This window comes from Carassius auratus, chromosome 8 (assembly GCF_003368295.1).
Source record: "Carassius auratus strain Wakin chromosome 8, ASM336829v1, whole genome shotgun sequence".
Lineage (NCBI taxonomy): Eukaryota > Metazoa > Chordata > Actinopteri > Cypriniformes > Cyprinidae > Carassius > Carassius auratus.
Genome location: NC_039250.1, coordinates 10704483 through 10990301, shown reverse-complemented (window position 1 = coordinate 10990301; position 285819 = coordinate 10704483). Strand labels below are relative to the sequence as shown.

At 37.6% G+C, this 285819-nt stretch overlaps 20 protein-coding genes and 1 long non-coding RNA gene across 28 annotated transcripts in view; 18 read left to right on the top strand and 3 right to left on the bottom strand.

Annotated features, from left to right (window-relative positions):
- LOC113107263 (semaphorin-3ab) overlaps positions 1-13349 on the top strand; it is a 16482-nt gene extending 3133 nt beyond the window's left edge. Inside the window, exons 2-17 of one of the 2 annotated variants that reach the window (XM_026269640.1) lie at positions 998-1152; positions 1927-1989; positions 2103-2222; positions 2683-2776; positions 2874-2993; positions 3210-3355; positions 4200-4314; positions 7682-7751; positions 8836-8980; positions 9147-9366; positions 9464-9552; positions 9639-9680; positions 10013-10167; positions 10312-10373; positions 10990-11132; positions 11226-13349. In XM_026269640.1, the coding sequence (XP_026125425.1) occupies positions 998-1152; positions 1927-1989; positions 2103-2222; positions 2683-2776; positions 2874-2993; positions 3210-3355; positions 4200-4314; positions 7682-7751; positions 8836-8980; positions 9147-9366; positions 9464-9552; positions 9639-9680; positions 10013-10167; positions 10312-10373; positions 10990-11132; positions 11226-11642 (2156 nt within the window). In that variant the 3' untranslated portion in view covers positions 11643-13349. Of the gene's footprint in view, positions 1-997; positions 1153-1926; positions 1990-2102; positions 2223-2682; positions 2777-2873; positions 2994-3209; positions 3356-4199; positions 4315-7681; positions 7752-8835; positions 8981-9146; positions 9367-9463; positions 9553-9638; positions 9681-10009; positions 10168-10311; positions 10374-10989; positions 11133-11225 lie in introns of both variants that reach the window. The other variant, XM_026269639.1, reaches the window with a different exon arrangement.
- A 1534-nt stretch (positions 13350-14883) lies between these two features.
- On the top strand, positions 14884-20088 carry LOC113107262 (BLOC-1-related complex subunit 6-like). The gene is given in 7 exon segments (XM_026269638.1): positions 14884-14960; positions 16008-16462; positions 16465-16491; positions 17135-17615; positions 17697-17860; positions 18449-18532; positions 18617-20088. Coding segments are annotated over 6 exon segments (1326 nt in total). The 5' UTR covers positions 14884-14960; positions 16008-16018; the 3' UTR covers positions 18743-20088.
- Positions 20089-21396: 1308 nt separating this feature from the next.
- LOC113106732 (hyaluronidase-1) lies at positions 21397-25363 on the bottom strand. The gene is made up of 5 exons (XM_026268767.1): positions 24883-25363; positions 23081-23663; positions 22593-22988; positions 22368-22457; positions 21397-22065 (listed from the first exon to the last, which is right to left on the bottom strand). The coding sequence occupies exons 2-5, from the start codon at positions 23588-23590 to the stop codon at positions 21562-21564; spliced, it is 1500 nt and encodes a 499-aa protein (XP_026124552.1). The 5' UTR covers positions 23591-23663; positions 24883-25363; the 3' UTR covers positions 21397-21561.
- Positions 25364-42046: 16683 nt separating this feature from the next.
- Positions 42047-50566, top strand: xpc (xeroderma pigmentosum, complementation group C). The gene is made up of 15 exons (XM_026269636.1): positions 42047-42113; positions 42212-42352; positions 43511-43768; positions 43891-43999; positions 44165-44249; positions 44866-45023; positions 45471-45591; positions 45929-46021; positions 46112-46867; positions 47405-47565; positions 48110-48191; positions 48278-48409; positions 48526-48695; positions 49751-49844; positions 50045-50566. Exons 2-15 carry the CDS (start codon positions 42256-42258, stop codon positions 50345-50347), a joined length of 2619 nt encoding a protein of 872 aa, XP_026125421.1. The 5' UTR covers positions 42047-42113; positions 42212-42255; the 3' UTR covers positions 50348-50566.
- A 1017-nt stretch (positions 50567-51583) lies between these two features.
- Positions 51584-62535, top strand: arih2 (ariadne homolog 2 (Drosophila)). Its single transcript, XM_026269635.1, has 15 exons — positions 51584-51704; positions 53373-53805; positions 54280-54347; positions 55164-55236; positions 55684-55825; positions 55943-56064; positions 56840-56949; positions 57036-57153; positions 57268-57318; positions 59785-59806; positions 59892-60043; positions 60666-60809; positions 61453-61521; positions 61624-61731; positions 61859-62535. Exons 2-15 carry the CDS (start codon positions 53581-53583, stop codon positions 61928-61930), a joined length of 1476 nt encoding a protein of 491 aa, XP_026125420.1. The 5' UTR covers positions 51584-51704; positions 53373-53580; the 3' UTR covers positions 61931-62535.
- A 3091-nt stretch (positions 62536-65626) lies between these two features.
- impdh2 (IMP (inosine 5'-monophosphate) dehydrogenase 2) lies at positions 65627-75504 on the top strand. The gene is made up of 14 exons (XM_026269634.1): positions 65627-66021; positions 67059-67107; positions 67224-67325; positions 68964-69038; positions 69283-69489; positions 69567-69654; positions 70209-70408; positions 70508-70598; positions 70675-70770; positions 73436-73579; positions 73668-73812; positions 74120-74263; positions 74584-74667; positions 75171-75504. The coding sequence occupies exons 1-14, from the start codon at positions 65924-65926 to the stop codon at positions 75190-75192; spliced, it is 1545 nt and encodes a 514-aa protein (XP_026125419.1). The 5' UTR covers positions 65627-65923; the 3' UTR covers positions 75193-75504.
- Positions 75505-78950: 3446 nt separating this feature from the next.
- On the top strand, positions 78951-87292 carry dalrd3 (DALR anticodon binding domain containing 3). Its single transcript, XM_026269633.1, has 13 exons — positions 78951-79297; positions 80666-80970; positions 81054-81364; positions 82371-82429; positions 82548-82649; positions 83233-83297; positions 83424-83482; positions 83611-83693; positions 83773-83899; positions 84359-84417; positions 85728-85844; positions 86020-86088; positions 86327-87292. The coding sequence occupies exons 1-13, from the start codon at positions 79097-79099 to the stop codon at positions 86444-86446; spliced, it is 1677 nt and encodes a 558-aa protein (XP_026125418.1). The 5' UTR covers positions 78951-79096; the 3' UTR covers positions 86447-87292.
- Positions 87293-97588: 10296 nt separating this feature from the next.
- Positions 97589-138178, top strand: celsr3 (cadherin, EGF LAG seven-pass G-type receptor 3). Its single transcript, XM_026270780.1, is given in 37 exon segments — positions 97589-102835; positions 108766-109103; positions 110123-110411; positions 114726-114948; positions 116090-116205; positions 116355-116443; positions 116545-116702; positions 116821-116984; positions 117933-118058; positions 118227-118396; positions 119279-119464; positions 119716-119826; positions 120382-120550; positions 122238-122379; positions 123389-123509; positions 124759-124942; positions 125029-125130; positions 125211-125305; positions 125885-126094; positions 126208-126391; positions 127109-127258; positions 127334-127514; positions 127598-127765; positions 128490-128616; positions 128854-129060; positions 130774-130948; positions 131018-131061; positions 131063-131131; positions 131256-131335; positions 131777-131903; positions 132046-132165; positions 132307-132404; positions 133296-133387; positions 133539-133712; positions 133838-134026; positions 134485-135358; positions 135677-138178. Coding segments are annotated over 37 exon segments (10956 nt in total). The 5' UTR covers positions 97589-97959; the 3' UTR covers positions 135705-138178.
- A 131-nt stretch (positions 138179-138309) lies between these two features.
- On the bottom strand, positions 138310-148314 carry fsbp (fibrinogen silencer binding protein). 2 transcript variants are annotated; one of them, XM_026270834.1, is made up of 5 exons: positions 148100-148314; positions 141032-141696; positions 140842-140947; positions 140665-140726; positions 138310-139843 (listed from the first exon to the last, which is right to left on the bottom strand). In XM_026270834.1, the coding sequence occupies exons 2-5, from the start codon at positions 141338-141340 to the stop codon at positions 139310-139312; spliced, it is 1011 nt and encodes a 336-aa protein (XP_026126619.1). In that variant the 5' UTR covers positions 141341-141696; positions 148100-148314; the 3' UTR covers positions 138310-139309. The 2 variants fall into 2 exon arrangements, with proteins under 2 accessions (XP_026126619.1, XP_026126620.1); XM_026270835.1 differs by lacking the exon at positions 148100-148314 and adding an exon at positions 147556-147578.
- A 118-nt stretch (positions 148315-148432) lies between these two features.
- wdr6 (WD repeat domain 6) lies at positions 148433-157396 on the top strand. 2 transcript variants are annotated; one of them, XM_026270784.1, is made up of 7 exons: positions 148433-148566; positions 150650-150778; positions 151028-153680; positions 155718-155795; positions 155899-156015; positions 156097-156191; positions 156718-157395. In XM_026270784.1, exons 2-7 carry the CDS (start codon positions 150682-150684, stop codon positions 157275-157277), a joined length of 3600 nt encoding a protein of 1199 aa, XP_026126569.1. In that variant the 5' UTR covers positions 148433-148566; positions 150650-150681; the 3' UTR covers positions 157278-157395. The 2 variants fall into 2 exon arrangements, with proteins under 2 accessions (XP_026126569.1, XP_026126570.1); XM_026270785.1 differs by having other exon boundaries at positions 148547-148566; positions 150653-150778; positions 156718-157396.
- An 822-nt stretch (positions 157397-158218) lies between these two features.
- LOC113108002 (arp2/3 complex-activating protein rickA) lies at positions 158219-160083 on the top strand. Its single transcript, XM_026270851.1, has 4 exons — positions 158219-158417; positions 158510-158627; positions 158747-158810; positions 159535-160083. The coding sequence occupies exons 2-4, from the start codon at positions 158538-158540 to the stop codon at positions 159981-159983; spliced, it is 603 nt and encodes a 200-aa protein (XP_026126636.1). The 5' UTR covers positions 158219-158417; positions 158510-158537; the 3' UTR covers positions 159984-160083.
- A 177-nt stretch (positions 160084-160260) lies between these two features.
- On the top strand, positions 160261-168926 carry slc26a6.1 (solute carrier family 26 member 6, tandem duplicate 1). The gene is made up of 19 exons (XM_026270796.1): positions 160261-160685; positions 162152-162294; positions 162404-162543; positions 162905-163015; positions 163718-163866; positions 163939-164103; positions 164178-164324; positions 164586-164668; positions 164758-164905; positions 165357-165470; positions 165779-165856; positions 165945-166040; positions 166144-166250; positions 166362-166431; positions 166894-166983; positions 167055-167195; positions 167395-167449; positions 167627-167736; positions 167834-168926. The coding sequence occupies exons 2-19, from the start codon at positions 162152-162154 to the stop codon at positions 167861-167863; spliced, it is 1977 nt and encodes a 658-aa protein (XP_026126581.1). The 5' UTR covers positions 160261-160685; the 3' UTR covers positions 167864-168926.
- Positions 168927-169121: 195 nt separating this feature from the next.
- slc26a6.2 (solute carrier family 26 member 6, tandem duplicate 2) lies at positions 169122-177118 on the top strand. Its single transcript, XM_026270793.1, has 19 exons — positions 169122-169581; positions 170105-170244; positions 170359-170469; positions 170860-171035; positions 171112-171276; positions 171493-171645; positions 171862-171944; positions 172094-172241; positions 173303-173416; positions 173566-173643; positions 174069-174164; positions 174295-174401; positions 174744-174813; positions 175280-175372; positions 175593-175730; positions 175828-176043; positions 176128-176182; positions 176443-176561; positions 176716-177118. Exons 1-19 carry the CDS (start codon positions 169433-169435, stop codon positions 176737-176739), a joined length of 2235 nt encoding a protein of 744 aa, XP_026126578.1. The 5' UTR covers positions 169122-169432; the 3' UTR covers positions 176740-177118.
- A 1966-nt stretch (positions 177119-179084) lies between these two features.
- On the top strand, positions 179085-198859 carry mgll (monoglyceride lipase). Of its 2 annotated transcripts, XM_026270833.1 has the most exons (8): positions 179085-179301; positions 180339-180483; positions 190216-190322; positions 191135-191271; positions 194182-194292; positions 194954-195043; positions 195466-195681; positions 196497-198859. In XM_026270833.1, exons 2-8 carry the CDS (start codon positions 180359-180361, stop codon positions 196611-196613), a joined length of 903 nt encoding a protein of 300 aa, XP_026126618.1. In that variant the 5' UTR covers positions 179085-179301; positions 180339-180358; the 3' UTR covers positions 196614-198859. The 2 variants fall into 2 exon arrangements, with proteins under 2 accessions (XP_026126618.1, XP_026126617.1); XM_026270832.1 differs by lacking the exon at positions 179085-179301 and having other exon boundaries at positions 179971-180483.
- A 3765-nt stretch (positions 198860-202624) lies between these two features.
- Positions 202625-228636, top strand: prkar2aa (protein kinase, cAMP-dependent, regulatory, type II, alpha A). The gene is made up of 10 exons (XM_026270822.1): positions 202625-204094; positions 220055-220090; positions 222370-222506; positions 224149-224255; positions 225071-225224; positions 225423-225524; positions 225687-225761; positions 226477-226542; positions 227224-227362; positions 227457-228636. Exons 1-10 carry the CDS (start codon positions 203836-203838, stop codon positions 227579-227581), a joined length of 1200 nt encoding a protein of 399 aa, XP_026126607.1. The 5' UTR covers positions 202625-203835; the 3' UTR covers positions 227582-228636.
- A 2987-nt stretch (positions 228637-231623) lies between these two features.
- Positions 231624-235242, top strand: naa80 (N-alpha-acetyltransferase 80, NatH catalytic subunit). Its single transcript, XM_026270842.1, has 2 exons — positions 231624-232153; positions 234260-235242. Coding segments are annotated over exons 1-2 (741 nt in total). The 5' UTR covers positions 231624-232151; the 3' UTR covers positions 234999-235242.
- On the top strand, positions 232182-238962 carry hyal3 (hyaluronidase 3). The gene is made up of 4 exons (XM_026270816.1): positions 232182-232844; positions 236017-236954; positions 238182-238271; positions 238450-238962. Exons 2-4 carry the CDS (start codon positions 236019-236021, stop codon positions 238708-238710), a joined length of 1287 nt encoding a protein of 428 aa, XP_026126601.1. The 5' UTR covers positions 232182-232844; positions 236017-236018; the 3' UTR covers positions 238711-238962.
- Positions 238963-243330: 4368 nt separating this feature from the next.
- Positions 243331-249420, top strand: amt (aminomethyltransferase). Its single transcript, XM_026270821.1, has 9 exons — positions 243331-243617; positions 245642-245809; positions 245989-246069; positions 246154-246285; positions 247122-247200; positions 247368-247513; positions 248035-248215; positions 248284-248439; positions 248532-249420. Exons 1-9 carry the CDS (start codon positions 243507-243509, stop codon positions 248708-248710), a joined length of 1233 nt encoding a protein of 410 aa, XP_026126606.1. The 5' UTR covers positions 243331-243506; the 3' UTR covers positions 248711-249420.
- A 590-nt stretch (positions 249421-250010) lies between these two features.
- Positions 250011-265150, top strand: ifrd2 (interferon-related developmental regulator 2). Of its 4 annotated transcripts, XM_026270808.1 has the most exons (14): positions 250011-250444; positions 253543-253602; positions 255735-255848; positions 255962-256043; positions 256149-256273; positions 258147-258203; positions 259975-260132; positions 260223-260276; positions 260360-260538; positions 261578-261686; positions 261762-261896; positions 262065-262193; positions 264053-264145; positions 264327-265150. In XM_026270808.1, the coding sequence occupies exons 1-14, from the start codon at positions 250396-250398 to the stop codon at positions 264405-264407; spliced, it is 1425 nt and encodes a 474-aa protein (XP_026126593.1). In that variant the 5' UTR covers positions 250011-250395; the 3' UTR covers positions 264408-265150. The 4 variants fall into 4 exon arrangements, with proteins under 4 accessions (XP_026126593.1, XP_026126595.1, XP_026126594.1 ...); XM_026270810.1 differs by lacking the exon at positions 253543-253602 and having other exon boundaries at positions 250014-250444; XM_026270809.1 differs by lacking the exon at positions 258147-258203 and having other exon boundaries at positions 250016-250444.
- An 899-nt stretch (positions 265151-266049) lies between these two features.
- LOC113107954 (acylamino-acid-releasing enzyme) lies at positions 266050-277155 on the top strand. Its single transcript, XM_026270786.1, has 26 exons — positions 266050-266153; positions 266654-266825; positions 267026-267345; positions 267417-267483; positions 268016-268431; positions 269909-270041; positions 270158-270284; positions 270388-270463; positions 270539-270614; positions 271284-271423; positions 271531-271665; positions 271814-271905; positions 272021-272058; positions 272208-272329; positions 272729-272789; positions 272897-272991; positions 273156-273225; positions 273377-273462; positions 273555-273693; positions 273780-273863; positions 273941-274021; positions 274111-274199; positions 274270-274463; positions 274575-274677; positions 275040-275146; positions 276502-277155. The coding sequence occupies exons 1-26, from the start codon at positions 266124-266126 to the stop codon at positions 276602-276604; spliced, it is 3156 nt and encodes a 1051-aa protein (XP_026126571.1). The 5' UTR covers positions 266050-266123; the 3' UTR covers positions 276605-277155.
- Positions 276649-284037, bottom strand: LOC113108011 (uncharacterized). The gene is made up of 2 exons (XR_003292730.1): positions 283510-284037; positions 276649-279345 (listed from the first exon to the last, which is right to left on the bottom strand). It is a non-coding gene; the product is annotated as an uncharacterized LOC113108011 (long non-coding RNA).
- Between the last annotated feature and the right edge of the window lie 1782 nt (positions 284038-285819).

Genomic DNA, 285819 nt, shown 5'->3' with positions numbered 1-285819 from the left:
ATTTGCATTTTTAACGGCTGTTTTTTTCTTCTTCTTTTGATGTATCTCAAGCTCACTGTAATTAACTGATTTCTTATGATTCTCAAGGCATGTTTTTCAATCTTTTTGTCTATTCTATTCATCTCATGCGTTTTTTTATCTCTGTCTGTCTCATCAGCTTCATATTTTTGAACAGGTTTTTCTGCCCAAAGGTGAGACTGTCTGGTCCACATATGAGTTTATATGGGTTCATTGTGTTTAGGAAAAGTACAGAATACAATTTTACTCCGGTGGAGAGCTTTAAATGTATTGAAAGAAATAATTTACCCACAAAAATAAACATTCTATCATCATTTACTCATCCTTATTTTGTATCAAACCTGTGGCTTGGCTTTATGTCTTCCATGGAGCACAAAGGAGATGTTTTGAACAATACTGGTTGTCTCTGGTGCTTTAAGGTTTTAAAAATAATGCAAATGTGCATCCCTATGATAGCTTTTTTGTAAGAAAGAGATGTCAAATTTAAGTCATCGTTCACTGAATTTCTTCTCCTTCAGCGGGCTTCTTAATTAATGGCTCTGGATCACTGAGCCATTGATTTTTCAGTTATTTCTACTGAATACTAACTTAAAATGAGGTGTGTTCCTCAAATAAAACCATCATACAACTTCATTGCACGAGTTGTAGACCATTTTATGATATGGTAATTTTAGATCACACTAAAAACAGCCTCATTCATTGTAATTATATTGAAAAACTGACCGAGATATTCTTCAGAAATTCACCCTCAGTTGCATGGCAGAAAGAAACCCTCATTCTCTGTTTTTTCCCCTTTACCATAAAAACAATAAAGCAGAATTGCATTTTCTTTATTGGCCTGTCAGAAATAAAGGATTTGTGATGGAAAACAGCAATGCTGCATATCTGCCGAATTCAGCCGCGAGGGTCTACTCATAACAGAGATTTATGAAATAATCTGTTGACTTTCTCTCTGTCTCTCCGTCTCTCTCTGTCGTAGAGCTGGTGCGGAGCGGCAGGCTCATGTCTCTCTCTGTGCCTGCTGGGGATCTGAACTCTCTATTGCCAGGTGAAGATGGTCGTCATCTTTACATCGGTATGAAAGACCATCTGCTGTCCACGAGCCTGGATGATATTACTCAAACCCCCCGCAAGGTACGTACACACCCAAACACACACAGGCTCACATATATTCCTCATATACTTTAATAAGGGAAATTCTGTCATTATGTTCTCTTGTTTTTATGTGTAACTTAAAAGGAGACGTTTAACAAAATCATACAATGAAAGTGTGGGCTGTCAGGCTCCGAACATAAAAAATCACAATAAACCACCATAAACAGCTTATATTTTACACAAAACTATGATATGGCATTAGAAGGCTTGGAATATATCATATATAAATCAAATGAACTGATGTTATAATACTTTTATGGTATTTTTGGAGCTAGACAGTCCTGGTCACCATTCACTTTCATTATATGGAAAAAAGCAAGTTGTGAGAAGTAAATAACAAGAATTTAGAGAGATAGTGAAGTTCACCGAAACATGCTGTAGGATCAAACAAGAAAGCTTTTACTAGCAGATTTGTCCCAGGCTAAAAAACATTTTCTATTCGCATTGAAATTGAAAAACACAACTTTTATTGCATGAAGGCCCCCCTGTGAGTGTATTTGTGAAAGTTTGTGTGGGTAAGGGTGTGTGTGAGCCCATCCCTGCTTGTCTGCATAACTTAGTGTGTATTCATAATGATTTGATCTGAGTAATGCCAGGGTGGCATTCAACTGTAATTCCTCACATGCTACATGATGAAATCAGCATATGCAACAACATTTAATATGACTAAGAAGAACTTTTATGCACACTTGTGCAACAGATTAGATTCACATCTGTGTGTGTGTGTGTGTGTGTGTGTGTGCTGTATTTCAGATATACTGGCCTGCAAGTCCAGATCGAATCCAGAACTGTATCATGGCTGGAAAAAGCCTGCAGGTAAAACATTATTTTATGAAGCGCAGCTTATTTAGAAAGATGTTCTTGCACTGTTTAATTGCAAACAAAACCAATTCAATCCTCACTGTGATAGTTTCATTTTTATGTCACAGACGGACTGTGCAAATTTCCTGCGTGTGTTAGAGCTGTATAACCAAACACATCTTTACGCCTGTGGGACGGGAGCGTTCAACCCTCGCTGTGCCTTCATCCCCACAAACCTCTTCCTCAGGGTAAAGGACTACATTTCCCAGCATGCAACCCCTTTCACAGAAACTCATCATGTAATATGCATGTCTCAGGTGATAGAATAGATAGATTAAACTATTTTGTGAGCAATTATATTGCTAATAAATAAATTAAAATGAAATATTATTTATTAAATTAGAAATAAATAGTGTTTTTATACATAAAAAATAAAAGTATATATATATATATATATATATATATATATATATATATATATATATATATATATATATATATATATATATATATATAAATAAAAATATTCGTAATTATTTAAATTAAGGTGGTAAAATATCCAAACAGATGTGTATATATATATATATAATATATATATATTATTAAATATATATTATTTATTAAAATAATGAAAGTATAATAGATTTTTAATAAAAAATGTTTTATTGAAAACAATTTGATCTGAAAATAATGTAATGGGAATTTCAGGCCGAGGAACAAAGGCTGGAGTATGAAGACACTGAATCAGGGAAGGGAAAATGTCCTTATGACCCTCACCAGAGAACAGCTACTGCCATGATAGGTAAGGCAGCATGTTTATAGTTTGTGTATAGTTTATCTGTTTGTGTGAGAACATGCCAGTGTAACTCTGATCGAAATCTTCATGCATGTTTGTTCAGACGGAGAGCTGTACGCTGGTATCTCATCTGACTTTCTAAGTCATGATACCGCTTTTATTCGGAGTCTGGGGGAGCGACATGCGATTCGCACCGAACAATACGACTCTACATGGCTGCAAGGTGATATATGCATGCATGTACAACCCACACATACACCTGAGCTAGCACTAACACTTACACTCACACTTACAAAAATACACTCACCAACTTGTTGACAGGAATTACAGATGCATTGTGTTCTATCAGTTTAACACAAGAATATGCTACCATATTGTTTAAACAAAAACAGATATATGTGTTAGTTAACTGTGTTTGTGTCTCTCTCGCTCTCTTCAGGCGCTGAATTTGTACATGTCGCAGCGATGTCAGAGAGCGATAATGAGGAGGATGATAAGGTCTACGTGTTCTTTACTGAGCGCGCACAGGAAGCAGAGGGGGCTGCTGGGAAGGTCCTCTATTCTAGAGTCGCCCGCGTCTGCAAGGTATCTAATAGTGTGTTCCTACGTGCCTAACCGCACTTGTGTGACTCCTGTGCCTGTATGACCACCTCTGTGAATCTGATAGGATGTGCTCTGTGACAGGTCTCTGACTGTTCCTCTGGTGGATTTCTGTCATTTTTATATTTTTTTATACAAAGGTGTTACATACAGATCCAAACAGAAATAAAAAATAAATGTAATATTAGTCAAATGTATTAGTATTATAATTACAATAAAATTACAAATCCAAACATAAATAAAACAATGTAGTATTTTCTTGAAGTAATTAAAATACACTTAATTTTTTTGAAAATAAAAAGTGTTCCAAACAGATGATCCAAAGCAGAAATAAAATGAAATATTATTTTAATGAAATTTCCATCAGGTGGATTTTGTGTCATATCATAAAAAATAATTAATAAACTTTCAAAAAGTACTGTAGTGCTACCATGGTAAAGGGATGGTGTCATATGGTAATACCTTGGTACTTTTGTGTATGTCATTGAATATGACGATTACCCTATTAATTTAATAGGGTATTTACATCTACCTCAAAGATCATGCCCCAAAACACAGTATTAACCTAGTACATGTCTAAAAACCATGGTATTAGCATAATATATTAAAAAAATATATGGTATTAGCAGGGCACATGTCTAAAAAACTCTGGATTAGTAGGGACAAGTCCAAAAAAGCATGGTACATCTCAAAAACATGATATTATTGTGGTACATGTCCAAAAAATATAGCAACAGGGTACATGTGCAAGAAAACATGGCATTAATGTAGTGTAGTGTGTAGTATGGTACTACATTAGTGTGTTTATGTCTCTTTCTCTCTTTTTCAGAATGATATTGGTGGTCAGCGTAGTTTGGTTCATAAATGGAGCACCTTTCAGAAAGCTCGTATTGTTTGCTCCGTACCAGGACCCGACGGCATACAGACACACTTTGACAAACTCCGTGAGTAATAGACACCTTCAGATAAATGCCACACGCACAAAACTAAAATAAATAATTTTCACTCCTGCTTGATTACCTAATCAAAGTGTAAGCAAATCTCTCAAATTAAATAAGGCTTTGAGATAACATTGTACATCTCTAAGAATATAATTTGTACTGTTGATAATGTGTGTATGTGTGTCTTAAGCCAAAACTTCCCTGATTTAGGAACAAAGTTTATCAGCAGACACACACACACACACCACACACAGACTCAGACAGAAACCGGTTTCTTATCAATCAGTCTGTGTAAACAAAGACCTTGCATAGAATAAACAATTCTTGAATCCTCATTCTGACTGAAGTTTTACTGTAGTCTCATACTCATATATCTATAAGATATACATGTTACAGCACATACAGTACATGTTCATCTCAGTTATCAGTGGTGACTACACTGAAGATAGCACGTCCCCTAACTATTCCACCCAAATATCATGTAAAACAAGCAATAATCAGAATTCAAGAATGGGTTCCGTATCTGGCTGCTACTTTATCAAATCTGCAAGCGGCTCTGAAAGGAACTATTCATTGTCCAGCCATTGTCCAGTTTAACTGGTTTAATTTGTTTAGCTGTGTGCATGTCCTGTTATGTTCAATTATTAGGGACTTGTGAAATGTGTTTATTTCTTGGCCTACCAAAGTATTTAGATCATCTGAATCTGCTTTGTACTGATTGGTTAACACTTTAATACTTACTTGTGACTGTAAAAATGTTCTGATGATTATATAATGCAAGCATGTTGTAATGTAAATATGCATCTCATCTTAGCTGCCCTATGGTGGTAATCTATAAGAATTCTCTTCTCTGTCTTGTTTACATTGTGCTCCATGGCCTCTAAACCACTACATCTGCCATAATCTCCCCCTGCATCAGGGACCCTCATCTTGCTATGGTTATGATGGCCCAGACCACACTGCAGTCAGTGAATGTTAATCAGGAAAAGCGAACTTATAGATTGTATAAAGAAACATGCATAAACTGACAATACGATGAGTCAGATACAATTTAAGAATTGCTGTTAAAAGAGCAGAGTTAGAATTGTAAGTTATTGTGAAATATGGAACAGATGAAGTTTAGGTCCTTAAGAAAAAATGGACTGGTGTGTTTTGGTATGCAAGATTGAAGATGCTCCAGAATGCGTCACGGTCTAAGTAAATAAGTTTAGATAATGTCTGTGTGTGTGCCACCAGTTTCTGTGGCTGTGAATTTGAAGCTAAACTAAATTAGTGTATGCTATGTTTTGGATTTTAAATAATGTTAAGTTAATTCAGTTGGGGTGTGTGTGTGTATGTGTGTGTGTGTGTACATGTACAGAACTGTTCCAAAGTTTGTGGTTGGTTAGATTTTTTTTATTTTAATAATGTTTTTTTTTCTCTCTCTCTTTGACTCGTTGGATGGAAACGGTGGTTCATTCGCAAATGTTTTTATGTGATATTCCAATTTTGCACAAGTTTGGAAACATAGCTAGTCTTACATGGTCCTTCAGAAATCATTCTAATGTGCTTTTGATAGAGAGAGGGACAATATATATTCAAATACATATTTGCTCTAAAAGTTCAATGTTATATTTCAACATAAACACCTTATAGGAAATTATTCCTTATGGTTATATACAGACGTGCTTTCAAAAAGTGACCTAATTTTCTTAAGTTCACCCTGAATGTTTTAAAATTTTTGAACCATATGATGATAAATATATTTAAAAATGAGTGCACAATTGCATGTGCCATTTGTCTTGGTGGTCTGCTGAATGTTTTGAAGGCCGCCAGTATCTGTGTGTGTGGATTTTCACGTCTCCGGTGACACCCCCATCCTGTTTCCACACAATCTACTGGCTACCTCAAGATGAGGATGAGGGAGGAGAGCAGAGAGCAGGAGAGCTGGAGGTTAGGAGGGATAAGGACGGATAGGGGCAGGATAGAGACGTGTCAACAAGTGCAGGGCAGACAAAACTATCTGCCCTCAAGGAGAAAAAAAGCTTTTGTTGGATGAAATTGACACAACTATAGCGTCCCCACAAAAGTGAAAGAGAAGAAGAGCCAGAGAATAGGGGTTAGTGAAAACAATTAGAAAGAGCGGGAGGAGGGGTTGAACAGAAATGAGGGATAGTAATGGGATTGAGAGGGAAAGAGGGAGTGTGAAAGCTTAATTAAAGGGATTCTTTTGGTTTGTGTTTAAAATATGAGGGGAAAACGAAGAGTCTGTGATTATGTGTGCGGTTAGAGCCCAGAGCGGTGTGTAATAAAGGTCTCATCCATTTTAAAGTACTGATCTAGTTTATGTTCTTAGTTTTTAACAGTTTACAAGAGTCAGTAAATCTATCTCAGGTTTCAAAAGCATGTCCGCGGTAGCATGAATGTTTAACACTGTGGTTTCTAACTGGTGGGTTGTGCCCTGTATCTTTTATTGTTGTCAAGGGCTGTGTGTTTGATCAAACTCGCTTAGAAATTTGAATGTTTAAAAAAATAATAATAATATTAATTTCCTGTGTTCACCAAAGCTGCATTTACAGTACAAGATCATTCAGAAATCAATCTAATATGCTGTTTTGGTGCTCAAGTAACATTCCTTATCAATAGTGAAACCAGTTGTGCTGTTTATTATTTTTATTAAAACGGTAACACTTTTCTTTCAGGAATCTATTATAAATAGTAAGTTCTATAAAAATATATATTTTTTTCTAACAATGTAAAATTCTTTCCTGTCACTTTTGATGAATTAAATGTGTCCTTGCTATAAACATACATTAATTTCTTTAAAAAAGCAGTCTTGCTGACCCCACTCTTGCATATTGTTTGGCCTGTGAAGTTCATGGTCATTTCATGTTACATTTTTGTTTACTTTTAATAGTTAAAAAACTATTTTTGTATTGTTTTTGGTCATCGCTTATTGTCCAATGTAAAATTTGGGTCCTGAAGCAAAACCAGTTGAGAACCACCATCTTAATGTGTGTGTGTGTGTGTGTGTGTGCGTTTGTTTGTTTGATTTGATAAGGTGTATGATCATATCTGACATGGCTGGAATGCGAGAATGCAGAAATGAACTAGCATACCCCCAAGAGCACAAGTTTATTGTTAAGATATAGGTGTTTTTGTCTGGATGTGTGAGTGTTTTTGAACAGAAATTAAACCACAAAAATGCTGCATTACACGTGTTTGTTTGTAAGAGAAAGAGAGTGTGACCAGGTAAATATTCTTTTCATGAGTTTATATAGCCTTGAGAGGGAATAAGAGACCACACACACTCACTCTTTCTCATTTGCATTGACTAAAGCACGTACAAAGCATGTTTAATATTCTAAATCTGTTTTTTGTTTTTCTGTAGAGGATATTTTCATTCAGCGTGGAAAGGACAAAAAGAACCCCCTCGTCTATGGGCTCTTCACAACTACCAGGTGAGTCTTAAAAACTGACCTGGTATCAGATTCACTACATTTCACGGTAATGACTCACATTTGAGCTAAGAGAAGATATTAAAAAGGAAATTTACTCAACTTCAAGTCACTGCAAACTCATTTCACTTTTTAAAAAAAAAAAACAATCCTTTTAGATTATTCTTGAGACTGTCCTTGAATACTTTGAGACTAAAAGAGATGTTTAGCAGAATGTTGGTGCTGCTCTTTTCCATTAAAAAAAAAAACTAAACTAAATGGTGGCTATGGACTTTCAAGATACGAAAATGACAAAAATCATCATCAAATTAGTCCAGATGACTCATGTGTTACATTCCAGGTCTCTAAAGCTTTTTTAAAGATTTGTCTGAGAAAAAGACTATAAATATAAGCTGTTCTAAGAGCTAAGAGCTTGACGGCCCATAGTCACCCTTCACTGTAATTGTATGGAAAAGACAAACGTGCACATCATGACAGCCCAGTGTGTTTATGTGGTTAAGGGTGTGGATAAAACTGCAGTATTACTGAGTCATACTTTCCAGCTGGCCCAAGATGACATTGATGATGAGCCCATGATGTTTAAAACACATTAGAAGTTGGACCAATTTTACATCAGTGATCTCAAATAGCATATGCCTTCATCTATCTTTGTGAAAATATGTGTGTGTGTGTGTGTGTGTGTGTGTGTGTCTAAGGTTTTGGAGAGGGCTGCATAGGGTGGAGTGCACAATGAAGTATGAATATAAAAAAAGCTGTATGGAAAGAGTGACAATGTTATTGCTCTCTGCTAAGCTGTTCCACTGAATGTGTTAAATATCTCAGTTCAGATCAGGTGACATTTTACCCTCAACTAAGGAGTCTCTGCCAGCTGGCTTTACGTTTGACCTGATGTGCCACTTTCATTTGTGCCACCAGAGCTTGGTTTTAATTGGATTTATGTCTGGTCAAAAGCATGTCTGTGAACTGAATAAGATCAATTCTGTTGTTTTGGTACATCGTGATTGCTAATTGATCCTGTCTACTTAAAGTATATCTTTCAATCAATTAATGTTTCTATTATATGTGTGTTTGTTTCCTCTTCCAACAGCAATGTCTTGAATGGATCCGCTGTGTGTGTTTACCACATGCAGGACATTATTAGAGCTTTTAAAGGAAATTTCCTTCATAGGGAGGGTCAACAGTACAAGTGGACAGAATATACAGGCAGAGTTCCCTATCCTAGACCTGGAACAGTGAGTGTTCCCATACGATAAGATGATTTTATTTTTTTATGATTATGGACTATTCAAATTATAATCTTTTCTTTGATTATAATAAAATGAAAAGACTAAAAACTCAAATCAATCAGGTGAAAATCAGTTTCTGGACCATAATACTGAGTTTTCTGCCAATCTTCAGTGTCCCAGCAGTACATATGGAGGGTTCAAATCAACAAGGGAATATCCTGATGAGGTCATCTTCTTTAGCCGCACACATCCTTTAATGCAAGAAGTGGTACGTCCTCTTGGAGGTCATCCTTTGCTCATCAGAGTGGGCGTGTCTTATAAACTGACCCGCCTCCTTGTGGACCGAGTGGAGGCGGTGGATGGACAATATGATGTGCTGTTCATTGGTACAGGTGTGTGTTTGTGATGAATACTGTAGGTTTACTGAATTTTTGACTGACCTGTCCATTCGGTTTTTAAATATTATGTGTATTGTATGTGTGTATTCAGATTCTGGCCTGGTTCTGAAAGCGATTCACCTGCCTAAACCCAACGGACAGAATCAGGAGATCACTCTGGAACAGCTGCAGGTTTTTAAGGTAAAATTTCTCCAGATAAAATATCCCAGATATGGATGATCATTTGAGCTTGAAGCATTAACTGCTCATCTCCTGTCACTCAACAGAACAAGTCACCAATCACTGCCATGACGCTGTCTAAGAAAAAGGTACCATGTTCATCACTGGAAGCACACATACACAGACATATGCATGTGAGATACACCGCCACACTTTTATAAACCTTTCCAACTTGTCGTCATGGCAATTTGAGAGGGTGGAAGATATCTAAAATGAGACTGTGAGTTTTCACACATTTGTTCCATCAAACACTCACTGAAAACTGAATCTGGGATGGAAAGTGCTCTGTAATTCTGAAGATGTGGTTTAGATGTTTGCGTTTCTGACCCAGTTTTTTGCTGAAAAAAAAGTGATAACTAACATCACAGCGCATATCATTGTATCTTTGTGTGTGTGTGTGTGTGTGTTTTGCTTCCAGCAGTGGCTGTTTGCTGGATCAGCAGAGGGTGTGATTCAGTTGAGTCTGTTCCACTGTGATCTGTATGGCCAAGCCTGCGCTGAATGCTGTCTCGCTAGAGACCCATACTGCACCTGGGACGGCCACTCTTGCAGCCCTTACATGCCAACTGCAAAGAGGTGACACACATCTCACACTTGTATGGGCAGCTTGTTTGATAGAATCCATTACATCATCGCTTTCCTGTACACTGAAACCGGAAAGTATTGGTATTTGGGATATCTGAAATAAATCTGATCTGAAACATTCCTCCCTGTCTGCAGAAGAAACATTCGTCAGGTTAACGATGACGGCAACCCGCTGAACCAGTGTGTCAGACAGGGAGGTAAGAGACACAGGCAACCAGACATTAACTATTGCTAAACAACCTGCTTTAGAACAGCACTGTCATTTTTGTTTTTATTTATGTTTTTATGATTTCATTCATTGCTCATTAAATCTGGGTTAAAACTGAATGGTTGAATAAGCGTTCACCACATGGGCCTTTAGAAAAACACTTACAATTAATGTAAAGTAATTAAATCATGCAAAAAATAGAAATGCAGTGCTTGAGGTGTGAAATGCTGTGTGTATGTGCACAATACATTCAATTAAAACTCAAAATAATAAGAATAAGAATAATAAGAAATGTATATATAATATAGAAATAATTATTTTTATTTGTAATTTATAATTAATAATAATTGTAATAATAAAAATAATGTGAAATTCATTAAAAAATAAACAAAATACATAATAATAATAATAATAATAATAATAATGAAATAATATTATGTGAGAAAGGCCATGCACTAACTAGTAGTAGTAATAATTATTATGATTATAACTGATGTTGTTGTTGTTGTTATTAATAAATTATTAATTTAAAATTTTAAGCCCCAATTCTTTCATTTAATTTATGTATTCATTTGACTTTACTTATTCTATTCATTGTTATTCAGCTGGTCTTCAGGTGGACGCAGAGGAGAAGACACAAGTTGTTGCCTTGGGTAATAGCACCTACCTGGAGTGTCTACCCAAATCTCACCATGCCACAGTCACCTGGTTTAAAGACGTAGGCGAGAACAGTTTGGAGCAACATAAGGTACATGCACGTTCATGCATGAACTAAAAACATGACCAAATATTGAGCTATATTTCTAAATTGATCTCTAAATGTGAACCTTCTGTCTTCCAGGTCACATCTGGGGAGCAGCTGGTTGTCATTGAAAGGGGAATCCTCATTCCCCGGGCTGAGCTCAATCATGGTGGCATTTATCACTGTCAGCTTGAAGAGCATGGATTTCGCTGGACAGCTGTTACTATTCGTTTAATTGTGTGGAGCACCGCTCTGCACCCCACCCTTGCCTCCACCCAGCCATGGTACCAGGATGTGATGGCATTGATCAACCACGGCAAACTGGAGCGACACTGCAAAGAACTCAGTCAGCATCACAACAACAAGGAATCAGGGAACCACAAGCATAACAAACAGGACAGAAAGAAAGCAGATCGGCACAGGCAAAGAGGAGGGGGCGAGAAGGAGAAAGGAAGGGGGCGGAAGAACCGCAGCCGAATGCAGAGTTCAGCACAGAGGCTGCCGAGGAGTGCATAGACCGAATCACAGGTGTTTACAAAGCTGCTCAAAACAAAAGAATACAACAAAACATGCAATATACACAATACATGTACACAGTATCATAATAACAGTAATTTGCTTTGTTTCAAAACCTAATGAGCTGCCTGCATGCAAGTTTAAAAAAAATACATGCAAGATGGAGGATGAAAATAGAAAATTTTACTTACATTTCATTCAATTCTTTCAAAGAAGTGTATCACTATAAAGTGATCAAAAGTTTGGATGCAATACGATTTTGCATTGAACTGATCAAAAGTAACAGTAAAGACATTGTTACAAAAGATGTCAATTTTAAACAAATGCAAAAAGTTGTAGCACTGTGTCCAAAAAGTATAAATCAGCACAGCTGTTTTCATAATTGATACTAATAATAAATGTTCCTTGAGCACCAAATCAGTATATTAAAAATTATTTCTGAAGGATCAAGTGATGCTAAAGATTGGAGTAATGGCCAGCCTTGCCATCACATTTCTAAAAATATATTAAAATAGAAAACAGTTATTTTACTTTACTGTATTCTTGATCAAAAAATGCAGCCATGGTGACCATGAGACTTAACTACACTTTAATGAGTTCAGTGATGAGTAGAATGCTTCCTGTGTAGGCAATGAGGCAGCTCACCAAGATTTGGAACAAAGCTAGTATCTGAATCATATGAAGGATTGTTATCAAGCAAATTAAGAATGATCTGGTATAGGTGTGGTCAAGAAGAAGTGTTTACTTTAGTATTAAAAACCAATTGATTATTTGAGGACTGTGTTAAACATATCTGACATTTTTTTAAGGCAAGGGAGTGTCCCCAAATTATCCTCTGTTGAAGAAAAGACAAATCTTCCAAAGTTATAGGGAGCATCTTAAAATGTTCTTTGTTTAAAAAGACTTCAGTGTTGATGGCACTTTTTCATCTGTACTGAAACGTATTGCCTTATTTATCTTTCATGGTATTTATTTTCTTGTGTTTTTGTGCTTTGTGTTTATTGTCTTGAATTTTAAGTGTAAAAATTGTACATGGTATTATTTTCTTCTTAATATTTAAATAGGGTGTAATTCTGTCTCTGACGTCACTCATTAAGGTTTCAAGACATTTATTTAAATGAATTGACAAAAGCAAAAGTCCCAAAATGCAGCAGATCCTGTAGGATGATGAACGATGTGTTTCTCTGGGGATCGATGGAGGCACAAAGGGTGCGTTATTTTACTGGACTGAAACGGCAGCTACTTTCTTCTGCACATGGACGATGCATGACTGCCAAGAAGTTTGGCACCCGCCCTGAAAGGCCTCCATTCAGAAAGATGGAAAACCAAAAAATAAATTAAGAAAAAGTGATTTAAAGGCTTTAAAGTACAGTACAAACAGAGAGAGAAGAGGAGCAAATTAAAATGTGGTCAGACCCAAACCACATGACGGAGACAGAAGCAGTGATCTGTGTATATGTTGGAGCAGCTCGGTTCGCCAAGAGACTTGAATGTTGATAACATTTAGAAAATAAACAAAGAAAATGTAGAATAGATGTTCCATGTTTTACATGTGAAGAGGTAAATCCTGCCCTCAATTATTTAAACCTTGTGAAACATGTGACTTTGTCTTACCTTTAACTGTAAATCTGGTTTTCATTAATGGACTCTGAACCTTGAATAAAGTGTTTTGGAAGACTCTCATGAAATTGAGAGAAAATAACAGAATTCAGCATTGCACTACTTAATGTATTCCACTTTTTTATAATAATAACATTCACATACAATATAATGCTTTATACAGTACCAGAAAAATGACTGAATTAGTACTTTGGTCTGTATAATAAAAACAGAAAACACCCTCACATGCACAAACATGTGCTGGAATTTTCTCTGGCCACTGCTTGCTGTGTGACAAGCATTTGAATTCCATGAGCGCATTAGTGTATATTGCATTCTGCTTATAAATGACAGGACACTGGGAAATTGACTGGGCGGGTTGCCTTGGATACAGCTGGCCCTTAAAACACAGAACTGAATACCAAATAGAGTCAGAGAGCCTATATGTGCGTAAATGAGATCGGTGATGCAAATAAGGAAGTGAGGGGGAGAGACTGGAGGAGAAACAGAAAATAAATGAGAAAAATTGATCTATTTTATGTCAAGGAAGATATTTTGATGTATACATTCTTAATTCACTGTTTTGATCTTGTTTAGAACAATTATTCAGGATATATTAAACCACAGTTAAAAAAAGAAAAAAGAAAAAAGGTTATCAAAGTATAATAATTTTCTCCACTAATTTCCTTTTCAGCTGATGTCACCTCAAATTGTCATTTAGGAATTTTTTAGTCTTCTGTCTTTCTAAACGCCAATAGTTAATGCTGTAAATTAATGTAAACGTCAAGGTCTTTGCAAATAACAGGATATTAAAAGTGGATATGCTACATCAAGATAACAGCAAGGTGAACTTGACCTTCAAACTTTACAACCTGTAAAAAAAAAAAAGCAAATTCTGAAATCTTTCAGAATCCTTCAAAACTGCTTTATTCCAGTATAGAATGAACACTTTTTACAGTCCAATCAATTCCTGATGAATAATAATGAAGTCCTGCCCTACAGTTTTCACGTTGACTACATTTTTTCACTTAGAAATAAATCAAATTATGAATTTAAACTGACTTGTGAATGTTGTTTCATGTTGACTAAAGTCCCCTAAAGAGGTCGAGAGAGAGAGTAAGTAAGGGTCAAGACTGACTCACAGCATTACTCTGGCTTTACTTCAGAGGGCTTTATTACAGGAGGAGGTTTTTTGGATAATGACAGGATCTTAGAGGTTTTGGTCTTGGTCAGGGTTTTGTGACAGGGTCAAAGCTGACCTAAGCTTTGCTGATGTGGTTGACAATTCCTTTAATTCCAGACTATAAAATGAGAGCAGGATAAAAATACACACAGCCCACTGCACAGGACGTGGGAGAGAGCCTCGCCAGCAGCTATTGAATCAATCCGCGGCGTCTACCGCCCCTTGTGGTGAAATCTGTGTACTGTGTCTGTCTGGACAGGCTGTCTAGACATCTCTCTTTGGGCATATAAATAAATAATTAACCCTAGGTTTATTATTGATTTATTCTATAACTCAAGCCTTTGATAAACTACATCAAGGTATGAATATATAAAACCACACAATTACGTTTACATGCAATTTTACGAACGTCTTTTATGTCATGATATTTATCTCCTAAATGTTATGCGGAACTATAAACCCAACGTTTTGTTTCAGTACGACAAATTTTAGTGCGGACTCAGTTGGCAACCTTCATCCTGGGCGAAGAGCTGCAGGTAAATATTTAACTTCACAAACCCTCCACTGCATTACATACATCTGAAACATGACAAAACAACCCAAACTCAAGATTAATAGACACAAGGCTGCAGGTTTTCGCTGAAATTCAGAGGCCTGCATTACAGCTAAAGCTTATCTTACAGCTAACGTCAGGAGATCACTGATCCGTTTATTATCATATATTTATGTTTTGGTTGATCTGCGTCGGTTCGTCAGGTTGTGATGCTGAATGTTTGTGAGATTAACGATGTTTGTGCGTCATGATTTTTAATTAAGTCCCGCAAATCATTGTTGCTGGTGATTTCTGCGTCATATGATTTCAGTTTCTCTGTCATTAAAGAGACACTTCATCACTAGATAAGATATATTTAGGTCTCATAGCTTGTCAGTAACTAAACGTAATAAATTAATGAGTAAACTGATAGCTGTCAAAACAGACTCAGGAAACTGATCGAGGCATTAAATATGATAAGTGAAACTTAAGATCGTTTGTGAAAAATAAGGTTTTGTGATTAATTGCACAACCATAATAAATAAAGAATAAATTAATAACTTATGTAAAACATTTTTGATTCTTTAATTGTTAACTGAAATGAAATATTATATTGAAAAAAGACAAACAACGAAGTTACTAAAACTTCAAATATTATTACCAATTATTGTCTTAATGATACTAACACAATTCTGTCTTAAATGAATTGGATATGCAATGTTGCCTAATATTATTTTCCCCATTGTGTAGTTTTACAAGAAAGATTTCATGATGCCATATTTTATTTTTTCATCCTTTTATTGGAATAAATAGATTTATTATAATAATAAGATTTTTATTATATGCCATTTTTCCTATATAATTAAAATTGCACACTCTTTGTTTGTATGGTGAATTTACCATATATGAGCATGCTAACTCAGGCATTAAATATAAATTAAGAATGATCTGGTACACATTATCATTCTTTGTGCTAATTTGAATAAGAATTTATGTCTTACATCACATTTAACTTTAGCTTTACATCACTAATGATGATGATTTGTTATAGCGGGTGGAGGGATGAGCCATTCTTCTGTGACCAGTCAGGATTCGCAAGAAGCAAGCAATGGTGTGGACACCTCTGACTCTTCCAATGCATCCAGTTTGTCAGGACCTCATGGATTCGCCACCCAGGGGTTAATGTTTAGGGATGGGGCTGATTTAGAGCCTCATGAGGGGTCGCCTGCCCTCTCAGAGACTCTCAAACACACACTTCACCACATGGACTCATGTAGAGACAAACACACACTCCAGCCACACACAGATCACCCAGAGTCACTGGTTCAACACATCCAATGTGCACATATTCCAACTGAAGACTGCTCACACAAGGGCATGCACTCTACTGAGACTGAGCTATTACACGGCCGCTCTAAAAAAGAACTGGAAGAATGGAGGGGTGAGGAGGATGAGAGAAAGACAAGTGATGGAGAGGTGAACAGTGTCAACAAGGAGAGATCAAGCCAAAAAAGGAGACTCTTATTTCTGTACAGGTAAGGGGTTAGATCAGAGATGTACACTGTTACTCATTCAATTTAATACTAGAGTATAATGTAATAAAAACTTAATATTATTAATAGGGTTGCAAAGGGATGGAACATTTCTGGAAACTATACAGAACTTTTGAAAAATGTTCCATGATTTATTTGGAAAGTTTCCAAATAATTAGCAGAAATTTTCCACCCCTTTGCAACCCTAATTATTATTTTTTAACTAACTAACATAAGAAGTATGATACAATAAATAACTAACATCATAACAACAAAATAATGAATAATAATTAAATATGTCCTACAAATTATTACATTTAAAAAGCTAAATCTAATCCATGCTCTGGTACTCCTTTTAATGAATTTAAAATAATTACATATATACAACAATTAATTAAAGTATTACATATAATATTATAAATGCTAACATAAAAAAAAGAATTCTACAGATTACATAATAATAGTAGTAACAGTAATTTTCATAAATTACATTAAAGGACTTTTGTAGCAATATTTCCAATAAATTAATACTTTTAGTTCAGTTAATTAATGAATTAATAGTGAAATAATTTAACTTTATGTCCAACTTGTGTAAGTCAAATATCTGTTGCTTTTTAATATATATACTGATCTGCACAAATTACAGCCAGTTGGTACGCTCTCAACCGAACACCCTCCCACTCGCTCAGAACATGATGAATGGGCCAATCCGGATTCTTCAGATGAAGTCCAGCCAGATGCTTCCATTTCTCCTGATGAAGCCCCTCCCCTTGTTCCGGCCCCTCCTCCCGACCAGGCCACACCCCCTCTGCTGCCAGACCTGGACGATTCTCCGTGCCCGGCTCACGTGATGGCAGAGGTGCGAGTGCGGTCAGTACCAGAGCGAGATCGAGTCGTGCGTGGCATGCAGGACAGTAAGAGCCTTGATGAGATCAGTGGGGCGTGTGGGGGCGGAGCACGAGGAGGCGGGGCTAGAGGTGGACAGATGGAAGGACGCAGGGCTACCATATCCAGCGCCCTCGAATTGGAGGGAACCGTGAGCCATGATGGAGATCTCACACACTTCATCACCAAAAATCTTGAACAGAAGATAAAACTGAGCTCGCGGCTGAGCCTGGACACAGATTGTGAGTATCTAAGGGTGTCAAATATTTTTTATCATTTATGTTATGTAGCAGTAATATTTGATCTGTGTGTGGCTACTTCAGCGGACTGTTCTGGGCCTGTGGTATGTGGTCGTGGCTCTTTGCGTCGGCCGGCTGATATTCCGCCCATTGACCCGTCAGTGCTGGTAGACCTGCACAAACACACACAGGATGTGGCTCAGAGTGTAGAACTGATGCTGCGAAGCCTCAATGGAACTATACAGAATGTGAGTATTACCCTGGATCAGATACAGCCAACCAAAAAATATTTGGACACTTAATCCTCATTTAAAAATAGCAAAACCAGTGCAGCCTGCAAATAAATAGTGCTGTTCCTCAATATTTTTTTAAGAACTAATTCTTAGCTTTTTTTGAACTACTTTTTAGACACATGGTCTCAAGGTCATTTTTATTGACTATATAAAGTAAATCCCCCTCAACTTCACACTTCACCTTATTCCAGTGATGTTGTTCTGGTGCTCTTTCGTGGCCAATTTGCGTACTGTTTCACAGACCTTTACTACAGAATAGCCATTTCTGAAGCATCTATTGTCCCCTTGCCATCTGTCTGACCCCAATCCTTTGAACAGTAGTATATATAATTTAATTTAAAATAAATTATCTTTATTTTGTTCTAGAAAGATCAAATCACATTGTAGGTTCAATGTATGCAAAAATACAAAACATTTTTAAGGGTTTTAAAACTTGATAGGTTTTTTGGCTTCACTTTTTATGAATGCAACTCTCATTGAACTCACTTATGTATTTATGCACATATTGCTTTGAATTTGAATTAAAATCTTGTGTCTCTCCAGATGACTGCTTTAAGTGTGGGCTATATCCAGACCTACAGAGATTCTGTGGACAGTTTGGGAGAGTCAGTGGACATGAGTATAAAGGTGAGAGTGACTTTTATTTATAAATTCAGGTGAGTTTAAATGTTCTTTTGTGTTTTGATAGTGTGTGTGTGTGTGTGTTTCCAGGGAATGTATACACTCATGGCACGCTGTGAGGAGCTAGATCGGTCCATGCAACCTATACATGCTCTAGCTGCTCAGATCAGAGACATCAAACGAACCCTTGATGCCCTAGAAACCGTCTGCAAGTAACTGTGGCAGCAAACCACACCCCCTGTCTGAATGGGGACTCCACCCCTTGAGAAAAACAGTGGCTCCACCTTCTGCAGTCAGGCTGCTACACACCGTGCAATGGAACCATTTTGCTGATTATAATGTTTACTAGCAATGCTCTGCAAGTGTCGTCCCCTTATAGACAGCTTGTTTCTCACCCTTCCGCTTTTGGAGACCACATCTTTAACCACCTCCTTTTAACCTGGCTCCTCCCCTTTAGAATGTTTGCACGGCAAAATAGACTCCTCCCTCTGATTCATGCCGTCCAACATCCACAGGAAGCACTCTTTGTTGGTGGCTTTTGGGAATCCGATTGGTGTTACCATTTCCCCTGTTTATGAAGTCAGTGTGTGTATGGAACTATCGGTGGGTACCGTATATTGACAGATTGCGTGTTAAATGCACATCTGTAATGGCCTCAAATTTAAGACATAGAGTAGAAGTTTAACACCAATATTTGTCAGTATGGAAGCCATGCTCTGTGTATACTTGTTCCTCCCGGACGTCTGTGTTTCTGCAGGATGGATGCTATGCATCCCAGATCAGTTAGTTCACCTGAAACTAAATTCCGATATCATTTACTCACCTTCATATTGTTTGAAACCTGTATGACCTTTCTTACATGGAGTGCCAAAGGAGAATTTGTGAAGACTATGCTCACCATAAATCATGAGTAACAACTTACTTTTGAATCTGTTTCTCACACAAAGATATCATATGACTTCGGAAGAGTTGTGCACACATCACATGAACTACTGTTATGATACACCTACATGTTTTTGAAGCTTGGAAGCTTCAGTCTACATTAAGAGTCTCCTTTCATTAATTCCATGGAAAAGATTGGCCAGTACATGATATAGAAATATTTTCTTTTGAATTCTTCAGAGGAAAGAAAGTCATACAGGTTCGAAATGACATGACGGTGAGTAAATAATGGCAGAAATGTCATTTTTTGGATGAACGATTCTTAACACAAGCACTGGAAATAACCACCTACAAGTATTGGACTCTTGATAACCGTATTGAGAGTAATGACAAATGTCCTGTCCTTTGTTTAACTGTGTTGTTGTCTGCAAGTGATTATCACAGGGAAAACCCCACAAATCAGAGAAATGTGAGGAGAGATTGGAGGTGGGTGTAAAAAAATAAAATGAAATACAGGATGGATGAAAGTTTCTTTTTGCAAATGATCTGAATATGTCTGTTCCTGTTTGAACCGTCTTTCTCTTTATCACTGTCTTGCTAACTGATTTGTCCAACAATCTGCCATCAGTGTATATTTTACATTATTATATAAACCAAAATAAATTTGCTAGAATGAGACTTGATTTTTGTGAGTCTTCTGACTAATGTGAAAAATGTTCATTGCTTTTTGACATACAGTTGTTTTCTTTTGAGAGTCTTCTGTCTGCTTGTTTTGCTGAGCTCAGTAATAGCTGCACCCTGATCTGCACTATTAATCTGTGAAATTATCAGGGATAGAGCATCTTGTTTGTGTGTACTGTGTGAGTGAGAGAGAGAGAGAGAGAGAGTTTGTGTCCTCATATGGCCCTGGATTAATTTACACTGTCGGATAAAAGGTTTTGCTCTGTCACCACTTATAATCTCTGATGAATTCACAGATACTTAAACTGATGCACACATTTATTTGTTCAATTTGGACATTGTAGTTGTTATCCTCCTTAAATTAACAAATCAGAAGATTTGCCTAGTCATTTATATCTGTCACTGAATGTTTGGAAAGGCTTTACATTTTCACTATGGCGGATGGCTTTGTTTGGGACAGGCAGGTCAGATAAAGCACGCATTTGGCTGACTTATTTTTCTTTTTTTATCTTAAATGTTAAAGATAAATTGGAGACTAAATATTTGATTATATTTTAGTTTAGACAGATATAGGCCTGTTACACCCTGGTCCAGCTGCTTTCAGGACATATTATGATTGTGCTATCGCTGTCATGTCACACGTCTTACGAAGGTTTGACGTTGTGATATATATATATAAATATATATATATATACACAACGTCAAACCTTCGTAAGACGTGTGACAGAGATTTTTGAATTATCTTTGCTGAATATAAGTATCAATTTCTTAGTCAAAGATCTTAGTCAAGAATATTTTTGTCATTTAGTGTATGATATGAAGGATTAATGCAGACATATATGTTAAATAATCTGTTTTCATGATGGAAAAAGAAAGGTATGATATTAACTCCAATCACAATTATTTTTGCTGGAACAAAATAATCGTAATTTATTTGTTTAAAAAATGATTCAGCTCGTAGTCTATTATTATAATATAGTACATTAAGGTAGCTAATTTTGTTTAAAAAACCATTCATTTGTATGTAGATTAAATGGATACCCCCCCCCCCCCAAAAAAAAACCCCTACACTTATTCCAAACATTTGTTGATGGTATAGACTTCCAGTATTTTCTTTTACATTCTTCTGAAGTCAGTGGCTCACATTCTTCAAAATATCTTCTTTTGTGTTTAACAGAACAAATTCATAGGAGTTTGGAACAAGTGGGGGTCAAAGATGGCAGTACCCCTTTAAAATGTTTTTATCTAAAATAAGTTTTGTAGTTCATATTCAAGTGTGATTCAGAACAGATCTGTTTATTCAGTCATGTTCAGATTGTGAATCTAAATCTGTCTTTGAGATTGTCTTTCACAAAAGCTATCCTCTTAACAGAGTTATTCTTTTGGGTATTTATATTAAAAATATTTTTGCAATCAAAGTCAAGGCCAACAGAGGTTCACAAAAGTTCCTAGAGACTCCAGCTGTCTCCTCGTCAAACAAAGTGAAGAACCAGTGAGGAGAGAAGGATGATGGGAGTAATAAATGCAGAACTGCCACTGTCCACTGGCTGTTTGGTAGGCACTACTGTGACTGGAATCACTGGAACTGCTGTACTCTGACTCTGGCTCATCCCAGCCACTGTTTTCACTGTTGGCGATGTTATTTTCCCTCGGTTTTCCAGCACCACGCCTGATTCTTGATCTGCTGCTGCACCCTCCAAGGCTTCGAACCACTGGCAGCGGAAGTCCTTCTTCCAGAGGTCTATGTAAGCAGTGGGAAGCTCTCCCGTGGCCCGGACACCTTCTGCCCCATGTGGGAGAAGCATAAAGTGGGCTGATGGAAGATGCAGGTATGTGGGGTCCTCAGGTTTCTTACGCACACAGCGTCCACGGCCCTGACACAATGAGACTCCACAGAGACGTGCTGCAGTCGTCACATTGACAGCATATGGGCCAAGAACCTGACGAACGTACGAGCCAAACTCTGAGCAGGTTTTCTGTAGGAGACACACATGCATGTGTAAATAAAGTCAGTCTTACAGAAATCTGTAATGACTAATGAAAAGTATTATAATGAATAAACTAGAAGGTGGAGGGGTATGCATGTATAATACACACAAGTTGTGAATAATTTTTTGATGAACTTTTAGAAAGTTCAAATGGAAATCTTTTCTAAAGTTATAAATATCTTTATGATCAACTTTGACCAATTTAATGCACCCATGCTGAATAAATCATTATCAATGACATCAAACTTTTGAACGTTGCTGGAAAAATGGACAAATGATTGAATGGTTACCTGTGTTTTAACTTCTAAGGATTTTTCCCATATTATGACTCCAGATGCTCCCATAGCAGCACTCTCTCCAATTGTGTTCACCAGATCAATCTGATACGAATTCAATACAGACATATGAGGTTGTACTGAGTAAGCCCTTATAGGGTACACAGATATTATTCAATTATATTATATTTGTTATATTATTTTGGCTTATTCAGTAGATTACAGCTTACTATTCATTACCTCTGAGAGAAAGGAGTTAGAAGAGATGTACACAATCTTGATCAGTGGAAACACAGGAAGATCAAAGGTAGTCCCAGAAAGAGCCGCCACTCTTAAAGCCTCTCTGATCTGATTGGTTGCATAAAGCCACGTCCCTTTAGTGCCCTCTGGAAGCTTCTGCAGTGAGAGGGCTGGATAGAGGGCACCGCTTCGCTTCCACAGCCACATCAGCTCATCATTAAGGGCCATCTCTGCCGCAGGGCACCGTCCCGTGTAATTGGCTAATGCTATCTGGGTGGAGTCAAAGTTATAGCAGTTAGGAAATGGGGCCATGCCCCATAATCTTTGTGGGCGGAGTCTCTTCACCTCCCACAGGGTTTCCATCATAATGGACTGTGCTGCTGCTTCATAGTCAACCTGACAGGAAATTAAATCATATGATTAATTTCTTCAACATAATGCAGAATTATAGTTTCTTAAATTTCATAATATGTTGTGATTTTCATCACCTGTGACCATTTCTCCACTTCCTCTGTGCTCCAGTCTGGAAAAAACTGCTGGAGAAGTGCCCTCGACTCCACAAGATACTTTGTTTTAATTCCTCTGTTCCTGTTCCATTGAGGCGTCCACTCCTGCCAGCGCAGCACCCCTAAACCAGGTGCTCCTGCTTGGGGTAACGAGGCCGTCAGGTCGCCCTCCACCCTCTGGAGGTGAAGGTCAAGGCTGGTGTGTTGTGGTAGGCCACCATTGACAGGACGATCCTGTGCAGTGTAATATGGGTAAAGTCCTAGTGTGTCCTCATAAAATATCGCCACACGGCCTTCCCACTCCATCCCAAATGCAGCTGGGTCAGGCCGACCCAAACAGTCTTTATCTGGAACCCCCCATAACACCAGGAAAGGCTGGCCAGCAAGAAGAGGGGCCCGGGCAGGACCACAAACACAAGGACGAGTGAAGAGACAGAGGAGGAATAGAAGAGACAGGGAGAGGAGGACGAACGTGTGTTTTCTTCCAGCCATAGAGGTGAGCAAGAGGATTCAGGGCCCCTCACCCCAAAACTCGCACAAAAGCCTCCTTGGAGAGGGATAATGTCTGGAGATAAAGACATAGAGACATCTATTTATTTATTTATTTTTTTCTTGGCGCAATTTTCAACAGCTTTTTGTGTCAGACATTGTCAGTTATAATAGGCTTATAATAGCTACCACCACCACCAACAATAACAACAAAAAAGTGTGAAGTCTGAGAGAAAAAGTGTGATCACAAGTCCCTGTTTACCAATCCAAAAGATAGAGCTGCGACGCTACGTCACAGGAAACAAAGGGAGACACTTTAGTATAATTAACTGCTAACAGGATTAATTAGTGCTGCCCAAATTCAGCGATAAACACTCTTTAAATTGTACTAAGACGAGTCTGCAATTCACAAGCTTTTCAACAGAGGTCGCCAGAGAGCCAAGCAACACCTGCGTCTCATGAACCTGACGCAACTTGTTTATCGATCTCTTCACAGATATACTTTAAAAGAATACTGCAACAACATACTAATTTCCACTTCGTTATTTGGCAGTTACTGTTTTTTTTTTTTTTTTTTTTTTTTGATGGTTAAAGAAGTTTAGCAGCTGTTCTGTTCGTGTATTCCTTGAAAACACATTCCACTGCTGCAACCATCCTAAAATAGTCACACACACACAAAAAAGGGGAAACCATGTACATCCAAACTATGCTAACCATAATTTATACCACAATTAGTACAGTTATTTCTACTTCAATAAGCTGTACTTATTATGGTTTAACAATAACTGTTGTAGGCTTATGTGTTTTGGGGTGGACAAATGTGTGGCACTTAATTGCATTGCTAAATGTAACATGAACCCATTTTACGCTGGAGGGCTAACTCTGAAGCGATTTCGGCCACTCAAACCATGCCAGATAATAGCCATGACACATGCAGCTATATATGTGTAATGAACTGAATGCAAAGTCTAATGAGTGCCTTTCTCTGAATAGGCTCTCTGAAATTGAAAATGAAGGACCTGAAAGCTATGTTATCATTCTCACACATTTAGAAGTTCTGTTGTTTTTCATCTTGTTAAACATTACTATGTCAAAGTAAGCTTTTGTTGATGGGTGTGATAGTTTTAGGCCAGTTCCTGCTCTCACGGAAGCGGCTGGGAATCGACATAGCTTTTATAATGCTAATTTCCATCTCATTTATCTAACATTTGGTGCAAAACACATTGTTTAACTGATAGTTTGTCATTGCAGGTGTTTGAGGAGATGGGATCGGAGTGCTGGATTGTTTTACTCACCTCTGCATTGGCAGATCAGGTGTGTGTGCCTGGATCTCCAGGTCAAAGAATCCAGAAGGAAATGTCAAGATGATGAGGACTCCTCCGAAAGGGGAATAATAAGAAATGAGCGTTTCTGTGCAGGTTTGTGTTTTCAGGTCTCCTGGCTCAGTACAGGACAGCACAGAAGGTAGAGACTTCAGCCCAACCATGAGGGATGAGATGACAGGCTGTCCTGACAAAAGGATGGATGAAGTGACAGAAGGAGGAAATAGAAAGGAAAGGAAGCTACCTCACCTTCACCAGGGTAATCTGTTTGTAAGTAGGGTCATCACAGACCATGACAATCACATGATCAGACTCACCATAATCCCTTAATCCACCACTTCTTCCTAACAAACACACCTAATTCAAACACATCCATCCATCCATCCAAGCACACATATGCACAAAACTGTCACAGTGACACAATTTACCCAAAAGAAAAAAAAGAAGACAATAAATGCATCATGTTTTCTTTTTATTCAGCATCATATCTGTCATGAAACAGAATATTTAGCTTTTATGGATGACCCTCATATCAAACTATACATTTCATACCTCTTTACGTTTTAATTTCTCCCTTTTTCCTTGATCTCTGGTTTCTTGCCTGTCTCCCATTCCTCTCTTTCTCATTTCTATGTCAATTTTCTGAAGTCTAATCCCATTTCCTGAAAAAGGATCACTGGCAAGATTATTCACAATTATCTCATCCAGACATAATCTGGCATAATCCTGTTCTTTTCTATGGTATCTGTTGGTATTACAGATAAGATAAAATAAAGATTTGGTCTTTCTTATGTCCATATTGAAATGTATAGACATAAATGGGATTTTTTTTAATGAGCATTTTTGAAAAGTTATTGAGAGGGATAAATGTTGTTCTATTCATCAAAGAATCTTGAGAAGAAGAAGAAGAAGAACAGCGCGGTTTCCACTAAAATATCAAGCAGCACAGTTGTTTTCGACATGGATAATAATAATAATAAGCATTTCTTGAGTGTAAAATCAGCATATTATAATGATTTCTGCAGGATTATATATAAATATATTAAAAACTGAATTATTTATGTTGTCTATGTATTAATATAATTATAATAATAATTCACAATAATTATACTGTATTTTTATCAAATAAATACAGTCTTGAGAGAGCACAAAAACTTAGCAACCCCACAGTTCTGAATAGTGATATAGTATATAATGTATTGATATTATTCAAATTCTAAATAGTGCATTTAGAATGTGTATTAGAGCGTCTATATTATATATATTAAATATATTGTTATAATTTAAAAAACTATAAAAATAATAATTTATAAAGCAAAGTTGTGTTTGTCATAAGTAATTTATCCTTATTAACAAAATGTATAAAAAAAATGTAAACAGACTTAATTAATACCATTTTCTATATGAAGAGCTCAGATGCAAAAGCCTCTAGGTGCCATCTGAAATTTTCATCTAAAATTAGGATTGTTATCAGGCTCCTATATTTATGTTCAGTTATTTCACTTTAATAGCCTGGAAAAGGACCTGCACATTGCAATTAAAGTAAAATGACTCAACCTAAGCATAGGAGCTTTTATAAAAATCCAAATTTTAGATGAAAATTTCAGATGGCATTTAGAGGCTTTTGCATCTGAACTCTTCATATGTAAATTTCTTCTAAATATGATCTGGAATGATTTACCAAGATTTTGAGGTCGTTATAACACTGACAATTCTGGAGTGAAAGTAAGTCTTCTGGTGGGCTTTGTCTGTTCTCTATTTAAACATCTAAAGCTGACCTCTAATTGCAGGTTCACTTGTGCTTATATTCAGTATTCTACGCTATTATGTTATCAGTTGTATGTTCATGGTATGTGTGTGTGTGGATGTCTTACCTGGTCAAGGTTGTGTGCATTTGCGTGTGCATATGTTTAGCTGAGATTATCTGTTTGAGGTATCTAAGGTGATGCCTGCTCACCAGGTCCGTCACCATTGCAACGACTCAGATGAGTCCGGCCCAGCCAGCGGATGGGGGTTAAGGGTGTGTGTGTGTGTGTGTGTGTGTGTTCATGGTTTGTACATGTACATCCAGTTTTGTGGAAGCAGGTTTGACAGATCTGTGTGTGTGTGTGTAGAGATGGTTTTGGTAAGCCTGACCTTTATGTCATCATGCTTGAGACTGAACACTGACGATATTAAAAGTGATTTAGTGAAGACAGATGATCAGAACATAGACTCATCTTAAGTTATGACAATCAAATTGTACTCAAGAACTCACAGTGTGAGATAACATGTCAAACACGAAGCTCACTTGTTATTTCTTTCTGTTTCTGTATATGCAGATGGAAACAGGTGTGTAGGCTTGGACTTGACCTCGCTCACCCCACTGAGCCACTGTAAACACCTCTAACTCCGATTTATTCTCTTAGTCCTGCTTTTCACACAATCACCGCTCATGTGGTTTTCTGTTTACTTGCTAGGCAGTTACACTGAAGATAGTTTAAAGCTATTTTTACTTGTGTTTTGTATTAATTTGTTATGTGGGCATTATCTATAATGAGTGTAAATAGAAAAATGCCCGATCCTTGTGTCACCTTTCTCAGTATTAGCCAGTATTTTGATATTGTGGTTGCTTTCCCATGAAATGTTTTTCATGTAGATGTTTGTGTCATACCAGGAAAATGTGTGAGGGGTGTGGGGTTCACTACTACAATTTTGTGTCCAGAATGTAAGCAGCAGAGCTTCTGTGAATTTAGCTGAGGAAACAAATAGTGAGAGAGAGAGTGAGGCCATCTGTTAATATAGTGAAACCTATCTTACTTTTGAGGACATTTAAAGTGTTCCCTGGAGTTTGAAAGTGTTCCCTGCATAAATAATGTTTTACCTTAACAGAGGAAGTTGACAGGTTTCTGTGTTGGTAAGGGGTGGTTATACTATATATAATATAATATAATATAATAAATGCTTTTTGACACTTTTCAATGTTATTTTAAAGTTCATTTAAATCACATGGTTTACTTCAAAAGCAAAGGTACAAAATTATTTCCTATGGTAACTGGCATAAATGCAGCTGACAGAGCTTAACTTACATTGAACCTTGAACATTCCTTTAACTTAAGACTGTATCCCAACTTCAACCTCAAACCAACAAAGCTTATTCTCAGTCCAACTTCAAACTTAAGGCTAAAATCAGTCTTGCACTTAACCTGTGCTTAATTCCTAACTAACCACAACCACAAAACCAGCCTCCCCCTTAACCTCAACATAAAAACCTCCTTCATAACCTTAATGTGAACTTTTCAACCTCAACCTGAACCATCATGTTACTGACTGTTGCTTCTTTTACCATAATGTTAAATGTAGTATTTATTTTCGTTTTACATTTCACTTTTAATGTACTGTCACAGTCCTGCGCTGTTCTACATTGTACATTCACTGTATTTACACACTTAAAAATAATACTTTTATTCAGCAAGGATGCATTAAATTCATCAAAACTGAAAGTGAAGACATTTATAATGTTACAGAAGATTTCTATTACAAATAAATGTTTCAATTAAAAAAAAGAAAATCTAAAACGATTTCTAAAGGACCATGTGACACTGAAGACTGGAATAATGACTGCTGAACATTCAGAAATAGAAAACAGTTATTTTACATTGTAACAATATTTCTGAATATAACTCTGTTTACTGTAGTTTTGAACTAATAAATGCAGCCTTGTTAAGCATAAGATACTTCCTTACTGTCTCCAAACATTTGAATGACAGTGTATTTTATTCGAATTAGCACTTGTGTTTAATGTCAGTCTAGTTTTTCTTTACTGTTATTGTCCTGCCATCTGAGCCTTGTCACAAGCATTCAGTGCCCAGTGGACCGGGTGTAAGCTGTGCAAATGACAAATAAAAGCAAACTTGACTTAACTCAGCCCCCTAAAAAAAAAAACAAAAAAAAAAAAACAAACTCAAGCCTTAAAGGGATAATTCCCCAAAAATGAAAAATGTAAGTTTTTCTATTTACCCCCAGGGCATCAGGTTGTAGGTGACTTCAGTAGAACACAAACCAAGATTTTTAACTGAAATCATTGCTGTCTATCAGTCTTATAATGTAAGTGGATGGGAATCACGGCTAAAATATATTAAAAAAAAAATACATACACAAACAAAACCAAATTAAACCCTTTGGCTCGTGATGATACATTAATGTGTAAAGAAACAAAACGATTGGTCTGTGCAAGAAACTGAACAGTATCCGCCACCTATCTCTCAAGTGGACCATTGACACTCCTAATTGAGATTGTAGATAGAGTGTCAATGGTCCAGAGATAGGTTGCGGTAATGCACTTATAAGTCTGCGATCCGACATAAAGCAAGCAAGAAGACCTGCACCTGCAGCTGAGAACACGCTCAGGAGAGTCCTAACAGTCTTACAGACATTGCGTGAATCAGAGGTAAAAACTGATATAAATACTGTTACATTTCTTGCACAAAATGATCGTTTTCTGTCTTTACACATCAATGTATCGTCACGAGCCGCAGGGTTTAATTTGGTTTTGTTTGTGTATGTTTTTTAAAATGTTTTAGCCGTGATTCCCATCCACTTACATTATAAGACTGATAGACTGCAAGGGTTTCAGTTAAAAATCTTGGTTTGTGTTCTACTGAAGAAAAAAAGTCAACTACATCTTGCCCTGGGGGTAAGCAGATAAACATCAAAGTTTCTTTTTTGGGTGAACTATCCCTTTAATTTAAACCTCAACCACAAACCCCTTTTAGGTTCTGGGTTCATTTCAAGTTACATGTTACAATAATGTACTATCAGTGCAAGTTTAAGGAGCATGGATTGTTCTGGAATAAAGTTTAAAGCGACTCATTTATAATCATTAATATCAGTTTATATCAGTTTCATGATACTCTGTTGTTTATGTGTCAGATATAAGTTTGATTCTCCATGTTTCCTGTAATTGCATGAATACATAAATACGTTTGTGCTCCATGAAAAAAAAAAAGTCATTCAGTTTTAGGTTGAGTAATTGACGAAACTTTAACATTGTGCAGCACTGCCCTCGTGTGATTATTTGAGTTGTAAGGAAATGACAGGCTCTCTGATGCCCTTGCTTGATCCAGTGTGTTGTATATTTTTGTGTTTGAGTTTAGCTATATTCCTGTCAGTTACTAGTCATATGATATTTGTTTATCACTAGTACTCCTTAATCACTTTAGATTAAAACAAAAAATCATATTCCAGCCCATGAAACTTTGTTGTAGTTGTTTTTGTGTGAGTGTAAGAGCCTAAACGGTGAACGTTCCTCAGATTCCCCCCAGACTTTGAAAATCTCTCTCTCTCCTCAGGTGGTTTATCCCTGTTGTGTGTGACTGTGTGTATTTGTGTGTCCGTCTGTGTAAATGTGTTTCAGACCCAGATGACAAAAGGAGAGTTTGAACGTGGCATGAAACCGGAAAAAGGTCCACAAAGAGCGAGTGACAGAGAGATGGGGACAAAACCTTCTGGAGGAGAGAGGAGGGCCGAGCCTTTGATCTGTCTGCTTCACAGAATCACAGGAGCAGGACGAAAAGAAAGAGAGAAAGAGAACGAGAGCAGGAGACAGTGAGGGAGATGAAGCGAAACAGGGAACGAGACAGGAGCAGATTGTAATTCCTCCACGGGTGGAGCAGATGGGGTGGGGGGGTATATTCAGGAGCTACAGAAGTGGCTGTAAGTGCATGCTGGAGGAGGAGGGGAAGGGTCGGAAAGAGAGAGAACTGGGAAAATAGAGGGAGAAGGACGAGGGTGGGAGAGAAAGGGGGAATCTGAGGAATTTCCAAATGAAAGGAGAAGGTTTTTCTTTTAATGCGATTAAAGTTTCCATCTCACTGCATCTCCTGCAGACAGTTGGACTCTGGGAGCAACATCTCTCCAGAGTGTGAGACAGAGTTTGTGTGTGCTTCTGTGTGTTTGACTCCATGAACCCAATGCCTTTGAATATGATAAGTGTGGGCGGAGTTTGGAGAGTATTTAAGCAGTAAGTTTAATGCACTTTTTTGCCATTAAAGTATTCTTGGTTCAATATAAGTTAAACATAATCAGCATAAGTTGTGGCTTCATGCTGATGACCACAAATTTAACTTTAGCTTGTCCCTCCTATTCTAAGTCATACTGAGACACTTAAAATGGAAGTGAATTGGGCCAAACGTACAATAAAGTACTCACTTTTTCAAAATGTAAATATTATGTGTTGCTTTGAAAAAAATGTATACTTACCCTTTCTGTATAAAGTTATTTACAATTTTGCAACTTCATTGCCATGTCAACGCAGTGAAATTCCCCCAAACTACAAAATGACAGTATACATTTAAACAACTATATAGCTCAAATAATTCTAACCAAAGCATTAATGTGCTTTTACAAAAATTGTAATCATAACATACAGTAAAATTCAATAATTTGGGCTTGGTATAGTTTTTCATGTTTTTGAAAGACGTCTCTTGTAGACAAATGATGTAGGATTTACTTTTGAAAAAGACAAAAAATGTGAATTATATATATATATATATATATATATATATATATATATATATATATATATATATATATATATATATATATATATATATATATATATATATATTTATATAAAGTTAATCAATATAACTTAATGTGTGGTTTTAAAATAACCTTTTTTAAACATTTACTTTGAGAAAATGCTATGAATACACATAAGAACATGAACAGTATTGATTTCTTATATAAATATATATATATAGAGAGAGAGAGAGAGAGAGAGAGAGGAAGAGAAACTCCAATATTTTGAACATTAGTGAATTTGCTTCAAAATCCTCTAAAAATTGTCCCCACTCAAGTACCTCACAGAAACTTTGATTTTTTGCATTTTTACTTTAAAAGATAAAGAGGGATGAGTCTGAATTTATATTTGTCATAAGTAACATCATGACACAAGAGAAAGAACACCACATTCTGTTCCAGTCTATTGAACTCTAAATGTACTAAATGTGTTCATCTGAACCAGTATTGTTCAGATATCAAGAAACCTTCATCCGTGAATACATCCATGTTTGCTGGCTTGCTGACATCTGTCTGTGGAGAAATGGCCTTTCGATTTAAAGGTCTCTGTATGTTCTCTGCATCTGTGTCTGTGGAGATTCTAGTCTCATTCAGGAAGATCAATTTTATGATAACCTTGTGTTTATGGGGTCATGTGTATATCTGTCATATGTAACAGGTTTTGGATTTAAACTGAATATTTTGAGCTGCTTTATTGCAATGCAAACGGTTGCATACACAACCATACAACCGTGCTTCCCGTTTTATTGAATAAATTATTTCATCTAGCACCTAAAAAGAACTTCACAAAATGCTTCAACAATTGCCTCACAGCCCCAAACTAATTTCTCCTCTTTGTTATGGCAACACAGGGGTTTTTCAGCTCTGAAGGGACCACTAAGGACGTTCTCTCTCTCTCTTTCAAACTCACTCACTTAAACACACACCCAGCAGGATTTTCCTCCCAGCATGCACTTCTGTGTGCAAACACATTCCCTTAGCCGCTGACCCCCGGCCCAGCTGTTACTATGGCAACCGGAGCCCCTCTCCATGACGACTGCTACCACCTCTCCATGGCTCAGCCCAGGCCAAGGATCTCCAGGTGACAAGTCCCGTTTTTTCTTTTTTTGCTTTCCCTTACATTTATTTTTACTTCTTTGCTTTTTATTCTGCAGTTTTTTTCCCCACCTGTTTAAATCTGCTTCATCTGCCCCCGCGCACGTTTTTTTGTCCTCCTTCCATATGTCTCTCTCCTGCTCTTTTCGTCTTGTCACATTTAATTAAAAGTTTTTGGTGGCAGGATTACAGGTTGTAACTACTTTTGCCAACTTTTCAGATTAGAAGAATTAATAATAGTAACCATACCAAAGTAACCATAAACAAACATTGTTAAAATTCTAAGAGATAGCTAATTGGTATTATACAGTTTGTTATGCTTATTTGATTAAAAAAACAAAAAACAAAAAAAAACATCTGTTTTGTTATATTTTGATATATTTTAAAATGTAATTTTGACATTTCAAATGAACAGCATTTAAATCCAACATTGTAAATGTCTTTATATAATTAATTTTGACCAATTTAAAGGAGACCTATATACAGTTCTAAACAGTAAATAAATCAATAAGTCCACTGCTCCCTTGTCTCCTCTGAGACTGGGACTCTAAATAGTGTTCTGTGTTCATCTGTGCAGCCAAAGACAGAACAGTTAGCAAGCTTTGCTCACACTTTTGCCGTGCATGCCATTAGAACTGGCACCCCATTGTCGTTTGCGAAAAAACGATGGCGGCGATGTGTGGGTGCAAACTTGCAGATTAAGGGACGGTGATATTATAATAAGATCCCCTTTCTATGTAACGGAGTGAGCAAAATATGAGTGGCTCATTTTTTTTACAAGCTTGCAGAGAAAGGTTTATCAAAAAATGTACTGGGTTGTTTTTTCACAGTTTCTTGGTTGGTCGATGCAACAGGGACCTGATTATAGCACTTATAAATGTGGAAAAAGTCCGATTTTCATGATATGTCACCTCATGAATCCTTGCTGAACATTAGTATCACATTCTAACAGACTATAAACAGTAGTGTTTATGATGGTTGTATCATGACAGATTTTACTGGTGGCAAATTCGGATGTAGGATGACTATAAGCATAAAAAATTTGATGAGCAGTTCTTATAATCAGCATAGGAATCGTCTCCTATGTGTTCATTACTTGGAATAGAATTAGTAAAATCTCTAATGTTTGAGTGTCTTTAATTGTGTATCAGGATTTCATAAACCTAATCATAAAGCTCTCTGCTGACACTACTAGTGGTAGATTTCAGCCCCCAAGCAGCCATTAGCGACTAATTACATGCACACACTGGCAAACACAGCTGCTTAATTGTACAAAACCTGCTAACATCACCGACAAAGGTTAGGATGTACTGAAATATTTCGTCCAATCAGTAACTCTCTAGTGCCTGGACACCCGTGCTTAGACTGAACTTGAATACTTTACCTACAGTGTGTAAGATTTAATAGCTCATTTCAACAAAGTTAGTTGTATTTAGTTTGGCTTCATAAAAGGTTTTTTATTTTTATTTTTTTTTAATAAGTGCCTTAGGCACTAGCAGACTTGTTCTAGTATCAGAGCTGGCTGAAGGATAGGTGCTGAGGTTTATCATGTTTTCATCGAAATGTGCAGTTTTCTGTTATTAACATTTCAAGCTTCATTTAAGTTATTAGAACTTGTGTAGGTTCAGTGTGTTTGAATGAACAAAAAGAAAAAAAAACTAAAAGTTTAATGTAGACCACTGCCACGCTTACTGCCTACTCCTCTTTGGCTTTTCCTGTCTCCTGGCATGTTCTGACCTTTCTCCCAAAAGACCATCAGTACGTGTGTGTGTGTGTGTGTGTGTGTGTGTTGTATGTGTGTGTGTGTTTGATTGGGAAATTGAGATATTTACCGCATTCCATCTCCCTGCTGTAACCATGACAACCACTCAGCGGGAAGAGCTGCCTGTCTCACGCAAAAATACACGCACGCGCTGACTAACACACACACACACACCGCTACCCCATAACCTGGACACAGAGAGTGGGAGAGAGATGCACATGGTTGACAGTAGCCTAAGGCCTCAAATGGTATTGATTACCTCTCACCGTTCAACTGTTATTTTTGCAGCTGCATAACGATCACTGTATTATCATAACTAGCAGTATACTGATTGTTGCTTTATGCCCCTGTTAATGTTATTACCGGTTTCTATGGACACTTTAACAGATTGCTGCTGTTGTGAAAAGCTTTGGCAACTCTTTATCCAGTAGGTGAATTGGCAATGAAGCGTCCTTTAATTGAGGATTGAGACAGAAGGAGAGTGAGAGAAGGTAGGAAATTATCCTGGAGGGGATCGTTAAAAACTGCTAATGTAAGTCCAGAACGAAGAGTCTCCCCAGAGACACATCCTGGCATTTTCAGAGCTCAAAGTGTGGGGGGAAAGTCACAATGCATTGTGTTGAAAACAAGATGTGGAGAGTAATAGAAGTAGCAACAGATCTGCTTCTGCATACTGAGACTTATGAGTTATGATATTTTGAGTCAAAACTACAAGTAAATTTTTCTTTTTTAAATGATATTATCATTTCATGCTGACTTTAAAGGTACGTGGTGATACCTTGTAGTGAGACACATATTAAAGGGCTAAATTTAGCACAAACTTTATTGATGATGCATACTTTGTACAGGCAAAAAGATGAGCCTAGAATATAAACTCAATGTGCAGTAAATTAAGGCACTTTAAGTGTTTTCCACATAATATGAAAGAACAAATAACAAAGTACAGTTCAGCTACACTTGATGAACTATAATGAGGCTTCAGTTTAACTTAAATGAGAGAATGAATTTGTACAAGAACAAATTAGTACAATGCCATCAGGATTTAACTAAAAGCAGAGAACACATCAGTATACAATGTGGTCAATGGAATGAATTCTTAATCAATGGCCACAATATAGATTTTTTCTTCTTCATACTATTTTTGTTTTCAGTAGGCTAATAGTGCAGGGTTGTTGACCAGTTTGTGGCTTCCATATCTTCTTGTTGTTGTTTTCTCAATTGTTACATATGGGGCTTCATACATATGAAATAGGATCGAAATCTTTCCCTACTGAGCTCACTACTACTTTGAACAGGAATTTCAATATCTACTGCTTCTAGGGTCCGAGTTAACAGAGCTTTCCCAATGTTTTTGGATAAAAAGATAAGAAACAGAGATTTCACCCTTGAGTGAATGAGCGGATGGTCTTGGAAATTCAACCCTAACAGAAAACCTCTGACAGAAATCTACAACAGACGTTACAGACAATCATGCTCCTCTCACTCAAAATAAACACGCACGGATGGTTACTTTCGTATGGTGGGAGTGTTTACTAAAATATAAAATGGCTGATATAAAATTTTAAGTACTGAAAATAGTGTTTACGTGTGTGTGTGTGTGTGTCTGTGTGTGTGTGTGTGTGCAAGTGCTGGGGGTGGGAGGGGTTGCAGAGCTCTGTCAGAGCTTCTCTTCTGCAGGCTGTCATGATCAAAGAGCTGTTGGACCCCCTATCAGACTCACACCTCATGCTCACATACACACACAACTCAGCCAGCCATTCACATCACACACACTGTGCTCATTTACCCAGCCATCCATATCACAAGTATACAAAGAGCTCTACACCTGCAATTTCCGAAATAAATCACATCAGTCACTAATTAAAGCGTGTGAGTGTGTTTTATAGACGGGGGCAGTTGTGTTCTCATTTACTATTGGCACTGGTCTAGCTGCTGATTCAGTGCTTCTAAAACTGTGAGTAGATGCTTATTTCAGCTGTGCCTGTGTGTTTGTGTGTTTGTGTTTGAGCGAGTGTGTTTCAGGTGCCATGCATGTCTGTTCCCCGGTGTGTGTGTATGTGTGCCCATGTGTGGCGGCTGTTCTTTGTTAGGTAAATCCCAGTTGATTATACAGTTCATTGTGTGGTTGTGCTGGTGTGGCGTCCAGAGAGCTGAGCGTGGAATTCTGACAGAGCGCCTCGCTGCAGACCAGATGACTCTCATGATTTTCCTGTCCCTCTTTTTGTTCCAACGGCCGACGCTGCTGTTCGCACAATCCCTCCGTCTAATCGCACATGCAGGTGTGCAACTGTCAGCTGTGAAACTCAGGTAGTGTTTTCCACAGCCACGCTCCTCTGCCTGGTAAATCGACAGATACCAAATTACTGATCAGCATTCTGTAAATACGGCTATTACAGAGGCTTGTCCTTCCCAGCAATTGCTTCCACTCGCATTTCTTCGGATTTGTTTGAATACTTAGAAATGTTTCAAACACCTGCATTCTTTGGCAGAATGATTTCAGAGGCATTCAAGCATGTAGCCTCTTAAAATATTCTTACTATTCTCCTCAAAGAGATGCACAATTGTGTCTGGGCTCTTTTATCCTGTAGTCTTTATGGCAGAGTGTCTCTTGGGTGGATCAGTGTATGATATTTCACATAGATATGTCACAGAGATAAAGTTATTATTATTATTATTATTTAAAAATAGATATTAAAATGCCTAAACAAAAAAATGGTTACACTTTATTAGGTTTATAAGGTGACAAAAAAAAGATGTAACTACAGTATTGTTGTATAATTGTCATACATTGTTACATCTCAATAAACAGATTGTTCAAAAAAGCATTGTGATAAAAAGGAATCATATTTTTTTCACATTACAGGACTTCTAGCAGATAATAATGAATGACTTTGAATCTGTGTAAAACACACACTGGACCAGCAGTAGGCTATTCACCCAAATATTGATCCAACTGGCCTAACAGAGTTGTCTGCACAAACAGTTTCTTATTGGAGAATGTTGCTAATTTGTTTAGTTTGCTAGCTCCCAGCATGCACTGCAGTCTGTGAATAAATTATGCAGCTGGTGTTATACGATTTTTTTTTCTCTCTGTTTGCAGGCTTTATTTATGCTGTTGTTATTTTTGAAACCACTGTTTAGTGTTTTTCTTGTGTGCTTTATTTCTTGTTTTCTCGCATTTTAATTTCAGAGATAGCTCCCCCCAAAATGAAAATTATCATAATTTACACACCCTATTGTTGTTCCAGACCTGAATGACTTTCTTTCTCTATTCTGAGAGATTTTCTTTTTGTTTTGTTTTGTTTTTGTCATTCGTAGAAGTCCGTATAGTCACAATTACTGTTTGGTTGCCAAGATTCATCAAAACTTCTCTTTTTTTTTGTCATACTCAGAAGAAAGAAAGTCATACAGGTTTGGAATGACATGAAAGGTGAGAATAACAGATTTTTTTCCGTGAACTATCCCTTTAAAGTTGTTTGTGCTTTCGGCTTATAAAACATGTAAAATAATTAAGCTTTTACTTGAAAAAAAAAGGTGCTAAATAATACAATTAATTTAAATTAAATTAGCTCTTTAGGATTCCTAATAAAATTCATAAAGTTAGTTCAGTATTCTCTCTTTCTTTCTTATATATTTTTTCTTTTTTCTTTCTTTGCCCCCTAAGATTCCAAGACCACTCACTTCAAAAAAGCATCAAGTTTATCCCAATTGGCAATGGAAGTACGAGGCAGCCTCTTCCTGCCTCTGTGCCAACATAATTATTTTTGTCTCTGGGCACAATGCAAAACAACAAAAACAACTGCGGATGGAAGAAGAGTGACATCATTTGACATTTGCCTCGAATGGCTAAGCTATCGCCTGAAGAAAAGAAACCCTCTGCCTCCAAAAAACGGCTTCGACCCCATCTCTCCCTCCCTCTCCGCTCCACAGTGATGTGTCCCGCTCGACTCAGGGGAGACAGCAGTGGAGGGGCAAGGGGAGAGAGGGCGCGAGGAAACGCTGAGGAATGTGCTGGAGAAAAGAAGGAGGGCAGTGAACCCTCCAAATGGCAGTGGAAGGGCCCCCTTCTTCCTCTCTCAGTAGACACTTGGAGCTGTCTTTTGTCTCAAGGACCTGAGTCTACAGTGTGTTGTTAGGACAACCAACAGGAACGGACTCCTGACAAAGTACCAAAAGGGGAACCACACACACACACACACACACACACACACAGATTTGGGAAAGCAAAGAGGGAGGGAAGGACAGAGCAAGTGCAGGATGTCCTGGTGAGGTGTTCATTAGAATGAAGGAGCAAGATGGAGGAAGAGTACAGAGCTGCCACAAACACACATTCTCTCTCTCTCTCTCTCTCTCTCTCTCTCTCTCTCTCTCTCTCACACACACACACACACACACACACAAATATTTTTCGGCTCTCCCAATGCCTCTCCTGTACTTTACGAAGCAGAAAGAAACTGCTTTCTGGCGGTATTTGAAAAGAGGGTTAAAAAAGGCCCTATTCAGCGGCCGCAGCCCTTTATTAACGCGCGCTTCTGTTACTGATGAGGGGGGGAAATCCCCCGCGCGCACGCAGGTTGGTCTCGTGCTCAGGTATGATGTCCTTTCTGTTCTCGCTGCTCGCCTGCCATTGGTCGTCCCGGCTCCGGGGGAGGGGGCCTGTCGGCTCCCCACCCTCCTCGCGGCGGCCCCCTCGCCTCTGTCTGCGCGAGAGTGAATGGAGGAGCGCACAGCTGCACAACGCTGCTCAAACTGCGAGCGGCTGCCTGCCTGTGAAAGCGGCGCTCTGATTGGACGAAGCGACATCCACCTGCTGGCTCACAGTCGCTACTACCGATACCTATTCGTGGTCATCCGAACTGAGGCACTGGAGCTGGAAGCACGGGCATTTGGGTCGGGATGACGTGCTTTAGAATGAGGAATGCTGTTCCGATAACTTTTCTCATCCGCCGCTTCTGTATCGCAGACTTTATCCCTCCGGAGTCTGGAAGCAATTCATCATCCCTCTCCTGTCAGACTGCTGCGCCATGGCTCTTCTCATCCGGTCACTGATATTATCGATCAAGGGCTCCTCTGTCTACCTCTGTCTGACTCACTTATCTCTTACAGGGCAAACTCGAGAAAAATGAGGCTACGTCAAACTTAAAACAGAAAAGCAGGTACTAGTATGGCACGCAAATTTAACATTAAACAAATTTAACAAAATTAGAATTTGTAGCAATTAGTATTTTTTATTATATTGCTAATACCTTTTTTATTACTAAATTTATTAATTTAATGGAGAGAAGCCTACTGCCTTATTTTACATTTGTTAATTATTATTTTGATAGGTTCTGCTGTAACATATGTATTCCTATAGGCTACTGATTATAATCTATTTAAATTAGTCTCTAGTAATTATTTTTGTATTCCTCACTGTTCCGAGTGACATGTAGTATTCCATTGTCATTGGTAACACATTACACAATTTTTTTTTATTTAAAACCTATTAAGATTTATGTTTCAGATAGCAGCTGTATTTTCAAACTACTTAAATTTGATGGTGGTACGGATCCACCTTTACTAGTTTTAACTACTCTTTATATAGTAGGTATATTTTTAGTTATCATACAGTAACTATCCCTATGAGACAGTTCAGTATCATTAATTAAATGTTAATTCAGCTTGCCATAGTAGCCCGTTAGTGTGTAGTGAACAGAAGTGTTGCAGGAATGTCACACGGACGTTTCCAGTCGTTTCATCATCATGCGTTGGTCATTCTAATGTCATGTATGACACGGTGACGACTCGCGCCGCTAGTTTTTACGCACCGACCCGCACGTCAGCAGCCGAAGAACACAGCTCGACCTTCATCGCGCTTTATAGTTTTCCTTTTATACCGTTTACCTTGTATGTGATCTATTTTACAAGTTTTTCTCTATGCAGAGTGGCTTGTCGGTTTGTAGCCCGGTCCTCCTGTTGCGCGTTTTTATGTTGGAAAGAAAAGACTCGCCAGCATTTCCCCTTTTACTCTCAGACATCGCAATGGCTGGACAACAGGTGCATGTGCCGGAGATCTGTATTATAAATGTATCGACTATTGCCATTAACCTCAAAATGAATTGGTTTGCCTACATTAACGAAAATGTTAAATATTTAATTCACAAAACGGCGGTATATTCTCACACTTTGGCGTGGACATTTAATTCCCACAGTGGAAATCTAGCGCTATTTTTTTTTAAGTTTGGGGATGTGACGTTATTTTTGTCGATGTTGTATCTTAAAGATTGTCCTGTAATGGTCACATCGGTAGTGGTGACGACTATTGCATTGCGATAGAAGAGCACGGCAGACTTGTAATACTGTACACGTCCACTAGAGGTCGCGCCACACCATAAAACTGAGGAATTGCGTTTTCTGTGTTAAAGAAAAAAAAAAAGATTAGGCTGTGGTATTGTGTGTAAATGCTTGAAAGAGATGTCGCTCGTTGCTCTTTGCCCCGTATGGCTTTTTATTCCTATCTGAGAGTGCTCAGGACTCATATAGGGATGGAAGCCATGCAGGGCTGGGGGACTGTGTCTTCATGGAGACTTGGTGCCAACAGCTTTCTTCATATGCCAATCATGTGGCACACATACACCTGTCCTGGCATCGGTCTGAGCACAGATGCCCATTGAGTCTGGCTGGCTGTTGGGAGAATATCTGATTCTGCTCTGCCAATCAAGTCCACAGACGGTTCTCTGAAGTCTCACACTGGCACGCGCGCACACACACACACACACACACACACACACACTGGCTGGACATCTGCTGCCAAGTGACGCTAAAACAGCTGTTTTACACACACACACCTAAACACAAGCCCAAACGTTAATGAACTTGACTGAATGAGGTTAATGTCCTATATAATTCAAACTGCATCAGTTTTGAATATAAAGAAACACACAGTTTTATATTATCACTTCTTTACTGTGCTATAGATTACAAGTAGGCCCATCACAACACATCATTAATGTGATCATATGTATATATTTAAAATAGCCCACACTGATTCCCTGTGTCTCCTCATGTGTTCATCACGCCTCAGATCTTAAACTTAATGGGAAACTGTCAAGTAATAAAAGAATAACTTTACGCTTGTCTATGTGTGTTTATTTATTGATCCATTTAACAGGTTTGTGTTAAAAAAAAAAACATTTATCACAGTATGAAATGTCTACTCCAAATGTGTCCAAATGTTTTACTTCAAAATTTACTTGTAATTTACATTCTCAAAGTGATACATTCTTATTATTGTACTGCAACAACATTTTTAAATTAAATATAGCATTAAATACAGGTTATTATTTTTCACATTACAGTAGGCTACATGATGAGTTGTTTTGCATGACAGTTATTATTATCAACTTATACACACCTACGTGTTTAAATATAAATGATAATTACTATTACCCAAATATTAGTTCAAGCTAATTCTGATTACATTAATAAACAATTATCATATTTAGCTGAATTATTGGTGTAATCAGAACTATTATCAACTAGGAGGACTAGAACTAGGTAATCATTATCAACCTAAATATATAATCTAATCTAGTCTTATAATATAATCTAGTCTTATAATATAATATAATATAGTATAATATAATATAATAGTATGATGATTATCACCTTGCTAACAGCAAAAGAAGCTTGTGCAAGAACGCCTCCTAGCGTTTAAATCCTCACATTACCCAGTCAACTCAGGCGGATATGACGTATGCTCTGATCTCCTTGCAGGCAAAGTGCACTCTTTTCGGTGTTATGAAAGGTGGGAAGTGATTGTGTTGGGTAACAGGGGTCTTTAAGGTTACATTGCATAAGTTAACGTGTAACGCAGGTCTCTCCGTTTCTCTGAATACACCACAGTTAATTTATCCTGAAACTATCCGCGCTCTCTCAGCAGCAGCAGAATGGCAAAGAGAAAAGAGACACAGCAGAAAACCGACACAAAGAAACCGAAGCAGATTGCAAAGAACAGACCAGCATCCAAAACACGAAAAACTAAAGGTATCTATGCTGCAAAAAATGAACTTCGTCTGGCTGATGATCAAACCTAGAGTCAAAACTAGTCGCTGAGTTAAAATGCAGCTTTGCAGTTGAACAGTCAATGTTAAATGAATGAACTGTAATAGATCAGATGTAGCGCAGTGGATGCAGACAGCTGCAGTGTGCAGGTGTGCAGAGACCCTCGCTTGAGTTCTCTTGTGTAGCTTGTTCTTAACTGGTGCACTTAAACGAAAACAGCCCCTCTCCAGTTCAATGAATGTGTCATCAATGTATGATTGATGAGTGTGTGGGGGCGTGTCCAGCGTACATATGTGGGATCAGATGTGTGGAGTGGATTTGAGTACTCTGTCCCAGAGGTCCTCAGACTTTTTAATGACTGACCCCCCAAAATGTTCTTCCTATTGTGACATACCCTTTCCTATATATATTTGTGTGTGTGTGTGTGTGTGTGTGTGTGTGTATATATACACACACACACACACACACACACACACACACATGTATGTGCATATATATGTGGTTGTGTGTGTATATTAGACAATTAATAATAGACAATTTCATTTTTTCTTCATATTTTGAATCAGGTTTTTAATTTTAAACATCCATTTTCATTGTAATTTTAGATACATTTTGTATCAGATTCAGGAATGATGTTGTGTCTTTTTAAGTAGTTGTAGTGGCTAGTAGTTTTAAACAAAAATATATGTAGTTTTTATTTTAATTTCAGTTTTAGTTATTTTAGTACATCAAGTTAAACTTAATTAAACTGAGAAATATTGCCTTGCAACTAGCCAGGAGCGATAAATAAATATATATCATTTTTATTCCAGTCAATGTTTAAATTAATTCAAGTAAATGTATTGTCTTATGGTTTAGTTTTGTGGTTTAGTCTTTAACACAGATACAAATTAGAAAAATATTATGTGTGCATATATAATACTTTAATATTTTTTTTATTAAATATTTTATATAAACAGATTATTTTCATTTTCCACAAAACTATATAGAGATTTATTTCATACTGTTGAAAACTGTCAATTGAAAAATAAAACACAATAATAATAATGAAAGAGTAATTATTCTACATAAGTGAATGATCTGCTGTCTGCACTGTAGTACATCTTTATTATGCTGTGATCCATGACCTGTTTGTTTCAGAAAAAAGTATGGTGGACAAAAACAACCGCAAAAACTCCAGGGTGGCATCTCGTGCATCCAGAAAGATCAGAGATTCCTCTGATGAGACAACAAGCAAGTACTTCCAGGACAGTGAAGTGAAAACCGAAGAGCCAGAGGAAATGAGTGACCACGGTGAGGAGATGATCCCCATGCTCAGTGAACACTCATCACCATCAAAACAAGTCAAAGAAGACGAGGAAGAGAGTGAGGATGAGGACGACTGGGAGGAAGTGGAAGGTACATAGTGTTTTTGTGAATCATTAGTAATCAGACATGTGTTTACATTGAGTAACTGTTCTCTGTTTTGTCATGTCTTTTACACTGACGGTGTGACTGGTTTGAACGGTGTGTTTTCTCAGAAATGACAGAACCGCTGGGTCCCGTGGACTCAGCTGAACTAGCAGTTGTGTCAAAACCTGTGGAGATTGAGATCGAGACTCCAGACATGGTTCGCAAGAGGCAGAGGAAGTGAGTGTTTGTGATCGAGAGTTTAACAAGGGGCAGATTGCCAAGTGATGAAATTCTTTAATGTGGTAAATGCCCACAAGATAGTTGCAGTCGCATTCATGAGAGGAGCGGTGATGGTCAGACAGATAAGAAGGAAAATCATAACACCATGACAACTGTTTCCAGGGAGAAAAGGAAAGCAGAGTTTGAAACCTACCTTCGTCGAATGATGAAACGATTTAACAAGGAACTGCTGGTGGATACCCACAAGGTGTGTGTGTGTGTTTCTGTTGTAGTTTTTATCTCCAGCTAAATCAACTAAATATATTCATACTAATATTCAAAGGTTTGGGATCTGTAAAAGTTTTAAGAAGTATTTTATGCTCACCAAGGTTCCATTTAATTTAAATCTGTACAGATAACATTATTTTATTATTATGACAAATTGCTAAATTTAATGAACTCCTGTGAATTTCCAGCAGTCATTACTCCAGTCTTCATTGTCACTTCAGAAATTATTCCTTATTATTTTGTTAAAAACAGCTGTGCTCTTTGATATTTTTGTGAAAACTGTGATACATTTTCAGTATTCTTTGATTAATAGAAAGTCCAAAAGAACAGTGCTTTTTTTAATGGATTTTTCATCATGTGAAGACTTTACTGACAATTTTTGTAATTACTGATTTTTCTGAATAAAATGAGTCACTTCTATAAAAAGGTCTTGGTGATCCCAAACATTTAAATAATAAAGTATAACAATATCTAAAAATATATTCTATCTGTGTTTATTGCAATAATATGTAATATTCTTCAAAATTAGTTTTTCTGTCATATTTTATTGCTTGTATTGTACTGGTGTTTGATTTCTTATTTACTCTGTCAAACAGGTCCACCTTCTCTGCTTGTTGGCAGGCGGTTTATTCCGAAGCAGACTGTGCTGTGAGCCTGACCTGTTGGCTATTGTTTTGTCAATACTGCCTGCCCACTTTACCTCAGTTGCCACAAAACGCATAAACAGTGGCTTCCTGGAGGGGCTTCTCAAATGGTACGCCTGGTTTGTCTTCTTAAATCTATTCCACTTGTTCTGTTAAAGAGATCTTCCACCCAAAAAATAAACATTCTGTCAATATTAACTTATCCTCGTGATGTTCCAAAAGTGTATGATATTTTTCTTCTGTGGAATATAAAAGAAGATATTATGAGAAATGCCTCGTTATATGTCAATGAAATGGAAGTCACTGGGCTTCACTGTTGTTTGGTTACCAACGTTTTTCAAAATATATTCTTTTGTGTTCCAAAGAAAAAAAAATCATCATACAGGTTTGGAACCACATGAGGGTGAGTATCATGAGGTTCGCAATTTACAAACCACAAAAATGTTTCAAAAGTCAACTATTCAATCAAGTATTCCTGTGCTTTATGCAAATGGAGTATTGATGATCTCTTTATTGTGTGTAAATTAATAATTTTTTTGTGGCATGACCTTGGCCAGGTTTCAAATGACATTCACATTAAACCCTGCCTTACCTGAGGAGAAGGGGGTGGAGTTGAGCGCGGTGCTCGAAAGGCGAATTGGCTGTTTATCAGCAAGGGACCATGAGGAGATGACCTATGTGAGGGAAATCTCACTTACTTTGACAGGCTGCATATATATATATATATATATATATATATGAAATATTGTTACACTTTATTGTTACAGTAGTCAAAATTTGAAATGGATCAAAAAAGTTCACATTTTAGTTTTAGGACAACTTTGATGAAAGCTTTTGATCCACTTCAAATGTTGACTAATATATTTCAAGAAAGTCATTTAAAAAAAAATCTAATGCTCCATTGCTGAATAAAACTATTTCTTTAAATAAAATCTTACTGACACCAAACTTTTGAATGAAAGTGTAATGTTTTTCATTTAAGTTCGGTTCTGATCTGTGATGTCACTTCCTGTAGCTGTTCTTAATGGTGTTGCGGTCACTGCGACTCTTCTGTCGATTGGTGCTGTCACTGCAACCCCTTCCTCTGAAGCCACCACCTGCTAGCAAGGTGACTTTGGATTATTATTATATACATTTTTCTTTTGTACAAATTCTTGCTTTGTATTTTTAATGGCTTGTGCATGTTTATTGTTTTTAGAACAAGACCACACCTACCAAGAGCTCTCCAGAAAAAGATGAGTCTGAGAAGCCCAAGATATCTCCTGGAACCAAACGCCCATCATCAGCCCATAATGCTGCAGTAAAAGAGGGAAGAGGTGGAAAGAGAAAGAAAACGAAAGAGGAAGGAGGAGAGAAAGAGGCTGCAGCGGTACAGAAACCCAAAAACAGCCGAAGAAGAAGTATAGCTTCAAAAGTGTCATACAAAGAAGTCAGCAGCGAGGAAGAGGAGAAGCAGAGTGAGGAAGACTTTCAACCAACCAATGAGGACGACAGTGAAGACTCTGACGGGGCTATGAAAGTATGCAGGAAGTCAAAGGTGAAAGGAAAAGGTCGGGCTCCTCGGAGGTCGAGCGAGGTCAAACAAGAGGAGGAAAGTGAAGAGGATGAAGAAGAGGAAGAGAAACCGGTGAAGAAACAACGACGTAAAAGAAAGGAGGAGAAAGGCGCGGATGAGTGGTTGGAGGTTTATTTGGAAAGTACAGGGAAGTGGGTGTGTGTTGATGTGGATCAAGGTGTTGGCCAGCCGCAGCTCTGCTCCCATCAGGCCACTCAGCCAATCACTTACGTGGTGGCCGTTGATGACGAAGGGTACCTGAAAGATCTTAGCAGCAGGTATGACCCCACGTGGCTGACATCATCACGCCGAAGACGGGTCGACTCAGAATGGTGGGAGGAGACTATGGAGCTCTACAAGTCTCCAGATGCTGAAAGAGGACAGAAGGAGGATCAGGAGGTATGTGTTAACATACACTTACACTTCTTTCCATAATTTTGGAATCAGAAATAATACTTTTATTCAGTAAGGACGTATTCAACTGATCAAAAGGAAATGGAAAACAAAAGACATTGTCCATGTCACAAAAATATATTTATTTGGCTTTTTATGCATCAAAGAATCCTAAACAGTATATCAAAGTAATCACAGAATTTGTAACCCGCATGACTGTTTTTAGCATTGATTTTTATGTGTTATTAAGAAATGTTTCGAACACCAAATCAGTATGCTCAGTAAAATTCAGCTTTGCCCTCATAGGAATAAATGACTTTAACCGTACTGAAAATGAAAACAGTTATTTTAAATTGTAAATATATTTCACAGTATTTCTATTTTTACTTTATTTTTTTTCAATAAATCAAATAAATGCAGCCTTGGTAACCATAATAATTTTTCGTCAACCTACTGACCCTAAACTTTTGAATGATAGTGTAAACATTAATGTATCTACATCATACGTGACGTGCATGTCTCACCTGTGCTCCTGATCCACAGATGCAGGCAAAGTTATTGGACAAGCCCTTGCCGACATCCGTCTCAGAATACAAGAACCATCCACTGTACGCACTAAAGAGGCACCTGCTAAAATACGAGGCCATCTACCCCTCTACAGCCGCTGTCCTGGGGTACTGCAGAGGAGAGCCAGTCTATTCACGGTAAACTCTTTAGTTTGTATGCTACAAGTGAATATATGGCATCACAACATTAAAATGCACAGCTTTAAAGATGGATGAATATTCCTGTGTAAATCTGCTTTGCAAATACTGTTTGATTTGAAAAAGATATTATTGCAGATAAATCACTAATTATTTTCATGTTATGATAAAAAAAAAACAGTAAATGGCTGATATTAAACTCTATTCCATTTCGTCTCAATTAATTAAAAATAAAACATTCAAATCTAAAACTAAAACATTTTAAATGATTTAAGTGAATCTAGGCATCACAATTATGAGTACTGTATTGATATTGATTTTGGGTTTTGCTAAAGGTTACATTTAACACATAACTTTTATAGTATTTATTAAGATTATTTAGGTCAGTGTTATTTTAGTATTATTTATGTACTACCATATTATTTATCAATATTTTGGATTGTATTTTATTCCAATACAGTAAAAAACAATCCTTAAATCTGAGATGTTTGAACAAATACAAATGCAGGCCATTTGTGTTTATGATGTTATGATTTATTTTCAGAGACTGTGTGCACACGCTTCATTCTAGAGATACCTGGCTGAAGGAAGCAAGAACCGTTCGACTGGGAGAGGAGCCATACAAGGTCTGTTCTGGTCATGATTTAACATGTTTTTTTTTTTCATGTGTATTTGACCTTTTTCCAATAAATGACACGTTAATGTCTGTCAGATGGTGCTTGGTTTTTCCAACCGTTCTCGTAAAGCCAGGATGATGTCCGAGCAGAAAGATGTCAAAGATCTGCCTCTTTTTGGAGTCTGGCAAACTGAAGAGTACCAGCCTCCGATCGCAGTTGATGGCAAAGTGAGTTCAAATTATTTTCATAAAGTTAGTTAAAGTTAATAAACATATTTGCATATTTCCTGGAGTGCTGAATTTCCTGGAGTGAATCTGAATTTATATGTGTTTGTATGTTTCAGATACCTCGTAATGAGTTCGGGAACGTGTACATGTTTAAGTCATGCATGTTACCAGTAGGATGTGTTCACCTACGTTTGCCAAATCTGCACAGAGTGGCTCGAAAACTGAACATAGACTGTGCTACAGCAGTGACGGGTTTTGACTACCATTGTGGATTTGCACATGCAGTGTAAGTTTGAGTACCTTCAGGTGTTTGTGCTAATATCTCCTAACCTGGTGGAATACGATGAAAGCTATCTTTTTCCACGTACACATTTTGTCCAGCTATGACTGTCATGTTCCACAGCAGTTTCACATTCAGGCCACATTTCCACAACAACGATATAGTCAAAAACTGAAAGTTTTGTAAAGTTTCACGTATACACAACAACGTTTTCAAAACGATTTGTGTTTACACATATCAGCGAAAACTGTAGGGAAGTGACGATTATGTGTTGTGTAATTGGTGAAGTAAATCCACAGTTTGCTGAAGAAGCATTAGCAAACTCTTGAGCAGCAACAACAGTACCATGTACTCCACCGTTGTTGTGTATGTTTGTTCGCACTTGCCTTTAAAGTCAACACGTACTACGCATGTGCACAACATCACTGTTTTCAAATATTCCCATATTGGGTGTTTACATGGAAACAATAACGGTGCCGTTTTCAAAAACTTGCACTTTGAAACCAGTTTTCAAAAATATGCGTTTTCAGTCCCCCAGACGCTGTTGTCGTGTAAACGAACAGTCAAAATGCATAAAAAGTTTCCCATTTTGGGCTGAAAACGTAGTCTTGTAAAAGGCCCCTCAGTGTTTCTCATTCTGTAAGAAATGACCAGTGCTTGTTCCATTGATTTTATACATGGTAAATAAAACAAGAGTATAATGTAAATGGACTGCATTTATATAGCGCTTTCAACAGACCACATGGCCATCCAAAGCGCTTTACAATTTGCCTCACATTCACCCATTCACACACCGACGGCGGTGTCTGCCATACAAGGCGCCATCCAGCTCGTCGGGAGCAGCTGGGGTTAGGTGTCTTGCTCAAGGACACCTCGACATTTGGTCAGGTGGAGCCGGGGATCGAACCACCAACCTTCCGGTTTGTAGACAACCTACATGAACCACTGAGCCACTGCCCCCCACATAAATAGTGTATATGTGCATAAATATGTGCATAAATAGTGTGCATATAAATGTTTGAAGGTGTGTTCTGTAATTTAATTGCCTCAATATATTTCAGTAACGATGGCTATATCGTCTGTGAAGAACACCAAGAAATCCTGAAAGAAGCTTGGGAAAATGAGCAAGATATCCAGCAAAAGAAAGAACAAGAGGTGTGTGGATTTTTTGAAGTTCTTTCTTTGTAAATAATGTTGTTTTTCACAACAGCATCGCCATCTGAAAAACAAAATTTTTACAAAAATGTGTCAACTTTACCCAACACTGAAGAAATATTTTGTCTAGAAAATAGTGCTTTTGATTTTAGAGTGAACAATTTGCGTTTTGTAAATATTATTGTTGAATCTTTTAACAGAAACGTGAAAAGCGCGTGGTGGCTAACTGGACACTACTGGTCAAAGGCCTGTTGATAAAAGAGAGGCTGAAGCGTCGCTATGGGCATCAGGGGCTGGCATCAGGGGCGGGGCTTAAGCAAGAAAAAGAAGGCCTGTCCTCAGATGAGGAGGAAGAGGGCGGGGCTCAGACAGATCCACCCTCTCTGACTAGTTCATGGCCACAGAACAGACAAGAGGAACAAGAGGAAAAGATTGTAAGGCGTGTAACTAAACGAGAGAAACGTGGAGAGCAGAAACATCTCTTCCCTTTTGAAAAAGTTTGACTAAATCGGCCCTTTATTATTTCACATTTCTTATCCTCCTTTTAAATGTTTTTCTGCATTTATAAGCATGTATTGTCTGTGTATCTCTTAGATCTACATCACTGTACCCAACATTTTATAACTGCAATAGCTCCATATGCAGGGAATTTTGAAAATATCAAGCATTTATGTTTTCAGAATGTACATTTGTTTTTGTATCAAAATACATATTTTTTATAGAACATGCTATTGAAAAAAAAAACATGCAAATAAACAACTGGTTTGCTGGAGTTTTTGTGTCTGTGAACTATGAGTTCCAGAAAGTCATTCACTCTTTCTAAGTGGCCCCTGATGTTCTGGTCAGTCACAGAAAAGTACTTTTGGCAATGAATTGGAAAACAGCAGCACATCATTCATGATTTTTAAATGGTCTTGAAGTTTCATGCAACTTTAGTGAGTAATATTAAAGGTGCAATGAAAGAGAAAGAACGATAGATCTTCTCATCCAAATCGTGATGTACATCAGGGTCTAATGGGCTGGTTGCGGATCTATCCAGCAATTGATGATTGGATTTTGAATCACTGACATCCATCTAAAACATCCATTAAAAAAAGGGGAAAAAAAATGTTTGCAAAGCATTAAATACCCAAATAGTTAATTTCCTGCATTTACATTTCCTATTGAAACAGGAAGTTTGAGTAAATTATTTGTAGCAGACATGCTACTTTTACTTTTTCTGACCAAGATATTACAGAAGGAGTACTATATGGAATTCTATCTTTGAGCAGGTCATATTGAAGGCCAAATCCCTTTTTTATATATTAAAAAGCTTATAGGCTTTAATTCTATCATAGCAAAGAATCACCATGTTCAAATATGCGTGTAGTGTACATACAAAAGGCACTTTGACTTTATATACATATATGTGCAAAAAAGTTATTTTTCTTAACTCATGTCTGAAATACACAAAATAACACATTTTAATTATTACTTTATATTCCGTTTTTGTTTTTATCTTTATTCGATAAAGGTTTTTAGACCATGAACTTGCGCTTTTCTTTGTTTGCCTTTGTTTTGTTGACCTACATTTGCACGAGCGTCCAAGTATGTATGTCAGTTTTGAGTATAAGTGACTGTGTGTGTGTTTGTGGGGCACCTCCTCACTAACGGAGCTGAAAACCATAAAAAGTCAATGAAAAATAGACAAAAAAAAAAAAAACAGCCTCGCGCTCGGACACGGAAGTGACGCCGCTCTAGAATCCCCCCGTACTTCCGATCTTCAGCTCTGCTGAGACTCATCTAAGCGAACTGCTTGGATCTTTGTCCCAATATCTCTCTTCTGCCAGGCTCGAGTGGTGGCCTGTGTCGGTCCGGGAGGTGAGTAATTTCAGTATGTTGGGTGCGACGGGGGGCTTTGAACGATCAGAGCAGCGGCTTTGGCGAGCGAACCAAAACGGCCTTGTTTACATACGAATCCCTGAGCTGGAGTGCGCGCTGGCGGATGATTGCAAATAAAGCCCTTAAAGCAGACACCAAAATACCCTTGCATTCATTCAAACAAGTTTAGTTGGACTATATGCACTTTAAACTGCGGGATATGCGTAGTGAAACGATAGATGTTCCGAGGGATAAAGCGGGAAAGAGAGACTCTGCGCATCGATCGCGCTGCTGTACATATGTGCTGCTGATCTAGAGAGGAGCAACAGCTGCTGCGGTCCGATTCACACGGAGTAAACAAAGCAGGACCAGCACTGTCAGTACCGCGAGTCTGCAGTCCTTGATCAACCCCTACGCACTTAAACCATGATCCGTGACCCAGCTGAGCGTGATATTATGCACGGCACTCTAAGTCGTGCTCTTTTTATAGCCCTGCTGGAATGCTAGGGATAGACGGTGCGCGAACGCGTTGGACCTTCAGATCGTCCCATGACTGTGGGGGTCCGAACCGGACTGGACGGTTGCACCGATTGTTTATTTGATTGAATCGGTGACCGTCATCACATCAGCAGGAGCTCTGATATCTGTGATCATCAGGCGCGCGCGGTCACGCGGCCTCACCTGCTCCTGCTGTCCGGTTGGACTGTCAGTACACCTTGTAACGTTAATCCGTTAAAACGGAACGCTAAGCCGCTCAGCATGTAAGGTTATGATTGCCTTTCGCTCAAAGAGATGCTTGGCCGCTGGTAAAACCGAGACAAACATCTACAAGTACAACCTTCAGAGAGTTTTTCAAGGTGTGTTGATCTGTAAATACTGGACTGTAGCAGCTCCTCGATCAGTGGGTCAAGCTCAGCGAGTGTCACTGAAGTAATGTTACACTTACGTACACTAGCAAGGCCGCTTTCACCAGGTGTGTGATCCGTCTGGAAATAAAGTAAATAGATTGAAAACCGCTACCCACTTATTATTATGGAGTACAACAGACCTGAAATAAAATCCCATTACGTTTCTTCAAGAAAGAATGAATTTTGGACAATAATTTATCATTTAAATTTAATTAAAGACGAGACCTGCCGTGAGCTTGTAAATTAAAAGTATATTGTTTTGTTGAAGCCGTCTGACCGCATTATTTATATTTATATATATATATATATATATATATATATATATATATATATATATATATATATATATATATAGTTAATAATCATATCTAACAATAGAATTCCTGATGAAAATCTACATGAAGAATCTCCACCAATCAGAGACTCTTCACAAGTTCCAAATACAGTAGTCTTTCTTCTCACGTATTGTAATCATTTAAACTCAATCAATATTTTGTGTCTATTCATATATTTATTAAAGAGCTGTGTAATTAGTAGGAAAGGTAGAGTCATCATCTCAAGATAAATTCCTTCATGATGGTCCATTTTTAAAATGGAAAATAAGAATTGTAGCTTTGTAAAGAAATGTATAGACAATTTATATTTGTCAACATAACTAATTTTGAGCATAAGCTTTTAGGCTAAATATCCTTTAAAATAATGAAATACACAACGTATGAAGGACTGAGACCAACTAATGTGTTTTTCTTCTCTCTTTCAGTATTTTTTTTCTCTGTCTGAGCTCATCCCTTGCTCCGGTTCCTCATGAGTGACGGGGAGTGTGATTTCTTCTGCTTTTTTCGGTGCTGCTAAAAGCCAAAGGGCCCCCTGGGATTCTCGGAACAGTTGGAGGTGGAGAGGAGCAGCTCAGTAGCTGCTGATTGGTGGAGAGCAACTTTCAGTCAGGAAACCGTCGGGCCCAGAGGGCTATGTCTGTGGATATGAGTAGCCAAGCCTCAGACAGTAACGAGGAAATCGAAGATGATGAAGACGCCGGAGAGGGTGACATCCCTGATTATTATGATGGAATTGATGATGACGTGGCGATAGAAGAACCGTTTGACCCAGAAGAATACCAATTCAATTGCTTGACGTACAGGGAGAGCCAGAGGGTACTAACTGAACAAGTCAACAATGTAGCTAGTGCCCTAAAGGTGAGGGACCGAATGAGTGACAACGTTTAGCAGATTAATTATTGGCTGACAATATTTAGCTGTGTATTTGTGTATCTTTTCAAACTATAAACTGTTCAGACAGTTCATGGAGTTTATAGAAGGGAGTCACTTGCGCTTCAGCCTGGTTGGTGCTCACAGAACAGGACACAATATTCAAGAGAGGAAAACCAAGGTCTAGCTCGGACCAAGGAAACAGAACCGGAGCACACAACGTTTTTAATAATTTATTAATAAAAACCGACTAATGTTTGGACGCTCATGCATCGTCGTCGTCTTCGGACTCTGAAGAAGACGAATGAGCGTCGAAACGTTAGTCGGTTTTTATTAATAAATTATTAAAAACGTTGTGTGCTCCGGTTCTGTTTCCTTGATCCGAGCTAGACCTTGGTTTTCCTCTCTTGAGTTCATGGAGTTTAGTCTGTCAGTACAGAGAGATGTTTTTTTCTTCCTCAGGTGTCACCAGCTGTAGCCAAACTGGTCCTTGTACATTTTCACTGGCAAGTGTCACAAATACTCGAAAGGTAATTAAATACAGCACACACAAACAAAATCTGTACACTTTTATGGGAAGTTACCGTGAAGCGTTAAATAGTTTCAGTGGTGTGATATGCTATACGTCCTTTAAAATGATTTAAATGTTTTTGTATTTCTTGTGTAATAACTCATGAAATCTGAGAGACTACTGTTCAAATGTTTGGGGTCAGTAAGAGGTTTTATTTATTATTATTTAAGAAATAATGCTTTCAGATAGGACGCATAAAGATGATCAAAAGTGACAGCAAAGACTTATAAGGTTGCAAAAGATTTGTTACAAATAAATTCTATTTTTTCAACTTTATGTTCATCAAAAAAATACTCGAGTTTGCTCAATTTTTTTTTTTTCATAATTTATAATATTTTTCTTGTGCAGCAATCAGCATATTAGAATGATCTCTGAAGGATAATGTGACACTGAAGACTGGAGTAATGAAGCTGCTGAAAATTCAGCTTTGCTATCACAGGAATAAATCATATCAGAGAAAAAGGTTATTTTAATATTGTATCTATAAAACTAACTATAAAATATTACTGTTTTCACTGTATTTTGATCAAATAAACGCAGCCTTTATGAGCATAAGAGACTTCTTTCAAAAACAATAACATAATATTTTACTGACTCCAAACTTTTGAACATTAGTGTGCATGTTATCCATCACTGCATGGATTCTTAAATGAACTGCAACGTTTAAAAGAATCACAAAAAAATAAAAACAAAATATTCATTGCATACATATAATGTTTACCCTAAATTCCCGATGTTACTTCTGTCTTTGTTAATATTTTTTCTGTATTTGAAGGTGTAAGTCCAATTCCTCTCAGTTGCTATGTGAAGCCCATGCTCAGCCCACAAGCATCTGCCGATCTCTCACTGTGAGTTCCTGTAATGTTCCTTCATTTAGTCTTTTACATAGTTATTTGAAGTAAAATTAAATGTATATATTTTTATTTATTTTAATCAAGGCAATTAAAAATGTTCCCATCATGAAATCTGTTCTTTGATAAATTGCAGATGGCACGGAGTATGGTGTACATGCAGTGTACAGTCAATAAAGGGGTTATTTTATGATAATTACAAGCTGACTATACTTTAGTCTGCATCTTACACAGCTATTTGCCACATCAATGATGGACTTGAAATATTGATTCAGATTTAATTATTTTATTATGTGACAAAGTGGAACAGTGATTTGAAAGGCATGAAACCAACATAGCTGTGAGAAAGAGAAAAACCTGTTTGCCTGGGACAACCGTTCATTATTCCGTTAATGATCATTACTGCACTTCCTTTTCTTGACATGTATGTGCGTGTGTCTTCAGGCCGGGACGTCACAGCAGTGTGGGGTGTGTCTGCAGCTGGTCCGGAGAGACACTCTCCTCTCTCTACCCTGTCAGCACTCCTTCTGCAAGGCATGCTGGGAGCAGCACTGCACTGTACTTGTCAAAGATGGCGTGGGAGTTGGTGAGTGCACACACACACACACACTGAGTGCATTAAGACTGTGTGCAGTACAGTGTGTGTTGCTGATTAGAGTGAGCTTGTTATCTGATCTCCTCTGTGGATTGTGTTTGTCTGTAGAGATCTCCTGCATGGCGCAGGACTGCTCTCTTCGCATGCCAGATGATTTTGTTCTTCCTCTGCTGCCCAGCGAGGAACTGAAAGACAAATACAGACGCTACCTCTTCAGGGATTGTGTGGAGGTGTTTTTCTGTCAAGGGATGCACAATATGTGTTTTCCTTATAAGTTATCTGCCATTATTACAGCTTTTATAAAACATTTTATTATATTAGATAATTATTACACACAGTGGTTCAGTTGTTGGGTCTAAAGAAATTAGTACTTCTATTGAGCAAGGGTTAAATTAAGTTGATCAAAAATGGTCAGTTCTTAAATAAAACAACTATTTCAGATTAATCCTGTTCTCAGCATTCTATTTGTGAAAAAATCTAAACAGAAATATTAAAATGATGTTCATAATGTGGCACTTAAGACTGATTTAATGGCTGCTGAAAGATTCAGCTTAAAATTACATTTAAAAATGTATTTAAATGGAAAGCAGTTATTTAAAATGCTTATAATATTTCACGTGATTACTGTTTTACTGTATTTGATTAAATAAATGCAACCTTGATGTGCATAAGAAGCCTCTTTCAAAATATTACAAATTTTACCAAACCCAAACTTTTAAACAGTAATGTGTAATACATTATAATATTTTTGCTGACTAAAATAACTTAAAACATTTAATTTAACATTATTATTTTTAGATTTATTTATTAAATTGTATCATGAATGTATTTATTAAATGTTAAGTTCTTTATTTCGTTCATTTAAATATTTTTATTGTTTGGCCGTAACATTAAAATTGGTATCTGGCAGAATTCTAATATCAGTACATCTCCAGCTTTGACACATTGTAGAACAAAAATCTCTGTGATTGCCCTTAACCTGCTCATGTATCTGTGTGTCTCCAGAGTCATTTCCAGCTGCAGTTGTGTCCTGGTGCCGACTGTCCAATAGTTATACAGGTGCAGAAACCTCGAGCTCGTAGAGTCCAATGCAGCCTCTGCGAAGAAGTCTTCTGGTATTACACACAATTACACTTGCACACACCACTCAATTCATGGTGTGATACATGTGTTTGGATTAACTGTGTCTGTCTGTCTTCAGTTTTAAGTGCAGACAGATGTATCACGCACCCACAGATTGTGCTACCATCCGCAAATGGCTGACCAAATGTGCAGATGACTCCGAAACAGCCAACTACATCAGTGCACACACTAAAGACGTAAGGAAGCACACACAGATACATTTAAAGTCACATTAAATATATATCTTAGGTGTACATTTAATTTGATAATAAAGATATTAATATCGTTATGTTTTGATTTTGTACCCACAGTGCCCTAAGTGCAATATCTGCATTGAGAAGAATGGAGGGTGCAACCACATGGTGAGTACTATGCACATTCTTTTTCATTCTTCACACTTTTATGGGCACTTAATATATTACCCAGAATGTCAGAGTGAGAGTACTACTTGAATAGCTTATTTGTTAACTTTTATTTGTTACGTTTCCCAAAAGCATCGTAAGCTTAAGTACATCGTAGACCCATTGAAATCAGCTCCCTCCAAAGATTTTCTATAGGATTGAGGTCTGGAGACTGTTTAGGCCACTCCATGACCTTCGTGTGCTTCTCCTCTCTTTTGTTGTGTTGGCCGTATGTTTTGAGTCATTGTAATCCTTGAAGACTTATCCATGACCGATCTTCAGTGTTCTGGCTGAGGGAAGAAGGTTCTCGTTCAAGATTTTACAGTACATGGTCCTGTCCTTTTGCCCCTCGATGCAGTCAAATCGCGAAACAGCCCCAAAGTATAATGTTTCCACCTCCATGCTTGGTGTTCTTGGGGACATAGTCAGCATTTCTTTCCCTACAAACACGGCAAAAAAGCTTAATTTTGGTCTCATCTGACCGAAGCACATTCTCCCAAGCTTTCTCTGAATCATTTAGATGTTCATTGGCAAACTTTTAAATGGGCCTGTACATATGCCTTCTTGAGCAGGGGGGCCTTGCGAGTGCAAGTGCATTGTTTTCAGTCCATTGGGGCGTAGTGTGTTACTTATGTTTTGCTTGGTGACTGTGGTCCCAACTGCCTTAAGATCATTAACAAGCTCCTTCCGTGTAGTTCTGGGCTGATCCCTCACTTTTCTCATGATCAGTCTTACCCCATGAGGCGAGATCTTGCACTGAGCTCCAGACAGATGCCGATTGATGGTTATTTTGTATTTCTTCCATTTCCTAATAATCACACCAACAGTTGACCCCTTCTTATCAAGCTTCTTGCTGATGGTCTTGTCAATCAATCAATCAATCAATCACCTTTATTTATATAGTGCTTTAAACAAAATACATTGCGTCAAAGCACTGAACAACATTCATTTGGAAAACAGTGTGTCAATAATGCAAAATGATAAAGGCAGTTCATCATTGAATTCAGTTATGTCATCACTGTTCAGTTTAAATAGTGTCTGTGCATTTATTTGCAATCAAGTCAATGATATCGCTGTAGATGAAGTGACCCCAACTAAGCAAGCCAGAGGCGACAGCGGCAAGGAACCGAAACTCCATCGGTGACAGAATGGAGAAAAAAAACCTTGGGAGAAACCAGGCTCAGTTGGGGGGCCAGTTCTCCTCTGACCAGACGAAACCAGTAGTTCAATTCCAGGCTGCAGCAAAGTCAGATTGTGCAGAAGAATCATCTGTTTCCTGTGGTCTTGTCCTGGTGCTCCTCTGAGACAAGGTCTTTGCAGGGGATTTTAAAATCTTTGCAGGGGATTGTTGCCAATTCCAGCTTTGTGCAGCTCTACAATCTTGTCTCTGACATCCTTTGACAGCCCATGGTGGTGGCAGAGGTTGGAATGGAAGATACAGATTGTGTGGACGGGTGTCTTGTACACCTAATGAGCTGACATTAGGAGTAACTTGTTAAAGTGGCAGGACTAATCTGTGTTCCACATGGGCACATAACCAGTCTGTGGGAGCCAGAATTCTTGCTGGTTGGTAGGGAATCAAATACTTATTTCACTCACTGAAATGCAAATCAATCACTAACCTTTATATAATGTTTTTTTTTTCTCAATTTGTTGGGTCCGTGTTCTGTCTCTACCCATTAAAATAAACCTATGATCAAAATTACAGATCCTTAATTTCTTTGTAAGTGGGCAGACTTACAAAATCAGCAGGGGATCAAATAAATATTTTCCTTACTGTACAATCAACTTAAGCTTTTATACTGCTGTTCAAAAGTTTGAGGCCAGTAAGAAGTTTGTGTTTTTTAAAATGTCTTGAATGCTCACCAAAGTTATAAAAAAAAAAGTTATAACTTTAACTGTTTTCTGTTTTAAAATGTGAATTATTCCTGTACTAGCAAAGCTGAATCTCCAGCAGCCATTACTCAAGTCTTCAGTGTCACATGATTCTTCAGAAATCATTATGATATGCTGATTTGTGCTTATGAAACATTTTTTATTATTATTAATGTTGAAAACAGTTAAGCTGCTTAATATTCTTCTGAAATCTATTACAATAATTTTTTTTCAATGTTCTTTGATGAATTGAATGTTTTAAAAATTTATTTGTAAATATAAATCCTTTATACAATTACAAATGTCTTTACTGTCACTTTTGATCAGTTTAATACTTTACAACACTTTACAATTGCTTCCATTGTCCTCATTTGTAAGTTGCTTTGGATAAAAGTGTCTGCTAAATGAGTAATGAGTAAATGTAAATGTAATGCATCCTATCTGTATTAATTTCTTCTAGAAAAAAAGTTGAACAATAGTGTGTTTAAAATAGTAAAAAAAAAAAAAGATGTTTTAACTGAATATTTTTTTTTTCTCTCTCTCTCTTTGCAGCAATGTTCAAAGTGTAAACATGGTATGTTTTTTCCCGGTGGTTTTTGGTTAAAAAAATTACATCAAATCCCTCTTAATTGTAATGACATTGTTATGGCTGTGTGTAGATTTCTGCTGGATGTGTCTGGGAGATTGGAAGACTCATGGCAGTGAGTACTACGAGTGCAGTCGTTACAAAGAGAATCCTGACATCGTGAATCAGAGCCAGCAGGCCCAGGCCAGAGAGGCCCTCAAAAAATACCTGTTCTACTTTGAGAGGGTGAGACAAAAATGATGAATTGATAAATAAATCTCTTTTGGAAAAAGCAATGAACCGAGTGAGCTTAGTAGTGATCCTGAGAAGTAGGTTGTTCCAAAAAGTAGGCAGTAACATTATAGTTAACTTATTCAAAGTATTAATAAAAATATCTAATTCCATTTGTATGGTGGTTGTCTAGTCGCTGCCTATATGGTGTTCTTTTTCAGTTAGGATGTTGCCTATATGGCGACAATACAACTCACTAGATTTGAAACTGAGTTATTATCTCATTGGGTTTATCAGTTGGCATTAGTGGAAATGCATTGGCATGGTTCAAATCATACTTATCTGACTTTCATCACAGCAGTGAATGAAGAGTTATCATATCGATCACAAGTGCAGTATGGAGTACCACAAGGCTCAGTACTGAGGCCGCATTGCTTTTCACAATTAACATGTTACCCCTGAGAGATATCATCATAAAACATGGTGTTGACTTCAACTGTTATGCTGATAATACACATTTCTATATTTCTTCACGGCCTTATGAAATGCATCAATTTGAAGTTGCAGTTTTCATGTTAAAAACAGCATTGACACGTAATTGTTTGATACATAATCTGTACATTATGTGTGTGTCCAGTGGGAGAACCACAATAAGAGCATGCAACTGGAGGCACAGACATACCAGCGGATCCAGGAGAAGATTCAGGAGCGAGTTATGAATAACCTGGGCACCTGGATTGACTGGCAGTACCTGCAGAATGCTGCCAAGCTACTAGCCAAGGTACAGGCAGAATTCAGCTGCAATCCACAGTAGATCTCCTGAGGGTTGCTTATGTGTAAGGCTACACAGTTTACAAATGTGTAATTTATATATCAATATGGCTTTGAAAAAAAAAAAAAAAAAAAAAAGCAATACTTGAAAGTAAAACTATATAAACTTCTGGTACTATTTATGGCTGTCTTATTTTTTACATTTTCAAACATTAAACACTCAAGCTTTTATTTTGGTGGAAAAATTTAGGGGAATCTTAAAGCCTCTTTTTTTCATAGCTGCCAGTTTATAAGCACTTTGTTATAAATTTGGGAAAATGTTTGCCGCATGATGCATTCCCAAATGCAAGTTAATCGAGCAAAACTTAGCAGATTCAGAGATGGAGTTTGTGTGATTCAAAGCTGCATTTACTGTGAAACAGACTGAAAACACTACTCAAGTCAAACGACAGTGTCATGCTTCACTCTGAAACAATCAGAGTATATATTTGTTTAATTAAATCATTGCCTTTGCGATTTGATAATTGACATAAGACATAATGCAATTCTTGATATTTTGATTTATCTTGCAGCTATATTCTGCAGGCACAAATGTTGATGCATAAAGGTCTGTGTTTCCACACGCTTACTTTGTCTGTTTGCTCTCTCCATAGTGTCGTTACACACTGCAGTACACTTATCCTTATGCCTACTACATGGAGTCTGGACCCCGCAAAAAATTGGTAAGCTATTGCATTAAATATGTGAATCTTTCATTGAAAGTCAAATATCTCTTTGAGATCAGTCTTTGGTAATGGGAAAAATTTCTTTTTTATTCCCTGTAGTTTGAGTATCAGCAAGCACAGCTGGAGGCGGAGATCGAGAACTTGTCATGGAAAGTGGAGAGAGCAGACAGTTATGAGAGAGGAGAGCCGAGCGCTAATGATAGAGGGGTGAGAGATGATACAAAAACAAGAGGAAGTTGTGAACATGGACATGGAGTTAAAAAAAAAAAAAAACTAAACAAAAAGCGTTTTTATTTTTTCTCTTCTCACTCTCTCTCTCTCTCTCTCTCTATAGGATCTGGAGAATCAGATGCACATTGCTGAGCAGAAGAGACGGACGCTGCTGAAGGATTTCCACGACACCTAAACATCTGTCCATCAAATCCACATGAAGCTCACTCTTCTCTCCACTGTCTTGGTCCATTCTCTCCAAAGATACCCCTCCACTTTTTTTTGTCAAAACTCTACTCTAAATCTTATAACATTTTGTCCATCTCCTTTCTGTCTTTCACATTTATAGCATCTTCAAAGCATTTTTCCTTTTTGTTCATTCTTCCCTTCATCAGTGCCCCTTTTTGCTTTCTAATCTTTATTTGGTGGATTTTGTTTGAGAATGCCATGATTATGTCCAAGGATTCACATATGCAAACATTGCATTCTCACATCCCCATGTCAGCTGACTTTACACATGCGCGCACACACACACAAAACACTCCACCAAAAACAGTCTAACTCTTTTCTCCCCCCCCCCCCCCCCCCCCCATCATTGCTCCTGCCATAACTTCTGCCGCCATTCCTTCTCACTCTTGCTTTCTTCTCATGTTTTTTTTTTTTGGAAATGGCTGTTGCTAGTTAGATCATTGAAAAAAAACAAAAAAAAAACTGAAAACTGAAAAAAAAGATGAAAAAATGATGCTGTAATTTTCAACGGTTGTACAGAAATAGTTACTGAGAGAAAGTTTTTAAACCAGACAGAGACTCTTGTGTTTTCTTGTGCACACACGTTAAAGATGTATTTGCACTACACTACCAATCAAAATTTTGTGGTCAGTAATATTTGTATGTTCTTTCAAGAAAAAAAATCATAGTGATCCCAACATTTTGAATGAAAGTGTACAAGTACATTTGAAGTGACATATATTTATCTACCACACAACTTTTTAACATGTCACCTCCAGAATGTTAGAGGTGTCATATATTAGTAAAGCTCACATTTGTCATTTTATTTTTGCACATAATTTGAGGTATCTCAAGACTTACACTGTTCATACATAGGGATAAGTATGGTTACAATAGGCAACCCACAGCCATTAAAGAAAACATTTGATCTTTATAGAAAAATAATAAACGCAACATTCAGTATTGTATAAACCACTTTTCCTTTTGATGATGTCTCATAAAGGATTTAGTTCATAGTTAGTTCAAGCACATACACACAGATCAGATGCAATTTAAAGTCAATATTTATATTATAATACAAATTAAAATAAAAGGACAAAAAAAAAAACTTTATGGGTCATTCTTACTATTTGGTGCCATTTCAGCTTGATATCTTTCTTTCAAAAGACATTTAAATTTCCATGATGTAATTTTATCTGAAAAAGAGCTTTTTACACTATAAGAAAAATATATTGGTCCAGCTCAGGATATTATTATTCAGTAATCTTTCATTAAATTCTTCACACAAGCAAGGGCCAAATGTGTGAAATGTCCCTGTTACAGGACATTCCCATCTTTAATAAGTGTCTTGAATTCACAGTGTAATATTTACATTTTCTAAGAACTAAAATGTCCCTCTTTTTACCCTTCAAATGTATTTTAACAAAGTGTTCATAATCAGGCATTATCTTGAAAAAAGGTTTCTAAGTCAAGTTTTAATTAAAATTTTAATTACATCTTAAAATAAAGTTCAATTTAATTGATTAATTAATTAAATGATTTAATTTTAAAATGTATTTCCCTACAAGTATACAAAAAAGATATGCATAGCATTTTTTAAACTTATTTTATATATATAACTTTAACAGGGTGGACGGGGGAAGCGGTTGACAGGACAGGGCATAACAGGGTGGACATCTCACCACTGAACAACAGTATTTGTCAATATACTGCCTAGTGCCTACTAAAAGAAGCATTTTATTATTGCATGTCGCAATTTAAAATCACTACAACAGATCCATGTTCTGTATATAACAATTTATGCAGGATATAAGGTCAATTATACCACATTAAAGTAAGTTGTTCTTATACTTATTATTATAAGATCTCAATTGATATAATATCCTTTTATTAGGCAACAAAATTTGTTTAGCATTGTATTTTACTATTTAAAATTATAGCATATTATTAACATATTATTTTGCTCCCTCGTGCACACACCGACACTCTTAAACTGGTATTTCTATTGTTAACGGATTCATGCCATAGGCATAATGGTTTTTCTACTGTACAAACTGTATTTTCTATTCTGTCTCTTAACTGTATCTTACCCTAACCCTACACCTAAACCATACCCGCACAGTTATTTTAGATTTTAAAACACTTCATTCTGTGAGGCTTATATGTTTTGTTTTTTCCTCATAGGGACCAAATAAATGTCCCTACAAGGTCAAAATCGACTGCTATTACAATACTTGTGGGGACATTTGGACCGCATAATATACAGAAATCCAGTACACACACACCACAATGTAATGGCAAAATCAAGATAATTTAATTACAGTTTCTATCTAATGAGTCAAGCTGAGTTCTAACACTTTTTTCTTCCTTCCTTTATTCCCTTTCTCCACCTCTCTTTCTGTTCATTAAGGTATATCTGCCTTCTTTAAGGAACTGCATCATGATCAGCCTTATTGCGTCGCTGCTTTTCAGCAGCAGACAACAGTACCATTTCCTGACAAATACGTGCATTCCATTTAAACAACTCTTTCATTTAAATACATAATACATTAATTATAAGTACTAATACATGCTGTAAACATTTATCTATTTTACATTGACTGTTACAAAATGTCCATCCTGCTACTGTAGTGAAAGAAACAGACATTTGCCAAGTATGGCAACCCATACTAGGAAATGGTGCTCTGCATTTAACCCATCCATGTGCATACACACAGCAGTGAGTATAGGGAACACACACACCGTAAACACACACCCAGAGCAGTGGGCAGCTATTTGCTCCAGTGCCTGGGGAGCAATTGAGAGTTCAGTACCTTGCTCAAGGGCACTTCAGCTGAGGATGGAAGAGAGCACTGTTCATTCACTCTGCACATCTACAACTGCACTGAGTCTCAAACCTGCAACCTTCGGGTTACAAGTCAGACTCTATAACCATTATGCCACAGCTGCCCCACAAAACAGTATCAGGGTGAACAGTAACAGGAGGGACATTTTATGCTAAAGTCCATATTCATATGATGAACAACAAGTTAGTGCGTAATAAGAACTTCCTCTATAAATAAGCATAACGGTGGACACATTATGCTTTAACACATCAGTGAATTATTATTAAACTAATAAAAGGAGTGAATTAAGGAGTGTTAATTACTCTGCTTCATGTAGATAATTTGCCACCAAAGAGTATTTTTTCAAAAAGTATAAAGCCCATTTTTAAAGAAAATATATCACATTATATCATGAGGACTGAAATGGTACTGAATGCTAAAATGACCATAATACAAAAAAATTGCTTTTACTGACAAGCATGTTTGGTTTAAATGTGTAACATTGATTTAATAAATGTGTTTTTTATTATTATTGCTGTCCTAATTTCACGATTTCACAGTCTTCAAATGGTCGTTGCGCGAGCTACAAGGTCATGATGTGTTCTCGCGCGCTCCGGGGCCTGCAAGTCAGCAGCAGAGCGCAAGAGATACGTTTAAATCGAAGAAGTTCCCTTCGTGCTGAACACATGTGCGCGCGAGATAACGAGAACGACGATACAAACAAGCACCCCACCCTTCCACTGCACCCCAGGGTGAAGAGATGATCCTCAGTCTCCTACATTCAAGCAGTTTAAGCGAATAAAACGCTACCCTGCTACAGCCCGGAAGTGACGTACGAAGACACCTTATTTATATGTGCGGAAGAATAGGTGGTCCTACAGACAGACACGTGGGATGCTTGTGGTCAACACGGATCAGCTTCAGTTCCAAAAACAAGATCTTGTTGATTTTTCTTTGATTCAGACCCTTTTCTTCACAGAAGCCTGAGCTTTTTTCGACATTTAATGTCATTAGGTGTCGCAAAAACTGTGTCAGATTGAGGCTCCGAGGAGAACATCACTCACCGGACTGAGTGCGCACTGTCTTGAGAAACACTCATCCTGTGAGAAATTTGGACTTTTACGCTTCCATGCATTATGGCGGATTATTTAATCAGCGGACAGACTGGCTACGTGCCTGACGACGGTCTAACCGGACAGCAGCTCTTCAACTGCGGAGACGGCCTTACCTATAAGTAAATACCTTAACTTGTGCCTCATTGCATTTTCCATATGCTTGCTTTTTGTTGAACATCACACACTCTTGCCTGTCATCACTGCAGATGTGCTTACACAGTATGCAGCTTCATTTAAAACAACTATCATGAGTTCAATAGAATATAGGTGTCGTTGTTGGTCCACATTTGTCTGGTTTGACATCCTGCATGCATGGCATGGGTATATGTGACTGCCAGCTCACTTTTTTTATCAATCTATTATGCAACTCTGTTTCACGTAGGTCAGTACAACGAATCACTACGGAGGGCGCATGTCAGTGTGGGTTCACAAGGTTATGTTAGGTTGGAAGGACATCTTGGATTGACTGATGAAGTATGGTTGATTCATCATCTGCTGCCATTCCATTGTGCCAAGTACAGAGTAGCAGAGTTAACACAAGCCTTTTCTTAAACCACTGACACCCCAAGCAGCTTTTTTTGTACCAAAACTAATGGGAGTCTTTCACGCCAGGCCCTCCAAATGTGCTATAAATAGGATGAGCTTTGTGAAGTATGTTGTGGTTGTTTTCTCTTTACAAATTCTCTGGTGCCATGCAAAGCATGTAATGTCCCCAAGTGAAAGCCTCTCCGTGGCAGGTGCGAGATTTTTCTAGAAATGCATTTCTGTTTACCATCTAACACTAGAGTGTATACTAATCTACTGTTTACGTTGGACATGATGAGACTGCAGCATCGACATACTTGGTTTTTATCTAAAATGTTGCATGACACCCGTAAACAACATGATATGTGACATATAATAGATAAAATGACCGTCTTTGAAACATAATCAACGTGGTAATGGTATATGTCAGTGTGTACAAGCCACCTATAGACGTTTCTGATTGGCTAGTCCAATGCTGTATAGTCACAGAGACAAGTATTACTTCTCAGGACACCTTTTACCAGTTACATCTGTCAAGTAATAGTGATATGTGTTTAAAAATCACTTGCAGCAGTTTTAAATTAATTAATCTCAATCACATTTTTGCCCACTTTTCTCCATTCTCTTTCAGTGATTTCCTGATTCTGCCTGGGTACATTGACTTCACAGCTGACCAAGTGGTAAGTGAAACGTTCAACTTCTGTACAGTAGTCAAAAGTAGTAAATTTTTTACTGTTGGATGGATGATGTTTCTTGTATACAATCAGTGGTTTAATTTGATTGGTTCTCTCTGTAGGATCTGACATCAGCGCTGACCAAACAAATCACATTGAAAACTCCACTGGTCTCTTCACCCATGGATACAGTCACGGAGTCTGGCGTGGCCATTGCTATGGCGGTAAGAGAATGACTGACACAAGATCCCACCACAGAAAGTGCTCTTACTATTAGGGATGTAACCATTCACTCAGCTCACAATTAAATTTGATTCAGGATTTTGATTTCACGATTCGAGTTATGATTTTAATTTATTTTACTACAAAAAGAGATTTTAGACAAATTATTAAGTAAATGTGTTCTTTTATTATTGCTTGGACAAAATACTGTAAGTTTCTTTGTGAAATGTAAATGTAACACTATAATAATATACTAATATTGCCTTTGTAATTTATTGCTCTTTTGTTGTTTTCATTGCGTCTGTTGTACTCATTTGTAAGTCGCTTTGGATAAAAGCATCTGCTAAATTACAAATTTAGATATAATGTAAACGTAAATAACAAAACTAAATTGACATTTTAAATCGAGCCCCAAATCAAATAAATAAGAAACACAAATTAAATAAATCTCTTCATAAAAACAAATAAAGCTTTGTCTGTGCTCTTTCCATTTAAAATTTGAGGCAACCACTGCATTTTAATCATGATCCAAACAAAGATGCTGCATACATGCAACATGAGCAGTTTTTAATTTAAATAAGATTGTTTAATTTCAAAATTTGAAGAAAAAATAGAATGGCTTGACTTTTTTTTGAAACTATCCATAAAAAATGTCTGCATGAAGCAGAAAAAGCAGACGAGCTGAATGAGGCGCAGATTCACTCTTTAACAGCAGGTGGCGCATAAAGTGTTTCCTTGGTTTCTGCCATAAACAAAGCAGCGCTGCACTTATGAAAATATATAATATGCATTTAATATGAATTAAGGCAAGATGAAAAGGGATTTGTTTTATTTGTGTTTCTTATTTATTTGATTTGGGGCTTGTTTTAAAATTAATATTTAGCTTTGTTATTTACATTTACATTCTTTTTAATTTTGTAATTTAGCAGATGCTGTTATCCAAATCTACTTACAAATGAGTACAATAGAAGCAATCAAAACCAACAAAAGAGCAATAACATGCAAGTGCTATATTAGTATATTATTATAGTTATATTTCATTTTCACAAAGAAATGGGGACACATTTAAATCATAATTTGTCTTAAACATTATTTTGTTAAAAAAAAAATCGAATCGTAGGTTGAGTGAATAGTTACATCTCTAAAATACATTCATTTAAATTCCTACCCCTAACTGAATTACGATTTGTTTGAGATTAGCATCTCAACCTGTTATAGGCATTTGAAAAAGCCCAATTATCTGTATGAATGCATATTACAAAAGAAACATTTATTTGCTGATATGCTGCCTTATAGTTTAATATCAGTGAAGTCATTAAAATCCCCATGAATCAAGATAAAGCATTTGAAGATGCCCATTAGCTTTTAGACCATCATTGCTAGAATGCTTCTAAAAGATGACAAAATAAAAATCTTAGCAGAAATAAACATCTAAAATTTGCAGATGTTTTTGACTGGTATTTGCAGTCTTCCTCTTCCAGGTGAGTGGAGCTTTTCTCCTGCAAATCTCCTGTCCTGTCTCCCCAAAAAGACAAAAAGTCTAACCTAAATTAAGTCTTTAAACCTAAATTGACAAAGATTGACCATCTATGTGTGTTAAATTTTATTCTAAAGTCTAATGTGATGATGTGTTGTCACAGCTGACTGGTGGGATTGGCTTCATTCATCATAACTGCACACCAGAGTTCCAGGCTAATGAAGTCCGCAAGGTCAAGGTGAGTGTCTTCATCTTGCTGTCTCTGACTCTTGTCTCTATGTTTGTACCAGTTTCCTTCTCTCATTCGTAATATCTGTATTTCTTCTGACCCTTACCCTGCAGTTGCAACAGCATCCTAGTGGATGAGAAATTCACACCTCATTTTGTATTAAGTGATCTGTATTGAGGTGACTCCCAAGTAGAAATGCCTAATAGAACATCACTCGACTTTTCTCCCTCCCTTTCGATCAACCCCCGTTTAGAGGTACAAACAGGGTTTCATTACAGATCCGTTGGTGATGAGTCCTAACGAGCGGGCAAAAGACGTATTTCTGGCAAAAGCTCGGCATGGATTCTGTGGCATTCCCATCACTGATAACGGACAGATGGGCGGACGTCTGGTTGGCATAATTTCATCACGAGATATTGACTTCCTCAAAGAGTCGGAGCATGACATTCCCCTCAGTGAGGTGGGTGGGGCTTAACAGAGGATGAGGGCTAAGCAGTTTTTACTGAACTCTGCTCACCTTTACTGTCTTTCTGTCAGGTAATGACTAAAAGGGAGGACCTGGTTGTAGCTCCAGCAGGAGTGACACTGGAAGAGGCCAATGAAATCCTCCAGAGGAGCAAAAAAGGTGGGGTAGACTTTAAATGTTTATGAGAGCTCTTTACCCTTTTGAAAGTTTTGGATTAATCCTTGAACCAAATAAAACATTTATATTCATTAACCTATATAGCAGTGTTTCATGCACCACTTCTTAGCAGTGGCATGCCACAAAATAATTGCAAAACAGTGATCTTGTATCTTTTTTTGCTTATTGTATCCAGTATACACTACTTTTCAAAAACAGCATTCATTTTAAATAATGCATTTAGTAAAGTGTCAATAGGAAAATGTCTTGAATTGTTATCCTAAATACATTTCAGTCTTTTAAATATTAATACATTGTATTATTTCATTTGTAAATGATTTATTCTGTATATACATTTCATATTTCCTTTTAAAGGTTGATTAATTTGTCATAAATAAAGCCACTGACATGGTATAAAAAATGTTGAATCTCTCAAAAACACTCACAAATTCATGAGTTATCATAATGAATCAGTCTAAATACAAGTTTGGAATGAAGTCAGAATGCTGCAAGATAATTCCCCCATGTGAAGCTCTCACACTGTTTGTTTGCCATAGGTAAACTTCCTATAGTGAACGAGGAGGGCTGTTTGTTGGCCATCATCGCTCGGACGGATCTGAAGAAGAACCGAGATTTCCCATTGGCCTCAAAGGACTCTCGTAATCAGCTGCTTTGTGGGGCTGCCATCGGAACACACAATGATGACAAATACAGACTCGACCTGCTGGTGCAGGCTGGTGTAAACGTGGTCGTCCTGGTGAGGCCTGTTTTTTTTTTTCTTTCAGTGAATCAGTTCTTGAAGATGGTTTATTTTGTTGTACTTTTTGTTTACCTATGGTCTATCTGCTCACTTTAGGACTCTTCCCAAGGAAATTCCGTCTTTCAGATTAATATGATTAAGTACATTAAAGAGAAATATCCTAACCTACAAGTCATTGGCGGCAATGGTTAGTTTTCAACTCAAACTTTTTAAACATAATATCTACAAACACAGAGTTAACGTGGGTTGTCTATCTGTTGTAGTGGTGACTGCGGCTCAGGCGAAGAATTTGATTGATGCCGGAGCGGATGCTCTCCGAGTGGGAATGGGCAGCGGCTCCATCTGCATCACACAAGAAGGTTAGTTCACCATTCCCACGCCTGACTGCCTGCCCCTCAGTCAATCACAGGCTGTATTTCTGTATCCAGTCACTCCAGAGAGAGCAGCTAATGTCCAGTGCCTTCTCTGGTTTTCTTTTTACATTGTTAGAGCAATCCAAATGATCTGTCATTGCCCAAATATCCCTGCAATTTTGATCTGCAAGGTAATTGTGCAGATTGATTGGCAGACTGTTTCCTTGTTTTCAGCATTTTTCTTTGGTTTTAGAATCTGTGGAGAAAAGTTTTCTTATTTTTGTTTGTATCTTGCAGGTATTATTCTTTATTCGTTCGGTTTTGTCTAAAAATGAATATGTATGTCTGTCTCTCCATTTGTATAGTTCTCTGTCACAAATGTCTTTCTCTGTCACTCTGAATGATGGGAGTATGGTAGTGGAGGTTCTTTCTTTCTCTTTTATGTCACAGTTTTTCTCCCTTTTTAAACTTTATTTTCTCTGTCTTCCCTGCTTTTGTGCTTTCTTTGACCGTCTCTATGGCATATTTTCTTTTTTTCCACCGGTTGTTTTTGTTTCTTGCATCAGTTCCCCTTTTTTTTTATCAGCTCTGTTCCAAAATGTAGCAAAGACTGTTCCAGAAGGTAGGCATAATTATACTGCCTTCTGAGATTCTCCAATGTACACAATTGTTTTTTTTTTTTTTTTAATTAATATTAGTATAAAGCAAGGACACAATCAGTTGATCAAAAGTGAGAAAAAAAAACATAAAACAGCATATTAGAATAATTCCTGAAGGATCGTGACACTAAAGATTGAAAATTAGAAATAAATTACATTTTAAAATATTTGAAAATGTTATTTTAAATTGTATATGTCCTTCATGAATATTACAGTTCCATAATGCATTGCAAATAAATCCAGGATGGTTGACAAGGCAAGCAAATTCGATTTGGAAGCATTTTGATTTTAAACTTAAAACTGAAAATGTTTTATGTTGTGAAATAGATAAGTAATTTGAATGTATTATTCTACAGAGCATTTATGAGTGTAACATTTTCATGTTTATTAGCGATCATGATCATGCTGTTAGTGTATCAACATGCAAACATGATCAAACTGAGTTGAATACAGTTGCAGCCTTAGTACTGAATTCCAAATCCATTCCTTATGAGGTTCCATAACAATGAGTTATACTTCCTTTTAAGACATCTGGTTTTTAAGATAAGCAAGGTTTTAGAACAGAGCTACCGTGTGCTCTTTCTCAGTCTCTGTTTCCCTTTCTATAATTATGTCTCTCTAGCGCCTCTCAGTATTCCTCCTGGTTTAAAGCTCCACAGCCCCAAATCCCTAACTACTGTTACGGGATACTCCAGTAAGTCCCTCCCCCTGATCCCCATACAGATCCCATTGGCTCACTATCTCACTCTGCCTGCTGCATTGACTGGTTAATGGCTCTGCATCATTAGAAGTAGTTGCTGGTTTTTGGGGTTTTGGATGCTTGTCATTGTCTGACTAACCTGTCAGTAATATGTGAATGATATGTGAACTAGATTGTGCAGTGGCCAGAATGGTATTTGGACACAAACGTCACACTTAAACAATGTCATTGTATAATGAAATATAAAACCAAGTAATGTTTATTTAAAAAAATAAATAAAACATGCTGATAAAATGACAGGACATGAGGGGAAACAAGTTAATACATTTGCTAAGTCGTTGATTAAAAGTCTATGCCAATTTGGCACAGGAAAGTGAAATTAGAAAAGCTCTTCATCTGTCATTTGCTTTGATATTTTATCTGCACAATGAAAATGTTAGAAATATGGCTTAAGTGTCCAAATAGGTTTTAGAGCTGCTTTAAGAGCACTGGAGTGTATGCAGTGCACTTGTTAACAAAGCAGAAATAGCTGAGCGTTTCACAACCATTGGTCTCACTGCAGAAGGTCTTTGTTTTACAGTTCAGTGTAGTTCGGTTTAATTTAATTCACACTTTGTTTCTTTTTTTTCATTTTACTGTATGCAGAGTGTAGATGGCGTGACTTTAGAAATTACAGAAGGGGGTTTGGGGTAAAAAGCTGACACTTGTCATTTTGTAGTGCTGTGGCTCCATCTTCATTTCTTCTCTACTCTCATTCCTTGTCTTGAATAAAATAACGAAAATTCCAAAAACAATGACAGCATGGACTTCCATGCATCTTGCATGCAAATTTCCACTTGTTATGCTAATTAATATAATGTTTTATTAGTTAGATTGATCAACAATTGGAACAGATGATAAGTGGGTTTGACAGCTGTGTGTGCATCACATGCTCACCACTGCAAGGTCACAAACAGACAGTGGAGCAAAAGATTTAGGTGAATTTTGATAATGATTCAGACCATTTTGAAACTTTCTCACTTGTCCTCATTTGTCAAGACTTGCAGAGGGTTTGCTGATGGACTCCACTTCTTCTCCTCTCATGTTACTTCACCATTTATAGAAAATCTCACATCTACAATTCCACTTTCATAAATCCTGATATTTCATATAATGCTAACTTTTTGTTCTTTGAACTTCATGAATAGTATTTGAATGAGTATTTGTTTATCAATGCATGTGATTGTCCTCATCTACATAATTAATATTTGTAGAATATGTGAGTTTAGGTTGATAGCAAGTAGATGGTCTCTATTTCTCATTGTTCTCACAGTGCTAGCATGCGGGAGGCCACAGGCAACAGCTGTGTATAAGGTATCAGAATATGCTCGGCGCTTTGGAGTGCCTGTCATTGCTGATGGGGGGATTCAGACAGTTGGTCAAATTGCTAAAGCACTTGCTTTGGGAGCATCTACAGGTGAGATATGGGTTTGATATGGATTCACAAGTTACAGACTAACGTTATAATTGAAGCTAAATTCTCTTCTGCTTTTGGTTTTTCTCAGTAATGATGGGGTCACTGCTCGCTGCCACTTCTGAAGCTCCTGGTGAGTATTTCTTTTCGGATGGGATCCGTCTAAAGAAGTACAGAGGGATGGGCTCGCTGGATGCCATGGACAAGAACTTGGGCTCACAGAGCAGATACTTCAGGTGTTACACACAAATAAATCCTTTCTCAAATACAATACTGTGCACTTATTGCTCGTAGTTCCTGCTACAGTTTAGCTACTAATTACAGGCTCCCATGTTTTTTTTTTTTATAGCTTTGCTAGCTATTTCACAACTGCTTATATAGACTAATGCTTAATGATAATTAGATATATAGATATATGTATGTAGTTAAATGAAACATTAATAAAAGCAAATGTCTTAGACTGAGAAAGTTCTACAGAATATAAATTGAAACCATGTTCACTCTCTTAACCCCTCTGTCATCTCTCTTCTGTCTGTTTTTCAGTGAGAGTGATAAGATTAAAGTAGCTCAGGGAGTTTCAGGGGCTGTTCAGGATAAAGGCTCCATTCATAAGTTTATTCCATATCTTCTCGTTGGCATACAGCATTCCTGCCAAGACATCGGTGCAAAGAGCCTCACACAGCTGAGGTACCCACAATCACACTAATTACTCAAAATACCGGCAATGAAATGCATTCAAAGGCACAGTGTATAGTTTCAGTGCCACTAGTGATGGCAAACAAAATTGTGTAAAGTATGATTGTTTCCAAACAATCATTTCTCATCTGTGCCAATTCTGTTTGATTCCTCTAGTGTCACTGAAACTATACGCTGCACCTTTAACCCAACAGTGCACTGCTAAAATAGACACAACCCCAAATTTTTATATGCTTGAGGTTAATGAGAGACAGTTTGTCATTTTCTTTTTTTCCTCTTTTGTTCCCTCTTTCTTTCGTCTTCTATCTCAGGGCAGTGATGTATTCTGGTGAACTGAGGTTTGAAAAGAGGACAATGTCAGCTCAGATGGAAGGTGGAGTGCACAGCCTACACAGGTAGTTAAACATTCGTACACTTAGTCTGAAGATATTGTACATTACCAATCAAGAGTCTGGGGTCAGTAAAATATATAGATCTATAAAAAAGCTTTTATTCAACAAGAATGCATTAAAATTGATCAAAAGTGACATTTATGTCTGTGCCAACAGCCTCGTGGGCACCACAACGACATATAGCGTTGTTGTGCTTTTGGGCATCCCGGGTTTGATTCATGGCTCATGGACCTATATTAAGTGTTGCCATCACAGGAGTAAATTACATTTTAGGATTGGAAAATGACAATAGGATGGAATTTTTTTTTTTTTTATTGTAATAATATATATATTTTTTATCAAGTAAGTGCAGTCTTTGTGAGCATAAGATACTTCTTTCAAAAAGAAAATGTAAAATCTTTCTGAATTATTCTTTAATTATTTCATTATTCTTGAATTGAATAATGCGAAAGTTTGAACTTAAAAAATTAACTGATCTTTTTTTTGTGCTGATTTTGTTCTTTCAGCTATGAGAAGCGTCTGTTTTAAAGAAGACACTGCAGATGCCAGTACATGCATAGTCAAACACACATAAACCTGCATTAATGGACTTCCACAAGTGGTTTTGCACATACAGGCAGCCAAACACACTGAGAACCTTAGCTTCCTCTTTCTCGTCTTCCCAGCCGCCTTTCCTCTTCACGAGGAGAGAAACGTGTGTGAATGTCATTTGCCAGTTTTCCGTGAATGTGTGCGTTTGTGTGGTTGTGGGAAATGGCTGCCTTCTGCTGTTTGTATTATGTTTTTGATTGTAATCATTTGACAAAGTTTGTTGGAAAATATACTTTTTTGCCACAGAAATTTGTCTTGTCTTGATTAATAAAATCAACCTGCATATGGATCATTATAAGCAATAAACAGTTGACATTTTCTGTCCAGAGAAGAAAACGGGTTGACCGGGTGCAGTTTATATGTGAAACAGGAAGTGTTGTATTTTAATGGATTTCTGTCAAGGTTGTTATAAAACGAGAACTGACAGTTCAAGTTAGGTGTATGCAAGTACCTTGGTAAAAAAAAAATGTGTCTGTGTCATGTAAATTACAACATTTTTCACTAGCATGTGTTTTTTCATTATAAATTGGTTTTCAAATCCTGAATCTGTGGGTGTGTGGGTAGATGGCTGCTCAACACTGACATTAGTACGTTATTCCTCATTTTGCAAGCGTGTCTCAAGGGAACCAGCCTTCACCTCAAAACTACCGGACTTTCCAAACAAGCGTTCACACATGCTTACTAATGGACCCACACCTGGACAGGTTGGGCTGAGAGCTCCAGGTGGCTCCTCATAAATGATATATGATATCGGCCCGTTAGTGAGCTCATCCCAGCTGGGCCCAGATATCTTAATGCTTCTATACACAGCAAAAATGAAATGACTGACAGATGTATATTAATGTGTGCTGCAATATTATCTTTCTTGCAGTCTGAGAACACTAGAACTTTTTTTTTTTATAAAAAATAATACGGATTTATATAATTCTCATATTTAACAATAAGATTAATAAATATAAAAATGTAATTCTATATAAAGATAAGTAATATATTATTTATAATACAAAAAATTAATAAACAGCATATATGTTGCGCCTACTATCACATGAGTGAATTAACCATAATAGTTGAAGCACTTTTTGATGTAACCGTAACAAAGAAATAAAAATGTTAAGAAAGAGATGAGAGGAATCATAAAAAGAGAAGGGAAAGACATTGAGATGTTTGGAGGGGGAGGTTGTGGGCAGTCTACTGAAGAAGTGAAAGTGAAAATGTTCCTCAGATTTCTGAGGAGGAAGTCAGCAGGCATAAATACGCAAACTCTCTTTGACAAACTCACACAAGCCAGGAAGCAGAGAGAGGGAGAGCGCGCAAGAAAGAGGAGGAATGACAGGAACATTACAGGTAACATAGAATTATTCATCTCATCTCAGTCATACCTGGCAGTTTGTGTCTGTCACGTTCAGTGTGTCTCTTGTCACGTCGTTTATCAGTGACAAGTAGTTTTCTTTCATTTCTCTTCACCTTTGTTCCACTTGTTTCTTTCATTTGTTAACTTGTCTTCTCTTTTGCAAGTAGATCAAACTAAAATGGAAAAAAATATATAGAAATATGCTTTAAAAAGTAACTCAATTTCTGCTCATCTTTTTTTCATTCATTTGACTGTGTTTGGCAATTATGAGAAAATCTTCACAAAAAAGATCAAACGAGATCACTTCAACTAGTCATCGCTCAAATTTTTACAATGTGCCATCAAGCTGTTTGACTCTGAAATGAAAGCTTCATATTTCAGGCTAGTTCCTCCTTTCATTTTACTTCATGTGACTTTCTTTAGTCAATTTTATATCCCGTTTAATCTCTCTTTTCATTTTGTCTTCATTTACCATTCATAACCCCCCTTCTCCTCTCTCTCTCCCTCCCTCTCTTCTCTGATAGGGAACAGGTTTTTCAAGACACAAGTCTACAGATGAAGCGAGATAAGTAAACAAGTTTGATTCTTTTGCAGAGGCACCAAACTTGTTTGTGGTAAAAGCTGAACGAATGTCATTGCTTTTTTCTAATTTAATAAAAGTACACTTGATAAATGTAATTTCCATACAAAAAAAGTGTTAAATGGCAAAGTGTCGCTGGATGTGTTTGTTCACGGAGTGTCGGTGAAAATGTCCAAAGCAGTTTGGATGGTAACGGAACCCATAATGCAGCTGTTTGGTTGACTGACAGCTGGCTATGGATTCTGTGTCCTTCCTTTCTTGCAGGAGCTCAACGAAGAAAATTGTGTTGGAAGAAGTCAGGAGTTGGCCTCATTCAGATATGACATTGAATGTTAATGTTACTTCTGTGTTATTTCAAATGTATTTGAATATATCGACAATGTTATAGTTGAGTCAGAAATGTGTGTGTGTGTATATGAGTTCTGATGTTGCTCTGGAATGACACGTTTTCTCCCGGATCGCAAGAAATATGTTTCGCCACCGGGAACTTCGTGTCAGCCAAGATTGGCATCCCTTCCTGACAATCACAACTCTTCAGAATCTTCAGTATTCAGTAAAGCACCGAATCTCATACTAAAATGCTTCGTCAGACATTTGAATTGTGTTTCTGGAATAATGTTAATTTAATAATAAACTAAGAACATTTGTCATACATCACTTTTTATTTTTTTATTTGGGGCATTTATCATCAAAACTCTCAAATAATTGTTTAGATCTATATGATGATATAGAAGGGAATGATAGAGGTTTGTGTTTTCAATAGCTGAGAACAGGTTTTGGATGATTTGCTTTGTAGATTTTACTTTGGCTAGAGGGTATAAAGTGGAATCTGTGAGCCAGTGTTGCTGTTTTAGTTGTTTTGAGAAGAGATCTAGATCTTACTGTAAACCACAACATGTGACATGTAATCTGGCCCAAGTTCAGCTCTTACATACAATTGTTACCTGCAACAAACAAAGCGGAAGTACTCAAATGAGCAACTGAACAACCAGCATTCAAATATGCTTCAGTATGAAGTGTGACCAGGTCTCATTTTGAACTTTTCTAAAGATTCCTATAAAACCTTTTATGGCTGCATGATGTCTTATTACTGTTCTATAGGGTAATATTTTAGTAATATTTATAGTATTATCAGAAGTCAAAAGTTGAAAACTTGGAGCTTTTTAAACATGTTTATGCTGGAAACAATATTCCTGATGCAGTCAACTCAAAGAGAGAAAAGTCAAAAACATTTAGTCAAAATAATTTTTCACCTTTATTCTCCTAAAATCCTAAAGTATTCTGTTATAATTTACTAACCTTTTTATCAGAAAAGCAGAAATTAATCGCATAATGTGCATGCTGCTGTTTTAAATATAATGAATGAAAACAGCAGACAAGTAAAGATTTGTAATGCATAATTTAACGATAATACTCTTTTCCTCACCCAAAGCCATCAAATGACTTTGTAATATAGTACAATAGATAAAGTTATGTGGGCTTAGAAGCTGAGAATGAAAAAAGATGACATGACTTGCATTTTTGGGTGCACACATTAATATGTTAAATATCAGTGATAAGAAGGAAAGTAATCCATAGTTTATTTTAAAAATAGTTTATGTCTTTTAAAATAAAACGGCAGCTTCGGAACAAAATGTATTTTATCAGAAATGCACTTTTACTTTCTGTTCTGTCCTTGACTAAACTGATTTTGCCACACCCAAAATGGCGCCTTTACAAACACTCAACCGGTGTTACGTGAAAATATGCCCCCTCTGACCAGTTACATTTTTGTTAACGTTCCGGTCCCCATGCATCTGTTTTGATTGGCGATCAATCCGAGCACAGCACCGCAGTGCTGCTACAGTCAATCTCAGTAACATCCCTCCAGTCCGGCCACTAAAAACAATGTCAACATACTGAGCCTAATTATGGAGGAAGCCGTGCCATTTAGCATCGTGTCCACCGTCAAAGCGTTGAGCGGCGCGTTGAGGAGAGATGCTGAACATGAAGCCGAGATCAGCCGCGAGCGAGAGAAGCTCTGGTTCAAGGAGAGCAGCGGAAAAAACCTGAGAAATCGTGACTTCTTGTCACCCAACACGGTTCTAACGACGCTGTACGCCGGCGGAGAGGTAAGTCTGAAATATATGCTTGCATGTGCGTTTTTTATTTTCTGTGTTATGATCTCTTCTTGGCCTGCACCAGTGACAGATGCGCTCTCGCGCTTCTCCGCATGGCAGTTTCACGCATGGCTTGAGGCGCAGTGTTGGATATTTCATTCAAGCTGTTGCTTGGACGTCTGTTTATGAATCACAGAGTCGCTGACACAAACTTGTCAGAATATAAGCCCGAGCTCTGCACAGACACGCAGGGCGCCAGCTAGACTGTTGACATTGGTGGCATCGACCAAACATTTGAACCCTGCGGCAGAAATGATTGAACTCCTCACCGTCCGTTAACTTACATCGAGGTCAGACATGCCAATACCGACAAAAATGGTGTTGGCTGTTAGGAGAACCACAATGTCATAATCACGCCCGGATGTATTACTGTTTTCCTTCAAAAACAGAGAAACCTTGTTTTTTATACTTTCGTGTGGTCATTTGTTTTTTTGAGGGGATTCTCAGGTAACGTTAACGTCATGTTAACTGAATTTTTGTTTGCGCCCCTGGAAAACAAACGTGTAACGTTAAATAAAATTGTAAACAAAACGTTTTGCAATATATAAATGTGCTGTGAAACGAAAAATAATGACAGTAACGTTATTTATTATCAAACATACCTTTTATGTTTAGCCGATGTCCGATTGGGAATCTCAACGAAAATTTGCTGCAGCGGCAAGCTGTTGCTATGGTTACCACAAATGTTCGCTTCGCGCGCTCTATTTTCTAATGTTTTGTGTTTTCTGAAATGTTTGAAAACATTGTTGCGACTTGTATAATTATAAAGAATATATTTTAAATGTTATTGTATAAAATTCAAATTATAAAAAAAATTAATATTTAATTATGTAAAAATTACTTTTTACATACTTTTGACATTATTTGTCAGAGTAAAATCCTAAATTGATTTATTGTTTATGCTGCCTTAATTCTGTTGGTAGGTCAGTGACATGTATGTTAATAGAATATAAAAAGAATTTGGGTGAAAATTTATTGGAAAAAAAGCGAAACAGACTCGCATTGAAGAACAGCAAATTTGTTGGACCAACTTGAACACATTGAAATCTGCATGGGGAACTTTTTCAAGTTATATTTAAAGATAATAATTTATAATAAACATTGCAATATTCCAAAAGAAACCGTTGTCAATTTTGATTTCATGGTGACTTGAAAAGGCAGTCTTTGCATTCATGTTGGTTTTGTGCATTGTTTAAAATCACTTTATAATATTCATCAAACATTGTGATTTAACGAGAAAGTGTCCCGGGGCAGTAAACTAAATATGTAAATTGGTACACTAAATACACTTGTGTGTTTCACGAATGTGTGTGTTTTCAGGTTCCCTCTGATGTTCTCAGTGGTATTCGCTCTCTTCATGGCAGCGGCGTATTGCCGATAGGAGCCACTGAGGTGACACCAGAAGGCCTGCGTGTGTGTGTGGATCGCTGTGCAGCATTCAGAGGTGTTTTATGTGGAATAACACCATATCTGAGACCTGCTGCTCAGAGACAGGGCTGTGTCCTCATCAACTGCCCTGCTCTCCACACCAAACAAACAGTGCCATCTCCCGATACACTAGCTCTGGGGCAGCTTCGGACCGTTCTCATTGCTGACCACCTCGGAGCTCAGCTCAGAAGACAAGGGTGCGTGCTTTGACTTTTTCGATATTGGCATAAAATTTGTCACCAAAGGACATATTAATCAACTTTTTCTTTATTCCATTTAGGTACACTGTGTCCTTTTGTCCAGCCTTGCCACAGGACAGTGACATTGTCAACTTTCTGAAAACGCTAGGCATTGATTGGCCGACGGTCCCTGTCAGCTGGACCAATGAGGACAGGGAGGAGAAAATTAAAAAAGCTTTAGAGAACTCAACCTACAGAGACAGAGAGATGGAGAGAGGAAAAAGGAGAAGCAGAGGCGAGGAAATAGAGGGAGAGAGAAGAGGGATTAAAGAGGAAGTTAGGATAAACCTTAAACAAGTGGTACAGGACGACAACCTTCAGGGGTATGATCCCAGTCTTGGCACTTGCACAGGTGAGTTGTAATGTGTTTATTAGGGATCTAACACGTTAACTTTCCTGTGGGTTTATTTATATATAAGATTTGTGTCTGTTTGGCCAGTAAATGTCATTATTAGGGTTTCATGAGTAGAATGTTTGATGTTAAGATTTTAACTTAATACAATTTTCTAAATATTTTAACCCTGTCATCGAGCATTCGAGTATAAGAAATTTTAGCTTATTATACTTTTACAAATATTAAGCCACATTATGATGAAGCAATGCAAAATATATTTGTATCATATTGGTTATTGACTCTTTATTGAATTTATAACTCGTAAATTTGGCAGTAATACATGAGGTGCGACATGTCAAAGTTGGAATATACAGAAATTGTGCTAGAAATTATAGTTACTGCACAAAAGTACCTCTAGTGGACTTTTACATTAGGTTTGTCACATACTAGCGCTGTGATGAGTATGTTGAAAAGAAACAAATGTGAAAATTGTTCCTTTAACTTTTTTAATTTATTTTTTTACATTTGACATTTTACAATTTTCAGTTACTAGCTGCACAAGCAGCATTAAAGGGATAGTTCAGCCCAAAAGTAAAAATTGTCATCATTTATTCACCCTGATGTCGTCCCAAACCTGTATAAGTTTTTTTCTTATGTTGAACATAAAAGAAGATATTTTGAATAATTTTGAATAATCAAACAGTGATTGTTCCCCATTGATTACATAGTAAAGACCATCAACTGTTTGAGTACCAGCATTCTTCAAAATATCCTCTTTTATGTTCAACATAAAAAAGAAACTCATACAGGTTTGGAACAACATGAAGGTGAGTAAATGATGATAAAATGTACATTTTTGGGTGAACTATTCCTTTAAGATGAGATGAACTGGGCCATACTCAACCATGTAAATCAGATTTCTTTACAAGGACTGTTTTACTCCTAGTGTTTCTGTGATAAACTGTTGGATAGCATTAGTTTTCACTCTGTATTGTGCATAAGTCAGTGATTTCTCTGTTTTCAGTGCAGAGAGAAGCTTTGTGTCATCTGGCCCAGCTGGACAGTGCTGCCACAGATTTCCCTGTGAGTCAAATGGACCCTCCGTCCGGATTATATCTGTCTGATTTAAATTAAAGATTTAAAAATTACAGTGAGTCACCATATTTTAGTTGGATGCTTTTAATGGATTTTTTTACTTTAGATCTCTTCAACGACAGCCCTGCATGTCACTTCCTGTCAGGATGAGTTTCGTCAGCAGCAAACAGCCATGTTGTGGAGAGCGGCGGGTGCAACGGCAGTGCAGGTTTCACACTCTCTGTCCGCACAGACACATTTGCCCATCAGCTGTACCAGCGTGCTTTACATATCAAACAATTGCTTTCTGTTTTGTATTTACTGTCATGTAACAGGAAGTTTTGGTTTGACATATCAAAGGACTCATTCTTTTCCCTTCTTTACTTTAGTATCCTATATCTTGTAGTTATATCACAGCTACTACCCATGTTTTGCTACTTCTTAAATAGTAGCAGCTGGAATTGGGCAAAAATCGTGCTCATTTTGAAAGGATATAATTGTGTCTGATTATATATTTTTCTCTTTCTTATCCTGGAAGAGCAAGTTTATAAATCTGTGTAAAAGCGTGTATAGCTGTTTTAAAATGATTTTTGTTGGGTTAAGTTACACTGATGGCATTAAATCTAAAAGACAATAAAGTAAACCCATAAAAGTTCCAAAGAGTCTTAAGACAATATCAAGCCATTGTAATTCTACCAAATGGGCAAATACACAATTTCCAGCTCAAATGCTGCACAGTTGGAAATTACTACATTTTTGCTGGAAAATGAATGAATGAATGAATAAATAATTGCTTTCTTCCTCTCTATTAGAGATTGGTGATTTGTGGTCCTGTTAAAACTCCTGGAATTCAGATGAATGCAGCTCAGTATCTTCAGTAAGGCAAAACTTTACAACAGCAACTCTGTCATCTCTTTGTTATCCTTTATCAACTTTATTAATTATTATTATTACTCTATAAGTGTTATTGCAGTGTTATATGGTTGGCTGTGTATTGCTGCAGGTTAAGAAAAGCTCAGATGAAAGAGGCCTCAGAAATGAAGTATGGAGACCAAGTTGAAGGTGTGTTTATTTGTGCATTCTTAGAATTACAGCTCCTATTCTTAGTGAAATAGCCCAGAATTGGTCTGAGGCATGTTAATACAGGTGTCAACTGATCTGTTCATGTGCCATCAATTCACTTTTTTTAGGTCAGACATGGGATGACATAATTAGAGTCATGACCTCGGCCACAGTGAGGTTTGAACTGCTTTCCACAGTGCACACAAGTCCGGTGAGTGTATTTGCATCTGTGTGTGTAGAATGTATTTTCCTGATGATTAGAGATGAGATGATTGACAGCTGTCTTTCAGGTGACCTTAGATGTTCAGCGGGACAGTGGTGTGTCCACAAAGGGCCCCAGGGGTGGAGTCTTTGTCATGTACAACTGCGCTCGTCTTCACACACTTTTCAGCAGCTATGAGAAAGGGGTGGAGCAAGGTAACCCACACACACACACACACACACACACACACACACACACATACACATGCTGGTTCTTGACTTTAGATTCATGTTCCAAGTAATGTTATTATGATAATAGTCATGGAGAAGTTGTTTTTTAAAGTGCATGCAGTGCCTACACCTAAATCTTAACAACTTGTTTTTGTTTACATGTTTAAAATGTACTCTTTGTTAGGCACAATTCTTTTTTGAATGACAATATATGTGAAAATATATAGATTTTAACAACAAAAGGCAATATAGTTTGTGCAGTAGAGGTGTGGTATTTTAATTAGTTATGTTGTTTGGGGCAACAGTTTTCGCAATTCGCTGAAGTAAAGAATTCAGCTACCACATTTCTCCATTGGGCCTTCTGATTAACTGCATGTAAAGTAGTAATGTAGTATTGTTTCTATTCGTGAAATAATATCCATGTGTCTACTTTGAAACATGTAGGTCTTTATCCAGAAATTCCTGGAGGCATAGAGCTGGACTTTTCTGCCCTAAAAGAGGAGGTAAAGCAATATGTAACTAACTTGTCTTAATGAATGGTCTTCGGTCACTTCTGACCAGAGAGTTTTACATTTATTTCATTTTTAAAAAATGTTGCTTCTCTAGAATGGTATGAAACTTGGTGACTTTTATGCCACTTGGTATGTGGACACAAAAAAAAAAATTGAGGGCATGATTCGAAAAAGCTAAGTGGTCCTAAAAAAAATAAAAATGGGGAAAAAATTAAAATACAGAAACTTTTTGTGTGTACAATCTACAAATCCCCCACAACGCAATGAAGGGGTGAAACTCTAATGCATCTAGAGTGCAATATCAACACACCAACTAAGACGCACGTGCACACACACACTCTTGTACACACTCTTTTAAACACTCTTTTACACACTCTTGTACACACACACAGACACTTTTGTTTTTGTGAAAAGTGGGGACATCCCATAGGTGTAATGGTTTTTATACTGTACAAACTGTATATTCTATGGCCCTACACCTAAACCTTACTCCCACAGGAAACTGTGCATTTTTACTTTCTCAAAAAAAACTAATTCTGTATGATTTATTAGCGTTTTGAAAAATGGGGACATGGGTTATGTCCTCATCAGTCACCCTCTCCTTGTAATACCTGTGTCATACCCATGTCATTATACAGAGTTGTGTCCTGATATGTCACAAAAACAAGAACACACACAAACTCATGAAACTGGTGTGACTGTAACACTGCTACTATGTAAAATAATATCAATAATTCAACTACAATGCAGTAAAAAAGTGGACCGCAAGGAAGGGGTTACATTCTAAAACATCAAGAGTGTTAAACTGATACATCCACTCATACACACTTTTTTACACACACACTCACTGACAGACACTCAAATACAGAATTATACATTCTCAAATGAATTGGTATGGCTGTAACCATATAGCCAAAATGAGTCAGAAGACTGAAAAAGAGGTCAAAATCAGATCAGACCCAGAAGGATTAAGCTCTGCCAAAGCATTTTCTGTTAATTTCTGTTACATTTTTATAGAATTTTAATGTTTTGTGTAATAAAATTCTTTATTTGTTTTATGTAGTAATAATAATGCAAAATCCTACACCTCAAATCAACATTTAAAACAACAAAAATATAAACCTTGACAAGAAGTAGTCTTTGAGTGCCTTAATATATGTTTAAATCCACACCTAATAAAGTAAATATGTATAAAAACAACTAGGGAATTCACAAGCCTCTCTATAGCGTACGTTCTGTTCTTGTGTTTAGTGGAATAGACAGTTGTTTATATGCTGATAATAATGCTATTTAATCTTTAGGGGGAGTGGCTTCTTCTCTTCAATTACCTCATTCCATTCTCTGAGTTGCTGGACCAATCGGGACAGATCCTGGAGCATGAAGGCAGCACAGCCAGAGTGAATTTAAGGACTGAACAGGTACTTTATTTTTATTATTATTATTATGTATACAAATGTTTTGATTCCCATATAGACCTGAGGCTCTTAAAGGCTCTTCCTGTTAATCTTAACTGGTTATATCTTATTCTATCAGCTGTCTTGGCTTCATTAATAAAGCCATCCATAACTGAAATGTGTGTATTTTGTCTGTCAGGTGTGCAGATTCTTGGTGTCTCTCAGTAAAGATTTTAGCTCCTACTACAACAGAGTTCACATCCTTGGGGTAAGACAATATTAGCTTGTGTGGTTGTTTGTGAATCAATTTATGAAGTTATGTATCTGTTTATATAAGGATATTTTAGATTCTGTTGGACCCTTAGAACTGCTTATTACAAGGTTTTCATCTGTATTTTGCATATTTCTGTTTGTAACAGCATTAACAGTGATTAATGTGATTAAATAAGTTCAGGGCCATTAACTTTCCTCCTTCTCGTTCTCTCTCTCTCTCTCTCTCTCTCTAGGAGCCCCTGCCTCATCTTTTTAATCAGATGTTTTGTCGTTTATTGCTGCTGAGAGCATTAAGAGAACTTTACCACAGTGCCCTAGACTCCCTTAACCTTCCCCCAATACCCCAACTATAGCATCTCCACTGCAGACATTATACACAAACAGCAACAAATTCTCTCCCTTAACAGCCAGCACTCTTCCATTTCCTTAGTTATTACACCTTAGATACCTTCCTCATAGCCATAATTGCCTGACCATATTGTCTGAATAGCCCCTAATAGCCATACAAAAGGCAGGACAGACCCCATAAATCTGTCGCTCCTCACCCTTTCATCCAGTAAATAATTATTAAGTCGCCCTTAAAATGTCAACAGAATATGCTTTCTTTCACAGTGAATTGAAATCCTCCTGCATGAGTATTTATTCTGTGTAATAATGTTTCATTGGTGTAAGTGCCCAGCTCTATTTGTTCAACACTGAACACTTATTTACAGCACATCACCGTTGTTCTTACAGTCTGATAGATGCACACACAAAGTATCTGTCACCACTGTTTTTGATTAGGAATCATGTCTGCATGGTTTGCGATCATTTGGTATTCCTGAAATGTCATGATTTGGGATGCTACTTCTTTTAATATGAATATAGTCTGTATATCTGTACCAAATATAAAGTCTTAATTCTTGAGTTCCCCTCAGTGTCCCTCACTGTATATGCCACTGTAAGTGTACAGGTGTAGTACTGATATACCTCTTGTGCCATATATTTCAGATGCGTCGGTACTCTCACTGTGTCTGGAGTTTTCACAGAGCTGTGCCATACGCCACACAGTATTCAAAGCCCTGAGAGTTAATAAACACGTTTAGAGTGACTGTGTAACATTCTCACCTTTCAAGGTTTTTGTTAGTGGTGATTTCACTCAATGTATTTAAAAAGCAGCATCCCGCAGAGACTTCATTATTAAAAGAGTGTCAACCTCTGAACGGTTTTATTTATTTATTTTAAGTGTGCGAATGTTTGACTCTGTCCATACACAAGTCTTTTATTTATTTTAATGATGAGACTTTACAGTCAGGGTTAATTAGTTAACATCAGCTAATGCATTAGGTAACCAACAGTTTTTTTTTTTTTTTTTCACTCATTAATATAGTTTTATTTATTTATTTATTAATGTTTGTTCAGAATACATCAACTAATGTTAATTTCTATTTAAAATGTTTTTTATAGGATAGATGTTTATGTGATGTTAACTTTTAATAGATTAATAAATGCTGTAAAAGTGCTGTTCATTGTTAATGTTAGCAAATGTATGAACAAATATTGATGTATAGAATATAGTAGTTTTGTCATTTCAGTCATGTTTATTAAAAAAAAAGAGAGAGAGAAAAACTTTGATGTTAACATAACATTTGTCCAGTGAAATAGATTTTTAGGCATTTTACTTGCATGTGATAATTTTTATATATATTTTCATACTTCATACAAGCACATAGTGCACATCCATAGAAAAAAAAAGTTTAGGATCTGTAGGTTTTTTTTTTTTTTTTTTTTTTTTTTTAAAGAATTTAATAATTTTATTCAGCAGGACTTTAAAGTGATCAAAAGTGATAGTAAAGATATTTGTAATGTTACAGAATATTTCAAACAAATTCTGTTATTTTTAACTTACTGTTCATCACACAAGTCTTTAAAATAATATTACACTTTTCACAAAAATAGGTTACACAGCTCTGTTTGCCACATTGATAATGAGAAAAAATAATTCTTGACAATCACAAAATCAACAATTCTGAAGAATAATGACACTTTAAAAATTCTACTTTGCAATCATGGAATAAATTATATATTTATTATACATTCATATTTAATTATAAATATAGGTCTATCACAGTATTGCTATTTTACTGTATTTTTGATTAAATACAACAAAAGTACTCTCCTAACCTTTAAAATGTTAGAAAAAAAATACAGAGGCATTTGTTTTACTTAAATGTCGTGTTTTTATTCCCAGTTAATATCTCAATTTCTGATCCTAAATGATACTGCATCCAAACTCACAAGACATGCATTGTGTGGTTTTAATATTAATAAAATTTGAGCTGGAACCAGAATAATGACCCAGACAGGCATGACTAAACATCTCATAATAGTTATGAGTGGGCTGACAGAAGCTCATCCTTTTTTAATGAATTATGTGTTAAAGGGATAGTACAGCCAAAAATGAAAATTCTGTCATTAAATACCTTCTTGTTATTCCAAACCCATTAGACATTTGTTCAAAACACAAATTAAGATATTTTTGATGAATTTTCCGTGCTTTTCTGCATAGATGGCAACACAAATTAAGGTCCAGAAAGGTAGTAAGGACATCAAGTTAGTCCATTTGACATCAGTGGTTCATTTGCAATTTTGTGAAGCTAGGACAATACCTTTTGTAAGCAAAACAGTTTATTATCTTCTGTCAGTCTTTGGTGTGTTCACAGTTAAACCACTGATGTCACATGGACTATTTTAATGATGTCCTTACTACCTTTCTGGTTCTTGAACATGTCACTTGCATTGCTGTATATGCAGGGTCAGAAAGCTCTCGGATTTCCTCAAATATATTTTAATTTGTGTTCCAAAGATGAACAAAGGTCTTATCGGTTTGGACAACATGAGAGTGATTAATTTATGACAGAATTTTCATTTTTGGGTGAGCTATCACCTTAAATATGCACCTTGAGTCTGTAATGCTCAGTTTTAGGACTGAAAATTAATAGCAGCCACATTGCTAGAAAATGGTTCCAGTTTTCAGTGCTGTGACTGTTGGTTTAAACTCTAGAATACTGCCAGCCAATCTGTCCAGTAGTAACCACAGATGTCTTCATACTAAGAATGCACATGGAGATATGGACATGACAGGTTTAAGAAAGTTTAATAGCATCATACTGCCACTAGAGGGCAATCGTGACTTATGTGGTTTAGGGCTGGTTAAGCTGTCAGTCATCACGCTGGGCATCTCTACATTGAAGACAAAAAAAAGGAGACTAGTGCATGAAAGGAGTTCAAAGGATGAAGGAGAGTACGCTGTGTAATCGCTACAAGCAATACTGATGTCTTTTCAAAGAGGTGTGTGTGAGAGCGAGATGAATGAATGAGGTCAGAGGTGCCCATGGGAATTGAATGATATTTGTAGCTGCCAGGGATAGGTGGAGAGAGAGGGAGAAAATGTGGGTGGAGGAGGGGTGGTGATGATAGAGCAAGTGATATTGATGAATGTTGTTTTTATTGACTGGTGTGGAACCCTAGACAGGAAATAAGAGTGTGAGGTGGGTGTGTTTTGTGGAGTGTTGGGAAATGACACGGAGACAGATGTGTTACTAATATCTGTTAGTGTCACTCTAGCAGGAGATCATTTTATTTTGCAGTTTTAGCTACAAAGGTCTGATATCAAGCCTATTCAGAGTACAAACATAGCACACGCCAAGCATCATATATATATATATAAATTGACATTGTCAAGTAAATAGAAGGGGCCCTCTTGCCAGCTGGCCGATAATTTTGGGTGCTAATTAGGTGCTAATCCAATGTAATCCCCGTTCATTTTCAGTCTGAGCACAACTAACAGGCTTCGAGGAAATCTGAATTCAGTTCAAACATTCTGTTCACACTCAGAACAGGATTAGTATGTGATTCATATCAGGGGCGAGTCGACTCATGCCCTTGAGCTTTTGAGTGAAGTCTGTTCAAAACATGGCTTATGTTGAATTCTAAGAATTATACTCTGAACACTGATGGAAATGAGTCAAATCAAAGACTCGCATCTTAGAATGACATTTACCTCAGTGGAAAATGTATAATCTATTTTTATAGGCTGGATTTATTTGATCATTAATATTATATTAAAGTTATATTATAGCAATTTAATATAACTGTTTCCCTAAAATATAATTTATTCATGTGATGGAAAAGCAGAATTTTCAGCATCATTACTCCAGTCTTCAGTGTCACATGATCCTTCAGAAATCATTCTAGTATGCTGACTTGGTGCTCAAGAAACATACTGTTAATAAATAATAATATTGGCAGGTGTTGCATAGCAAATTTCTTTTACTCTTATTATATGCCTTTTGATTGTATTTCCTTATCACACAATGGAATCTAAAGGTGATAAATTACACCACCATTTTCACACTTCCATTTTTTATATTCCTTGTTTAATCCCATCAGATATCAGCCGAGACTGTAGTGTTGCCAGAACAGTCTGCCTCACCGCAGAATCTAATTAAAACAAAACTGGAGTCTGTCAAGCTTCTGGTGGTTCCAAGTGAAGTCCTCTGTGTGTGTGTGTGTGTGTGTGTGTGTGTGTGTGTGAGAGAGAGAGAGAGAGAGCGAGAGAGAGAGTGTGTGTGTGTCCCAACAACATGCTGGAAAAAAATCTTCCTCAAAGCCTTTGGGTTCCCTCTATCAAACTGAAGCTTAGAGATTGCGGCGCCGTATTTGATGTAGATCTCTCAGCTGAAACTTTTGATAGTTTGACAAATTTAGACTAGAGCTGAAATAATATTTTGGTGGGTTGAGATCTTTGAGACTGCTCAAATCTGTCATTTAAAACTGTGTCAGAACAGCTTCATGTGATCTTTCTTTAACCATCAATAAAGGGTGAAAAAAGTTTTTTTTATTTTCTTCTTATTATTTTAAATAGTAGTAGGCTGTTTATGGATAAAAAGTCTGCTTTATGAATCTGTGCCATACTTTGAACGTGTTTCTTTGGCATAGTACTACAAACAGAGTCGCTTAAAATTTAGTTTTAGACTGAGAGCAAGTTCTGCTGGGGAAACAGGAGTACAGATGATAGCACAGTCAGTAGTGTATTTCACAGCCATCCAGGCTTGTGTATGTGTGCATTAACAGATAAAGACCTAGTGCAACAGCTTCCTCTTTCTTTCTTTCTTTCTTTCTTTCTTTCTTTCTTTCTTTCTGTTTCCTCCTCTCTCACTTTTTCTGTACCTCTGCTGATAAAAAGTGGTTTGAATTATATAATAACCATTTGCTGACTTTTAGTTAGATATGTCTGTTCACAGACCTTCCTTTAGAGAGGGCAGTCTCCCTGGTTTTCTGAAGATAACAAGTCTTTAAATGTTAGTTGTTGTCCCCAAATGACCCCCCAAAATGTAAAAGTGATTGCCAGTTTTATGAAAAATAATAAGCAACAGGTGTTCTTCTGACCCCCATGATATGTTTGTTGATGGGAATTCATGGTTATATGTCACAGAAAAAACAAATCTAAATTGCTTGCTGTTGTTGTATTTTACATGCTACGTTGAAAAATTAGGGGTATTCAAAAGCTTAGATTTTTTTTTTGAAAGAAGTCACCAAGGTGCCATTTATTTGATAAAAGTACAGTTTTTATATAATATTGTGATTCTATTTTATTTATATTATATTATATATAATTGAATCTGATTGTATTATCATGTGTCTTATATAGGCATGGGTCTGTCAGGCTTCAGATCCAGCAGCTTGGTGAGAAACCAGCTGGATTGGAGTCTAAACAGGTCTAAATCCTGAATAAGACAGCAAGATACCGCTCTCATCTGATGCTAATCCACCTTAATCCCAGTTCACTTTCACTCTAAGCACATCTAGAGCGGCTTCCAGTCGATCTGAATTCAGTCCAAACATTCTATTCACACTCAAACAGGATTATTCATATCGGGGAAGTCTCAGATGAGCTCATATGTCTATGACTGAAGCGTGTTTAATACATGGCTGCTCTATAAAGGCATTTACATCCCATGCTGGAACGAGTTAATGTGCTCCTCCTCTTTAGATGTAATAGGATCCAGTAAGATTTGTTCTCATTAATATAATATGACATAATCTTCAGGGTAATAAAGGCACATCGCCAATTCTTTTTCATTAAATTACACCCTTTTTAAAAGCTGGTATAAGAGGTTTTTTAATATATGTATACTCTTATTGATGATTTTATGCTGTGCTGATGATATTGATATTAATATCTTAATATTGAATGATATATATATTTTAAATAATTTGTTTGTGACATTTGATTTGAACTAGGCAAAATGAAGATACTGTAAATATATTGTAAATGTAAATATTTCATGTTTATCATATTTTTAGTAATTTGCATTATTTAGATTCTCTGTGGTAGTTTAGCATGGGAGGTGCAGTTTCATATATGTAGTGTATATATCAACATATAGAATCTGCTGTATCTGCGCTGTGTCTTTGAAAGCTGGGGGAAGGTGATAAAAGAGCAAGAAAATATTTATAGCTGCATGAAAATAACTATTTTTTGACATTGTTTTTAAATGTCAACCCCCTCTCTCTCTCTCTCTCTCTCTCAATTTCCCTTTTACCTTCATACTTTTAACTCATTCATTCCCATGCCTTTTGCTCTTTCCCTTTATCAATCCCTCAGTTTTTTCATTCTCTCTATTTTTTTTTATTTGCTGATTTGGGTCACTGGCTGACTAAGAGACAACTCACAGCTGGCCTATAAACAACCTTCCCCCTTTCAGCAGCATTAACTCATACTCACACACACACACACACCTCTCACTCCAGCACTCAGAGGCACAAATCTCTCTCATCATTTGGCACCGTTTGTTTACCAGGCCTTTTGAAACAAGCTTTATGAACCACTCTCTTATCCTCTGTGTTTATATCAAGAAAATTTAATTTTTTCCATGTTGTTTTGCCTTAAGCGTGCTGTGGTGAAGTCCCACTACATCAAGATTTCATCTGGCTGAGGCGGTCAAACATGAATCAGATTTCTGACACTATCATTATAAGGATTGTAGATTCTCCAAGTGAAGCTTACTTCCGCGTTCAGGAATAAGGTGGTTTAAAAAAGTTTCTAAATGTTTTCTTTTGTGATTTCTTCTTCTGTTTAAGGTTTGCAATACTGTTTTTATTATTTTTATTATTAGTATTACTTGAATATTTTATAAAAAAAAATTATACAATTGTATATGTATTTTATTATATATATTTAATATGATTTTATACAATTTTGCATACAGTATTTAATAATTTAAATATTTTATTCAGAATTATACCATTTTAGACAATTTTATAAATATAAAATACATTTTTTTATTGCATATTTTCCTTTTATTCCATTATAACCTTCCATTTTACCTTTCTAAAAATATAGAAACATGTTTTAATTGATCATTCTGCAATAATTCAATTCATCACATTACACTTATCATTACTGTGATAACTAGTCTTTATCATCCAGCTGTGTTTGTGTGCTAATTTTTCAGCCCTTTGTACATATTTCTTTGATTCCCCATTTTGTCGGAATAGACTGCGAAGAGCAGTCTGCTGTGTTTGTTTATGAAATGGGAGTGATGCGTCAGTAATGCGATGATAACACGTTTTGAAGGGTACATATGCGTGCGCGTGGGGACGCGGATCCGGGCTAATTTAAACTTTACGCATATTCCATGTGAACGAGCTAGAGAGAGAGAGAGCGGTCTGCTCTAAGAGTCATTCAGAAGTTGAATTACGAGAGCTCCATGTCGAAATCCAATAACCATGCGGCAGATAACGAACATACAGTGTTCATAATCCCATAATCCTCTAAAATTGCTAATGACATCACTATGCTCATGGGCAACAGCGGCGAGACGGCCGGGACGCGTCCGAGCCGAGGGTAGGGGCGTGTCCTAAACTTGCTTCCCTGGGTGAGGAAGCCACATTGAATATTCAGGTTCAGTTTATGTGCACATCATTTTAATTAGTTCGCGCCTCACCAGGCACAGATTTGGTGTGGTAACAATCTCAGCTCACTCAACCCAATTGACACCATATGCCTTCAGTCGTATCTCAAGGGCTCTGTTTGAGTCTTGAGGAGGCGGTATTATTTTGAGAAACAGATTAAAGTGTGTGTAGGTGTCAGAGAAAGAGAATGCTTGAGGTTTGTCTCTGGTGGTACTAACAAAGTGATTGTGCATAATTTAAAACCTCACTTCCTGTATTGTTGGTACAAGCAGCATGCTTTAAAAAGGCATATATAGGTGATAGTGAATATAAATGACCATCACCGTTTGGGTGCAATTATCTGCCAGTCCCTTTCTCTTGTGAATATGTATTATTATTGCCGCCTGCCCGTTCAAGCCCAGCCTTGACAGATGCTCACCGGGCCGAGGCCACCTGCTGCTGTGGCCACAGGGGAGGGGTTAGCGGGTGAGCAGGGAGGACAGCAGGGTTGTGTGTGGGGGAGGGAAGGGGTCCGCCGAATGTGAGCAATTACAGATCAACAGCAGTGGTGAGACACAATTACAAACCCCTCTTCTTGATGGAACGTACCCCCTACTCTTGCTGTTCCCATGGTAACTCATGGAATAGCTATGGCCTTGTAGCTTACAGCTTACCTGAATGTGTATGTGTGTGCATGTGTGTTAAGGGCCCCCAGGTGTGCTCTGTGAAGTGTGCACCCCTGTAATCCGCAGGCTAGATTTTGGGGGATTACAGATCAGACCATTAGAGCTCTCAATCTTTCACTTCTCTCTTTTCATCTCACAACCTACATCCATAAAGACCGTATAGAATAGACCGTCTTTTTAGTCTTATGCAGACAGGCATCTCATTAATAATTTTGTGCAAAGCTATATTTAGTGTCAACGTTGATGCAGGCATAAATAAAACAAGACTGTGCTTGATATTAAAGTCCTTCAAAACAGAACATGGTTCTCATGATTTTGGACCACAGAAATACATGCAACTCTTTTTTCCCCCCTCTCACTTTAAATTCTAACTTCAAAATCAACAGAAACCAGCACCTTTGAGACTGAAGTGATGGATCTCAGCAGTCAGCAGCACACCAACTGAGCCTAGGACATAGAGCGCTGTCTGCGGTTCTGAACAGATCAGGTGTTGCACTCATTTTTTAATGGTTCAGGGATTTTATCAGGTCATTTTCTGGGTTCTAAACTGTTGCATTTACATTTTATTCAGATTGCAAATTTGTTAGTGATGTAGAGATTTTTTCAATTGTTTTTGTAGTTATATTTAATCCAATTAGATATTCATCAGACCACTGCATTTAAACTTTTTGGCTACAGTTTAGATTAGGGAACACTTTTCACTATTAACTTGCTTATGCATTTCATATTGGCTGTTTATTAGTACTTATAAAGAACATATTAATACATTATTCTGCATGATCATACTCTAGATCCCTTAACCCATTCTATTAAATAATATAAATTATTTAAAGGATAATTTCTTTGTCTTTATTGCATTAACATTAGATTTACATACACATCAGATCAGTGCTCTAATTTGTAAATGCTTTAGGGATTATACTTTTTAGATTTAATTTTTTGTACTTTTATGGATGTTTGTTGCATTCACTTTTTTCCCAATACAGATCCCAATATAGATCATGCCTAATTATAATTAATTTGTAACTGGTTTAGATATTTTTTTAAATGTGCATGATTTCATAGGTCTTGACTTAGTTACATTCACATTTGATCCAGCATATTTCTGCTGTAGACACTGGTGTTAAATGTTTTAATTTTAATTGTTTTGATTTTGTTCCACTCCCATTAGATCCATGTATGCATTTTGCAGATGCTCAAAGTGACTTACAATGCAAACATTTAATGGTAATCGGACCTTGCTCTTGCTAGAGTCATGCTCTACTGTTTAAATATAAATCCTTATAAAAATAGTGAATAAAAAGTCTTATCATCATCCACCAGTGTATAGGCATTGAAAAATGAGCAGAAATGTAGGCCATATGTGTTTTCATGACATGCAAGAATTTGAATTATGGTCTCTACTTTATTTGGGGGAATGATGAGTAAATGTGATAGCTCTTCCCAGAGGCTGTTTGGCAAATTGGTAAATCGCAGGCGGGCTGATCGGAGTTACCCGTCAGTCTATCAGTCAGGTTTCACAGAAGAAGCTCTCAGTTATGGGAATTCCTCTCCTCCTTACTTAATGTGATTTAGGGCTGCCGTGACTGTGTGCTATAATACCATCAAGCGTCTAGACACACACAAATGCACCCGCAGCACTAAAGACTAGACATGAATCTCATCCTCCACAGTCAAAGTTTTTTTTTTTTTGCTTAGACATCACTGGTAGCTCCACACAGAAAGCACAAGCCCTTTACCACAGTCAGCTCTGCTCAGCTGACTAGAGCACGAGAACAGTGGGGCGCGAGGGGCAGCTTATCGAGAGAGAGAGAGAGAGCGAGCGAGAGTGCACAGTATAATTGAGCTGTATGAATTTTTCAACATCCGTGGATTCGTTCCAACCGTGTCAGTGGCAGGCAGACTGCGAAACAGAGATTGGGTTTTGTAACGCGCAAGTCTATTTCTGACTAAGCGTGGATTTCACATCCGCCATGCGGGGCTTTGACACGCGCCTCCGAAACTCACCCTCAAACAGGGTGATTTAAAACAGGAGAAAAATCATAGTTAAAAAAATATCTCCGTGTCAAACAGTGAATTCAAAATTAGACCATGTCTACTGAGTGGGAAGTAAAGCTGGCAGAAGAAAGAAAAGGTGATATGAATTCTATGCAATGAATAATAACAATAATAATAATATTAAAAACACCTCAGAAAATCGTTCAGTGAATAAGACATGACGTCACAGGTGGACACCGACTGATTGTTATAGCTACACACAAAACCACCACCCTCCCCCAAACCCTCACTGACGTTAATATATTGTTTTTTTTTTCGCACAACAAAAATAAAGAATATGCTGTGCTTCACGTTTGTTGATTAAATGTTTTATCATGTGGTTAATCATATATCTAAAACAGAATAAAATAAATGGTATGGAAATCCTTAAATTTACCTTATGCTGGAGGAGATTATAATTTATTTAACTGCACATTACATGACATTTTTCTATAAAATAGGCGTACTAAAAATGTAAATAAAAATATGAGTGGTTGTATTCATGTTTTTTTTTTTTATTGCATTACATTAGTTCAATATGTGTTACACAAAAGCTGTTTTTATCAAGTTATCTTAGCCCCTTTTCATATAAAAGTCACTAATGATAAACTTTGATACCATGTGGCCTTCTGTTACAGGTGTTTTTTTAAGATATTAGATGCAAAGCAATGCAAGAATGTGTAAACATTATCTGAATGAAATGTATGGATTTATTGATTATTAAATATAAATTATTTTCCATTTCCATGTTTCACATGTAATAAATGTAATGCTATTGTTTTCACTGATATTGATAGGTTGTAGGCTAGTAGCTCCTCGGCGGTGGACATGAGGAAATAGCCTTGCGCACACTGGTACGAACCATTCCCGTCTCAGAGAGAGAGATAGAGAGTGAGCGAGAGAGAGGAGAGAAAGAAAGAAGCGAGAGGGGGAGGAGTGAGGGTAGCACCGGGTTCGCTGTGAGCCATGTTGGATGTGAATGAGAGATGCTGCGCTCGTGCCGCTGCTAGCCGGAGCTCTACCAAACACCGAGAGTAGATGCGAGCTTCCCGGGATCACCGAGCGACCGGGGAGCACGGTGGAAGGAGTCGGGCGGCGGGGGTTGAGCTGGCCACTTAGCCGGCATTTGGAGAGAGAAAGAGAGACACTTGGGTTCAGAGAGAGGGGAGAAAGGAGAGAGGAGGAGAAAGGATTTCACCAGACTAATGGCTGCACTGCTACTGGACTTGGGCTCGCTTTCGCCGCTGTTGTTTTTCCTTCTCCTCAGCTCTTTGTTCACTGTTATCCCGAGGAGTGCAGCGGGGCCGTTCTGCCGCTCCCTGTGCACCCACCCAGCCCCCGGAGACGCTAAAATCACCAGCCTACCCGACGGAACGGTAACGGGGGATTTGGCTGGGGGCGATTGGAAGATCCACCCTGCACGGTCGCGAGGAAGGGAATCGCAATGCTTACGGTCCTGTGGAGCTGGAACCCTCTCAGCTCCATTGAGTCCGGATTACCGGAATTCTAGTACATGGATATCAGAACCGGCGGCGCACACCGGACGCTGTCATCACCAGCCTGTTTGGAGTAAGTGTGGCAGTGGAGAGAAGGGCGTTGTTTCTCGTGTTCTTTCCCGTCCGGTTCAGTATGGCAAAAAGAGGACTATACAAAGGACTAGAACGGACTCGCGGCCACAGACGCGCCTCGACACGGACAGAGTCATTGCACAAAGCGTGCTGGATTGCTATAGAGCCGTGGATAGCCAACTGAGGCCCAACCTCTGCCCATGTTACCCAAAACGGGAGTTTGCCGCTGACAAGACACCAACTCGGCCGTTATTAAAAGCCTATTCTTATTTTAATGTGGTTTCGGACGCCAACAAATTGCGCAAAGCAACAGCGGACCGTCCCCTCTCATGCGCCCTGAATGTTATCGATCTCACCAGAGAGGGCTGGAACGGGTCAGGCATTAGGAATACCCGCGGGTACCCAGAACCTTGTGCGTGGCAGCCCTCTCTAGGACTTGGAAGCGAAGCAAGCAGCTGTCTCAAGTCACACCGGATCACAGGTTGTTCTGAAAGGCATCCAGACTGGCAAAGCAGTAACTGGCACCGGTTCAACATCTCTCTGAGGCGCTACTCTGTTTGTGGAAGAAAGACAAGAGAAAATACAAACAGCACATCTTCAAATAATAACCCAGAAGTTGAATTTGTGCGTGCAAAGTCTGATCGGAATAGTTCACAAAAGTTTTCTAGTGTGCTCAAACGTACTGATGCTCTGGATTTAATGCCACAGGCTGCCTGGGTCAGGACTGAGACTCGGTTTGATGACAGAAAGGCTCATTATAATGGATCGACTGGAATCGGAGCTACTCAGTTGTATATCGGTGATGTACACAACTCTGACTCATCTGCTACTGGCTCTCCCAGGGCTCATAATGCATCACACGTCTACCTCTTAGTCGAGCTTAACTTTCCTAAACGTTTCCGTGACTCTCACATTCACACGCGAGTAAATTCAGCACCCGCTCAGTGGACAGCGACAGTCTCCGTTCGTGAGCTCGCTAACTCGAATGACTTTACTGAAAGTTTGTTCCTGAGGAATTGGAACAGTAACAATAACAACAACTGCGTCAAGAATCGTAATGATAACCACAACAACAGCAGTCCTGATGATCAAAATGCAAATGAAACTCAAAATGCTCCTGACAATGAAGAGCGCGACTTTGTTAGAGGGGAAAACGCACGTTATCCTTGCTCCAGTACACGTGCAGAGTGTGGCGACTACAACAGCTTAACCGCCGATGGGGGAGCCACGCGCCCGCTATTAAAATCCGGTAAACGGGTGTCATTACAAGCTGAGGGTGTCAGTCAGCAAGAGGAGCAGCTGGAAGCCGCGACTGAGTGCGGTAGGAGGGAGGGACAGATAGAGGGCGGGGTGAAAGGGGAGGGAACGGGGGAGGGTGACAGACAGCCTGTAGAGAGAGAAAGGGAGGAAAGCATGGAGTGGGTGATTGCAGAAGACACAAAGGAAGAGGTAGTGTTAGAAGAGACACATTTACTGAGAGAAAAAGAAAAAGGTCAAGGCAATGGCAACTCTCAGTCAGACAGAAAAAGCGATGAAAACAAAGAGGGAATGTGGACCGAACAGAATGAGCTAAAACAGAGTCTAGATGGGGTGGAAAACACACAAAAAGCTCTGTACGCTGAGAAACAAAAAGCAAGAGAGAGCAATGAAGTTCAGAGAGGAGAAGAGCAAGATTACAGCAAAGAGCAGACAGGTGTCCCTCCTGTTGGGCGCTCCCGTAGAGCTGCTAATAGGCACCCCCATTTCCCCCAGTATAACTACCAGGTTCAGGTTGCTGAGAACCAGCCTCCTGGTACCTCAGTCATAACTATGACAGCTGAGGACCCTGATGCTGGTGAGGCAGGCAGACTCAGTTACAGCATGGCCGCTTTAATGAACAGCAGGTCCATGGATTACTTCCAAATTGACCCAATTACTGGCCTTCTCACCACCACACACATTCTGGATCGAGAACACATGGATCTGCACTACTTCCGAGTTACAGCCACAGACCATGGCTCACCACGCCTTTCTGGAACAACTATGGTGACCATCACTGTGGCTGATCGTAACGATCACTCTCCTGTGTTTGAGCAAACAGAATACCGCGAGACCATTCGAGAGAATGTGGAAGAGGGATATCCTATCCTGCAGCTGCGAGCAACAGATCTCGACTCACCAGCAAACGCTAACATACGCTACAGATTTATTGGAGAAAGTGCGGCCGTTGCACGCGCTGCGTTTGAGATCGATCCTCGATCAGGCTTGATCACAACACGAGGTATTGTTGACAGAGAAGCCAATGAACGTTATACATTGTTGGTGGAAGCAGGTGACCAGGGAAGAGAGCCGGGCCCACGGTCGGCTACCGTTAGTGTCCATATCACTGTGTTGGATGAGAATGACAATGTTCCACAGTTCAGTCAAAAGCGGTATGTGGTTGCAGTTAGAGAGGATGTTCGACCATATTCTGAAATCCTCAGAGTCAGTGCCTCAGACCAGGATAAAGATGGGAATGCTGCTGTGCACTACAACATAATCAGTGGGAACAGCCGAGGACAGTTTGCGATTGACAGTGTTACTGGAGAAATCCAGGTGGTAGCGCCACTGGACTATGAGACGGAACGGGAGTACACGCTACGGTTGAGGGCTCAGGACAACGGACGTCCACCTCTCTCCAACAACACTGGAATTGTGAGTGTGCAGGTCACTGATGTCAATGATAATCCACCAATCTTTGTATCCACACCTTTCCAGGCTACAGTGCTGGAGAGCGCTCCTATCGGTCACTCCATTCTTCACATACAAGCTATTGATACAGATAATGGCGACAATGCACGCCTGGAATACCGTTTAACAGGAACCGGCACCGATACACCATTTGTTATCAATGCTGCCACTGGTTGGGTCACAGTGAGCTCAGAACTTGACCGTGAATCAGTAGAGCATTACTTCTTTGGTGTTGAAGCTCGAGATTATGGTGCCCCACCTCTTTCTGCCACAGCTAGTGTTACAATCACAGTTATGGATGTTAATGATAACCGACCAGAGTTTCTACAAAAAGAGTATTACGCCAGACTAAATGAAGATGCATCTGTTGGAACAAGTGTGGTCAGCGTAACCGCTGTTGACCGTGATGTGAATAGTGCTGTCACATATCAGATCACAGGTGGAAACACACGTAATCGCTTTGCCATTAGCACAGCTGGTGGAGCAGGACTTGTCTCTCTAGCACTGCCTTTAGACTACAAACAGGAGCGGCGTTATGTGTTAACAGTCACTGCCTCTGACAGAACTCTCCACGATACCTGTCAGGTGCACATCAACATCACAGATGCCAACACACACCGTCCTGTGTTCCAGAGTGCTCATTATTCAGTAAATGTGAATGAGGACCGACCTCCTGGCAGCACAGTGGTGGTCATAAGTGCAACAGATGATGATGTTGGAGAAAACGCTCGCATCACTTACTACCTGGAGGACAATATTCCACAGTTTCGCATCGATCCTGCAAGCGGAGCGATCACACTTCAAGCAGAACTAGACTACGAAGACCAAATGACTTACACGCTTGCCATCACTGCTCGTGACAATGGAATACCTCAGAAATCTGACACCACTTATGTGGAGGTCAATGTTAATGATGTAAATGACAACGCACCTCAGTTCTTAAGCCCCAGGTATCAGGGTGGAGTCAGTGAGGATGCTCCACCTTTCACTAGTGTGCTACAAATCTCTGCTACTGACCGTGATGCTCATGCCAATGGCCGTGTTCAGTATACGTTCCAGAATGGAGAAGACGGTGATGGTGATTTCACCATAGAACCAACCTCGGGAATAGTCCGGACCGTCAGGAGACTTGATCGTGAAAGTGTTCCCTTCTATGAGCTGACTGCATTTGCTGTGGATCGCGGTGTTCCACCTCAGCGTACACCTGTACACATTCAAGTCAGTGTCATGGATGTCAATGACAATGCTCCAGTGTTTCCTGCTGATGATTTTGAGGTTCTAGTGAAGGAGAACAGTGCTGTTGGGTCCGTCGTAGCTCAAATTACAGCGACTGATCCAGATGAGGGCCCAAATGCTCAGATAATGTATCAGATTGTGGAAGGAAATATTCCAGAAATCTTCCAAATGGACATTTTTTCAGGAGAACTCACTTCTTTAATTGACCTTGACTATGAAACACGGAATGAGTATGTAATTGTTGTCCAGGCCACATCGGCTCCACTAGTCAGTCGTGCTACGGTGCGCATACGACTGGTTGACCAGAATGATAATGGGCCCCAAATGCAAGACTTTCAAATCATCTTTAACAACTTTGTATCCAATCGTTCCAACACCTTCCCAAGTGGGGTTATTGGACGAGTTCCAGCCCATGACCCAGATGTTTCGGATCATCTCTATTACACCATAGACCGCGGGAATGAGCTACACCTGCTGCTGTTGAACCACACGAGCGGGGAAATCCGCCTCAGCCGGAAACTGGACAACAACCGACCACTGGTGGCCCCGATGCTCATCACCGTGACTGGTAAGAGCAAGAGGGGGAGGGTTAGGGGAAGGGAGAGAGGGAGGATGAAATGGGTAAATGAGGTAAGTGCTGTTAAGGTCATGAGGTTGAAATCAAATCAGGCCAAATTGGTTTTGCTAACTCTTTTCTGCCGTGCTCTATTATGAAATATTGCTGAAGGCAATGTGTCAGAGTAGAGAGTGCATGTTAGAGGATAAATAGAAAGAATAGAAAATATCTTCAGAGAAAGCTGACTCTTGACTTGCATTTTTCTCTGTAGCAGACATTTAACGATCAATGTAAATTACTTTATGGTGGAATGATTTCTACTGGCATTAGTAGGTACTGTAACAGGAGTCTTGGTGGTAACTTGAGAGAGCGTAAGTGGTGAGGAGGGCAGTGATTGGCCGCATTGCTTGATGTTGTTCATTGCATTGCTTGAAAGTGTAGATAATTGTGGCTTTTGAAAGATTATAAATGGTGATTTGTTATTTACAGAAAAGATGATTAAAAGGTTCAATTTAACATGATGTCAACAAAATCCTGCTCGACTTGAACAATACTGCTGATTTTGTTCTGTGTTTTTACCTTAATTGGCAGTTTGTGTGTCTGTGTGTGTATGTGTGTGTAAGGCATATAGGATGGGGAGTTTGTGAGACTGCAGTTAGACAGCTCATTTGCCCTCTGGTAAAATTCTCTCTCTCTCCTCTGAGGAAAGCACACTTCCGTTTCCATCCCCCCTTTAATCTTTATTTCTCATTCATTTTGCCTTCTTGCTTTTCTGTCTATCTTTTTCTCTCGCTATTTTCCTTTTACAAAACATTTTTTCTGTTGGGTTAAATTGTCTAAATATATTTCTAAATAAGCTGAGCCGCTTTCTTCTACACTGTACAAATTAATCATCAAGTTTTGATGTCCCGAGGGAAATTGAAGGTTAAGTTGAAGGAATTAATAAATAAATAATTCCTTTGTATTTCGCTTCACCCAAAGAAACAGCAGTTACAGTTTTCTAATGAGCACAGCCCATTGACTGTAAGATGAAATGACATATTTTGGAACTCAGTGTCGCTTTTATCTTGTTATTCTCCAAACAAGGCAAATATGCTTATATTTATGTGATTAGTTTGTTTTGCTATTCCCTCTATGATGTGGTGTACACAATGCACATTTTAGGTGTAGTTAAAATCGTATTGGACTTAGAAATAATTCATGTATACCAGAATGAAATTGTGTACATACTAGTAAATGTAGTTTAATAGAGGATTACAGACAGCCCTCTCATCTTGCATGCTTTCTCTTGCATTCTCTCTCTCTCTCTCTCTCTGTTCTACTTTGAGTGTAATAGGACGTCCTTAGGGGGAGCCTGGCTTTGGAAACAAACGGAGCACAGTAATCAGCTGTTAAACCAGTGCCCAAGATTTTGTGTTGTTCATGCAAGAATCTACTATGTTTATGCCTACATCTGGATTTGTTTGAGCATATATTAAGTTTGTGTGTTTATACACATGTGTTTTTGTGTGTGTGTGTGTGTGTGTGTGTAAGTGTCTGTAGTTGAGTGCTTCTTGGCTGATGGGGGTAGAAATTTATTTCCAGGTGACTAATTTCAGCTATGAAGGACAAATACGTCTAAGTATTTCACTCTCTTTTTATATGCAAAAACAAACAAACAGAGGCCCTTGAGACCTAGAGTCTGTTTTGGTCATGCTAGATTTGCAATTTCAATGTTTACAAGCGTGTTAAATGTGTGAGCTGCTGTTGTGGAATTTGTGAGCATGCGCATGTATCAGGTTTGTTGTGCCAGGTAGAGAAAGCTGAAAAACATATACTGTAGGGACCTCTGAGATCTGTTTGTTTATTTCAGGTTTTTGTGAGCTGGTAGAAGCTATTTGCATTTTTGCACGATCCCTCTGCAAAACAAGCCTAAAATAAAGTTCACTTTAGAGTGGGTAAGTGAGCTGGATTATAAAAGATTAAAAGGGTCTGAGAGAGGAATAGAAAGAGATACAATGAAGAAAGAATGGGCTTAGGAAATGTGTAGAGGAAGAAAAAGAAGAAAAACAGATTGAGAAAGCGAAAATAACAAAACACTCAAGTGGAAAAGAGAAATGGAGGGTGGCGAATGACAGGCGAGTGATTGAACAGGAGGAATAGAAAGAAGAAAAACTCGCTGAATTCGGTCTTGGTTTTAATGGCTAAAAGGAAAATTATTCCAGATGAAAGAAATGGAAAATTGCCCTCTTTGAAACATACCATACAGCTCTTAATATGCTTTTAAATGAAAGACTGTGTATATGTGTATATGGGTCTTGTATTTGTGCTTGCACTTAAAAATCTTCATAAGCAGTATTCTGATCTTGTTTTCCAATAAAATAATGAAACATCTTTATAAACAAGATAAGTACTTAACATATAAATGTAAAAGAAAATAATATTTTAGGAAATTTTATATTCATTTGTTTATTTATTGCTTGTTTTAAGCATATATTTAATACATTTTGATATATTTATTCCCAAAACAAGCATAAACTATTTGTCACTGGCATTATAAAATAAGTTTTTGAATTCGTTGTGTTCTCCAAAACAAGTCTCGTAATCTTGGTATATCAAATAAATTTAAAGCATATTTTGAAATAAAATATAAAACCATGCAATACTATTGTGAAATATGAGTTATATGAGTTTAAAATAATTGAATAAATTCCAAATGTTTTCCTATTATGCAGATTTGAATTTTTAGCAGCCGTTACTCCAGTCACATCCTTCACAAATAATTTGAATATGCTGATTTGGTGTTCAAGAAAGAATGATATGATTTATGATGTAGAAAACATCTGTGCTCCTAACAGAAATTTTTTTGTGACTTTATAAATATCTTTACTGTCATTCTAATTTTTCATATTCCACTGATTGCTAATGTCAGACATCATAGACACAAATATCAAACAAACAGCAAAGAAACACACACACACACACACACACTGGTGATTTGACTTATCCTCTGTGGGAGCCCGAATGTGTTGATTTAATCAGCATGACTAATAATATTTTCTGCTGTAAGCTACATTAATCATTTAAATCAATGTTTTGTTTAGTTTTATTTAGATGTTGAGTAACCACTAGTTGTGGCTGTTTACAGTAATTAAGATCATAACGTGTCATTTTGCTGTAATTGCTATTATTTGTTAGGCATCAGTGATTATTGGAATATAACAGCAAATTGTGTTTTCCATTGTGTTTTGCAACATATGTTTTTTAGTTTAATGGCTTTGTGTGTTAGAGAGAAGCAGGGACTGTTTTGGGAGGTCAATAGGGAGCCACTGCCTGATAATCCTGTAATCAAACCAGCTGCCTCCTCGCACCCTTCCCCCACTTCTCCTGTACCTCCAAACCCCCGCCCCCTTCTATCTGTCCTTTCCTCGTCCTAGTCTTTCCCACAAACACACTTTCCCGGATCTCTTGTCTGCTTGATATTGCTTTCATCTTTCTGGCATCTATGTAAACGCTGCTGCTTCCCTGCCTCCACCCTTCCTCCTCTAACCCCTTTCGCTCTTTCCATTACACTCTCTCTCTCGCACAGGGTGGCATTTCATCAAAGAAGGATATAATCTCCTTAGACACTGAGACATCCAGTGACATTAAAAACTTCAAGCCGCGGCTGTCGTCCTCTTGTAGACACTCACACGTTGTGCTTGACTTTATTTCTCCATGTTATAACAGCACAACTTGAGTCAAACACTTCAGTACTGTGGAAAATATTTTGAGCTAAACTGTAATTTACATGCAGTGTTTGCGGGATTATGGAATTTACTTGTTTAATCGCTAACTATTTATCCTCCAGTGAGCTGTAAACCTTTTGCAACCATCATTATTTAGTCAGCGAAATTAACTTGAGAATTGCTTCACACCAATTTGTGAGTGAATTATTTAGACCGGTTTTGTGACCCGGACCAGCTGATAAATTGAATAGATCTTATAAAAAAAAAAAGATTTTTAATTAATAAAAATTATGAAATTTATATAAAAAAAAAAATGTTATTGAAAAAAGCTATATTATAAATATTATTTATCAAATACCTGTTTATTAGTTAAAAGTAAGCTGTAAAATTGTTTATCATCACATTATGTGTATTTTTACTGTGACATATAGTTAAATGTCTGTTTTTTGCAAGTAAAATTATCAATTACCATATAATTTACAATAAAAACTGTACAATAATGTACATTTAAGTTTGTGTTAAATTGGATGTTATGTAATTAACACATTATTTTAGTGTTATGGATGTTACCCTGATGTTGTTTTGTCTTTTTGTATGACTCTGTGCATCATCTATACATTATTTTCCATGTATTTAGACAATATTTGAGCAGTGTCCTTGTTTTTATGGACAGGCCACTTAAGATGTAAATCATTTGGTTTTCTATTTTCCCCCTTTATTATTATGGTGATTATCAGAACACTTTAAGGTGAAAAGGAGATTTTGGTATAGTTTAAATATATAAAGAATGCAGCATGTAATATATTGTTATAAGTTATAAAATGGACAAGCACCAATGTACCACCAGGGAAAACCTGAATCATTCTCGCCGGAATTTTTACAGTGAATGTAATAGAATGGCAGGTGAAGTTGAGTCTAAATAACGTCTGTGTGTGAGAGAGAGAGACAGAAGTGGGGGTGGACGGTATATTTTATAAGAAATGTTTATCAGCATGAAAGGTATGACTTACAAGGGGATGACATTATGATCTAAAGTCTCTCTCTCCCCTCCCCCATTCATTTTATCGTCTTTTATTCTTTCCCATTCCTGACTCCTCCTTACCAGCCTCCAGCAGCCTCACCGCTCACCCCATCTCTCTCTCCTCCTCACCCTCTGCTGAATCATTTCCTCTTCTGTGTGTAATTTTCTTTCACTCAATTTAAATCGACTTCAGAGTGACTTGCTGCCAAAACTGTTTTCATGCACTTTAGCCAAAAACCTTTTTAATACATGCAGGAAAAAATCATTTAGAAAATGGAAAGGCAACTGTGAAAATGTCATCAATGTTTTACAAACAGGATATACTGAATAACATGATTCAGAATTGCTTGGATTGGTGTTGGTGGCACTGGAGTATTAAAGATATTCCAACAGAAACACTTTAATGATAATTAAATGGTGTGTATTTTTGGACTCACAGCCCAAAAAGTGGAAACTGGTTCAAATTCACAGCCAGTGGCTGTAATATTTAAACCCAAACAAATATGAATGTGTACAGCTGGATGTCAGGAGGCTAGTCAAGAACTTGTCTGGGTCGTAATTTCCCCCCTTGAAGTAAATATTTTATCCTGTCAAGGGAAAGACAAGGCCAGTTTTAGAACCATTCAGATTTTTTGGCAATGGCATTTTATTTCAATATAACTTAAGCATCATAATAGAGTCTGGCTTAAATGTATGCTTATTTAAATGTAGAAATACATGTTTTCATTAGGTTCACTTACACAATATTTGTTTCTTTATCCCTCTGTCTTTCCAGCATGTTCTCTTTTCAGCTCTAAACTTTCTGTGTGCTTCCTAAGTTGTATGTACTGTTTTGTGTGTGTATGAGCATGAAGTATGTGTGCATTTGATGTACACACGCTTGAATCACTCTGCAGCATGTTGCTAATTTCACAGTCAGTGAGCTGTAGATGATATCACAGGCTGCACTGACACCAACCTGACTCACTTTACATGTTCAGATGGACCTCTGGAGGAGTAGAGCTCGCACAGATACTATTTAAGTGTTTCAGATTGCAGCAGGTTAAAACATAGGCTATATGGCAGAAGTTGAAGTGATGAAGTGAGTTGTCAGACATGTTCTTAAAATAATTTGATGTACGATGATAGAGGACAAGACCTGTAGTTTTCAAGTTTATTTTTCAAGTTTGTTCTCCAACTCACTTCATCTTCCTCTGTCTCTGTCTGTTTCTCAGATGGCATTCACAGCGTCAGCGCTCAGTGTGTGTTGCGGGTTCTCATCATTACGGAGGAGATGCTCAGCAGCAGCATCACTGTGCGACTCCAGAACATGTCCCAGGAGCACTTCCTGTCCCCGTTGCTCACTCACTTCCTGGAAGGGGTGTCAGCCGTGCTTTCAGTCTCTCCTGATGATGTGTTTGTGTTCAACGTGCAGCCGGATGCAGATGCAGGAAAGGTGCTCAACGTCAGTTTCTCCGCTGCATTGCCGGGAGGGCAGTTTTTCCCATCGGAGGCTCTGGAGGAGCAGCTGTACCTCAGCAGACCTAGACTCAACGCCCTTGCACATATGGAGGTGAAACACGTATACACACACTCAGTTGCCTCGTGAGGATCATTAGTTATAGTAACAATATATCAAATCTAATAGAAATGTCAAATATCAATTGTTTTTGATGTTTTGTTAGATCAAATAATGGCATTCATACATTTTAAAGTGTCGTTTAAGAGTTTTTAAGCATGACGAGAACCATTAAAATGGAAAAAATCTATCAATCATTATTTAAATATTTACAAAATAATAATTGACATGAATAAATAAAAAAACTTATGCTAGCATGCAAAGTTTTGGGTCAGTGAGATATTATTTTTTAAGATATTTTTGAAAGGAGACTCTTAAGCTGGCCAAAGCTGCATTTATTTGGTAAAAAACCCAGTAAAACAGTAATATTGTGCAAAAACTATTGCAGTTTAACACAGCTGTCTTCTGTTTTAATATATTTTAGAAATATAGTTTTACTCTTGTGATGTCAAAGCTGAATTTCCAGCAGTCTTTTTTCCAGTCTTCATTATCACATGATCCTTCAGAAATCAGTCTAACATGCTGATTTGCTACTCAAGTGACATTTCTCATTATTATCAATGTTGAAAACAGTTGTGCAGCATAATTTTTTAGTGGAAACCATAATATGTTTTCTTGCAGGATTATCTGGTTAATAGTAAGATGAAAATCAATCTTTTGTAACATTATAAATGATCTTATAAATGCAAAAAATAATAAATAAAACAAAAATAGCTGACCCCAAATAACCCTAATAAACTCGAACTTGAATAAAAATGAATATCCTTCTCAAATGGAGAAATAAAAAGATGTATTTAATGCTATTTATTCAATTTACATTTAAAATGTTATTGAAGGAAATAATAAATAAGAAATTATCAAAACAATTTTTTAAGTGCATTTATAATCTGAAAAACACAGCTTGACTGAGATGTTCAATGTATCAATTGAATAAAAGCAGTCTTTTTGTGGTGAGAGCACACAAACATACAAACACACTCACTTCTCTGACGCTGTATTTTGTATTCTGGCAGGTTCTCCCGTTTGATGATAATGTGTGTTTACGTGAGCCATGTCAGAACTACATGAAGTGCATCAGCGTTCTCCGCTTCAACAGCTCCGCTCCCTTTATCGCCTCCCCATCCACGCTGTTCCGGCCCATCCATCCCATCACAGGGCTGCGCTGCCGCTGCCCTGCCGGATTTACAGGAGATTACTGTGAGATTGAAATTAACCTGTGTTACTCAAACCCCTGCATGAATGGAGGAGTGTGCGCTCGCAGAGAGGGAGGCTACACCTGCATCTGCCGAGAGGATTACACAGGTGAGAGTGTGATTGTGTATTTTAGGAAGAGACGTTTTATTGTATTGTGTCTTCTAGATGATGGGAATTCTTGCAAGGACTTGAAAAAGAACGTCTGGTGCACTTTGCAGTTTATTCTGGCCAAGAATCGCCCACTTATGGCTGGTTCACACTGCCAAAACAAACAACAAGAATTCAGTGTGTACTAAAGTTGGCTGTTGGATGTACAGTAGAATGATGAGAATAAAAACTGTCATGTTCATACTGCCCAACACACGGAAACAAACAAACCCAAAAACCCTAGGCATTTGATGATTGTTATGAGTGGTTAGATAGAAAATAACAGAATACCTTTTGAAGATTTGATGCTAGGATTTAAACTGGCTATAGATACAGATTCCCAATTCAGTTAGATTCTAATTCACAAACTGTCCATTCCATTCAAAATTTGATTGGATTGGATTCATTTCGGATTCCTTTTTGAATGTCTCTCTTTTCCTCATTTTTTAAAAATCTCTCAGCTAATGCAATAAATTATTTAAGGATCCTTTTTACTTGGTACATTACAAAAATGTGAATTTCTGTAATAATTTTTGTCAAACTGTCAGACATAAAAAGCTATAAACAAAAACTGCTCTGTGGATACCAGCTGTGGATATTAACTTTAAATTGTGTTTCTTATGAAAAAACATTTTTATAACAATGTGTAAAATGATTGGACTTACAAATGTTTTTTTTTTTTTTTTACTTGATTGACAAATAGATAAAGAAAAGCATTTGACCAAACGACAAAGAAAAGCACCTAGCAAATGGACAAAGAAAACCAAATGGCTGTAAATGTGTCCATTTTTTTTTTCAATTTAAAAATGCTTTGTTAATTTAATATTTATCTACATTTTAAAGCATTTCATTTCTTTTCATGTTTAAATGATTAATTTCTTGTTTCGTGATATCTAAATTATCGCTCTTAGTCCTCCATGCATTTGGACTGCAAATATGGGTAAAATAGACTCGCAAAAAAAATTAATAGTCTTGCTCTGAACAATCAGTTTGGGAATTTTTAGACTCCATTATGAGATAGTTCAAAGGAATATCACAAGTAATGGGAAAATCAATATTTTAACCTAGCACTGGCCATACGCGTCTTCTGTATCTCCAAATCCAGTTCTAGTTCTTCCAAAAAAGCACTTGAAAATGATGCAGCATCCTGCCAATCAAACGATGCCAGTTTTCTGTGCAATATGCATCAGATGGCCAATGAAGGAGCTGTGAGCGATCTGTGGGCGCACCATCTGATGCTGAAAGTAGATGATGGCTACTGGTGGTGCAATGCAACTGCTAACCGGATTGTTTTTCAGTGTGTAATTATGTGTGGCCATGTGAGTAAAACAGATCTAAACTCTCAGCAGTGAAGTCAGTCTGAAGTTAAATGAGCAACTCTCAGTAATACAAACGCTGCAGTATGAGAGCAAGTGAAAGAGAGAGAAAAAAATCCAACGGAAGGAAGAAAGCAGGGGCAGATGCAGGATCCCCCGAGGGCCGTACCATGTGTGTGGTGGGGGTTGGGTAGAGAGGGTGGTTTAGCCCAAGAGGAGAAGAATAGCTTTGATGAATTAAACATCATTTGAACGAAGGGGAGAGAATACATTACCAAATATTCTGAGGGGATGGAGTGGATAGGTACCGGGGAGGAGAGTGAAACGGAAAAAGAGTGGAAGAAAGAGGGAAAAGTGCTCTTATTAGTAAGTCAGGAAGTGAACAGCTGGAAAAGAGAAAGAGCTAGCACCTGACACAAATATAAAAGTACAAAAGTATCTAGAGACCGCAGATAGAGAGACTAAAGATGGAGAGATATTTGCAGAGAGCTTTTTAAAGCCTTTCCCTGCTGGATTTGAAGTGAGTCAACTGAGAATCAATGGAGATTTGTTTAAGTGTGTAAGTGTGTGTATTTGAGAGCATGCATGTCCCTAAAAGCTGATCTTTTGTCCAAGTAGAGATAACTGAGCTTGAATGCTTGTGTAGGTGAACATCTCTGTGTGCCATCACTTGTCTTTGTTGTGGATATGTGAAGACAATTCTGTTTTTCTTAGTTTGTTTTTGGACTTTTATAGCTCATTGAACACAGAGGGGCTGTTTGTATTTTTTAGTTTCAGAATGCTGTGCTTATGTGTTGTTTGTGTGTGTGTGTGTGTGTTTCTGGCAGTTCTGGTTGAGGAGTTTAAAGAAATTGCTGTAGGTCTCTAAATGTGTGTTAGTAAGAGCACTGGTGGGAAATGTTTTCTCAGTATTGCTTGTGTTCATGTCAGACAGTTCATATGGTTTAATAAGGGCCAGGGGCATACAAACGGGATTATAAGACATGTTAAATAACAATAAAACCTCCTAAAAGCAATTTTATTCAATTCAAATGATACATCTTGCAAATTGGAACACCATTATACAGTCAGCACCACTACTGACAAGAAACCATGTCATTATGCAGAATATACATAAATATATATTTTTTCTCATATTTTAGTAATCTGAATTGTTTTAGTTTAGTTTCAGTTGACTAAATGTAATCAGATGTTAGTGAAAATAAATCTACAGTAGATCTACAATCTAATTGGTTTAGTCAAATTTAACTCAAAACTAAAAACAAACTAAATGTATTTTTGTAATTTAACTTAAATTATAATGCAGTAATATCTGTCTTTAGTTCAAGATAGTCAGATAGTTTGATGCCTCCTTACAATTTTTTTGGCAAATTAATTTATCAAAGGAATTAGTTATTCCTTATGAAGAAAGTCATTTAATTTATGATTTTAGTTAGAAAAAATCAGTTCACTTGGTATTCAGTGGCCTGTGACCTGCTTATATATATATATATATATATATATATATATATATATATATATATATATATATATATATATATATTTTTTTTTTTTATTCCAGGCACAACAACTTACTTGATATGGCTTTTGAATATTCAGACTGGTGCTGTCAAGAAGAAAATGCGCTAAAATCCTTTTCCCTTTGCAGGCGATATGCTTGTGAGCTATGATGAATATGCTAATACCTCTCATTGAATATGGAAATAATTCTCAATCTAAGTATCCAGTAGGATAAAGGCTGGTGTGTTGGTGTGTGTGTGTGCATGTGTGTGTGTGTGTGTGTGTGTGTGTGTGTCTGTGGATGGTTTGCAGTGAGCAGTTACTATTGTGTAAACATTAATGGTTTGTTTGCCTGTGGTGTGTGTCTGTCCACATGTGTGTCCTAAGGCATTTGGTTATGTGTGTATACAGTATATGTATTTCTATGGTGGTGGGTCAAAGTTTGAAGTGCTTTTAAAGGCAGTATTTTCACACTCCCACTAAAAGGAGATGGGGATGTCTACATGTGTGTCTGTGCCAGAGGTTTGTACATGCATGCACATTAATGTGCTTTATTTAACCGTTGCCAGAGGCTAACCAACACAATGCTGGAACATCACAGAACCAGAATCTGGCTCACATTTGGCTCAGCATCATAAAGCCTAAGGGCAGGATTTGCTGATGTTTCAATACCCCAACAAAGCTGCTTCATGTGTGTGTGTGTGTGTGTGTGTGTGTGTGTGTGTCTGTTATTGGTCCACTGGGACATTCCCGTCTACAGGTTTTTTTTCAGAGCTTCTACACATCGCTAACAAAGTATGTGTGTGCATAATCTAGACCCCCGCTGACACAGTGATGGTACAATTTATAGGATTTTTATCCAAATGTTATTGATTAAATTAGTCATTAATGTTCAGCTCTTCATATTCTACACAAAGCTGTGTGAAAAGTAAAAATAGAACTTAGAAAAAAAACTGCTGTGTGGTTTGGTCCCATTCACTCTCTATTCCTAGCATGCACTAGGGCATGAATAATTATTAGGTTTGCATTTTAGAATGTTTGCTAGTTTTATGTAAATTATTTTTGCTGGTTTTGTTGTCATTTGGTAACTGGTTTTTCTCAACCTGTAAAATAGTTTGATTGGGGTCTGAATAAAAATAATATCTGACTGTGAGCTCGCATTGTGAGAAAGGGGTTTAAGCAAAGAAGTCCAAGATCCGAGGATTCCATAGATTTCAGTTTCATGGCGACTTTAACAGCTGAACTTTATAAATCATTTTAAATTGAATCAAAATGTTAAAATTGTTAAAAATTATCATCTTTAAAAATATCAGCACCTCATGCAGTGCGGTACAATTGTCACCTTTAATGGAGTACGATTGAATTGAAGTGTATATCAACGTGTGCACGTGTATTTGTTTTGTCATGTGTATGTGTGTTTTATGTATTGTAAATGTCCTGTTTTCTCTGTCCGTCTCAGGCGATCGGTGTGAGTTCGACCGGCGTGGTGGCCGGTGTGTGGCAGGCGTTTGTCACAACGGCGGTACATGTCGGGAGCTCTCCGGAGGGGGATTCAGGTGTGAGTGTCCTGCAGGAGGTTATGAGAAACCATATTGCTCTGTCACCACCAGATCCTTCCCGCCAAAATCATTCATGATGTTCAGGGGGCTCCGTCAACGGTTCCACCTCTCCATCTCTCTCTCGTGAGTACACACCTGTCATCTAAACTTATTCTTAAAATGACCATTTAGATTTAGGATTTTAAGAGTTTTTTTCTCTCTCTTTCTCTCAGGTAGTAGAAATGATTTTAAAATGTAAATAATATAAAATATTAACCACTCTTACTCACACTTTGAAATATTTTATAATGTGTAAATATCATAAATCAAATGTTCTCCTCCGTGATCTGTTTCTTATATTCTCTCCTCTTCCTTTCATGCTCTCTCATGAGAAAACCTCCTTAGCACTCTCTTTCTCTCTCATCCGGTTTTTTTTTTTTTTTTGTGAGTGCTGTTTTCTGGTCATGTGTTTGATGCGATTGGTCAGGGTTTGGTTGCGGTGGCACAGAGGTAATATAATGGTTGTTTGTTGTAATCTCCAGGGCGACTACAACAGAGCTATTTTATTTATTAACATGGTCAAATATCAACATATCCAGAAAGGGCACAACATTCTCTCATCTCCCTAGACATGCTAGAATATTAAATCCTTCTCTTTCTCTCGGTTAAAGTCTTGCCTCTCTGCACCAAAAGATAACCATTGTGCTACAGTGTGCAGATTACAGACTGACCATGTCCTATAAAAAACTCTTTTACATCTAAAAGTCTTTGCTCAGTGGAGCGTAAACAAGGTCCATCTCTCTCACAGCTCAGGCCTTTTGTCAGTGTTTTGTCAGGACCAAACTAAAAGATGTTTTAAAGTCAGTCTCCAGAGAGGACATCCAGAGGCATGCCAGCTATAAATTTATGTTGCAAAAAGAAAGATTGTGATTCTGGCTTTCATCTTGTATGCATCTTAAGAGAACGCTTTTTGGAAAGTTCATAATTTAATGAGAGTAATAACTTATTCTACAGAAATGTGGAGTACCCTTATAAGAACCTATCAATATTACTATTAGTGTGCATACTTTTTGACTTTTTAAAGTTTTTATGGATACTGTTCGCTGAACCCTTGCCATGAAACCTTCTTAGGATGATTGGAAATCGAGTGGAATTACTTTAGACATCATTTGATGCTAAGTGTACTCTTGTTCTCGGTTTGCGGACATCACATTATGCTCTAACTCTAAATGGACCTGTTCTGAGTCATTCCAGATCTTTGATGAGAACTAAATGTGTTTTGTAGGTTTGCCACATTGGAAAGTAATGGTTTGCTCTTCTACAATGGTCGGTTTAATGAGAAGCATGACTTCCTTGCTTTGGAGATACTGAACGGACAAATGGTTCTTAAATACTCCACAGGTAAGAAAAAAAAGAGTGAATTTGTCTGTTCAGAAAGTTGAAATAAATCTCTACAATATAATGGGTAATTATGATAATACAGATTTTGTTGTGGTGTAAATTTTGTCTCTGTAATATCAACTTCTGATCTCTGTGTGACCTTTGCACAGGTGAGTTGTCTACTCAGGTGAGTCCATACCTGCCTGGCGGAGTAAGTGATGGCAACTGGCACACCGTTCACATCCATTATTACAACAAGGTGAACAAGTCCTCTAAAGAAGTTGTTTTCATGTATTCAGAATGTAGTCTTGTGCTTTGTGTTTGTGTACTTATGAGGAACTCATTTGTGCTTGTAACTAGCCAAAGCGCAGTGTAAGTGGTGACGTTCAGGGTCCGTCTGATGAGAAGGTGGCAGTCTTGAGCGTAGATGACTGTGACACAGCTGTTTCGCTGAGGTTTGGCATTCAGCTCGGCAACTACAGCTGTGCTGCCCAGGGAAGACAGACCAGCAGCAAAAAGTGAGCATCCACCACCTAATATCTGGACATTTATATGTTCACGTATATGTGAAAAGTGTTGGTTTTGCTCAGGAGAACAAATTTTGTCATTCATTCCTTCTGTATTTTTTTCTCACAGGTCTCTGGATCTGACAGGCCCATTGTTTTTGGGTGGTGTTCCTAACCTGCCTGAGAACTTCCCGTTTACGACAAGAGAATTTATTGGCTGCATGAAAGACCTGCATATTGATAACAGACCAGTGGACATGGCGGGATTCATCGCTAATAATGGCACTTTACCTGGTGTGTGTGTGTGTGTGTGTGTGTGTGATTGTTTACAGTGTGATGATAGTCACGCCCGAATTTGAGATTGACTCTGATGATTTTAACAAACACTGCCATTCAAATGTTTGGAAGTCTGAAAGAAATTAATAAAAAATCATTAATCAAAAGTGACATGGTAAAAAAAATGATGGAATGATGATCTTTCAAACGTCCTATCTATCCAAGAATAACAGTTTCCTCAAAAATATTAAGCAGAACAACTGTTTTAAACATTTATCAAAAAAATAAATAAAGAAGAAATATTTCATGAGCGGCAAATCAGCATATTAGAATGATTACTGAAGGATCATGTGACACTAAAGAGAATTCAGCTTTGCCGTTACAGGAATAAATTCTATTTTAAAATACAGTTGTTCTCTTAAGTAAACATACCCCTTGCAGAGTATGCAAATATGTTAATAATTTGACGATTTTTTTTTTTGCATGTTTTTTTTTACCTCTGGAGCATCAGTGAGCATTTGAACCTTCTGTAATTGTTGCATATGAGTCCCTAAGTTGTCCTCAGTGTGAAAAGATGGATCTCAAAATCATAGTCACTTTTGGAAAATGTTTAAATATTAAAGATTAAAGATTTTTCATGAGCTCTCTTATTTTGTTAAAATTATAAATGTATTTGCATATTCTCCAATATATAAACTTATGAGGACAACTGTATATATATTTTAAATGGTTAAAATAGATCACAATATTACAGTTTTTACTGTATTTTTAATTACATAAATGGTGAGCAGAAGAGAGCATGGGAGTATTTTTTAAAAGTCTTACTTAAGTCTTTTTGAGTGGTGTACTGTATACTAACTTTGATAGCATTCGTGGTTACTCTTGGCCTATTATTGGGGATTGTGATGTTTCTGTGATTGACTGCAGCAGTTGTGATGTATGAATAATGCCCTGTGTCCGTATTAGGTTGCAGTGCCAAACTGCCTTTCTGTAAATCAAACCCGTGCCAGAATGGCGGCACATGTAGAGTGAGCTGGGAGACGTTTTCCTGTGACTGCCCTGTTGGATTTGGAGGGAAGGACTGCAGTTTAGGTGAGACCCACATAAAAATACAAAACTCATAAATTCATCAAATATTTCTCTGTTGATCTTTAAGTGAATATTAAATCAGAATGCCAGTATCAACCAAGAATTATTACTAAATGTTATTGTCATGATGACATCACTGATGACGGTATTATTGGAATGATTCTGTCACAGTGATGTCCCACCCCCATCGTTTCCTTGGAAACAGTGCGCTGTGGTGGGACCTGAAGAATGATGTCACCATCACTACACCCTGGTACATGGGACTGGTGTTCCGCACCAGATCAAAAGAGGGGGTTCTCCTGCAGGCTCAAGCTGGACAGTACACCAACTTGATCTTTCAGGTATACGCACTTACAAACACGATGAGTGACACAGTAATACACACAGAAAGGAAAAGAAATCAATAGAAAAAGTTCAGCCCTTTCATATTTGTAGTCTGTGTTTCATCTGATTACTAATAAAAATTAATTGAAACGGACATTTTGAATTATTTGACTTACTTTATTGTACTGATGTGTTTATTTGTTTGTTTGTTTATTTATTTATTTTCTGGAACCATTGAGGTGAAATGTTTGGCCAGCAAAGCAAAATTAATTTAGATCATTTTTACATTTATGTTTACATTTACATAAGGTTTCAGTTTGATAAAATTTTATTTACATTTTAAAATAATGTCAAGATTTACTGATTTTTCAAATGTTTTACTAGATAATCTAAATTGTGGGAAGAGGAAGTTATTTCGTTTTTATTTTATTTTTTTTTAATTACAGTAGTTTCAGTAAATTTTTCATGACTATTTGATTTTTATTTAAATAAACATGACATAAATTTTCATTAAAGGCAAGTAGAATCAAAGGATTGAAACCTCATTAATTATAAACCAAGTTTTTCCTCCTGTGTAAAAGCTGTGCTGTTCTAATGCTCTCTGGCATTAAGGATAAACCTGAGGTCTTTGCCTTCATTTATTCCAATAAATGTTTTAAATCATTAAGAGCCTGATGAAAGGGAAACATGAACTCTTTTGGAGTAGAATACAAACATTTTCACTAGAAGCACAGTGTAAAATAAATAAAACTAGCTTGAATTCCCATAGCACTTTGAAGTAGACAATACTGCGCTGAACTCCTGATGCTTAAATGATTAAGTGTAGCTTTCATACCCAATGCAAACATTGAGAAATGGTTAATTATTACAAACCCTGGTGTGTATGTTTCTGATTCCAGGTGGTTTCGGGTCAGTTGGTTTTTTCCGTGGCACGGGGTTCGACTCGGCCGGTCAGGTTGAGACTGGATCAGGTTCAGGTGTGTGATGGACGCTGGCATGACCTACAGCTCGAGCTCCGCGATGTCAGGAGTGACAGAGAGACTCGATATATTGCTACTGTCCGACTGGACTTTGGACTGTATCAGGTACACACAAACACATAAGTGGTCCTCTAACCCCTATTATGTCGCTGACTAACTGTTATAATCCTTAATCTGGAATATTGGAATATCATATCCTAATCTTTCTGGATTAAACTACAAATCAGATACAGATCACTGGTTTAGTGATTAAAAACTGACTTTTATGCAGTATAACATAAATCGACTAATATATATAACCTCACTTTCTCTCACATTTCTGTCTCTGCCTCTCTTCACATCTCTCTCTATCACAGGGAACAGTTATTGTTGGGAATGAGATTAATGGTGTAAAGGTGAAGCACCTACATGTAGGTGGAGTTTTAGGGTCAGGAGAGGTGCAAAATGGGATACGTGGCTGCATTCAGGTGCGTCTTTGTAACTTTCAGTCATTTTTTGTGTTCTCTTTTTTTTAATAACCTGATATGATCTCAACTGTGCTCACCACACTTCTGCCTCTGCAGCCTTCTGTAATGTATGAATTATTGGTAGTTTTGAATTCCTAATGGTGTCATTAGTTTTTAACAAGCAGGCAATTAGTTAAATAATTAATGAGAACTTAGAGAACAGACATAATATAAAAGTTCCTTCAAATGTGCAGTCAGCAAAGCATTTATCAACCAAATTCCCATTTATGGTATAATTGGGAATTTCCATTTAATTTATTAGAACAAAAAGACATTTATTTTTATCAATAGTATTACAATGTTAATTTCAATATTATTCATTTTCTTTGTCAAAAAATATATTTTTAATGTTTTTAAAAAACATCTGCGAAGCTCAGAAAGGCTTTTAATCATATTTATTCACTCAAAAATAATTTTTTTATGTTTTATTATTATTATTTTTTGGGAATTGTGCTATTATTGCATGTGTCATTAATTGGATGCATACTTATATCTGTGTACTGTATGTATCCTCAGGGGGTGCGTCTGGGGGTGCGTCCTGATTCCCCCTCATTGCCCCGCCCTTCTAGAACCATCAAGGTGGAGACTGGCTGTAATGTTGGCAACCCATGTAACTCCTCCCCTTGTCCCGCCCACAGCCAATGCACCGATGAATGGGATCGACACACCTGTGTTTGTGCACCAGGTAAGATGTGAATTATAATTGTTGGTAACAAAATGTAAAGAATTCAAATGTTTCATATACATACAACGTGTCTTATTTGATGCAATTTTTCATTACAATTTGTATTATCAGCATAAGAATTTAAATGAAAAGTTGAACGGAAAATTTCAGTATTAGGTGCTTTGGCTTTAATGACAACAGCACATGAGCTGCATGAACTACCTCGTGTTCTCCAGCATAATTTGAGAAAGATCCAAAGAGCAGCTTGTGCCTCAGTGGAAGAAGAACGTCTAACCGTCAACACAAAGGAGGTCACATGATCAGTCACAAATTTCCCTTTTTTTATTAGAATTGGAAGCACAAAACTGTACTTTCTTCCTTCTTTTTATTTTAAAATAGTATGCTAAAATTGTACTTATAAATTAGTTATTGAATCCCACATATATTTTTTCAGTTTTCAGTGTGGTGTCAGACGTCTGTACAGTCTATACTGTGTATCAATAATACATAGAGCATGTCAGTGGTTTCTGTTAACAGCCTGACAGTTCACCCACACAGAGTACATGATATACATTTAAAAGTGCTTGTGTTGGTATGAGCCCCCATCACGTCTAAATGAAGATACAAACTCGTTCACTTCATTATCATGCCGTTAAAGTTGCATCAGCCCAGTGTTATTAATAGTGCTGTGCAGAAAGAGAAATCAAAGCCGTTCCTCATAAACACTGAATTAATTTCTCAGACCTCCTCCTGGTAGAGTAAACCCATAGACACAACATCTCTCTCTCTCTCTCTCTTTCTCACACACATACACACACACACACACGCACACACACACACACACACACACACACACACACACACACACACACAGTGCTAAGAGTGCCTACATTTAAAACAGAAATATCTCTCTCCTTTTTGCTCTGTTGTTGGTTAGATTCCCATACATAATTGAACAGTTTTAATAAGTCTCAGTGCTGCAGCATTCTAGTTGAATGTGTGCTGAATAAAGTTGCTTTTCCTGAGAACTTTATTGTAATCCTATAGTGACTTCTACAGCATTCAAAGCAGTGGAAGGCTTCATCAGAAGAGCATATGGTTGTATTACTGCATTCCATTTCTGATTTTCTTCATTCATCTTAATAGAGTTTGCAAACCTTTTTGAACAGTAGTTCAAATATCTCCCTGCTAACAGAGAGAAGGAGAGAGAGAGACAGAGCGAGAGAAAAGGGGTTATTGTGTCTTTTGATCACTTGTCGTGCAGATGGAGGATTTTCTATATGACTCTGGTGAAGGAGAGATCAAGGCTATGCTGTTTTGTTGGTTGTTTTATGTAGCGAGTGAAATACTTTCAGTTCATTCAGTTCCTGTGTGTTTTATGCCTTAAATTCAATACACATCTATGTGAGGTGTGTGATGTTTTTCTCTTTTGAAGTGAATTTCATTGTTGATCACAGAAAACTTGATTTTTCATGACACTTTTAAAGTCTTTCGGGTTTACAAACAGCTCCCTGAACACTCCCTACATCTGCCATTGGTCGCTCAAACAGATAGCCCCGCCCCAAACTCACATCATTGGTTGAGCCAACTCTGTGATAGCAGTTACAGTGTTTATACTTTTCACTGAAATTAACCTAAGAATGGCTGAGAAAACACTTTAACATTGAAAAAATATTGTGTTGTAACAGTTTACATTTTTCATTTACAGGATTCTACGGTAAAAGCTGTATGGATGCATGTCAGCTGAACCCATGTGAAAATCAAGCAAAGTGCCACAGGAAGCCCAGCTCCTCACATGGATATATTTGTGACTGTGAGGACAATCACTATGGACAGTACTGCCAACACAGGTATACATTAATACATACCACATATATGCACACTTACATGAGCACAAATGAACACACACATTGCTACTCAATCATTACATGTGCTGAAATTTATATATATATATATATATATATATATATATATATATATATATATATATATGAAAATATATATTTATATATATATATATATGATTTTTTTATTTTTCCATTTTCTTTTTATTTCATATTTAGATTTTTTCCAGTATTTTCCCCATAGTTTTAATCAGAAATCTAACTAAATTTAGTCAGGTTTATACCACCTGACAAAAAAAATCTAATCTGATACAAAAATAATTAACTTCAAGTTATATTCTCTGGAAAAAAAAGTGATTTTAACTTAAACAATTTTGCTTTTCCAAAAAAAAATTGTTATAAGGCTGTTTTGCTGGGAAACAAGACAAAAATACAGGGAAGAAAAGGATTTTCACCCGCATACCTTATCTGAATTTTAGCCAAGTTACTTTTATTCGGACTATAATCTCTAATAAGTTGACAAGCAAAATGTACCAGCAAGATAATCAGTGAGAGCTGGACAAAGACTTTATCGATGCATTCAGGTTTACGGCTGAATTTGTGTGCATGTGTAAGAGTTTTCTATCACATTAATCCAGTGTTCAAAGCTTATCTGAAAGACTGGATGTGTATGGCGAATAAGTTTGTGTTCATGTTAATGATGCATTTGTTCTGCTTAGTCGCATGTATGCGTGTGTGCTTAAGGTTTGCTGGCTTTGAACGGATGAAAGTAGACTTAAGTTTACCGACAGACTGTGACTCATGCGACCCTAATTCAACCCCTACCTCAAACTCACACACGCTCAGCCAAATCCTTCACAACAGCGGCAATCTCATCTGCTCTCTTTTATCTGCTGGCTCCATCTCTCTCTCTGTGTGTGTCACGCTGTCTCGCTCTCCATGTCAGATCTGCCCTAGATACATAGGTATTTGATCAAATCTAACTGTGTGTGTGTGTGTGTATGTGTGTTTGTAGGGTTGAGCAGCAATGTCCTCGTGGTTGGTGGGGCAGCCCGACATGTGGACCCTGCCACTGTGAAGCCAGTAAAGGCTTTGACACCGACTGCAATAAGACCACTGGACACTGCCACTGCAAGGTACATGTATACTTTTATACTGTGTGTTAAATGAGTAGGACATCACAAAAAAAGTAAATTAATAAAATCACAGATTCACATCAGACATGTGCACTACCATTTAAAGGTTTGGGATTGGGATCTCTTATGCTCAGCAATGCTGCATTTAGTTGATCAAAAACAGTATTACAATTATATGTATTCCAATTTAATTCGTTTTCTATTTTAATGATGACAAAGATGAATTTTCATCAGCCATTACTCTGTATCATGAATCTGTATTTTAACTGATTTGTCTGCTGGCTTTGATACCTAAACCCTCTTAAAAAGTTCCTGTAACATAAGACAAGGCAAGCACATGTGTAATCTATACACTCTATACCATAAGAACACAAACATACTGTTTCAGTATAAGGATCAGCAGTTACAGTAAAACTCTCCAAGAACCAGCAGCTTCATAAACATGCGGAGCGTTAAACTCCTCAGAGAAAACTTAGTGTTCCTGACCTTCTCAGAGTTTCAAGAGAGTAAAAACTGATTTTCTCAGGATCAGCCTTTGGTGAATTCCAGCTTCACTTTATTTTCAGTTTTATTATTAAAACAGTAAATAGAGTATGCAAAATAATGGAGAAATTAGTGAGAAAAGGACTGGAGATTTCTTGAATTTCCTGCCAAAGCAACACAGCTTTTAATTGAAATCATTATTTGTACAACTACAGGCATTTTTGGTCATGAAGATGCACAAATTTCTCTTAATAGTAGCGTGTTATATTGCAATTTCCTGGATAATGTATCCATTTTGCCCGTACAGATAATACCTACCAGTCTTTAAATGGTTATATTCAAATTATAGTCACACATTCTTTTGATTAGGTACTATTTATAAGAGTGAATGCCCACATGTTCACATATAATTGTTCATACAGTATAGCTGGTCTGGGAAGTGTTAATTGGTTTGTGTGTGTGTGTGTGTGTGTGTGTGTGTGTGTTTAAGTATAATTAAGAGATTAGAGAAATGTGTTCCTCACTGTGGGGTGCTATAATAAAGCTTTACTCACACTCACGCTGAACATCAGGCTTTTGATTATCTGTCTATTACTCTCCGATCTCAAATGAAAACATGAACACACAATCTTAACAGGCTTTTGAAATATATGAAGGAATTTTGTTTATTATTCTAGCTATTATGCTATAATCACTGTGCTTTGTGATTTTTATCAGTTTGTGTTGTAAATGCATATGTTAATCTGGATGTTTCTGTGTGTGCCAGGAGTTTCATTACCGGCGACGGGGCACTGATGTCTGCCTGCCATGTGATTGCTATCCAGTGGGCTCCTTCTCAAGGTCATGTGACCCCGAGAACGGCCAGTGCCAGTGCCGACCTGGAGTGATTGGCAGACAGTGTAACATGTGTGACAGTCCATTTGCTGAGGTCACACAAACAGGATGTGAAGGTACAGTAAATATCCCTTCATCCAACCGTTAATCTTCCCATGTTCTCTCCACAATTGTTAATCATTTCCTCACCCGCTTTTCTTAGTAATCTATGATGGCTGTCCGAAGACCATAACATCAGCAATCTGGTGGCCCAGAACAAAGTTCAACTTGCCTGCTGCTGTCCCCTGTCCCAAAGGATCAGTAGGTGAGTGAGTGAGTGTGTACATTCACATCTGTGTCTTTTTTGAAGTCCATCTAATGCATTCGTTCATCTCTTGTTCCAAGGAACTGCGATTCGGCACTGTGATGGAGAGAGAGGATGGCTCGACCCTGATCTGTACAACTGCACCTCTCCTCCTTTTGTGGAGCTGAACACAGCCGTGAGAAACTATACCTCCACATTTACTAGAACGAGGCCTATTGCACACATTTTTTGCAGAAACAATTACTTGGTTCCTACACTGAAGATTTTGCATGGACGATATAAAAATTTTGTACAATTTGCAATATTTATTTTCCTATATTTTCTCTATAACATAGAATTGGTTGTAAGTTAAATAACAAATAAATAATATATTAACAAATAAATAAAGCTTTTTATAGTGGATATGTATATATACTGTATAATATTATTAAAGTGCAATTTTAAAGTGAATTTTGGCATTTCAACATTAAAATGTGCTGTATAAAAAAATGCATATTAATTTTGATTTCATTTTAGATCTTAATTATTATTTTTTTAATTTAATTTTATTTGAGTATGATGTGTTGTTACAGCACAGCTCATGTAAAATGTAAAAACGAGCTGAACTGAATTGAATATGTCAACACGGGATAAGTGAAACAGGCCTAAGATCCAGAACTTTCACACATTATTAGAGCTGCTTTTCTATATTAGATAACCACTTTTTTGATGTGTGTGTGTGTGTGTGTGTGTGTGTGTGTGTGTGTGTGTGTAGCTGGAGGCTTTAGAAAGAAATGAGACAGAACTCAACACCATCATTGAGAAAAAACTGGCCCATCAGCTCCGTGATGTCACAGAGGCAACAACCCGTCTCTATGGCAATGACCTTCAGATAGCCGAGCGGCTGCTGTCTCGCCTCTTGACCTTTGAGAGCCTCCAGTCAGGCTTCGGTTTGACAGCTACTCAGGATGCACATTTCAATGAGGTGTGTATTACCTTAGGGAACTGATGAATAGCTGGAAATTTGGCATTCCAATTTTATTGAGCTTGACAAGACTAGTTGATTAACGTCTTGCTTTGGTCTGTCTCTCTCGGCAGAATGTGTTGCGGGGCTGTAGTGTTTTGTTTGGTCCGGGCAGCTCTGCGTTGTGGAGGGGCCAGAGTTCAGGTCATACTGGAGCGGCGGGTTTGGCCGATCTGTTGGAGCAGTACGCCCGCATACTCGCCCAGAACATGAAACAGACCTACCTCAATCCTGTGGCACTCGTCGCCCCAAACATCGGTCAGCATTAACACACAACAAACACATACTGTTTCAAATAAATGCTGTTCTTTATCAAAGAAAATACAGATCATAATAGGAAGTGTTAAGCTGATAAGCATCAGCATCTTAGAATGATTTCTGCTGGGTTTTGAGGGAGTGGAAAGAGCAATGTCAGCCTCAAATGAACTTGACCGTCCTCTGAAAATTGATTTCAGATAAATTGCTTTTCATTGTCTTTGATGCATTTCTGTTGATTTATTTATATTTTGTTCGTGAAGGATTTTTAAATATAAATCATCACTTTAATATATTTTTTTTTATTAATCATTAAATGATTTGTTGATTATTTTTTTTTGTGATGGGCATAATAATTATATTACTTCTAATATATTACTTGTATTTTATATATTTTTGTGTATTAGATTTTTTTTATGTTTCTTTATAAAATAATGTGTGGCATTTTTAGTTCTTTCAATCCGATAAAAAAACAACTTTGTGACAAGCATAGCACTTCCACTCTTAAGGGGAGAGCGTCTTTGTCAGCTGATGGTGGGAAAAAGTAAATATTGGAAATAACCTGTGCAGTGTGAAGTGAAGTTAGAAAGATCAATGTTCGACTGAGACCTGCAGTGCGCACCTCCAGCAGGATCAGCAAGAAAAACTGCAGCACCATAGAGAGCAGATCTATTAAAATATTCCTGTTGTTCACACAGCGTGTGTGTTTGTATTTTGCAGTCATGACTCTGGATCGCGTTGACAACCACACACACGTGCGGCGACGATTTCCACGGTATCACAGTACTCTGTTTCGAGGTCAAGCACTTTGGGACCCTCACACACATGTTGTGCTGCCCCCTACTACACTAGTGTCACAGCGCAACTTCTGTAAGTATCACATATGTACACTCTTTAAATCCATTTACAAAGCTTAAAAGCATTGAGCAATAAATCTGTGTTTAGTTTCAGCTCCATCTCCTGCTGGCCCTGTGAACCTGTCGGCCAATCAGACGTTAGAAGCAACAGCAGCGCGGCGTTCTTTGTCACTGCAAGAGGCGCCGGTCTCCATTGTCATCCTCTTTATTTATCGAAGCCTAGGGGCCGCACTTCCACCTAAATACCACACAGACCGTCGCGGCGTCAGGTTAGAAAGAGATAAACAACACGCAGATAACTGTGATCTGTGAGTGCGATTGTTTTTCTAACAATGTGTGTGCATCTCTGCAGGTTACCCAGACACCCTGTGTTGAACTCGCCTGTAGTGAGCGTTTCTGTGTACAATAACCAGACATTCGTGGAGGGTTTTCTGGACACTCCGGTCCTGCTGGAGTTCCGTCTTCTGGAGACCAGCAACCGCAGCAAACCACTGTGTGTGCAGTGGAATCACAGCAGCCCGTAAGTCTTTCTTTGCTCAAATTCATGTCTCAAGGACAAACAAAAACACTATTAAAGAAATAGTTCACCTCAAAAATGAATAATTTGTCATCATTTACTCACCCTCATGTCATTCCAAACCTGTGCAAGTTTCTTATTTTGAACACAAATTAAGGTTTCGCTGTCAGTTGTTGGTCCCCATTGACTTTCATAGTAAGGAAAGAAATACTATGGAAGTCAATGGGGACCATCAACTATTTGAGTACCAGCCTTCTTCAAAATATGTTCTTTTATGTTCAACATAAAAAGAAACTTAAACAGGTTTGGAACGATATGAGGGTGAGTAAATGATGACAACATTTTCATTTTTGTGTTAACTATCCCTTTAAAGCACCATCAGCTGACCAAACTGTTACATTACACTGCTGGTCAAAAGTTTGGAATAATTACCATGATACATTAATAATAATTCATCTGTCATGGTTTCAAAGAAAGTATTAAAATTAATTTTGCACTAAATCAGAATATTTAAATTAATTATGAAGGATCATAAAGAATGCCGTAAATTCAGCTTTGTCATCACAGGAAGAAAACAGTTATTTTAAATCGTAAATATATTTCACAATATTACTGTTTGATCAAATAATGCAGCTTTGTTGAGTGTGTTTGACTTCTTTCAAAAATCTTTCGTCTGTATTCTTCTTGTAAGGAGTAAGCAGTAAATGCTGGGAATGTGTGTGTTCAGTGTATCAGCAGGAGGCTGCTGGACGGTGAGGGACTGTAGTGTGGTCTATAGAAACACGTCACATGTTCGCTGTCAGTGCCACAGACTGGGGACGTTTGGAGTCCTTATGGACAGCTCACAGAGAGAGGTAATGTGCACACACACACACACACACACACAGAACAAAGAACCATCAAGGCCGTCACTGAAAAGCTATTCTTTACAAGAAATATTCACATTTATCATCAATCTAATACTACATAGCAACAGGATGTTCCACAGTGACATCTCCTTCAGCACAAGCAGCGTTGCTGATATCGTTTCCCTTCTCTCTCTCTCTCTCTCTCTCTCTCTCTCTCTCTCTCTCTCTCTGTTTGCTAAGCAGCAGTTAGAGGGTGACCTGGAGACCCTCGCCATAGTAACGTACTCCTCGCTCTCAGTTTCCATGGCGGCGTTGTTGCTAACAGTGGTGGTTTTATTGAGCCTGAGGGGACTGAAATCAAACACACGCAGCATTCATTCCAACATGGCTGCCGCTACGCTCCTCTCCCACCTCACATACCTGCTGGGCATCAACCAGACGGAACAACAGGTCAGAGAACAGAGATGTCAGTGTGTGTCTGAATCTAAATCTGGGTTAGTGAGACAGACAAAGAAAGTTTGGGTGGGCTCGGAGACAAAAACACAGTAAGAGACAAACACAATCTCTCTAGTTTCCTTTGTGCTGAAAGTACATTGTTATTTGTAGATTGGAGTCCAAAATATAATAAATACGTACAGCACATACATTTTTTAATAATAAATAAATCTGAATTAAATTGATCAAAAGTAACACTAAACTACATTTATAATTTGTAAGTTTTTTTTTTAATCAAATAAATTATGTTCTTTTGAACTTTGTATTAATTAAGTATCCTGAAAGAAAATGTATCATGGTTTCCAAAAAAAAGATTACCGGTAAGCAGCAAAACTGTTAATATTCAGTGTTTCTTGAGCAGCAAATCAGCATATTAGAATGATTTCTGAAGGATCATGTGACATTGAAGACTGGAAATTATGAATATTCAGCTCTGCCATCAGAAATAAATAAAAATTAGTTATTTTATATTATATTATATTATATATTATGTTGATTCAATACAATGTTGATTCATACAATATAAAATTTTAAAACATTATATATATATATATATATATATATATATATATATATAGAGAGAGAGAGAGAGAGAGAGAGAGAGAGAGAGAGAGAGAGAGAGAGAGTAAAAAATGTAAAATATTAAATATATATATATATATATATATATATATATATATATACTGTATGTAATGTTAAATATAATAATATTAAGTATAAACAGTAAATATTACACACACACAAACAGATATATAAGATACATTAAATTCATCATATGATCAGTTATTTTTCTTTGTTTTAGAACCTAATGCTTTATTTATTTTCCATTTTGAATGAAAATAAGTCCCATATTTTTAAAGTGTCAGATGTTTAGAGCCCACTTTATATTTTAAAGCTTTTATAAAGGCAAGTGTAACAGCAGGTATTAAAGATCATGAATAGTTCAGTTGAAAGCCAGCTGACTCTCAGGATAAAGCACTTGGCAGCTTGAATATGATTTGTCATTCAGAAACTGACATTTCCACCATTAGTGCAATATTGTACAAAAGCCACTTATACTATGCTGTGAGCTGGGAACCAGATGTTATTACACACTTTCCTTGACAGACTGTCTCTGTATCTCTCTCGTCCTCAGACAGACACTCACACATTAGTCCTCTTTCTAAGGGGGTTAACAACATTTTTAACAGACGTTATTCTCAGGAGTGCAAACCACTCACACTAAAAGCCTGTTACTGCTGAGTTCATTAAATTCAACCGCTGTACTGGGGTGGGTGTGCATGTGATCGAATATGTGTTCATTGATAATTCATCTTCTCTCTCGAACATTGACTTTGCTAGCGTGTATTGATAAGACCTTAGATTCAGTTTTTTGGCCATGTGCTGCGGATAGCATTCAGGAAGTGGTGTTAATGAGATCGGGAAATGGTTTAAGCTGGATTTGAACTCAAAACACCCAAGTGAGCACCAAATCTCAATAAGTCAGAACACATGTGCAAACATCAAGCCACAGCGTCTCCCACTTTTATCAGGCCAAGAACACAATAGAAAGAAATATTCTTTTAATGTAGTATAAAACTAATGTTTTTTTATGCATTCATTATGCTGTTATTGTCTATTCTCTGGTCTAATTGGTTCATTCTGTCTAATTCTCTTTGACTGGTGCAGTTCCTGTGTACGGTGGTTGCGATTCTGCTCCATTACTTCTTTATGTCGGCTTTTGCGTGGCTGTTTGTGGAAGCTCTTCACATTTACCGTATGCAAACAGAAGCGAGAAACATCAACTATGGAGCAATGAGATTCTACTATGCTATTGGCTGGGGAGTCCCTGCTATCATTACAGGTGTGTAAACACACACACACACACGTACTTTCTGGCAGATATGCTCTGTGACATATATGTGTGTTGCAGGTTTGGCAGTTGGGTTGGATCCAGAGGGGTATGGCAACCCAGATTTTCTGCTGGATCTCCATGTACGATAAGCTGATGTGGAGCTTTGCAGGACCAGTTAGCGTCGTCATCCTGGTATTTTGCCCCTCAGTTTGTGTTGTTTGCGCCATTTATGTGTTTTTGTAATTTTCTATCTGGATGTGTGAACGTGAAGTACTGTAATTATCGTCTAAACTGACAAATCTCTCTCTGTTTACAGATGAATAGTGGGATGTTTTCAATGGTTCTGCGTATGACATGTAACCCCACTCAGAAGGAGATAAAGAAGCTGCCTGTGATGTGAGTGCAACATGCATGTGTTCAGGAACAAATCCATTTGGAAAGTGGGAGGGGAAACTTATACATTTATCATCATGAATATTATTAAGATGGCCCCAAAAAATGTAAATTATGTCATCATTTACTCACCATCGAATTGTTGAAAAACCTGTATGAATTTCTTTCTTATGCAAAAAAAAAAAAAAAAGATGTTTTAAAACAAAGTGAGCATTTTCTCTTTACACCCCAACCAAAAATTATATTATATTATATTATATTATATTATATTATATTATATTATATTATATTACAAAGAAGTTATACTGGTTAGAATGGTGCTTCTTCCTTGCATCTGTTTCTAGTGTCAAACTGTGTCAAATTTTCAGCACAGAATTTATGATTTTTTGCTTCTTTATTCTACATTAATTCCTTTTATTGTGTTTGTCTCTCTCTATCTCTCAGTTCTACTATCCGCAGTGCCTTCCTCCTGTTATTATTGAGTACATGTGTTTGGTTGTTTGGTCTTATGGCTGTTAATAACAGTGTCCTGGCGTTCCACTACCTGTTCATTGTCCTTTGTTGCGTACAGGTAAGTGTGCACTGCTTTCTTTTGACTGTGTTTGTGTGCTTGAGTTTGTCATTGTCATTTTTGCATTTTTTACCCTGCACACTTTGATAGTTGTGTTCCACATAATGTAGTGTAATGTTATTCTCCTACTCACGTGTCTCAGGGATTGGCTGTACTGTTGGTTTTTACTATCCTGAACTCTGAGGTGCAGGAGGCCTGGAAACTGGCCTGTCTGGGCAAGAAAAGCCCCAGTGAAGAACCTCCCAGACCTCCGCAGATTACAGTTAGTGAACACAGACGTACATATTATCATATGACCCTGACACATGCACAGTTCTACACACACATCTTTAACACAAACCCATATTTGAGCTCATGGAGTGGAAATAAGCATGTGGATTTGTAACCTGCTGTATGTGTGCAGGGCCAAAATCCATACAACAGCGCCTCCCTCCTGGAGCAGAGCGGATTACACCGGATCACACTCGGAGCTTCAACCATCTCATCCGTCAGCAGTGCCAGGTCTGCCAACACATCAGTTTCAGATTCACAATTCTTAACATTATGTATACCTAAAAATAAGCATATTTGTAAAATAAATTAGGTATAATACACATAGGAAAAATAAGGGATATATTTTAAAATAAGGTGTGATGAACCAACAATGAACTACGTATTTTACTATTATTTTTTATTATGAAAATATATAATTGTTAATAAATGTTATAAATATTTTCATTCAAAAAAAATGTGCCATTTAAATTTATGTAAAGTATTATAGCGGTATTATACTATTACACTATTCTCTCAAATTTTATGCTTATAATATACACTACTGTTTTGGGTTAGTGAGATTTGTTTTTTTATACTTTTTTTATTCATTTATACATTATTTTAAGCATTTAAATTGAACAAAAAGTGACAGTAAAGACTTCCGCTAGAAATCTGTTTCAAATAAATGGTTCCACCAAAATAAATGTTTTTGACTGCTAAATCAGCATATTAGGCTCTGAAGAATGGAGCAATGGCTGCTGACAATTTAGTTTGCCATCACTAGAAAAATCAAATTCAAATACAAAACAGTTAATACTATTTTACAATATTACTGTATTTACCATATTTTTGACCAAATAAATGCAGCCTTGATGAGCATAAGAGGTCTTTTAACAATATAATAAAATAAATAACTAGAGACCACATACTTTTGAGCAGTGTACTTTATAATAAAACAAAATGCAAAATATGAGATAAACAACTGTAGATTGTATATCACTTTCTTATTTTCATATTTTACATTATACACCATTTGTAAGCTGAACTGTGAAAATGTGTAAACATTTTTAGACAAAAAAAGTGTATGTATCCATATGTAGCAAACTGAAAGCCTGAAAGCTGACGTATATGTTTTCTCAGGGAGAATCTCTTGGCACGGCAGACTCTAGAACACACTCTTGGTCACACGGGGGCCACTGACCTGGACGTGGCAATGTTTCACCGCAACGGAGGTACACTAACACACAATAATCTGCGTGCATGTATGCATTCCCACTTACACACACTCCTTAACTGCTCGCTGGTCGTTCTTTACTTGTTTATGACTATGTCATGTCCGAATTAGTGTCATTTAGTTGATCTATTCTCCTGTCTGTCTGTCAGGTGAGGACTCAGACTCAGATTCTGATCTTTCTCTGGAAGAGGAGCGGAGTCTGTCCATCCCATCATCAGAGAGCGAGGACAATGTGCGCCTGCGTGGACGCATCCAGCGGCGCTTCAAACGGACTGGTCACAGCGAACGTCTACTCACAGAGCCCACACACAATGGTGGAAAAGGTACCAGAATTATTGTAGCAGTTGTCTGTGTCACTGTTATTGAAACCAGAGGAGTGCAGAAAGTTAGTTTCTTTCTTAGTTTTGTGATACCCAACTGTTAGTGTATGGAATTGTTTATGTGTCAGATCTGGATGGCAATGACCTGCTCTCCTATTGGCCAGCACTGGAAGGCTGCGAGGCACACTCACTGCAGAAATGGGGCTCAGAGCGCCGCCTAGGGGGCGACTACAGCAAGGACGCAGCTAATAACAACCAGACAGATGCAGCGCTGACCAGCGGAGATGAGAACGGACACACACACAGACACCGCAAGGGTGAGGCACACATTCATTCAAAATGTTAGTAACTAAAACTTTAAAATTATAATAAAAACAGGAAATTTAAAAATACAACCAATTGAAAATATTAATAAAAGCTGTAACGCTATCTCAATGACAGAATATTTAAAATATTTAGTATCTGGCCAATATTAAATATTTATCACTTAATAATTTATTGACTTATTTCCCCTATTTTTAGATTACTTTTCCATCATCTAACACTTACTTAAAGTTAGTATTTAAAATTTAATGACACCTTTAAAACTTTTAGTTTTAAATGTAAGTGTATTTTTAATTGATTTAGAAATATTTGTAATTTCATCAAATGTTTTTTTTAATAAAATATTAATAAAATGGTGTACATTGTATAAATTCTGTCTTTAATTCATAATTAATTGGTTAACTTATTTACATCAAAATAGCTGTTGACCCCTCTGCATCCAATTTCCCAGGAATCCTGAAGAATCGTCTGGGATGCCCTCCTGCTCTGCAGGGCCTGTCTGCTGTGGGTCGCGCTCCCAGTGAGATGTCTTGGTACAGGACCTCAACATTGGGTCACAGAGGTGTCCCAGCTGCCTCCTACGGTCGTATGTACTCCGGCACTGGCTCACTGTCCCAACCTGCTTCCCGACACTCTTCCCGTGAACACTTGGATTCGCTTGCACGACGCCAGCGTTCTCGGGACAACCTCGACCTGTTGCCGAGACGACGCGAGCTTGATTTCGAACACCTGGGTGGGTCCAGAGAGAGGCTGGGCCCCATTCAGAGTATCCATGCCTCAAGAGAGGATCTGGTGGGCAGGGGTGGCATGGTGGGTTTAATGGGGGCAGAGGGTTCATTAAGCAGTTCCAGAACGCAGCTTAACACTCTAACAAGGCAACAGGCCTCTCGGGAGCACCTCGGAGGGGCTCTTATGAGCAGTCGGTCCCGGGACCAGTTGGAATCTAACGGCGGAGTACAGCCCTGCAGGGAGTGGCTGAGAACCCTGCCGCCCCGACAGCTCTCACACCCTGAGCCGCACCCACCCTCCTCACCCCCTCCACCAATCACAGAAGAACCCCAGGAAACCCTGCCCTCTTGCCGCGGTCGCCTAGACTCCGCCCCCCCATGTAGGTACCCGCCATCTGCAGCTGCACCTGGAGCTCCATCCAGTCGCCCGCCCTCTAGTGAACACCTGGATATCCTCTCCTCCATACTCGCCTCCTTCAGCTCCTCTGTGTTAACCCCGCCCCCTATCCCTGTCTCTGCCTTGGCAGGCTCCTCCCCTTCCCCACCTCCTCTTTCTGCAGCCTCTCAAAGCGTCTCTGAAGTGTCACCTGACTCTGAGTAAGTCCAGCCCCTGTATTGTCTCCTGTTGTATTCCTCATTTGTTTCATGGTCATCCTTGGTCCAGTTCGGTTACAAAATGTCAAAGCTGCCCTTTTCCACACAGAAAAATGCATGGTGATTTACTTTTTAGCGCTTTAATTAATTAATTAATTAATTTTTTCATTTACAAGTGAAAAACATGAAAATTGCTATTAAAAATAATAAATGATTTTAGCCACCAATATATAAATATGTAATACAAATAGCACTAAATTATGTACAGGATGACATTATTGACAATTTTCCTGTTCTGGATTTTTCTTTTTTCTCTTTTAGAGTTAACAGAAGTGATGGACAATCTTGATGATTCCTTCACAGTCCCATAATGCACCTCTGCAGATGGGTTTAAAGAATCACAGGACAGAGCCAACCGAAGCGTTCAGGACTCCTACTTCACCATGGGAAAAGAATAGGACATGAGAGTGAAGTCGTTCATCAAGGGCTTGAGATATCACCCTCCTGAAAACAGACAGGGAATCAAACCAGAGGTGATGATTTCTATGATTGTCACTGAATCCAAACCACAAACCTCAGATTTCAGACCAACAGCTGAGAGTTCTGGTCAGAGACAAAGAGATAGAGGAGAAAACTGTACAGAACATTTTTATACTTTTTGTATCTTTTTCATCAAAGATCAAAGAAGAAAAATCTCTAGTGATGTTTTTGAAGATTGTGTGGGTATGTTTAAGTGGGTAGGATCGAAATAAACAAGTTCAAACCCATTCCAGGCCAAAACAGTCCCAAACATTCCCAGTCTTTCCACTCCAACATGTGTTTATGCAACAAGCCACGCCCACTGATAGACCGGAGAGAGTCTATGAAGAAAAGGATTGGTCCGTGTAAATGCAGAACTTATTGACCCAAACATGGGATTGGTGGAAAACTCAAGAGACAGTGATTGTAATTATTAAAAATTATGAAACAGAAGATATGTTTGGACCGTAATGATTGTCAGTCAATGGATTGTTTTCAGACAGGTGACTTGATTGGAAGATTTTAGCTTAATCTACATACATTTCCTCAACAAACCTCAACATACTCATGCTTGTATTAAATGCCTATCCAGTTTCTGGAATATTTTTGGCCAAACAGCTCTGAAATAATATTGAAGCATATGTTGAGGTTTATTGCAGCTGTGTGAAGAGACCTTTTAATCATTCATATAACTAGCCTACAAGACTTCGTAGCATAACTAATGCCTCTTTCATATCCACAATTCAAACATGGCTTAAGGAAATATTACTCAAAGATCCCAAATCAGCTATTCAGGAGAAGATATTTAACCCATGTTTGATTTCTTTTCTAACAAAGCGATCATATCTAAATATCAGCCATTATTGTCTCTGTGGAGTATTGAATAATCTTAGCACTTCAGAGGAAGGAAGATTTTAAAATGAGCTAAATACAACCATTAAGTTTCAAAATATCAAGCTCCTGTTTCAAAGGGAAATCATGCTTCATCATATGACTTTATCTTTTTAGTCATTTGCAGTATTATCATGAGTTTTGCCAAAAAGAGTGCCCTATATCATCCCTTTTATACCTCTTACTTGTCATAAAGTGCTCCAGTACCTTTTCTATTCATGTTATTTTATTTTAATTATGCATAACTTTATCTTGTACAGACATGGAATTAATTTATTTTATTTATTAATATTTATTGAAATACGTTTCTCTACCATAATCGTTGCTGGAGTGTTTATAAAGAAGTGTGTATGGGAGTTTTGTTTTTTTATAAGAGTGAGATTTCATCTGTTTCAAATGTTTTATGTGTGAAAACTTTTGTACATGTATCGTCTGATATATGTCCCCCTTCTCTTCTGTTCACAATGCATTCTGGGAAATGTCCTCTGTCCATCAGTGAGAGAGAGAGAGAGAGCGGTAGAAGACAATGATTGGGTGGGAGAGAGAAAAGGGGAACGTATAATGGCTCAACGTGTTTAATGTGGGACATGTTGTATCACTTTTACTTATGGGGTTTTTCAGAAAAAAAATCTGCTATCAATGGGAGATGAAAGGGAGACCCGTTGGGGCGTCAATAAAAGAGATATTGCTACCACGCTTGTGTATGTCTTTTAATATTCAAGACACACACTTCTATGGTTAAAAAAAGTAACTTGTTTATCACATTACACATTCTTCTGAATTTCAGGTAAATGAAATTACATCTAAATGTAAATTTTACATCTGCTTTTACAGTGGAAGGTTCTCACTAGTTTAATTCAGTCTAACATTCTGTTTCACTGGTTAACACACTACATTTCCAGTCTACTGTTGTAACATTCCTTAAATGACAGTTCATCTAAAATGAAAGTACTGTTTACTCACCCTCATGTTTTTCCAAATTTGAATGATTTTATATAATATAACATGGAACCATGGTTTGGAACATAATGAGGAAAGAAAATTATGAAAGAATTTCCATTTTATACCTTTACGATTTTCATATTTTAAAAATAAAAAAACAAGGTGTTCTGTTCCCAAACAGTATATACTAAGACAAGTAAATCAACAACACTGAACTAAAATCAAGCTCTCGTCACTTTAAGAGAAGCGCTTATTTACCTGAAAAAAACCTGCATAGTATAAAAGAGCTACAGTGAACTGAATCTATAGGTTGGTCCTGAAGACGTGTGTCCGATGAGTTGGACCAAGGATCGATTATGGACTGGCAATGACCCCTGAAATGTGTTCCACACATAGCTGTTGCAATGTTGCATCTTCTGTATGTTTTCTCACCTCATATTTGCAGTGTAATTTCTTATCACAGACATTTTTAATGTTTGTAATGTAATGCATATAGCGTCAAACAGGGGCCTTGGAGAACCTTAATCAGTCCTTGGTTTGATCCACAAGCATTAAATTAAAATGCTATACAGTAACAAGAGAAATCTAATTTCAGTTCATTTCCTCTTCTCATCAAGCACAAGTATCAGGACTAAACGTCTCCTCACTGCTCAGTTCTGGCCTGACTGGGCGAGGGTTTTGGGCTGCACATTCCACTGCGCTGCTTTATCATTGTTAACATGCACTAGATGGATGTGTTCAACTATTGCACTCTAAATCACCAATCTTCCATTTGGAATACTTTCCTAACATAAGATTTTCAGTTGTTTTTTTATATGATATAACACGAGACCCAGAGAGACAGGATAATCATTCACTCTTTTAAGCAAATTCAATTAATTAACAGGTCAAAGTATTTACATTACAATAAAACCTTGCAGGCTTGTACAAAATGGTAAATTAGCTTCCATCTTGATAATTTGTATCATTTTAAACAAATGCTGGGAAAATTGGATGCTAAAAGGCTTCTTTGTTGACAATTGCGATGCTAACATTAGCATTACGATTTGATTCTTTAAGTGTTATAATCTACCTTCTGTTGTCGTTTACTTCTCATGTCTTTCCAAACATGTATGACTTACTTTCTTACAAAAGAAGATATTTTGAGAAATATTTCAACTTTTTTCAAAAACACTGGATCCATTTACTTCTATTGTATGGACAATGTAAACACTGAGGCATTTTTTTTAAAACCTTAGTTTGTATGGCACAGAAGAAAGTAAGTCACACAGTTTGGAGCAATATGAGGGTGAGTAAATAATGAATTAAAATTTTCAGGTGAATTATCCCTTTAACTATCCCACTTTTGACTGAATGGAATGCAGCATTAGTGTTGATGAGAGAGAGTATGAAAGGAAATCAGATTTGTATTGGCTATTGGAACAAAGCCTGCTCGAGTGAATTCCCCCCTCCATATGATACACATGGTACATTCCTAAACACCAATTACATTTAGTCCACAATAAAAAACATACTGTTTTGTAAATAAACAGCACTGCTAGAATAAAAATGACTTTCAAAAAAAGAAAGCAAACATAGCTAAGATGCCATAAACATCTGAGTTCAAGTCTGTAGATATTCGTTATCCTCGCTGTCACTACTGGAAGGTGGAGGATCTGTGGCGAACTTCCGTAGTTTGGCTTGATAATATCTCTTCTTGGCCCGTGCCGCCTTCTCCTTTTGTCTCACTGCTTTCCTCTTCTCCTCCCACACACACTGCTGCAGCAGTAACAGACTCATCGTCTGCTGATGCTCCAGCTCAAACAGTTCTTGTCGACGTGCCTCCCATTTCGGGTTTGAGGTACAAGAGTCCATCTGCGGTAATGAATTCTCAACTGCTCCTCCGGCAGGAGCACGTGGCATCACAGGCTCTCTGTGTGGGGTATCAAAGTTTGTAACCCGAGTCCCTGATCCCAGCCCTGAGGTGCTTCCTGCATGAGTTTGGTAGATGAGGGAGGGACGGCTGGACCTGGAAGAGACTGAATGAGAGTGGAGAGGAGAGGAGGCAGTGCCAGGAGGAATCCCAGAGTTAACCGGTGGGTGAGTCTGTGAGACCAATCCAAGTTCAATAGCTAAGTTCTCCTTGCTGTCTACTTCCTGTAAAAAGGGAAGTTTAATAGCATCATAATTGCTGTACATTTATGTAATAAAGCTCAAAGTTGCATGCTATATTGAGAGCATACATGCATGCACTTTACATGCAGTAATCACAAGAAACCTGCAATGAATGCAACACTGGTGAAAATGTACATGCCTAGTGTATGGAACACAGAATGTGACAAAATGACCCCTTTAAAAAATAAATCTTCATTTAATATAAAATTGTTCATGTATAATATATATCAGTTTTATAATAAAAAGCTAAATTAATTGTTTTATTTAATAAGATTTTTTAAATGTTTTTTTAAGTCCCTTATGTTCACCAAAGCTGCATTTATTTGAGCAAAAAAGTAAAACAGCCGTATTGTGAAATATTATTATTACTCTTTTATAAACATAGTTTACAATGTGATTTATAACTTTGATGCCAAATCTGAATTTTTTTTAGCAGTTTTCTGTCACATGTTCCTTCAAACAAACTTTTTAATATGCTGCTCAATTTCTTTTAAAAAAATCTTACCCACAACATATGGATGGTAGTGTATATTCTGTATAGAATGATAAATTAATATTTCTATTTATAAATGAATAAATACATTTACATAAAATTTTCTCCACATTTCCTGTGTTTACTGCATGTAAAATGTTAACACTTTAACACACACACACACACACACACACAAAAAAAAAAAACTTGCAAGCAAAATACACTTTCCATGCCATAAGAGATATAAATTCTGCAATATAAAAGAAAACATTTAGCTTAAGAGGTACTTCAGTAATCCTTTCAAGACATTCAAGACTGATTTCAGTCTTACATCATTTTGACTGTGGTCAGCGTCTTCGTGCTCACTCCCATTAGTGCCTGAAAGCCCCATCACTACAAGAGAGAGAATGACTCAATTATTCACCTTCCTTGTATAATTACAGAGCTGACAGCTGGGAAGAGGGGTAGTATTTCATCCTGTAATAGACATGACATGACTATTAATTACCTGCTCCAGGTGAGCTACCCCTAACCGAGACATAGCTGCCATCTCCGTCTACCTCCTCCAGACAGGAGATGAGGTTCGGTACCAGCCCAATCACTTCTCTCTGCACCTGACAACCACCAAACACAACCACACTGTGTGTTACTAGAATTTCCAATTCATATAACTGAATTAACGTAAGACTTCAGTTTACCTGAGAGAGGGCAGACACAGGAAGCCCAGCTGCCTGCTGTTCCTGTCGCTTCTGCAGCGCAACACGACATTCGACCTTCAGCCGTTTCCACAGTGTCTTCAGAGAGCCGATGCTGCTGGGGGGTCGACTAGGGAACGCCGCATTGAAGGCCTGGGCCAGCTCTGCCCATACAGCGTTCCGGTGTACAGTAGTGTTGGTGTCTTTCCGAAAGTCCTGGACTGTGTCCACCACCGCATGAATTCTCCGAAGCAGGAAAAGCTTCTGCTCCAGAGTGAAGTTTGGCATGCGGTACGTCATGGTGGTCAGCATGAGTGTATTTGTGTGTAACTGGGTAAGAAGGCTTATATTGAGGTATTGTGTGTTACTTCACTTGTAGAAAATCTATAAAGTATCGGACTAGTATTATTTTCAACAATCTAATTTGAAAATCTTTTTACATGGTAACATTTGCAGTATCACAGTGTTAGTTTCTGAGTATTACACTCCAGCATTACAGGAAGGTGAGGTTGGTTTGGTGCCGTCATGTGCAGTACACTTCCTGAGTTTTAGTTGCAGTGAGATGTTAAACTCTGGATGCCACAGGTAAACTGCTTCAGAGTTCAACAGAAATGCATCCGGGGGGATCCACCTCATGCGCAAGGGGTCACCAGGTACACTTGTGGAGTCTGTAATTCAGCAGACAGGAAACAAAATGAAGGGAATAATTGCTGTTTTTGAATCTTAATATCTGCTCCTTCTCTTGGAAGAATTAATGAAACATTTGATCTTTGTGTGTGGGGGGTCTAATGTGCTCAACGAATTGATTCATGAGAATCGGTTCTTTTGAACAGTTCGTTTCAAAGAACAGGCTGATAAAAACAGTCCAGCAATTATTCTACATGGTGACGTCGTCGTTTTGTTGATACAACGTTTATTGCAATTTCATTTGTCTCATAATTCTTAATTTAAATATAATGTGTATTTAAATTGTTATAACATTCGTTTACAGGCTGAAAAGGTTTTGCACTTGATAAATTATATTTATTAAAACAAACTGTCAAAATGCGTTTCCAATTAATAACAATTGAGCTATTTAGTTACAATAGGTTCACTCCAAATGTTTTCATTAGCAACTCACTCATCGATTCTTGACTCATTCAGGTTGTTTCAGAAAACGAATCGTTCGGTCCGTTTTTGTGAACTAAAGTAGCTTTAACCGACTCATTGCAACGGTCAGACTCAACAAATTCGTTCAGAATTCGCATCGCTATTAAATGCAAGATTGAACAAAGAAGAACATCTCGGTTACGTATGTAACCTTGGTTCCCTGAATAGGGAACGAGATGCTGCGGTGACGTCACCACGTATGGGAACACCTCTGGTGTGACGAATGTCTGAAGCCCTATACCATCCCGCCAATCCTATTGGCCAAATGGCGCATAGCACCACCCTGCGCATGCGCACGCATGATATACCTGGGTGCAGCGCGCCATTTCGCTCAGATTTCATGACTGAAGATGAAGAGTTATCAAGGTACGGAACGGCCAGAACCGCAGCATCTCGTTCCCTATTCAGGGAACCAAGGTTACATACGTAACCGAGATGTTCCCTATCATAGGTCACTTCGATGCTGCGGTGACGTCACCACGTATGGGAACGATATACCAAAACGCCTGACGTACCTGATAACTGAGATCAGAGGAAGCATCTGCTCAAGCGGAGAGAACCCGGGAGCCAGGAGCCATCCTCACATCCAGACTGTAGGACTTGATAAAAATGCTCGGTGAGGACCATCCTGCCGCAGCACAGATATCATCCATAGAAGATCCACTGAGAAAAGCTTGAGAAGAAGCCACAGCTCAAGTGGAATGAGCCTCAATTCCTAAGGGCGAAGCGAGTCCGCGCGCCTCATAGGCCAGAGAAATTGCCTCCACCAGCCAATGGGACATGCGCTGCTTTGTAACCGCATGGCCCTTACTTTTATGTCCAAAACAGACAAACAGCTGGTCAGATTCATGCCAAGGGGCTGTACGATCCACATAAGTCTTTAAGCTCTCACAGGGCAAAGACTTAGATCTCTTGATCCAGCCTCAGCAGGTGAAAAAGCTTCCAGGAACACTTACTGAAAGCGAAAGAGGTTAGATGCGACCTAGGAACATAGTTAGGCCTGGGCCGCAGCAGCACCTTCACAGAGCCCGGTGCAAATTCCATGCATGAGGGTGAAACAGAAAGAGCCTGTAAATCCCCAACTCTCTTGAGGGAGGATAAAGCCATGAGAAGAAATGTCTTAGTGTCAAGAATTTATACGATACGGGCTCCAAGGGCTCAAACGGATGCCCTGATAAACCTAGCAACACAAAGGATAAACCCCATGAAGGAACTCGAACAGGGCGGAAAGGCCTCAGCCGTCGCGCACGCTGTATGCAACGAGAAACTAATGGATGACGCCCCATAGAGGCACCGCCTAAGTATTCGTGGTAAGCTGAAATGGCTGCCACGTAAACCTTAAAAGTGGCTGGTGTTACGCCATCCGAAAAACAATCCTGGAGGAACTCCAGCACTGAAGCCACTGGGCAGTAAACTGGATCCACATTACGATTGCCACACCAGGCTGTAATCAGTCTCCACTTGAAAGCATATAAGCGTCTCGTAGAAGCTGCTCTAGAATTCAATATAGTCTCAGCGGTTCCAACAGAAAGACCGGGACATACTAATGCACTCCGCTCAGTGGCCACGCCCACAGTTTCCACAGATCCGGCCTCGGGTGCCAAATCAGCCCCTGTGCTTGTGATAATAAATCTTGCCTGAGGGGAATCTCCACGGAGAGCCCGCTAGCAGACTGATAGATCCGCAAACCACGGCTGCGTGTGCCATCGCGGAGCCACCAGCAGCAGCTGTTCCACTCTGTCCCGCCGTATTCTGCATAATACCGCTGGGATCAAATGAATCGGAGGAAAGCATACAGACTGGTCCTGGGCCAGCTGTGAGCTAATGCATCCACGCCCAGGGGCGATGGGGGGCATAGGGAGAACCATAGCGGGCAATGCGTAGTCATGTTAGACGCGAATAAATCCACTTTCGCTTTGCCGAATACCCACCATAAAAGATTCACCGTCTGGAGGTGTAATCTCCATTCTCCCTGTTCCAGAGCCTGTCTGGATAGCATATCCGCTCCGAAGTTCAAACGTCCGGGGACATGAACAACTCGGATCGACAGAAATTTTCTCTGAGACCAGAGAAGAACATGTCTCGCCAGCCTGCACAGGGGGCGAGAGCGTAATCCTTCCTAATGATTCAGGTATGAGACAAACGCTGTGTTGTCTGATCTGAGCAGCACAAGACGGCCAATCAGCAGATTCGCGAATTACTGGAGAGCCAGAAAACTGCCAGTAATTCCAACCGGTTTATATACCAACTGCGTTGTGCAGCTGTCCACACTCCATGGGCTGATAGCCCTTGACAAACAGCTCCCCAACCGGTCAAAGACGCATCCGTCGTGACGGTCTCTGGGAAAGCTCAATCTCCAGCCGAACCCCGGTAGGAGAAACTCGGTTGGCATCCATAGTTTTAACGACATCACACAACTCCGTGTCACCGAAATCGTCGGATGCGGAAGACAACGGGGTGAAATATTTCGTCTTTCCGCCCACTTTTCCACTGAAAAGGGGCGCATGTGAAGTAACCCCAGACAAATTACGGGGAATGCCGCTGTCAATCGTCCAAGTGGTTAACAGATGGAGGCCCTGGAGCCGCAACGGGGCCAGAGCTACATCCATGCACTGAGAAGTACGGGGTCTACGACTTCTATAGCCCCTTTGCTCAGCAGAGTTGACATCTCCTGTCACAACACTGCTATTACCATCAGTCTACCACCGTGGAAAGAATTCAGCGGAAAGAGGCGGGCCTCTAAAAAGCGAATTGGTGTATCCGTGACAATTGTGCGTAACACCCATTGAGAAATGCCGGGCAAGCGTTACACGCGACCCAAAACGATACTAGCAGTTTCTCAAATTTCCGCTTTCTGCAACGTTGTCATACACAATGTCCGTGCACGGAAAAGCCTGCGGCATTCGTGCACAGGGGAAGTGTATGCATAAGAGCTATTGCGTCCCGTTGTGTATAATCCTGAACGTGTCCACGGCAGGAATTAGACCAACGAATTGAACATCACGCTCTGCCGCTAACTAAAACGGCGGCTGTGCGAGCCGTCATAAATGGGTCGTCTGTGTAAGACCCTAGAATCACCCCTCAAAATCTGAAAGCTGGATTGCGCAGTGTCTGAGGGATTATTAGTTATTATTTATGCCTGGCGTCACAGCCCGATCCAATGCTGCTCGAAGCGCTGTTTGCTGCGAGACAGTCAATGTCAGAGCGTAGGGACTGCAGTGAGTGTGTTAGATGCGCATTAGCGGTCCAACAGCACTCTATAGTGGAGGGCACAGTCCCTGGCGAACATGAAGTAAAGCGCATGCGTAAACTCGCTGCGTTTCGTTGTGTATAATCCTGAAGCGTATCCACGGCAGGATTCAATTCACCAAGATAAAAATCGGGCCACGTCGCCATTGCGAGAACGTGGCGGCTGTATGAGCAGTCATAAACTGGCCATCTTTGCCAGCCTTTTGTACCGCCCCTCAAACTCTGAAGGCTGGATTGTGCAGAGTGTCTGAGGGGGCGCTCAAATAATAACTCAATCCAATGATGCTCGAGGTGCCTTTGCTGCGAGACAGTCAATGTTAGAGCATGGGGACTGCAGTGAGAGGGTTGGATGTGCATTAGCGGTCCAACAGCACTCTCTAGTGGAGGGCACAGACCCTGGCAAACATAGAAGGAAAGCGCAAGCGTCAAACTCGCCGCGTTTCGTTGTGTATAATCCTGAAGCGTGTTCACGGCAGGATTTAATCCAACAAGATGACAGTAGGCCACGCCGCTAGCGAGAACGTGGCAGCTGTGGGAGCCATCATAACTGGCCATATTCGCCAGTCTCTCGTGGCGTCCCTCAGACTCTGAAGGCTGAATAGTGCAGAGTGTCTGAGGGGCGCTCAAATGATAGCTCAATCCAATGATGCTCGAGGTGCCTTTGCTGCGAGACAGTCAATGTTAGAGCGTGAGGACTGCAGTGAAAGGGTTGGATGTGCATTAGCAGTCCAACAGCACTCTCTAGTGGAGGGCACAGACCCTGTCAAACATGAAGTAAGGCGCATGCGTCAAACTCGCTGCGTTTCATTGTGTATAATCCTGAAGCGTGTTCACGGCAGGATTTAATACAACAAGAAAACATTAGGCCACGCCGCTAGCGAGAACGCGGCAGCTGTGTGAGCCGTCATAAACTGGCCATATTTACCAGCCTCTTGTGGCGTCCCTCAGACTCTGAAGGCTGAATAGTGCAGAGTGTCTGAGGGGGCGCTCCAATAACAGCTCAGTTCAGTGACGCTCGAAGTGCTTGTGCTGCGAGACAGTCAATGTTAGAGCGTGGGGACTGCAGTGAGAGGGTTGGATGTGCATAGCAGTCCAACAGCACTCTTCAGTGGAGGGCACAGACCCCGGCAAACATAGAAGGAAATGCATGCGTCAACTCGCTGTGTTTCGTTGTGTATAATCCTGAAGCGTGTCCACGGCAGGATTTAAACCAACAAGATAAACATAGGGCCACGCCGCTAGCGAGAACGCGGCAGCTGTATGAGCCGTCATAAACTGGCCAAATTCGCCAGTCTCTTGTGCCGTCCCTCAAACTCTGAAGACGAATTGTGCAGTGTCTGAGGGGCGCTCAAATAACAGCTCAGTTCAGTGACGCTCGAAGTGCTTGTGCTGCGAGACAGTCAATGTTAGAGCGTGGGGGAGAACGAGAGGCTTCTCGTAAAGAACCGTAATAAGAGAATGAAATTTTTCCCGAAATAGACACGACTCGATACGTCTAGACGAGACTAGGTCGCGGCGGAGTTAGGCGCGATCCGTTTGGCTAAAGAGGTAGTCAAACGGCATCGCTATATAATAGCATGTCACTAAATCGTGGCAAAAACCCGCGCCGTTCGTGATATGCGCTGATAAGGCTGCTTCCAGGACCTCGAACCTCTTGGTGGAGGTCCGTGAGAAGGGTAGTTTATCCACCGCGTGGATAGCCACATATTAGCACACTGAGAAAGGGGAAGCGCGTTTCTCCTGTCCGCTCGGAGGGAGAGAACCGCTTATGCCGGTCAGAGCCTACTCTGAGTAGAAGCTGCGGTTTAGACAACATAGTATAAAGCAAAACTGCTCTGATTAACGCGCTCGAGTAGGGGAGAGCGAGCAAGTGGAAAATCCAGTGCATCACTGTACTCATAGTCAAGCCGCACATATCGCCCCTAACCAACACCTCGTGCGGGGCCTCGGCGACCGCAGAAGCGAACGGTGGGGGTTAGACGCGAGGCGACTGAAGAAATAGACTCCAGAGCGCGGATTACTTTCTTATTTTACCATAGCCGTAGGCTATCACAGAGAGAACATGAGAGAGGCTGCAAACGAATCTCTCATGAGTGCCTCCCTGTGATAAACCCATATACGGCTCTTACCTTTCGTTGACTCATCGCGTCCGCGAAAGAGGAGTTAACACTGCTCGAAGAAAATCGCTGGAGAACGCGAGATGATAGGGCACAGATGATTCGCTATTCCTGAAGGAATGAAATCTGAGCGAAATGGCGCGCTGCACCCAGGTATATCATGCGTGCGCATGCGCAGGGTGGTGCTATGCGCCATTTGGCCAATAGGATTGGCGGGATGGTATAGGGCTTCAGACATTCGTCACACCAGAGGTGTTCCCATACGTGGTGACGTCACCGCAGCATCGAAGTGACCTATGATAGGGAAACGAGCCTTCAAAATTACAGATTCGCCATTTAATTCAGGTGAAGAAGGAACAGACTGATTTGATTATTACTATTATTATGGATCCGCTGGTCTCGTTAGCCACAGCGCTAAACCCGAGCATCGCACTACAGAAGTGAAGCTGAGCTGCGATTTAAGACTACAGCTAGAGCTCTATATTCTTAACCAATCTCTCAAGCATTTACAGCTTATGACAAAATGATATTATATTAGTATAATGACCCTACTTACATGCAATCATCAGTCTGACGATTTTATTCCGAAAATATTACACTTTGTCCCCACCCCCCGGGTTTAAGCGGTCCGTAAGAAATTTAAACAACAGACTGGAGACACATGCGCAAAATGACGCTCCGGGCGTCAAAAAAAAGGCAGTTCAGTGGTTTGTGTATTTTATATGACTTGTATACCATTCTCTTGAGATACACTAAATGCATATGATTTGTGCATCAGGTAAATGCACAAATCTACGCGTTTTTTACAACAGGAAGCGCAGGACTCGTTTCATCCAATTGACGGCGAGCGTGGTGCGGTCTGTGCAGTATTGAAGAGCGCGATTGGACGCTGCGCGATGTCAACGAGGAAGCGAGAACACATGCACGCAGCACATAACATGTTGGAACCAGTATGAGAGAAAATACATACCTTTTCCATTTCACCTCCGCAATTAATAAAGATACCGTCTCTACAGAGGAAGCGTAAGTCTAACTGAATTTGACGGGGTTGTTATTACCATGACGAACATGCAGAATCAGACAGCTCCCTGCTAGAAAATTTATTTTAAGGTAACGTAACGTTGACTGTCCTGTTGACAGACGACGACTGATGTTCATTATTTCAATTAATGGGTAGATCTTCCGTCGATACTTTGTATAAAAAAAACACACACACTTTATAGTAGTTGTCCTTTGAAAAGTGTTAGCTGATCATTTCAATTGTATTTAGAGCAGGTAATGACAAGAAGAACCAAACTGTTATGTTCCACAGTTTAATATACATTGTACAATAGGGTGAGGTAAGCCGGGTCTAACTAAATTATAACATTAATGTTGTTTGACCTAAAATATTTATTTAAGTTTATATTTTTATATACCCAGACATTGATAAGTGTATGGTTCTCTGATATAAGTTAATTCAAAGTACATGCTGGTAAACATAAAAAATGTTTTTTTTTTTTTTAGTCAAGGTTTAGTTATTATTTTTATTGTTGTATTTAATCCCACAACCTTCATCGAAAAATATTTTATTGAAATATTTAATATAATATTTTACATTATATAATATATATAAATGTCATACTTCTATAAATACTTTTTAAGTATATTAAATTCAATTCTAGTCTGCTTTTTACAATACAAATCATTACAAAGCAACTTTACAGAAAATTAATAGGTTTCTACAATATTTAGTAGTGGTGACTGTGAGTTTGTGCACGTAAGACAGGATTTTTCAGAAAAATTAATACAAGACGTAGTCAGCCATACGATGAACATTATTTAAAAATTATTATTATATGATGCAGTTACACTTGTAGCAATATTTGTTAGTTCTGTTTGTTGATTCAGGGTTAGCATCATCTGAGGTCCTCTTGAGGGTCAGCATCATCTCTTCTCAGGTGTTCTGGATCCAGACTGGAGCTTGTGTAAATCCTAGTTACATCCCGTTGCAAAAAATAGAAACAAATGGCAAAACATAGAAACAAATAGAGACATCATTAGCATAGCTGCTGTTCCAACAAAGTAAAATTAATTAGTTTAACCCAAGCTAAAGAATAAGAATGTGCATTTGATCAGATACAACTGCAGTCACAATTTAAGAGATACACTATTCGAATGCTTGGCGAAATATATATTGTAATCAAATACCATTCTAATGTTTTCAAGTTTAAGTAGTATGTGAGATTTTTTTTCTATTTTCATCCCACAGATATAAGAATGATTCAGGTGTGAACAACATTATATATATTTATTAGGATGTTTTTAATAATGTTTAATAATTAACTAATAACTCACAACCTTTGTGAAAATTACGAGGATATTTAAAAGTGTAAAAGCATTAACAAATTTCTTTCAATAACACAGATACCCTCAAAAGCTATTAAAAGCAATTCTTTCTGCTTCAATATAACCAAGATGCTAATCACTTTGGTAATATCTGTATATATTATGTGCAACATTCACATTAACATTAAGTGATAATATTTCAAGGTTATTTCCATATTTTTGATCGCTTACAAAAATTAGATTTACCTACTTTAGTAACATTATATGAAACACTCTTAATTTGTGATTAGAAGTAAAATGGGGCAATTACATTTTGAACCATCCATTTGAAAACAAACCTGGAAAGAGACATGTTTTGTGCATTCTAGTGAATTATTAAAATTAATATTAAAATTAATTTGGGAGACTCTTTTTTTCATGTTGTTATGGCAGAATGGAAAGGGGGAAAAAAGAAATTAGACGGAGAAGAATGCATTGGACTGAAAAGAGCTCTTGCCATAGATGTTGCTGTACTATCCATGTCCATTAAAATACCAAGTGTTATGGTATTCTCCTTCAGTCTTAAAATAAAACATAAAGAAAAATGAACAGCTCATTCAGTCAAACTAATGGATAAGAATTATTTATTTCTCAGCTTAATGATTCATTTCAGTCTTTTTAAGTGGAGCTTATTAATAAAAAGTGGATGGTAAAAGCCATTGCAAACAATATGCATTTAATTCATTTTCATTTACTCTACAATAGTGAATAATGCTGTAATGTTTACGTTGTGCTCCAGAAGTCTTCAGCCTGCTGTTCAGACCGCTTGAGATGGCATGTCCTGTAGAGTCTGCTGTGATGAAGAGCACTGTGCTTGTTGCTCCAGTGACTGCACTGGAATTCCTGGGGGAGGATTTCCTGCTGACAGGTGACTGACATTCTTTCATTTAATGAACAGGTAGCAAAACATCAAACTAAAAATCCATGTTAGAATAAAGTTTTGTATCTTGGCAAAGATTAAATTATGGCTAAATTTTCTTCTTGTACTAATAGGAACATGTACTTGGGAAATGCTCAAATGTCTCAATATCCATAATGTGCATTTGTGCATTTATCTTAATGATAATATTCATATTCATTTGATAAATTCTTTCCTGTTAATTGTGTCATTTTGTAGGTGAGGGACCAGTCCTCTCTGTGTACAGTCTTCAGGCATCTCCTAAAGAATATGCATCCTTAAATGTTCTTCATAATTACCGTATCCATGGGATACGACCTAGTAGAAAACATCAGTTTGGAGAGAGACCGTTCAACAATTTAATCTCATCAGAAAGTTCTGTTTTGGCCAACAACAAAGAGGACATCATTGTTTTTGGAGGAAAAGGAGTTCGGCTGGTCAGCTTCAATACTGGAGGACGATGCCTAAAGCTCATTGGTCCTGTCTTGGAGCTTCAAGACTGGATTCTGGACATTCATTGGCTTAAAAAACAACCACACCCACTGTTAGGCATATCCTTGGCTCACAATGCTGTGTTGCTTTTAGATGCAGAATCTGGTAATGTTCTTTCCTTCTACTCTTGCGTAGAGACATGTCTTCTTTACTCAGCACTTATGATTGGTCCAAATTGGGATTCTTTAGTGCTGGTAGGTGGGACTGTTTTCAATCAGCTTGTGCTGTGGAGGCCTACTGGGACCAAACCTGATGGCAAGTCCCAGGTAGAGAGACGCCTGTTGGGCCACACTGGAGTTATTTTTAGCCTTTGCTACCTTCAGAAATCTGGGTGGTTGGCATCTGCCTCTGATGACCGCAGTGTCCGTTTGTGGAGTGTTGGCACATTGGGTGGAGATGCAGGCTGTGGTGAGGAATCACCAACATGTCTTCGTGTGCTTTATGGGCACCAGGCACGGGTCTTTTGTGTCAGGCTTGCATCAAACCGTGTGTTCAGTGCAGGAGAAGATGGAGCGTGCCTGCTCTGGGAATGGGGAGGTGAAGGAAAGGTGGGACATACATTTAGAGGGCATAGGTCAGGTGGAGTGAGGGCTCTGGCTGTCAGCGAGGAAAGTATAGGCTGTAAGGAGGGATGGATGGCAACTGGAGGTGCAGATGGTGGGGTAAGAATATGGAGAGTGGCAGAAGAGAAGAAAGACTGTGAGGAAACTCAGACAGAGACTCAGTTGGATCTGGGGTTTAAAGGGCAGGGTTGTCCCAAAGTGGTCCGATTAGTGGGTGAGGGTGAATTGAATACAATTCTGGTCTGTACTGATCAAGGAGAGGTGTACCTTAGTCAGGGTGACTCCTGGGATGTCATTTGGCAAGGGGGAGCAGAATTCCAGTCCTATTGTGTGATGGAGATCACAAGCATCCAAGTTCAGAATTCAGATTGCATTGTGTGGGTATGTGCTGTGGGTAATCTGAACGGAGGTGTCCAGGTGTTCCTTGTAGGTCAGCCAGGTGTTGGAGTCTTGCTAAGAGCTGGTGAGGGTAAAGTTCACTCTGTACTTTGGGCCAAAGGATTGTTTGAAGGGTCCTGGAGTTGGTGTCTTCTTGCATCAGGCTCCGAGGGACTAGTTTACCGATGGACAATAAAAGTGACAGAGGATGAATCAGGCTTGCATATGCAAGAGGAAACTCTTCTTCCATTTCTGCTGCCTCCCTGTGCCAAACGCTGGCTGACTGCTGCAGTTACCTTGCCCAAGAGAAAGGGGTTGTACCTTTGTGGTGACCGGAGAGGGTCACTACTGCTCTACAATGATACAGAAGAGAATGTCAGAAGAAATGAAGGAAGAACAGACTTAGAAAAGAAAGAAACTGAAAACAAGCAATCAGACCATGGCAGTCCTCTGTCTCCCATCAGTACCCTTTATGGAGTGCATGGAAAGCAAGGTGTGACTTCTGTGTGTGAGTATCAAGACTTATGTTACAGTACAGGTCGAGACGGATCTGTAAGAATACTAACTGTTGAAGAAAGTGTCCTGAAGGTACGCAGAGTTCAACGGGCCTGCAGAGGCATGGAGTGGATAGAGAAAGTTCTGTTTCTGGGCTCGGATGGACCTGAGGTACGGGAAAAGTTGCTGAACGAGGGAATTGAGAAGAGGACGATTGATCAAGGGAGTGCAAGCATAGCCGAAACTCGGTTTGTAATGGTTGGCTTCCATTCGGTTCACTTCATTATATGGGACCCTCACAGACAAGAGAAGCTTTTATCAGTTGCCTGCGGAGGTGGCCATCGATCCTGGGCCTATAAACACCCGATATATGCCGACACAGATCCTCGAGCACATACACTTAGACAAGGCACCCTTGTGTTCATCAAGCATGGAGCTGTCATGGCATCACACTCATTAGCATCCACAGAAACCGATGTGAATGGACTCACAGTGAAAGAGGGGCTACATGGACGAGGCATCAGCTGTGTTTGCCACCTTGGTAGTCTCACCAAGACTGGACAATTTTCAGAACTTTGGGAAGTTTTTGTTACCGGAGGGGAGGATACAACAGTAGGTGTACTCGCCATCAGTGCGAAGAGTGGAAATGTTAAAGTGCTCTCAGTTCTAACGGATCATATCTCAAATGTTCGTGCGCTGGCTGCAATCAGAAGAAGAGAAACTAATGAAAAGGGGGGAGATGACGATACCACCTCGGTCTGTTCTTTGGTGTTTTCTGCGGGTGGCCGGGCCCAGCTGCAGTGTTATCGGCTCTTGATTCGTTTGGATGAGCAGCAGGGTCAGCCAGTCTGTCAGGTCACTCAGATAGCTGGCCATCGATTGGATGAACAGTGGGAACGGAAGCGGAACCGACACAAGACTGTCAAAATGGATCCAGAGACAAGGTGAGTGTGTGTTTGTAACTGTTAAAATACTCTCTCCCTTCCAACTTTGGATCTAGAGTTCAAATAATGCTTAAATGGATAGTTCACCCAAAAAGAAAAGTTCTGTCGTCATTTACTCACCTTGATGATGTTCCAAATCTGTATAACGTTCTTCTGTAGAACACAGAAGATGATAATTTGAAAAAAATGTTTCAGTATTGTTTTCTTTCCTATATGATGAAAATAATTTGGGTCCAATGTTGTTTGATTGTTGGTTGCAGCCAGAGATGGGGACTCGAGTTTGAGACTCGGACTCGAGTGCGACTTAAGTCGCACAAACAGTGACTTCAGACTCGACTTGAGACTCGTCCTCGAAAGACTTCAGACTCGACTCGGACTCGAGCTCCGGGACTCGTGAACAATGTTTATTTTTAGTAAACGTCAGATGAGCTCGCTGTTAGAGTTGTGACGTTCGCGAACGAACCGATTCTTTTGAACGGCTCATAAACATGAACGATGGGAGCCGAGTCACGGCTGGAGGGGAGCCGTTCTTTCTGTCGCTCTTTTTTCATATGCGTGTTTCAGAGCGCGTGTTTCACACAGATGCACACAAATGAGCTCCTCCGCGAGATAGAACAGTTATAGGGGGAGGGGCGCACCCAGCGCAGGCCAACCCTTTATAGCGTGATGATATTAGTTATTAGTTGTGCACGCATCCTTCACGTGAGTACTCCAGTGGAAAAAAACCTGCGTGCCTCTGTCATTGGGTAGGAGCCGAGCCATGACGTTTTGCACAGATATTCATTGCAGCCCACTTTGTTATTGTTCATTGACTTGAAGGGGCTGATGTCCTATTTGCAAAGTTTACAGTAGTAATAGTATGTAGACATTCCCATTTTATTTATTCTAATTTTATCTACTTTAAATATTTTTGGTTCTCTATCAAAATGTTCTTGTGTGATAACAATGTTCGGTAACACTTTAGAATAAGGTTCCATTAGTTAATGTTAGTTAATGTATTAATTAACATGAACAAACAATGAATAATACATTTATTACTGTATTTATTCATCTTCGTTAATGTTAGTTAATGAAAATACAGTTATTCATTGTTAGTTCATGGTAATTCACAGTGCATTAACTAATGTTAACAAGAACAACTTTTGAGTTAAATAATGCATTTAGTAAATGTTGAAATTAACATGAACTAAGACTTATAAATGCTGTAGAAGGATTGTACTTGCTTAGTTCATGTTAACGAAAGTAGTTAACTAACATTAACTAATGGAACCTTATTCTAAAGTGTTACCCAATGTTCTTGTGTGGAAGTGTTTGTAGTAAAAGCTGTTTTGCACAGAAATTCATTGCAGCCGGCTTTGTTTTTGATGTTTATTTGTGAGTAGGTATTGTATGAATAACATAAGTCAGCGTAGCTTTGTTCATTCTTAAGCCAGACAAGAGGTGTGCAGCTATACAGCCAGGACAGACAGAAGGCCATTACTGAATCCATACATGCAAAATACAGATATTAACTTAAAAGTAAAGCATTCTTGGTGTTTTTGTCATGTTGCAATAGCCTGTTTACACTGATTATATACCAAAATCAAAGTTGATATTGTATGCTAATAGATAGAGTTGTCATAATAACATATTACATGCTTTGAATTCCTTATATATAGCTATTCAGTGTTCTAAGCAGCTTGGATGGGTCGCTGTACGTGATGCAACATTTATTATAACCAGAGACTTAATATAATAAAGAGACTTGAGACTTGACTTGGACTCTAGCTCAGAGACTTGAGACTTGACTTGGACTCGAGCTCAGAGACTTGAGACTTGACTTGGACTCTAGCTCAGAGACTTGAGACTTGACTTGGACTCGAGCTCAGAGACTTGAGACTTGACTTGGACTCTAGCTCAGAGACTTGTGAGCATCTCTGGTTCCAGCTAAAGATTTCTAACCACCAGATGGCGGACAATACAATGTACAGGGGGTTATTGTGAGAGATTAGATTACATTATGATTTTATTTATGCTAATGTTTTCTCACGCTTGCAGGTACATGTCTATGTCTGTTGTGCATAATGGGACTGAATGTGTCCTGCTGGCTATGGGCTGTAGTGATGGTGCAGTAAGGTAACTTGAATAAAGATTACAAACATGAATTTAAAAGGGTTTCATACAATATGTTTAAACATTCAGTAATTAATCTTTTGAAACTGTGTGTTTTCATTTGTAGGCTTTTCAGTGTGACTGAGAGCAGTAGTAGTGTTGACATGCTTTGGGAGTGTTTTTACCATCAGAGGTGTGTGCTCAGCGTCGCCACCTACAAGCTGGAGGACTCCCTGGACAGAAAGTAAGGACATGATGTGCATTTATCAAACACTTATTTGAAAATTTCTTAAACTTATTTTCCTTTGTCCTCTTTCTGTCTCAGGCTTTTGTTGCTGTTCAGTGCCACTACAGATGGTTGTATATCTGTGTGGGATTTAACAGCAGTTTTGAACAGTAAGGCTAGTGTCAGCTGGCAGGGTGAGTCATACATACACCAGAACATAAACACTTAATAACGTGCTGATTTTTTTAAATGTATGAATAACTAGTGTCCTAGTTATGCTGTAGTTAAGAAGAACTTAAATGACTTATGTTATTTGTTTACATGTATTATATATGTTAAATGGGTATGTTCAGTCAGAAATAAAATAAAAAATCTGTCTTTATGTACTTACATTGTTCCAGACCTGTCCCCAAAACACATGCTCAATATTGTTATTATGATTTTATTTAAGAATCTTGCAGTTGTTTCTCATACAACAACATCTCATTTAGACCACAGTTATTAAGGTTTAAAAAAATGACAGTGCCTTTGCTCTGGGAGTATGTGTATCTGTATAAAATTTATCAAATAATTTTTGTGTTTAAAAATAATTTTAATTACAAGCCTAAGAGCATAAAAACTGACTAAATCAGTGCTATGTCCCACAGTTTCAGATGCCTTCTGGTTATAGAACTCTAAATTGTGTACATGTTTATAACAATTACCCTTTCTGTCATTCAGGTCCATCAGCCCCGTTCTTTTCCATTCCTGTCCATCAAAGTGGAGTCAATGCGCTTACCATCTCACCTAGGAGAGAAATGAGGCAAATGGAAGAGAATGTTATCTCATTGGCCAGTGGTGGAGATGATGGACAGCTGTCTCTAATGCATATTAAGATAGATCAGAAAAAGCAAGAAAATGGAGGCGTGTCTCTACAGCTGCTTGCCCATTGGTCAGTGCCCTTGGCACACTCTTCCCCTCTCACAGGGTTATGCTTACTAAGCCCCACACTACTGGTGACCACCTCACCGGACCAGCGCTTGTGTTTGTGGAGTATGAACAGTGACGGACTCCACCCACTGAAGGTGCTGTTCTCACACACTGCGGATGCAGCTGGGTTGTGGGCGTGGTTTGGACAAGAGGGAGGAGCCTGGGTGGTTGTTTGTGGGCAGGGCTTACAGTTGTTTCAGCTGACGGAAAGAAAAATGGATGAACTGCATGAAACTGTTAACAGGAACATAAAAGAAGGGGAGAGAAAGAAAGTGATGTTTCCACATCATGTTTCAAGGACAAAACACTGACTTTGTGATTAATAAATTAGGATTCTAAAGATTTTCTAAGTTGTAAGGTGTGAGATTTTCAAATAAAGAACTTTTTATTTTAATATGTGACTATTTTTTGTGTCAGTTTAAAGTAAATTGTGAGGAATTTTTATTTTCATGAAGGCTGAACAATAAAAGTCAATACAGATCCAAAGAACCAATCAAAAGTTATTTTTCACTAAAACTAAAAAAATAATTTAATAATTTATGGTAATATATTTGATGAAATAAAATAAAAAAAAATAAAAAATTAAATGTTGCCCTGGCAGCTAAGTGAAAATTTATTAAAATTATTATAAAAAAGATTAAATCTAAAACTAAAATTAATGTAAAACTATAGAAATATATAAAAATAATGAATGAAAAGGACTTAACGACTAAAAGTGAAATATAATTTAATATCATAATAAAACATATTCACAATATTAATGAATATGATAATAGTAAATAATACTAAAATAACTGAGGCTTGTGCTTGAAATGCTAAAAATTAATCAAATAAGTAAAATAAAAAATGTTTATGTAACTTTTAGATAATTGTTTTATGTTTGGAAAAAGATCCACATTTCAATTTGTGTTAGTTCATATTTTAATGTCTTTACTGTTGTTCTATAATGTGAAAAATACTAATAGTATAAAATTAGTATAAAAACTTTTAAAAGGTTCCAAATATAATTTTTATGCAGCTGTTTATGCGTGCAAGTGTGTGTAAGGCTCATGGCTTGAGATAAAGTCATGATCGTATAATGTATCAGTGTTTTCCTGGGCTACAGTCCAGCAGGTGTATGCGGCTGGGTGAGAGAGCGAGAGAGAGAGAGGGTACACAGTGTGTTGGGGGGCTTTGGCTGTGCAACTAAGTATAAATATTTCACCCCCTTCTCCAGTTTCCTTTTGTTCATCATCATAGTAGCTTGATGGCCAAACCCTTTTAATCCACAGCACAACGAATGAAAGCGAGAGAGGAAGAGCATGTGAAGGAGCAACAGATATTAACGAAGACAGATCAGCCCCGTTAAGGTTTGCAGAATGTGAAAGGAAAGAGAATATGTTCTTGTAAAAATCTTCTTATGTAACGTAAATAGCAGCCAAATGTGAAAAAGAAGAGGATGAAAAATTACTGTGAGTATAAAAAAAACTGTCCTGCAATAGTTATATGTGTGAATTTGTGTGTTGTGAGGCTAATGTTGTCTTTTGTTATAAATGAATCACAGCGTGTGTTTCCTGATCTTGACAAAAAAGATGTCACGATTCAGGGAAGCTCTTAAAGAGAATGAATCTGGAAAGAAGAACACTAAGATGCCTCAAAAACAAAAACAGGCTGAAAATAAGGTATGGCTGTTCCACAAAAATTAATTACAGTAAATGGATTGAATATACAAGTGAATATGCAGGAAATAATAGAATATATTTTTTAAACAGTCATAATTATGTGTGTGGTTTTACTACAGGACAATGCAGTGATATCAAAGGATAGGCTCCCTCTGATTGGTTCATCAAGAAATAAATCTGCAGGTACTATTATAGTCTATATGGAATCAATAATGCATTGTTAAATGAGAAGTTATTGTCAGATATTAGCTGATTTAACTTGAAATCAGATGTTTTCATAAACCAGACTCATTATATTTGCAGTAATGTGATGTGACATATAAACTGTGTGTTTACATTGCTCTTTGTTCCTCCTGTCTACACAATGTGACCTGAGCTCATCAATAGACAATAGAAATTTAAGAGGTGCTAAATAAATTAACTGCTATTGTCCAAACATTCATCTTTGTAATGTGACTTGTTAGGCGAGATGATAATGGAAACTGAACATGTGTGTAAAATTAAGTTAAGATTAAAGATTAAACAGGAACTGATTGTGTTTATGAAAGTTGCAATTGGGAGAAATGTTTGCAAATATGAGGTATAAAAATCACTATATTGTATCTTTATCTAATAGCTGCAATTATGAGACAGAACATCACAAATACAAAATAAAGAAATAGTTATTAGATATTATATTAGAGATATTAGATCACAATGATAAGAAATAGTTGCAGTTATGAGATGTGAAGTTGCAGTTACGGAAATAAAATCACGGTAATAAAATATAAAGCTGCATTAAAATAGACACAGTTTAGATATGTAGTCAAAATGACATAAAAAAAACTTGAATTTTAATGAGAATTGTTTTTTTTTTCAGGTCTCAAAACAATTCAGATTCTTGTATTTTCAACTCTTCTGTTTGTAGCGAGGCCCTCTCTAGCCACTCCTTGGGCCGAACCGAGGAAACGCAGCCATCCTCCCGTCTCATCTGTGGCCCCTGACAGCATGACACCCTGGGAAGGCTCCTCCCACTCCGAGTCATCCTTTACCAGTTTTCCCCCTCCAGTTTCACCCCTGCCTCTTGCCCACTCGAAGCCAATCACAGCACCAGATCCTAAGCCCCCACCACCCCCTCCTCAAATCACAAACACCGAACCTGAGAATAGTCAGAGTGCCCGGGTAAAACGCAAGCTGCTCCCACCAAGGCACCCCTCGAGACCTCCCCGTTTGCCCCCCCTGAGGCAAGTCACAAATCTTAGCTTTTCTCGTAGCTTCACATTTTCATTTTTTGAGCTGCCGGTTCACCAGTCTGCACGGAGCAGAGCGGAGCGCCTCAGAGATCTCACTGTGCTGCTGAGGCAGTTTCATTACTAGAGAAAAACATGGTGTTGAGAGTTCACATCTAGAGCAGAAATGCATCATGTGGGAAAAACATGTACAGAAACACATGATTGTCTATGACTTCACATCAGTGTTTCAAGTATATAATTAATTTTATTTTTTATTATAGATAGATAGATAGATAGACAGATAGATAGATACATAGATAGATAGATAGATGGATAGATAGATAATCTAGATCTATAAGTTTTTTGTAACAATGTTAAATGTAAGTTATATTTGTTTTTACATTTTACATTGTTACAAAAAACTTTCTATTTATACTGACCAATGAAGTAATGGAAGTTCCCCAACTTGTGTTTGTTGTTTTTGTTACTTTTTTAAGGTTGTTAAATGTATATTTAGAGTGTGTGTGGGTGTGATACTGTGCAACCTTTTTTGCCTTCTGATATTAAACACTTATATAAACCAGTGGAACAGAGTTGGAGAGAATAACCCTGGTGTTTATTATGTAGGAAGGAGACCGCATTTGTGATGAATTATATATGATGTAACATTATAAATCTGACCTTTAAACAACAGAAAGCAATGAAAATATTTAAGGAGAGAAATTCAGCTGAGAAACGTCCCACTGGCGCCCTGCGGTTTTGTTGAGCTATTTACGTCGTGCACAGGGATAATAAAGTGGTTTCCTCTGGACTCGCAGAACAGTTTTTGGTGAAATCTCTACACAAGGTAAGATAACTAATTGATGATAAGCTTATTTCCAGTTTTACTGCACACGCACCTGTGCAGTCACCTGTCCTCACGTGTGCTCCTATCAGAGAGTGCTAAAAGACACAGATGAGCATTGATGTGTTATCAGTTTTGGCTGCTGATGTCTTTTAATACTTAAGAAACTGAATCCTTTAGGTTTGATTAGGGATAGGTATCAATTCAGATGTTCAAGATTGATTTGATTTCAATTCACAAGCTCTTAAATTGATTCGATTCTCGATTCAATTATGATTCTCGATTCAATTTTCTATACTCTATTCTCGATTCAACTCAATTAATATAGATATAATACAAATACTATATTTATTAAAAACAATTAAGAGCCACAAACCTGTATATTAAAATCTTATTTAAGGTACACTTGGGTACTTTTAAACAGAACCCATCTCTAATTTTCAAATGCATACAATTATGGTAAATAAATACAATAGAATTTTGATGCAAGATGAAAAAACGTATGCTGAAAAAAGAACAGTCGCATTCCTTGATCAAACAGGATCAAGTTATTTCATTTTTAAGATAAAATAATGATTTAAAAAAATCGATTTGTGGCCTTTGAGAATCGATTTTGAATCGACCACATTTTAAAAACCAATTTATCGAAAAATCGATTTTTTTTACCCAGCCCTAGGTTTTATCAGATGTTTTACATGCTTTATTTAGTGCATTCCTACCAAATGCTGTAATTGGTATAATTTTTAACCTGTGTACTACTGTGAGTTAGTTAATTTATGCCCTTTATATTTAAATTAGCTTCAAAAATGCTGGAAAACACATTGTGGTGTTTTGCCATCTGCTTGTGTTGAGTTCTATTAATGTACAGATAAACATATAAAATAAAACATTTCATATAGACTGATGTTTGTCTTCTATAACTTCAGCTTGTTCTATATGGGGGTCAAAGGTCAGTTTCTAGTATTAATTGTTGTAAAGCAGCGCATCTTCTCATTGGATAAAACAGCCTTGCCTCCTGTAAGAAAGTCGCATAATTGCATAAACATTATCTGGTGATCATTATTAAAGTGCTGCAGTAAAAATAGACACAGGTCTGTTCAGTACAAGCCGTCTCTCATGTGATGTTGCGTAATCTGATCTCTGTTCTCAGGAGTGGTAGATTAAAGTCTTCTAACCTTTGGTCAGAGCGAAGACAATGAAAGACTTCCTTCACTGATCCAACGATAAATGTTGTTGGTGAAATCAGAGACAATAAATAACCCTTTACTAGCCTGTCAGAGGAAATATGAATAACGACTCTGTCTCTATCCAATTACAAATGTCCAGTTTAATTGGTTTAACTACTGTGAAACGATAATATAAAGAATGCTCCGAGTTCAAAGCCAAGTTACAACAACCTCACATTTAGGAAGCATAATCATTTCATACACTTGTTCCTGTTTAAGCCACTTTTTCGCCCGTTTTTTCAGATGGACAATCAAAGATGCTCAGAGAGGGAGAATTTCAATCCCAATCCTGTTTATGGTTTGAATGAAGAACAGCTAGATATCCTGGGACAGCGCAGGTGGAAGGTGCATCGAACAATTTGGGCAAAGCTGAAGGAGGAGTGCTGGTGAGTGTGGGAGCTTATTTAAGAAGCATAATTGTGATCGTAAAATGAACACTGTCAATGCTAAATATACATGCCGACCCCCCCGTATTTCTCTGTTGTTGTGCTACAGGTGTTCAGGTGCAAGGCTGAAGAGCTGCTTCCTGTCTATTGCACCTCTCTTATCATGGCTGCCACAGTACTCCCTCAGGAAAAATGCTATTGGAGATTTGATATCAGGAATCAGTGTGGGGATCATGCATCTCCCACAAGGTTTAAGACACACACTCTTCTGTGTTATTTGAGCTACAGACTGTTATATGACAACTGTATTCTAAAATATAAAGAATTTATGTTGATACAGGTGTCGACGTCGATCGAAATAGATTTTTTAGAGTTCTCTGAGAGTGTAGACACGTGAAGTGTCTGTGATGTGAGAGGTTGATTATGATTTTCATCATCTTAGACACCTACAGATCTGTATTATCAGCTGGCAGCTGATAATTTTCTTCACAATGCACTGTGATTCAAACCAGACTGATAAAGTGGATGTAATGACTAATTCTATTGTACAGAACTGCTTACAATCTTCTGCACACAAATTACTCAATTTTTGACGTTTTGCTTCCCATAGGGATGGCTAATGCTTTGTTGGTTGCAGTTCCTCCAGTGTTTGGTCTGTATTCATCTTTCTACCCTGTTCTCATCTACTTCATTTTTGGAACATCCAGACACATCTCTGTTGGTATGTACATACACAATGCCACTTTGTAATGTAATTAAGTAATTAAATATCATTATCAAGTAATTAAATATATATATATATATATATATATATATATATATATATATTCAATAAAAATATATTAAATAAACTGTTAACATTAAAATAAAATGCAAAGCAATTAATGTAATAATAAATAATTTAAATATAAATAAAATGAAGTATTATATATAAATATATATATATAACAGTATGTATGTGTGTGTATTTAAAAGAATATATAATTTATTTAATGCTTAATTTTGTTTTATATAATAAAATATAAAACAAAATAAAGTATTAAATAAATAATATACACAATCATACAGTAAATCTAAAACAAAATAAAGTATAAAATATATAATAAAATAAAACGCATGTAAAATTGGGTATAATTATATAATTGTATAATAAAAAAAGTGTATAATAAATTATAAAATAAATAAATAAAATAAATCTAATATAAAGTATAAAATATATAATAAATAATACATATATAATACAAATATATATAAAATAACAATAAATAAAAAGAAATGATTAAAATAAAATGAAGTATGAAATATATAATAAAATAAAATGTACAATAAAAAATATAAAACATATTTTAAACGTTATTTATTCTATGATAATGGCTTTGTCTTTATTTGTTTTGACATTTAGATCTATCTTTCTGATCCACAGGTACTTTTTCTGTCCTTTCCATCATGGTCGGTGCGGTGGCTGGTGATGTTGTGTCGGCCGGCAGTGGAGCAGAGAGTGATGAGATTGAGGCTGAAAGTGCTAGAGTTGCTTTTGCAGCTCAGTTGACCATTCTGTGTGGACTGATACAGGTAAACACACAGAAGCTGTATTAATCCTGTATTGGTGTGTGTGTGTTTGTGTATAAATCTCTCTCCCTATAGATTGTGCTGTACGTGCTGCGTTGTGGAGGGGTGTGTCGGTGGTTGTCTCAGCCGTTGGTCAGTGGATACACTACGGCAGCTGCGGTCCATGTGACTGTTCACCAGCTGCCTTTACTGATGGGCATCTCCATAGTCAGACACAGAGGCATCTTTGCTGTGTTCTGGGTGAGAATGAGCACTATGTGTTTTTTCTCTTGTGTTCATCTCAGATGTTAAATGTACGTGTCTGTGTCCACCAGATGTTTTCAAACATTGTGACTGGAATCAGGAGAGTGCTACTGGCGACACTAGTAGTGTCCCTTGTCTCCCTGGTGATACTTGTTGGTGGAAAGATGGTGAATTCACGTTGGAGCTCTCGATTTCCCATTCCATGGGAGTTGGTACTGGTGCGCAAAGGGTTTTGTATTTTTTTTATTTAGCTTTATTTATGTGTTTACATTTCTCAGTCTGTTGTGGAATACATTATATTTAACACAGGCAGGTCAAAAACTAACATTTGTGGGTGTTTATATTTAATTTCTTTAAGCAATTATTTTAAAATGTAATATAGTTTAGTTTTGCGGGTTGCATTAGTCGACTTATAAAGCATGGTTTCAGTATTTTAAAGATATTTCTGTGCAACAGTAATAAATTGTTCATGTTCTTAGGTTATCTTTGCCACTGTGTCGTCAGTGCTGTTTGATCTGTCCGGTCAGTATGGAATACAGATTGTTGGACCCATACCAACCGGGTCAGCAGAGTGTTGGATTTTCTTTAAAAAACCAATTAGTAGGAAGTACTTAGGTGCTAAAACGAATTCTTTCTTTGTTTACCTCTAAGTCTCTCACCTCCCTCCCTTCCATCGTTTTCTGTCTCTCAGGAGCTGTTATTGACAGCTCTTGCGTTGGCAGTGGTGGGCTATGGTTTCCAAGCTTCACTGGGCATTATGTTTGCTCATAAACATGGCTACCCCTTTCACAGCAACCAGGTAACAAGTCATTTATGAAACTTTTACCATATGTTCTCAATAAATACACATTTTGCAGCATTCCCTTCATCTGATCTGGTGCTGTCAAATGATTAAATGCGAATCGCATCTAAAATAAAAGTCTTTTTTTTTATTTTTTATTTTTTATACATAATGTGTGTGTATTGTGTGTACTTATTATGTAAATATAAAAACAAACTTTATATATTTAGAAAATATTAACCTGTGTATACATTTATATATTTATATTCTTAGATTTTATATTGTATATAAATATGTTAAATATATAAACAGCATATTTTTCTTAAATATTTAAATGCATGTGTTTGTTTTTATATATACATAGTAGATGCACACAGTACACACACATGTATTATGTAAACAAAAACTTATATTTTGGATGAGATTAATCGTTTGACAGCACTATATAAATGGGCTCTCTTTCCTGTAGGAGCTGTTGGCTATGGGTCTGTGTAACTCCATAGGTGGGATGTTCCAGTGCTTTCCAGTAAGTGGATCCATGTCTCGCAGCACAGTACAGGAGAGTACAGGCGGACAAACTCAGGTGTGAACACCCGGTATTTTTTGTTAATAAAACAACCTCATGTTACAGTTACATTTACAGTACATGCACAACATGTGGTACATGCATAACAGTTAAATCCCTGTTTACATGTGACAGAATTACACTGAATGTTTTCTCAGAAAATAATTACACTGTTAATCAGGCAGTGGCCACAAGAAGCAAAGGCATTTAACTAAAATATTTGCAAACCACATGCATAAAAGAAAGTTATTTTTCAAAATCGTGTGTTTCGGTGTGGAAGCACTGCAGTTTTAACTCCATGAACATGACCTCTCTCTTTCTCCCAGGTTTCTTCTCTGGTGTCTGCTCTGATAATTCTTTTAATTTTGTTAAAGTTTGGCCCCCTTTTTCAGCAGTTACCAAAGGTCCCTATACCATCTTCAATAACAAAGTATATTTTATATGGATATAGCATAATACTGTGGTTTTATAAAGTGCATTTGTGTGTTTCAGACAGTTTTGGCTGTCATTATTTTAGTGAATCTGCACGGGGTTTTTGCACAAGTCAGAGATGTGCCTAAACTTTGGAATACAGACCGCTTGGACCTGGTAAGAGACAGTTTCATCCTTACACAGCTGACCCAAAATCCAGTTCCATACAGGCCTCTCATCCAGGGGTGTTTCCTGTGTGTGTTTCCCACTGAGACTGCAGGTAGTGTGGGTAGTGACGCTGTTCAGTGCCTTGGTGTTTAATCTAGACCTGGGGCTTGGCATTGCAATTGTTTTCTCTCTGTTTACCATCGTCTTCAGGACACAGAAGTGAGTCCATCGGCATTGTCTAATAGTTATCTACAGCATCTCTCTATTTTCATTTCTATTTTTCCTCTTTCTCATACTAAATCTCATTCTTCCTCTTTCTACATTTCTCAGGCCCAGATTTGCTGTTCTTGGACGTATTGCTGGCACAGACTGTTACAGGGATCTGGAGAAATACTCAGAGGTAATATTTACACACAATGCAGCTAGAAACCAGCCTAAGCTACGTTTTGAATTATGGTAAATCATCTTAAGCACTAGCTTAACCAAAGTCTCTTAAGTTCACCAAGGCTATATTTATTTGATAAAAAATACAGTGAAAAAGTGAAATATGCTCATTTAAAATAACTGTTTTTTTAAATGTAACATATTTTTAAATGTAATTTATTCCTGTGATGGTGAAGCTCAATGTATGAATATATAAAATGAATCATATATAACAATTATATATATGATAGCTAATTGTATTATTTATTGATATTATTTAGATAATAGAAGTGTTCATTCTAGTACACACACACACACACACACACACACACACACACACACACATATATATATATATATATATATATATATATATATATATATATATATATATATATGATATAAATATAAATATAAACCCCTACATTTGTTGGTTCAGGCACACCAGATTCCTGGAGTGACTGTGTTTTCCTGTTTTAATCCACTTTACTATGCCAATGCAGACCAGACCTTCACATCACTCAAACAGGTACGTCATATATTACAGCTCCCTGCTTTCCATTCATTTACTAAATTGAATTATTATTTTTGTGTATGCAGACCATTACCAAAGACATTAATGAGAATCCTGAAGTAAGACCTCCAGACCAGCAGGGGGCTCAGAGTGCACAGCATTGCGTTGTTTTGGAGCTCAGTGGAGTCACCTTCATGGACTCAGTGGCCATAGGCTCATTCAAATCAGTTAGTGGCACAGAACACACATAACACTTGCACCCACACGTAGAGCTGTTGATATTTTACCAAGGACGGACAGAAATAGATGACCTGTTTCTGGCTCTCATTAACTCCTAACCAATAAATCTTAGTTTAAATTCTGCGTGTCACCATGTTCATGTTTAAAATCAAACTTGCATGTCTTACCACTCTCTCTGTGTCACAGGTGCTTCAGGATTTTAAGAACACGCAGACCTTGTTTTTCTGTGCTTCATGTCCAGGTTACGCATCTCACACGTACAGCCGCAGTCTCAAATATAGTGTCATGATCTGGGGCATTTGGCTTTATAATAATATGTAATGTGACATTTAAAGATATTTTTATCCTCAAGAACTGGTATTTAATACATTTAATGCAGTCATTTATTTACTCTATTTTTCTGTGTCTTTGTCTGTAGATGGTCTACTGTCTCAGATGAAGAATCATGGTTTTGTTCCAGATTTTCTGTCTCTTTCTTCATTTTTTCCTTCAGTTCATCATGCAGTCCTGCACTACCAGGGGCTACAGGTCTGTGTGCTATTTTTGCTTTGTGTTTGTGTGGTGTTGAGTTCACTGCAATTCAATAGCCTTTTCTGTTCTGATTCAATTGTGCATCTATTTACAGAACACAGACACAGATGTTACAGAGCTATGACCTTTAATGACCTCCCTTCCTGAACGATGAACTCAGCAAATACATGAACCTGCTAAACTCAAAGAATCCCTAACTACTGAGCTTTAGAAGGGACACTTCTAGAAAGATTGGAAAAGGAATACAAGAAGATTTAAGGTGATGTGTGGCAACAGATGCTTGTCTATCGGCTATTGAATGTTAAATTAAAAACTGTAGTCAGAATTTTCTTATGCCAATGACTTGTGTCAGCTTTTACCTCTGTATTTTTCTTTTTTATTTACTTGGTTGTTGAATTGTTCTGCTTTGCATTATTCTACGTTTAGATTAGATGGATGTTTGAAATAGTAAAAAAAAATGCTCAAATATAAAGTATCTTCAAAACATTGTAATGCAGGCCTGTGCATATGAAATCTCCTAGATTCTTAACATATAATTCATGTTACAGACCAATTTAGTTTGGTGATATTGTAAAATAAAATATGTACAAATAACAACATAGAAACATGTATGGAAAATAATTGTTAACACTTTTTAGAGAATTTAACAGAATCACAATAATATCTGCACCAACACAGTACAATTTGGTAAGTATACATGAAGTCCAAACGTGCATAGCTGAACTGTTCTTGCATCCCCAGTGAACTGAACCATAAATGTTATTAGGAGAGACTTTGTTCTCTGGGCAGGTGTTGGGGAGAGGCCACATTAATATTTAATAAGCTCATTTCTCGCACGTTTACTGAAGACATATTTACTATAAGCTTCTATTTTATAAAGCTAAACATAATGACAGACTAACCCTAACTCTACAGAAACAGAAGCATTCTGGGTATTTTTGGGAAAATAAAATTGTTTTCCAATTGAGGACATCCCAAATTTCATTCCAAAGGAATGTTCTGTCAGTATTATTTACTATGCTAAAAAATAAAAATAAAAAAACCATAATTGCATTTTCATACACAAGTCTCCGTATTCTCAGATGAAGATGTCTCTCCTTTACTGGATCAAAACAAACGCCTCTTATAGCAGAGATGTGATTTCAAAGATCAACAGCACATGGTTTTGCAGAATGAACATGTTTTCTATCTAATCAGGCCGAGATAAGGTGGTGTAGGGATCTAGTGTGAACGTTTCCAACATTGACTCTGTAGAACCCCTACCCCTCCTCTCCCTCTCTTTCTCTCTCTGTCTCTCTATCTCTATCTCTCTCTCTCTTTTTGGGACTTTGCTCCCCATACGGACACATTAGAATTCTATCAGTGAGTGTGTGAATGGATCAGACGGGTATCAGAAAGGGCAGGATACACATTAACACAAACTGTGGTAGAAGAGCAGGGCCAGGGACATTCATCAATCCATTGCTGTCCAGAGCTTCACTACACGAGCAGCAGACCTGTGGAGCTCTCATTACAAATCTGGAGACTGGAGAACATCATTCAGAATTGTTCTGGGTCCGTTTGCATGGACATTAAAGATTGAATTGTTGCTGTGAGGACATACGTTTTGGGATCTATGCCCTGGGTGTGATCTGGACAGTGAATTTGAGAAGAAACATTTTCAGGATCACATTGAAGATAGAGAGGATTCAAAATGGAAGAAAAGATGAAAGACAAAGATCTCAGGAAAAGGGTGCCATATCACATTCAGAGAGATGTTCTGGATGAGCTCGGTGTTGACCAAGTTGCTGAGAAATCGGATTTTAAAATTTCAGCAAAAGAAAAACTCAGAGATGCTGTCAGGTTTGTGGCCTTTATTTGAATTGAGTCTTTTATTTATTTATTTATTTATTTTTGCAATTTGTATGTTTTTAAGAGAAGAGTTGTTTGAAAAATAAAATCTGTATTTTGTTTGCCTTCTTTTTTTTTTTTTGAATTGTAGCAGTATTGATGCTATAGTTGAAAAAAAAAAAAGAAATTACTCATTTGTTTCTGGCTAGTAAATTTTTACTAATAATTACATAGAAATGGCAAATAACTCTAAATTAAATGTGGAGTTATAGTAGAAAAACAAACAGAATTTTCTTGTAAAACATACTCCTATGACCTTCAACTTAAAAACACGAACTACATTTTTGTGTCAAATCTAAAAATCAAATCACTTGTCCAGCTGAATTGAGAAAGATCCAAATAGCATTTTGTGCTTTAACGATGCAACAACATCTCAGAGAAGTCTCAGGCCTTAAAAAATGTAGAATTAATTATTAAGGCAGTTATCTTCTTCTTCTCTGTGTCTCATAATTTTCTCTTTTTCTTTGTTCATCAGGTGTACAGGCCCAAGGTTTAAGAGCTGTTTCCTATCATTTGTTCCTATCCTGGCTTGGCTGCCACGATACCCTTTTCGAGAAAACGCTATTGGAGATCTAATATCAGGAATCAGTGTGGGAATCATGCACCTGCCGCAAGGTCCAACACAAGCACATGCACACCTGTATTACCAAAGCACATTTATTACCTAAGACTAAACATAAACACAAACAAACACACACATGTAACATGTAGTGTGTTTTGTGTCTCTAGGTATGGCATATGCTCTGCTAGCAGCAGTCCCTCCTGTTTTTGGTCTGTATTCCTCCTTCTACCCCATTCTCATCTACTTCATATTTGGAACATCTAAACACATTTCTGTGGGTAAGTACACACACCTCCCTTTTATAAGACGTAGTTCGGGACAGTTCACTGAAAAAATGTCAATTCTGTCCTAATTTACACACCCTCATTTCATTTTAAATCTGTATGGCGTTTCCTTGGAACACAAAAAATATATTTACATCAATCTTTTCTATACAACAGCAGTTCATGCTCCAAAAAGCACCATAAAAATAGTCTCTCATGACTCTTGAGCAATTTATATATTTTTAAAAATGCTTATGGAATGACATGCAGTTGAGTAAATTATGACAGGACTTAAATTTTTTGGTGGGCTTTCCATTTGAATCAAATATGTCACTTATGGTACAAGTTTAATGCCATTTCAGTGCTTCAAACCAAATAGTCATATTTTCTAATCTCTGTCTACAGGTACATATGCAGTTATGAGCGTTATGATTGGCAGCGTGACTGAGCGCTTGGCTCCAGACTCAGACTTTGTGATACCAGGCAATGATACCAACAGCACCATCTTGGACATTGCCAGCCGTGATGCAGAGAGGGTCAAGATCGCGGCCACTGTGACTTTCTTATCTGGCATTTTCCAGGTAGTCTCGTTTGTAAGTGTAGGCTGTGTGCTTTTGCAGTTGTGTGTGTGACTAAGTGTTTGGTATCTGTGTGCAGTTGCTCCTCGGCTTGGTTAGGTTTGGTTTTGTGGTAACTTATCTCTCAGAGCCATTGGTGAGAGCTTATACAACAGCGGCCGCCATTCACGTTATCGTCTCCCAGCTCAAATATTCCTTTGGCATCAATCCACAGCGGTATAGTGGACCTTTGTCTCTTATATATGTGAGTATAAACACACACACAGTCCCGAACACTTACTGTAATTAAGGACTATCCATAACTGATATGCAAAAGCCCACAGACAAAGACAAATAAACACATCTATGTGTAAATTGTGTTTAGTGCCCCCTAGCGGCAGGGATTATGATTTGCACTTAGCGAGCTCCATATGTTTTAATACTGATTTCTCTCTATATGTATTTTTCTTTCTCTCTCCAGACAGTCATAGAGGTTTGTGCATTGCTTGGACAGACTAATATTGGTACTCTGGTAGTTAGCATTGTAACCATCATAGGTCTGGTTGCTGCAAAGGAACTTAGTGCCTTGGCGGCGCGCAAAATCCCTATTCCGATTCCTGTTGAGCTGATCACTGTGAGTTACATCATACAGTGAAACACACACATGCACATACAAATTTACTTAGCTAACTGTGGACATACAGAGACTTATTTATATTCTCTTTTTTTTTACAGTAAAATGTTATTGTATTTTTTTTAATTTATCAAAAACGTCATCAGTTTTGCTTGCTCTTTGTGATGTAATATGGCATATTTCTTCCTAAAACTGTCATCTTGTTTGTGTGTATAGATTGTTATTGCTACTGTGGTGTCATGGCAGATGAATTTGAGGACTAAATATGGTGTTGAAGTGGTTGGAGAAATCCCATCAGGGTGAGTCCAACCACAACTATGCAACACAAATTCAACTGTTCAACATAGTATGTGTATAGTATGGTAACGGCTATAAAATAAAACCGCAGCATCATTGTATATCATCTACAAGCTCAAATACTCATCTGCATCTCTTCTTCACATTGTAGTCTGCAGGCTCCTGTGGCGCCCACGGTCTCTCTGTTGGGTTCAATGGTCGGAGATGCCTTTGCACTGGCTGTTGTTGGTTATGGAATTGCTATCTCACTGGGTAGAATTTTTGCCCTCAAATATGCCTACAAAGTCGACAGTAACCAGGTAATAGACTTTAAATGTCTGTAAAAGATTGTTTTTATTAAATGTGTGTATATATATATATATATATATATATATATATATATTTAGATACACACAAATTTATATTCACACATTAAACTGATCAACAGTGACACTTCTAGCCCCTTCCATACAGTAATACCAGTAAACATGCAACAGTGTTTCGTCTTTTTACCGGTAAAGCACAGTTTCAAAATACCAGTTAGTCCTGTAACCTCATTAACTAGAAATTACCTCTAAATGGCTTTGCCCTCTGGTGTTGTGTTTTAAATACAGAGAGGTATATTGGTCTATCTTTTTGTTGATGTTTTCATTTTTGTATTAGACATATTTAGACTATTCTTTCACTTCCAAAAAACAGCATGGAGTAAATGTGTCATCTGCATCAGAATGTTAGGATTGGCCCAGAGTAAATCTTTTATGGCAGCATGTCCTAAACTTATACGTGCTCGTACGGTTAATCTTGTTCTGCATTCTTACAGAAATACTGGTAATTCACTGGACAAGTTACAACTTCCTATTTTTTCTTTTTAAAAGGTCCTCTTCACACATGGTCTCTCACATGGTAATTCACCTGTGAAGACTGTATACATGAAAGGGGCTATTGTTACACTGTTACAAAAATAATTTCAAATGAATGGCGTTCTTTAAATTAATCAAAGAATCCAAAAAAAAATTATAGTTTCCAAAAAATATTAAGCAGCACAAATGTACCATGTTAGAATAATTTCTAAAGGAGCATGCGACATATATAATATATTTTTCACTTTTAATGTCAAATTTAGTGTCAACATAAAACAAACTGCATAGTAAATCTGCACTTAAAATATATGGTTAAAGGTTTACAATATTTTCTTTTAATTTATACATTTAAGGCCACAATGTTTCGATCCAGGCACATTTGACGTCTTTTACTGTGGTTTTTTTGTTTTGTGCTGGAAGTCATTGATCTATATCAAAAACGTTAAAATGCCAAAAACTTTGAAAAACCTTTTTGTTTGAAAATCTTGTGTTTTTCTCCTATTATCTGTTCTCTGATTCAGGAACTCATAGCATTGGGTCTGTCTAACTCCATTGGAGGCTTATTCAATTGTTTTGCTATCAGCTGCTCTATGTCTCGCAGCATGGTGCAGGTCAGCACAGGGGGAAAGTCACAGGTGAGAGCTTCAGCAATCTGCAATCTGACATACATAACTACATATATCTTTGACTTGCTAGTTCTGGAGAGATGGATGACTGTTGACTGTTAGATGACTGTTTTTTGGGTGAAAGTTCAACTTGAAACCTGTCTCTGTCATTCTCTCAGGTGGCTGGAGCGATTTCTTCTCTGGTAATTCTGGTGATCTTGTTAAAGATTGGCGAACTATTTGAGGAGCTGCCAAAGGTCAGTACCTAGAATCAGCCCTTGTGTGGGCCTGGCATTAATATTCAAACTTATCTGTGCTTCAAGGATTAGTTCACCCAAAAATGTTCATTTTCTCACCCTCATGTCGTTCCAAACACAAAAGAAGAGATTTTGAAAAATGTTGATAAACCAAACAGTTGTTGGTCCCCATTGACTTCCACAGTAGGGAAAAAATACTTTTGAAGTCAATGGGGACCATCAACTGTTTGATCACCAGCATTCTTCAAAATATATTATTTTATGTTCAACATAAGAAAGAAACTCGTACAGGTTTGGAATCATATGAGTAAATTATGACAAAATGTTCATTTTTGGTAAAACTATCCCTTTAATTCAAGAATATGACAATGTGTCCATTTATAAGGATATAGACATATTGTACATGTCTATGCTGGTTTATTTAGGCTGTGCTGGCTGCAATAATCTATGTAAACCTGCAAGGCATGATGAAGCAGTTTGGAGACATCAGCTCTCTCTGGAGGACCAATAAAGTGGATATGGTGAGAGAGATCGAGGAGGAGGGGGTTTCATGAGAAAGCAAAGCTTATGCAACACTTTAAAAATAGACAAAATATGAAAGATCTGAATACACAGTTTAGCTGTTATTTACTCTGTTGTTTGTGTGTTTAGGTGGTGTGGGTGATGACTTTGATCTTGACAGTGTTGTTTAATCCTGATATGGGACTTGCTGCATCTATTGCCTTCTCCATCCTCACTGTCGTCTTCAGAACTCAACTGTGAGTGACAGAAACCACATACACAAAGCGAAATAATCCACAAATTCACATTAAACTGTGACATAGTCTTGAGCCCTAAATGATATTCAGATACATGTAACTGTTTATATACTTAAATGAGAACGGAAAACTGGTTCTGCATGCGGTCTCCTGTTTTACTTTACACTGCTGATGAATATCAGATGTGAGCTGTCTTAGACTGGCCATATGTACAACTGGCTTAGTAGCTAAAATTCCTGCTCTTGACAGCATCCTAAACAGTTTGCATAAGAATTCACCATCTGTCCCTCTGTGTGTTGACTCCTTTCTTCTTCTCTACATGTTTTTTTCTCTTTACAACAGACCAAAATACTCTATTCTTGGCCAGGTTCCTGGCACTGACATCTACAAACCAATAGAGGACTACAATCAGGTGACCATGACCACCATTATAGTGATTTTTGTGAATTACAGTGTACTGAAACTAGGTCTTTTTTTTTTTTTGATTTTGTTGAAAAATGTAATTGGCCACAACACAGTCTTTCAACTTTGACAAAATGTTTTATTAATGACTTGTGTTCAAGATGTATAAAAATGACTTAAATGATGAACAGTCAGTTAATAAACAAATTTGATAAATTGAAATTTGGTTCCTATTTTCAGGATTTGTCTTCTAGGGCATCAGTCAAAACACATTACATTTAATTTGATTAATCTGTTTTTGCATTTGTAAATAACTTTGAGCATTGAGAAAACTGTAATTGCAAATATTGCTTTACAATATTTGTGCAATTATTTTGAAAAAGTATTTAGTAATTCTTGATTTTATCACACAAATTATTATTACTACTTTCTGTTATTTTGAGTATAATTTCTCTGTATTTTTTACACACTTACAGGTGAAGGAGATTCCTGGTATAATGATTTTCCATTCATCTGCAACATTGTACTTTGCCAATGCTGAAATGTATATTGATGCACTCTATGAGAAGGTAGACACACACAAACACCATACACCCATATACTCTCAAGCATATTCATTCACAGACACAATCACATAAAGAGCAATTACAAGACACTACTCACAACAGGCAATTATCCCAAACATAGCTCGAACATAAACATTCACTGTGTGATTAGCCCAAACAAGCTACATACAGCACGTGCACAGGTCAGGACATTCACGCAGTAAAAATAAATGTTTGTGTGCAGACTGGGGTAGACGTGGCTAAACTTCTCTCACACAAGAAAAAACTGGAAGCGAAGAGACTCAGAAAAGAAAAGAAAGCTGCAAAGAAAGCTAAGAAAGAGGCCAAGAAAAGAGCTAAAGAAGCTGTTAAAGCTGCTAAGGTTTGCTTTTGAAGACACTGTGCGTATGCACGGAAAGAAGTGAGAAAATAAGTGTTTGTGTTTTCTGACTGAGTCAGCGGTCTCTGCTTTTGACCAGGGGGAGGAACCACCATTTTCAGACACAGATGAAAGTGGGGAAGAAGCAGAGGCAAATGGAGATGTGCATAAATTGTCAGTCAAAGAACCAAAGGATGTGGCTGCTGTGGAAGCGGGGCCTGACCATGACACTGACACCACGCTGCCAAGGGCAATCATTCTTGACCTGAGCCCTGTCAACTTCCTGGATACAGTTGGCGTGAAGACTTTACGCAATGTGAGACACAATGCGTACCGTACATTAGTGACTTATTAAATATGTAACATTTTAACCCTTGTTAAAACCCTTTGTTTAATCCAGATCTATAAGGATTATGGAGAGGCTGGTGTACAGGTGTACTTCTGTGGCTGCCAGAGTAAGTGACCAATACAAACATGTAGTTTCACCAGGGTGTTTTTGCAGTGATTTTAGTATAGAAGGACCATTCTGGGAGTCCTAAAGAATCTCTCTATGAACAGTTCTTAAAATAACCTTAATCTCTTCATGTGAAAAACATTTTAATGATCTAAAGAAACAATTTCTTTTTGTTGTCTAGAAAGATGACTTTGGAATTCCATTTGAACTTGCAGTCAAGACGGACCTGTGTGTCATCATTATTTGTAATCTCTCTTTCAGGAGGTGTTGTAGAGAGTATGGAGAAAGGCGATTTCTTCAACGAGAAAGTAACTAAATCGATTCTCTTCTCATCTGTACATGATGCCGTTCTTTACTGTCAACAAGGAAACAGCGAGGAGGTACAGTACATTCTTATATCATATACACATACAAAAACGCATGTCAGAGATTTCCTAATCTTGTTTAGAAATGTGTTGAGTGTTGTTGGCCAAGACAGTATGTCGAAACAAATGTGACTGAATAAACCTCATTTATTGCCTTCTACTTTTACAGGTTATGCAGGGAACACATTTGTAAATCCGAACACCAAACATGATACGGAACACAGAGCTTGATTGTTATTTATTGTGTATTTCATCATGGGGAAGAATAAGTTAAGGAGGTGTTTTGATGAATAATTTTTATTTTTTTGTTTGTTTGTTTGAATAATGAGACTCTTTTGAATGTGAAATATCTGAAAATGGATCTGCCATATAATGTTATTGTGTAAGACAAGTCAACTGTAAAAAAAAAAGAAAAAAAAAAGAAATTCACTTAGTTGTGAAACATCTAAGAAATATGTTATTCCAGGTTGTGACACTGTAGAGTTCCAGGTACATAATGAATATAAACTCAGTTTTCACTGTATAATCAGACTCTTGCAAAGTTCCCATTTTACCAATATACAATACTGTTCAAAAGTTTGGGATCAGTATTTATTTTTTAAAGGGTACATAACATTTCACCTAATCTCAATTTAATCTTGAGGACCTATAGAGTAGTACTGCATCTTTCATATATCCAAAAAGTCTTTAGTTTTATCATAGGCTATTTATAAGAAAAATACAGCTTTCCGATTCTTTCCGGAAAAAGCCGAGCTCCTGGAGGCGTGCGGTGAGCGGAGCTTTAATACTGATGTTTCGTGTTCTTTCCATTAACATATCTTCACTTATGTGCTGATTTCCAACAAAATACAGAACTCTGATGCAAGTACTTACATGAATGGGGTCTTTTATTACAAGGGACGGCTCCATGTTTTAATAGCAAACGATGTGCAAATCCAGCGTCGACTTGGACCTTGTTTATAAAACATTCGTCACTCAAATGACCAGAACACACAAACGCACTTGCTACACTCCATTGCTTCCCCGGAAAAACAAACTGCATCCACTGTTCATGTAACGGTGGGTTCTCGGGGAAGTTCAAAACGGTAAACTTTCCCTCACATCCAAAAACGCAGTTATTTGGAGGCATTCTCGAACAAATGTTCATATAAGGAGTTCCGCTCTCATCTACGTCATTAGATCCACGATAAAAAAAAAACAGCCCAAACTTGTACCAACCCTAAAGTAAGATTTTCGGCACAGAAATTCTCAGTCATTCTTCCAAATTATATTTTTAAACTTTGGCCATGTTTAGCTTGAGAATCTCTCTCTTTAACACTGTGAACAACTCTGAATACATGAAACACCATTGTACCCCCCCCCCCCTTTAATTGATCAAAAGTGTCAGGAAAGATGTTTAAAATGTTACAAAATATTTTTGTGAAATAAAAACTATTGTTTTGAAATTTCTATCCTTTATAGACTCTTAAAAATGCGAATCATGGTTTCTAAAAAATATTAAGCTGCACCACTTTTGCAAAATATATATATATATATATATATATATATATATATATATTTACCATCAAATCAGCATATTATTATTTCTGTAGGATTATGGGACATTGAAGTCTGGAGTAATGGTTGATGAGAATTCAGTTTTGCATCACAAGAATAAATTAATTGGAATTAATTTGGGGGAGAAATAGCAACAGTTATTTTAAAATTTGTCATCAAAAAATGCAACTGGCAAACATAAGAGACTTCTTTCAAAAACATAAAAAAAAATCAGGACCCCAAACTTTTGAATGGTAGTGTAATTATCATTAAAAAATAAAAATCAGTTTATGTATTTTAATATATATATGCTATGTATGCTGTTTGTTAACTTTATATGCTTGTGTATTTAGAATCATTCTAACTTAAATAAACTGTAATTTTCTTATTCTTGTGGTGGAATTGTTTGGAAATTATCTACCATGCTAGATTACCGGTTATCTGTGAACATATTCAACCCTGAAAAACAGGATTGGAGTTCTTAAACTGTTCTTTGTTTATGTTCAGTCTGAAGTGCTAAGTATCTTAGGGATGTTTAAAAATAAATGAAGAAAGTCTTTTTCAATTGATGGGTGCTGTTTTTGTATGTAAATTGTCTTTAACAAGTTTTAGAGAAACTGGTCTTTCCAGCATATCCCAAAAGGAAAAGATCATCTAGAACCTGTCCATCTACTTTACCTGTGTATTGTTTCTGAACAGATGATAGCCTAGCCTACCTGTGACTAAAGCACAGGTGGTGTGCAACTGACTTACTGTGCAAGAGGTGAATAAAAAGCCTTAACGACATTTCCTCATCTGTATATCACACACAGACTAGAAAACAACTCTAGCCTAATGCAAGAGAACAGCATTAGTCTCATACCTTAAGCTAAGCTTTTAGTCTAACTGAAAGAGTTGACATACTAAGATTAATGAGTTTAATAAATCTCATTTAGCTGTAATCAATGTTAAAGAACCGAGAGAGAGAGAGAGAGAGAGAGAGAGAGAGTTTCGTGGGTGCGTGCGTGCGTGTGCGTGCTGGCGGTTTCTCACACGGCTCCCCTTTCAATCTTCCTCCACCCATCAGGCGGCCGCTCAGCATCTGTGTGTGAGCGGATCAGAGTTGAACCCATTGCAGGAAACAGCAGCAGGCTGAGCGCCGCTGTCAACGAACGCCTCCAGTACCGGACCACTGACTCCTAAATTTGGGTCTCCAGTATTCAGTCTGTAGCACATTCAGGTAGGTGGTTGGTTGGATTTATTTATTGTTGGTTAATATGTAGTAAATGTGATATTTGCGAGTCACCTTTGCGAAGAGCTATTTAGACATAATCTAAGCCAGACACGCGCATCGAGTCGAGGGAATTCACATTCCTTGAAGAGCTGCGTGTAGCCTATACATTTTAGGTATAAAAAACTGATTTGTTTTATATCAATAAATAGTTCTCCAAGCTTTAAGGTATGACTATTTATATTTGCTATGCATACACATATAGCCTAATCAAAACTATAATGAACTGGGCACTTAAAAAGTAGACAACGATCATAGAGGACAATCGAGATACTGACAGTCAGCTGAAAATGCATAGGATTTTGAAGAATAAGTAAAAAAAATAAAAATAAAAAAACTACCATTATCGTTGCATAGAAAACAAACCATTAATAATCAATATGGGCTAAATATCAACATTAATAGACTTTGACTTTAATTAATTTTAAATGAATGATGAAAACAAACGTGTATCCTGTCATTCAGTGTTTCTCCGGGTTGGGAGAATGGATCGCTTAAATGTGGCTTTGACAATCTAAATAAACCAGTCTGTGCTGGCCTCGATTCTCTATCGACCCAGATAAATAGATTGGAGTGAAATTAATTGGCAGGTCGATGCTTTGGAAGCTTTTCTCACTGTCTCCCTCTTGGCACTCTGTCGGTCACAGCAGTCCCGCAGTGCACGCGCTGTTTTTCTTTCTGCCTACACTACAGGAAACTGCTCAGTGCGAGAGATGATGACAACAGACTCTCTTTGAATCGTTAGTCCATTTAAAAACGCGCGTGCTTGTGTAAATACTCAGGACAGTCCTGTGTTATCGCTCCGGTGCTCCTTACGTAAGGGACTGGACTGTCATTGAAAATATTCTGCCGGTCGCTGTACGCTGCGCTGCACCAGATGAATGAAATCCCCGGAATGCATGCGCTAGCCACCTGCCTGTTAGTCGCTGCTGTTTCATACTGGTACAGCAGCGAGCTTCTGACCGCGCTCCGTCTGTTTATTTCAGACTCAGCCCTCGGCAGGGACATGCCGGAACCCGAGGGGAATCGTCGGTCACCGCAAGGTGTCCCATACACCGACCTGGCGCACATCGTCAACGCCGACGGACTGCACTTGTTCTGCCGTTACTGGGAGCCGGACAGTCCTCCGAAGTAAGTGCGAGACATTCGTATACAAAACAGATATAGATTAGGTCAGGCCTCTTGGGATAAAGCAATAGATCCTCCCGTTACAGCCTCCGGTAAAGCAGGACGAGAGGCTGATAAGCGTTTACGGATGTTTCCTTACGGAGCTTATTTTTAGCCCACTTTCAAGAGTCTGCCCTTTAGTTTCCAGCACCTCCGCGGGTAGCTAGGCTACTTTTAAAACGTGACACGCATTCAAAACTACAAACAGGCTATAACAGAGACGATTCAGTTGGCAGTAAACGTTAACAGTGGTTGATCTGCGGTCTTCCGCGAGGTTCTCTTTTGCCATTTTTGCAAACTGTTGGCCCATCACATGATGCCTAAACTGGTGAGTGAGGAACTAGACAAGGGAAGTTTCTTGAAAATCCTGCATTTAAAGGTGCAGTTAGGAATTTATAAATGTACTGCTAAAAAACCGAGTTAACACATAAACTCACTGAAGAATTCATTCATTACAATAAAATAATAACAAAAATACAAATAAAGCTGTTTCAAATGCATGTCATATGAATGAGTAATGTTTCTAATTTAAGTTTCATGAACAATACATTTAACAAACACTGAAAGTAATGATAATTTGTCTTGTAATGGGTAGAGGAAATGATTAAGTGAATTCAGTGGATGATTCAAACTGATAACTCCAGCTGCTAAAGCTGTATCTGAAAGCGCTTCACTGCCATTTACAACTTCTCTCCTGTGGCCACATATGATAATAAAGTGTCCGTCTTGGGATGTTTTCAGAAGTAATAGGTCATCCAGGCACTTTTTGCTTCTTTTTTTTAGAATAATTGTGAAATGCTCTTGTAGGCCTACTGTTTTTCATCCTTCTGAATAGCATATTTGGATGCATGATGAGTCTTTTTGTTCATAATTCACACTGGACAGGCTGTATAACGCTGACACAGTATGCTGGAAACAATGAAAAATGAACAATTCTTTGGAGAAAACAACATTGACACAAACAGTTTCTAAAAAAAGTTGTATTTTACATGGAGCCAGTCAGCTTCTCATGGGTGCCACCCTGTTGACATCACATGCTGTGCAAATTAATTTACTTAAATAATAGGTTTACTTTAAAGAGAATTTATGTATTACAGGCAGTGCCTGCTTTTACTCACAATGTTTTTTTGTAATCCAGTTTCTTATAAATGCTATCTTGTTAAATGACTATACCATCCTGAATTACTCATCTGGTTAAAGTGAATGTGAAAGGGGCCCACTCAGGTTCTATACAGTAAAAGCAGAACGGAAGGTCTTGGTTTCCATGAGTTGAAAGCCCCTGCTCATGGCCCCTTTATGACCACTTGTAGACACACAAACACAGTCACACAGTACAGATCTGCTACACTTTTCTAGTGTCATCTGCTGTGGTTCTTCTGAGTAATTATAAAAATAGGTCATATCAGGCAGTGTTTGTGTGGATGTCATGATTACGTCAAACAGGTCAAACTCTATGCCTTACTGTTGCAGAGCTGTTTTTTGCCATTAGCTATTCACCCTGAAGTGGCCATGTTGCGGCCCAGGGGAGCATGCCGTTACCATAGTTACCACCTCTTCCCCTCTCTCAGCCTAATTTGATCTCTAATGCTTATCAGCAACAGTGTATATGACAAGAGTGTGTGTGCATCTGTACATGTTCACTGGCATATTAAATGAGAGTATATTGATAAACCACAAAACCATGTGATCTTCAGTGAAATGTTATAAAACCACAAATATTTTGTTTTGGGATGTGGAACGTAGCTTTTCCCATGACTGAAGGGGAAAGATTCAGAGCAGCTAATGAAACTAATGCAGGCATCAGAGATGTTTACATCAGACATCTGAAGGAATGCTACCAGGATCCCCTCTACTGCACTGTCATTCTGTTTATGGTAAAATATTTAGCTCGTGGTTGATCGCTTGAAGGTTCTGTGTCTGTTTACTAGCTGATTAGAAACATATCAGCTTAGGGTGGGACATGGAAATTACTGAATGCTTCGCATCATGCTATAATAAACTGATCTAATACATATGTTTTTTTTTTTTTGTATTACATAACATCATCTGAATGTGGCCAAATAAACCAATTTCGAATCCCACCTTTTACACATTTAGTGTAGACATTTTATACTGTAGGCTAAATCTGGGGTTTTAAAAAACAATATTTTTCTTCCTAAAATAAAATGCCATCTATATATTTTATGTATGAAAAAAGTTGAAAATATGAATATATTAAATAATCCAAATGTATTATTACTAATAAATGTGATATTATAATACAACAAAATGAAACAGTTGTTGTACTAAATGTAATATTACCATTGTAAATGAATTTTGGTAGCACTTTATTTTACAGCTCTGTTCCTCATGTACATACTATTTTTAGGGCTCAAGCCCAAAGGGCGAGAGGCCTATTGTTTTCCTTAGGATTATTTTTTATTATTATTATTATTATTATTATTATTTTTTTCCAACGTCTCGGGGGCTTTTGGGGCCCTTAACGTGCTTAAAAAGTCTTGAAAATTGGCACACAGATTGGAACCTGCGGCCATTAGGGCCGGGCAGAGACTGATACATGGGCGTGGCACAGGGTCTCTACAGCGCCCCCTGGAATATGGAGGGCCATATATCATACATTCTTGCTCGTAGACGTATGAAACTCGGTACACATATAAATCTCATCAATCCAAACAACTTTTGTATTGCATATCATAGGCTCCGCCCAACAGGAAGTTGGCTATTTAGGGTTTAGTATTCAAATTTTTCGTCAAAGTTGTGGGGGCTTTTGGGGTCCTTAACATACTCAAAAACTCTTGAAAATTTGCGCACATTTTGGAATCTGTGGCCTTTAGGAGCCTGCAGAGGCTGGGACCCGGGCGTGGCACAGGGGCTCTACGGCGCCCCCTGGAACACAGTCAAAAATTTTGATGTATAGCTCACACATACTTGCACATATTCATATGAAACTCAGTACACATATAGATCTCATCGTGCCGAACAACTTTCGTATTGCATGTCATAGGCTCCACCCAACAGGAAGTCAGCTATTTAGAGTTATGTAAAAAGCGCATGCTCTGGAATTTGAAATACTTGTCATAGGATTTTTTCTCGATTGCCGCCAAACTCGGTCAACATGATCTCAAGACACTGGGGATGAAAAATTGCCAGGGGATTTTTGATATCTCGAACGGTTTGCTCGTGGCGAGGCGTTGAAATTATGGCGAGAAATGAGAAACAGGAAGTGTCTAATACCGTCCACATACAATTCCTGATTTTAATCAAACTTCATCAGATTATTCGTTGTATGATGTCGATCGCATATATGTGACTATTAGGAGTCAAAGTTATAGCGCCACCAACTGGCAGAAGGAAGTGTGTCATTTTCAAAATGATTTGAATTCAGCATCTTATTATTACTCGATTTGCTTCAAACTTCTTCAGAATAATGTTAAAACACAGCCGATATAAATCTGCAAGGGGGATATTGATATCTAAAAAATTGTTGGCGTGGCAACATGTCAAACTGGAATACTTCTCAGGTGATTTTGAGGCAAATAACATACTTAGAATTTCACAAAACTCTGAACACACATCAGTATTTCTGATAGGAACTTAAATTGTGAATGGATTTTGGATAGCTTGAATGGTTTTGCCGTGGTGATTTTTTGAAATGACCTTACAAAGGGAATCATTATTGTATTTTTAAATTGCAGCTTCCAAACACGTCAAATAATTTTTTCATACAGATGAAAAAGTCATTCTGAGGAAATATGCATAGTTTCACGACTTTACAACACTGTATGGATAACAGAAAATTAAAAAAACTGTCAGACATCTCATCTCACGCTGTCCCTCAGTTTGAGTATATGTGCTTCAGACTTCCATCGTCTGAGAGAAATAGCGCCCCTACAGGTTCAATTCCCGGACTTTTACTTTCACTTTTAAATCGGTTAAAAATACAAACAAATACTTAGATTTAATTCACACTGACAAGCTAAACCAACATATCTGATTATTACCGGTTCAGGGCTCATGGATAAATTATTTCTGGCCAGAGATACGTGAGAAATAGGAGAGATGAATCACCGCTGTGATCACGAGCGTCTGGAGTAAAGAGCTCAGAGAAAACGAATTTATTCCTGTTTTAAAGCTTTTAAAAATAAATTATTACAGCGATATCACACAATCAACCAATTAGAACACACCAAGAGCTAAATTAAGATGTTTTTGAACTGTTTGTGTGAAAATGAAATATTTGCAGCTGCCTATCTGAAATCACTGCCTCCGATCAGCGCGTACAGTGTCCAGCTCAAAACAAACGAATTTATTCTTGTTTAAGAGCTTTTTTAAATAAAATATTACCACAAATGCACACAATAAACCCATTGTAACACTACAAAAGCTAAATGCAGGTGTTTGTGACCCGTTTAAGTGTGCAAGACTATTTGAAAGCGCGACTGGCAGAATAACATATCTCTTGAGCTGCAGGTTTCTGTCTTTCGTCGTACGAACGAACACATAACGGACAAGATTATTTCAAAATACATAATAGCTTGGCGAATATAAACGAAAACAGCCACATGAACATAAACTGGATCTACTGGATTTGAATATTAAAGTGACCACATTTACCACTTGTTTCTGTCTTCAATTTTAATCTATATAAAAAAGGAAACTCATTCGACTTGGCTGCTTTTTTAATGTGTGCGTATTTATTTATTTATCTTTTTATACATTTTGTATAATTTCATAGTTTGTGTATTACAATTATAAAAACAAAAATAAAATTAGCCACTCACATAGAAATAGCTTAGGCCTTAACCTTTTTCTGACAGTTTTAGGGATTTTTAAAAATCCTAAAAAAACCTTATTTGTGCTGCAAATAATAATTTCAAACTCATTTGATACTGACCTATGACATCCTGTGACATTATATTTATTTTAATTTACATAATCTCATGGATGTAACAGTAAATCTGTTCAGCTCACAGATCAAGACTAAGCTGTAATGCAAGCAGAACTTTCACAAATGCTTATGAGTCATTTAAAGGATTTGATAACACTGTAAAATAATGTCTAATTTGTTAACATTAGCAAATGCATTGATAACACTTTATAATAACTGCACTCATTAGTAAATAGTCAGTTCATGCTTTATAAAGCCTTGTCCCAATATTAATAGTCAGGAGTAAGCAGTTCATAAATACAGCTATAAATAGCTTGTCCTTGGTTTATAAGCACATTTATTAAAAAGGAGAGTAAAGGGTCAGTTATCTTCCTATGAAAAATAAAAGATAAAAATAAACAAACAACAACACAGATTGATACAGAACTCAGAAATTTTATTGTGGATTTATGATAAAATCAGCCTGTAAATGAATTCATACTCCTCCTCATACTACTCCATACTCCTTTTTCAACATGATGCCAATATACTGAGATGTTAAATTGTGAATGGGTTTAGGATAGCTTAAATGGTGTTGCCTTAGAGATTTATTAAAGTAACATAAAAAATACAATAATTATTTTACTATATCTTTAAAATTTTTCATTCTAACTCTTCATAATTTTTTATATAAGTAGAAGTCCTCATTTGAAGGAAGCACAGTAAGTTTCATAGCTTTATCATTTTCAAGAGCCAGCATAAAATTAAAACTATCATAACTTATAAATCAAGCTTGCAATTCTTAGTACCAATAATGGCCACCAGAGGGAGCTATAGGATTACTTTTAAATAATTATTGTAGAAACGAGTATGATTTAAATCATTTATAGAAATCTTTCAAATAAAATAATATGTATTTTAGGAATTTTACTGATAAAATGACCCTCACTTAATTAGAATAACAAGCTGAAGTATTGTGAAGTGTATATTAAGAATAATTCTTTATAGGCTTTATGGACAGATACGTTTTGAGTGACTCTTGAAGGTTCAGCACCACATCCTCTTTTACCACTGTTTAAAGAATTAATCTTACAGAACAGGTGTGAATGAATTTTGGATAGCTTGAATGGTTTTGTCGTGGTGATTTTTTGAAATAATAGTAAAAAAGGAACCAGTAAATGTCTTTTTATTTTTTTAAAGTGCAGCTTCTAAACACTTAAAAAAAAAAATGTACACATAGAAGACAAGTCATTCTGAGGCATATTTCCTCAGAATGACTGGTCTCATGACAATAGTTTCATGACTATACAACACTATATGGATGATAGAAAATTAAAAAACTATCATACATCTGATGTCACTCAGTCCCACTGTCACTGTGGGTAATGTGTGTGTGTGTGTGTGTGTGTTAAGTGAATTAGGTGTGAAACTATCAGGGAGCATTTAGTCTCCAGCGCCAACATTTTACAGAACTGCCACTTTCCTGGAGTCTCCAGAATTACTCGGTGTCAGGCACTGAGAGACTTAAGATTCCAAAAAATGATTTAATTAGAATACCATGAAGTATTGTGAAATACTATATATTAAGGCTTTATATATAGGCTTAATAAACAGATTAGAGTGACTCGTGAAGGACCAGCACCACCTCCTCTTGTTCGATGGTTTGAGGAATATATCTTCCAGAATCCAGGATTAAAATTTAGGAGCTCATTTTATTCCACCTCCTTTCCTGAAAGTCTGTCTTGCAGAATTGACTAAAATTTTATCTTCACATTAATTCCTAATTATTTTGCAATTCTTTTTGTCTGTTCTTCTTGACCTGTTTTTCTCTTCCAGCTTTCCTGGACTATTGTATAGCACTCATAAATGATTAAATAAAAAATAATGGTAGTTATCAAGATTGATATGGTTTGGAATTGGTAAAATGTGCTTGGAAAAAAATCACAATAAAACAATGTTTTAATGTTTAAGTTTGGAATATTAACTGACATGAATGAATGCTATATAAATATTGTTCATGTTAACATAATGTTTATAAATGGAATCTTATTGTAAAGTGTTACTAAAGTTATATATATATATATATATATATATATATATATATATATATATATATATATATATATATATATATATATATATATATTGTTCTGTGAATGTGATTTTAAAGTCTAGATGATTCGGATTAACCCTTTAACTGCCATATCCTTTAAAACCTCACTGCCAGAGGGATATTGTGAATGCATTTGCCCGCTGGGCACAGTTTACCTGATGCCACCGGGGTGGCGATGGCATTGGTGGCTTGAGCCCGCCATCGCTGCTTGCAGCTATATTCTTATTATAGTAATTACAATAACTATGTATTGACTAGGTACTACCCCTAAACCTAACTCTAACCCATGTACTTACGTTGTATTACCAGAACTTTCTTAGATAAACACACTGTAAGTACACTATAATACATGTAAGTACACATACTGTAAAATAAAGTGCAACCAAACATTGTATGTCAACATTGGTTTTGAGACGGTTTTCTGACTTAAAACTAGATTAATAACTTTTTCTCCTTATTAAATATTTTCTTTTTATACATGTCAGTAAAATAAAATGAATCTTCATAATTTCACTTTTTTTTTAAAGCTGAAGGAAATAGTAATGCAAGCAAATTTGGTAAATGTGATTGTACAAAAAAATCTTAACATATTTTATTAATATCTTAAGTGAACATGTTACCATGTATGTTTTGTAAAATCTTTTTTCCTCTCAAGTTTGTGGTGAACCTCCTAGCACACAGGTGACATCTACACCAAACCAACCTTTGAAAGTAAACCTGAATGTAGTAAGGTGGTCTGTTGGAAGTTGAAGTTGACTGATATGAGTAGCTGAAGTGGCAAACTGTTTACATTGAGTTTGCCACTTCACTGCTTGGGTTAACATTTAACAGAACTACTCCGCTTACAGCCCAGACATCATCTCACAATGTCCCTGTACAGTCGCTTACATGGACATGTCCAGTGCTGATGCCAGGAAGTGTGTGAAAGTTGAAAAGACCACAGTAGCCCACTGTATGACCCCAATAATGATTGACAGATTGCTCAATAGATAACCTGGGCACTGAACCCATGCAAAGTAAAACACTCATACACAGTCCAACAAATTGGGTCATGCCGGTCAGTGTGGTCCATCTTCTTCTGTCTCACAGCATTTGGAGAAGAATTCCTCTACCAAACATGGTTATTCAAACAGTTGTTATAGCAGTGCCAAATTATACTCAAAACATTTGGCCCTCGCAAGTATAGCCAAAACTGTACAGGCGCACTGAATTTCATTCTGTTTATCTCTGCTCTGCCCTTGATGATTGTTACTTTGTAGTTTTACTACTTTAGAACTATTTTGGAATTTCTAAAGACATGCACTCTCACACAGTAGTCTCTCTGTCTGCCTCACAAACTGCATTCCCAGGGTTCAAGGAGAAAAGCGTTTTGATCTAAGGATGATCATAACCACAAAAACTTCCATTTTATCTTACACCAAGTTACCAGCTCATAGATTGAGGTTGAGAGGCTTTATTTTTAGTAAATGCATTTCTTAGTATGACAGAGGATATGAAAGAATAGCAGTTTCTCCAAATTGAAGTTAAGATGCCAATTTTCAGTCCTCTGAGACCATGTGAGTCCATTATACATTTACAAAGACTCTTTTTGTTACTGATTAGAGGCTGCATTGAGGTCATAGCAAATCTGCACAAGTTTGGACCTAATAAAGCTATTCTCATTCTCTCTACTCTCTCTCTCTCTTATCCTTCCTCTCTTTCTGCCTTATTTTTTCTGGGTTTTTAGTGTGTAAGCTGATAATGAGCATATCTTGTTATTCTGGTGGGAGACTGTTAGTAGGATGTGTTTTTCTCTTCTGCTGGAAACTGAGAAATGGTTCTGAATAATACCAGTATAAATATACCAGAACCGAATGACTTACGCTTCTGTTAACAGTTATTGCACGTAAAGTTTCCAGTGCATACTGAAAACCTTTTGACCAAGTATCCTGCACTAGCTATCATGAGAAATCAGGTCCCCTATTAGGATTTCAGGCAATCCCGTTGGCTCCAAAATTTTTAATGGGTTTTCTCTTTAGTGCCTGATTACAATTCCTACCACATCACAATATAATATGTAATTTAAATTACATTACAGTGTCTGTAAATGTCTGTTTTGGTCAGTTTATGAGGAAGCATAGCATACAGATACCCAATTAGTGTAGCATGATACTTTTAGATCAATTACAGAAGGTATAAGTCACACTTTAAGATCTGTTTCTTGCTATTAACAAACCATTAACTATGAATTTTGCCTGAAACTACTAATTTGCTGCTTATTAATAGTTAGTGAGGTAGTTGTTAACTTTAAGTATTTAGGTATTATGGATGTAAAATATGGTCATTAAGAATATGTGCTTTATAAGTATTAATAAACAGCCAATATGTTAATAATATGCTAATAAGCAAATAGTTGAATTGAGAATTGGTCCTTGTGGTTTCAGAAATAGGTCTAGTAAGTTGTTTCTCTTTAGTGAATCAGAAATATTTAGGAAAACCAATGTAGTAAAGCCACAAAAACAAACGAAAAAAGACTGAAATGTCTAAGAACTAAATTGTCTTAGAACTAAATTGTTGTAAATGTATGTATTATTGAAATGATTTCCTTACAAGTAATAAAATAATTGTTAATGAAACTGTAAATGGAATTGGAAATGTTAAAAGGAATCAGGACCAGCTTTGTTAAATTTTTTTGAATTCCTTTCCCAAATCAATAATGTGTGTTTTCATCCATCAGGGCTCTGGTGTTTGTCGCCCATGGAGCAGGAGAGCACTGTGGGGGATATGCTGACATTGCTCACAGCCTGACCCAGCATGGCATTCTGGTGTTCGCCCATGATCACGGTGAGTGGCAGACTCCTAATCAAACGGCTAAAATCCCCAACACACAGATTTGTTGGTTAGCAACAGTGCAGCAGTGTTTTGGGTCGTGTAGGAGGGCGTGCTCTTCATGAGAATGTGACAGAGTGGGGTGAAAACTATTTTACGCCCACATTTGATTCCTTGTAATTCATCCACCCGGTTTTCCTGTCATTTACAACAGATGTTGTGGGCATGGACATCCTGGGTGTAGAGTGGGGGATGGAGTTGAGAAATGAAAGAAAAATGAAATGAAACAGAAAATAGCAGGTGCTATGTGTACAGAATGTTTAAGCTGTTTTGTGGCAGTACCATGGTAACTAATGATTCACGCAGAGAGACAGCAAGCCACCTTGTGATGAGCAGTTGGGGTTGTGTGAGTGTGTGATTTGACTGTCTGGTGTCTCGGTGTGAGTAATTGGTTCAATGGAAATACAACAAACAGAAACCATTACAGTCAGTTTCTGTTTGTTTCTTACTCTCTTTTTGTCTCTCTCCTCCTCTTACATGGAGTCTAACATCTCAGTATGTCTGTAAACCACATGCTTTTTGGAGATTCTATTCTATTCTATTTTATTCTATTGTTCCATTATTAATATTATGTTAATTTGCTTGACTAAATGTCATGTCAGTTATATGCCAAAATTTCCTGAGCTCTTCTTTGTGAGCAATTAGCATTGCGCTGTGAGTGACAGCCCTATTTATCTCCTGTTTCAAAGGAAAGCTGATATACAAAGACACGGGGGCGAATGGAAGCATATGTTACATCATTAATTCTCTTTCTCTTATTGTCTCAGTTGGTCATGGCCAGAGTGAAGGTGAGAGAATGGATATCAAAAACTTCCAGATATACATCAGAGACGTCCTCCAGCACATTGACATTATGAAGGGCCGGTACCCCAAGCTGCCAGTCTTCATCATTGGACACTCAATGGTAGGACATATTTTGAAGCCAGTTCCCCATGTCTTTTCATAAGCAAACATAGGTCACATGCTTTCTACAGACCTTTCTATTTTTTGTGTTCACACCTAAAACGATAACTGTTAAGATAACTATATTTGTAGCGGAACTATATTAATGTTCACACCAGTGATAATGTTCTGTTTATTAAAAGCACATGCTGCAGTTTTCTGATTGGCTGCCAGTGTTTTATTTTTCATCAGACTGAAAAATCATTATGAAAGTTATCGTGTGGGCTCCACTATTCTCATAGAATTCAAATGGTTATTAAAACTTTATAGTATTGTTATCATTATAGACAAATAACTCTACATTTTCATTGTAAAAGCTATGGCTGTGAGTGAGAGTGAATATATATTAATGTAAGAGAAAGAGAGTAGACTGCACTTGTGTGACCCTAACCTGCATTAACTTTTTGCAGTTAGGTGTGTTTTCAAAATTTTGGTGATAAAAATAAAACAAAATAGGCAATACTATTTAAAAAAACAAAACAATATAAATTGTTCAGTTTATTGAACAGACCGATTGTTTTGTGTCTTTACACATCAATGTATCGAGCCGCAGGGTTTAATTTGGTTTTTGATTGTGCAGTTTTTTTTTAAATGTTTTATCCGTGATTCCCATCCACTTACAATATAAGACTGATAGACTGCTACGGTTTCGGTTAAAAATCTTGGTTTGTGTTCTACTGAAGAAACAAAGTCACCTACATCTTGGATGCCCAGGGGGTAAACAGATAAACATACAATTTTCATTTTTGGGTGAACTATCCCTTTAAAGATCGCAACACACGTATTTCCCAGAAATCCTGTATAATTCAACCAATCCGATGATGACTTCAAAACTCCCAAAGTGTTTCCAATTTTGTGTGCCATATGCATCAGACGTTCAACAAATGACAGTGTTGCCAAGTCTACATTTTACCCACAGAATTGGGCTACTTCAACACTGTTTTTCATGTCTGCGGGTTGAAGTGAGTCCAATAACATGATACTCATTCCCTGGAATGCCAATTTTAGAAGGGGAACCCCACCAAAAAATTTGTATTTTGCTCCTCGGAACGCGATTTTTAACTGGGGACCCCTAGAAATGCAATTGGGCTAGTTTTGGGATAGTTTTGAGTAGCAATTGGGCAGGATTTCTTGTGAAAACCTGGCAACCCTGACCAACGGTCCGTTGACGTGATGTCTGAGGCTGTCTAAACTGTGACTCATGGGGTGGAGGCTACAGGAAGACCTTTTGATTTTGCTTTGTTACATTTTCCATGTTCAGCATGTGTTAAATCCAAACTGTGCATGACTGAACTTAACAAAAAATCCAGCTGGAAGCTCTTTACCTTTTGTTTTTGCTCAACAGTTCTCATTAATAAAACAGACCAGCTGCATACTCAAGAAGCTTCATGTCATGAGCCCTGTAGACTAGAAATGTTTCTGGATGTATGTATCAATGTATTTCTGTGGAACATCACCATCACAAAATCATAATTATTTCTGGGATAGTTATATGATATAAATTCCCCACTACATGAGTGTCCTGGTAAAGAAATCCTAAAGTTAGTACCCATAATGCACCTCTCTCCTGCTCCTTCAGTGCCGATTATAACTCTAAATAATAAATCGTGTTCCTGCTGCTCTCAAATCTCTTTAGTTTTCCCCCTCATTTACTCACTAATCTAGTATCTTATGTAATACCAGGCTGTTTGGTACTTATATAATCAGAGTCTTTAATAAGAAATTTGTAAAATGAAATGATTGTAAACATGCTTCCTGAAAAGAAATGTGCAATTAGGTGTGTATTGTTACTTCCAGTCATGGGACTATATGTCCTTGTACTTTTCACTTCCTGAGGCCTGAGGAACTGAAGCTACTGGCTGAATAAACATTTGCTTTCCTATCACATGTTTACAGATGAAAATGAACAGTGTCATATAATAATGTGCATGTGTGTGTGTGTGTGTGTTTGTAAAGGAAGTGCACGTACAGATGCAGCTGTGAGTGTAATTATCTGTGTGTAGGGTGTGCGTTTGAAACTTCCAGTTCCTCCCAGGAATTCAAAAATTCAAAATTAAAATGCAATTACCTTTATAATCAAATCAAAACAAACCACCTATTTTCTCGATGAAGGTTTAAGTGTTAGTGTGCATTTGTAGTGTGTCTAAACTAAGTGTGTGTTTGGGTTTGTAAGTCTAGACTAAAAGCTTTTGTGCGTAACTTAAAACAGCCCATTACTGGAGTCTCTTAGAAATGTGGTGGGAACTGTTCTTTAATCTCTCCAACTCTTTTGAATCCTGGCCTCTACTCATGAATATTCATAGATAGGATCATAATAGAAACAAGATGAAGAAAGCAGAGCAGAGCATCAGAAAATTACTAATTAGGGGCTTCTCACTTAGATTTACCCATGTAAGGATGGAAAACATGTTTATTGTCAAATTAAGAGTACATATTTTCATGCAGTGTATAACTAACATAATATTAATACAGTTTTTTAACTTTCTAATTACAAGGACCCCAAAATATGGTGTTCAGTTTGTGGTGGATGCTCTTCCTAAAATACAAAGACAGCTATGTATATACTTTAAAGTAAACAAAACCCCACAAATAAGCATGTTATTATAAAACAACACGCTATTAACAAAATAAAATAAAATAATCACAATCTAATAATTTATGATTTGTTTTTACAAAGCGGAATTAAGCTATTATATCATAAAGTATTTTCTTGGAAAACCTTGTGTTAAAAGAAAATAACCAGTAATGGAATTTTCTTTCTTTTTTTTTATTGTGGAATATACATGTATATGGGAGGAATCACAAAGTACTTTACAAGTAAATACTAGATATTGCTGTTTTCAATCACATGACTGGGTTTGTTTTACTACAGGGAGGGGCCATTTCCATTCTGACCACCTGTGAGAGGCCGCAGGATTTTGCAGGTGTGGTTCTCATAGGCCCCATGGTTCAAATGAATGCTGAATCTGCTACACCCTTCAAGGTAAAAAGTCAATGAACATGCTATAGTGACAGTCAGTTCTTCTTTCTCCACAAATTTTTTTTTTGCATTTAATAACCACCACAATTGAAACATGAAGCTGTAAATTAGATATGCTGCCCCCTGCAGTCAGACTGTTAAAGCCATTAAATAACAATAGCTGTCAAAAAACAGCAGTGGAGCTTTCAGCGTGTGGCAGGCAGCAGAGATTTCTCTATTCAGGCAGTCTCTGCCTCTCATCATATGTCAACTATGAACGTTCAAATTTAATTTAACAACCAGAAAGTGTCAAAATAGCCTTTTAGAAAGGATTTAGAGTATCTATTGTTTAATCATTTAAAAAAATATATTTTTAAATAATGCATTTTTAATTGCTCATTTAAAATAATGCATAATGCCGTTTTTTTGGATCAGTATTTTAATAACATTCATACATTTTCGGTGTGGATTAAGTCCAGGGCCGTTGTCTGTTTATTCAATATGTGAACATTTTCAAATTTTTTTGTTATCTGCTTAATTTGTACTTTTGTGAATGTTTCTATTAAGTTTTTCAAATATGTAAGTGTGTAAATATGTAAATTCAGTCATTCAGTATTTGGCGTGACCGAAATGTTCAGTTCTCTGTAGTAAATTGTCAGTATGTGGTTTTTTGGATTCTTTGCAGGTTTTCGTGGCAAAAATTCTAAACCGTTTGACTCCCAATCTCTCTCTTGGTTCGATCGAGTCAAAATGGGTCTCAAGGGATCCCAAACAGGTACAGGAATCTATGTCAAAGGTCTCCTGTAGAAGTAGGGCAATGCATATGTGCGTAAATTTCACATTGACAGTTAGTGTGCAAATAGGCCTAAGTAGACAATCTGGCAGCATTGTTTATAATGTTTGCTGTTAAAACAGTATTTACATAGTAAACCTACTCTTTTAGATTGAGGCTTATACATAGTGACAACATATGAATGTGATTTTCTTCATAGCTTGAGTCTGGTATACTCTTACGTCAACAGAAACAGCTGGTTCCATTTATTCAGCCATAATACACAACATAAACATTATACAGTCGCCTAGATTTCACTGTAATTGTTTAAAACCTCAGTTTTACCTAGTGTAGTCTTGAGCAAAGATTTACTATTATATTAGGATCTTGTTTGTAATCCCACATAATCTCCTCTTGTCCATTAGGTGGAGGCATATGACACAGATAAGCTAAATTATCACGGAGGCCTGCGCATTGCATTCGGTATGCAGCTGATGGAAGCAGCAGCTCGAATTGAGAGAGAATTACCCAACATCACATGGCCCTTCTACATTCTCCATGGCGACGCCGACAAGCTTTGTGACATCAGAGGTGCTCATCTAATGTATAATGAGGCCAAGAGCACTGATAAAAAACTGAAGGTGAATCAAACGTGCATAAACATGGACCAAAAAATGCAAAAATTAACATTCTCTCAGCATGTGCTCATCCTTTGTAGAACACAAAAGAATATATTTCGAAAAATGTTTCAGAGTTAGTTTTTTTCAGGTCCATGCAATAGAAGTAATTGGGGTCCAAATTCAAAAATATATTCTTCTGCAAAATAAAGAACGTCATACAGGTTTAAAAGAATTTTTATTTTTGGGTGAGCTATGCCTTTAAACTGCAGAACTCGAGGGTTGACTTGTGAATATGATCTGAGCTTATGTTGTGCCAGTATATGTTTTGAATTTCTCAGTATAACCTGATCCAGATGTACATTCATGCAGTACTCTGAATGGAAACACATATCATAGCCCTACACCAAGATTCATGCAAAGACTGTAAAAAGAAAATCATAAATATAATTCATACAGGACAAACCACAGCTGTGGTTGCTGGAATAATTCTGTAAAAATACTGTAAAAATGTTAGCATATTTATGGAACAAACTGCAGTTTAAATCCATAAATAAATAAAAAATCCAATAGCCCTTTTCTTTTTGATTAGAAAGGCCATGCTGCTACTAAAATGTTATACTGACAAACACCTTTTTTTACTTCCAAAATGTATTAGCATTTTACTGTAAAATTACATGAAATTTAAGGTTACATTTATATTACTGTTTTTCCCTGTGTATAGTAGGGAAACTTATTTACTGTTTTTTTTACGGTGTTCTTTTACAGTTTAAATGACAATTTTGTACAGTTTATGCCTTCCTAACCCACAGATCTATTTGTGTTTTTGTGACCAACAGGTTTATGAAGAAGCCTACCATGCCCTACATCATGACTTACCTGAAACTATTGAGTCTGTCTTAAAGGAGGTGAGCACCTGGATCCTGGAGAGACTCCCTGCCCCTCATGTGTCTTAGCTGTCAATCACCGCATGCACACTTGCCTAAGCCCCGCCCCTGACCGAATCTTTCATCTGTTCATCTATACTGACAATGAGATGTCTGATTGCACTACATGCCAACAACACCACCTTCACTTTAATCTACCTAGGTGATAACATAGATATGTCTAGGTAGATGCACTAGTAGCGGCTGTATCTATGGGCCGTCCTCCATATATAAGCCTGTATGTCTGAAACAGTAGTTATACGCATGTATGAAAATCTATATCTACAATAGACTTCAGCAGACGGTTTTGCTAAACTAACACAATACAACAAGACAAAGCTGACATTTAAAATGGTAATATAGTTTAAAAACCTGTAATGTTGAGTGCATACAAACCAACACATTCGTATATGTGAAAGTTTATCCAGTTTCTTTAGGAATTTAAGTTTAAATTTCGGTGGTTTTTATATCTAGAGGATGCTTAATGAAACTTCACCATTCCAGGATGGCAGAGGCATCTACTTGCTTTGAGTGGTCGAACGTGGTGTCTACCTTTATATATCTATTGGTAATAAGAGGTCATTAGTAAATTACCTTTGACCTAGAGATCCAATCAAGCTTTAATATGGCCAGTAAGGGTTCTGTGGGAGTTTATATTCCCTGTTATACCTTCAAAGGCATCAGCACTGCGGGGTATGGCTTGTGCATTAACCTAGCAAACATCATGAGTAATATAATGCACCCGGCAGCCCTCAGTGCTGAGCTCTCTTTTGAGTTGCCAGAGTAATAGAACAGCTGCAGTTTGCGCTTTGTGATGTCCACTGCTCATAAGAGATGTAGTACTGCCCCCGCTGGACAACAGCAGTACTGCATTCTGCTGTGAGCGCAGTTACCAAGGCAACTCAACCTTATATTGCTTGTGGCTTGGCAGAGAAACAAACTGTACCTACAGAATAAGAATATGGTAATTCTTTGAGACATTCAGAGAGCAAAATGTCTGCTGAGCAAATGTAACATTGCACTCGAAGAGATCAATTAGATGATCTCTACAGACACATCTATGCAGGAGATCCCACAGATTCCCATATATACACAATATATATCCACACGTTTTTTTTTGTTTTTTTTTTGTGGTTTGACTGTTTCAAACACCTCAGACTGTTCCATTCCTTGGAGTAAGTGGGGAAGTAGCTGTTCTGCAGCTTGATTGATTTCATATGATTCTTTCTTATGGGCTTTGGAATTGTAATACCTTATTCCTTTATTTTTACAAGCATTTCGTTACTTTGACTACTATATTATTAATAAATATGTTACTGTTTAAATTATAAGATGTTCACATTAGCTTTTGACCTCATTGTAGCTCAATGAGGTTTGTAGCTCAAAAATAACAGGAAATTGTAAAAGGACAGTCGTTCACACCAGCTTAACATTTAACGTGACTGTTTTGATTCAGACAAAAGAAGGATTTGTTACAGAGATTTGTCTGTAATCCTCAAAGGCATTTTATCAATGAATGTAGATCAATGAAGGTTTTATTGAATGTGGCACGTGGCAATGGAAGCAAGCAACGAGCAGAAACGTTATCTATTATTACATGTTTTATTACTAACTGATCTAAATCAATCAATAAAAAAAAAATAAGAAAATAAAACTGCTATCTTTGGTGTGAGCAGAAATGAAATGTTCAGCACAAGATTGTGAATAGTGTGCATGTTTGTTAAGAGATTATGTAGAGAGAAACTATAGTCTGGATGTTTGTTTCACACATTGAGCATTTTATTAAGTAGGCTATATTGTCTCTCAAACATTTGAAATGGATCACTTGTACATGAAATGTATGTTACACTTCTTATATATTTGTAGAATAACTAAATCTTTATAAGTGATAATCCTCTGTGACTTTGACTGTTTCGGTAACTGTTATAAAATCTTCCTAAAGCAGAAGTACTAGGTGCACTGCGATTGGAGGAGAGGTTAATATTCTCAAGGACAATATATTTACATTGGGCAATAATGCATGATTCATTTGGATTAAAATTTTCCATCTGAGTTGCTTGCCTTTATTACGGCATCTAAAATCCTCTCCTACAGTTGCCCTGTCCTAGTAAATGGCACATTTAATATTAAAAGAGTTCTGAATTCTTGCATAAAAACTGTAATTAAACAGAGAAATTAAAGCTATAATGTGATTTCAATAATTTTCAGTATGGCCAGTTAATAGTCTGTGAATTGTAAAGTCTGTAAAATAATAAATTTGAAATGGTAAATGATAAGTAGTTTCTGTGTTTTTTTTTAATTCTTCAGACTGATCCCAACACAATGGATTTGAGCTTTGCTCCACTGTCTAAAGAAATTCCTTTTATCTGAATACTTGAATTTTATTTTAGAGTGAGTCAGTGAGTGATTTTGTGCCTTTAAGTTGGATATTAATGTGTCGGATATCAATAGATGATCCCACCCCAGTGACGTGCCATGACTTAGGTCATATGGTCATGAGTTCTGTTCAAGCAGCAAAAATCCCCTAGCATGAATATATATATGTGTGTGTGTGTGTGTGTGTATAAGCTACCATCCATTGCGATAGAGATTTGTGGTTTAGTCTTGATATAAGAGCCAGAATTAATTATGCCTGGAAAATTAGTTTATAGTCTCCAGTGAAAATTCATTATAAGGATCTTTTTTAGTAACCAGATATTGAAAAAACTAAATTACACTCTGATTTGTTCTAGAAAACGAAAGTCACACATCTATTATTCCAGTGGGCATGTTTCCCTTGGTGCACCCCGTCCCAGTTTCTCCAAGGCAACAGGCTTGTGCTTTTAGTGTCAGTCTTTAAACTGTCAGGGAGGCCTAGAGGTAACTGACATATTGACCCAAACTATATGTATATGTATAGTATATGTATAATAATTAAAAATACATAAAATTGTGAACAGTGAAAGTCTTTAAAGGGTTAGTTCACCCAATAATCAAAATTATGTCATTAATAACTCTTGTCCCTCATGTCGTTCCAAACACGTGAGACCTCCGTTCATCTTCAGAACACAGTTTAAGATATTTTAGATTTAGTCCGAGAGCTCAGTCCCTCCATTGAAACTGTGTGCACAGTATACTGTCCATGTCCAGAAAGGTAAGAAAAACATCATCAAAGTAGTCCATGTGACATCAGAGGGTCAGTTAGAATTTTTTGAAGCATCGAAAATACATTTTGGTCCAAAAATAGCAAAAACTATGACTTTATTTATCATTGTCTTTTCTTCCGTGTCTGTTGTGAGGGAGTTCAAAAATCTGTAGCGTAGTGATATACAGTTCGCGAACGAATCAATTGATGTAACCGGATCTTCTTCAACCAGTTCACCTAATCAAACTGAATCGTTTAAAACGGTTCACGTCTCCAATACACATTAATCCGCAAATTACTTAAGCTGTTAACTGTTAGCTGAGACGAGTCAATCTTTCATTCGTTATCTGGCTCGGCTCGGTGTTCATCTTCAGTTCTCTCTTCACAGCAGTTCAGTCAGTGTACTGTTTGAGTAAATGAATTACTTCGGGATATTGGTTTGTTTTAACTCAGAGGGAGTGTCAGCCACATTAAAAAAGTTAACAGCTTAAGTAATTTGCGGATTAATGCGTATTGGAGACGTGAACTGTTTTAAACGATTCAGTTTGATTTGGTGAACTGGGACCGGATTCATGAAGCATTGTTAAGAATAAAATTCTTCTTAACTGCCAATTTCTTCTTATTTTCTAACTTAAGAAAAAAATGAAAATATTTTGTATTCCCCCAAAAATGTTCTTAAGAATGCACAAAAATGAATGAAAAATATCACTGCAGCTTGAGACAGGCCATTTTAAAAGGTATTTGTTCAAAAACAGGCCACATTGAAGTGAAGCAGTCAAAGTCGCGACAAAAATATACAGTATATGGTGCGTGCTTATTATGATTATTAGGGTAATCTACAGGAAGAGCAAGAAGACAATAGTGTGAGTCTAGCAGCGTGTCATGTATTCATTCAAATAGCGGCTGTTATTTTCTTAAGAAAAAAATGAAGATGTTCTTAAGAATATATTAGAGAACTTATTAAGAATTTTTCAAGAATTGCACTTAAGAACATTCTTACGAACTTTGTGGAATTTATCTTAAGAAATTTCTTAATTTAGAAGAAGATTTTTGTGAATCCAGCCCCTGGTTGAAGAAGATCCGGTTACATCGAGTGATTCGTTCGCAAGCCGGATATGACAAACTGCTTTGTTTTGAACTCTCTCACAACAGACACGGAAGAGAAGACGATGCTGAATAAAGTCGTAGTTTTTGCTATTTTTGGACCAAAATGCATTTTCGATGCTTCAGAAAATTCTAACTGACCCTCTGATGTCACATGGACTACTTTGATGATGTTTTTCTTACCTTTCTGGACATGGAGAGGATACCATTCACACAGCTTCAATGAAGGGACTGAGAGCTCTCGGACTAAATCTAAAATATCTTAAACTGTTTTCAGACATGAGGGTGATTTATTAATGACATAATTTTGATTATTGGGTGAACTAACCCTTTAATGTTTATTGGAGGCATGCCGAAATTTGACAAAATATTGAATAATCAATAACCATCTATGAGAATAACCATAAAAAGAATGTGTAGATTTTTGTGGATGACAAAAATACATATTTTCTGTGAACTTGATTGATCATACTATGAAGTGCATTATGATTAAAAATATGGTAAAAGGAAAGTCGCCATTCACTTACATCTTTCCTATATACAATAAAGTGAAAGGTGACGAACATCTCCTTTTGTGTTTCAGAGAAGAAGAAGAAAAAAGGTTGAAACAACTTGTTGGTCATTAAAGGAACTTCAAGTTTTCCTTTCTCTTCGGAGTGTTACAAGCTGTTCGTGAATAAATAAGATCCCTAAAGTTGCAAAGACTAAAGTCTCAAACCCAAAGAGATATTCTATTTAAAAAATAAGACTCGTCCAAAGAAAGAAGCCATAACTTTGATTCTCGCTGTAGTATTGTTGCTGCTGCCCCTATGTTGTGGAGACGCTGTGTGTTTCGTTGTGAAAGCTAAACTACTTTGTTTAATCTTCCAAAAGAGGACACAACTAGAAATCAGTGGTAAAATTGCTTTTACAAAACTGTTTCAGAACAGTGCAACCCTAAAAATCAATGCGTTTCAGAAAGGCAGGGAATAGAGGAGAAACAATAATGTACAGTGTGTGTAAAATAATGTTTTTTGAACCCTAAACTGCATAAACACAATTAATTTCACCAAAAACACAAAATATTTTTTTATAATAAAATAATAATAAAATAATTTTAGCAGCATCATATGAACCCTTTAAATGTCAATTTTAATTTTGGGGTGAGCTATAGCTTCAAGATGAGAGGAAATCCTCATGTCAAAATGAGCTGCTTCTTTTTTACCCGGCAGGGGGCGCAAGGGGTAGCTCGAGGAAAACGACTGGAGGATTTAAAGCTAGGTTCGGTGTGGCCATGACAACGGCTTTACCTGCGACCTGAATGAAGACCCGAGAATAGATCTACTGCTCTATATTTACTGAAAGGGAACTCCTTCTCTTTTGGCCTGAACGTGTTTCGTGAGTTGTCCTTCTGAGATCATTTGTTTATTGGAGTCCTTCTAGTAATTGACAGTTAGATTTCCTTTTTGATCATAAAAGTTAATATTTTACGTTTTACGGTTGAATATACAACGAATCCATTGCTATATACGTCTCACATGGAGGTTTCGTGTAAGACAGCTCCTCCGTGGGGCTTTTTGTCATACTTATTCCTTCACTTGAATTTTTGGGAGAGCGTTTCCGTATATTTTCTCAACGTCCAGCTCTGCTTGAGGTCAGAATTAGGGCCTGAACCCCGTACTACAGCCTCGGCGATCAACTCGTCTTCACCCACTTCCTAAATTTCAAACACACTCGCTTTAAAGGGGCGGGGCTACGTTTCATGTTGCTCTGCGATTGGTCAATTCCGACGTCCATCAGGGCTTGACGTTCCAGCTCGCTGTCGAACTCTGACCGCGCCCCCGAGGCTCAGCGGCTCGCGCGGTGGAGAAGGAGAGAGTGCGCGCCTCGTGAGAAGGCACAAACGGTCTGTTCTCACAGGGAAAAAAAACGAGAATATTTCAGCTCATACATGGCGAAATTTGTTTTACTCGACGTCCAGACATATATCCATTCCGGACCGCGGCTCTGACAACGACAGGCGACGCGAATATCTGCATCTCTCAGAGGTTGGAGTTTACCGAGGGTTTTCGTAGCAGTTTCTTGTTTGGAGGCGCGCGAGTGCCGGAATAGTGGTCTCCGCGGGTGCCGTTTCGTGCTTTCCGGTGGCAGCTGACACTTATCCCTGTTTCTGAAGACCAGAAGGCCAGTTCACCCGCAGTCCCTGTCAGCGCCGGGCCGCCTGCACACTCACCCGGCTCGGCCTCGCGCCTTCTCGAGCCCCGGCGACGACACAGCTCACGTTACCTCCCCGTTACCCACACTCCTCTAAAACACCTACTGAGTTTACAACGACCAACAAAACAGGGAATCCTAGGAGAAGAAACTGAGAAGAGAGACGGGACCCGTGCGCTGTGATATACGTTAGACAGACGGAGCTGTCAACAACATAACCGCAGTTCTCTGAATTTACATAACGTTATATTAAGTTTATTCTTTCACGGGACTGGCTTATTGACTTGTGCATATCCGTTATTAAGGTATTAGACAACAAAACGTCGCATGTAGATACTGAACACGCTTTGTGCAAAGACAAGGCCTCGTCTGCTAACTCGGATAGCTGCATCGCTAACTCTCAGACTGGGTTTTATCAGTTTCTAATCTTATTAACTGCACTTTTTGACTCCTATACATCGCTTTCTTTGTTCCATACGACACAATAGAGGATCGATTTCTAAGTCGCTGTTTCAACGCATAGTACAGTATCCTTGCCAAGAGGTCTGTTGAGCAGCAGGAGGAAACGGAGCTGTCAGCCTTTATTATCTAACGTTCTAGGCCTGATTAATTCCCACCCTGGGAAATAAAAACCGAATAATCTTATGTGTTGGGCTGGTTTCAGCTGACCTTTGCTACTCAAATTAGTTGTCCCTTGCGAGATTTCTTGCGCTGCAACCCCGCTGCATGCACTGATACGGGAAAGACTTGATTTATATTTTTGTACCATAGTTCAGGAGCCATTTAAAGCAGGGTCAGATATCTGCACAAAGCCCATACTACTGCTTAGACATGAGTATTGAGATTCCAGTCGGTCTGACGGAGCTGCTTCAAGGCTACACCGTAGAGGTGCTGCGCCAGAGGCCGCCGGACCTGGTGGAGTTTGCCGTGCAGTATTTCACCCGCCTGCGGGACACTAGGAGCCAGGACGGGTCCGGGGCCGCCTCCGCCGCCAAAACCGGGGGGAAGGGTGTGATGTTTGATGGCGAGCCGATGCAAACCGAGTCGAACGGCGACGAGGAGGACGAGGACGATGACTCAGATTTTGAGCGTGAGTGCCTCTTTATTAAATGCGTTTTATTACACCGCCTGTGAAAGAGATGATATTGCTGTTTGCGTTTGTTTTAGTGGATAGTGTGTTTGCACGTCTAACAAGGGTGTCAGATTTCTCTTGTGATGGGTAACGTGAGGAATAGCCTCATCTAGGCTGTTTCCATGACACACGCTCGAGCTCTCATCCATGCGCTTGAATGACAGAGTGACAAGTGGCATCCCGAGATATCTCGAGATGCATGCAGAATTAAGAGGGGCTAGACTGCACGCTTAATGGATTTGCATTAATATTGATGCACTTTGGCTTTTGAATAGAGGCGGATTGTGATGTGTGTGTGATCGGGTTGGCGATGCTGTATGAATTGCTTGTATGAATGGATGCAGGCTGGCCATTGAGAATGCTAACAGGGATTTTTCATAATGGAGAGAGAGGTGCGCTCGCGCACATCAAAGCAGTGCCTCTTTCCTTTCATGTAGAGCAGAGTGAGCAGCTGCACTTTCCTAGTGGAAACCAAGCTGATTTCCCTGGCAGACTTTTCTTAAGTCAGCAGTTGTGAATTTACCCATTGAGAGAATTCTAGGCCATGAAAAACAGTTAGGAAAGAGGTTCAGAAATGGATACAGGGATTATACCACCTGCCCAAATCACTTAATAATATTTCATGAAGCCACATAATGCAATGCCTGCCTATGACTGAGTGGATTATGGCTTGTTTACAATAATTGTTTTTAATATTTAATTTGTGTAATTGTTTTCACAACCTTTTGCTAAATAGATTGGGCAAGTCCATGCCTATCTTTGTGCTAAATCTGATCTTAGGTCATTTCGATTATGCACTGTCTGTGGTTTAGATTCCAGCAGGTACATCAGTCTCTTCTCACATTCTACATCAGTCTCTTCTCACGTTCTACATCAGTCTCTTCTCACGTTCTAAAATGCTTCCTTCACTACTATATAGTGTGCAAAAAGCATAATTAGAATGTCTGAATATGCAACCGCAGTTAGTACATTTACATGCACTGTTATATTCAAGCTGCTTTGTCCAAGTATACTTGACACAATTTAAAATCAAATGTTCAAAGGATGCGATTGAATTAAAACATTTGCACGCTATTTTAGAAGACAAATTTATCTATTAGGCAAACAATGCTGATTGAAACACTGCAGCCACTGAGATTATGGGGTGTACAGCAATTTCATATCCATAGGAGCTGTTGGATTCAAAAAATTGAGAAATGTAAAAAAAAAAAAAAAAAAAAAAAAGAATTTCTAGGGTAAGTGTAGTTACCATAAAAGTTGTTGTTATTTGACAACACTCAAGAAGATTATTTTCACAGTTGTTGTTAGTACATCATTGGCCAGTGAACATCTGGATGAAGGCACAGTATAAAGATATTTTCATATTGCAAATTCGTATTTGACCCAACTTCATGCACATTCTGCAGGAGCCCCCTGTAGATTTAACACAATTTATTGGACTCTCTCAGTTTTAATCCAAGTAAAAAAACAAGTGCACTCAGAAATTTGTTTAGTAAGATTTTCAAAAAAAAATTAGTTTTTTTTTCCAATCATATCAAATTTTGTTTAATTTTATCTGCTGAATTTTTGCTTTGTTTGGTTTTATTTTGTAACTCTTGTATTATTCCAACTCCACTTTTGCCATGAAAATAGCCTTATGCTGAGACAGCAATAAAAATAAATAACTGCTACCACTCATGTCAATCAGTTAATTTGCCTGTCAGCATATCCAATCAGTATATTAGGCTTGGACTGAACAGCATGCAGAAGAAAATGGAGGACAAGATGGGTTCTGCGTGAGAGATGTGTTGTTCCACAGCTGAGCTTCAGTGAACTTAGGAATCCAAAGCATGTTGGGGCACGGTTGAAGCATTAAAGACCATCCCACCTTGATCCTTCTTTCTTTGCGTCATGCTGTAAAGAAAACGTCTGCTCATCATCAATATTGGTTTGGCAATGTATCTTGCAGGAAGTGTGGATAAATTTGACTTGTTCTTCCAGTCTTGCATATGCAAGTATTGAGCACATTTACACGTACGTTCTTAAGTTGATTATGCTTAACAATCCGAAAACGCACTTGGTCGTGTAACCCGTTTTCTTTCATCGGAGTAAAGCCATAAATGATGCAAGCATAAACCAGTCGCAACAGGTATTTTTTTTTCCCCTCTTACTTCGATTTTCACAAGTCAAGTAAATGCAGTTAACCGCTTTCTGACGGCTTATTGAATTGCACATGTGTGTGATACGTGACGGGAACGCATCATTAGTGCAGATTTAAGTGCATCTAGAACGAGCAAACGTCTTGCAGTAAAGAAGGAAATATATCACAAACTTAGACTTTTTATGACTCAGAAAATGATAAAAATGTGTTCTCATCTCGTGCAGCAGAAGTAGAAGTTGTTTAGTCAGAATGCTGCGTTTAGAACTGCATGAGAGGGTAATATACGAGCTGTAAGTTTCCCAACATGTTGCAAGTTGACATGCAAGCTTAATTTAACATCACAACTGACAAATGTACAGAATAATCAGAGTCAGATGATATTATATTATAATTATTATATTTTGACGTCACTAAAGGAAAATAATTTGATTTATTAATAAAGTCATGTAAATGCAGCTTGTGTTGTCAGGTTAATGATGTGCATGTAAGCAGTTAAAACTTGTTATTTTAATAAGCTGATAATTGTGAGTTACTGGTGTGCATGTAAACATGCTCATTGTTGCTTTCTGTTTCATTTTGTGTAGGATCAAAGAATAGCTGTAAGTGGTTTCAGTTGTTTTGCTAACTTCCGCCAGACTTAGAACAGAATTAGAACGCCACCACCACATGACCCCTCTGCAAAACTCCAAACCTGAATGCATGAAATTGAGAAGTAGCAAGCATTTCTGATTGGCCTATAGCTGTTATGGACAATTTGTCTGATATCTAAAAAAAAAAAACTTAAATGTATACAATTTAGAAGAGATCTATCTGAAATTAAAGTGAAATGAATTATTGTATAATTAATGTGTAAAGTGCAAGTGTATAGCTTGTGTGTTATATGTCCTCTGTGTGGAGGAGAGGTACTTTGTTTAAAGCAGGATAAATAGAGTGGAACAGAGCAGTCAGCTGATTTATGGACACAACACAGCCACCTGCAGATACTCTAATGGCTCTTTTCCACTGCATGGTACGGCACGGTACAGTTCACTTTTGGGGGGTTTTCCACTGGGCACTCGGTTGAGGTTCCAAGTAGGGCTGTCACTTTTGTGAAAAAATCATTTTTGATTTTTAAGACATAAGTGTTCATCGAATTGATTGTAAAATCAGTTTTCCATGTCTAATAAAAAGACGTTTCCTTTTCCAACGTCAAATAAAGGACAAAGGTAAAGAGAGCGCTGGAAATGCACAAGTCAGCAATATTTCTTATTTGTTGGCATGAAGTTTCGTGCAGAATAACAAACAGCAAAAGGAGTGCAACTTTCTCGAAAAAATATATATGCAGAGGGGACAGCTGCCATAACAAAAGAAAAACATCAGTGCAGGCTTCAACCCGACTGCATTTATGAACTAGGCAATTCAGAAATCTCCAAGATTATTTAAAATAATGATTCAATTCAAGTTTCAAAATGAAACTTTAAATGGACTTGAGAACAGGCCATGTGTGTTTTTAAAAAAAAAAAATTATTGAACGTAACCGACATTTAGGCTAGGCGGCACTAGGCAGGCATAGTTAAAGGCTATGGCCATTACAAATTTATTGGATAGGAAAACAAGTCGATCAACATTTTCGGGGTCCAGAGCAGAGCGTTTTTTTATTCACTATATGTCCAGCTGTTGAGAAGACGCGCTCAAACCGCACTGATGTCCCAGGGACACTCAGGCACAGCTGCGCAAGGTGGGGGTATTACTGCCATGTTCCATCACAAAAGCCGGTCGCTGTCAGCTTGCTATGGTCCTTTTCATAACTCAGAATCTCTTGTAACTAGATACGCGAATGAGGCGAATTCGCATCTACCGACCTCCAGACGCGTGTAAACACGTCTTTACATTGATTTAACATTGAAATCATTCACGCCAGACGCTCTATTCACGTTTTGTTTGAACGCAGCATAAGAGGTCACTTTCGACATCACTGGGTCTTATAGGCAAGTAAAATTGCTGGTATTTTCTGTCTAGCTTTCGTAAGGCATACTGCACTTTCAGAATTCTTTATTTCCTTTTTCTGCTTGTTTGTGAGTTTTGTTACATCTATATTTTTTTAATTGTTTAATTATTTAAAAATTAATAGTGTGCATATTTGGTTAAAATCGATTCCCTATTTTCATTTTCGAAACTTTTTTCGGTTGGTCCGATCGATTGTGGAATCGATTTTCGAACTAAAAGTGACAGCCCTAGTTCCAAGTGAACCGTACCATTACCAAAACGTGATGTGTAAACTCTGCTGATCACGGATTTGTCGGAGAGAATCGTCACTACCTGCGTCACTGAACTTAGTGCATCACTGAGACAAACACCAAAGAACCGCTAGATTTAAATCAGCAGAGCCAGTAAAGGATAGAACACAAATGTTTTGAATGAGCGCACCTTTTTTAACTACCAAAAATTGCCATTTTGTTGTCCGTTGAGGTAGTAGACGTTCCTCTCATTGGTAGCAGAGGAGCAATAAGTAGCGATGGAATAAAAACGTTTTTCAGGAGTAGCAACTAATGCAGTATAGGCGGCGCAACTATAATGACGTGAATCATCCTGCCCATTCTAAAGCAAAACTAAACTGTTGTAATGCAAACTGATCTGAGCCGTGCCTTGCCGTACCGAGCCAAGTCGTACCAAGCAGTGGAAAAGTGCCATAACAGTAAGTCAAAGAACCTGTTTGTGCTCCTCGCCAATGCTGGGTTGCCTTTTGTCATTGTGATTTAAGATACAATATTATGTAATATTGTTATTGCATCATCTGAAACTCATTTGGGAGTGTGCACCTTTTCCACATTGCATACAGAACTAAATCTTGAAAAAGGGAACTGTAACTTTTTTTCAGACAGTTAGCATGTAGTCACAATCATAGAAGGTTTTTTGACCTTTAGGGAGTCCGTTTTTGCGGTTTGTCAAGAATTTATTAACAATAAAGCAGCTAAATAATTAGTGTTAACTTTAAATGGCTATAAAATTGTTGCACTATTTTTATTTTGGTGCATGAAATATACAGACACATATACAAATATTAAATATATACAATTAATAACTAAAATTGTATATTCCAATGAATCAAAACCAGAGCAACCAGTTAAATGACTTGACACCTATTTTAATAGTATCTACATCAAGTACATGAGTATGCAAGGACTTAACTGGTTGGTCTGGTTTTGATTCACTGTACTTTTTGCTGTTCACTGTTTTCACTATGAGAATGTGAAAACTAATATTAAGTAGGGGTGGTGAAAAAAATCGATTATTGATTAATCGCGAGTATGTTATGGACGAGTGAATCGATTATTAAATTTTCAAAAATCGTTTTTTTTTTTTTTTTGCATTATTTTATTTTGTAAAAAAAAATTATACCGGGAGTTGAACGTCACGAACGCGCCCAGTTCCAGTTAGCAAGTTGTGTAAAATGGAAAAACCAGGAGCGAGCAACCAACCAAACCACCCAGCTCCATCTGGGCTCAAAGCAAGCGTGTGGATTTATTTTGGTTTTCATGGCAGGAGCTCTAACCCTCTTGGCGCCATGGTCGAGTTTACTCGACAAGATGCGGCACTGAATAAAACGGCCGATTTTGTCAAATAGGGTGTCAAATTTCACGCGACCTCCCCTGCACCAGATAGCAGACATGTAATACTTAATCTCTGACTCAACAAAAACGTAATGCTCCTTAACAAAATATTCGAGAGCGCATTGAATCAGTGTGAAAAAAAAGCGGAGCTACTGTGAGAGTGAGCCATTTTATCTGACCAATGTTGTCAACGTCAGCGAGTATTGGCATTAGATTATTATTATTATCATTATTATTTTTATTATTATCTAATGGCATCAATAAGGCTTCAATAAACCCGCAATGAAGTGTTGGGACTTCTATTCGCGGACACTGATTCTGAAGGGGAATATCTGTATCCAGAAGATGACGGTGATATTGAAAGTGAAAGTACACCAAGCACAAACGGTGAATCCTTTGCCCAATGTAAATGGTCCTTTGCCAAATGTCAGAGGTGTGAACAATGTTTGCAGGGGTCGGAGTGTTCATTGCGAAATTAGCAGGCGTGTTAGTGTTGCGGGGACGAAGCGGGAGATTTTTTCCGCGCTAGACATGTATATTTGTCTTCTGACCGCACCTCTCCGCAATCGCGGTGACAGTATTGTAGTGGAAACTTTGTCTAATGCCTCTGGGTATGTTAGACGAGGTCGAAGTATTCATAGGACAGTTAGGAGGCAAGGTGGGGAGTCGCAATGACCCTGACAGTAGTCCGAGCTGTGCACACTCGGCGCGTGCGCGAGGCAGATCTGGCCGGGCTGCTCATAGCAGAATCAGAGGCGATGTGACACGGGGCATAGATTTTGAACTAAAAAGGTCTTGTCTACTTGTGTTTGTGTGTCATATGAATAATATATATGTGCCCCATACATGGAATCAGAGTGCCTGCTGCATGTAGTAAACTGAAAATCCCAACCGCTACATGCATTCGGTTTGTTTCTACCATTTATTAGTAATGATTTACACAGTTTGTTTACTACTTACTGTTGTGAAATGGAAAATCAATAATCGTTAATCGAGAATCGTTAATAATCGAAAATCGACTGTAATCGAATCGGGACTTCAATAATCGTAATCGAATCGAATCGGGAAATCAGACAGATTAACCACCCCTAATATTAAGAGCATTTGAACTTCAGACACTCAGTCTTAGGACCTTTCCACACTGAGCGCGATGGGAAAAAGCAAGGTGAATCGACAACGATGCTTTCACACCAAACAACAAACGATTGTTTCCCTTCTGCTAATTAATTCCTGCACGCTAGGTAGCGCCGACCAACAAAAATGAAATTTTTTTCAGAAATGTGTCTTGTAAATAGAAACAAACTATCTATAATGCCTACAAGAATAGGCGACATCCTCAAGTATAATTAGTAGTACAATTAGCATCAAGCTACACTTGAAAATGTATGTAATTATTAAATGTATAAATATATTTGCTTACCGACTTTAAACACTCATCAAGTGCTTGTAATAACTTCCAGGTGTGATCTGTAGTTGATTTTGATTATTAAGCAGACACATGCACTCTTTGTATGTTTAATTACACTACACTGCTAATATGTGTCAGACATCCTTTATTGCTATACAAATACAATGAGCTGCATACAAAACACATACAGAAAATATAACATCGCAATCATATGTCTTGCCTTTATGTGTCTCCGTTCACGTGATCCTAGCTCAAATCTTATTGGACAGTTCGTATTTTCGGTTTGAAAAACTGAAAAGATTTGTCGAACTGATTTAAAAAAATAAATAAATAACATTAGCATTCTCGGTGCGCGAACGTTCGTGGTCTATGTGGAAGCATCGTTAGAAATCTGTTGTTTTATTTCAGCATGTCGTCGCGTCCAATATTTGTTTTGCTTTTTTGCGCTCAGTGTCGAAAAGACTTTAAACTTTATTTAGAACACAGAAAGGAAAATTAAATAATTCCTGTTTTTGTCTTTATTACAGGCCATGTCATACATTATGAATGCACATGCTTTTTATGAGTTCTTCAGTACCAGTTTTTTTTTTTCTATGCTTGTATTGTTTGTGTGTTTTGTATGCCTGGGTGTGTCTATATCGGTTATTCTTTATGTTTGAGGTTTCGATAACAATCTGGACTTTAGCATTTCCTCTTTATATATCTATCAGCAAGAGGGTGACGGACTACCCTGGCCCTGTTTGTTCTTCCCACTCTGGTCATTGATTTCAGAGGCAGCATTATAGTGTGGCTGTAAGCTTATGAAGCATTATTAGCCAGTGATAGACTTTAGGTTATCACGTTATTTCTGTATTTTGAGTGCTTCACTGATAGGAAATAAGTTAAGATGGAGTTATATAGCTTTAAGAGTTCAGACTGCTATATTACACTTATGGCATAATCCACCCGTCCTTAGAGCAGTACACCAGAGCTGTTCCTTCTTAAGGCATCATGGGTAAGGCCAAAGGTTAAGCAGGATGTGGAAACCCTGCACATTATTGTCATTGTTGCCTACACTATTTTAGTCTCCAATTAAATCTGATATTTAATGTCCTCTCTTTTCTCCAATCAGCAGAAAGGGGAAGCATTGTTCTGATCCCCTGTTTTTGCATGACTTTAATAGACAAAACCACACACAGAAACAGTTTCTTTGTAAGATGTTTGCAGGTCAGTCTGATTAGTGGTGGTGGCTCAAGGAGAGGAGGTCATTGGGACAGGAGTGTAACCAACCGAAGGACTCCAGTTGCGAAGTGTACACGTTGATTGGATATGCCTTCAACTAGCACCACATAATACAGTATCAGCCAATCAGAGAGGAGTTAAAAGAACAGACAGTGACCTTGTCCAGTCAGGGTGCAGATTAAGCAGATGAATGGCCTTGTCTAATCAGAGCCAGTGCTGACCTTGCTTCTAATATTCATATTATGCACACACAAACACACTTTTGCGGATTAATTTGCAGCACTGAATGCGCACCTATGTTTTTGTAAAGTTTACAGAAAGGGAAAGAAATTGGTATATTTGAGTAAATAACTCTTGTTATATAACTCTTATATATCTCAGTTGATCCCTGTATTGTAGATGTCATTCATGGTCTCTCTATCTAAGTAACCATCTGGCCGCCAGTAAAGGGTTAAATCCACAGGCACAGAGCTAGACATTCACACTATCCACACTGCCTTATAAGGGCTAAAGGGAGAGAGAGAAAGAGGGAGAAATGAAGTGCTACAGAAAAATAGACAAAGTTTTTAGAGAGTGCAGGGAAAAGAGGGGTATGGAGACATCAAGATTAATTGCTTACAGCAGGAAGGGGAGAGAGAGAAAATACAGCCAGCTCTGTAGCATATTGGGATTTTGAATTTATCCAAACCTCCTCAAACCCCTGATGAGCAGGAAATATTCATGAAAACACATTGCCACTAATAAGTTGTTTTTTTGTTTGTTTGTTTTTTTAAGTTATAAACTGAGGTGCTTGAATTGTTGGTAATGTTACATAGGGTATCATATTATATCTCAAATGTGTATTTTAACCATACAATAATTCATTTATAATTGTAGTATTGATTTATAAGTGTGCCCAAATTTGTGGACTCTGAAATGTACCAACTTTTGGTCAATTAGCTTGGGGTGAGATTTTTTTTTTAATGAAATTAATAATTTTATTAGTCAAGGATGCATAAAAATTAGGGGTGTAACGATAAGCGTATTCGTATTGAACCGTTCGTTGTTCGTTGGACTAATTAATTATATTTGGAAAATAAATAAAAAAAAATTGTGAAATATAATGATATGCGTTCAACAAGGTAGCGCAATAACCCAAACGATGTAACAGGCAACGCCCCTAACACCCCCGAAGAAGAAGAAAAAAAACACCAACTAATACGTTTATGTTAGGCTACTCAGTCAGGCACTCGCTGTAGTATGCGCTGAGTGAGCAAGCAGTTCATGCAAGGTACGCTGTGGCCAGTGTGTTTAACAGACCAGAAAAAGAAGATCCTCCAATAACCAACAGGTCTGGTGTTTGGGTGCACTTTACCAATCGATCGGGGCACCCAAACAAGCACGGATATCAAAATGGACAAGTACTGTACTGTGTCGGAATTTCCTGAGCAGTATGATAAAATTAACAGGCCTGCACGTTATTCGATAGAAGAACTGTTATAAATAGAACGTATGCACGGGTAGTTTTAAAAACTCCACCTACTTTGCTCTTGGCATAGTGCAGCGCAAATCGCATTGTATCTGAAGGGCAACGCTGAGCCCAGGTTCCAGCGCCGCGCATACCACGTCCTGTGTGAAAGACCCTTTAGCCATTTTGCAACGAGCCTTCAGTGCGTACTGAGTGAGTGAGCGCCCGGAAAACGGAGGTTTTAAGAACATGCTTAATGTAATTGAGCCCCGTTACAATATTCCTTCACGAGCCCATTTCAGCCAGACCGTAATTCCTGCTTTGTTCCAAAAAACATAAGCCCTATAGAGAACCAATTGAGTAAAAACACACTCGATATAAAAAGTTATAGACTTCCATATAAAAAGTTACATCTTTGTATTTGTTCATAACTACTACAACAAGATAATTTTTTTTTTACTTTTTTTTTAATAAGGAGCTGTTTTTGTTTTATACATTATGCTGCTAAGAAAACACCATAGAAGATGGGTAAAGAATGGCTCCATCATTGTTCAATGTAAAAAAAATAAAAAACATACTTTATTAGTTTTAATAAATAATTTTTTTTTTAATCAAGAGAATTTATCTGCCAATTTTTTCTTTTTGCTGTATCTAAAACGTACCGAACCAAACCGTGACACCAGTAAATCGTATCGAACCGAACCGTGAATTTTGTGAACCGTTACACCCCTAATAAAAATCGATATTTGAACACTGACATTGTATACATTCATGTTACAATACAATAATAAAAAAATCATAGAAAATGTAGCACGGTTTCCACAAAAATATTAAGCAGCCAACAGTTTTCATCATTGATTATAATACAGAATGTTTGTAGAATGCCAAGTTAGAATTTTAGAATGATTTCACAAAGATCAATTGACACTGAGGACTGGACTTTACTGTATATCGCTGAAAATTAATCTTTTTACATCACAGAAATTAACATTTTAAAATAAATTAAAATAAAAAAAGTTGTAAAACTATTACATCTGGTTTGATATTTTGTTTGTTTTGTTTTGACCATGTTGTTCTCTAGATGTTGTTATAAACATTTATAGTAAACCTATAATGGTTGACTGGTTTGAGTACCTGTATGCATATTAGTATATGTGTGTGGCTATTAGCATTTTAGTGTGGTTGTTTTTGCCTGTTGTGTGAGAGAAAGCACATTAGTGTTTGTAGTTCAGATGCTGACTCTCACATAAGTGATTTTAGCTGTACCATCACAGAGATCACACACACGTATTCTGTTTACTTGTAAAATTCCTCTGGCTAATATTTGCCAGCAGTGAGAGAAAGAGCATCGGGTACATGAGGATATCTTGAAGGACATGGAGAGAGATAAGACAGAGAGAACAACACTTAAGTTTTGCAATTCTTTGCAACATTCTTTGCTATATTGTTTGCAGTTACTGCTGCTCATACTTAAAAGTGATTTTAACAGAATCTTAAAGTTAAACTATTAAACTCTGGCACGTTTGTACTTTGGACGTAAATGCTGACTGAAAGACTGAACATGGGCAAAAAGTCCCATTGACTTATATTGAATGAGGGACTTAAACTATATATACGGACAAGAAAATCATAGTGAGTACAGTCATGCCCACAAATATGATCAAAAAAGGCTGTGAAAATTCATCTGCATTGTTAATCCTTTTGATTTTTTATTAAAAAAAATTTACAAGAATGTATCCATTCATTGGATAATAAGAATTTAAAACGGAGGGGAAATATCATTATGAAATTAATGTTTTTCTCAAATACTCGTTAGACACCTGCTACCATCACATTTTCATTTTTTTAGTACCGACTTGGTACCGAAGTACCGGGTCATTTGACAACACTAATAGTGAGCCTACATTATTAACCATTAAAGCATTAATATTAATAACGATGTTATCATTTGTCATGTGTCTCCTAGAAACAATGTAAACTTTTAATTTTGAGTTAGTTGTGATCGGAGAGGACTTTAAAGGGTTAGTTCACCCAAAAATAAAAAATAAATTACTCAGCCTAGAGGCATCCTAGGTGTATATTTTACTTTCTACTTTCAGACAAATCCAGTCTGGGTTATATTAGGGCCGGGACTTGATTGAAAAAATTAATCTAATTAATTAGAGGCTTTGTAATCAATTAATCGAAATTAATCGCATTTTAATCGTTTTAATCGTAATTGTAAGAATGTGCATAGATACTTCAGATTTAAAAATGCTGGCTGACTTGTTAGGTGATGTTTTCTCATTAAATCGTACGATTTCCTATCAATTCACTGGAATGTATAGGAATACTAGAGATTACCAATATGGCGGAGTGGCTGCTTCACTTTCATCACGTCATGAGCAATCCAGTTCTCTATTATAGATCAGTAGAAGGACCATAAATTTAGTGCTAGGCGTCATTCACACAGCGCTTCTGTTTTGATTAAGATGCGATGCGAGCAGTGTAATGGGTAATACATGCAAGAAGATGGGAGTGAACTTTTAACTTGGGCACTGTGTTTTTAACATGGCGTTTCATCCATGAGACACTGCAAGATATACGAGCGCAATATGCACAAACTTGTACACTTTGTACACTTGTACACAATAGTTGTAGTTTTTGCTTCTTTCCTACAGATATTTAACAAGTGATTTTGGTTTTTACATCATGATGACAACTTCAAGTGTTATGCACTTGGAATAGGTTTTTCTTTAACTAGATGGTTAATAAAGAAAAAGTATCTTGAATCATGTTGTAGTAACATTTTTGTTGGTCAAACATTCTGAAAAAAACATGCACTAAAATGGGTTGCTGAAAGCAGAGCTGATTTTGGCAGGTTGTTGTTTTACACTACATTGAGAAATTTTAACCAAAGTATGTTATAGACCCGGGGGTAGGCAACGTCGGTCCTGGGGTGCCGATGTCCTGCAGAGTTTAGCTCTTAACCTTAGTAATCCTGAAGACCTTGATGAGCTTGTTCAGATGTGTTGAGGTAGGTTTAGAGCTAAATTCTGCAGGATGGCACTCCAGGACCGATGTTGCCTACCCCTGTCATAGACTTTTCATTAAGACCCTAAAGAATCATATCAACTTGTGGGAAATGGGCATCAGATGACTCCTTTAAGGACTCTTTTAATTGTAGGGTCAAAAGAATATCATTTGCATAACAGAACATTTTAAACAATTGCTAAGCCATATATGCTGAGGCCTATATTTGTGAGCTTGAAAATGTGGCAAGTTTGAAAAACTCAACTGCAAACGAAATATGAGAAGCATGGTGGAGGGAAAGATTTTCAGTAAATAAAGTCTTAAATTACATGTTTGTTACCCACACATGGCTGTTATATGACTTCAGGAAACGCAAACCTAGCCGTGCCATACCGCTTGCCTTCTTTGATACTCTAATTCTGCTTTTTTTCGTAGTTTCTTTTCTTTTGCTTATGTGAAAAACAATACGGGCTCAAACTGACATGAGGGTGAGTAATGATGACAAAACTTTGGTTTCCATTTGAACTTTTTTCCTTTAATGATTCAGAATGGATCAACTTCACGTTCACACAGCAGCAGAATACGGTGTCAGGCCTGTTTTATGTCCTTTTTTGTCCTTACTATGGTTACGTTCACACACAGTTAGGTTATTTACGGGTGTGACAACCGCATTCTGTAACTGAACTCACACTAGGGCTGTCAAAATTGCTCAAAAATGACGTTCGAATATTCCCTAAAAAAACCCCAAGAATATTCAAACTATTCGAACATCTGGTGGCGCATGTTGTCAATGACACGCATTACGTCAATAACAGGACAAAATAATACAAAGATACATGACTACTTGTATAGGTAGTCTATTTAAGTTTAAACATATTTGACAATGTATTACCTACACAAAAACAAGGAAATCAATTAATGGCCAAGACTGCAGACCTCACGCTCTCTCACCCTCACGTTCTCTGCGCATTATGGTTTAAATAAATAAACAAATGATTCAGTGCTGATCAAGAGTTTTGTGCAAGCGATTTAAGGTCGCGAATTCTTTCCCAAATATAGCAGGCTTCAATCAATGATTGAAACAAATATTATTAATATGAATTGAAGCTTTACAGCATATACAACTGAGTGAGCTGAGCTGTGGTAAACATGGAACTTTTCCTTGACATGAAACGATAAATAATTAAACCTCGGATCCATTGCTTGACAGAACTCCCCGAAGTGTGCCCCATCCGCGATACTGATCGGTCTCATGTCCTTACAAATGAACTAAATTAATTTATCCGTTATGGCCTCTTGTCGTGTTGCAGACAAAGAGCTTGTAGCTGGCGATGCAAAGTAACGTTAAGTGTCAAGACATGACTGTTTAACTGGAGTTCCACACATTATACCATGCTCATTTGGGTGCACATTTTTGAGATGTGACCTCATGGTTGAATGGTATGCTAACTGTATTCTGAATTGCTTGCATACAACTTTATCTCGCGGGTCAATAATTTTACCTCGCTTTCTCTGCTGCGGTCGAGTTGGGCTCTGCACTTGCTACCATCTTCCATGAAGACGCGTCAATTTTCAGCAGTGATGCTGGGCCAGACAGTGTGACTCCTGTGACATGTCCCTGAACCCGTCAGGCGCGCTAACGCGGCCACTCGCAAATCAGACAGCCACGCCTCTACTACCGCGGGTGTTTTTTCCACATTTTTCGAATATTAATTTTCACCTTCGAAATTGTTTTTTAAAACCTATTCGAACATATATTCGAATTTAGAATATTCGTTGACAGCCCTAACTCACACCCATAAATTTCAGGACACACCATTGCATTGTTGGAACACACGCGCTGTGTGAACAGGACTGGACAACTAGTTGCCTGTCATGGCATACAGTGTGAGAGAGAGATGCTCTGCCACACTAATGTGTGTCTAATGTGTGTTACATGTTTTCATGTGTTTTCGGTACTTACAGTGCAGAAAAATGAGCTGCGTGTCCATCTTTGATTTTACTTTGGTCACTGTCGCTATGGTCACTGGTCAGGAATGGAGCTTGACTTCCGTTGCACGTTCATACAGACATTACTCTAAACACGACTGTAAGCTGCTGTGTGAACGGGACATTTCAATACTCATACCTGTGAAGAAAATGCAGTTGTCAATACCAAAAACTGACAGTGTGGACATAGCCTTTGTGTGTATTCTTAGAAATAAAGCTTCCACTCATTATTCTTTTCCTTTTCTTCCTTCCTGTGTCACTGTCGGTTTCTTTCCCTTTTTCCCCCCTCTCTCTCTCTGGATGCCAATAGAGAGTGAGTGGGTGTATATTTGGGGGGATAGTTTTTAGAGCGATCAGGAAGTCTTCCTTGTATTTTGTTGTCATGGCAACTTTAGCCACTTGTTATCCCCTACACGTGAGGTTGAAGCACCCCATCTCCTGATACTCACGCGCTCATGCACGCACTCATTTCTTTGAGTGCTCTCACAACACATCCATGTATTAAGCCGCCTTGTCTGGGCAACATGCGCACACACACAGCGTTAAGTAATTTGCAAAGAGGTGTAAATCTGAAAGCTTATGTGTGAATATACAAACTTCCACGCCATTTAACATGAGCGTGCATGCCTTGCGTTACATAATGTGTTTTGTGTTGCTGGTTAATTGTTGTAAGAATGTGTTCAGACATTTGAAAGTCTGCTTTTATTGGTTACAAGCAGAACAACTTATTAAGATCCTAAAATTGAGCATGTATGCGAGAGAAAGATTATTGCTAGTTTTACACCAAAGAGTTAATGGACTGACGGACTGTAACAGCGCCATGAGAAAGCAGGAGGAGGAGTGTGTGCAGACCTGCAGGGCTCCTGAGAGTCGTGCTAGTGCACTCGGCTGTGATCGTACACACATAATTGCAATCTCCTGAAACTGGTACAGCCTGTAGGACAGGCCTTTGACTGACCTTACCGAATATTTAACACACCCACACAGTTACTGAAGGGCACATGTGAGATTTGGAGACTGAATTTGATCGTTAACATTGTCTATAAGTCTGCGCCTCTCAGAATTTGAACCGTCATTAACTCTCTCTCTTTCTCTTTCTCTTTCTCCGCAGCTCCTCCTCCCAGCAGATTTAACCGGAGAGTGTCGGGTGAGTTCTGTTTGACGTCATTGCACTAATCATGTGGTTTTAAGTGTGTGTGAGTATCAGATAAGTGCTGTGCCTTTCCGTCATTTCCCCTTGTGTTTGTTTTATGGTAAGAACGTTGCTGGTATTCCCACTCCCACTGCCCCTTTCAGTTGTGTTCCAGTTGTGTTTGCAACATACACATTCCTTTAATGTGGGATTTTTAGAGACCCACGTCATCATATAAAGGAATCTACAAATGCTACATGTAAAGACATGTTTAACGTACTGAGAAGAATATATCTTGCCTGTAGTTTTTAGTTAAAATATCTATTTATTTGTTTGTTTTTAAGAAATTAAAGTTTGTTTCTCCTTTTCTGCAGTGTAAATACACTACCATTAAAAAGTTTGTGGTCCCTAAGATTTTTTGAAAGATGTCTCTTATGCTCACCGAGCAGAGCCCTGCACGGGCCTCAAATTTAGACCCGAGCAGCTCTGGCCCTCCAACAGCTTATCAACAGCTTATTTATTTTGTCAGTTGCTGGCAAGTAAGCATACGCGCTTCTGGGTTTAGTGCTACCGACTGTAGATCGTCATGAATGAAATGTCACAGTTTTGTATTGTGCTTTGATAACGGCAGCGGGTAGCCTAGATTTATGCTTTCGGTTTGAATAGAAATCTTGTACAATTTGTCAATCTAAAATGGTAATTATACATTAACAACTGTCAACCATGTCAGTACGCAACTGCGTGCTCTGAACTATTTTACAAAACGCATTTCTTATTTTGGTTGTGTATACGGACTTGTGGACCACTTATGTGCACCCCTGCTTATACTGCTGTTCCAGCTATTAAAAAAGTTCAGTATTGTATTTAAAGGAGCTATGTGGAGGTTTTTACTTAAAAAAATCTTTGAGATAGAGTTTTCATTTGTACATGTATGAGCCAACCATGATGTAAAAAAAGAATGACACCTCGACTGTCCACCACGGTTGCCTCTATCAGCCTGTAGGCTCAATTGTGTGTGGAGGAGTCGGGCCCGAATTGGCGCAAAAATTCACAAAATGTGACATCATGTGCGTTCTCGTCTACTTGGGCTTACAACCATACGGCACGCCAGTCATTATAGTAATCAGCGGCAATAGTGATTTCAGATGGACTCCAGCACAATTCAGACACCCACGGACACTCCTCGAAGTAAAAAAAAAGAAAAAAAAAGATCGTGCTCCTCTGCACACTGAGAAGGAACATGAGACTGGCTGAAGTTCCTCTAACGGCCAATGGTGTCAGTAACGGTTAAAAATTTCAGAACCAACGGAATGCTCCTTTAATGGAAAAGTGATTATATTTCATTTAGTTTTTTGTTAATTTAGAAAAAAGTTTGGAGCATTTTTTGTTCATTAAATATACGTTTTTGCTTTTTAATGTTAACAACCAAGTTGCATTTTGCAACATGAAGATTTGATACCGGCATATCCCTACTCACAATATCAACAAAATGTAAATAAAGAGTGAATACATGCCTCACAGACATGATAAATTTATCTATAGGAAGTTACTACTTAACAATAAAACAAATCAAAAACTCTTTCTTTAGAATAATAATCAAAATCCGTAAAGATGCACTTCTCTAAATAAACACTATCACGGTAGCACGATCTCGTGTTGTTTCCACCAGTGTGGCAATTTTTTTCATCACTAATGATGGAATACTAAAATACAAAAATAAGGAAAAGCTTAAAACAGGCTTGAGGCACCATGTTGATGTGGTGCATGAGAAACACTTATTATTATTATTAATGTTATTATTAAGTGCTGCTTAATATTAAAAACTGTTATACGTTGTATTTCAGTATTCTTGGTGAATAGTAGGTTCAAAATAATGCCATTTATTTAAAAAGGAAGCTTTTGTAACACTTAGTGTCTATACTGTCCCTTTTGATCAATTTAATGCCTCCTTGATGTATAAAAGTATTTGTATTACTGACACCATACATTTGAACTTATGTGCAACAAATAAAATAAACTTTATTAAAAACAAATATCCTCTGTGAAGTATGTAGGCTTGCGATTATTTTCTTTTTAAGTGGCTTATTTGTTGCAAAAAGATAAAAAATACAAATTAAATAAAAAATTACAGCTACATTTTTCATTACAGCATGCTTTCTATGTCCTTAGAACAATGTAAATGGGTACCATCATATTATAGAGTCTCTGTCATTAAAAAGTTTGAAACCAACGTCAAGAGTTTTTCACTTGCATGTGGCTTTATGACTTTTGAAAATAGTCATTTATTTTTATAGTGTGTGCGGAGGCCTTTAACCCTGATGATGATGAGGAAGACTCTGAGCCGAGAGTTGTCCATCCAAAAACAGATGAGCAGCGTTGTAGATTACAAGAGGCCTGCAAGGACATTCTGCTGTTCAAGGCACTTGATCAGGTACGCGGGCACACACACACACACACACACACACACACACACACACAGATATGAGGGCTATAAAACTGTAAACCGACGCCATCCAGGTTGTATCACTCCTGGACTCTATGGAGGCCAGTCAGTCAGGTTTGGTTTGCATGTGCTCCTGATCACACGTGCCCTACTTAAACTACTGCTGCCAGTTCATCATGTTAGAGGAACATATTTTCGAATTAATGTGCTGTTACTTGAACTGATTTGCATTGTTTATTTTTTTGCTGATGTCATGTAGCACGTTTAAGTTGTGCTCTGGTCAGTGGATCAAGTTCTATGAAGTATTTAAAGGTTAACCCGAGTGTGTAGTCGGGTTTCCAAAATAGGAATATTTGCATTACTTTGAATTTGTAACACTTGCAGATAAGAATGTTATTGTATGTTATGTAATATTATAATTCTCATTATCTGTAGCAGTGGCGAAGACTAAAATCTCTTATCCAAAGGGATATTCTTTTTAAAAGTTAAGAATTGTCTATGCCAGTGATCCTCAAATCTGGCTCGCGAGATCCACTTTCCTGCGAAGTTTAGCTCTAACCCTAATCAAACACGCATGAGTTTGCTAATCAGTGTCTTCAGGATCATTAGAAAATCACATGCAGGTGTGTTTAATTGGAGTCGGAGCTAAACTCTGCAGGAAACTGGATCTTGCGAGCCAGATTTGAGGATCACTGGTCTATGCCCTCCTAAAACAGCTTGCCCCCCCCCCCCCCCCCCACACACACATATCTATGTCACGATGTGGGAAGATAAGCATTACACCACCCAAATGTTCATACAAAGGAAGGCAGCGTAACTTTTTTATTTTCACTGCTGGCGCCATTTTGTGGTGATGCAGTGTTTGGTTGTGTAAGCCAAGCTACTTTTTTTGCCTTCCAAAAGAGAGGACACAACTAGAGATCAGTGGTTAAGTTGTATTTACAACACTGTTCCAGAACAGTTCAACCCAAATATTCAGATGATTCAAACGCGAGTTTTAAACAGTGTAGAGTAGTGCTTGTTGTTTGTTATTTCTCCGACCACAAATGCAGACATGGTTTTAAGTTTACGTGCGTGAAATGCAACACATTATAATCCGTAATAATGTCCCCACTGAAATCAATGAATGCCTTGTTTATAATGGGTTAATGTTTTTTTGTCTTGTCACACTGGGACACGGCATCACAATATGGTAAGGTGGAGTTTCCCAATCCCAGTGCTCTTATCACTCACAGCGTTTGTTCTATTTGACCGTAAGTGCCCTTCAAAGTGGACATCACAGGATATTCCATCATGATTCCAGTTCAAAATGTGTATATGTTCCATTCAGAAGGCATTAAAGTGTGCAAAAGAGGAATTTAAATTGTATTTATTTATAGATTTATATGATGTCATGTAAAGAAGACGCTGTGGACAGCAGCGCAGTGCTTAGTGTCTTAGTTTTGTGAAAGTACTTTCTGTCTGTCAGAGGACTTGACTGCACTCCATCTACCAGTCATGTGAACCCTAAGAATTGTTTATTTTTTTTTATGCCCAGTAGTTTTGTATATCCCTACAGTGGATGCTAAATATGCACTGTATGATCCAGAAATGCATTTCCTTCATCAGACTCTGTCTCTTTCTGGTATAGGAGCAGTTTTCACAGGTGCTGGACGCCATGTTTGAGGTTCTTGTGCAGCCACAAGATCATGTCATTGATCAGGGAGATGATGGAGATAACTTTTATGTAATTGAGAGGTACATTTCTTTAAAAACTGTTCTGACACTGTGTGTCTGTGATACTCTGGTTTATGATACTTTAACAATGTTGCATATATCTTTTGCTTATTTTCAAAACTGATTCATCTCCCAGTTGTTTCTTGATTCAAATTTTGAAAATCCTGCTTTTTAATTTCCGCATTTTATGTAAAAAGTATGCACTTTTAGCCTAATGCTCTGTTTGTAACAACAAAATGCATTTACTGCTACTGGATACTTGGTTAATGTTTCTTTATATAAATATATTTAATTGCACTACATACTGTAAGCTCTTGTAATTGTTGAAATGTTTAAATTAAAAACTATAGTAACTATTACTGTTTAGTGACTTGATAATCCATGCAGTTTTAAATTTAACAATAGTATTATGCTAATCTTACATAATATCAGTAATATAATACCCTCTGTCCAGATGAAAAGCACCTCTTAAGCGAATGGAGCTGCACTTCACCTGGCACCATGGCCATGCAAAACTAAATATGGTTATAACCTTCTTCGAAGTTGGCCTTTTTCACTACTGTAAAGTGATGAATGCTAATTGTGCACAGACACAGTTATTTGATATTGGCATACAATAGTTTGCATTAGTGATTTTATTGATTATTGCAGCTGTAATCATGATGTGACTCAATTTGGATTCAATAAATGAACTGAGAGCAATTTATGTGAATTCCTATTCATTGTACCTTAACCGTATTCCTCATATTGACTGTCAATACCTGTAGGTCAGGATATCTGAATGATGCGTCACTACCACAACTGTAACTGAATACATGTTTGTTGTGTATTTTCAGGGGTGTGTATGATATTGTGGTACAGAAGGATGGTGTGGGCTGCTGTGTGGGTCAGTATGATAATAAGGGCAGTTTCGGAGAACTGGCCCTCATGTACAACACTCCACGTGCTGCAACCATCATTGCTAAAGAGGAGGGAGCCCTCTGGGGACTGGTGAGTGCTGAGAGAGCAAGTGAGCTGACAGCAAACCCTGTTGATGTAGTGTTCTGTAACAGCACCACCTTGTGGACATGTGCTTGAAACACAATGACTGCAGCTTCACTTACACAAGCAGCAATTTCACATTATACATTCAACAAATATGAAGACTGAAGATGTGTCACAAGAATAATTTCAGTATGTCTGCTTCAGGATCGGGCAACGTTCCGAAGACTCATAGTGAAGAATAATGCGAAGAAGAGAAGGGTGTATGAATTATTTATCGAGTCTGTCCCACTACTCAAATCACTGGAGGTGAGAAAATGATTGTACATTTATTCTTTTGCCAAACATGTTTTAAGTGGTTCTGTGAAAGAGTAACACTGAAGAAAAACCTTAGGGTGATGAGACCTTTAGAGATGGATATTAGACCATTAACAAAATAATCAAATACTTACCCATCTTTATATCTCCTAGATCTCTGAGAGGATGAAGATTGTTGATGTGCTGGGTGTAAAATTATTTCAGGATGGAGAGCGGATCATTATGCAGGTGAAAAAAGTTGTTCTTGTGTATGAACATCATTGGCCATCAACATAGTGTTAATTATTTTAAAGACTACACATTTCGAATTAAAGTTAAGTTTCAAAGGTAAAATAATAGGTGTGTTATTCAAAATTATGACAAAGTATTGTGACAATGTCTGGTTGTCAAATGTTAACAGAACATTTTCCAAGTTATTGTGATAACATCCATCCTTTGTTATTCTGTTAGAACACCTGTGTCAAAATTAATAATTAATAACTCATTAGAATTTCCTACAGTACCCTCACGTAAAACTATAGATGGACATAGCAAATATCTGCCCTGAACTATTAAATGTGGATTTAAGCAATAAAATTAACATTGTGATTTTTTTGTAAAGCTGTTTTGAAACAAAAAAGAAAAATAAATGTGCTTAGCAAAAATAACTATTATTTCATACATCTACTAAAAATCACCAGAAATTTTATTTAGAAAAATGTATTATCTAATGCCGTTGTGCATTTATCTCTATACATATATGATGCATTTAGTTTGAGTCAGTGGATGGTGCCATTGAGAATCTTGCTATCCTCTGTTTAGCTCTCACACACTTGAAAGAACCACCAGACACACAGCAGGTTCACTTATAGCACTGTAATAATAGTGAAAAACTGAAGATCAGGACTCTGACTGATGCTATTGTATCATTAATCATTACTATTATGGGCTGCTCTATGACCAGGGCGATAAGGCTGATTGCTTCTACATTGTGGAGTCTGGAGAGGTGAAGATTATGATGAAGAGCAAAGTGAGTTCCTTTATCTTTCTTCTTCTCTTGCATTGTGTTAAATAACACCTTTTAAACCCCTGAATGTGCTGAAATAATTTCAGATGTTCCTTTTCAGATTTTCTTTTTTTATCAAATACTTTCAGTCCCAGATTAAAATGTAGATACAGGCATACATAGACTATTTCTCCTCAACAATTTTTGAATCACATGACCCTGGACCACAAAACCAGTCATAAGTCCATGTTTCAAAATTGAGATTGATACATCATCACTAAACTGAATGAAGTAGCTTCCCATTGATGTATTTTTTGTAAGGATTGGACAAAATGTGAAATCTGGAATCTGAGGTTGCAAAAAAAAAAAAATATATATATATATAGAGAGAGAGAGAGAGAGAGAGAGGTATATTACTAATCAAAAATTATGTTTGGAAATATTTATATTAGGAAATTTTCAAAATATCGTTGATTAATGTCCTAATGGTTTTTGGCATAAAAGAAAAATCAATAATTTTGACCCGTACAATGTATTTTTGGCTATTGTTACAAATATACCCCAGCGACTTAAGTTTTGTAGGCAGGGTCACATTATAGAGTTTTCTGTTTAGGATGGGACTTGCATGTTTGGCATCCAATTATTTTGGATAATTTAAAGTTACATTTTTAATCTTGCCCCAAATCTAAATGTTTTGTCTCTCAGACAAAAGCAGACAGACAGGATAATGCTGAGGTGGAGATCGCTCGCTGCAGTAGAGGGCAGTATTTTGGAGAACTTGCTCTCGTTACTAATAAACCACGTGCTGCCTCAGCCTATGCTGTAGGGGATGTCAAATGCTTGGGTAAGTTTCTCTGAGTCCATCTGACTTACATTTTTGCTTTGAAATGTGTGCCGTGTGCTCAATTAATGTCACATGACTGATGTTTGTGTTTCAGTGATTGACGTACAAGCCTTCGAGCGTTTGCTGGGGTCCTGCAAAGAGATCATGAAGAGGAATATCGCCCACTATGAGGAGCAGCTGGTGGCGCTGTTTGGATCCAGTGTGGACCTGAGGGACTGAGACGGACTGGCCGTGCCTTACACACACACACACACACACACACACTATACAACACGACACATAGGTTATACACTCCCAAAACATTTTGTAGGCACACATTCCTTTTTATTTTCACTCATTCTTCAGCCAACACACTCACTCTTTCAAATCATACCTCTCACACACACACACACACACATGCACACACATGCCTGATGTCATTGCGTCAGCTGCTCAGTACGAAATGGAAACATTACCAGCTCAACTGCTGTGACCCTGAACCAACCACAGCCTGGAGAGAACATACGCACACAAACACACACATTCACTCACACCAAAAATTCCCAGCCAAGGACCCATCCTTTCTCATGGTCACTTGCAGTCACAACAAAGAAAAAAGAAAAAGAGACAAGATAAAAGAATCTGTTTAAACAAGAAAAAAGGTTGATATCTTTCAATAAAAAATGCAAAAAATCTCAAAAATTTAACATTTTAGAGCATTTTATGATAATGCAAAGCTTTGATAAACTTGTTTAAATATGACCTGTTTTCTTTCCCTGCTGTTGGTGCATAAATGTTTTTGGTGGTATCCACAGTGACTGATTTTTCTCACTTGAACTCCACATGTTGTATTGATTAATGTATTCCTATTATTATCATTTCATATTATTTTTGTTGAAGGTTGACTCGCTCTTACACCACCCTAATTGGAGAATGCGAGGCCGAATCTAGTGCAAATACTTCCCTTGAGTCTTTCTGAATGAGTTGTCCTTAAAAATAAATAAAGCAGACATTTTGGTAACCTGCTGGGACTTTTATGTTGCGTGTGTGTGTGTGTATGTGTGTGTTCGTTGAAAGGTGCGATCTGTAATTACAGAAACAGTGCCATTTAAATGTCAGGAATCAGTTTTGTGTTTGTAATCTTTTGAATGGAGACACCAGTGTTTTGGAATGGAGTGTTATTTTTCTTTTTCCTTTAGGGCGTTAGTTGGCTGTTGTTAGTTGGTTATCATCATTGAGAGTTGGCTAGTTTCAGCATTTACAGATTGTACTTTTAATAAACTTTGGATAATTCAGGGTGTCTGCTTTTATTTGGGGATTCTGTTTTTCTTTATGGAGGGGGTGTGAGGAGTAGTGTGAGGAAACATTTTTCATGCTCAATTCTTTGATTCTAGATGAATACTAAAAATTCAGTCTACAGATTGCATTTAATGAAAAAACAGGTCATGGGCCAGGCATTATGGATATATTTGGATACACTATCCTTTGTGTTTGGGTGGAAATTATTGGTTTCAAGTAAACAGTCAAGCTTTCCATTTTGATTTTATAATTGATGAATCATTATTATTCCCTCCTACATTATTATTATTCCCACCCTAGTGTCATCAGAGCCTACGAGACGTGAACTAGGTCGAGCGAGAGTTCACCAAGTACAACATGTTTCTGGATCAACATCCTTGTTGATCCTGGAAAAACATTCCAATCAACCAATCTGAACTGATATATAACTTTTCAGAAAATACCTGTTTCAGGCTTACAACCAGAGTTAGGTGCTTTAACACTCTTGTTAATCAGATGTAATTTCCCATTGATTTTAGGAATAAATTATGGGTAGTAGGGGTAGGGATTGGGTTAAGTCTATATTTTTGAACAATGTTGATCCAGGAAATATGTCTTACTTGGCCAAATCTCGGCAACCTGTGAACTAGACATGAAAATGATTAGTCATTTAAATGACATTTTTGCATTCCTGGCCATTGGTTAAATTTGGTAATAAATCTAGTTCTGAGACTCTTCTGGAAGTTTGAGAAGAGTCCAGTTTAAATGGCAGTATCGAAACCATACATGGTAGTTATGTCAATGAAACGATGTTGAAGGAATGTACCTTCATTGATTATCATTTACTTTTCCCCAGTTACCTGAGGGTAAAATATTATAAGGTAATTTGTTTTTGTCTTTTTCCCCAGCTCTGAGACAGTTTGCTTGGCAGTCCTGTCCTTTTCTAAGCAAAATTCACTTGTCATAATTAATTTTGAATTTCTGTATTACTTTTTTTTTACTATGTTCATAAACGCCCATTTGTTTTTTTAAAGTGGAAACATTGTGTTCAGTATTAAGAATGATTAAATGGTCCATATCTAACATTTGTAGTAAAATTAAATGGTTTGTTCAACATACCTGTTGATCAAAAGTGCCGTTAGATTTTTTTTTATGTAGTTTTATTTTGTAACCCTGTTGATTCACCACTTATGTGAAAATGTTGTTGTCATAATTTTTTACATGCCTTTTTTGGTAAATGATCAGCCTTGCCTGAACTACATCTACAAGGAAGCCTAATATGTATTCTATATAAGGAGAAGTTACTGGATTAGTTTCAGATGTGGTGTAGGCCTACTTATTTCTGCTGTTTACTCTATGTGAAATGTCACAGCTTGCTAAAGTCACACAAACCACTGCTAAGTTATGTCATTTCTAAAACTTCTGGAACTAATTTATTTATTTTCATAATGTATCAACATGCCTGAGGAAGAATTATTTGTTAGTTTATTTTGTGTGTGTGTGTGTGTGATATTTTTAATTCTTCGCTTAAGTCTTTGAATGTTACATCACATCTTACTGTTTTTTCCAGCATCTCACACTATACGAATGAAGTGTTTAAATCAAGAATCATTCCGTTTCAGCTGAGTCTGCCATGTCAGTAAATGGCATTTAATATAAAGCATTTTGCAAGCCATCATGGCATATGTTCTTTATTTTAGATATGTATTTGATTTTTGTCATATGCATTATCGTGTTAGGTTTATAGCAGGTGTTAACAGTGATTAACAAGCATTAAATGTGAAGGGCAGGGTCGGGTGGGGATGCTATAAACCACTCATAACCACCTCGCCCAGTCAATGCCAGTCACACCACACAACACCACATCAATCATTTACAACTCCACACAGCCCCCCGCTTACCTACACCCCAGCAGGGGGCCAGGGACCACCGACTTCACGTGCTTGGGCGGTTTTGAATTTGATTGTGCGGGTACAATTGGCTTAGGCGGGTGGACAAAATTTGGGGTCAGTTTGGCGGGTTTCAAACATATAAACTGCATAGGCTAATCGTTTAAAAGAAAACGTTACCGTTTCCATATTTCACAATGTTCTTACTTCAACTTAGACGAGTTGTTATGTACCTCTCTCATCTCAGTGCGTGCACTTAATCACTGTAGCGTACAGTTCCACTGTTAGCATTTAGCTTAGCATCATTCATTAGGATCCAATCAGGGATGAATTTAGAAGCCACCGAACACTTCCATGATTTCCCTATTTAAAGACGGTTACCTGAGTAAGTCTGGTGACCCAAAATAAAACATGGCGATTTTGTAAGCTGATAAAAAAAATGCAGAGGCGCTGTTGCTGATGTAAACGTTCACAGTCGCACTTATCACAAGGGCTCAGCAGACAGACATTATGATTCATGAGTGACGGGTTTTTAGAGTGATAAATGATAACATCTGATTTTGAATGACTGTATATTCAAGTAATCACAATGTCTAATTATAAGTTAAAAAGTGGGAGAGTGGCTCAACTCTGAAAACTATAAACCAGTGAGACAATAATTGTGGAGTGAGACAACAAGAAGGCTTTCGCTGCAACTCCGAATTCAGAGCACATTTGAATCAATTAATCAAAAATATACTAAATATATTGGTTTATACGAACCTGTCTTTTATCTTTTAAACGGTCCGGATTGATAAATCCTTGAAAACTGCTGGACTTGATAAGTTTTGACTGTGCAAAGTTCTGTATTGTTTTCTACAATATGAACTTAAGAGTCTTCCTCTAGTTCTGTGTAAAATTATAGAGCGACACAAAGGTAAGCGCATATTATTGTTGTTTTAATAGTTGGATCATAGAATGAATTTTGACTGGCGTTGTGTATTTCGAGGATATCGGTTAATTTCTTGTAGGGCTGGGAATCGATTCCAAAAAGAATCGATTCCATCAAGGGGCATCGACTCCTCATTCAGAGTATTTTTCAGTTCAACAAAGCTTGTCTATGGGAGTCTCTCAATCGGAAGGCTACATCCGACAAAGGGTGCACACATTTAAATTCACCAAAATAATAAACAACAGTGAGGAATCGATTTTTGGTGTCGATTTCATTGGATTCCAGGGCCAGGAATTGGAATCGATTACCAAAATTGTGGAATCGAACAGCCCTTATTTCTTGATTAGATCAGAGCGCGCCTCTGAAAAACACCCTGTTTACGTTTCATCATCTTCTTACAGAGCCTGGTTTGTTACCCTGCGTTTTTCGTTCTACATTTGCATAAGGAATGCTTAGTCTTTTTGACGCTCTCAGCGTCAAATACACCGCGCGAGAGCTTCAGCTCAACTTCCAAATGAATTAAAAACTCACTCCGCACCAGTGGAAACTCGCCTTTACAGAATGTACTTCATTATGTGCTCATGTAGGCTAGTGTAAGAGCTGAGTTTGCCCAGTAGGCGGCAGTAAGTCGACTCGCGCTGTTCAATCTGCTTCAGTCGAAGAAGAGGGAGATTCAAAAGACAGCTGCTGTGACAGCGATTAAGTTTTCAGCATGTAGGTATCACAGATAAGAACTCACATAAACTAAATCCAAAATAAACTGCATGTGTGTCTAACACGTATTTGAAGGGGAATCGGACCTGCTTGATCTGTTTGTTAGTTTATCTGACCGCTTCTTTGTCTTGCGGTGTGTCGTGTTGTGCTCGAGTGTTGCGGCACACACACACCAAAGTTAATCTTTAGTAATTCGTTCTATAATAACGACATGGTAGTTCGTAAGCTATTACTATATTTAGAAATGTTGAATTAGACTCTGTTCAGTAACCGTTAGAGAGTGGCGTGGTCTTTAAAACGAAATAAAATGGCCATTAAATCCAGTTATCCCATGAAGAAGTTAAATGACGGTGCTCTGAATAGCTTAAATGTGTCTGTCCATATTAGGGCCTGCAAATATTTATATATCGCAACCTTCTTAAAAAGCCACACACTTCCCATCAGCATTTCACACTTGGCTTGGTAAAGTCATGAAAGCGGTTTCCTCTCATCACACATTTTAGAGAACCAGCCTGTACACTTCAAAATAACTGTAATACAATGGAATGGGCTAAACTGAACCCAGGCCAGTGTTAAATGAAGCTCACAAAGAGAACACTTAAAAGTCTCTTGTTTCCTGATTTTGACCCTCAGTTGCATGACACACAATTTTGAAACATTAACTGGCTGTCCGTCTCTGTGAGTGCTTCAGGTGAGGCTGGTCATTTTATTATACTTTTTTTTTTTACTATTTACAATTTGGTAGATTTGTGTTTTTAATTTATAACGGGTTATGGTTAATTTTGGCACACTAAAGCCATGGTTCTGTGTTTCATTTTTATCAAAGAAACTAGCAGTTATTTACATTTTATGTTTATGCATTTAGCAAATAATTTTTATTTAAAATGATTTACAAAAGAGGAAGCCAACATATTCAGTTACAGGGTTTATTAGAAAACTATTAGAAAGCAAGCTAGAGAAGTGAAGAGATGCATGTTATTTTTATACGTGTGGTTCTGTTCATAATTAAAGTGTCTTAACCAGTGATAAATCACTATACTGATAACCTTGTCCACTTTGTCCACCAACTACCATTGCTTCCTTTTATTTCAGCATACTGACCATTGGCCATCTTGTTCTATAGGTGCATACAGTTATTATTATTTTTTTACATATCAGATGACCGTTGGGACATAAAATAAGATATTTGGCAAAATAGTTTCCCATACAATCTATACATTGCATACAAAATATGTTATTTTAAGTTTTACAGAAGTAAAAGACATAAGCTTGAAGCAACATGGGGGTGATTATTTGATGATGGATTTTGTTCATTTTTGTTCGAACTATCTTTTTAAGGTTCGTGTTCCATTCACTTGCATTCACACACGCACAAGAAATGTTTTAAGCATGTCTAATCTGAACTTGTCTTGTGTATATGTATTTTTATATTTGTGTCTTGGGTCACCTTATTTTCTAAAATACATTTCACATCAGCAAGTCCATGTGGTATAGCAGGAATCCCACATTCACACCACAGCTTCCTCTGCTATTAAACTTTAACAAAGTTTTATATATCATATGTGCTATGAAAAGATAACTTCTACTGAAATTCTGTTGCTGTATTTTTTGCATGTGTTTGTTGCTTCAGTGGTGTGAATTACTTACAGTTGCAGTCTACTTTTTTTTTATCAAGCTAGCTTTTGCCTGTGAAAATGACGTGGAAGTGATGGTGATGAAAACTGTTGGGTGTTGAAAACAAGTGACAACTGTTGCAGCACATTTTTCAGCAGTATGCCGACTTAAAAATGTACATTTTTATTAGTCGTCATGATTTACTCACTCACACATTGTTTCAAACCTGTATAAAGTATGTTCTGTGGAATATAAAAGTACTTTTTTCCGTACAATGAAAGTCACTGGGGTCCAAAACAACATTTTATTATTTTCAAAAAAATATCTTCGTTCTTCCACAGAAGTAAAAAAAAATCATACAGGTATGGAAAAATATGAGGGTGAATAAATAATAAACTATCCCAAATGAATGAAGAACGTCACTCTAATGACTTCTGAGCCGTTCAGTCATTTACTGGGCCCTGTTGACCCGTGCCCTGGGCATGTGTGCAGGTACAATGGTGACATCAGCTGCACAGTCGTTCGAATCGAACCTCTTCACGAGCGCTGGGACCTCGTGGAGGTGTGTGCCGAATTACTCAATGCCCAATGGCAGCGCAGCATGGGGGCACGAATCCACTCGCTCCGTCAGTCGAGTCACAGCTATCCGGTGTGTCTCTTGCTGCTGAGTGGAGAGAGGCGGAGTCAGGATGAGAAGCTAATAGGCCACGCCCGCTTGTCCCGTGTTCTGGGTAGCCGTAGTCTGTTTGTGGAATCGGTCGTGATGTGTAGCACATTACGAGGGAAGGGTTATGGCCGTGTCCTGATGGAGGGGGTTGAACGGTATGCAAAAGGACGGGGCTGCACCCGATTGTGCCTAACCACCCATGATAAACAACACTTCTATGCCCATCTGGGGTTTGTGCTATCCAAACCTGTCCAAAATGTCGGGACGTTGGCCTCTTTCATGCCCATGGAGTTGCTGCACAAGTTCTGTAGAAGCGCAGAGAGCGAGGAGGAAGGAAGCAAGAGTGATGAGTTAAACAATCCTGCACCATCTACACCTTCCATCTTACCTCCTCCACCACCTCCTCCTTCACTCTCCGGTCCACCTCCTCCTCCCCCTATTTCTGCTCCTCCACCTCCTCCTTGTCCTCCGTCATCTTTGGCTCCAGTTAATCAGACTCTGGAGCAAACACCGTACACCGACAACAGAGGGCTGCCCATCTTCTGGATGCACAAGGACATCTGAGACTCATGCTACACTCCTGTCTGCTTTATTCAGGGATACACAAACACAGTGTTTACGGGGCAAGAAGAATCTTGTAAACTTGAACTGTACTGACTCAAATACTGTGACAATCTGAATGTGCCTCATTACTAAAGTTTACTTTGTGTTTTAGGTACTATTTGATTGATAAAAAGAAAACAAGTAAAATCATTAAAAGGTAAATCTTTGTCACCCCAAATGCTGCTGCTGAGATTATCTGCTGCTTTTAAAGGGTTTTCATCAAAATAAAAACTTTCTAAATCTATTGAAGTGTTGTGATTATCATTTATTAAGATCAGATTTCAGGTTGGGTATTTGATTTATACTGTTTCCATGGACTTTTTCTTTGTATCAGCTTTTGATTTTTCTCACTGGTGTGTATATATATATATATATATATATATACACACACACACACACACACACACACACATACATTTGGGGCTACTAATTTTAATGCTTGTGAAAAAAAAGTCTCATTCAGCAAGGCTTTTCATTAAACACTTTGTAAATTTAATATTGTGAAATATTATACTGAACAAAATTATAAACTCAACACTTTTGTTTTTGCCCCCATTTTTCACGAGCTTAACTTAAATATCTAAGACTTTTTCTATGTACACAGAAGGCTTATTTCTCTCAAATATTTTTCACAAATCTGTCTAAATCTGTGTTAGTGAGCACTTCTCCTTTGCCGAGATAATTCTTCCACCTCACAGGTGTTGCATATGAAGATGATTAGACAGCATGATTATTGCACAGGTGTGCAGGAATTGTAGACAAATGTCTGCCAGTTAACCATGTCTACTGGTATATTGCCTGTAATCAGGCAACCATAAGTTTATTTCAAACCAGTTTTAGAATGGACATCCTCTCAACTACCCCAGTATAAACCGAATAATAGGACACTTACACATGAAACTAAAAAGTATACTTATCTCTACATAGCTTTTTTTTAAATCAAATATGAATGACACTAATTTGTGTGTTTATTTCATAGGAATGCTTCTGAAATCCACTATTCCCCATCCAATCCTCATCTTTTCCCTGTCAATCATTTTGTCTCCCATCAACCCTGTTCAGAATATGGTTGAGGGGGTGGAGTCTGATATCGGGAGGCGTGGCTTTTCAGTGATCTGGAATATACCTACAGCTCGATGTGAGCGTCGATATGGAGTCTCCCTGCCGCTGCGTCAGTTCAACATCATTCATAACTCACAGCAGAGATTTCAGGGTCAAAATATGAGCATTTTTTATCAGCGCCGTCTGGGTCTTTACCCCTACATCAACCGTCAAGGCTCTATGGTCAATGGTGGCCTGCCTCAGCAAGGATCCTTGTTGGCTCACCTCTCATTGGCTGAGGCGCAGATCAGTGAAGTGTTGAGACACAAGTTCAGTGGATTAGCCGTGCTAGATTGGGAAGCATGGCAGCCCATATGGATGTGGAACTTCGGGAAAAGAATTGTGTATAGGAAAATGTCCAAAATGCTGGTTAGGTGGAAATATGAAGATATGTCAGAGGAGGAAGTGAAATCCAAAGCGAAGGCAGAGTTTGAATTGGGAGCAAGAATATTTATGGAAGAGACCCTGCGCCTTGGTGTTCGCATCCGCCCAGAGGGATTATGGGGGTTTTATGGGTTTCCCAGTTGCCATAACAATAATGGCCAAGGCCAGAGCGGATACACAGGGCAGTGCCACAGTGGAACAGAGATTCTGAACGACAGACTGGCATTTCTATGGCAACACTCTACTGCCTTGTATCCCAGCATTTATTTGTGGCGTAAACTGGCCGGACACCCACACGCTCAACTCATGGTGAGACACCGTGTACTCGAGGCCCTCCGAGTTGCATCCCAGCATTCACCTGGCACTGAAAAACTTCCTGTATTTCCCTATGCCAGACTGGCGTTCTCACACACACTGGAATTTCTGAACAAGGTACCCCTTGACAATTTCCACATGTTGTTTTTTTACATCGTGTTTGTTCTGAGTTCCAGGCTCATCATGCATTAGTGTGCTTTTCACCTCCGCCCAGAATAGATCTTGAAAGAGGAGGGGTTTAGTTCTGAGCTTGTGCCCAGAACAGTCTCCTCGTCTTCATCTTTAAGCAGATGGTTCTCCTATAGTTCTGAATCGTTCTTAATGCAAATATGCTAATTCTTGGCCAATGCATTGCTGTACTTCTAAATATGCAATTTTTGATATTATAGAGGTAACTAACCTCCTTACCCAAGGTGCAATAGAGTCAATTAAAGTTCACTTTTAAAAACATAATAATAAATAATAATAACATTTTTATTTAATAATTATTAAAATACCACTGATATTGTTAATCCTAAGCAAATTGCTAAATTTTTATACAGTAAATTATAATGTTCAACTTAAATTCAACAGCATAATTTAAAGTAATAATTTTTCTAAAACAGTGTTATTTATTTTAAATATTTTTGAATTTTAATTTTGGACCATTATAATTCTAGTTATCAGCCATAGCATTCAAATGATCAGTTATCAGTAATGTCAAGAACATAATATCATGGAATCCTTAGTTCTGAACAGTTATTTTATGTACTTTTATAGTTTATATTAATATTTTTAATTAGCTTTTATTTTTTTTATTTTTTTTTATATTTAGTTATTTTATTATGTGATCATTTTTATTTAATGTCATTTTATTGGTTAACATTTTCAAATATGAGTTTTTACAAAGTTTTAAATCATATTAATTTCAGTTTTAGTCATTTTTGTACTTCAAATTAAATTTATTTCAGTTAGTTGGCAAGGCAACATTTCTCATTTTTAAGTTTTTATTTGATATTCATATTATTTTATTTCCATTTAATTAAGATGTTTTTTAAGTTTTAGTTTTATTTCTGTAATTTTAGCAAACGTATTTCACTTAGTTGCCAAGGCAACATTTCTAATTTTCTTTTAGTTTAATTTCTTCATCTAATATTTGTGTTTGATTTTAACAAAAATCTAATATAAATATTAATTTAACAGAATTGTTTACATTTAATCTGACAATGACAACAGTATGCTGTGACCTTCGGAAACATTCAGATTCTTTAACTGATTATGTTTCAAGCTTAATTCAAGTTGACCTGACTTTCAAAGCTACATTCTTCTGTGAAAATGTATCATAATATGTGTGTATCTTTTCAGACGGACTTGGAGCACACACTAGGTGAGAGTGCTGCTTTAGGGGCCGCTGGAGTCGTGTTATGGGGCGAGCTGAGTTTTGCAAAGTCTAAGGTCAGTAGGCCTAACTGTATGTGAGGATTTATAATTGTGTGATAATCTAATGCTCTCGATAAATCTAAACGCTGTCAGTACACACACTTAAAATGCATAATTTTCAATATTAGATTTAGTTAGTGCATATCTTTTCCTCATTGCTGCAGTTCTAATATACATTTCTGTCATTCTTCAGCTGCAGTGTGCTCTCTTGCGTGATTACATCAGCTCAGTATTAGGAGAGTATGTCGCCGCCCTGCAGGCCGGTGTGAGGACTTGCAGTAAAAGAATGTGTAACGGCCAGGGACGCTGTGCTCGACGGGACCCTCACTCAGGTTACATGATCCCTCTACATGGTACCCATGAAGATCTTCCTCTCAATGACATGAGGTCAAAGTTCAAGTGTCTCTGTTATGAAGGATGGAGAGGAGAACACTGCGAGCAAAGATTGTCCTAAGAACAGATGTGCTTTTTTGATTTACATTCATTTTCATTGTGGGAATTTTTAAAACATCTTTGTTGAAAAGCTATTAACCAAATCCACCAGCTACTTACTGTGTTGGTTTTGTGAATCACAAGCATTTGAAAATCGGACAAAGACCATGCTCGAGTGTAACAAATAGAAATTCAAGATTTTATTTGTCACGTACAAGTTATATGACATACAACAAGTAGTGAAATCTAGGTCTGGCATACTCTTTTTTTTTTTTTTTTGGACTGCAAAAAAAAAAAGAAAAAAAAAGAGAGAGAAAATGAAATACAAATAATGAAATATCCTAAAAAAATTGAAAAAAAAAGAAGAATTATATACAAATAATGAAATATACAAGAAAAAAATAGAGTGTATCTGGTTAGTGTAAGTGTATGAAGCCTGTTATTTAATTTGGATTGATTTATGGGAGTGGATGATCACTATAGAAGTCCTTTATCATGATGATTTTGATTTGTGGAGATTTCTTTGCAGAATCATGATTAATGTAATTTTCCTGTTAGAAAATTAATAGGAATTTTACTTCCAGAACCAGACTGTTGCAATATAACCCCACAGTGGAAAAAGTAAAGTAATTTCAGGAAGCTAGTTGTTGTATTTTTGATGAAAGATTACAAATAACTTTTTTTTTATTGTGTGCACATGTAAATCTTTCACAATAAAACCAGGACCCCACAAAATTTAAGAACATTTTCATTTATATTTATTTTTATTCTTATTTTAAAATATTTTTTTCTTAGTCTATATAATTATTTACAATCATTCAGCAATAACTAAAAAATAAAGCTCACCTTAGTGAATGTTCTATAGCTCATTCAATTTTTTTTGGCAATACACAATTTTGTTGGAGTGATAACAAGGTATTAAAATATAACAAGTATGATTATTCACATTCTTTCCATATTTCTTAGTGTTGTTTTGTTTGGTCATTTGTGTTATTGAAACTAATATAGCAAGTTGCCAAATAGTGTGTGACTATATTAAGTGTACAAACAATACAGGTGAAAAGTCCATTAATACATTATTTTCCAGTTGAACCGTGAATGTTTTTGAGCAAGATATTAGATTCCACTGACGCAATAGAAGCCTTTAAGACATAGAATCACAAGTTGCTGTGAAGTAATCTTTTCTCTCAGTGTTGTCACAGTGCAGTAATGTTTCTCCTGTGGGTCTGTGTTATTGTCAATGCTCTGTCAGGTTGATGTGCAGCTTTTGCAGCTCTTGTAAGAGTTTGGAGATTTCTTCAGCTGTTTCCTTTTTTTGTTTCACCATCTCCAAAAGTGTGTTGAGAGCACTGCTCTGCTGGACTGGAGGTTTAATAACAGAAAACACGTTATTTGATAAAAACAATTTAGCAGACCCTCCAAATGAATGTTTTGGAATCAATATGTTAGAAAAGCTCAGTTGACAGCATCAGTGGACTAATGATGATTACCACAGCAAGTAGAATGATAACGTCAACAAGAACTGCAGTTAAAGTAAGGCACAGAAATCCATGTAAATGTATTCAAGCTTCAAAATCTACGATTTAGACAACTTTACGGAGGACCCTCTGTTACTTTTGTGAGAAGCATGCAAAGTTTCTCGACAGGACACTTTTGCAAGGGAACTCCAAATTAACACTAAATTTTGTTGGGGGACTGCTTTGCAAAAGAACATCTGGGAATGTGATATATTTGCAAGAGAAGGCACAAACATTGAAATCAAGATTATGCCACAAAAGTAGTCCATGGACCTTGACTTGTATTGAAGCCAAAACATTTCTTTCAGTTTAGCTTTAAAACATTACTTTGATAATTTCAGCTTTAGCAAACAGATGGTCTTTTTGGAACTCACCTAAAAAACTGAAGATAAGAATGAGAGTAATGAGGAATGCAATAATGGCTGCACATGCCAAAAAATAGTGCCGCCTAGTGGAGGTGCACATGTCATTCAGTCTGCTCACACTGGGCCTTCTCACTGGACCTGTTTGATAGACATCTCCTCGATCTTGCATCTGAAGATTCCCATTGGAGGTAGGAGGAGGTGGACGGGGTGGCTGAACACCTGCTGTGAGAAGTGGGTTTGAGTGCTAAAGAAACCAATGAGTTTTAAACATACTTACATACATATAGTCTCTGACATGATGAAATACCTTTGCTGTGCTGTTCAGAGTGTGTGCGGTGCAGGTCATTGATGGAGTCGACGGAATGGAGCTCAATCTCTGTCAGGTCACGCTCGCTGACACGAACAAACACTGGAGGGGGAGAAGGAGTGGACTTCATGATCACTCCCTCCACTGACAAACAGACAGAGAAAGCAAACCAGAGTCAAAGCTTCAAAAATAACAAATAAAAATATATCAAATTTGATGATATTTACTCATCATTTTTTACCTATATTTACTTGTCAAAGTTTTTTTTAACCCTATCTTCCAATACAAAATATCACAGAAATACACATCTCACTTTTCCATGCAATTGCAATGAATAGAGACCAGAGAATTTAGGCTTAAAAATTGTTTATAAAAAGTGGTCCATGGTTAAAAAAAAAAAAAGAGCAAAAGACATTTTGATACGTGATTAATTATTCCCATCTCCATCCCCTTAATAACTGGATGCTATAAAGGGCAAAACCATTGCATTTTACAGTTAAAGCACAGCTTCATGTTAAATATGTTGCATAATAAGTGTGAGTCTATATTGCTGTTGCTTTTCAACAGCTATATTTATCTCAAGCATTTTGCCAAGTTTGAAGCATGAATGAAAACCAGTTGAAGGCTGGAAACAGCAGTTTTGTTAAATGTCCAATGTTTGATATTAAATAAACATGGACATTTGTTTGTTTAGTTGGTTCTGTTCACCACCAAAAACACTTTGTAGCCCCTTACATGTCTCAGATGAAGACAGTAAACAGTGCACTTCATGGATCAAACATCTCATCCCATTTAAAAAAGGAAAACACAGAAACCATGTGATAAGTCCCAATTTTGGCTGAACAGATTGAGGTAAAATCATATGAACTGTTTGAAGTCTCAACTATAACCCAAATACACACTAACTTAACTGAAAATGATTTCATTAGTTAAATGTTGATGCCTGTTCCCATGTAGTATAGGTAACTTACCCTCAGATTGTGTTTTCATCTAACGCTAGTAGACGTCTTTGCGTCGTTGTGTTGTTGACAATCACCAGAGAAAACGCAGTGAACCCGCTGTGATTTGAATGGTCTTCTCTCACGGTCTGAAGCGATCTGTGTCCGTCTCGTCCGCCTGGCACCTCTCCCACAAAACAGCTCAAAATCCCCAGACCCAGAATAGCTACTGCCTTATAGACGAGAAGGACTGTTATTTATAGATTAGGGGCCAAACAATCATTCAGCTAACGTTAGGCTACATGCAGTTTATGTTTATATTGCGATAAAGGCAAACCTTTATATTTGCTTAATATGCAGCTCAATAGAAGGAATGTGTTCTTATATCCATTATTTTTTAACTTGTCTTAGGGTAATATAAAAAGTAAGACATAAAATGTGCATTTTTTTCTTACAAACTAAGCGAATGTGTTTTGTAAACTGTAGCTAGCGTTGGGAACTGGGAACAGGTTCTTTTTCAGATTCAGATTCCTGAACGAATGACTCCTATGAATTGGTTGCTTTTTTTGGTGGATTAAAGGTGCAATGTGTAATATTTAAAACGATCGGTTTACAGAAATGTAATATAATATACATAACTATGTTTTCAGAGGCGTATAAAGACCTTACTTAATGAGAATTTATGTTTTTATTAGCCTACCTTAGATTGAGCAATTTTACACCGCGGGTCCCTTTCATGGAAGTCACCGCCATAGCTTAGCCCTAAATGGACAGATTGCTCTACAGTGTGCATTTCGTAACTTTGTTGTTTTTGCGAATAAAACCGTAGCTTCTAACTGCACCTTTAAAACTGAAATCCGATTCTCCAGCAAATGAAGGATATTTCAAAGTTAGTATCTTGACGAATCACAAAGAAAAATGAACAAAGTTTTACTGTATGTTTATAAAAATTTAATTAGTGTAGGCTATGCTGACCTGATACATGTTATATTAAATAACAAGTTAAAGATTTTTGATGTGCGCTTAGTTTTTTCTATGAAATAATTCAAAATATTGTTTGCAAAATATTGTTTTCAAACTATTGTTTTCAAACTATTGTTGTTTTTTTTTTGTTAGTGCTTTATAACATAAGGCCCAAGTATTGGTAGATATATTAAAATGTGAACACAACTTTTTGTTCTTATCGGCTCTTTGTTGAAATATATCATTTGTAAGCAGACTACTGGAGGCAGTAAGCTTTAATTAATCACACTGCATTAAAAATACACATTTAAAAAAAATCTAAATGTATTGCTAATGTAAGTCACTTATTTGGACAAAAGCATCTGCCAAATGTATAAACAAAAAAAAATGTATACCCAAATATTTGTTCCTCAAAAGTACTAAAATAATTGTTATAGCCTATTCCTAGCAAAACGCATAATTATATTTTTTATGATGCAATTCTAAAAGGAAACTGCGTATGAGTCATCGTTTATCGAAAGAGTAATTTGGCTGCAGAGCTGCTCAAAAGCATGTGCACGTAAGGAATTTCAACTACATTTCCCAGGATTCCTTGAATTTACTCTCCTTGTTTTGCAGGGAAAGCAGAATTACGATAGTGAGAGTCGAGTCCATCCGAGCTGTAAGTGCCTGCCCTGGGCTTTTTTATTTTTATATAACAACTGTTGTGAAACTGATCGAAAGGCAAAATGTTTGCTCGGGCTTTTGCAAACGGACTCTGTAGCCGACTTCCAAGAGAAACCACGCGGACTGTTGGTCTGAGGGCAACGGGGCGGCAGGATAGGCAAGCTTCCACAGAGGTATGTAGGGAACTGGGATCATTAAAACATCATAAGCTGTGCAAATGTTAAACAACTTGAAATAAACCGTCTTTGCAAAACCGTGACAAAAAGCTAAAGATAATTAAAAAAAGTAAAAGTAAACTTTTTACTTAGTGCATTTCAGTATAATGTCTTGACTACTGATATGATTGTGATTTCTAGTGCTCTGTTGTGGTTCAGGGTGTCGTTCATGCAGGACAAACACGGGCATCTGCTGCGCTAGAGAGCGTCCATCCGTACAGAGTCCTCGGGGCTTTGACTGTGTGTGAAGCACTGAAACACACAAGCAGCGGTCCGCTTCATATTGTTCATACTAGGTGTTCAGTGCTTCCTAAACACTTGTGTAACAGTTCACTTGTTCATTTGAAACACCCTGTAACGTCATCAAACGCAGACAACACCCGAGTCGCGCAAATAATGAGTAAATTGGTCAATTAGGTTTGGCAACTTCTGACTTTTTCTTTGTTAGTTAATTTTCAATGGTCCTGTGGTGTGACAAATTAAAACTGATTGACAGATTCCATGTAATCTCTCACCTAATATGAAAAAAATAAAATAAATTAAAAGCATAATAATGTCAATGATAGTGCTAACATAATTAGACTCAATCGCTGGTAGTCACAAGACACTGACTTTCTAAACACACCAGTCTATGAAGCTGGCCAGCTATGTTTCATCTTAGTTTCCGCCAACCCTGGGTTTTAGGTACTATGAAAGTAGCTCGGCTTTAATCGGTGTTCGTTGCCATGGTATCTTACGCTGCATGGCTAACCTGCTCCAGGGCAGGTTATGTTCTGGATTCAAGATCTCAAACTGAAGGTGAACCAATCAGATGTGAGAGAAGTGACACATGTCTGACACAAAGAAACTCCAGTTTATCTTGCTCCAAATTAAAGGTCACTAATGCAAAAAAAAGAAAAGAAAAAAAAAAACAAATTAATGATAATAACTGAGTCATTTTATGATTTATATAATTATAGTGATTCATATTATTATTTATCTATTACACACAAGCAATTTTAGTTTAACAGTTATTATAAATTATTTTTAAATAAATATTAATGTATACAGGTCATGTAATATAAATAAGCTGTAGTATCAAAAGATTGCACTTTTTAATTTTAAAAATTACAAATCTGAATTTACATGTTCAAGTCTCTATCACTATATATTTTCAAATGTATAAACTAAGTTAACAAGTTCCACTTGTGACTACACTGATGGAGCAAGATCATTTATTTTATTAGTCCTCCTTCATTTTTCATATGACATTTAAATTTGTCATATTCTTCAATCTCTTAACCTTTAGCAAAACCTTTAACCTTTAGTTTTGAATCTCGCTGGGTCTCTCACGAGAAGTAAATCAAACTTGCTTTGTGTTGCAAAGCTCGTGATTGGCTGTTCGCCAGTGATGTCACACATTCATGTGCATGCGCTCCACAAACTCAGGATCAAAGCCTGAATTGACAAAGAAAGTTGATGAACAGCATCATGGTACTAACAAAGCCGGATTGGAGAGGTTTGGTTTTATCAACTCAAAACTAAACCTCTAACTCTGAATTTGTTCAGCGACCATCATGGTACAGGCCCCTGGTGTAATAAAGATAAAGTCTCAAACACACTCTCTCAGTGGATCAGATCAGTGTTCTAGACTTCCGTTCAGAGTACTTAGTTGACTTTGGACTGGTTTCTAAACTGTAAAATAGCTAATGTGGCCTAATGTGAGATAAATGTGGGCGGACTCATAGGGAGGAGCCAGTCAAAGGTCACAGTGCCTTAAGTTAGGACACACACTTATTTATTGCAGAATCTAATCTTTAAACCCCCAATGATTCTGAACAACATATAAGATACTATAAAATAAAAAAATACAAAACTATACATTTGTACTATACTGTGTTATTAAAATGTTTTATTATCATTAGCTATGTTATTGCCTGTATTACACAGGTACGAACTTTATCCAACAGGTTTTATTTGAATTGATTTTTCTCTCTATCTAGGTGGCGCTCAAGAAGACCCCGCTGTATGACTTCCACAGGGCTCAGGGTGGTAAGATGGTGGAGTTTGCAGGATGGAGTATGCCTGTGCAGTACAAAGACAGTCACATTAACTCACACATGCACACACGCCAGCACTGCTCCATCTTCGACGTCAGTCACATGCTGCAGGTCAGTGTGTAGACATTGTTGTCCATTATTTCATATGGTTTGTTTTGACCCAATACGTGTTTTAAAAATTAAGTAAAACACCTGCTTAAAATGCCATATTTGACATACAACATTGGCTGTTCATTATTTGGCAGTATGGTAAGTATGTCTAGTGAATATTTGCTGTTTTCTTCTCATAGACTAAAGTCTATGGCAGAGACAGAGTGAAGTTTATAGAGTCTCTTATTGTTGGAGACATCGCTGAACTAAAAGACAACCAGGTAAGACACACCCACACAGAGAGAGTTCTAATAACTGTCAAAACTAGTAGAAAAAAACATCAAAAATAACGTTTATTTTTCTAGGGGACGCTCTCCCTCTTCACAAACTCTAAAGGAGGCATCATGGATGATCTGATTGTGACCAAGACAGATGGGGGTTACCTGTATGTTGTCTCCAATGCTGGCTGTGCAGACAAAGACTCTGCTCATATGCAGGCCAGTGACAGTTAATGATCATTAAACCTATTCATTAACTCGATTCTGACTGATCAGCCATTCAAAAAATTTTGTATAATGACTGTGAAAATATGAACCCCTTTAAACACCACAAGGGGACGACGGAAATTCCTTTTTTATTTTTATTTTATTTTATTTTTTTAAATACTGTAGTCCTATTTCATATTTCCGGGTTTCTAAGCGGTGGAAGTCTTCATAGTTGTTAGCTTCGAGAGCAGTGAATAGGAGAGTACCACAAACATATTTTGTATTCCCATTTGCTCAAATAGCAAAAGAAAAGAGACTTAGGTCTCCGCAGAGCAAAAGTGGGCGTTTATCACCTTGTGGGTGTTTTCAAACTGCTGGGTGTTTCTAAATCATGCAATCTAAATGATCCCCCTTACCCAACCCCACCCCTAAACCTAACGTCACTATGATGTCAACCAATCAGGTATCATGGTGTAAAAACACCCTGATCGGGTAACTCCCATTACTTTCCTGCAGAGACCTATACTTGGAAGAAAAAGATGCTGCATTAGAAACACCCTCACATTAGTGTTAACTAGTTTTTTTTAAAATATATTTTGATGCAAAGGTGATGTAATGAAAAGTATAGTGTTTAAATGCACATACTTTAAAAAAAAATCTAAATATAAAACACTTTTGAGGATCTATGATGCTGATGACCATTGAAACGCATCATCACAGTCTTGTGAAAAGGGTCCATTCTTTGAAAATCTATTTATTTTTTTATGCAGTCAGTCTGTTTATAATTTGAATTAGTATATATTTATTTGCCTCCACATGTGTTTGCTCAAATGTTTGTATGTTTGTAGGCCAGACTGCAGGAGTTTAAAGCAGCAGGTCATGATGTAGATTTAGAGTTCATGGAAGAAAGCCTTATTGCTCTGCAGGGTAAGTCATGGGTCTGTGGTATATTCGCGTGGTTATACTGCCCACATTCCTGCTGCATATTTTTTAGAATACATTGGTGTGTGTTTGTTACTTAAATGCATTATGTAAATTTTTTTGGGGGCATTTGATTTTGGCATTGATTATATGTATATTCATGTTGTATGCAGGCCCATCAATGGCCCAGGTTCTGCAGAAAGGTGTGGGTGATGACCTCAGGAAGCTGACCTTTATGACCAGTGTTTTGACCCCTGTGTTTGGCATCAAGGGCTGCAGGGTTACACGTTGCGGATATACAGGGGAGGATGGAGTTGAGGTGGGTGATCTCCATCTGACTTTGTGACAAGTTACTATACTAAAACATTTTTTATGAATACTGTTATTCAGCAAGGATGCACTCAATTGGACAAAAGCGTGAGTAAAGAAAGACATTATAATGTTTCTATTTCAAATAAATGCTGTTTGTTTAATGTTTCTATTCATCAAAGAAAACAAATATATCATGGTTTCCACAAAAATATTAAACAGCTATACTATTTTCAATGATAATAAAAGTAGATGTTTCTTAAGCCCCCAAATCTCCATTTGGGGACGTACTTATTTATAAAACTGGTGTTAAATTTTGTAGTAAACAATATATATATATATTGTAAAAATGCAAGAAAGTTTTCTGTGAGGGGTAGGGGTGAGTTTAGTTTAAAAAGTGTATAACAGTCTGTATTTAAAAGCTATGGAAGTCTATTTAATGTCCCCATATAGATAGCTAAGTGTGTGTGTGTGTGTGTTTTGGCATGTCTGTAACATTTATGCTTCTGTATTTACATATGATTTATTCAGATTTCAGTACCAAGTGGAGATGTTGTCTCGCTGACTGAAAAGTTGTTAGCTGATAGTGAGGTGAGACTCGCTGGACTCGGTGCCAGAGACAGTCTGAGGCTGGAGGCGGGACTTTGTCTCTATGGCAATGACATCGATGAGACTACCACACCTGTGGAAGCAAGTCTTGTTTGGACCATAGGTGCGCCAAGACTTATTTTCACTTCCCATGCATGTATATTGAATGCTAATGTATTTTTGTATGTTAAGGTAAGCGTCGTCGACAGGCACGAGATTTCCCTGGTGCTGATGTCATTGTTCCACAAATAAAGGCAAAGACACAGAGAAAAAGAGTGGGACTGATCTCCACTGGACCACCTGTCAGACAGCACACACCAATCCTGTCATCCGACGGCAGGGTTATAGGTAACAAATGCATTTGTGTGTAACAGAATAATGAAAAAAATATCATTCACCCTCATGTCATTCCAGACTCTCTTGCACCCACTTTATTTTAGGTGAGGTCACCAGTGGGTGCCCCTCCCCCTGCCTCAAACAAAATGTTGCCATGGGCTACGTGGAAGCTGGCTTCAGTAAAGTGGGCACATCAATTCAGGTGGAAGTGAGGAAGAAAGCAGTGCCAGCAGTGGTCAGCAAGATGCCATTTGTGCCCACCAAGTACTACATGGGCCAGTAGATCTACTGATCATAAAATCATCTGTGTTTATGAGAGGGTCTGCGGTAGATCTGTCTCGAATTATTTAGCAGTGGAGGATACTGCCACTTGATTCCCGCTGGAATGGAGACCAACATTAGAGATTATGTAAAGCCTGAGAGAGATGTCAATGTTGAGCATTCCATAATGTAAACACAAATGCAAACTTTAAACACAACAATAATTCACTTCCATTTAAATTACATTCCAGGACATTCTGTTATAATTGCACAACATTTTGGCCACTTAACTAGAAATCCAAATCAAGTGGACTTTCACGATGTGGGAAAAGACCACTTGCTGTTTCTCTCTGTGTGTGTGTATGTCTAACATAGAGCACTTAAAAAGTTAGTTTGGGTGTGGGAAGGTGACATCTGCTCTAAAGATTACTGACTAGGATTCCTTTAATAAGTTTGCCATATATCTGGTTCATTTTATGCCGATGTTTCAGTGCCATAACTTCATGATGTACGATGATAAAATAATTAACAAAGCTAATCTGAATGATAAAAACTATATTAGAAAAGTGCTTAATTTCTCTGGAGCAGATTGTCATGGTGTAGTATTACTAATGTCATTAACTTTAGACCAAATCACTGTGAAGTCTTTCTGTCCAAAAGAACATTTCCATTTATGTTTATTTTTGGGATGTGATTAAATAATAAAATTTATTCTATATAAATTTTTATCAACTTTTATTTGATTGGTTGTTTCCCAAAATTAGACGTTTAACGTATATACTCTTTTACATTAGCAGTCAACAATTTGGTATGGTTTTCGTTTGTACTGTGGGCTATAATTTTAAATAGTCTTTAAGCCAAATATAACGTCTTAGATTTTGATTATATTTGCAGAGAGTTAATTTCTCTATTTTTAATAAGCGTTACAGTTTGCGTGTAACGTTTTATGGTGAGTAGTAATTAGTTGATAAATAGTAAAATAAGTATTGTTATAGTGAATAATTAACATGTTAAAGAGTGAATGGGTTTTATGACCGGTGTTGATAAACCTGACGACCACGTGTATCACACCGTCTCGCTCAATGAGAAATACTAGCAACATAAAACCATAAAAGTCGCGGTATAATTACAGTTCTGTTTAGCATCCATAGTGTTTAAATACAGAAAGTTTATAAAGCTGTAACTTTTGTTTGCAGTCTGCAATCCAAACATTTCTGAATTGCTGATCATTGTGGGAGTTGTAGTTCTCAATTTTACTTCTCTCACAAAGGCCCTCAGACGGAATCATACAGCGAACTACATTACCCACAATTCTCTGCTGCGGTGTGAGCCGTAGAGGAGGAGCATGTCGGGTGTGCAAGCCGTCACCGATGGGAAGATGGTGGAACCTGGAGAAGCAACGTGCACGATACTCCGTCCCAAACATTTCAAAATACATTTACCATCACAACCTGGCATTAGATATCGGTTACCTGGGGACAACCATAGATAATAAATACTAAAACCAAGACTGAATTTGAAGTATTTTAATTTTGGTGCCAGGCGCATCTTTCATTGGTAGAGCCTAAAGCGTTGAGCCAAACGGCACAGATCGCATAATTTTGATTCTCTGGAGAGGATTTCTTGGCTGATAAATTGTTGACCGTCTACAGCTTATTGTTCTATATAATCTGTTTCTTTTGGGCTTGTTTTGGAGCGGCTGTCATAATGCCACGAAATAAAAAGGGGAAACGCGGCGGGAACAGCTCCGGTAAGGGTGAGTTTAATGCTTCCTGCTGTCACACACTATATAAACATGGCCACACGACAAAATATCGCCAAGCAATAGTTTTGCCTTTTCTTCCAGTTACAGTCTGCAAAATGATTGACTGTCAGGTTATTCAGTCTGCAGCATAACAGGTGAAGCTCGTGTATATTTAGCACGGAGTCGCGAAAACCGAGCAGTAAGATTAGTTAAGTTATTTATTGAACTTTCAACTATTTGTCTCAATTCAAAGACTGGATTAACTTTTAAAAAAGAAAAAGTTTTTATTATTATTATTATTTTTTATCAGTTTACAACATAAACAAAACAATACAATTTTTGCACATAAAACAGTATCAGAGTATACAAATGTAGTACATACATCAACAGGTCCAGTTTGTATTAGCAAATTAAAAATGAAACAAAGTGATAGCACATGAAATCGAAAAATTTGTGTTGATATTGGGTAAACAATTATATTGTGAGTCAAAGCATTGATGATGAATAAAATAAAATATTCCAGGTCTCTAAAAAGATGTGGATTTTGTTTTTTAAGCTGTATGTCAAATGTTCCATGTGTAGTGTGTCGATTATAATATGTTTAAATAATTCAAATGTAGGTGGTTGTTCTTTTTTCGAATTCAGTAATGTACATTTCTTAGAAATTAGACCTATCCTTTTTATAAATACAGAGTATAATGTTTCATTTAAGTCCACCCCAAAAAGATATGTTAAAGGAGTCTTGTGATATGTTTTCCCCAGGGTCATCACAGAGAACTCATGTACAGAATCCCAAAACTAATTTAATTTTTCACAGTTCCAAAAAATATGCATGATGGTGCCCCTGTGTGTTTTGCATTTATTGCACAAAGGGGATGCACCAGAAATATATCTTTTGATATATTTCAAAATATATACAAGACGAATTGTGGTCAAATATATTCTTTGTATAAATTTGTAATTTTGTTCAATTATTTTGTTACTAGAGAATGAAAAAAATAAATGTTTGTATATAATATCCCACTGCTCGTCATCAAAATTACAACCCAGATCTTTTTGCCATACGCTTTTTAATGAAGTTAATGATGATGCAGCTTGATCTCTTAAAATTGCATATATCTCTGACATTTTTCCCTTCAGTACTGACTTCAGTGAGATATGACCCTTTACAAGGAGATAATTTATCAAATGTCTAAGTTGCAAGTACTTGTAAAAATCTTTGTCTATCAAATTCACTTTATAATTCTGTAAAATATTTAAGGTTGCCCTCTTTAAGAACTTGCTTAAAAGAGACGATATCTTGATCTTTCCACTTTATAAATGTGTTCCCTATAGAAGATGGTAGACCTAGGGTAAAGGACAAAGGTGCCAAAATAGAGATTTTTGAATGCAAACTGCATAATTTTTTTGATTTCCTGACTTTCATTATATTATAAATCACAAATGTTTTTACACAGCCATTTATCTGTTTTATATTATTAATATAGGGCAATGATGTTAATGACAATGGGTAAATGGCTTGTTTCTCGATATCAGTCCATTTTGCATTGTCTCGAGAGTGTACCCACCTTATGATACTTTTTGTTTGTGCTGCCCAGTAATATAAATGAAAATCTGGAAGCCCTAGGCCCCCATTTTCTTTTGATTTGCATGAAGTTTTAAGAGCAATGGTTGGTGGAGCTAATAAAAATAAAAAAGGTTTTGATTGTTTCAATACGAAGACTGGATTTTCATTTAAAAAAGAAAAAAGTTTCTCACACATGCAGCGTCAACACACATTCCTCTTGCATGTGTACCGCCAGATAAACCTGATCTAGGGCTTGATGATACTCCCCCGGTAAATGCAGGTGTCAAAAACTGGTCTCTTTTGTGCTATGACTGACTGTGGTGAGTGCTGAAGAGTTAATTCTCTGAATTATTTTCTTTATGAACTTGTGAACTTGTTAATATCAATACAATGGTTTGCTGGTCGTAACTGGTTTCAGGTGGTTTCACAGCTGCGCTGGTGGACATTGAAAGTGAGGAGTTGTAGTCATGTACAGAGCCCCTCCCCTCGATATCATGGTATCTCGCGGGATCTTCACCCTCTCCGCCATGTTGGATTCGCTGGCAAAACATGATTGTTTACGTGTGTTGTTAACTCGGTAGTATACGAGGTTCTCGCATTTCCACACTTTTTTACCATGTCTTGAAGTCACTGCTGCGTTAAAAACTGCTCCAGTACCTCACACGATACCAATGGAAAACATAGGAACAATGGAATACAGTTTTTTAGGTTAACAAAATGGACACCGCATCAGGGAGAGCAAGTCTCTGACCTGGCGAAGAGACTTTGTCATTTGGTACAAAAAGTGTCTGCTAAATGTAATGTAATTACAACACACTATAACGCATGTGAAGAAACATACCTTGGCCAGTACAATGCTGTTTACACCACCTGGAGGCTTGTAGATGGCCAAGTCCTGCACCCAGCCACAGCAGAAAGCCTCGTAACTTTCCAAAGACTTGTGGCTTTTAAACTCCTGCATTGTGTTGTAACTTACACCAAAAACAAGAGAATTCACAATGTCCATAAGTGTGCATGCAGGTAAATGGTCTAGGTCTCTGTGCCATTCCGCTGCAGGGGGCTCGTATGGGTCGATATTTTGGATGCCTGAGAGCTTCTCCAAACACCGCTGTTTTGCGCTTGGTGTGAGCTTGTTCCTGCAAGGTCCCTTTTCTTTCGCCTTATCTTTTTGCATTGCTTTGCTTTACTTCCTTTTCTTTTTTCATATTCATAGATACGTTTCTGTCCCACCGAAATAATAAATGCGCAAAAATTAAAGAGCCCTGGAATGTTTAGCCGCGCCTCTGTGAAGTTCTGAAGGAGTTGCCCTTGACAACCGATAGCGCCTCCTACTGGCTCAGACCCCGCCCAAATCAACCCAAATTGGCACGTGACTCCAGTCTTCTTAGCAGGGTTGCATTTTTGAAAGAGTCATTTGATACAACTTGTCCAGAGTGCATGAGTAACATTTCGCCTTGTTCTACAGTTAAATGTTTGAAGTGTCAGATTGATCTGATACAAGACCTGATTTAATCTGTCTCTTCCTCCTGTTCACTGTGAGCAGGCTCACTTCGACAGGAAGTGCTTCTGCTGCAGTTGTCAAAGACAGCCGTGTCACGTGCAGGTAGCGTGGCCTGATCTTGATTGTGTCCTCATGCCTCTCACCCCCATTAACGTTTAATGAACTGCATGTGAATATCCATTCGTGTGTATTTGTTTACATCATCTCTCATTTTTCTAATGCCTTTCATGACTTGAGAACCAAAAGCCCCCAGAAGCATCTGTCACTTCTGCTTTCTTGTGAAAGCAGACTTCTAGATCAGTGTTTCCTAATTTTTTTTTTTTTTTTTTGGTCAAAAGTACATTCACAGCCCCATCAGTAAAGTTTAACTACCTCTTTATTGGTAACAAACTATAAATGTGTTCCTTTTAACTCCTTTTATATTGGAAATCATTAATCATTGTCATGATTAGAGGCTGTTATTGTCTCGCCAGGTAGCTTTTCACTAAGGCAGCTGAAGTTGTCTTCATTGTTCTTTGAGCAGTCATGTTGGGATGTATAACAAAAGTAGTAATGTGACCTTTTTTATGGTGGAATTTAAATACTAAAGTCCCCCCTACTGTTTGGGAATCACATGTGTCCAGTCTGTGGAGTGATGAACCTTCTGGAAAGTGCTGGAACTCAAGTCAATATCTGGACTAACTGTTTCTATCCACATCTGACTTTACAAAGTCTGAGACTACTGTGGATTGTCTCTGATTTGTTTTTCATAAATTCCCGACCATTCCAGACCTCATCCTCATCTCATTCCTGCTGATATGTCTTGTTATGCTGATGCATGTATTGTTACTGCCATTTTAAAGTCTATTGGGATGGCACATTCATATTGATGAGATATTGATGAACTCTTAGTTTGAGTCCTTTTTAGTTCTATAATGGTCTTCTGACTTTATTCTGAATTAATTGTAGCTTAAATCTGCAGATAAGTGAACCAGTTGATTGAAGCTTTGGGAAAAGGTTTTGAAACTTTAGTCTTTTTTTATTTATTTATCAAGGATGCATTAAATTGATCAAAATCAACAGTGGTGACTTATGTATTTTAAATAGAATTTAAAAAGAATGTGTCATGCTTTCCACAAAAATATTAAGCAACTGCTTTTTAAAAAATGTAGAAAATAAAAAATAAATGTTTCTTTAACACCAAATTAGTATATTAGAACGATTTCTGGAGGATCATGTGACACGGTAGACTGAAATAATGACTGCTGAAAATTCAGCTTTGCCATGACAGGAATATTAAATGAATAAATAATTACAACAGAAAACTGACAATTTAAGTTGTTGTAATAATATTTTAGTGTATTGTTGTTTGTACTATATTTGTGATCAAATAAATGTGAAATAGCAGACATTTAAAAATACAATCCAACGAACCTCAAACAGCAGTGTATTAGATGTCTTAAGCAGATCAGCTTACAAATCAGTCACATCCTTACAGACTAATCCAGTTAAATCATGATTGAATTGAACTTGTATCATTTTAGACAATATTTAGTAAGGCTGTTTGAAATACAAATAAATAAAGCATAATAGTTTCAAAAGGTTTGATTGAATCTTTCATGTATGAACTGCTCTTTCAAAGAAAAATCTGATCACTAAAGAGATCTGGTTCTGTAGAGTTGGATCAGTGCAGAGAGGATAAAGTCTCAGAGGATATTTCTCCACCTTAATCTGTCTTCCTGGTTTTAATGATTCAAATTGTTAATTTTTTTTAAACATGATATTTACAGGTCCTCATGTTTCTATGACTGGCACTTTCATGTTAAACTATAGGTCTGATGATAGGTGACCTGTGTGTGTGTGTTTGAGAGAGACAGTGAACTTTGACCCAAATCAGAGCTCTGTTTCTGGCTTTAGAAGTGTAGTTATATGTTAGAGTAAAACAGGTTTTCATTTGTTTTTTTTTCTGCAGTCAGACTGTTCACACTTTAAGTTGAAGTTCAAGTCAATGGGACACTCTTCAGATTTTTAAGAGTACAGACTGGTCTTTCAATCCTACATATGTTTTTGTTTTCTCTGGGCACTGAAGTAAAACTTCTGGCTTTGTACAAGCAAAGGGTTTAGGTTCAGGTACATGAACTCTGGACAGTTAAAATGCATATGATCACTCTGTGATCATTCCCATCCTTTATTTAATTAAACCATTAAACTAATGTTTTATTTCTTCATAACGTCTCTCTCGCTCACTGTTTTAGGGAGAAATGGGGTGAGAGGCGAGTCTGGTGTGAGTGATGATGATTTGGCGTCGGAGGTTCTCAGTCACTACAGCAGCGCAAGCGAGAGTGCATCAGTCATAGAGGAAGCCACAGGTACACAGACATTTTATAAACCTCATAAATACACAAACCTTATCACAAATTTATATAGCATGCAAGTACAAAAAATAAAAAACATCCACACACTGACTCTCTGTGCTGTGCAGGTGAGGTGGTAGATGAACAAACCGCTCAGGAAGAAACAGAAGACAAACTGAAGCAGTGCATCGACAATCTGATGGACAAAAGGTATCAATACACTCACATGCAACAGTGAGCAATGCAAGCGCACACAGTTACTGAAAACTAAATGAGCTTTGCAGCTGTTTCACTCTTATCTTTTGTGTTTTTCAGTGCTAAGACCCGTTTGGCTGCACTAGAAAGTCTCCGCTTGGCGTTTTCTTCCAGAGTCCTGTATGAGTTTTTGTTAGAGAGACGTTTCACCATCAGTGACTGTCTGGAAAGGAGCTTGAAGAAAGGTGGGAATTAAGACTTCATTTTATTTGTCATGCATGCAAAGTTCAAAATAAAGTAAATGGGACACCCTTTAGATCATTACAACTAAGGGCTCAGAGACTGGTTTTGCAGTCTTACATGTGTTTGTTTTCACTGAACCCTGAAAACTGAAAATTCTGGGTTATATATATATATATATATATATATATATAATTACACGGAACAAAATTATAACACAGCACTTTTGTATTTGCCCCCCAAAAGACTTTTTCTATGTACACAAAAGGCAGATTTCTCTCAAATATTGTTCACAAATCTGTCTAAATCAGTGTTAGTGAGCACTTCTTCTTAGCCGAGATAATCCATCCACCTCACAGGTGTGGCATATCAAGATGCTGATTAGACGGCATGAGTATTGCACAGGTGTGCCTTAGGCTGGCGACAATAAAAGGCCACTCTAAAATGTGCAGTTTTATCACACAGCACAATGCCACAGATGTTGCAAGTGTTGAGGGAGTGTGCAATTGGCATGCTGACTGTGGGAATTTCCACCAGAGCTGTTGCCCATGAATTGAATGTTCATTTCTCTGCCATAAACCATCTCCAAAGGTGTTTCAGAGAATTTGGCAGTAGATCCAACCGCAGACCACGTTTAACCACACCAAACCAGCCAAGCACCTTCACATCCAGCATCTTCAGCTCCAAGATCGTCTGAGACAAGACACCCGGACAGCTGCTGCAACAATTGGTTTGCATAACCAAAGAATTTCTGCACAAACTGTCAGAAACCGTCTCAGGGAAGCTCATCTGCATGCTCGTCATCCTCATTGGGGTCTCGACCTGACTGCATTTCATCATCGTAACTGACTTGAGTGGGCAAATGCTCAAATTCAATGGTGTATGGCACTTTGGAGACGTGTTCTCTTCATGGATGAATCCCGGTTTTCACTGTACAGGGCAGATGGCTGACAGCATGTATGGCGTTGTCTGGGTGAACGGTTTGATGTCAACGTTGTGGATTGAGTTGGCCCATGGTGGTGGTGGGGTTATGGTATGGGCAGGCGTATGTTATGGACAGTGAACACAGGTGCATTTTGAATGCAGAGAGATACTGTGATGAGATCCTGAGGCTCATTGTTGTGCCATTCATCCACAACCATCACCTCATGTTGCAGCATGATAATGCACTGCCCCATGTTACACAGATCTGTACACAATTCCTGGAACCTGAAAAATCCCTGGTCTTGCATGGCCAGCATACTCACCGGGCATGTCACCCATTGAGCATGTTTGGGATGCTCTGGATCAGCGTATACAACAGTGTGTTCCAGTTCCTGCCAATATCCAGCAACTTTTCACAGCCATTGAAGAAGAGTGGACCAACACCTGATCAACTCTATTGACTGGTTTTCAGGTTTCAGGTCAATTCAATACTATATATATATATATATATATATATATATATATATATATATATATATATATATAATGGGCAAGTTAACATATTATCATGTTAACACATTAATTGATTAGCGCCAATAATTATTTTATCGCACGTTAATGCAGTTTTGTATTATTCTGAATAGTACCAGTCCATTGCTCTCTGAATACACATACAGACAAATCATGGGTCACAGGAGGGATGCTCCGTATCAAATTATTAAGGCTAAGCATCAACATTCACAGACCACTGTTATTTTTTAACAGAAAATAATGCAACAAGCTCGTAATCATGACATTATAAGTTGGAAATAGGAAGTTTTCAGATAGCACATGAAGACAGCAGAGAAGCACTCCTCAACACAGTGGAGTGAATCGTTTTGTTAACTTGGTGGTTTATTATTTTGAGTTGTATTGGAAGCGGTAACACACGTCTCACAATATATTGCTTTACAGATCAGAAATATTCACGCAATCATATAGCAAGTACCAGAAGATCTGCACTCCAGCGAGGTTAGCGCTCACACTCACTTATCTATATATAATTGAACCGCGCTCTTGCCAACCTCTTCAAGCCAAACCAGGGACTGCTAAATGGAGCGATCAAACTAGTCAAACGACCCAGGCTTTGGGGGTCAAACACACTCTGGCACGGTTAAGATTGCCTAGTGTGAGCACACCCTTATTATTCTCCCACATCCTTCACACATGAGTCTCTACCCTCCCATCAAGTGTTGTCCCACTGCGATGGGTCCCGCAGTCATGCAGGCCTCTAATAGGAAGATGTCTGTTATAATGTTATGATCGAGACTCTGGACTCTGAGCATAACTTGTTTTTCTATAACAAACTATAAAATGTTTTCTATAAAAATGTCCTGGCAGTGACAAATGGCTTGTTTCATAATTAATTTAATAACATTAATGTTATAAGTTGAGATTTGTATTATATTTATTTTGTAGCCTAATAAATATTTTAAGTGCTACTATGTAAAAGGAACACCGCTGTAAAAAGCACCTTTGCAAACCAAATGTTATTACACTTTTTTCATATAGCAGTAGGTCTACTTTTAAATGAAAAAAGAAGTGCACAATACACTTTGAATGTAGTTTTTTGAATGTATTAGTAATTTAAATAAATTTTTTACTCTGCACTAATATATATATATATATATATATATATATATATATATATATATATATATATATATATATATATATATATATGTATATGTATATAAAGGGGTGTAATGATACATGTATTCTTATTGAACAGTTCGGTATGAGGCTTTTGGTTCCGTACAAACAGTTACAAACTGAACAATCCGATGGGTTGTACAAATCCTATTACATTTGGAAAATAAAACAACTTAAAGTGTGTGAAATATAATGTTCTCAGTGCCACCGTGATCAACAAGGCAGCCCAAATGACGTAACAGACAATGTGCTGTATGCCCAGTGGCATAATGTTAGCGGATGGGCACGTTCTGCGAAAGACCCAGTGATAACCTCCCCTTCATGGGGTTTATCGAAAGACGATGATCTTGTATTAACAATATCCAGAGATAGTTAAAAACATCAATTGATGGCAATATTAAGATACTTGGCATTTCGAATTAACGTAGGCCTGTTACATTTTTTTTTTATTAGGCCTGTTATTTTTACAATTTATTTTTCCTGCAATAATTACCAAATAACTGACTTAACTGTGAAGATAACAAAAGATTAGGATAAATATGTATTACTCCTCAAATAATGTTTTTAAAAAAGGTATTTTAAAATGAGTCTATTATACAATGAATTATAGGCTTATGTTTAAAATATTAACACTTCAGTTCAGTCATCAATAAAAAGATTCTTTCATGCACCAGCTTTAAAAAAAATTTTTAACAGAATGTTTATATTATTTATTTTATATTATTATATGAATATGTTATATTAGAAATATTAAGGGAATAAATGAAAACCGTTAGATTAATACCGTTATCAGCATATGTTGCAGTAGATTAGTCTCTGGTCGTCTCTGAGAGAATATGCGCCATCAAATGCCGAAAGTGCCATCATAACTCTGTCATTTTGTTTTTATCTTCACTTTCTGCAGTGAATTGATTAATTGAGATTTACTTTCTGGCAGTGGACAGAAAGTAAATGTTGAGTTATATCCAGTTACTTTATATTGAAATGTGTGTATATATAATTTTTTTTTTTCCATTACATGAAAATTCAAGGCTGTGGTTTCTCTTACTTTGCTGGGTTTACTGACTCGATAAAGTGTTCTTCTCTTCAGGAGGAGGAGAGGAGCAGGCCGCTGCTGCTACAGTGTGTGCTCTCTTGTGTGTGCAGCTTGGGGGAGGAGTTGAAGGCGAGGAGGGCTTTAAGATGCTCCGCCCCATCCTCAGCTCCATTTTGATTGACAGCTGTGCCAGCCTGTCAGCTCGACAGAGTGTGAGTTAATGCCTCAATATATCCATAAACTTTTATTTGTTTGATTCCATTAACACTTAAAATGGGATTTTTTTACTTCCCTTATGTCAGTGCGCTCGAGCTCTGGGTATGTGCTGCTACGTGTCTGCCTCAGAAGATGCAGAGGTATGGTCAGATCTTTTTAAAAGCATATGAATATTTATAGATATGCATGTTTGGAGAAGTCTTTTTCCTTCTGTCTTTTTCAGGATCTGCTCAAATCTATTGGTCATTTGGAGAGTGTGTTTGTGGGTGCATATCCCCTGGGTGATGGCACTCTGCCATCTGTCAAAGCCGGGATCCCTGCGCTCCACAGCGCCGCCCTTCAGTCTTGGGCTTTGCTCTGCACCCTTTGTCCTGCATCACGCATCAACACCATTCTGAACCAGTAAGTTTGAATCCCCCCAAAAAAAAACACAATAAGTGATAAAAATAGGGCACAACAAATGTTTGGACCAACAAATATACCCATATCTCCTTGCTAAACATCAGTATACAAAGATCTTTAAAAAAACACTACTTTTTCTATGCTCACTATTTCTTATTTCCCTCCTTGTTCTAGCTGTACTCTTATACTATAACTTTATATTGCTAGCACCTCTCATGTTATTACTTCCTTAAGATGAATTGCTTTTTGTATTCCTCATTTATAAGCCACTTTGGATGATTGTCTGATAAATGAATAAAAGTAAATATGACCTGCCCTTTAGTAATTAGGCATTGAATGTGGTCTTGTTATGATCAAAATGTTTGACATTCCTCTGTGAAGCTGTGGTTATTAGTTCACGTTTTATTTTTTTCTTGCATTATCACCTTAATAGTAGTGTTGTCAAAAGACCCGGTACTTGGTACCAAGTCAGTACTAAAAAAATGAAAATGCGATGGTACCAGATTTCTTTAAGTTAAGTTCTTTAACCCGGTTCTTGATGCATACAGCGCTATGATTTCCACGAAGCAAAAAACGCAGACGGAATCTCAAAATCCAGTCACGAAAATGAAATTTACATTTTAACATGGACAGTCACGGAATTTGTCAAAGTTAGCATAAAAAATTTATCAAATAAAATTGCCATATGGACCAGTATCTGTAAATGTTAAGCCACAAAAGTTGGTTGAAATATGAATCCTGCATGTTCTGCGCATGTTCATGTTCTCTGTGTGAATGAATGAATGGCAGAGACTTGCGGGTTTGTTTACTACATAGACTGAAGCATGTGAGGCTTGCAGTAATTTCAGCATCTGCCTTCTTGATGAGGACATAAATACATAAACAACATCACCCAGAACTGTTCTGAGTCACTACAAAATACAGAATTTTTCATGTAATGCTTTGATCAGGGTGAGAAAAAAGCCATGTGATAAGACCCCGATTGAATAGACAGACTTATTTGTCTGTAATATGATCTATCTCTTTGTCTGTCTTTTAGCCACATGCCACGTCTACACGCGTGTTTAGAAAGCAGTGAGGTGAACTTCAGGATTGCTGTGGGAGAGACCATTGCTCTGCTGTATGAACTGGGACGGGACATCGATCAGGTGTGTGTTGTGTAATGCTGTATAGGTTTGAGTGTCAGGATGATGGCAGTGTAAGTAATGTGTGTGGTGTTTCAGGAGTTTGAGTATGAGGACTGCGATGCATTGTGTGACAGTCTAAAGAACTTGGCAACTGATGGAAACAAACATCGTGCTAAAAATGACCGCAGGAAACAACGCTCAATCTTCAGGGAGGTGCTGCACTACATAGAGGTGAAAGGAGACCCACAACTCATGCCTTTTGTTTTTAAATAACATGTCAGTTACATCCAAATATTTAATGGCAAATTTGCATGCAGGGCTAATAAACCGAGTTGATCAAGGATGATTATGGTTTAAAAATTGACTGACATCAGACCAAACATTCCCTCCTACTTTCAGAATGAAGATTTCACAGAGGAGAAGATCCAGTTTGGGATTGAGGCCATCTACATTGATGGCTGGATGCGCCACAGGATTTATGATGCCTTTAAGGAAGTGCTTGAGTCTGGAGTCAGACACCACCTACAGGTGAGGATGACCAATTGCAGCTCATCATTGGCATAACACTGTGTAGTACTAGAGATTTTTTTTTTTTTATAATTCACAATTCAAATAATTAATATATGAATCTATACATGAGTAATGCACTGTAGAAATTTAAACATGCTTGTTCATGTTTAAATTAACATACAGGTGCATCTCTATAAATTAGAATGTCATGGCAAAGTTTATTTCAGTAATTCAACTCAAATTGTGAAACTTGTGTTTTAAATAAATTCAGTGCACACATACTGAATTAGTTTAAGTCTTTGGTTCTTTTAATTGAGATGATTTTGGGTCACATTTAACAAAAACCCACCAATTCACAATCTCAACAAATTAGAATATGGTGCCATGCTAATCAACTTGACTGCTGATCTGACAGTTGTCCAGAAGACAATCATTGACCCCGTTCACAAGGAGGGTAAGCCACAAACATTCATTGCCAAAGAAGCTGTCTGTTCACAGAGTGCTGTATCCAAGCATGTTAACAGAGAGTTGAGTGGAAGGAAAAAGTGTGGGTACAACAAACCAAGAGAACTGCAGCCTTATGAGGATTGTCAAGCCAAATAGATTCAAGAATTTGAGTGAACTTCACAAGGAATGGACTGAGGTCAAGGCATCAAGAGCCACCACACACAGACGTGTCAAAGAATTTGCTGAACCACAGACAACGTCAGTGAAATACTGAACTGTTGCCCAGTGGTCCAAAGTCCTCTTTTCAGATGAGCAAGTTTTGCATTTCGTTTGGAAACCAATGTCCTAGAGTCTGCAAGAAGGGTGGAGAAGCTCATAGCCAAGTTGTTTGAAGTCCAGTGTTAAGTTTCCACAGTCTGAGATGAGCATTTGGGAAGCACTGTCATCTGCTGGTGTTGGTCCATTGTGGTTTTTTTTTTTGAAAACCAAAATGCCAAAAGCACCAAAAGTTGGTTAAATGACCATGGTGTTGGTGTGCTTGACTGGCCAGCAAACTCCCCATACCTGAACCCCACAGAGAATCGATGGGGTATTGTCAAGAGGAAGATGAGAAACAAGAGACCAAAAAAGGCAGATTAGCTAAAGGCCACTGTCAAAGAAACCTGGGCTTCTATACCACCTCAGCAGTGCCACAAACTGATCACCTCCATGCCCCGCTGAACTGAGGCAGTAATTAAAGCAAAAGAAATCCCTACCAAGTACTGAGTACATGTACAGTAAATGAACATACTTTCCAGAAGGCCAACAATTCACTATTTTTTTATGAAGTATTCAAATTTGTTGAGATGGGTTTTTGTTAAATGTGAGCCAAAATCATCACAATTAAAATAACCATAGATCTGTGTGCATTGAATTTATTTAATACACGAGTTTCACAATTTGAGTTGAATTACTGAAATCAACTTTAACACAAAATTCAAATTTGAGATGCACCTGTATTTCTAAAAGTATCTATATTTAATTAAATCAGAATTTAAATTCTAAATTCTGGTTCTAAATAAAACCGATCATAAAATTAATTTTTTTAATCTCAATTTCTACTCTAACACATTTTATATCTTGTCATTACTAGAAAAATGTATACTCTTTATAAAATACCTGTGGTATTTTAAAATTCTGTTAATTTACTTGACATTTCCAGTGATAGAAATCACATTTATTCATAATTATGCTACCTCATATATTTACTTTTTTTTTTTTTTTTTTGTAGAACATTTGTAGAATTACTAGTTATTATTCCTTATTTTAATGCTTTTTTTGGGCTGTTTATAGAATTTATATCAAGTCATCTTGAGTCTCCGGCCTCATGTTTGAGAACCACTGTTCTGTAGTGTTTGTTTTAATAAGTTTTTGTGTCTGTTTTTTTATAGTTTAATCCTTTGTTGAGGGATATTTTTGGACTTGGACCTCCTCTCATCCTGGATGCGTCTGTCAAAGCAAGCAGGATCTCCCGCACAGAGAAGGTAATCTTGAACCTTTCACTTATTAATGTAATAAATAACAAAAAGTGACACTGACATGAGGGGAAGACTTATTTTGCAGCGTGAAGTCAGATTCAACTGATTTTGTAAACTGTCTGCCAAAGAAATGCTAAACAAATAAACACTGTGCATATTTATATAACTTTACTTTGTCTCTTCACAGCATCTGTTTAACTCTGCTGCATTCAAGGCCCGGACTAAATTAAGGAACAAAGTGAGGGACAAACGTGCCGACGTAATGTGAGGATGAAGGCGACAGAGAGAAACACTACATCCTTAAAATTCCCACGGCTCACTTGAAATTATACTTTGACATACTGCCAAGCCAGTGACTTGACAATGGACATGCGTGCGAGACTGTCTGTCTGTCTGAGTGTGTGTGAGTGTGAAAGGCTGGGTGTGTGTATGAAGTGTTGTGTTTTTATTTAACATCACAGTGTGAAAGCTAGGAATCCTTAACTTAAACCAACATGAAATATAACAACCTCTTGTAAGGCTGAATTCAGCTTTTCTGTTGAAACCTGTTACCTCCCCAAGTGTTTTTGGGAAAAAGAGAATTTTTATCAAAACGTCAAAAACTTTTTACAGCTCTGCAGCAAACAAAGAGGCCAAGAAAAATTTATTCTTTGTAGATTTTCTATATGCATTTTATAAGTGGACTATGCTGATGCACCAATGATCTGATGATGCAAACAAATGAAAATACATATCTGACTGCAGTTTACCAGTTAGTGTAGACCATTTTGTTAAACCTCTCACCACCACTAAATCAACCATGTTTCACGTCTTAATTCTACTCCGCTTCTGAAAAGGTTTTTATTTTAGTTTTTACACTATTGTACCTTCACCCCAAGCTCATGTATGCTCATTTAGATCATGCTTTTAACAATTCTTTTGAATTTCTTTCTGAATATCCAAAACCACCATGTCACAAGTTTTCTTTGAAGCAAATGTACTGTATGCAGCAGAATAAATTACGTAACTATCCTTTACTGAGTTGGAAGTCTTTTTGACAGCCATAATTGTATTTGTAGTAAAACATAGCTTTTATTAAAAACAAATTATGAAAGTAAGTGTGTGATGACTAGAACTGCAATTGATATTGATTGTATATTAAAATGTGTTTGCTACAGTCAGTTTAAACGTGTACATTTATCGTTCATTTGCTATTGTATTTCATTTTAAGTGTCATTAGGGCGATGCACGTTTTAACTCTTATTTTGAAAAGCTTATTACACGTCTCCTTTTATGGGTTCCTCTCGCGAGATTTTCATAGACAGTAAAAGAAATGGACACAGCGACCCCATTGGAACTCAATTGAGACAAATGAAGCCCAGTTTTAGCGTTTTTTAGCACTTCCGTTTCTGACGCGCAGACTCAGACGAAGCTTGACGATGTCAGCAACCTGTCTGCCAGATGTAAATCTTCTAGTAGCTGTGCGTGAAAACTGCCATCGTTAATCTTGCAGAGACGGCGAGCTTGAGCGGGGAGTTCTTTGTCGTGAGTGAGCAGGAGTAAGTATTCTGATTAATTATTTTGTATAGTATTTTAAAATGTAACGCCAGTACGCCATATTAAGTTAATTGCCTGCGAGCTTCTCCTCCTGTCTGTACGGTAATGCGACAGAGAGCCGAGTGGTTATGACGCAATCGTTAGCCTATTTTTTACAAAAACTGTTTATACGGGGCCATAATGTAACATAGAAGGTAATGGAGCCCTTTATACATTTTCGTGTATCTTTAGAAATAAATAATGGACAAACAGAGTATTTAAACGCCTCAGATGTAAAGTTATTCGCTGTCAAAGTGACGCCAAAATGAATGGGAGTCAATGGGAATGCTAACGCAAGTGAAGTTCTGCTAAAAGATGGCAGCCCCCACCCGACTTCAACTTCCGGTCGAGTTCCTTGCCCCTTGGAGATTTTAGACCAAACGGACTCCTAACAAGAAGTTTGGCTAAAATGTTCAGCCATACAAGTCAACATACACAGGTAAATTACAACATTTATGCATACTTAACAATAAGGGAGGATCTATCAACTCGCGTTGTGTCGCGAATGAATAAGCAAGTTTAAAATACAGAGCTTATAACGCTACAGGTGAGTGACTGATGTAACGACAAGACGTGAGCAGCTGCAGGCCTGCTAATCGGCCCGTGGCTGGAGGAGTCCGTCGATGGATCAGCTGTCATTTCAGAGCGTTTGTGTTGTAAAGTAATGATTGATTGATTGTCCCTCCCCCGTATTATATTTTGGGCCTGGCCACATACTGACATTAATTTCGCTTTAAATTACATTGTAATATTTTGACATCGAAATTCCTATTTTAGAAGGCAGATTCAGATAGATTTGGTGTCGACAAATGTAATTTTCTCATACTTTATCATAATGACATAATTTAATGTACAAAGCACTTGTCTGAAATGCCTTTCATCAGGAGACACATTGTGGTGTTTTACAATGTTGACATTTACATCCTTTGGATTCCATAGCTACACAAAACTATTTTGCGAGGAGAGGAGCAGCCAACTCTTGTGAGATGTGAGGACTGCTGTTCCCTGTACCACTGTCCTTTCTGTGGGCCTGACATGTTCAAACCCACCATCCAAAGCAAATGTTTAAAACATTTGCAAGGTCACAGAAGAAGAGCGATACGGCACAAGGGCAAGTTTTAAATAATAGAAATTACAAGCTTTTAGATGTATATATTTAACCTGAAAGTGTCCCAGGAACTGAAGTCACAGGAATGAATGGTTATGTTCCATCGAGTATTAAAATTTTCTAAAGCATAGAATTTTATAGAAGCATAAGTAAATCTTAGTATTAAATTGACATCTAACTTAATTACTTTTTTTTTTCACCAGAGTTCTTCATTTTTAAATGTCATTTAAAGTGCCGAACTGCTCCACACTTTCACTGCGTTAGCTGCACATCCACTTTTATGAGGAAAGATGGTTTTCTAAAACACCTGGCCATGTGCGAGAACAAAAAACCCAAAGTAACAGTTGTCGAGTTGAAATCAGACGAGAGTTTACCTGCACCAGATCTTCATCTGACAACATGTGAGGCTGGCAGTACTCAGGAGATGCCTGTCAGTGAAGGACACAAGAATCTGATCTCTGAAGATGCTCTGAAAATCAGGAGAAGTAAAGCATACTTCGGGGAACACTTGTGCCATAAAAGGGTAAGTTTCTATTTTCTTTTTCTCTTTTTTTATGCATTTATATCTCTATTCACCCTGTGCTGTTGTTGCAGGCTGTAAGTGAGGAGACAGTGAGCCAGGGCCTCAGTGATTCAGAGATGGCAGACCAAAACTCCAGAGGTGAGTCTCATTAAACAGAAAATATTCAGCATAATGCAATTTGCTTGACTTGACCTTTCCAGTGTGACAATTGACCTAAGTAATATCAGGCACAGATTAAAAAAATTATTCAGTTATTATTTCATCATTGTGACAAAAATGGTTGAAAAATGATGAATTTGTTTAGACTGTCATTCCATCCAGTCACAGGATTTCAATCACGTTTGATCATTTGAGTCAATTTTAAGAGAGCAGTGTTTTCAATTGTCATGCATGTTTCATTTGTTGCATTCACAGCGGCTTGAAAGTCTGGTCATTTTTGATCTTCAGTGGTTTATTGTATGATGTCCAGTTATTCTATGTAAACAAACATATACCAAGAATGTTGTTTTATAATCTGTTCAGAAATCTAAAAGCCATGCTGTGTGTTCCAGCCAAAAGTCGGATTCTCTGTCAGTCTGGCATGCTGACAACAAGACTATGAAAAGCAGTCTTGTGCATATCCATGTCCTCTGATCAGAGTGTTTGATAGTCTTACTCTCTTTAATCTCAGGTGAAGGAGAGACTATGGAGGAGCAGCTGAGAACAGATGACCCAACTATGTCCCCAGTGGATGAAGGAGATCCTTCAGTGGTAGATCTCTCTGTAGTGGATCATAATGTCACAGAGACCACTGTCTCAAATGCTGCTGCCAATCTTCATCCTATAGAGGCTGATGTAGCCATACAGACTTTGGTAAATGAGATGTTCTCTGGACACACATCTGTTGAAAGCACCATCCCAAAAAAAAGATCCAGATCTGATGTACAAGATCTGTGTCCGTTCTGTGGTTTAATGCTGCACAGGAAGAATCTGCAGGTGCATTTAAGAAGGAAGCACCCAGATCATGTGTCAAACCAGGAGAAATCTGCTTCTGCTCAGGTGAAAAACCCCAAACAACAGAGACTTGCTTTGCGACAACAACAGAAGGTGAGAGAAGTTCATCCTTTTACTCTTTAGTGCATTGAATTTTTGAGTTAAATTAAAACAAATACATATAGATTAAAAACAAAATAAAAAACACTTTATTTTTTTTACCTACATTTCATGTGACCAGGCAGATACTGACATCAGAGGAATGTTCCCAGAGGAACTGGGAATGTGCAAATGTATGGTTAAATTATCAAAGTATTAACTTAAAATGTTAGTGTTAAAAATTTGATGTCAAAAGGGGTTTGTTTCACAGAAAAGTTCAGGATCCCTGCTTTAAAATACAGCCAACTGACAGTTCACCCAAAATGAAAATTCTGTCATCATTTATTTATTCTCATGTTATTCCAAACTGTATGACTATTTTATTCTGGAGAACACGAAAGCTGATATTTTGAAGAAAAGATTATACAGAACATTGTTAAAAATGTCTTCTATACACATTTAAATAATAGCAAAATAACAAATCTTTTTTATAAATATAAATAATAAGCCTAAATAGTTTCAATTTAAAGAAGTAGTTAAGGAAACAAGTAGTTAAAGAAACAATATGAATAATTTCAATCTAAAGATATATAGTAACAAACATTGCAGACATTCTTTATACAGCCCAAACGGAATCACAATATCTTAAAACTGATGGGAAACCAAAATACATTTTTAAGTGATTTTACATGCAACAATCCCCACTACTTTTTTCATGATACTATGGAATATATTTTTATGCGTAAACTCAAGAGTACTTTAATATTGGCGCAGGAAAAATAAAGCTCATAGTGTCGAAAGTGTGCTGAATAAACCGAAACCCCCCTCAGTGGACAGAATGGATGCGTCCGCAGCCAAAGCGCTTTGTCCGCGGTTGAAACATCGGCTCTCACCGTCGCTCCAGCGATTTTCCACGATCTCACTCTTCTGTCACGACTGTCCACTTCAATTCACTGGACCGGTGTGGATTATTGTTGGTGAAATGCGTTGCGGTGGCGTCTGTGTTGTTGTTGTTTCAGCCAGATTTCGCTTGCGCCCAGCTGACCCACATCTATTTTAAGGTGCAAACGTAAACGGCGCTACTTTTTAACGTTTGGTCACTCTCTTTTATTAACGTGTTGCTTTATTATTGAAAGAATACATCTTTTTAATGAGATCACTGGAAGCGTAATATCGTAATCAAAGCGTTAAACACCAGTGAAATAAAAAATAGGTTATTTTATATCGCAAAATGTTGGTTAAATGTATAACTATAGCTATTTGTTAATTATTTGGATTGCATAAATAGTAAGTTTGAATCCTGCTGAGCATTATAGTAGGTGAGATAGAATGTACTTCAGTAGTTTATATGATTCATATACGAGTTCATATGAGTCAGTGGACTCTAAAGTGACAAAAATTGGCTGTTTTACAGTGTGAGCCAACAAGAAAGGCAGGTTCATGTTTGTTTTCTGTTTATGATGACTCATAGTTTATATGTTTGTGGTCTCAGATTGCAATGGAGAGTGAAATCAGAGCTGTGTTCAGACACTGTATCAGCTTTCCAGTGCCCACTTCTGCCTCTGTGGTCGCTGATGAGCTGGTGGACACTGCCAGTGAAAAGCGTTGTGTCACCATATTGACCCGTAAGTATATTGGAGAGTTCTGTCATGTGGTTTTATTTATTTTCTCTATTTAATTAGTTATATGACTTCATGATGCTTGCATTTTTAACGTTTTTTTGTTTGTTTTTCTTCTGCAGGTTGGAGTCAGTGTGATTTGGAGAGAGGGGTAAAACTGTGTTTCTCTCAGAGATGGACTCTACTGTGTAAACATGACACAATCGAGCATGTGCTGCCGTCAGGAACAAGCTCACACATAGAGAAGGAGTAGGAGATGCATAAATTATATTCAGATATTCATTTATCTCAAGAGATATAAAGAAGGTCTACAAGTAAACAACACACCTAAACAACACATCATCACTTTCAGGTTGCTCAGCTGCCATTCTCCTTCTGGGACTCTTCAAGCTGTCATCCGGGAGGATGCAGGACATCAGTACCTGGAGGTAATGGCTATTTTTGATATCAAAATATTGAATTATTAAAAGATGATTCTTAATATTCTTTTTTTCATTTGGTAGGTTTGGGGGCAAAATGGTCTGGAGAAAAGTTTGGACCTTACAGCTCTAAATAAACATGGAAAAGTATATGAAGATGGTAAGAAACACTTGGTTGTCCATGTTTTACACCAGGGCTTTCAAATCACCAACTGTCGTAAAGAAAAAAACCAAGAACTTGTACTGACTCTGAGTTCTACTTAAAGTTAATGGGACAAGGATTTATCAATAAAGTCATATATAATTTAAAATTTTTACAAAATTTCAAATAAATTCTGTTCTTTAGAACTTTATATTTATCCAAAACAAATGTATCACAGTTTAAACAAGTATTAATCCGATCAATTGTTTTCAAAATTGATAACAATAAGAAATGCTTCAAGAGCACCAAATTAGCATACAGTTTTACAATGTTTTCTGAAATACACTGACACTGATGACTCTGGCTTTTTGGCATTGGCTGCTAAAAATTCAGCTCTGCCATCATAACTTACATTTAGAAATTGAAAACCGTTATTTAAAATGAAAAATAATGTTTCACAATATTATTGTTTTACTGTATATTTTAGCAAATAAATGCAGCACTGTTACAGACCCCAAACTTTTGAATGGTTGTGTAGTTGAAGATACACATTTACGCTGAGTCATTTTATAATTTGGAAACTAATAATGCTTTATAGTAACCAGTATAGTATAGTAGTCAGTGGCCCAGATTATTGTTCAAGGATATCTGTCTGATTGCCTGTACTGTGTCTTTGTGTGTCATTAGCTCAGTTTGCATGTCTGGTCTGGTCACCATGTGAAAAAAAGTTGCTATATGTGGCTGAAAAAAAGAGGGTGGAGCCATCAGCGCATTCATCAGTTGCATCAGCCAATGAGGATGGTGGGCTAGTTTTGCTTGAGGAACAGGTGAAAGGTCTTCTCCCAGATATACTTTCATACAATATCCGTTATGGCTAGACATTTGAAGACATGCGTTCAAGTTTTTTAAAAGAAGTCATGTGTGCATTTCTCAGGACAAGAACATCTATGTTGAAGACTGGGGTGAAGGTCTGGTGGGTAAGAGCTGTCCTGTCTTGTGTGTGGCTGATCTCAACAAAGGAGCAGTTATCGTATACGCTGGCGTCCCTCCACATATATCGCCAGGACAGGTGAGTCAGATATACATGACAATTTTCATTTGTCTAATTGATAAACAGGTATGTTATGCCATACACAGAAAAAGTTATATCAGCAATCTCAGATTCAGTTGTTGTAAATGCTAACTGAATTATAAAATAGTCCTTGTTCTCTCTTAAGGCTCTGTGGGCACCTAATGGAAGGGGCGTGGTGTTTGTGGGCCAATGGAATGAGCCGTTCAGACTGGGCCTGAAATTCTGCTCTAATCGTAGGTGAGGGCTGAGTTAAAGAGAGCTTCAACAGCTATCATTTCCCCTTAGAAATATAGATCCAGTAATAATCCCTCAAGTGCTAGTTTTTATTAAGATGCTTATATGCTTTTTCCAGATCAGCTCTCTACTACCTGGATATGAAAGGAAACTGTGGTATGTATCTTTATAGGAAGGTTTACGTGTAAGCACCTTTTTAAGTGCCCTCTCTTCACTCTTTGGGCTTTGACTTGTATACAAGTTTGTGAAATTAGAACTCTTGGTCCTGTAACTTCTCTTTGTCCAATATGACCTGTCTCTGCCAGAGTGCTTGTCAGCTGAAAGTGTGTCCGTTTCAAGCCCTCGAATGAGTCCAGACTCTTGCTGGATCGTATACTTGCAGGGACAGGTGTTTGGACCACATCGTCAGTGCCTGAGAATGATGCTGGTGAGAACATTCAGCTCAATATATCATACATGAATTGCTTTATAATAAATGGTGTTGTTTTGAACTCTTTATTCATTAAGAATCTAGAAAAAAATGTAGCCTGGTTTCCCCCCAAGAATATTAAGAAGCACAATTATTTTCAAAAGGGATAGTAATAAGAAATAATATCAAGTGTCTTGAGCACCAAATCAGCATGATTAAAATGATTTCTGAAGGACCACTGAAAGTTCAGCTTTGCCATCACAGGAAAAAAATATTAAAATAACAAAGCAAAGAATTATCTGATTCTACTGTATTTTCCTTGGTTAACACAAGAGACTCTGAATAAGATTAATCTTATTTAAATACAATTAATTTTACTGACCCTAAATCAGACTCTTTTTTTTTAATGTCTTTTAGTATGATATGAAGAGCAGAAGCACTTCAGTTTTAGTAGATGTGGTGAGGAGAGCAGAAAAAGGTATTTAAAAGAAAACACATGCACACACATTGAAAAGTGACGAAGTCAGTCTCATTTAAATAGCGCTTTCACAATGGACATAAGTGCGATGTCATGTCCTTTCACAGGTCAGTTTGCTGGAATATATGAATCATTGCCATCTCAATGCTGGTCTGCAGACAATGAGAGAATCTTCTTTAGCAGTTCCTGTGAAAACAATAAGGTAAATAAAACAAATACACGTACACAAAAATACCAGTACTTGACCTAAATAGTGAAGAAAAAAATTGGCACACTGTTAAATACCTTAAAAACCTATGTGTCTCCCATTTCTGCACTGTGTGGTTTCTGAGTTTCTTTTGTGATTTGCACCATCTGTTCTTCTAGGCGGTGTTCTCAGTTGACAGAACCACAGGAAGAGTCACACAAGTGTGCGGACTTGATGCGCTAAGACTAGGTAGTGTAAATATGGAGTGATGTGATGTCTGCTCGGACTCCATAAGAACGAAAGATATTCTAAGGCCATTTGGTCAGTTTACTGTCAGTTTCATTACTATGTCTCTTGCCAATTGTGACAGTCATTAATTCTGTGTGTGTGTGTTTGGTAGATGATTTCGGCAGTGTGCAGCTTTTGACAATACAAAAAGACCTGATGGTGATGAGCTGCTCATCTCCAAATCAACCTCCTTGCCTGGTACAACCATACACACATGCACACACTTTTCTATAATAGTCATCTTTCACTGAAGAAACTGCGTTACTTGTAACTCTGTGTGTTTTCTGTAGAAAGCTGGTTTCCTCTCATCAATGGATCAGTCTGAGGACATGCAGCTTTGTAATGTGGGCGGAGCAGATGTGTATGAGGGATTTGATTGGCAGCCCATGTTGATAACACCCCCTTCTCAGGAGGAGAACCATCAGTTCTGTGAGGAAGATAGATGCATCATCAGATTTACAGCTGCTACCAGCAATATTTCTTTGTGATTTTACTCTTTCCTCCTCTCTATATAGCTGGACTGAATTTTGGAGCAATTTTATTGAAGCCATACAATCTTCCAGAGAGAAGGAAAAGTCCTCTAGTGGTGAATATACATGGTAAGGCTGACAATTGTTTGTGCATGACGTCATTATTCCACAGACGTGAGCGATCAGTGAAGTATTTGTCTGTACAGGTGGTCCTCATGCTCATTTTGCTGCTGACTGGAATGCCACGGCCGCTGCTTTAACCAAACTGGGATTTGCTGTTCTGATGGGTAGGGTGTGAATGTAGCATTCTAGTTCCTGTCACAATCAAAAAATATAGAATGAGCACTGATTTGAAGAATGACTTTGTGTGTCACAGTGAACTACAGGGGCTCCACTGGTTTCGGTCAAGATGCCATAGAGTCTTTACTTGGAAACGTTGGCAGTCAAGACGTCAAAGATGTCCATGTGCGTATATGTACATATAATGTGTGCATATTGAGGAAAAATGTGCTAATTTGTCATATTTTGTGTCCAGAGGGCAGTGTTATGCACTCTGCAGAATGAGACGACCCTTGATCCTGATAGGGTGGCAGTGATGGGTGGCTCTCATGGTGGTTTTCTGGCCTGCCATCTGGTTGGTCAGTATCCAGATTTCTACAGAGCTTGTGCAGCAAGAAACCCTGTGATCAATGCAGCCACACTGCTTGGAACCAGTGATATTGTAGACTGGTAACACAATCAAATTTACATTCGTTAATAACCCTGTTAATAAAGATGAAAAGTGTTTGCTGTGGCTGAAGGTGACTGTAATGGTGTTATGTGCTTATGCTGCTTCTACAGGAGATATTCCTCTGTGGGGATTCAGTATGCTTTTGACCAGCTGCCCACATCACAGTCTCTCATTTCAATGCTGGAAAAGTCACCCATAATACACGCTGCACAGGTATACACACACACACACACACACATTTACTAACTTAATCTAAATTTGTATATTGCATAGACTTATGTTTCAATATAGCTATTTATAAATGCTGAACCCTTACAAAAACCTTTTTACATGAAAAAAAAAAATATTTTTTTTTTTTACAAATAAAGACATCTCCAAAATGGGAGGCTTTGTTAAGTTTAACTCGCTTCTGGATATATATTTTCCCCCAAAATATGGTCAGATAGGTGCACACTCACTCTTACTCACACTCACACACAAAAGAAAAGTGATTTAATATATAGTATTTTTGGGGTAGCAAAAGCTTAATATCTAAATAGAAGATCCTAATATGGTTTGTGTAAATGTGTGTTTAGATCCGTGCTCCTGTGTTGTTGATGTTGGGTGGAAGAGACAGGAGAGTATCCCCTCACCAGGGTCTGGAGCTCTACAGAGCACTCAAGAGCAGGAAAACACCCGTCAGGTACACTGCATTTAATAAACACACAGATTACACTGATATTATTAATAGTGTTAAGATTAGGCTGATTACATTTGGCCATTTTGAGATGTTGGCATTGGCCATAAATGGCATCTACAACAACATTGTCGATGGATAAGAAATTTATTTTTGCAGAGTATGATACAGTTTGGGATCAGAAAGATTTTCTTTTTTCCTTTTTTATTTTAAGTTAAAAAAGTCGATTGTGCTCACCAAGGCTGCATTTATTTGATCAAAATACAGTTGTATTTACAAAATGAAATCGTGTTAACAATTAATGGTACGTGATTAATCGCAATTGTCATGCGCATTTAGACTGTAAAGACTGTTCTGTGATTAGCAGTAAATCTCCATCACCTGCTCTCAGGTGGAGGAGCATCTACTACACAGAGCCGTAGTTCTCTGACAAGCTATGCAAAATCGCATTCATAATCGCAGACCACATAATTGCAGGATTACGAAATCGAATTCATCGTTCGCGATAATGACAGTGATAATGACAGAGCATGTGAAAATACCACATTTAATAATGTTTTAACTCCAAATTAACTTCATGACATCAGTCGAGTGTTTAAAATAAATCCTTCTGTGAGATAATGTGACTTAGAATAATAATAACTGTGATATAGACTATGTCGGTTAGCATTTTATTATAGGTATACTTTATTATGATGAAAATGATACTAATAAGAGTGCCAATAAACCATATATTGCTGTAGTCGTGTGTTTATTAGTCACGTTAAATCAATGAAAGCAGTTAAAACTATTTATTCATCACCAGTGATTTCCTAGGTCTCTTCTTTGGGGTATATATGGGTTTTCAGCGCTAGAGCGCCCCCTGACCTTCAGATGGAGATTTACTACTGATCACAGAACCTTGCATCTCGCAGCTTCTGCCTAATCACGATGTATTGCCTTTGCGATTAAATTTATATTAATTGTGCAGCCATAAATTAAAATGACTGTTCTATTTTAATATATTGTAAAATATTTAAGAATTTTCAGGACTATTGATGAATAGAAAGTTCGAAAGAACAGCATTTGTTTGAAAAAGAAATCTTTTGGAACGCTATAAATGTCTGATTATCAATGTAATGCATTACTTAAAAAAAGAAAAATAAATCTTTCTAACCCAAAACCTACGAAACTGTATGTTGTTTTAGTACATTTTCAGTTAAATAAATATCGGTCTCATTTGGCAATGTTTGGCCTTGGCTTGTGAAAAACCCAATGCAGTCAAACACTAATCACTATTTTGAAGTGTTCAGCCTTCTCTTTCTTTTTTCCTGTCTTTATCACACAAATTCTCTTTCTCTCTCTCTTTGTCTATCCCTCAGGTTATTGTGGTACAGTGATGAGGGTCATTCGCTGTCTAAAGTCAACACTCAGTCTGACTGCTTCTTCAACATCGTTCTGTGGTTTAAAGAGCATTTAAACTGAAGCAACATTTCTCAGAAACGTATATGAAAATATTAATCGAATGCTTTTTTTTTTTTGTCTGCACATATTGTGTTTGACATTCTTGCCAAAACTGTAGATGTTCATGAATGTTGCACCGAGCCTGAAGTTAAAGGTTATACAGGTCTCTGTCCACTAGGGGACAGACCAGTCCATGTTAAATTAGCACTGCTAAAATAAGGGGTCAAATGCCAAAGGATGAAGTAATTATGTTTAGAAATCAGAGTTCATGTACTGTGATACTGAACTTAATATCTGAACATTCACTATCTTTTGTGAGCTGTTTACTCTCTATGTTTACTATGTTTTTAATGGACAGTAATGATCTTGCCAATATTTTTTGATCAAATCTGTTTGACTTTAAATACAAATATATGGTGATCGTTTGTAGATTTAAATGAGTTTGATTATGAAAAAAGTACCTTTAGGATGGAAACCAGAAGAAAAGAACGAAAAGCAATTTTCTAGTTTCTGAAATGTATCTATAGAGATCGTCAACATTCCATATTTATAAACATGATATGAGACAGAAATGTGTGATATTTATTTTGGCCAGTGTTTATTCCCATAGATCCAGGTGTGCATGCTTGCTCTGCTGGAAGCTGTACAAGCTCACATGTCTAAGACCCTCGTGTCCATTTCACTTGCAGCCCCTTAAGAAAGGTATTTCCCTCAAAGATTTCTTTGTTTCATAGTCTGGCAACATTTTTGTCCTTTGAACACTTAATCTCCAAATCCTCTTTGACATATTCATTCAGCTCTTGTGTTTCTATCATGAACTTTGTTTAAAATTCTTTTTATATTGTTATATTAGGTTATGTTAGGTATTCTGGTCTGCCATTTGTGGCACGTTTTATGTTACAGTGTTTTATGGCCAATTGTAGCATGTGGATTTTCAATATTCTGGCAGTCTCAGGGGGCAGATTGCTTTATACCCTGTTAAGATTGCATTGCTAATGACCCACAGAGAAAGAAGTAGAACACAACAGGTCACCTGAGACCATTGCCACAGCCACTGTGTAAGAGAGAGGGAGAGAGAGAAAGGTCTGTATTATTCCTCCTTTGATCGGGTTTGGTGTAGGTGTCTGGGTCTTAGGCAGGTCAAATATCATTAAAAGTCTTTCCTCTCTGTCTCAGTCTGCCTAGATGCTGAACGACATGCTCATAAAGGAAGATTAAAGAGCAAGGCAGAATTTGAGAATAAACACAAACACCCCAAAAGCAGAAAATCGTTGCCAGGGGGTGAAAAGCAGATGAAAAGCAGAAGCAGATTAGAGGAAGTAGGTTTAAGGTCACATTGGGGTAAAATGAGCCATAGCTTAGTTGGTGCTCCCATGAGCTGTGATGTGACAACTAAACCAAAACATGAAAGTTATCTGATGGCTCAAGCTTTTTATCCCCTCAGAATGCTTGGAGTTGGGTAAGCTCCAGTAGGCCTGGGGTACGTTGAATCAACGGCCATAAATATGACTCAGCTTGAAGCAGTGAATCTATTGAAGTTGGCAAAGTAATACAGCATAAATGAAATCCTTCAGACATCTTTGTTATACTTTGGTTCATGTTTCTTTAGTTGCTTTTGGACACTGCAAGCCTTATATAAGTTGTTTTATTTTATCTCAAACTAGATCTTCAAGCGAATAACAGCTCTGCTCTGTTGTTTTCACCTATTAATTAGTAAAAGGAAATGACACAAACTGGCTCACCTTACCACAAGCCCAAAGTAAAGGTGTGCTAAACCGGGGTGTTGCTGTGAGTAGTGGTCAGTGTCCATCCAAATTGATGCTTAACAAAAGAAAACTAATCAAATGTTATTTTAGCATAGATTTTTTTTCATTTATTGGACTAATATATGTGCTTGCCTCTGCATTGTTTCAATAGGATGTCTGTCATTGCCCATCATAAATAAACTAGTTCCTAGGTCATTTCAATGCCAGTTTTAGTCATCATAGGTAACAATGACATTGTTTCAAAATTGTTAACACAAGTTTCAACTGAATACTGGATAAATATTGAAAAGGAAAACCTATATGGTTTATAAATACATCATTTAATATTTATATTTATTTTCAACTACTAACAATTTGTAATAGTTTTGGATGATCAGTACAATATCTTGTTTAAAAAAAGACAATGTTACTTTAGTCTCACTAAATTCCCTGCAGTCTCGGTCCCCAGGTCTCTGTTGACATAAAAATGTGGAGAATTGAGCAGAAGTGTAAAAAGACTGTAAAAGAGTCCAATCCAGAGAAAGAGAGAACTGACCGGTCAGACCAGTTAATGAAAGAGTATACAAGTAGTGGGGCTGCTCGTGTGTGGTTATCAGTGTGTTTAGACAGAAGGCTCTGGATGGGATTAGAGTGAGTAGAGGACATTAAACAAGAGCATTTCCACCTGCTTGTGATTAAGTGTGTTGGATAGGAAATGCGATACTACTTAGAGTGAGGGATGTGAGTGATTTGTTGTGTGAGATTGTGCAATCCTGAAAACATTACTACACTCTCATAGGGTGTGAAGAGTGTGTTTGTGTTTATGTGTTCAGGGGGGCGGAGGCTAATAGACTTTTGGGGTAATTAGCAAGCTGCTGAAAACCATTAATTTATCTCACCTTTCCTCCCCCATGCTTCCATTCGTGGGCCGGTCCTTAGCGCTCAGCTCAGTTGTCACTGTAATGGATGAGTCCATTAGCTGCCCCTGGCAGGGGAGGAGATCGGTCAGAGAGTAAACTGGGTAAAAAGGGCAAAACTGTCACCAAACAACTTAGGCTAATAGCATCGCCACTTTACTTGATGAAATGTGTTTAACACGTTCTCTTGTGCTTCGCTTTTCTCCCTCAGATAAACACACATTGCCAACACCTATATATTCCAGTGAGTCTCTGCCATCTGTCATTTTCTAATTCCATTGCTGCCTCCCTTCCACCGCTTTGCCATATAACTCTGTTGTTTCTTGGGAGTGATGGAGCTGGAGAATATTTGGTCTCTTATAAAGAACTGACATTTTCTGTCAGCGTTTGAGTGTTTTGACTGGGCATTAGGGTGAGACAGGGTGCTGAAACAGTGTGTGTGTGTTCTGCAAGCAACAACAAATCCAGTTATTCACCAATTTGACGTTCACCAGTGAAAAAAAAAAAACTCTCTGATTTTGTATATGCTTACTTGTAATTGGACTATGTTCAGAATATATTGAATGTATACTGCATAGTATAAGGTACACTGAATCCTGGCTATTATGAAAAACAGCTTGTGAACAACATCGATTAGACAAAGATTCCAAATATTATGCTATGGTACAGTATTATTTATTTTTTTGTCCCAAATCCATAGGATGCATTCACGGTGTATCAATCACGGTGGAGCAATTAAGGCTGTCCCATTTCATAGCCTTATTTTCTGCGTGTGTGTCTGTGTGTGTAATTATGATTGCATTAAAAGCGGTTCTTTTGTTCTGTTTGTTTTAATTGAGTCAGTAGATCAATTATTTGTCTGCCCTTTGCTTCGTCGTCAGCCCCCGCAGGCTGAGCGTTTATTGTGGTGGGATGTTTTTCCCTCCCATTTCTCTTTCTCAGTCCAGAGGATGCTGCATATCCAATACTAGATGTTTTTGGCTATACATGACAGAGCTTCTCTATATATTTACACAGCCGGAGGGTAGGATATGTCTCTCTCTGTCCGTTTCTAGTTATTAAATGAGTGCTTAAGGGAGATGGAGAAATTCAGTAACTCTATAGTTTAGGGTTCAAACCAAAGACTTTGGTTGCCAGCCCAGATTTGTAATCCTCACTCTGGCACCAGCTCTGTCATAAGTGTATTTGTGTGTGTTGTTTTGGAATTAAATATTTTGACTGCAGTGAAGACAGAACTGGGACACTGTTAAGCATTCAACAAACTCCCTGAATCTAATACACCATGATGCAGTTAAATTAGCTTTTTTCCTCTCCATTGTCCCCACATGGCCATTAGAGAAAAAAGTAAGTGATGACATCTTACCACCATTATCTAAACAAACAGTGGTGTTACTTTTTGGCATTCATTTCTGGTTTTGACCAAAGCTTCATATTCATGCAAAAGAGTATCCAGAATTTTCTAAGCTCTTGACACCCACAGCATATGTTATGGCGCATTCTGTCCCATAGTTCTCTGAATATATTTAAAGACCATTTAAGTTCAAGTCCTTTGTACAGTTTTAAACATTTTTAGGCTGATAAACATTCCTAATGAGGGTTAACGTAATCTCCCTTCAGCCAGAGGTCTGACTATAATCACAGTAAAAAACAGAGATGGACCATCTGTAATGTTTGCCACATGTTCCTGATCACAGATCTACAGGATTTACATTATAATCCCTCTCAGACAGAATGGCTGGTCAAGTCAAAGTGCTGCATATATCACTTTTAACTTTCTTCAGCCCTCAATTACAATACACATAATGCTTTGGACTTGTAACATGTATCCCAGCTTGTTATTATCCTGACTATTATCCATGCTGCAGTCTGCACAGAATATATATATATATATATATATATATATATATATATATATATATAATAATTCAAAGCAGCATTTCAAGCATGCATGTCAGGAATGTATATTATTTTGAAATTCAAATCCAATTTGATATAGATAACAGTTGGAAGACTGTTAAAAATGGTTCATATAATGACCATTAAGATTTCATTTGTAAATGTATATATATTTTAATTGTTTTATTATCATTACAAATAATATTGTGAACTAGAAGCATGTTAAAATTATAAATATATAACATATTTATTATTTTTTGGCAAATCTAGAATGTTATTAAAGTTTTTCATGCATGAACAAAATCTACACGCTGCATGCAGCAGAAATAGCATTAGTAGCTATTGCACTCATTTAACATGTTTCCTAGTGTCTATTAGGATCTAATTTTCCAGATTTCACTGCTGCTCTCTCTCTGCAGGACAGCTCTGTGGTGAAGTAAGATGGGAGTTTGGGCTGAAGTTGGTGATTGGCTGTTCTGACGGTTTTGTAAAGCTTAACGGTAGCAGCTGTGTTGTTTTCTTAGGAGTATAAATATCAGTGTTGGAATGTTTGCACGATTCAGAAGAGCACTCACTAGAAGACTGTGTTTGAGGCTTTCTAAAGTTGTTTTTTCTTTAAATGCTATCGGTCAATGTCAGTCTGCACATGTGCTGTATGTTTCTTTCTACAGCCGGATTCTACACACCTAATTTACACACTTCATCATTAGTCAAGAGGTTGTTAACAGATTTCATAGCCTTCCTCTCTCATTCACTCCATCCCTCCTCGTCTGCCAGTTTTTTCAATACCAAAAAAAGAAAGATTATTCTTCCCTCTCCAGTCCTCCATCACTCCTACTCTATCAGCTCATGTAGTACTGCTTTACTCTGATCAGTAAGAAGCCCATCTCTCTCTCTCTCTCTCTCTCTGATGAGGTGTTGTGTCATTGAACTACAGTTTCCCAGGAGACTGAAATCTTGAAGTGGCTTCTGGAATGTTACTGTCTGAATGGGATCCTACTGGGAATATTGTGCATGAAATGATGCATTCGGTTTTGGGCTGCATTTCAATATTTCTTTCATCAGAGTATATGTAATATTAAAATAGTGTTCTGCTAGTAGGGGGATGCATGATATTGTTCATCGGTGTATATAATTTTTTTTATTTTTATTTTATTATTTTATTTTTATTATTATATATATATATATATATAATGTATTGCCAGTGGTCAATACAGGATATTTAATTGTAAAAATAACTTAAGTATATGTATTAAATCTGAAATTTATAGCCTACTTTGGGCGTTTTCCCTTCTAGTTTAAAGTTTAAAAGAGTCAAGATTAAAGATCAAAATTGACAAAAAATCAACAATGGTTTTGCCTTATAATCTTAAAAACACTGTTAAATATAATATTTAGCAAATCTCTAAATATCAATTTCTAATACTGTGTATTACAATGTTATGATGCCTAATTTTAAAATGAATACCTCATAGTTTTTAAATTTTTTATTTATTTAGACAAGATAATAAAGAACTGAAATATCTGCCTTTTTAGTGGTCATCGTTCTTAACAATTCATAGCTAAATTAAACTTATGCATTTAGCAGACGCTTTTATCCAAAGCGACTTACAGTGCATTCAGGCTTTCAATTTTTACCTATCATGTGTTCCCGTGGGAATCGAACCCCCTTGCGCTTGATACCGCAATGCTCTACCAGTTGAGCTACAGGAACATTACATATAGCTAGAATTTTAAAATTCATCTGTATTATTGTACTATGAAAAATGTATTCCAGAACTCAAAAGGTCTTCCGAGTCTATCAAGACCATTTATTGAAAATTGAAGCTCAAAATGAATTTCAGTGTGAAATGTTATAAGTTTTGTCACAAGCTTTGAAAAAGGAGTTATATTTGACAGCACAAACCATATTCAGTTGACATGCAAAGGGAGTTTAATTCTAAGGTTCAGCGAGAGGGTGAAATATTATTATGAAGTGAATTTCCATTGCTTTAGGAGCAAGACACTTGACTAACAGTATTCATGCAAATAAAAGGAAATAGTATGACACAGTCTCTTCCAGAGTGTCTGGGTGAAGTTAAAGCCTGCAGGCAGGGTGTGTCTGCAGTATGGTGTCAGCTATGATAAAACTATAAGAAAATACAGAGATCTGGATTTGGCTTGGTGCCTGTTTAGTGGGGTCCCATCTCTCTCAATCATGTCTCGCTGCTGTCCCACAGAAACAAATTTCTTTCAACAGTTCAGATACCCAAACAAGGCAGAGGAATAGAAAGCCAGGGAGGATTAAAACAGAACGGAACATAAAAAAGGTCATTGGAAAAAAGATGCACCCCTTCCTTCACCAGCTAACACCCGTCGATTCACTTACCGCCCTGTCAAGCGACCCTCGCTCTAATAAATCAGTAGGCAGAATGAACAACCGCAGCAAAGACAAACCAATGTGTTCTCAATTAGCCGCCTCCTGAGGAGCAAGAGAGATGGAAGGAAAATGGTGACGGGTGAGAAAGGGGACGTCCTGAAAAGAGAAAGGCGGAAAGAGAGGATGTAGAGGTGATGCTTTGCCCCTAATGGTTTATGGTTAATGGTTTAATTATCTGCTTTTAGAAGCTTAACAAAGACCGTCTGGAACTAAATGCTCATCCCAGCTAGAGAAAAGCGAGACGGGACATCTGACAAGCTGATCTCTCTCTCTCTCTTTCTGTATCTCGCTGTGCAATTGTCTGCTTGGTTGATCAGTTGAAAACAGGAAGTGGGCCGGTGGTTATATTGTCTGTCGTTCTCACCCGCTGTCTTGCCTCTTTCTCTTCCTCAATTCTCTTCTTTCAGCATAATCCACTATTCATCGCTCCATTCAATCCGAAATCCCACACTGCACGGTCATGGACACACAGACACTCACACACACTGCGTTCTCATTAAACACATGTGCCAGCACAAACAGAAGCTGCATGCTTGTGAAACACATCATAGCAGGCCCCAGAAGCCATTGAGATCATGGCCGGCCCCAAGGACACACACTGCACACCTCTATGGGATTCAGCTTTGAAAGAAATGCCTTCGGCTCTCACATCACTATTCGGTTTGTTTGGTGTGAGGCTCAAAGGGAGTGAAATTCTTTTGTGTATGTGTGTGTTCTCTGTCTTTTGAATAAATCTAAGGGCAAACATTACTCAGGCAGCTATTTGTGTCTTTACCTATAGCAGAGATTCACTGGGGGCCGTGGGTTTGGAGGAGAAACTTTATAATTATTAAACAGCACAATTGTTTTCAGCACATATAATAAGAAATGTTTCTTAAGCGCTAAATTGGCCTATTATAATGATTTCTGAAGGATCATGTGACACTGAAGACTTGAAGCAATAATTTCAGAAAATTCAGCTTTGCCATCACAGGAATGCTTTGCATTTTAAATATATTAACATGGAGAATATTACTGTATTTTTTATTAAATAAATGGCAGCCTTGAGCACACATTTCTTTCAAAATATCGAAAGATATGACCAACCCCAAATACTTAAATTGGTGTGATTTCTTGTCATTTTTCTCAATTCCCCTGATATGAATAATGTGTTCATCTAGCAGAAGAATGAGGAAAGCCATTGTATATGTTAAGACTTGAATGCTCCTTTTCAATTGGTTTGCTAACCTAGCATTCAACAACAAAAATAAAATATTTCTAGTTCATCTTGCTGAACTAAGAGTATGAAACATTGGGCTTTGCAACAGGAGGATTTTTTTTTTTGTTAAAAACTGATTAAACATCAGCAAGAGTTTTTACACCAAAAAAGTGGAAGTGCGAGACTCTGGGGTGCTTTATTAAGCATCAAAAGTGATGTATTGCATTCACCCTGACTACATGTTCAGTAAATCTCTTTTTGTGTTCCACAGAAAAATGGAAGTCCAAGTTTAGAATAACATGTGTTTAAATGATAACAATGTTCAGTTTTGGTTAAACTATTCCTTTTTTAAAAAAGTTTTAAGGAATCTAATGATCTAATGATGGAATAATGGTCAGTCATTCCATGATGATAACATTTTAGTTTGAGCATGTATGCATTGTGAAATCAGTTTTAGATATCACAGCATTTCTCAATCATTCCGTTGCACACACACATACTTTCAAGTACATACTCGTGCATCGCCTGCGTGATGACATCCTCATAATTCATGCATCCCTGTTTTGTTTTTCTGTCAACAGTGAAAATGTGGGTGTCGGGTCAGGTTAATTATGTGTATGTGAGAGAGACAATTGTTTCATACTCTACTGTCACACAGAGAATGTGAGGGCAAGAAGAGTCTTTAAAATCAGACGGCTCTTCATGCATTGACTCGGGATGGGGGTCATGATCCTTGACCTTAGAGTTATCCAAGTTGTCGTCTCCTCCCCGGACACAAAAAGCAGAGCACAAACCAGCCTTATACAAATAGAGAAACTCTCTCTCAACACTGCAGCCTTGTAGATATTCTAACAGACATCTTAAAGGGATAGTTCAACCAAAAATGAAAATTCTGTTATTAATTACTCACCCTCATTTCGTTCCAAACCTGTAAGACCTTTGCTCGACTTCAGAACACAAATTAAGATATTTTTGATGAAATCAGAGAGTTCTCTGACCTTGTATAGACAGCAACACAACTACCATATTCAATGGCCTGAAAGGTATAAGGACATCTCTAA

What these genes read in the sequence shown, in the direction of transcription:
- slc26a6.2 (XM_026270793.1), top strand. Translation starts at nt 169,433, where the DNA reads ATGGAAGAAAAGATGAAAGACAAAGATCTCAGGAAAAGGGTGCCATAT. An exon ending in TCTTATCTGGCATTTTCCAG is followed by an intron (nt 171,036 to 171,111) that starts GTAGTCTCGTTT and finishes ATCTGTGTGCAG; the next exon opens with TTGCTCCTCGGCTTGGTTAG. An exon ending in AAGCTGTTAAAGCTGCTAAG is followed by an intron (nt 175,731 to 175,827) that starts GTTTGCTTTTGA and finishes GCTTTTGACCAG; the next exon opens with GGGGAGGAACCACCATTTTC.
- prkar2aa (XM_026270822.1), top strand. Translation starts at nt 203,836, where the DNA reads ATGAGTATTGAGATTCCAGTCGGTCTGACGGAGCTGCTTCAAGGCTAC. An exon ending in AGATTATGATGAAGAGCAAA is followed by an intron (nt 226,543 to 227,223) that starts GTGAGTTCCTTT and finishes TTTGTCTCTCAG; the next exon opens with ACAAAAGCAGACAGACAGGA. An exon ending in AGGGGATGTCAAATGCTTGG is followed by an intron (nt 227,363 to 227,456) that starts GTAAGTTTCTCT and finishes TTTGTGTTTCAG; the next exon opens with TGATTGACGTACAAGCCTTC.
- ifrd2 (XM_026270808.1), top strand. Translation starts at nt 250,396, where the DNA reads ATGCCACGAAATAAAAAGGGGAAACGCGGCGGGAACAGCTCCGGTAAG. An exon ending in CGGGAACAGCTCCGGTAAGG is followed by an intron (nt 250,445 to 253,542) that starts GTGAGTTTAATG and finishes CACTGTGAGCAG; the next exon opens with GCTCACTTCGACAGGAAGTG. An exon ending in GACAATCTGATGGACAAAAG is followed by an intron (nt 256,044 to 256,148) that starts GTATCAATACAC and finishes TGTGTTTTTCAG; the next exon opens with TGCTAAGACCCGTTTGGCTG.
- LOC113108002 (XM_026270851.1), top strand. Translation starts at nt 158,538, where the DNA reads ATGTCACGATTCAGGGAAGCTCTTAAAGAGAATGAATCTGGAAAGAAG. An exon ending in AAAAACAGGCTGAAAATAAG is followed by an intron (nt 158,628 to 158,746) that starts GTATGGCTGTTC and finishes GTTTTACTACAG; the next exon opens with GACAATGCAGTGATATCAAA. An exon ending in ATCAAGAAATAAATCTGCAG is followed by an intron (nt 158,811 to 159,534) that starts GTACTATTATAG and finishes TTCTGTTTGTAG; the next exon opens with CGAGGCCCTCTCTAGCCACT.
- mgll (XM_026270832.1), top strand. Translation starts at nt 180,230, where the DNA reads ATGAATGAAATCCCCGGAATGCATGCGCTAGCCACCTGCCTGTTAGTC. An exon ending in TCATCATTGGACACTCAATG is followed by an intron (nt 191,272 to 194,181) that starts GTAGGACATATT and finishes GTTTTACTACAG; the next exon opens with GGAGGGGCCATTTCCATTCT. An exon ending in TCTCAAGGGATCCCAAACAG is followed by an intron (nt 195,044 to 195,465) that starts GTACAGGAATCT and finishes CTTGTCCATTAG; the next exon opens with GTGGAGGCATATGACACAGA.
- wdr6 (XM_026270785.1), top strand. Translation starts at nt 150,682, where the DNA reads ATGGCATGTCCTGTAGAGTCTGCTGTGATGAAGAGCACTGTGCTTGTT. An exon ending in GGAGGATTTCCTGCTGACAG is followed by an intron (nt 150,779 to 151,027) that starts GTGACTGACATT and finishes GTCATTTTGTAG; the next exon opens with GTGAGGGACCAGTCCTCTCT. An exon ending in GAGGACTCCCTGGACAGAAA is followed by an intron (nt 156,016 to 156,096) that starts GTAAGGACATGA and finishes TTTCTGTCTCAG; the next exon opens with GCTTTTGTTGCTGTTCAGTG.
- fsbp (XM_026270834.1), bottom strand. Translation starts at nt 141,340, where the DNA reads ATGCTGACCACCATGACGTACCGCATGCCAAACTTCACTCTGGAGCAG. An exon ending in GGGTAGCTCACCTGGAGCAG is followed by an intron (nt 140,727 to 140,841) that starts GTAATTAATAGT and finishes TCTCTCTTGTAG; the next exon opens with TGATGGGGCTTTCAGGCACT. An exon ending in CTGACCACAGTCAAAATGAT is followed by an intron (nt 139,844 to 140,664) that starts GTAAGACTGAAA and finishes CCCTTTTTACAG; the next exon opens with GAAGTAGACAGCAAGGAGAA.
- dalrd3 (XM_026269633.1), top strand. Translation starts at nt 79,097, where the DNA reads ATGGAGGAAGCCGTGCCATTTAGCATCGTGTCCACCGTCAAAGCGTTG. An exon ending in CAGTCTTGGCACTTGCACAG is followed by an intron (nt 81,365 to 82,370) that starts GTGAGTTGTAAT and finishes CTCTGTTTTCAG; the next exon opens with TGCAGAGAGAAGCTTTGTGT. An exon ending in TGAATTTAAGGACTGAACAG is followed by an intron (nt 85,845 to 86,019) that starts GTACTTTATTTT and finishes TTTGTCTGTCAG; the next exon opens with GTGTGCAGATTCTTGGTGTC.
- xpc (XM_026269636.1), top strand. Translation starts at nt 42,256, where the DNA reads ATGGCAAAGAGAAAAGAGACACAGCAGAAAACCGACACAAAGAAACCG. An exon ending in TGCTGGTGGATACCCACAAG is followed by an intron (nt 44,250 to 44,865) that starts GTGTGTGTGTGT and finishes TCTGTCAAACAG; the next exon opens with GTCCACCTTCTCTGCTTGTT. An exon ending in AGCAAAAGAAAGAACAAGAG is followed by an intron (nt 49,845 to 50,044) that starts GTGTGTGGATTT and finishes ATCTTTTAACAG; the next exon opens with AAACGTGAAAAGCGCGTGGT.
- LOC113107954 (XM_026270786.1), top strand. Translation starts at nt 266,124, where the DNA reads ATGTTCAGCCATACAAGTCAACATACACAG. An exon ending in AGCTCACACATAGAGAAGGA is followed by an intron (nt 270,285 to 270,387) that starts GTAGGAGATGCA and finishes CATCACTTTCAG; the next exon opens with GTTGCTCAGCTGCCATTCTC. An exon ending in GGTGAGGAGAGCAGAAAAAG is followed by an intron (nt 272,790 to 272,896) that starts GTATTTAAAAGA and finishes GTCCTTTCACAG; the next exon opens with GTCAGTTTGCTGGAATATAT.
- slc26a6.1 (XM_026270796.1), top strand. Translation starts at nt 162,152, where the DNA reads ATGGACAATCAAAGATGCTCAGAGAGGGAGAATTTCAATCCCAATCCT. An exon ending in GATCATGCATCTCCCACAAG is followed by an intron (nt 162,544 to 162,904) that starts GTTTAAGACACA and finishes TGCTTCCCATAG; the next exon opens with GGATGGCTAATGCTTTGTTG. An exon ending in ATCCAGACACATCTCTGTTG is followed by an intron (nt 163,016 to 163,717) that starts GTATGTACATAC and finishes TCTGATCCACAG; the next exon opens with GTACTTTTTCTGTCCTTTCC.
- amt (XM_026270821.1), top strand. Translation starts at nt 243,507, where the DNA reads ATGTTTGCTCGGGCTTTTGCAAACGGACTCTGTAGCCGACTTCCAAGA. An exon ending in AAGCCTTATTGCTCTGCAGG is followed by an intron (nt 247,201 to 247,367) that starts GTAAGTCATGGG and finishes TGTTGTATGCAG; the next exon opens with GCCCATCAATGGCCCAGGTT. An exon ending in ATCCGACGGCAGGGTTATAG is followed by an intron (nt 248,440 to 248,531) that starts GTAACAAATGCA and finishes ACTTTATTTTAG; the next exon opens with GTGAGGTCACCAGTGGGTGC.
- LOC113106732 (XM_026268767.1), bottom strand. Translation starts at nt 23,590, where the DNA reads ATGGCTGGAAGAAAACACACGTTCGTCCTCCTCTCCCTGTCTCTTCTA. An exon ending in AAGTGGAGAAATGGTCACAG is followed by an intron (nt 22,989 to 23,080) that starts GTGATGAAAATC and finishes ATTTCCTGTCAG; the next exon opens with GTTGACTATGAAGCAGCAGC. An exon ending in CTAACTCCTTTCTCTCAGAG is followed by an intron (nt 22,458 to 22,592) that starts GTAATGAATAGT and finishes AATTCGTATCAG; the next exon opens with ATTGATCTGGTGAACACAAT.
- impdh2 (XM_026269634.1), top strand. Translation starts at nt 65,924, where the DNA reads ATGGCGGATTATTTAATCAGCGGACAGACTGGCTACGTGCCTGACGAC. An exon ending in ATGAAGTCCGCAAGGTCAAG is followed by an intron (nt 69,039 to 69,282) that starts GTGAGTGTCTTC and finishes ACCCCCGTTTAG; the next exon opens with AGGTACAAACAGGGTTTCAT. An exon ending in GGAGTGCACAGCCTACACAG is followed by an intron (nt 74,668 to 75,170) that starts GTAGTTAAACAT and finishes TTGTTCTTTCAG; the next exon opens with CTATGAGAAGCGTCTGTTTT.
- arih2 (XM_026269635.1), top strand. Translation starts at nt 53,581, where the DNA reads ATGTCTGTGGATATGAGTAGCCAAGCCTCAGACAGTAACGAGGAAATC. An exon ending in TCAGTGCACACACTAAAGAC is followed by an intron (nt 57,154 to 57,267) that starts GTAAGGAAGCAC and finishes TTGTACCCACAG; the next exon opens with TGCCCTAAGTGCAATATCTG. An exon ending in ATGTTCAAAGTGTAAACATG is followed by an intron (nt 59,807 to 59,891) that starts GTATGTTTTTTC and finishes GGCTGTGTGTAG; the next exon opens with ATTTCTGCTGGATGTGTCTG.
- hyal3 (XM_026270816.1), top strand. Translation starts at nt 236,019, where the DNA reads ATGCTTCTGAAATCCACTATTCCCCATCCAATCCTCATCTTTTCCCTG. An exon ending in CACTGGAATTTCTGAACAAG is followed by an intron (nt 236,955 to 238,181) that starts GTACCCCTTGAC and finishes GTATCTTTTCAG; the next exon opens with ACGGACTTGGAGCACACACT. An exon ending in TGAGTTTTGCAAAGTCTAAG is followed by an intron (nt 238,272 to 238,449) that starts GTCAGTAGGCCT and finishes GTCATTCTTCAG; the next exon opens with CTGCAGTGTGCTCTCTTGCG.